General features: G+C 41.2%; 2 protein-coding genes across 9 annotated transcripts in view; one reads left to right on the forward strand and one right to left on the reverse strand.

The window, feature by feature from the left end:
- Positions 1-44,736: 44,736 nt before the first annotated feature.
- ADRA1A (adrenoceptor alpha 1A) lies at positions 44,737-157,892 on the forward strand. Of its 5 annotated transcripts, none has more exons than XM_073892573.1 (4): positions 44,737-45,302; positions 46,578-48,125; positions 151,363-151,769; positions 156,243-157,892. In XM_073892573.1, exons 2-4 carry the CDS (start codon positions 47,243-47,245, stop codon positions 156,249-156,251), a joined length of 1,299 nt encoding a protein of 432 aa, XP_073748674.1. In that variant the 5' UTR covers positions 44,737-45,302; positions 46,578-47,242; the 3' UTR covers positions 156,252-157,892. The 5 variants fall into 5 exon arrangements, with proteins under 5 accessions (XP_073748674.1, XP_073748675.1, XP_073748673.1 ...); XM_073892574.1 differs by having other exon boundaries at positions 151,363-151,745; XM_073892572.1 differs by having other exon boundaries at positions 151,363-157,892.
- A 116,856-nt stretch (positions 157,893-274,748) lies between these two features.
- Positions 274,749-280,541, reverse strand: part of DPYSL2 (dihydropyrimidinase like 2) — a 120,394-nt gene continuing 114,601 nt past the window's right edge. For all 4 annotated transcript variants that reach the window (XM_025873797.2, XM_025873798.2, XM_073892576.1 and 1 more), the window contains 4 exons: positions 280,310-280,480; positions 276,485-276,664; positions 275,433-275,598; positions 274,749-275,037 (listed from right to left, as the gene is read on the reverse strand). In XM_025873797.2, coding sequence (XP_025729582.1) covers positions 274,946-275,037; positions 275,433-275,598; positions 276,485-276,664; positions 280,310-280,480 — 609 coding nt within the window. In that variant the 3' untranslated portion in view covers positions 274,749-274,945. The remainder of the gene's footprint in view (positions 275,038-275,432; positions 275,599-276,484; positions 276,665-280,309; positions 280,481-280,541) is intronic.

Here is a 280,541-nt window from a genome sequence, read left to right on the forward strand (position 1 = left end):
GGGGGTGGGGGGGGGGGGGGGGTGGGGGGGATGGGCTAGCCTGGTGATGGGTATTAAAGAGGGCACGTACTGAATGGAGCTCTAGGTGTTATACGCAAACAATCATGGAACACTACATCAAAAACTAATGCTGTAATGTATGGTGATTAACATAATAAAATAAAATTTAAAAAAAAGCACAAAGGATTATTGCTCATCTGATAAAGTTACATACAGATCCTTACTGACCAATAGTGACCCAAGTTTTGATTTCACTGGCCAAGGAACTGATACAGTTGTAGTTTTTAAAGTTCTAAAACCTTAGGGGGTGCCTGGGTGGCTCAGATGGTTAAGCGTCTGCCTTCGGCTCAGGTCATGATCCCAGGGTCCTGGGATCGAGTCCCGCATCAGGCTCCCTGCTCCTTGGGAGCCTGCTTCTCCCTCTGCCTCTCTCTCTCTCTCTCTGTCTCTCATGAATAAATAAATAAAAAAAAAAAGTTTAAAGTTCTAAAACCTTAGAAGTTGAAAAAAAAAAAGAAGGGGCGATTCTAGTCAAACCTGGAGGAAACTAGAATTCAATGAAATACATTGAAAATGTTAAGAATTAGTAAAATATTTTTATACCTATGCATATGTGTTATTTAACTTGTGCTGTCTTGTTTGGATTACATTTTAAAATCAGTTTTACTAGCCCATTTTTCTGTTTCAAGGACTTTTACTCTACCTTTGGAAAACTATGTGAAAAGTTACCTAAGCATTTATAATGGGCCCTGTGCCCTTAACAGCCTTCTCCCCGCCCATGAGTGAAGCCATGAGCGGTATAGCACGATGGTTTGGCATATACATTCTGGAATTGGCAAGCTTGGGATTCAAATCCCAGATTCTTTTATTTATTATGTGACTTTGAGCAAATTTCTCAACTTTTTTGAGCTTTAGTTCTTGTATTAGAGTTCTACAGAAAAACAAAACCAAAATATATAAAATGAAAAATTAGCTCACACAATTGTGGAGGCTGAGAAGTCCCATGATCTGCTGTCTGCTGACTGAAGACCAAAGAAAGCCAGTGGTGTAATTCCAGTCTGAGTTTGAAGACCTGAGAACCAAGGGAGCTGATGGTGTAAATCCTAGTCCCAGGGCAAGCGAAGACCAGTGTCCCAGCTCAAGTAGGGGAGCAAGAAATGGACCAAACCTTCTTTCCTCTTTTTGCTCTATTTAGGCTCTCAGTGGATTGGCTGATGCACACCCACACTGGAGAGGGCAATCTGCTTTACTCAGTCCACTGATTCAAACACCAATCTTATCCAGAAATACCCTGACAGACACACCTAGAAATAATGTTTAACCTGAGCACACCATTCCAACTTCACCCAGTCAAGCTGACACATAATATTAACCATCACAGTTGCTTATCTCTATAAAGTCGATGAGGACTCTGTAAGAATAAATGAGTATTCATGCATGGTTCCTAGCACAACGTCTGCTATGGACTGAATGTTTGTGTCTCCCTAAATCCATACCTTAAAGCCTTAATCTCGTGTGATGGTATTTGGAGGTGAGGCCAATGGACTCATTGTTAGGGTTAGATGAGGTCATGAGGGTGGGGCTGTTATGATGGAATTAATGCTCTTATAAAAAGAGGAAGAGACACAAGACCTTTCTCTCCACCATGTGAGGACACAGCAAGAAGGCAGCCATCTGCGAACCAGGAAGAGGGCCTCACCAGACCCCAGATCTGCCAGTACTTCCATCTAGGACTTCCCAGCCTCCAGACCTGTGAGAAATAAATGCCCAGTGTGTGCTATTTGTTACAGCAAATAGCCTGAACTGGCTATAACACCTAGCACACAGTAAGTGTTAAATAAATGCTGGCAGCTCCTCTGGTGCAATTCCCTGCTCTATTTCCAGCACCTTTCCAGAGAATGTCTCTAGAAAGCACTGTTTCTCTCTTGTGCCTGCTTGGTTTGTCCCGCCATCTCCCTGGTAGCTCCACTGCCACAGGTCTAGACTGACCACTTCTCAATGTTTTTATGGAATGATGCTTGACGTGGCAACCCACGTAGTTCTCAATTCTTCTTGCTTCTGGCAGCAGCTTGCTTACTCCATTGCCAGATGCCGCGAGACTAGCGCTATCCTCTTCCCACTTTGATCCTCTGGCTCCCGAAACCTGAGCCTTAGTCAGATCCTGCCTCCCAGGAAGTCGTTCAGGCAAAAGATTTTGTACAAACTGTTATCACGTGCATCTAACAAGGAATGAGACATTCGAAAAATGTCAATGTCCAACACTTTGGGGAATGCATAAACAGATCATGGAGCATCAGTATGGTCAAATATTATGCAGCCTATGCAAATATGTTTAAAGAGTTTCAAACAAAATGAAAAAAAATGTTTTGCTACAGTCAGGGTATGTTAAGAGTAGATTTGGGGGCAGGGTGGTGGTTACAAAGACCTGTGTGTGATTCTGGCTCCACCCTTCATTCTCTGTGTGACATATCGCAGGCTGCCTAACGTCTTTGAGTCTCTATCCTCATCTGCTAAATGGGGATGGTGTCAGCTACGTCATAGGATCACTCTGATGATTAAATAAGCTAACATATGTCAAAGCTTTAGCAGTCAAGATGTTCTAGTAAGAAACAACCTCAAGTTCCCATTGGCTTAAAACAGCAAAGGCTTATTTCTTGCTCACATTCTGAGTCCAACAAAGGTTGCAAGGTCTCATCCCCGATCGGGCAGTCAGGCTGACGGAGTCTCTCCTGTCTGGATCATCCCCTGCCACATGGCAGAGGGTAAGAACTTAGCAAGTCATGAATCTGATTGTAAGTTTCTGTCTGAAAAGGCTCATGCCTAGGCCTACCTTCGAGGGACAGAGAATTGCAATTCTACCCCATGTGTGAAAGGAGGAAACCCAGAAATGTAGGTAAATGGTGCAAAGGTAGATAAACATCACAAGTACCTATTACAGAGCCAGCACCTAGAAGTTTTCAATAATAAATGTATATATATATATAATACTATACACTTTTGCATGTATATATTTGAAATGCATAAAACAAAATGTTACCATTTTAACAGCAACGACTTCAGATAATCAGATTATTGATGGTACTTTTCTGCCTCTGTATTTGTCCTGTAATAATTAATTTTTTTAGAAGATTTTATTTATTTATTTGACAGAGAGAGAGTGAGAGCAGGAACACAAGCAGGGGAAGTGTAGGAGGGAGAAGCAGGCTTCCCGCTGAGCAGGGAGCCTGATTCCGGACTCAATCCCAGGACCCTGGGATCATGACCTGAGCTGAAAGCAGACGCTTAACAACTGAGCCACCCAGGGATCCCCCTGTAATAATTAATTTTATATGATGTGTTTATATTACTTTTTTAATGAGGATAAATGAATGAGACTCTGTTTATTGCTGTTTACACTTAGCTGTTTCCATCAAGTTTTTTAAAAATATAATTGAATTTAAAAATCATTAATCACAACTCCGGGAGGTCAGCTGTTTGGAGGACAAAATAATAGCCAGGATACTACTAGTGAAAAAAAAAAGGATATACAAATTGTAGGCAGAAAGGCAGAAGAACGAAGAAGAACGTAAGCAGATTATATATAGTGAGCATTAAAGATTCAAATGTTCAATTGATAGCTAATGCCAAATATGGGACTTATAAACTGTTCTGCAAGTAAATACCACTAATGCAATTCTTGTATAATGAGCAACCTCGTTCCAAATTTTTTGATCAGAGTGTAAAGTGCCCCCGAAATCTCATCTTACCTGTGTTCAATAAAATTAAAAACATTATAGCTTTTGGTTAAAATATTCTTAAGAAACATATTAAAAATTATAGCTTCTATAATGGAAAAAGGTAGCTGAATGTTTTTAAGAATTACCCTCAGACTGAAGAAACTCTAAGCTTGAATCTAATAAAATAGAAACTCTCATATATATTGCAGATTTAATGTCCTCCATTAAATTTCTCCCCATTCAGCAAGGAAAACATTTTCTCTCTGTCTCCTTTTGCAGTTATCAGCCACTGACCTTTCACCCCAGTCTGACTCCCTGAAGAATTGTGACCCAGAGTCTGGGGACAGGAGCTGGTTGATTTGAGTCACAGCTGTCTGAGCCAAAGATGTCAGTTTTCTTCTGTTTTGTTTCTTACTGAGAGCAGGGTTACTGGAGAGAGGACTTTGAGTTAAATGGTGTTTATAAACCCAATTCAAGGCGGCATAACATTGCACCAGTACTAACAAAGAGGATGCAGGCTAATAGCTTATTTGCCAACAAAATTTTTATTTTCTTCGACAAGTTAATGTCATGAAAAGAGCTGGGGGAGATTGCTTTATATAAAAAAGAGAATTTTAAAGCATAACAACCTAATGAAAAGTGTGGGCCTTAATTGGTTCAGGTAAGCCAAACGAAGATAATATCTCGGGAACAATTGGGGCAATTTGACTGGAGACTGGGTAGTAGGCAATGTCAAAGAACTGTTATTAATTTTATTAGTTGTGACGATGGTATCATGGTTATATAGGCAAATGTCTCTATTATTTAGAGGTGAATACCAAAACATCCATAATTTTAAGAAATTAAGCACAAATAAATAAAACAAATGTAGCAAAATGTTAATAGTTAATGAATGTAGGTGAGGAGTATTTAGAGAATTATTATAACATTTTTTCTGCTTTTCACCGTACTTAAAATGTCTTTCATTATAAAAATTTAAGATTTCCCAGAGGAAGGAACAATATAAGGCATGAGAATACATCAGTAATATTAGGGAACTTTAGAGCTGGGAAAAAATATTAGAGAACATTTATTCTGACACCTTCAATTCAAAGATGTGGAAATTGGTGCCTTGAGTGATTGACAAGTTCCCCAAGGCTATATAATTGACGGGTGACAAAACCCAAAGAAGAAACCAGGTCTCTTCACTCCTAAGTGAAGTCCTTCACTCCATTCTGCCAATACATTCTGATTCCTGGAGTCTGTCCTGCCCACACATGACTCATAACTAAGACAACATGGCTGCCATTCCAGAGCCACTGACTCCATTTCTTTTAAGCCGTCTGCTATGGCCTCCGGCACAATTACTACAGTTGTCCCTGATGCAGCTATAGAGTTGTAGAAGCTTCAGTAATTAACACCATCCCTGTGCCCAACCCCACCTCAGATGTTGCCCCCACCAGCAATTCAGCAATGAGAGTCTCCTCTTTCTGACACTCAAGAGTTCTGCCACCACTGACTGCTTAAGTTCTACCAGAGTGAAGAGAAGTTTCATTGTCATTGTCAGAAAAGCAAGTTTTTTCCAAAAATTGCTTTACTCTCAGGAGATACATTAATTGAGTTATATTTGCATTTCTATAATATAATGATTCTTTTTTTTTTAGGATATTAATCTTTGAAATATGTTAGCAATGAATAGAAGTGACGTGAATTAAATGTGTTGTTTTCTTAGCAGGAAGGCCCTGCAAGCGTTTAGGCCAGTTATAAAATTACAAAATGCCTAAAATTATAACAAGAAAATTGATTACAAAGTTCATATCAATAACAAGAGTTTAAAATTGTAAATTTAATTCTAATTTCTCATTCTAGATTTACAATATTTTCTTCCTTCCTTTCTTAATGCATTTATTTTTATAGTGAGAGTTACATGAGGCAATATAGTTGAAAAATTATGCAAAATACCGCACTTAGAAAGAATAATACTAAAACATTACTTTTACTATGACTTTTATTTACCACAAAACTGTATCAGCTTATTGATATTGTTTGGCAAGGAATTTTAGCTTTCTTGGCTCAATTAGGGATTATTTTCAGCTTTGGGATGTTTTTCTACTTTCTAGTTACATTTAGTGCCTGTCCCCAGACCTATGACACCCAACAGAAAGCATATAATATAAAGAGTAAATCACCCTTGGGTTCAGAGTTCATCACTAATCCTCAGGAATTCTGCTCTGGAAGGCTTTCTGAGATGATGGATCTGAGCCCCATTTTCCTGCTTTTTCCTGATTTCGCCGGCCTCTTGCGACTTCCTTTCTCAGATGTCAGAACTTTCACCGGCTTCCGAACTCCCTTCCATCTTCTGAAATTTTTCTGAACCAAAACCCTCCTGAACAACTCTATTCCAAAGCTCTTTAGAGTCTAACACAGCAAAAACACTTCATGGTTGAAAACAGATTCCACAAAATTCTAGAACCGAGACATATAATCAAACTGAAGAATTTAATTAGTCTGAAATTTATACACTGTTGTACTATTATTTTAATGGTTATGTTAGAAATTCACTAATTTAAATAAATATATAATTCAGATTGCACACAACTGAAGAGGGAGAATTAGCAAATAGCATACAGGTCAGAACATTCTATCAAATGAAAGAGATAGAGTGACAAAAAGGTGAAATCAAAGAAGAGTGGATAAGACATGTGGGAAATTCAGTGACAAGGTCTAACATAGAGTTGATTGAAGTCCCAGAAGGAGAGAAAGAAAACAATATAGGCACAATTGAAAAAATAATGACTGAGAATTTTTCGAAACCAATGAAACAAATCGATCTGTGGACTTAAGAACCCCAGAAGCTCCGAGTGGGATAAACAAAAAAAGAAACCCAAATGGAGATGTGCTACAGCAAAATTGTAGAAAACTAAAGATAAGGAGAAAATCTTAAAAGCAGCCAGAGATAAAAGACAAACTATCTTCAAAGAAAAGATGGAGTATAGTCCACCTCTTGGTAGCAATGTCAGAAATCAGAACACATTCAAAATACTGAAGGAAAATAACTGCCAACCTAGAATTCTATGGTGACTGGAAATTTCTTCAAGGATAAAGTTGCACTACAGACATTTTCAGATACACAAAAAATGAGAGTATTTGCCCCCAGGAGATCACCCTAAAAGAAGTCCTAAAGGATATTCCTCGGGTAGAAAGAAAGCAATCTCAAACAGAAGGTTGGAGATGCAGAAAGAAAAAAAGAACAAAAACAAGAAGGGTAAGCTTAAATGAGGATTGATGGTACAAAACAATAATAAAGTCTTGTTTGGATATCATATCTATATGTATATTTGAAATAAATGGGAACAATAACATAAAACTCAAGAGAGGATTAAGAGAAAGCAAAGTGTTCTAATTTCTTTTTGTTGTTTCAGAGGTGGGTAAAATGATTAATATTAGACTTTGATAGGTCAAGTATACATGCTAAATTTTTAGGGTAACCACTAGATAATTCTAGGGTAACCAATAATAAAACAGGGCATAAATTCCAAATTAACAGAGGAAATAAAGGGAATAGTAAAATAAACCCAAAAGGGAAGAAAAAAAAGTCTGGAAACAGTTGGACAAACTAAAGCACACACTAAGATCTTTTGAAGGATTATCAACCCAAATGGCTCTTCTAAGCTCTGGAATTTCAGTGTTAGAAAACTTTTTGTGGCTGATTTTGGGTTGTCATTCTCTGAAATTACAGGGCCTTGTGGGAGGGAAAGAACCAAAACCACCCAGACTTCTCAAGATTTGAACTGAGGGAATCCTGTGTGTTAGACCAAGGTGGCCTCAGCCAGATCCCAGTGACAGGGAAGGACAGCAAAAAAATACAATGTGACTGAGAAAAGTGGGAGTCCAAGCTGAAGTGGAGAATTCAAGATAAAAACCTAAGTTTCCATATAAAAGGATTGATTTCTTCAGTGAGGCTGATGCGGGGAGCACCTCTAAACCAAACCCCTTGTTACAGTGCTTGGAACCTGGGAAAATAAACAAGCATTAGAATGTTAACTAGCCAGAGGCCCAACCAAGAACAACCTGGGCGGTGTCTGGCACTCACCTGCCCTCAGAAGACTTTGACAACCTATGTATCAGTTACCTAGTTCTCTTTTTTTAAAGATTTATTTATTTATTTAGGCAGAGTATGAGCAGGGGAAGGGGCAGAGGGAGAGAATCTCAAGCAGACTCCCCACGGAGCTCAGAGCCCAACGTGGAGCTCAATCCCACGATCCTGAGATCATGACCTGAACTGAAATCAAGAGTTGGACCCTCAACTGACATAGCCACCCAGGTGCCCCTAGTTACCTATTTCTGCTTAAAAAATTAACCCTAAAATTGATGACTGAAACACTTATCTCTTGGTATTTGTGGGTCAAGAATCTGGATGTAGCTCAGCTGGGTACCTCTGGCTCACAGTGTCTCATAAGGTTGCAGTCAAGATGTCATCTGGCCTGTGGTCTCATGTGAAAGCTCCACCAGCAGTTCGAGGGAACTGCTTCCAAGCTTATTCATATGGATCTTAGTAGCCCTCAGTTCCCTGTCGGCTGTTGACTAAAGACCTAGCTCGGTTCCTTGCTATATGGGCCTCTCCACAACGTGGCACCCCAAAATGAAAGCCAGGGTCATTTTGTAATTTAACTTTCTCAGAAGTGCCATGCCATCACTTATCATAGTCACTAGGTCCATCCCACACTCAAGGGTTGGGCATTACGTAAGGGGATGAATACCAGAAGGCAGAAGTCAGTGAGGGTCTTCCTAGAGGTTTCCCACCACAGCCCTGTGGTGTCAAGATGTCACTGCAGGGGGCACAGCAGCCTCTGACTGTTGAAAACAAAACTCTCAACAGTGATGCAATGTGACACTATGGCACTGTGTGGCAGGGAGAAACAAAGGAGATGGTAAGAAGAAGAACCACTATTTATTGAACATTTAGTCCATGCCCCAAACACTGATCTCATCAATTTACAACTTGCTATGGACTGAAAGTGTGCTCCCCAAAATTCATATGTTGAAGCCTTAACCTCCAATGAGATGGTATTAGGAAGTAGGGCTTTGGGGAGTAATTAGATTTAGATGAGACCAGGAAGGTGCAGTCCCCATATTGGGACTAGTATCCTTATAAAAAGAGAAAGAGTGACCAGCTATCTCTCTCTACCATGTGAAGACACAGCAAGTAAGAAGCTGTCTACAAGTCAAGAAGAGGGTGCTTACCAAACACTAGATCGTGCAGCACCTTGATCTTGGACTTACCAGCCTCTAGACCTGTGAGAAAGAAATGTCTGTTGTCTATGGTGTTTTGTTATAACAGCCTGGGAAGACTAATATACATATATTAATTCATTTAAGCCTCACAATGATCCAATGAATATGTGTTATTATTATCTATATTTCATCGAGGAAACTTGGCACAGGGAGGTTAAACACACTTGTCCAAGATCATATAGCTGGTAAATGGTGAAGTTGGCTCTAATCCAGGAAATCTGGTCATAGCCGCCACCCTTTCATCCACTCCACTCCACTGAGTAGACATCACCGTGAACACGCTGAATGGGGGCCAATTTCCTCCCTTGAGATTATGTAATGCCCTGTGGTTCTGGAAAATTTGGGGTGGGGAAAGAAGATAAACTTATCTGATTTTCTTCTAATATGGCAGGTGGGGGCTTAAGCAAGTGTTAACCTGAAAAATAGAGATATAACTGCATCTGTGCTGGTAAAGAGCTTTGAGGTTATTTGCTCATGTTCACAGGCTGACTTTGGGGATGTCTGTTCTTTGGACTGATTTTCAGATCCCTTTGCTATTGGGTAACTCTGGTAAGTCTCAGTGAGCAAAGTGGTTGAAAATCCCAGGAAAGCCATCTATGGTTCTGACAAAGACAAGCCTGAAGAAAGTCCTCAGAAGACAGACCACTTTCCTCAACGGCTTTGCTGGCCAGTTCCTCCCTTTCCCATACTCATCCTGAAAATATGGAATAGACAAGCCTTGCCTTACATTCACAACCTGCCAGAAAAATCAGCTGGAACGAATTGAGTTGAGTCAGATGTAATCTGAAAGCAAAGGAAATTTTTCACCCAGCACCACTGAATTTCTCCCTCTTCAAAGAACATTCTCTCCCAGATGCCCCACACCTGAAGTCATGGGCTGTCTGTCATCTCACTACAGTACAAGCCATTTTTGCAGCACAGCTTGCTGACAAACAGGGATTAGAACCTATTTGCTCTTCTTCCTACAAATATCAAAATTCCAAAATGTCTTAGATTAGTTCTGCTTTTGCCTTTGAAAGACAGCCCGCTTACTTATCCAACTTCCTTCGTTTGATGTCTCTTGCAGAGGAGGAGATTCTCAGTGCATGCTGCACCCAAGATATGCACTCAGTAAACACTTGTTGGGTGATACAGTGAAGGAAGAATTTTCCTCTGAATGCTTTGCATAAGCTTCAGTTTTCATTGGCCTAAAAGGAGAGTGACTTTTTCCATTTGGACTTGGCCTGGCATCAACACTTTTTGCTTCTCTGGTTTTGATACCACGGCTCCCTTCTGCCAGTTTCTCCCAATTCATCGGGAAGTCTGGGACAACTCAGAATGCCCTGATAGCCAAAGTAACTCCAGAATGTGAGACAGTGAGCACCAGTCACCAACATCCAGGGACTTGAGGCTAGTTCAGATGGAAGCAGATGCTCCCTTCGGAACCTCTGAGTATAGCGGGAAATAAATTGCAATGAGTAGATTTGTTTTTGGTGTCAATGACTATTTTACTCCAGTATAAAACAGAAGCAGTGACATCTGAAAGTGAGTAGACAAAACTGGTGAGTGAAAATGCAGAGCCAGTCTGTGATGGCAGCAGAAAAGTGTTACATTTGCATGTGATTTAAAACATTAAGGACAGAGCCACCCCAAGGAGCTGTCATGTAACAAATGCATCCGTGTGCCGGTGCCCCAGCCACTTCCCTCTGCCAAACACTCCCATTTCTCAAACTTGGCTTTGGTTACTACATGTGGATTATCACTGGGCTTCTTAGAATCTTCTCTGGCCGACTCAGCAAACAGATTTGATTGCGGCCAGTGCCTGAGCTGCCCTTAAGCAATGGTGGGATCCCTGGCTCAGCACTTAATTGGAGGCTTAAGTGGTTTTTGGTGTTGGTGCTACTTGCCATCTTATCTATAGAACTTTCTTAAGTGGGAGTGAAAAGTCTTGCCTGCTATATACCATGTTCCTAGTAAATATTGGTAGAATTTTCTGGACCTGCATTGACCAGCCATTGAGAAAGGGCTATCTCTAAAATTCATTTTAGCAGTAAAAGTCTATAGATGTTGTCAAGATCCAGGCATACTCTATGCCAAAAATGCATTTATATATTTCCATTAAATTTCTCTTTAATACCTATTGTAATGTGTTAATGCAATTATTTACATGACTACTTCCTTCACCAGTCCATGAATTCCGGAAGGCAAGCGCAGTGTGCTAGTGATCTCTGCATTCCTAGCTTTTGATACATTGTCTTTCACAAAATAAGTATTCAATAAAAGTATATGATGGAAAAGCCATCTTTAGCAACTATATCTTTCAATTATGAGTCCCATATAAATCTTTTAAATCATGGATAAGTAAATATTTTAAACAGAAGGAAACCTACTCAAGTCCTTGATCCCTTGTGCATTCCCTCACACAACTCTGAGAGAGAATACGAGAATGGGAAAGCCAGCCTGTTTTTGTACTCATTATTGAAAAATACTCCGTAGGCAACCACACTGATGTAGGTTCTAAGCCCGACATTCCAGAACATTACTGGGGAAGTCCGAAGTGTAGAATGATTCCAAAATTGCTCCCATACCTACAGTACCAAAGGCACAAAGCCAGCCTGCCCCGAGAGGCAGAAGCCTGGTGGATGCCAGGCTTGAATGAATTACCCTTTTCCACTGGAATTCAGTTCACTAGCTTCAGAAACCCTATGGGTCAGTTCCTAGAGACTTTCTGGGAGGTCTGGGCCAGAGGTACCTGAAAATTGCTAAGATGACCCTCCTGACAAACTTGTCAGCCTGTGGGAGCATTTTGCCAGCAAAGCAGGTGCCTCCGGGTGTGCCTAGTATCAGCCATGCCATAAAACAGAGATCAGCAAAATTTGTCTCTAAAAGACCAAATTATAACTATTTCAGGCTTTGCAGATCACATATCAGTTTTATATTCTTCATTGTGTATTTGATTGTTTATTGGTTTATTTTGGTAAATTTTAAGAACACAAGCAGCATTCTTAGGCAGAGGACATGGACAAAAAATTAGACCAGGATGACAGATCTGACCCATGGAGTATAGTTTACCAACCCCTGCAAAAGGTAAGACTGATGTAGAGACATGTGCACTATTCTTTCGCTTTGATGCTACCTCCAACCTAACAGTAAGTTCATCTTATTTTGGACCTTTCTTTATTGAAAAGAGTGAAGGATTTAGATTTAAAAACCTAGGTTCTTCCCTCTAAGTCACTGTGTGATCAGGTCAGCTGATTGGACTTCTCCAAGCTCCAGTTGCCTCATCTAAAAATATGGGTAAAAGGGCCGCCTGGGTGGCTCACTCGGTTAAAGCATCTGCTTTTGGCTCAGGTCATGATCCCAGGGTCCTAGAATTGAGTCCCGCATTGGGCTCCCTCCTCAGTGGGGAGCCTGCTTCTCCCTCTGCCTGCCACACCCGCTGCTAGTGCTCACTCTCTCTCTCTCTCTGACAAATAAATAAAATCTTTTAAAAAATAAATAAAAATGTGGATAATGAACGAGTACCTTATAGGGTTGTTCAAAGACTCCAGTGAGATAACACATGCGAAAGTTCTTTGTAAATTATAAACTCTAAGTGTTAGCTATTACTACTCTTAATGTTATTGAACTCGTAGGAAATAGAATTACTCTGATGGGACATTATGTTTTAGTTTGTATACATACAGTGGTAATAATAGAATGTGGGAAAATCCCAAAGAAATATTTGGCTTGAACCATAAATTATTAGAAAGCTTCGAACTTTTCTTAGAAGCTATTATTTTGCTTATGTAGGAAATTACTTGTTTGAAGAAAAAAAAAAACCTTGTGGTTTCTTAACCCTCCACATTTGAAGAAAACCACAAAAGAAAAAAAAATATTTCTTAAAAAATATTTGTAGAGATCCATTTTCAAATGCCAAAGTTTCTGTCCTCCTGAAATTAAAATGAGTGAAGGCTCCTTTTTCCTTAGAAAAAAGGGACATTGAGATTTTGCTGGAAGTTAATATAACGTACTTTAGTAAGGAGAAAAGGCACACTCAATTAAATGCTGTTGGTTGGTTGTGAGCACAATGCTACCACGTCTAATACATTTAGGAATTGAACAGCTGTTAAATGTCACCAAACTTTGGCAACAAACAAGACAAAAAGCGAATTCTTTCCATGAGACTTTTAAGGTATTTCTCCTTCCACAATTTATTTAAGGACATCAACAAATTGTGGTAAATGGTGGTTAGCAAGTAGTGTGTGCCTTTACAAAACGTGTGCAACAAATTATTTCTAATTTCTTAGTCTTTTTTCCTTTTTAATCTTTAGCATTAGGGGCGCCTGCGTGGCTCAGCATCTGCCTTGGGCTTAGGTCATGATCCCAGGGTGCTGGGGTCGAACCCCACCCGTGTCCGGCTTTCCTTTCAGAGGGTGAGCCTGCTTCTCCCTCTCCCTCCGCCTGCTCATTGTGCTCTCATCTCTCTATCTCCCTCCCTGTCAAATAAATAAAATCTTTAAAAAAAATAATAATCCTTAACATTAAACATCAGACCACACTTCTTTTTTCATAGCCTGACATTTTTGACATTTCGCCCTCCAGTTCTTTATTTTCTGGATCCTCTTTCTTAACCTGCCCTGAAAACATGAGCATTTCCAAACATTTTTTGATTGACTCCCAACTCTCCCCCCAGCTTCATCTTTCAGACAACAAAATCATACTTATAAGCAGTTGTCTTATGTAACTATCCCCATTACATTTTAAGCTCCATTAGAACAGGAGGTTTACTTTGTTCCCTGCTAAATCCCTATGTAAGAAATATGCAACCCGCCTTACAGTGTCCCAGTCATCCCAGTGCTGCTTTAATTCCCCTTCTCGTAACTCCCTGTGCATAAATCACTGCTGTATATCCAGCATTCTCTGTATAATTCCGCATTCCACCACCTCAAACTCAACATAGCCAAGCCACACTTCTCACTCTTATTAGCCACTCCACAGGTCCCCCTGCCCCACCCCACGCCGCCACTTCCATTAATTGTCACAAACTATTTTCTCAGTCATTTAGAAGTATCTCCTCTCATCAACCATCAGTTTAATTGCTGGGTCATTGTTATTATTATTTTTTTTTGAGCTTCAAATATGGGTAGGATGGCCAAATAACATCACATATAAACAAGGACAGTGTTGAGAGTAGAAGGAATGCTAACTAACCTGGTCCTCAGGACAGTAACATAAACCCGGGCTGCCTCAGATGGGCCAAGAACTATGCTAGAAATCATACATAGTGCAAAGGTATATGTAGTAGATAGTTCCTGTCTCACAGGGTTTAAGCCTTATTACAAAAGATAAAATAAACTCAAGTAACTATGAAATTAAGTAAAAAATAATATTACCAACAAATAATATAAACAAAATTTTGGAAATTTAAGAGAAAGATTCATTTTGGGTGAATGTATTTGGGAAAATATCCTGAAAGGTATAACATTTGAATGAGTTTTGAAAAATAGTTATGATTTGCACACGAAGACTTGGGAGCAAATCAGGCTGAATGAATAGTGAGAACAAAGCTTTGTGAATGACAAATAATTCAATAGAGCTGGCCAAAAAAGGAACAATAGTGAGAAACAGGTCTGGGAAAATATGTTGGGAATTTCTTGTCAGACTGGCACTGTATTTCAGCTTTTATCTTACTTTGCTCTTTCCCACTCTTATAAATTGCAACATATACAAAACATTCAATCATTTTAAAAGTCTAAAAATGTGAAGACATACTCTAGAATAAGATAAATATCTCTATGGATCTAAACAACAGATACAGTCAAAGCAGTGGGTAAGCTTGGAAAAGGTTTGTTGGACTTGGATTACAGTGATAGAAAAAGGCAAATCTTTTGCTACTCTGAAGAATGAGAAATAAAATTCACCAGAGCCAAGTTCACCACTTAAATTTTTTTTCAGAAATTAACAAGGGATTTATAAATTTATAAAATTTATATGTAGGGGTGAAGGAGCCAAATACGGCTAACAAAATATTGAAGAACAAGATTGTAGGAATTTCACTATCAGATATCAAAGTTATTGGAAAGATACAGGAATTAAACAGTTTGGTATTGGTGCAGTGACAGATAAGTAGATCAGTAGAACAGAATGAGGCCAGAAACCAAGCCCATATACTCAAATAATTTGTTTAAGACCAAAATGACACTGCGCAGTAGGGGGGGAAAGGATGATCTTTTAAATAAATGATTTTGGGTCTTTGAAAAATGAAAAATAATTTGGATCACATGAAAAATAATTCACCTTGATCCCTACATCACACTGCACACAAAACTTACTCGAAGTAGGATTGAAGAACAAATTTGAAAGGTAAAGCAATAGAGCTTCAAAAGATAACGTAGGGTATTATCTTCATGACCTTAGGGTATAAAACACATTAAACATAAAGGAAGAGATGGATACATCTGTTACATGAAAATAGAAATTTCTACTCATCAAAGAACACCGTTAAAAAAGTGAAAAGACAAGCCATGGCAATTAGGAGAAGAGAGCGGCAATACTTCTAATTGCCAAAGCACAGGTATTCAGAATCTATGAAGAACTCCTACAAACCAATTAGAAAAAGGACAATCTATTAGAAAAATGGATAAAAGACTTCAAAAAGTAGGATATTCCAAACAACTAGCAAACGTTTTAAAATATGTTCAACCTCATAATGCCCTGGTTAAATGCAAATTAAAATTGCTGTGAGAGACAATACACATCCACTAGAATATGAAATGAAAAAGATGTTTGAAAAGGTGGAGGAACCATAATTACAAATATATGGACATATGAGAATAAGTTGGTATAAGCTATTTTCGAAAACCATTTGGCATTTATCTGCTAAAGTTTAATGTACACGTATGCTAGGATTCAGCAATTCCATTCCTAGGTATACACTCAACAGCATGCGTACATATGTGTGCCAAGAGCCTTGCACATGGATGTTGATGGCAGCTTTATTTATTAAACGAACTCTTACATCCATAAACAGTAGAACTGGTAAATAGTTTGTGGCATATTCATAGATGGATTATTCTAGAGATGTGACGTTAAACATAGTAGACACTAACCACATGTGGCTATTTAAATTTAAATTATTTAAAGTTAAATAAAATAAAATTTTCTGTTAGTCACACTAAACACATTTCAAGTGCTCAGTAGCCATTGGACGGCGCAGAATATAAAAAATTTCCATCATTACAGAGGTTTATTGGAAAGTGCTACTCTAGAACCCTAAGAAGAAACAAACTAATGCTATATGCAATGATAGCATGAATCTCCCATATAAAGTGAGTGACTAGACACAAAAAAATATATTCTTAGAATTTCAATAATATAAATATATATTTTTAAAAAGCAGTTAACCTATGGTCTTAGAAGTCAGTATAGTCATTACTTTGGGGAAGGAAGAAGATATTAATAATTGGAAGTGGGCATGAATGGTCCTATAGGATTCTGGTAAGAGTGTATTTCTTAATAAGTGAGTTTACTTTGTGAAAATCTAATTAGCTGTACATGTACGATTCTACTGTTGGTGTTGGTGTTGTTTTACACAGGTTACCCCTTAATAAAAATTTTATTTAAAAATAAAACTAAATAAGAAAAAAAATAGATACCTCAATAGAAATTTCAGAAAGAAACCTGAATGAATACTTCACAAAAAAGAGGGTTAAATGACCAATAAACATATGAAAACTGGCTCAACTTCAATTACTAATCAGAAAATGCAAACTATAGCACAATAAGCTTTTTCTACACACACACCAAAATTGCTAAAATTAAGAAAACTGAGAACGGAGACTCTTGTACCTCTGATGGAGTGTAATTGGTATAGCGACTTTGGAAAAGTATGTGTCTTTGCTTTTGTTTCACTAGCTTTTGGAGCTCTATCTTGAAAGAAGTTGCTGTGGGCCATGTCAAAGAGATGACTGCCTATGTTCTCCTCTAGGATTTTGATGGATTCCTGTCTCACATTGAGGTCTTTCATCCATTTTGAGTTTATCTTTGTGTGTGGTGTTACAGAATGGTCGAGTTTCATTCTTCTGCATGTGGCTGTCCAGTTTTCCCAGCACCATTTATTGAAGAGACTGTCTTTTTTCCACTGCATATTTTTTCCTGCTTTGTCAAAGATTATTCGACCATAGAGTTGAGGGTCCATATCTGAGCTCTCTATTCTGTTCCATTGGTCTATATGTCTGTTTTTGTGCCAGTACCATGCTGTCTTGGTGATCACTGCTTTGTAATATAGCTTGAAATCGGGCAACGTGATGCCCCCAGCTTTGTTTTTCTTTTTCAAAATTTCCTTGGCGATTCGGGGTCTTTTCTGATTCCATACAAATTTTAGGATTGTTTGTTGCAGCACTTTGAAAAATGTCATTGGAATTTTGATCGGGATGGCATTGAAGGTATAGATTGCTCTGGGTAGCATAGACATTTTAACAATGTTTATTCTTCCGATCCATGAGCATGGAATGTTTTTCCATCTTTTTGTGTCTTCTGCAATTTCTTTCAAGAGTGTTCTGTAGTTCTTAGAGTATAGATCCTTTACCTCTTTGGTTAGGTTTATTCCGAGGTATCAGGGGTTTTGGTGCTATTGTAAATGGAATCGTTTCTCTAATTTCTTTTTCTACAGGTGCATTGTTAGTGTATAAGAAAGCAACTGATTTCTGTGCATTGATTTTGTATCCTCCACATTACTGAATTGCTATATGAGATATAGTAATTTGGGGGTGGAGTCTTTTGGGTTTTCCACATAAAGTATCATGTCATCTGCAAAAAGAGAGAGTTTGACATCTTAAAAACCTTCTGCACAGCAAAGGAAACAGTCAACAAAACAAGGAGGCAACCCACAGAATGGGAGAAGATATTTGCAAATGACACTACAGACAAAGGGCTGGTATCCAAGATCTATAAAGAACTTCTCAAACTCAACACCCAAAAAACAAATAATCAAGTCAAAGAATGGGCAGAAGACATGAACAGACACTTCTCTAAAGAAGATATACAAATGGCTAACAGACACATGAAAAAATGTTCATCATCATTAGCCATCAGGGAAATTCAAATTAAAACCACATTGAGATACCACTTTACGCCAGTTAGAATGGCAAAAATTGACAAGGCAAGAAACAACAAATGTTGGAGAGGTTGTGGAGAAAGGGGAACCTTCTTACATTGTTGGTGAGAATGCAAGTTGGTACAGCCACGTTGGAAAACAGGGTGGAGGTTCCTCAAAAAATTAAAAATAGAGCTACCCTATGACCCAGCAATTGCACTCCTGGGTATTTACCCCAAAGACACAGATGTAGTGAAAAGAAGGGCCATATGCACCCCAATGTTCATAGCAACAATGTCTGCAATAGCGAAACTATAGAAAGAGCCAAGATGTCCATCAACAGATGAATGGATAAAGAAGATGTGGTCCATATATACAATGGAATATTACTCAGCCATCAGAAAGGATGAATGCCCAGCTTTTACATCAACATGGATGGGACTGGAGGAGATTACGCTAAGTGAAATAAGTCAGTCAGAGAAAGTCAATTATCATACGGTTTCACTTATTTGTGGCACATAAGGAACAGCATGGAGGACATTAGGAGAAGGAAGGGAAAAATGAGGGGGTGGAAATCGGAGGGAGAGAAGAACCATGAGAGACAATGGACTCTGAGAAACAAACTGAGGGTTCTAGAGGGGAGGGGGGTGGGGGGATGGGTTAGCCCGGTGATGGGTATTCAGAAGTGTATGTACTGCATGGAGCACTGGGTGTTATACGAAAACAATGAATCATGGATCACCACATCAAAAACTAATGATGTATTGTATGGTGACTAACATAACATAATAAAATAAAATTAAAAAAATAGTATGTGTCAATATCTACTGAAGTAGAACATTTAGAATTTACAATTTGCCTTACGATCCAAGAATCTTATTTCTGGGAAATATACCCAATTGAAATTCTGCACATGTACACTAAGAGCCTTTTACAGAATGGATAGCAACATTATCTATAATAGCTAAACATTGGACAAAGAAAAGATAAATGAATATTGGCTTGTTCATACTCTGAAATAGTATAAAGCAATACCAATAAATGATCTACATAATTTGTATGGAACAGGATGATTGAATCTCACAAATATAATCTTGAACTCTAGAAGCCAGATGTGATGGAATATTTACCGTATGACTTATGTAAAGTTCAAAAATAGACATAAGTAAAAAATTAGACATCAATTAGATAATATCAAAACCTAGGCAGTTGTGATAATCCAACAAGCTGTACATTTACAACTGGTGCACTTTTCTGCATATGTGTTTTATTTTAATTTTAAGAGTTTAAACAAAGAATAATAGATGAGAATTGTTAGGAAATAAAAAATTACATGAATTTTCACTTTGAAAGGACATAATAATACCCAACAGAATATAAACAAATTCATATTTTATGAAACTGCATAACATAAAAGGTAAAAATAAAAGTGACTGAGGAGATAAAAGATTACTTAGAAATAAATGTCAATTAGATTGATAACAAAATTATCATCAACAAAAATAAATAATGACAGAAAAAGGATTAATCTAAATAGGAAAGAGAAAGTAAATGTTAACTTGATTTTTTTTAATAAAAACATTTTCATTATGAAGGAATATTCCCAATAGAACAAAGATTGTGTCAAGCTCCAACATGAAATATCTTCATTATCTGGGATAGGGACTCCTTTTATGACTCAAGAGTGGGAAAGCATAAAGGAAATAAATGGTAAACATTAACTTATAATTTTATCACCAACAGAACTACCTTTCAAGAGTAAATATGAAATAAAGATGTTTTCAGATATACACAGATTAAGAAATTTTTATATGACATACAAAATTTATGTAAAAGAACTATTAAAGATTATATCTTAGCAAGAATTTAAAAATTCATAAAAGAAGAGCTTTTTGTCCCTTTTGTTCATCAATATATTTCAACTGCCTAAAACAGTGTCTAGTACAAGAGGAAATTCTCAATAATTTACTGAATGAAGAAGGAAAGTGAAATCAGAGGGAAAGAATCGGTAGAAACAAGCTAAGTGAGGAAAAATTAGAAAATACTCTCGTAGGTTTAATTATAACTATTAATTGTAAGATTTTTGTTTTTAATCAATGGATAATTAGCACTAAGGAGAAAATTGGAAGTGTGGTTCAATGGGTAATTAGAGTCTATTAAAGTGATTAGTTTTAGGAGAAGAAAGAGAAACAAGGTAACTCTAGTTTTTGTTTGAAAATTATATATTTAAGTACAAATAACAAAAATTTTATAGTTACTGCTTACAGAATAGGAAATAATATATACCAATTTGCAAACAGAAATTAGATAAAGGGAAGAATACAAAATAATTTTATCAGTGCAATAGAAAGGAGGAAAGCAAGAAGACAAGCAGAGAAAAATAATGATTATCAGGAAGCAAAATATGATTAAAATAAATTCACTTTTGAAAACATATAAATAAATCCTAACAATCTATAATCATAATGCATGAGAACAGTTAAAACTTACCTATTAAAATACAGAACTGTCAGATTATACTTAGAAAAAAATGACAAAGCTTTAGAGTACCTATACAGAACAGTCCTATAACAAAAATGACCTTAAAAGTTGAAAATAAAGGTCTATAAAGTCACAAAACAAAAATGTGCTGCCTAAAACAAAGCTGGTGTTGCAATATTAATATCAGACTGAATACAATTTCAGGTAAAGATCCTTAATGGAAAAAATGAAAGGACATTACATTATGATGTGGCAAGGAATTTTTCTTGGTCTATCCCTCAACGCTAAATCTAATAAATTATCATACATTGGAATGAACCTGGCTAGAATACTACCAGATGTAATACAATAACTGTCAGAACTATAAGGAGAAAAAGTTATATCCATAATGGTAATACAAGACATTAAGTCAGATATTATGAACTAGTAGAGCAAACATCAGACCTAATATTAGTAAGGAGAGGTAAAATTTTCATAATAAATTTGTGTTTGATGTAATGAGTGTATAGGGATCCCTGTGTCCGTAAATAAAGAATATGCATGTTTTTCAAGCATATCTGAAACATTTCAAAATGACCACATACTAAATTATAAAGTCTGAAGAGTTCCAAAGAGTCAGTATTGTATAGATAATTTTCCTAGACTTCCATGTAATCAAATTCATATCAACAATAAAACAATAGCTTAAAATTTTGATTCTAAAAAAATCACACTCCTAATTAATTAATGGATAAGGAAGAGAAACATTGCAATGTGTGAAGTATTTGGAACTACATGACTATGAAAGCACTACGTAACAAATCAAAATTTCTGGGTGTGTTAACTGGAATTTAGAGGTGAATTATTACAGTACTTGCCTTTGTTTTGAAAATAAGTGAAATAGATGTTCAATGTATGTGTATCTAACATGCCAGAATAATAACATCAGAGTAAAACTGAATAAAAGAAAAAAGGAAAAGTAAAGAAAAGATCAGAAATTAATGGAAGAGAAAGCATAGGAACATGTGTCATGATCCAAAACAATTTAATTTGAAATCAACAATAAAAGCATGGGTTTCGAGTGACTCGATAGGGCGGAGCAAGATGGCGGAGGACTAGGAGGCCTGGATTTCCTCTGGTCTCAGGAATTCAGCTGAATAGGGATCAAACCATTCTGAACACCCATGAACTCAACAGGAGATGGAAGAAGAGAGCAGCAACAACTCTCTGAACAGAGAAGCGACCACTTACTGGAAGGTAGGACGTGCGGAGAAGTGAATCCGAGGCGATATTCGGGAGGATAGACGGCGGGGGAGGGGGCCTCCGTCGGCCGCTTCTGGCAAGTGATAGAGTCGCGGAGCACAAAATCGGAACTTTTAGAAGTCGGCTCTGCTGTGGGACGTCGCTCCAGTGGCTAAGCGGGGGGTGGAACCCTCCCGGGACAGTGTGGTCTCAGGACCCTCGGGGTCACAGAAAGACCGGAGGTGCCTGAGTGCAGCAGAGCTCCCAGGTATCGGAGCGGGGAAGCCGGCTGCAGAGACGGAGCCGAGGCGTGGGCTCTCAGCTCGGGGTTGCCATAAACCATGATCCGTGGCCCAGTCGGGCCACTTCTCCTCCAGCAGGGACCCAACAAGCGGCAGATCCGGGGAGACTCCCCTCCCTCCCCTGGGAGGAGCAGTGCGGGAGCGCACCGCAGGGATCTGCTGGGTTTGGAGACTCCACACGGGGTCGGGTGCCAGAGATAGAAATGCTTGGTCACAGACCGGTGAGCACAGAGTGCGGCCGGAGACCAAGGAGACAGGAGTGACTGCTTTTCCCTGGGGGCGCACTGAGGAGCGGGGCCCCGAGTTCTCAGCTCCTCGGAGTGGAGACTGGGAGGCCACCATTTTCACCCTGGTCCTCCAAAGCTGTACCTAGAGCTTGCAGGGAACAAAAGCTCCTGAGAGCAAACCCGAACAGATTGTTTAGCCCGGACGACAAGGGCGGGGCAATTCCGCCTCCGCAAAGACGTTTGGGAACCACGGCAACAGGCCCCTCCCCCAGAAGATCAGCAAGAACAGCCATCAAGCCAAGACCAGGTTTACCGATCAAGGAGAATGGGAGAACTCCAGCGCTAGGGGAATACTGCACATAGAATTCATGGCTTTTTTTTACCATGATTCATTAGTTTTTCAAAGTTAATTTTTTTAACTCTTTTTTAAAATTTTTCTTTTTCCCTTTTTCAACCAACATCTTATCAATCCCTTTTTTTAAAAAAAACATTTTTTATTTTTCATTTTTAGAGTCATATTTTATCCCTTCATAGTAGTTACCCTTATTTTTAGCATATATATAAGTTGTTCTCTCTTTAAAATTTTGAGATACAGTTTCTTCTAACAGATCAAAATATACCCTAAATCATTAGTGTATGGCTTTGTTCTAGTCTCCTGCCTGATCACATTCTCTCCCTTTTTTTTAAAAATCTTCTTCTTTCTTTTTTCAAACAACTTCTTATCGTATCAATTCCTTTTATAAAATCTTTTATAATTTTCATCTTTACAGTCATCTTCCATCCCTTCATTGAATCAACCCTTATTTTCTACATATATAACTCTTTCTTCCTTTAAATTTTAGGAGGCACTTTTTTCTAACAGACCAAAATACGCCCAAAATCTAGTGTGTGGCACTGATCAATGCACTAGCCTGATCATATTTGACCATATTCAGCATTTTTTTGTCTTGTTCTGTTTTTATTTTTATCTTTTTCTTTTTGTTTTATTCTCTTTCTTTTCTCTTTCTTTGTTCTTTCTTTCCCTTTCTCTTCCACTGGTTTCAGGTCTTTTCTGACTTGTATAGAGTATATTTGCTGGGGACGTTGTTAACCTGTTAGCATTTTGTTCTCTCATTCATGTATTCTCCTCTGGACAAAATGACAAGATGAAAAAAATCACCTCAGCAAAAAGAACAAGAGATACTACCGTCAGCCAGGGACCTATTCAAAATGGACATTAGTACGATGTTGGACCTAGAGTTCAGAATCATGACTTTAAAGATACTAGCGGAGCTTGAAAAAAGCGTGGAAGTTAGAGAAAGCCCTCCTGGAGAAATAAAAGAACTAAAATCTAACCAAGTCGAAATCAAAAAGGCTATTTTTTTTTTCAAAAAGGCTATTAATGAGGTGCAATCAAAAATGGGGGCACTAACTGCTAGGATAACTGAGGCAGAAGAGAGAATCAGCGATATAGAAGACCAATTGATGGAAAATAAAGAGGCTGAGAAAAAGAGGGAGAAACAACTACAGGATCACGAGGGCAGAATTTGAGAGATAAGCGATACGATAAGACGAAAAAACATTAGAATAATTTGGGATTCCAGAAGAAGAAGAAAGAGAGAGAGGAGCAGAAGGTATATTGGAGCAAATAATAGCAGAGAACTTCCCTAATGTGAGGAAGGAAACAGGCATCAGAATCCAGAAGGCACAGAGAACCCCTCTCAAAATCAATAAAAATAGGTCAACACCCCGACATCTAATACTAAAACTTACAAGTCTCAGAGACAAAGAGAAAATCCTGAAAGCAGCTCGGGAGAAGAGATATGTAACCTACAATGGTAGAAATATTAGATTGGCAACAGACTGATCCACAGAGACCTGGCAGGCCACAAAAGACTGGTATGATATTTTCAGAGCACTAAACGAGAAAAATATGCAGCCAAGAATACTATATCCACCTAGGTTCTCATTGAAAATTGAAGGAGAGATAAAAAGCTTCCAAGACAAACAAAAACTAAAGGAATTTGCAAACACGAAACCAGCCCTCCAAAAATATTGAAAAGGGTCCTCTAAGCAAAGAGAGAGCCTAAAAGCAGCACAGATCAGAAAGGAACAGAGACAATATACAGTAACAGTCACCTTACAGGTCATACAATGGCACTAAATTCATACCTTTCAATAGTTACCCTGAATGTAAATGGGCTCAATGCCCCAATCAAAAGACACAGGCTATCAGATTGGATTAAAAAACAAGACCCATCAATATGCTGTCTGCAAGAGACTCATTTTAGACCCAAAGACACCCCCAGATTGAAAGTGAGGGGGTGGAAAACCATTTACCATGCTAATGGACACCAAAAGAAAGCTGGGGTGGCAATCCTTATATCAGACAAACTAGATTTTAAAACAAAGACTGTAATAAGAGATGAGGAAGGACACTATATCCTACTTAAAGGGTCTATCCAACAAGAAGATCTAACAATTGTAAATATCTATGCCCCGAACATGGGAGCAGCCAATTATATAAGGCAATTAATAACAAAAGCAAAGAAACACATTGACAACAATACAATAATAGTGGGGGACTTTAACACCCCCCTGACTGAAATGGACAGATCATCTAAGCAAAAGATCAACAAGGAAATAAAGACTTTAAATGACACACTGGACCAAATGGACTTCACAGACATATTCAGAACATTCCATCCCAAAGCAACGGAATACATATTCTTCTCTAGTGCCCATGGAACATTCTCCAGAATAGATCAGATCCTAGGTCACAAATCAGGTCTCAACCGGTACCAAAAGATTGGGATTATTCCCTGCATATTTTCAGACCACAATGCTTTGAAACTAGAACTCATTCACAAGAGGAAAGTCGGAAAGAACTGCAATACATGGAGGCTAAAGAACGTCCTACTAAAGAATGAATGGGTCAACCAGGAAATTAAAGAATTTAAAAAATTCATGGAAACCAATGAAAATGAAAACACAACTGTTCAAAATCTTTGGGATACAGCAAAGGCAGTCCTGAGAGGAAAGTATATAGCAATACAAGCCTTTCTCAAAAAATAAGAAAGGTCTCAAATACACAACCTAACCCTACACCTAAAGGAGCTAGAGAAAGAACAGCAAATAAAGCCTAAACCCAGCAGGAGAAAAGAAATAATGAAGATCAGAGCAGAAACCAATGAAATAGAAACCAAAAGAACAGTAGAACAGATCAACGAAACTAGGAGCTGGTTCTTTGAAAGAATCAACAAGATTGATCAACCCCTGGCCAGACTTATCAAAAAGAAAAGAGAAATGACCCAAATCAACAAAATCATGAATGAAAGAGGAGAGATCACAACCAACACCAAAGAAATACAAACAATTATAAGAACATATTGTGAGCAACTCTATGCCAGCAAATTAGATAACCTGAAAGAAATGGGTGCATTCCTAGAGATGTATCAACTACCAAAATTGAACCAGGAAGAAATAGAAGACCTGAACAGACCTATAACCACTAAGGAAATTGAAGCAGTCATCAAAAATCTCCCAACAAACAAAAGCCCAGGGCCAGATGGCTTCCCAGGGGAATTCTATCCGACATTTCAAGAAGAATTAATACCTATTCTCCTGAAACTGTTCCAAAAAATAGAAATGGAAGGAAAACTTCCAAACTCATTTTATGCGGCCAGCATTACCTTGATCCCAAAACCAGACAAAACCCCATCAAAAAGGAGAATTACAGACCAATATCCTTGATGAATATGGATGCAAAAATTCTCACCAAAATACTAGCCAATAGGATCCAACAGTACATTAAAAGGATTATTCACCACGACCAAGTGGGATTTATCCTTGGGCTGCAAGGCTGGTTCAGCATCGGCAAATCAATCAACGTGATCCAATACATTAACAAAAGAAAGAACAAGAATCATATGATCCTCTCAATAGATGCAGAAAAAGCATTTGACAAAGTACAGCATCCTTTCTTGATCAAAACTCTTCAGAGTATAGGGATAGAGGGTACATACCTCAATATCATAAAAGACATCTATGAAAAACCTACAGCGATATCATTCTCAATGGGGAAAAGCTGCGAACTTCCCCCTAAGGTCAGGAACGCGGCAGGGATGTCCACTCTCACCACTTCTATTCAACATAGTATTAGAAGTCCTAGCCACAGCAATCAGACAACAAAAAGAAATCAAAGGCATCCAAATCGGCAAGGAGGAAGTCAAACTCTCACACAGAGAAAGCAGATGATATGATACTGTATGTAGAAAACCCAAAAGACTCCACCCCAAAACTGCTAGAACTCGTACAGGAATTCAGTAAAGTAGCTGGATATAAAATCAATCCCCAGAAATCAGTGGCATTCCTATACACCAACAACAAGACAGAAGAGAGACATCAAGGAGTCAATCCCATTTACAATTGCACCCAAAACCATAAGATACCTAGGAATTAATTTAACCAAAGAGGCAAAGGATCTGTACTCAGAAAACTATAAAATATTCATGAAAGAAATTGAAGAAGACACAAAGAAATGGAAAAACGTTCCATGCTCATGGATTGGGAGAACCAACATTGTGACGATGTCAATGCTACCTAGAGCAATCTACACATTCAATGCAATCCCCATCAAAATACCACCCACCTTTTTCAAAGAAATGGAACAAATAATCCTAAAATTTGTATGGAACCAGAAGAGATCCCGAATAGCCAGAGAAATCTTGAAAAAGAAAAGCAAAGCTGGCGGCATCACAATTCCAGACTTCCAGCTCTATTACAAAGCTGTCATCATCAAGACAGTATGGTACTGGCACAAAAACAGACACATAGATCAATGGAACAGAATCGAGAGCCCAGAAATGGACCCTCAACTCTATGGTCAACTTATCTTTGACAAAGCAGGAAAGAATGTCCAATGGCAAAAAGACAGTCTCTTCAACAAATGGTGTTGGGAAAATTGGACAGCTACATGCAGAAGAATGAAACTGGACCATTTCCTTACACCACACACAAAAATAGACTCCATATGGTTGAAAGACCTAAACGTGAGACAAGAGTCCATCAAAATCCTAAAGGAGAACACAGGCAGCAACCTCTTCGACCTCAGCCGCAGCAACTTCTCCCTAGAAACATCACCAAAGGCAAGGGAAGCCAGGGCAAAAATGAACTATTGGGATTTCATCAAGATCAAAAGCTTTTGCATAGCAAAAGAAACAGTCCACAAAACCAAAAGACAACCGACAGAATGGGAGAAAATATTTGCAAATGACATATCAGATAAAGGGCTAATATCCAAAATCTATAAAGAACTTATCAAACTCAACACCCAAAGAACAAATAATCCAATCAAGAAATGGGCAGACGACATGAACAGACATTTTTCCATAGAAAACATCCAAATGGCCAACAGACACATGAAAAAGTGCTCAGCATTGCTCGGCATCAGGGAAATCCAAATCCAAACCTCAATGAAATACCACCTCACACCATTCAGAATGGCTAAATTTAACAAGTCAGGAAACGACAGATGTTGTCGGGGATGTGGAGAAAGGGGAACCCTCCTACACTGTTGGTGGGAATGCAAGCTGGTGCAGCCCCTCTGGAAAACAGTATGGAGGTTCCTCAAACAGTTGAAAATAGAACTACCATACGATCCAGCAATTGCACTACTGGGTATTTACCACAAAGATACAAATATAGGGATCCGAAGGGGTACGTGCACCCCAATGTTTATAGCAGCAATGTCCACAATAGCCAAACCGTGGAAAGAGCCAAGATATCCATCGACAGATGAATGGATAAAGAAGAAGTGGTATATATACACAATGGAATATTATGCAGCCATCAAAAGGAATGAGATCTTGCCATTTGCAACGACGTGGATGGAACTGGAGGGTGTTATGCTGAGTGAAATAAGTCAATCAGAGAAAGACATGTATCATATGACCTCACTGATAGGAGGAATTCTTAATCTCAGGAAACAATCTGAGTGTTGCTGGAGTGGTGGGGGTGGGAGGGATGGCGTGGCTGGGTGATAGACATTGGGTAGGGTATGTTGTATGTTGAGCGCTGTGAATTGTGCAAGACTGTTGAATCACAGATCTGGACTTCTGAAACAAATAATGCAACATATGTTAAGAAAAAAGAAAAAGAAGAAGATAGCAGGAGGGGAAGAATGAAGGGGAGTAAGTCGGAGGGGGAGACGAACCATGAGAGACGAAGGACTCTGAAAAACAAACTGAGGGTTCTAGAGGGGAGAAAGGTGGGGGGATGGGTTAGCCTGGTGATGGGTATTAAAGAGGGCACATTCTGCGTAATGCACTGGGTGTTATGCACAAACAATGAATCATGGAACCCTACATCAAGAACTACTGATGTAATGTATGGTGATTAACATAATAATAAAAATGTTAAAAAAATTTAAAAAAAGAGCATGGGTTTCTTTAAAATGACAAAACCAATGCTAATGGAAACTAAGAAGCCCAATGTTGAAAAACTAATGAGTTAAAACTATAAAACTTAAGGGGAAAATCAGGAAAATATGTCCGGGGTAAGCAGAGTTCTTAGACTTGATGCCAAAAGCACAATCTATAATAGGAAAAATTGATAAATTGGATCTGATCAATGAGAATTTTCGCTCTTAGTAAAGGCACAAAAAGAAAAGCCAAAAACTGGGAGAAATTAGAAATGGATCAAAGACTTAAACTTAAGACCTGAAACCATAAATCTCCTAGAAGAAAACATAAGGAAGAAGATCCCTGACGTTGGTCTTAGCAATGAGTTTTGAGGTATGACACCAAAAGAAACAACCACAACCAAATCAACAAGGGGGATTACATCAAGCTGAAAAGCTTTTGTACAGCAAAAGGTACAATCAACAAAATGAAAAAGCAACCTATGGAATAGGAGGAAATATTTGCCAACCATGTATTGGATAAAAGCTTAAAACCAAAATTTGTAAAGAACTCATGCAACTCAATAACAAGGAAACCAAACAATCTGATTAAGTAATGGGCAGAGGAACTAAGTGAACATTTTTCCAAAGAATACAATCAAATAGCCAACAGGTACATTAGAAGGTGCTCACTAATTGTCAGGGAAATGCAAATTAAAACTACAGTGAGATATCACTTTACACCTATGAGAATGGCTAACATGAAGAAGATAAGAGATAACAAGTGTTGGTGAGGATAGGGAGCCAAGGGAACCCTTGTGCACTGCTAATGGGATTGTAAACTGGTTCTGCCATTATGAAGAACAGTGTGGAAGTTCCTCAAAAAATTTTTATGAACTACCAGACAATCTAGCAATCTCATTTCTGTGTATATATTCAATAGAAATAAAAACAGGTGATCAAAGAGATATTGGCACTCCCATGTTTATTGCAGCAGTATTCACAATAGCCAAGATATGGAAACAACCTAAGTGTCTGTCAATGGATGAGGGTATAAAGAAGATTTAGTATATATATGAAATACTATTCAGCCATGAGAAAGAAGGAAATCCTGCCATTTGTAACAGTAACCACATGGATGGACCTTGAGGACATTATGCTAAGTATAATAAGTCAGACAGAGAAAGACAAGTACTTTATGATATTGCTTATATGTGGAATCTAGGAAAAAAGAACTAGAAAATACAGAAAGTGGAATGGTTGGGGGGATGGGGAAACAGGAGAAATGTTGAAACTAGTAGAAATACTTGAAACTAGTAGATAAACAAGTCCTGGGGATCTAATACACAATACAGTGATTATAGACAACAAAAGTGTATTATAAACATTAAACTTGCTAAGAGACTAGATCCTAATTGTTCCCACAACTAGAAGAAATGATAATTATGTGATGAGACAGAGGCATTAGCTAATTCTACAAGGGCAACTATTTGCAATATGAATGTACCAAATTAAAAAAAAAACAACAGAAAAATCATTTGCAAACCACAAATCCAACAAAGAAATAGTATCTATATCTATCTATCTATCTATCTATCTATCTATCTATCTATCTATCTTCATATGTTAAAACTCAACAGTAAAAAAAAAAAACCACCCAAACAATCCAATTCAAATAGAAAATGGGTAAAGACATGAAGAGACATTCAGTAAATTCATTGGAGAAGATGTGCAGATGGCACACGACCACATAGAAAGATGTTTAACATCACTAACCATTAAGGAAATACAAAATGAAACCACAGTGAGATATCACTACATACCTACCAAGGTGTCTGAAATAAAAAAGGGAGTGACAATACCAAGTGCTGGTGGAATATAGAGAAACCAGACCACTCATGCATTAACTGATGGTAATGTAGAATGGTACTGCCACTCTGGAAAATAGTTAGACAGTAGACAGGTTTTTTTGTTTGTTTGTCTGTTTTTATAAAATTAAGTGTATACTAGAGGAGAACACTGGCAGCAACCTCTTTGACCTCGACCACAGCAACTTCTTGCTAGACACATCTCCAAAGGCAAGAGGAGAAAAAGGCAAAATGAACTATTGGGACTTCATCAAGATAAAAAGTTTTGCACAGCAGAGGAAACAGTCGACAAAACCAAAAGACAATTGACAGAAGGGGAGAAGATATTTGCAAATGTCTTACCAGATAAATGCTAGTATCCCGAATCTACAAAGAACTTATCAAACTCAACACCCAAAGAACAAATAACCCAATCAAGAAATGGGCAGAAGACACAGACTTTTCTCCAAAGAAGACATTCAAATAACCAACAGACACACCTAAAAATGCTCAACATCACTTGGCATCAGGGAAATACAAATCAAAACCACAAGGAGAACCACCTCACACGAGTCAGAATGGCTAAAATGAACAAGTCAGGAAATGACAGGTGTTGGCGGGGATGTGGAGAAAGGGGAACCCTCCTACACTGTTGGTGGGAATGCAAGCTGGTGCAACCACTCTGGAAAACAGTATGGAGGTTCCTCAAACAGTTGAAAATAGAGCTACCATATGACCCAGCAATTGCACTACTGGGTATTTACCCCAAAGATACAAATGTAGTGACCCAAAGGGGTACCTACACCCCAATGTTTATAGCAGAATGTCCACTATAGCCAAACTATAGAAAAAGCACAGACATCCATTGACAGATGAATGGATAAAGAAGATATAGTATGTATATACAATGGAATATTACACAGCCATCCAAAAATGAAATCTTGCCATTTGCAATGACATGGATGGAACTAGAGAGTATTATGCTAAGCGAAATAAGTCAGAGAAAGACAATTATATGATTTCACTCATGTGTGTAATTTAAGAACCAAACAGAGGAGCATAGGGGAAGGGAGGGAAAAATGAAACAAGACGAAACAAGAGAGGGAGACAAACCATAAGAGACTCTTAATCATAGGAAACAAACTGAGGGTTGCTGGAGGGGAAGAGGGTCGGGGGATGGAATAACTGGGTGATGGACATTAAGGAGGGCACGTGATGTCATGAGCACTAGGTGTTATATAGGACTGATGGATCACTGAACTCTACCTCTGCAACTAATAATAAACTATATGTTAATTAATTTAATTTAAATAAATTTAAAAAAACCCTAAATGTCTATTTACCATACAACCCAGCAATTGTACTCTTCAGCATTTATCTCAGAAATGGGAAAACTCACATTCACATCAAAACCTATATACAAATGGTTATAGCACTTTTATTTGTAATGGCCCCAAACTAAAAGCAACCCATATGTCCTTCAAAAGGTGAATGGTTAAGAATTCCTCGTATCAGTGAGGTCATATGATACATGTCTTTCTCTGATTGACTTATTGAATTCTTAATCTCAGGAAACAGAGGGTTGCTGGAGTGCTGGGGGGTGGGAGGGATGGGGTGGCTGGGTGACAGACATTGGGGAGGGTATGTGCTATGGTGAGCACTGTGAATTGTGTAAGGCTGATGAATCACAGATCTGTACCTCTGAAACAAAGAATATATTATATGTTAAGAAAAAGAGGAAGAAGAAGAAGATAGCAGGAAGGGAAAAGTGAAGGGCGGGAGGCGAGACGAACCATGACAGACTATGGACTCTGAGAAACAATCTGAGGGTTCTAGAGGGGAGGGGGATGGGGGGATGGGTTAGCCTGGTGATGGGTATTAAAGAGGGTGCATACTGAATGGAGCACTGGGTGTTATACACAAACAATGAATCATGGAACACTACATCAAAAACTAATGATGTAATGTATGGTGATTAACATAACAATAAAAAAAAGGTGAATGGTTAAACTAATTGTAGGACATCTATACCATGGAATACTGTTCAGCAATAAAGAGGAATGAATTCTTGTTACATGCAGCCACTTCAATAAATATCTAAGATATTATGTTGAGTCATAAAGTCAAACCTAGAAAGGTCACATACTACATAAATTCTTTTATAATATTTTGAAATAACAAATTTTTAGAAATGGAAAAGAGTAAGTTGTCAGGAGAATGGACCAGGTGGGCTGGGAAAGAGGATGTGAGTGGCTATAAAAGGGCAACATGAAGGATCCTTAGAGGCATGTAACTACTCTGTATCTTGATTCTGTCAATATCAACATCCTGGTTGTAATATTGTACCATGGTTTTGCAAGACATTATAAATGTGGAAAGTGGGTAAAGGGCACATGGGATCTCTCCATACTATTTCTTACAAGTGCATGTGATCTACAACTATTGAAACAAAAAAGAGTTAATTAGAAAAACTAATTAAGGAAAAATCCTCATGAAATTAAAGTGTATTTACAACTGAATAAAGAAGAACAGATATCAAACTTCTAGAAAATACCTAAAGTGACACTTGTAAATCCATTTTAAAATATAAAGATTGAAATTAGTTATTCAACACCAAAAAGCTAAAATATTAGGCAGGGTAAACCCAAAAGTGGTAGAAAGAAGAAAGGAAAGAGAAAGATCATGGCAGAAATTAATATAGTAGATACAAATAATCAAAAAAATAAAAACAAAAACAAAACCACAAAGAGGTAACCAACAAAATCACAACCAGTGTTTCGGGGAAAAAATCAAAACTAGCCCTCTTATAGGACTAAGTAAGAAACAGGAGAGAAAGGGCATTTAAACAATATTAGGAATAAAATAAGACATACAAAGAGAGTATGTATTTTAAAAGTTGTAAGACAATATCACGAAAATGTATATGCCAATAACTATCAAAAGTTATATTAAAATATAACAAAAAATTAAAACCAGAGTAAACTATAACTATTAAAGAAGTAGAACTGATAGACAAAACTTTCCCCTGTACGGATATTTTATACTTTTACAACTTTCAAGTAAGAGGTTTCTATTTATTTATTTATTTATTTATTTTTAAGTTCCAATTTATTTAAACTGTTCTAGAGAACGCAAAAACAAGGAGAACTAGATATTATTTTTTTTCATCTAGCACAATTATAATTTCAAATAAAACAAAAACTATATAAGGAATGGAAACCACAGTCCAATATTACTAGTAAATATCACTAGAAAAAATTCTAAGTAAATTACAAGAAAAATGAAACAAAAAATAAAAGAAAAAAGACCAAGTAGCATTTATATCAAGAGTAGAGAGAATATTTAATATAAGAAAATTGATCTGTGTAATTCACCATATTAATGAATTAATGGTAAAAATCATATAATTAAGCTCTCAAGAGCTACAGGAATAAAGACTTTTAGCAAAGTAGAAACAGATGGGAACCCATTTAAATAAGATTATTATTGAAAGATATACAAACATCATGCCAAATATTAGAAGTCTAGAAGAATTTCCAGGAAAGTAAGGATTAAGGCAAGAAAGCCTATAGTTATTTCTAAAATTCAACATTATACAGGGGCTAATAAAATACAAAAAGAGAACAAGAAATAAGAGGTGTAAGCATTTGAAAGAAAGACAAAAAATTGTTATTAAGTACAGATAATTGTCTTCATAGGAAATCCAAGATAATTCAAAAATTAAAATCAATATGAATTTTTAAAGAAAAAAATAGAAGTGACTCAGCAAATAAGATTAGTATACAAAATTAATACCATTCCTGTATGACAACAAAAGAAATTTTTAGAATTTAAGAGGGAAAAGACACCAATTATAATAGTAAAAAGAACTGTAAGTATCTAAAATAACCAAACTCGTGCAAGACACTTATGGAAAATTGTTTAAGTATTATTGAAGGATATATTATGAGTAAAAGGTGAAATATATCATTGTAGATGCTAGGACTATTATAAAGATGATTAATTCTCCACAAATTAATTCTTGTTCCAATTAAATGTTGCTTGGAAACCAACAAAATCATTAAAATTTGAATGACATTTCTAGCTTCTGGAAATGGTAGAGCATTTTTGTCATAATCTTTCTACACATAACAATTATAAATCCTAGATTACATATATGTGTAATATATGAATAGATTACATATATGTGTAATATATGTGTAATATATGAATAGATAACATATATGTGTAATATATGAATGTATGTATGTGTGATACAGACACCCACAGTTTATTCTCATTTGTGGCAGTTATATTCTATAAAGTCACTGCAAACACTGAATTACTGAGTACTGAACCATTATTCCTATTAAAATACAGGGTTAGGTTCTCTGGTCACAACATTTTCAGCAACTGATCAATATGTAACTTTGTTATATGTGTATTTCTGCTTAAAGACACCTTATTTCATATATGTGTATATACTTATATACATATATGCAGATATATGTATATGTATAATGCTTGAGGAAAGCTAATCTAATGCAGGCTTTTGTCCATAAGGCACATCACAACATTATCGCACTTAGGAACACTAGAGAGCATGTTGGCACTATGCTTGGGGGCCATTTTAAACAATGTAATCACCACCAAAAAGCACAAAAATATGGAAATGTGGCCCTAAGTAGACCACAAAAGGAGCACTTATTTATAGTTTGGAGCTGAAACAAGATGGTAGAACATCAGCTTGTTTGACCTCAACTGGGAACATACAGTGACTCAGATTTTTTGCTGTTCTGTACAGTCTGTGAATGACTGCAAAAACATAATGAATGTTCATTTAAGGGTCACTAATAAATTTTAGCAAGTAGTTGAATTTGCAAATGTGGAATTTGCAAATAATGAGGATTGACTATATGTCTACAAATTATATGAAGGTGCTATATATAAAGTGACCCCAAAAGGGCAGAAAATGGAGGAAAATCCATCTTTTAAAGAAATTGCACTAAGTGAGATTGTTTATCTTTGCTGTTTGCCTTAAGGCACTTCCCAGTCCTTGTTGAATAGGGTGACAGAAGTCTCCAGTTTTACTTGCTCTACATGTTAGAATACAGAATTCGAAGCTGGTGGAGCAGTTGAAAAATTAAGAGGGGAAATCCCCAAAAGGAGAATGGTACGAAGGACATGAGCCACAAAATCTACATAAAAAATCTGCTTAAATCCTTGGCTGAATGCTCATCTATTGCTGTACAGGGAAGACTCCATGGAACTCTGTGAAAACTAAGATAGAACTGAAAATAAATGAGAGGGAATTTTAGCTGCTGCCTACCACAAAAGAGACAGAATTTAGAGTTGGAGTCCTGGCAAATTAATTGCCTGCTGAAACAAAAATCAACACTCCCAGGAAGAACATAGCTACATCCAGTCCCTGAAAGGTATTTACACAATGTCCAGTATATAATAAAAATGTCTAGACATTTGAAGGAACATAAAAATGTGATATGTATTCAAGGGGGGAGGACAGGAAATAAAAACTAATTCCATAATGATTCAAATGTTGAAGTTAGCAGAAAAAGATTTATGAGAGCTACTGTAAATATATTAAAGTACTTAAAGGAAAATATAGTAACAGTGAATAAACACATGAGGATTTTTTTTTTTTAAGTGGTCATGGAGCCTTTTTTTTTAAAGTGGGCATGGAGCATAAACTAACAGAAAAAGATTTATGAGAGCTACTTTAAATATATTAAAGTATTTAAAGGAAAATATAGTTACAGTGAATGAACATGTGAGGAATCTCTCTTTTTTTTTTTTAAAGTGGGCATGGATCTCAGAGGCTTGAACTCACCACCCTGAGATCAAGACTTGAGCTGAAATCAAGAGTCAGTCACTTAATCGACTGAGCCACCCAGGTGCCCCAACACATGAGGAATCTTAAAGAAATTAAGACTATAAAAAATATACAAATGGGAATTCTAAAAGTAAAAAGTACACTAACAAATTTTAAAATTTTTAGATGGCCTAACAGCGTATGGAGATGGCAGAAAAGAAGAGTCAGTTAACTTGAATATAGATCAATAGAAAATTTGCAATCTGAAAAACAGAGAGAAAAACATTGAGGAAAATAAACATAGCCTTAGGGACTAGTGAGACAACACCAAGTGGTCTGAGATGCATGTGAGGGAAATCCCAGAAAAGAAGAGAGAAAATGGGGCAGAAAAATATCTTTGAAGAAATTTTCTGAAGGGTAGTGAAAAACCTAAATTTACAGATCCAAGAAACTCAGCAAGATAAATATAAATATAAATAAAGCCACACCTAGACAAGTTGCTGAAATCCAAAAAGAAAGAGAAAATCTTAAAATCAGCCAGAGAAAAATTATATATTAACTACACTGAAAGAATGATATAAATTTGTCTGACTTCTTAGAAAAAATGGAAATTAGAACACAATAGAACATACATACTCTGGAAAATAATCTCAGTCTGTTAGACATTTTATAATATTCGCTCCCAATTAAAGTTGTAATTTAACATTGCCCTTTTGTCATTTTTATCATACTGAACAGTATCGAGTGTTAATGTAGTTAAATTTATCAATTTTTCTCAAAAATTCTATTTTTTTGTCTTATTTAAAACACATTTTTCAGGGGTATCTGGGTGGCACAGTCTGTTAAGCCTCTTACTCTTGGTTTCAGCTCAGGTCATAATCTCGGAGTTATGAGATTGAGCCCTGTGTCAGGCTCAGCATGGAGTCTGCTTAAGATTCTCTCTCCCTAGGGGAGTAAGTCAGAGGGGGAGACGAGCCATGAGAGATGATGGACTCTGAAAAACAAACTGAGGTTTCTAGAGAGGAGGGGGTGGGGGGATGGGTTAGCCCGGTGATGGGTCTTAAAAGAGGGCACATTCTGCGTGGAGCACTGGGTGTTATGCACAAACAATGAATCATGGAACACTACATCAAAAACTAATGATGTAATGTATGGTGATTAACATAACAATAAAAAATTTTAAAAAAAGAAAGAAAACATAAAAAAAAAGATTCTCTCTCCCTTTCCCTCTGCCCCTCCCCACCTAAAATAAATAAATAAATCTTAAAAAAATAAAATAAATTAAAAAACATTTCCCAAATCTCATTGTGAAAATATATTCTCATATATTTATTTGTTTAAAATTTTATTTTTACATTTAGATCTTTAACCTAGTTTTATTTATTTTTGTGTATTTACTTTTTCCATATAAAGAACCAAATGTCCAAGCACCACCAAGTAATCTTTCTTTTGTTAAACCCTTTTCATTATGCAATATTTTTCTTGTTTAGATGCTGGCCAATATAGGAAGTAACAAATTGAGTATCTCACCAAGAAATTTAATCAAGATCAACAATCATTTTGGACATTTTAGTTTCCCCAGTGTTCCCATTATAATCATTGCTTTGATTATCCATTTTACTTTTTCTTTTTTTTAAGACTTATTTATTTATTTATTTGAGAGAGAGAGAGCAAGCATGTGAGCAGGGGGAGGGGCAGAGAGAGAGAATCTCAAGAAGACTCCCTGCTGAGCACAGAGCTTGCCTTGGGGCGCAATCTCACAACCCTAAGATCATGTATCACCTGAGCCAAAATCAAGTCAGACACTCAACCAACTGCATCATGCAGGCACCCCCATTTTACTTTTTCTGACATAGACTGTTGGTCATTACATGATTTCTATCTATGGGAACTGAGAAGTACAAATCTGGTTGGAGAAAAAGGCTAGGGGTTTTGCCTTGAAGTTGAGTTTATGTGGCAAGTGCATTTTTTAATTTAGATTTTGTGTTTTTTCGGGGAACCATGAAGAGAAGGCTAATGGAAACCAAACTCTCTATACTATTCTAAATTGACATTTAGTTTGCTTCATTAAAAATTTACTTTCTCATATTTGGAAAGTTACTTGTCACTGAAAACAACAAATAGATGCTCAGGATCCTCAACTTGACAGGTGTTCCCCCCGCCCTAAATTTTTCTCTGTTGATAACTCTTCTTTCCAAGAATTTCCCATTTACAATTGGTGTTTCTGATAAAATCAAATTGGCCTGACTCCTGATTTTTTTTTTCCTTAGGGCTTGTTTTAACTTTCTTAACTAGATTCATTTGATTACTATGAGGAAGTAAACAGAAATAATGGTGGTGGTTTCAGAAAGTGAAAAAAAGAACAGTTAAAGTTGTTTTGTTTTGCGTTTTCTGATGCTGAACAGAGGAACATGACCATGTTGTCAATTTGTGCGCCATGACTTATAGAAGGCAAAAAAACTTCATTAAAGCAGTTAAATTAATAAGACTAGATTAAAAAACAACAACAACAACAAAAACCCTGATTACTTATCCAGAACTTAAGCTTATCCTTTCATAAGAGAGAAGAGACACTCCTTTTCAGACCTGAGAATTAGCATGTATTTTCTGCTCAACTTCAGCCAGAGGAAATTAAGGGACCTCTTCTCTTCAATGCTTACCATACAAGATTTTCATTTTAGAATAATTTTAAAATTAGTGCAGACTCACATCTGCTTCATATGGGTTAAACTCAGTCTTGCCAGAAATCCTAAGTATGGAAGGAAAATTCCTTGAGTCGAGAGGAAGCTCCTTAAGGTTTTTTCATGAGGTCAACAACCACTCTGACCATGAAGAAAAATCATTGACCAGTAAACTCTTATAAAATATGTACAAAATATTGTGCGGATTACATTCATAGGTTTACAAGGTATAAATATGCCACTTTCTGTTGATTATGAGAGAAGTTACACGGATAGCCTCTCTCTTTATAGAAATTCTTAAAGTCTTTTACCTTAAATATATGTGACAGGAAGAAATGACAACAAATATCCCAAGGACTGAAATCCTTAATGTATAATTTAGGTCCTTCAAAAAACAGACACGAAGACATGATTATTTAGGTCCTTCAAAAAACAGGCAGGAAGACATGGTTAATCATACACAAGATTTATTGGAGGAAATTCCCATGAAGTGAAAAAAGGAGTTGAAGAAGGAAATCCTTCAGACTACAATCCGAGTCAGAATCCTATAAAGCAGAGGGAAGGAGAGGAGGATGAGGAAAGATAAGTGTCAGACAGTTGCACAGTTATAAGAAAGTTTTTGCTGACTGATGGAAAGTCCCTGAGACAGCCTCCCGTTCAACAAATCCCATGTCTAGTAGTAATAGACACAGTCTTTAGAGAAGTGTGGCATGAGCACAGGGATGGATCCAGAAGGACAAAATCTGACTGTCATTCCGTTATGCCCCATTAAGCAGCGGGAGATCTGAAGGGTACATTATTATGGCCGCCATGATATATACAGAGTTTTTACAAATGCAGAAGATAAAAGAGGAAAATACCAATACGAAAACGGGCAATGGACATTATACTAAATTGCCCACTCAGACCCATTTCCCCCCCTCCTATGCTCTTCTCTGCATTGCAGTGGCTGGAAGAATCTCCGTCAGCAGTTCTGGTTATAATCCACCTAGGAAAGGAATTCCTCTGAGGTTTTGAAAGTAAAAGGGAAGCCGAAGCCACTGTTCGCCCTGTGACAAGTGTTGTGCGGGAAGGAAGGCTTCAGCCAACTGCACGTGTGAGGTTTTGCCAGGAGCTTCTGGGCGTCCTGCACATTCTTGATGCTTCAGGCAGCGGAGCTCATCGTTGTGGTTTCCTGATACTCCTGTCCTTCCAGATTTCCTGAAAGCAAATAGCAGTTTTCCTTGGCCTGTTTCTTAATCTTTTCTAACTGTTTTATAAGCCTCTAATTCCGTGTGTGAAATCACTGCCTGCTTGAAGTATCCATATCACTTTCTGACTAAATCCTGACTGACAGAAATGTGGACAAGCAAATCACAAAATAAATGGAAATGTCAAATAAATGTATGAAAATATGTTTACAATTAAAGAATAAGAACTTTTAAATGAGATATTTCTTACTTGTCAAATTGGCTAAGGTTTATTTCACTCATATATTTATGTACTTGTCTATTTTATTATAAACACTCAAGATTGGCAAGAAGCAATAAAAGAAAAACAACAGAAAACAGTCTCTGTCATACACCACTGTTGTGAGTTTACATTTTGTATTTGCATTTATAAAACTTTTCTAGAAGGCAACATATTATAATATCTTAAATGCTCATAAATTTTTATCCTCTAATTTCACTTATAAGTTAATCTAAAGAAAAATTAGAGTAAAACATTATATATGAGTATTTACCACAGTACAAGTTATAAATCAGACATTTTTGGAAAACCTAAATATCCAAATAGTTAAATTTATCATGACATATATACTAATGGAATTGCTATGCAGCCACTATAAGTCATATTCTTGCAAAAATTTAATAATATGAATTTGTGTTCGTAAAATAACATTAAATGAAAAAACAGGATATATAATGGTAGATGCAATATGATCACAGTATTGTATATAATGCATATGGATACACATATATACACATCATAAATACATGTATATATTTCATATATGTACTATATTATTTACACACATGGGAAAAATGGGAAAATATCAACTATTGAACAGTGGTTATCTCTCCAACAGCAAAATTATAGATAAGTCTTATTTTTATGCATTTCCAACTTTTCAAAATGTGCTATTATCAGCATGTATGTTATAATGAAATACAAGTCAACAAGCATTTTAATGTGCCTATAGAAGTTCATCAGCAGGTGGAGAAATGAGATGAAGCATTTCTACATTTGGTACAAATATTGATTTTGGTGTTTCACCTCCCTTTTAGAGGATATTTGACAAATTTGATTGATAACTCACATTTGCTATGCAAGAGCAAAGATTTATTGTTTTAAAGAAATAATTTACCTGGACCAGCTATAGACTGACTTGACCCCATCTTCCCACCATAATCTACCACGTAGGGATGGGATCCACGACTCATACGAGACTTGGAACAAGTTGTTTTCCCAGAGACAACAATGAGCAGGACAAATGATGACAATGGCAGAATTATTATCCCACCCAAGGCTTCCCCCAGTAGTGTCTGTGCACCGTGCAGTTTTCTCAGTTCGATTAAGAATTAGAACACATTGCTTGTTTAGAGAATTGTGACTTGATACCACATCAATATCATTCTGAGCAATGTTTTTCATTTTCCTCCCACTTTAACTTTTTAAGCCTTAAGAGAATTAGTTGAAAAGCCGGGTCTTTTGGGTAGATACTAACATTAAGCCCTCTACTCTGTCACTTGGAATCATAAGCCTGGGAAAACAGCTCACAATTCCATGGTGTCTTGTCTTCTAAGATAATGATTGAGAGATTTTTTTTTTTCTCCTTAAAGCCTCCTATCCTTGTTGAGTTTCTCACCGGTCACTAACAGTTCTGCCAACCGGAGGTATGGGGTGTATATTGATTGCAAGCTCTTTTTCTCCAATTAGACCACAGTGTCTCTGAGCGCACACATACAAGCACGCACACATGCACATGTGCACCCACCTACAGACACACACACACATTCTGTTGTACAGCTGTTGTTGACTTGCCTTCCTCACTTCTGCCTACCAGTCTGACTCCTGCTCATCCTGTAAGCCCTACATCAAGACATATCCTCCCATGAGCCTTCCTGGAACCTCCCCTGCAGTGAATTTCTCAGCTTCCACCACACCCTAACGGTCTAGAGAGTAACACCGTTAGGTCCAGGCAAGAGGACCCCTAACTTGGGCTTGGGGCTTTAAAGATCCCAGAATCCATAAGACTACAGGACTGAGGTTAATATGTCTGACTGGACCCTACACCCTTCTTTCTAGATTATGCTCTGGGACCCAGAATCCTCTGCTCCAAATGGCTACACAACCACTTCTGGGGCCTTAGGCCTTTTTCCTGGACCCATCTTCTCAAGGGCAGACCACATGACAGACCACGGCCAAAGGCCAAAGGACAGCTGTAGTATTTACACATATTTTCATGGTCCTTCAAGATGCGGGACAAGGGGGAGTGGGAAGAAAGGGGGAGTAGTCTGTGACCAGGGCCAGTCCCCTGCTTTGCTTTGTTGGGTCACTGTGCTTATAGCAGTGGGCTTGGGTGTAATTCTCAGGTCATTGCACAGATTTCTCCAGCTGAATACATCGTGCTCATGTTAATGTGGGATTGGGACCACTCTGGATTAGAAATACGTTTCACTGTAAAGTAGCACACAAAATGAACAGAAAGGGAAAGCGTTAATAAGATTACTAGCAAGAGGGTGGATAAGCCCTATGAGATATAATTTCAGTCAGTCCTCATAACAACCCTGGGGGGTTTGATTGTGTCCCTTTAAGAATTAGGAAGTCTAGGCTTGGAAAAGTTGGGTTTGCCCCTGGTCTTATAGGAGGGCAGGGACAGCATCTTCATGACTCTACGGCCTACTCTGTCTTCATCCCACCTCTCCAGGGATCTAACTCAACACCTTCTGGGACATTGACCTCAACTAGTCTTTAAAGAGTAACCCACAGATGGATAGTTCCCTGTTTGTGGGTCTATGGCTACCCAAGAAAAATTGGTTCCAAGAGTTAGTGTCACAGATACTGATGTTCGCTACCTGGCAGTGTATAGGGACCAAGCTACAAAAAAAGCACAGTTCTTCTCAGCCTTGGCTCCAGCTAGTTAGCCAATGGGGGAAAAGAGGGGTTGCAAGCTTGTTTGTTGGAGGCTGGAGGACTGGGAGTTCCAAAGACCTTTGTTACATTCTAACCTTGCAGAGCTAAGCAATTTTGGGTTGCTTTTCTTGCTGATAACACTGTTTCCCTTACCTTCCTTAGAACAGATCTTAATAGAAAGCTCGCCTTCATGGTATAAGGTTAATGAATATGAAATCAAACAATAATAATATCTCTCTGGTGGATGGGATTTCTAAAGAACATATGTTATATACATATTTGAGGACAAGATGTAAGAGTTAACAGGGAATTAAAGTCCAGCTCTCCCTACCTGAGGGAACTGACTCCCAGAGACAGCAAGTGACTTAGTTACTTAATTAGAGTGAACCCAGATTTCCTGTATCTTTATCCACTATGCTTCCTCTACAACCTAAAATTCAGTTTATGGATGCACAAACCATTTTTGTATATTTTTAAAAATAATATTAAAGTCTAATCAAATGTGATAGGTGTAGGTACTACCCACAGAGATGTGGGAGGTGGGTGGCATTGTGTATAAGAGAAAAGGAAATCTAAATATTAGGTCTTTAATGAAGTAGTGCTCCCTGATCTTTCCATGGGCATGACTTCAAGACATTAGAAGTATATTGCTATAAAAGGGCCTCCCAAACATCTCCTTGGAAAAAAACAACATTAACAAACTTTTGTTCAGGGGAGAGAATTCCAATGCAAACCATTGGTCAAAGTTCTCTCTTTGTTACTAGTAAATACTTTAAGAACAGTATTTTGTCTAAATCAATAAAGATGAAAGAGGATGATGTAGGAGGTGGGAATCAGAGAAAATTCTAGTATTTTCTCAATATTCCAAAAACACGTATGGCTTTATTCAATTGCAAGGTAAACAGAATATGGAATTTACCAGAAAAAAAGTAAATAAAACTGGTGATGTCAGCTTTTCATATGCCAACTATTATGAATCAACGAGAATTAAAAGCAACAGAAGTAACATTTCCTTAAAAAATACATTTTCTTTTTTTTTTTCCAGAGTCCAAACTGAGGGTTCTAGAGGGGATGGGGGTGGGGGGATGGGTTAGCCTGGTGATGAGTATTAAAGAGGGCTCGTTCTGCGTGGAGCACTGGGTGTTATGCACAAACAATGAATCATGGAACACTACATCCAAAACTAATGATGTAATGTATGGTGATTAACATAACAATAAAAAATTTAAAGAAAAAAATACATTTTCTTATAAAAACTGGAAGAGAATTTGTGGCACTTTACCAACACTAAACTGTGTAAGAAACTACAGCGGGACTATAATGCTTTTTTAAATCCATTTGTCTAAAGAAATGAGAGATGGATCATATTTAATAAAGGTTAGATATGCTCACGTTATCTTCTTGGAATCATAATTTTATTACAATCAGATTTATTAAATGTTATCTGATTTTACTCTCATCTTAAAACATCTGCAAATGATATAATTTACCTGCGTATTTGGCATAACAACATGCTCTTCTTGATTTTTAACAGAACCTAGTTCAAGTGTTAATTGAATAAAGCCGTTCAAATGTAACTTTTAGGTCATGGCTTTGAGCACACTATACATGCAATAGTATCTGTCCAGCAAGTGTCAATTTTTCTTTATTTAAAAAAAAATCATATCATTTAAATAAGTTATTTACTATAAATAAAAGTTACACACAAACACATACCCATACATATATCTTTTTAAAGTAAAGCGAGATCTTAATCCACCCAAGACAAGCGGGAGCCGGAAAAAAAAAAAAAAATACGGCTGTGCGCATTCTGCCTGTTGCCGCAGAGTAATACGGTAAACAGCCGATTACCGTACTCGCTGGGGCAACTGCCTGTGTGACGTCAGCGAGAGCTAGCTGCAAAGTTCCTTGCCATTCTTTGCTGATGTCGGGGAGCTGAATATTTAAAGGATGAATGTGGAGTTATTGGTTGGCTATTGGATTTTTTTTTTCTTTTCCTATTTTCACTATTTTAAATTCTGCAGGTAAAGCGATAGTGAGCTGGGAGCTTAAAGACATCTGTGGTGGAGGGGTGAGTCAGCGGGTGCAGAAGAACTAAGAATTGGTTCCTCGGTGAGACGGTCGCCTCTTCCTCCAGAGAGGAGGCGGCAGGGCTGCTCGTGGGACCGAACTCCCGGTCCGCTCCCCGCTCCAGGTGAGTGCGCTTCGGCGCGGGACTCGGGGGTCCAGCAGGGCCGGGTGGGTGAAGGCACATCTCCCTTGCTTCCCCGTGAGCCGGATCCCGCACTTTCCCTAACGCCCCCCCCCCCCGCTTTTTTCACCCGCTGTGACAGCAGCATTCCCACCCCACCCTGTTTCCCTTATAGATTCTAGAAAGTTACCTCCTAGTTAACAAGTGTGTTTTTCAGCCCGTATTTATCGCCCCGTGGTAAAGAGGCTTTCTGCAGTTGCTTGCTTTTAGTACCACCTGTGAGCTCTTGCACTGGTGATTTTTCACAAGGGCCTTTGCCCCTAGGGTCCCGCCTCAGGGCCCCGCCCCCAGCCAGAGTCCTTAGAAGGCAAGATGGGTCCCCAGTCCTCGCATTCCTGCCTGAGTCCCTGTGGTCGCCTCGCGGGCCGTGGAAACCTAAGTTTCTCACACAGACCATGGCCCCCAGCCCAGAAAACCGAAGCGTCCCCCTTTCCGCTTGATTTTTAAGGCCACCAAAGCCGCAGTGACCGCCACTTGCAAAGCCCCTTCTGCAGAGTAGCGCTTGCCCTTCCCACCACGTCGCCTGCACCCGCGCAGCCCGTCCGGGTGTGGCTGGAGGCTCAAGTCCTCCGGCACCTCCGATCCTGCGGCTTGAAAAGGGCTCCTGGACCGACCTGGGTCGCGTTCAGCCCTCGGGCCCCGCCAGGCTTTGCTCGGGACCTGGCTCTCGAGCCGGCTTGGCTGGTCCACAGACCGGCGCGCACCGCACACCCGAGTGTGAATTCCTCCAGCGTGAACGTGCGCGTGGCACGGCCTCGTCTGCGGTCCCCGGGTCGCTGCGGTTCCCTCTCCCAGGCCGCCCCCTCCAGGTGGCTGCGATGCAACCTGTTCAAATGGCAACCGCCAGTTTTCACCGACTCGGCTCTGCGCGACACACACAAACGCACACACCAGCCGCAGTCCCGCCTAGCGAGCTTCGCGGGGTTTAATTTCGCTGCGCGGCCGCTCGTAATTGGCCGCCGCAGCTTGGGGTTTGTTTGCTTCGGATCTTGGAGCGGGCCAGAGGCCTCGGGCCGCGCGCCAGGGCAGGTTCCCAGCGGCACGGAGCCCGGCGCGCGGTCCGCTCGCGCGCCGCCTGTGCTGCGGCAGAGCACGCCGCTCCGGGACCGCAGAGTCGGCGGGGCCCCCAGCCGCCGCCCACGGTCCGTCGAGCCGGCTTTGGCCGCGCTCCCCGGGCCGTCTGCTATACACTCCGCCTTTCTCTTTGCGCTCTTTCAGGAGGACTCGGGCAAACAACGCCCCTCAGCCGCCTCGGTCCTGGCCAACATTTTATCCACTTCCCCCGGCCTGCGCGCAGAGAAGCTGGATCTAGCACGAATCCACCGCGGGCCACTCACCCTGTGGGTAACTGCGGGCCGGCAGAAGCGCCCAGATGCCAGCGGTCCCCGCCTTTGAGAGTCGACGGCAAACCGGTACTTGACTGTGGTTTGCGGGGAGACTGGCGCTGCACTGTTGAATTCCAAATTACGTGCAGAATGCTGAATCTTCTAAGCAGGACGGATCAGACAGTACGCAGAAGCGGGCCCCGGTAATTCTGCGACTGCGTTTTGCCAACGTGCCTCCTCCAGCTTCGCACCAAGCCTCGGGTAGGAAGGGAGTTGGGGCCGCAGGCCAGCGCAACCGGTGGATAGGGTCCGCGTGTAGCCCCGCGCGCCCCTGGCCATGTCGCCTTTAACGCCCTGCCCCTCTGCGTGGCTTTCTGAGGGTTTGCACGGCAGGCCGGGGCTGCTTCCCACCCGCGCGCTCTCTCTCACCCCCAGCTAACCCCAACGGGCAAGGCTCCCCCGAGCCGAGACCTTTTGATTCTGCTCCCTCGCTTCCGCCTCCGCCCTCGCCCGGGGGTGGCTCTCGAGAGCCGGACCTCGCCGGCCCCGGCTGGGACCATGGTGTTTCTCTCTGGAAATGCCTCCGACAGTTCCAACTGCACCCACCCGCCCGCACCGGTGAACATATCCAAGGCCATTCTGCTCGGGGTGATCTTGGGGGGCCTCATCATTTTCGGTGTGCTGGGCAACATCCTCGTGATCCTCTCCGTGGCCTGCCACCGGCATCTGCACTCGGTCACTCACTACTACATCGTCAACCTGGCGGTGGCCGACCTACTACTCACCTCCACCGTGCTGCCCTTCTCAGCTATCTTCGAGATCCTGGGCTACTGGGCCTTTGGAAGGGTCTTCTGCAACATCTGGGCGGCGGTGGACGTCCTGTGCTGCACCGCGTCCATCATGGGACTCTGCATCATCTCCATCGACCGCTATATAGGTGTGAGCTACCCGCTGCGCTACCCCACCATCGTCACCCAGAAGAGGGGTCTCATGGCTCTGCTCTGTGTCTGGGCCCTCTCCCTCGTCATCTCCATCGGGCCGCTCTTTGGCTGGAGGCAGCCGGCCCCGGAGGACGAGACCATCTGCCACATCACGGAGGAGCCCGGCTACGTGCTCTTCTCGGCGCTGGGCTCCTTCTACGTGCCACTGACCATCATCCTGGTCATGTACTGCCGGGTCTACGTGGTGGCCAAGAGGGAAAGCAGGGGCCTCAAGTCTGGCCTCAAGACCGACAAGTCGGACTCGGAGCAGGTGACGCTCCGCATCCATCGGAAAAATGTCCCCGTAGGAGGCACCGGGGTGGCCAGCGCCAAGAACAAGACGCACTTCTCCGTGAGGCTCCTCAAGTTTTCCCGGGAGAAGAAAGCGGCCAAAACACTGGGCATCGTGGTCGGCTGCTTCGTCCTCTGCTGGCTGCCTTTTTTCTTGGTGATGCCCATTGGTAAGTCTTTAAACACCTGACCTTGGTATTTAGGGATCTTCATCCTGTTCCCCTCTGCCACCCCAGACTCACAGTCGGGGTGGGGGGGGCGGGGGGGTGTGGGGAAGAAAAAGGATCTGCATTTCAAACAGCAAAGCGCGGGGGGCGGGGGGGGGGCAGTTAGGAAAATGCTCCTTTATAGAAGAGTGAATTTTAGTTCCCTTTCTTCTCCCAGTTTCATTTATATTATTATGTCCTAGGGCACTTTTTCAACTACTGTAAAGTAGCTTCCAACAGATTAATCGGTCTCCTTAATAAGAACGTCAACTTTTCTTAATGCCGTTAAGCTTGTGTTTAATTTAAATAGATCCCTCTTCTTTGGAGTCTCAGAGTCTCCAGCACACACTTGGGCAGGGGCTGTGGAATGCCACTTTTCGCCTCTGCTGCTATGGACTGCAAATTCTCTTGGCCTAAAAATAAGCACCATACTTATTCTGAACAAATGTGTAATTTTATTATTAGATTAGATTATTCCTAAGGGTTAGTCATAATGGTCTGCTTATGTTCTATATCTGTGTTAATTTTGTTTTCTGGTTTCAGTATGGAAGAAAGTGTGGCCAGCCACTGACAAGAAAAAAAAAAAAGATGATTTTATGTCCAAACGAATTTAAGCTTTAAAGAATTCAACATAATGTTTCCAATAAGTGATACTTTCCCCTTTATTTTAATAGTATTAAAACAAACGGTACTCTTATCCAAGATCATTCTGGAAGTTGCAGATGACACTGTTTGAAAATAATACAGTAATGTTACAAATCCAACTTTTGCAAATGCCATATTAGCTATTGTCAAAGCTAATTAGCTCATTGTAAGTATCAGCAAGCTGCTCCACTTGGAATAGTCATCTATCTCTGAAAGGCCTTCATGAGATCCCAAAATGGTTGCTTGCTATTTTTAGTTTGTGAGCTCAAATATAGACCCACACATTTGTCCACTAACTCTACCAAACAAAAAAATTGATGATAAAAATTAATAAAAGTTCGTTTCAGGCACTTCAGAGCCAAATTTAAGCAGCGTGCATTGAAAGTACTTTAATTTGCAACTCTGTGTCATAATAGCAGCTATTCGTTTTTGAGGGCGAACTCAAAACTTCATTTGTCCAGGCTCTTTCTCGCATTCATCCTCTCCACAACTCAGTGAGGAATGCATTATTATTCTGAAATCCCAAACTGGGGTGGGGGGAGATTCTGCAGGTTCTAGAGCTTCGCTAATACCATAGCCACCAGCCACATGTGGCTATTTAATGCAAATTAAAGTTCAAGATAATTAATATCCAGTCCCTCATTCCCACTAGCCAAAGTTCAAGTGCTCAATAGCCACACGTGGCCACTGGCTACTGCTGGGGACAGCAGAGATAGTGTGCATTTTCATCGTTGCAGAAATTTCTATCTAACGGGGCTGCTTGAGAGGCCCTCTGAGTCCACTAAGCTGGCTTTCGATTGTGCCTGCCCATCGTTATTGCTGACTCTGTCCCTGGAAGTACATCACAGCTTGGAATTTATTTAAATAACACTCTTGCCTGAAGCACGGCTTCCCTACCTTTCTGTGTCCCGTCTCTTACTTCCTCCTGAAGCTTATTCGTGCATCCATGCCCTCATCAAGTATGTATGGAGCACTTGTTCTACGCATATAGGCTGAACAAGGCAACAAACTCTATACCAGTAAAATGTTCGCATTCTTTTAGGGGAAATGGACAAACAAATATATCTCAAGAAGTCAAGGATTACTAAGTATTATTGAAAAAGTAAACCGGTTAAGAGGATAAAGATTTGCAGGGCAGTGGGCTGGGTGGTCAGAGGAGTTCTCTCTGAAGAGGTGATATTGGAGCAGACCTAACTGAAGTGAGGAGTAAACGTTGCCAAGTCCAGAAGGGCCTTTTGGGTAGAGGGACGGCAAGTCCAGAGATGGGAAATAGCCTGACCTGTTCAAGGCAGAGCAAAGAGGCCAGAGTGGCTGAACTACAGAGAATGCATGGGCAGACAGGTTCAAAAACGGGTTGTGGAGACAGACTAGGTCAGAGTGATGTGGGTCTTTTAGGCCCAAGTAGAATTTGCATATTATTCCAATTGCCATGGGAAGCCATCCAGACAGGTTTTAGGAGGGGAGTGGCTGGTTTTATATTTTTAAAGGATCACTCTGGTTGCTGGGTGGAGTGTGGGCTGTTTGGGGAGATGACTGTGGAAGCAGGGAAACCGGTTGGGAGGCTGTTAGAGCAGCCAAGGGTGGAAAGGTCGTGGTGCCTAGCGCTTGGGTGAAACACGTGGGGGTGGTGAGAAGTGATCACGCTCAGCACTTATTTCACAGGTGGAACTGACACGTTTGCACATAGGGTATGAGAAAAAAAGAGAGGAATTAAAGATAACTTCTGGGTCTGGGGCCTAAGCCCCTGGGCAAACAGTAGTGCATTTGGCTGAGACTGGGAAAACTAGAGAATGAAGGAGTCGTTAGGGGCTGGCAGGAGCAGAAGCACACGTATTTATTTTGTGTAGCCACGCTGAGTAGTGTCTGTTCAACATCTAAGTAGAGATGCCAAGTGGCAGTTAGATACATGCGTTCAGAGCTGCAAGGGGCTGCTGGGCTACCATGTAACCTGGGGACAGACACATCAACATATTCAAAGCCACAGAAGTGGACAGATCTACAAGGGAGGACATACGGAGAGAAAAGAGAGATAAGAACTGAACCTGGCGCATTCTGGCATTCGAGGGCCGGGGAGAGGAGGAGAACCAACTAGCAGAAGAAGTTGAGAAGGAGTGACCAGGGAGGAAGGAGGAAAACCAGGAGACTGCGTTGTTCCCAAAGCCAAATGGAAATGTTTCGAGAAGGCAAGAGTATTCAGCTGTGTCACAGGCTACTGCTTGGCCGAGTCAGAGGAGGGCTGGGAATCAACATTGGACTTGGCCATGTGGAGGATGTCCGTTGAGGATAATAGTCTCATGGAATGAGGGAGACAAAAGCCTGACTGTGTGCTTCCTAGAAAGAATAAAAGATGAGGAAGCGGGAACAGTGAAAAGAGACAACTCTTGGGAAAGGTTTTCCTAGACAGTGGAGCAGGGAAATAGAGGAGAGCCAGAAGGATCTAAAGAGAGAATTTCCCAAAGTGGGAGATAGGATACCACGTTTATATTCTGAGGGAACGATGGAATAGAGTTGCTGATGGTATAGGCCCGGGAGGAGGTGGGATTCAGTGCCCAAGTGGAGTGCTGGGAAGTGAGGGAGAAGCCAGGGACTATTAAAGGACAGAGGCAAGCAGATATGGAGAGGAGAGGCAATCAGCTCTTCAGAATATATTTATGCCTTTGACCTAATGAAAAGCAAGATCATCAGCTACAAGTGAGGAAGGAATAGGAAATGATGCTGGTTTGACGAGCAAAAGAAGATGCGAAATACTAATCGTTGAGGCGAGGAGTAAATAGATTATGGAAATTTAGTGGAGTCACCAGAAAGTCCTAAGGACATATTTGAGATTTATAGTCATAAGTTGAAAGACCAGTCAAGAAGTTGTGTGTTACTCTCTAATAGCTAAGAGGCTGAGGATTATGGGGAATGTTGCTGATGATTGACCATACCTTAGGCACCACAGTAAAGACATGTTTATGCAGGGACATAAACTGGAACAGATTAGGAGTCATACAGATTCAGATAGTAGACAAAAGGGAACTCTGGTCTAACCAGGGCCTACCTCCTGTATCTGCTCTCCTGGGGAATTATTAACATTGAGGTGAAAGGTTACAGTGGCAGGAAGTCGTGGTAAGACAGGAGCACCCAGAATCACTGGGCCTCCTTTAAATCCTAATAATGCAGTGCAGCAGGAGGGAAATTGAAAATGTACAGTTGGCAGTCTGACCAGGCTGCTCGGTCGGCAAAAGGTCCCTCAACATACCAGGATCTGTGGTCCACAGTGTCTTCATGCCACCACGTGAGCAAGAGCCTATTTCTTCCAGGATTTATTGACTGTATAGTAAGTACCAGGCACTGAGTTAGAACAAAAAGATGAATAAAGCACATTCCCTGCCCTCAAGGGCGTCACAGTCTAGTTAAGGAAACAAATTAGGAACAATTATCACAAGTCTATGAAGTGGTATTAGAAGTGCGAAGGAATATCACAGTTAACTGTGTCTGGGGGCACTGTGGAAACTTCTAGATGTACCACTGTTGACTGAGCAGGGACTTGAAGCCTGCACTGCTTCTGCTGGGCCATCAGTGAGATGTTATTTGTTTTTAGTAACTGTCTTAGGTACATTTTTCATGCAAAATGTGAACAGGAAGAATAAATGGGCCATTAGATTATCATATACAATGGACACAAGCTCTTATGTATGACAAGTACTTCTTGGGAAGAAGAGATTATCAGTCTGAGCTAGGCTGTCAGAGAACAGCAGGGTTAGAAACTAAGGAAGGGATGTGTGTGGTATACAAAGCTGAGAAGAAAGCGCCCACACGTGTAGGAACTGGCCCAGGATAGTGAGTGAGCACTCCTTCATGGCCGAGGGCCGCCCTTCTGCCCTGTGAGAGGGCTCCTCACTGCCTCCACACTTCCTTCCTCCCCAGCTCTTCCCATCAAGGCTAGGTTGGTTGCTAGACTCGACTGAATAGTGTGATTGCTGGTAGAAATCTGACTTGCCCACCCTCAAGTCTTGTTTTCTTTTTGCATCCTCATCGTTTGGCTGAAAGTCAGAACCCCTTGTAGGGAGGGGTGTCACCTCTGAGGCTGTTATCAGTCATTGATACCTTGGAGTGAATGTTTTGAAAAGCCAGGTTTTGATCATGGAGCTGAACAGGGAGAATAGAAAGGTGAAAAATGTGTCTCGGGGGGAGCTTCAGCACCTAAAGCATGTACGTCATCTTTGCTTACTTTATCCCTTGGTCTAGAGCCTGCCAGTTCCAGAGTCATCGGGCTGAGTGGGAAAAGTCGTGGCCTGAGATTGAAAGCTAGGCTTTCTTTTTCATAAAATAGGACGTGTTGTACAGATCGACCGCCTGGCACAGTGCCTAGCAGAGAGTAAATGGCCATAAATATGAATTTTATCAGTGCGCATGTGACTTGCAGACCGTTACTGACATAGGTAGTGTGTAGATGCCTTTGGAGGTCCAAGAAAGAGAGAATGTCAGAAAGAAAGGGATAAAGGGGGCAACATTTACTGAACACATCGGTGTATGTCTAAACTCTGGTTCTCTGATTTCAATACAAAATAGGCATTATTATTGGACCTAGTCATTGCTGTTACCTCTGAGTCAAAGGAGGCTGTGTTGGGCTGAGCTGTGGTTCCTGTGGACATAGAATATTTTATATTTATGTTAAAATTAAAAAGATAGCAGACCATGCTGTAGTGAGGAGAAAGAATGTGTTTTAAAATGGGGTGTTTGAGGGGCGCCTGGGTGGCTCAGTTGTTAAGCATCTGCCTTCGACTCAGGTCATGATCCCAGGGTCCTGGGATCAAGCCATGCGTCGGGCTCCCTGCTCAGCGGGAAGCCTGCTTCTCCCTCTCCCACTCCCCCTGCTTGTGGTCCCTCTCTCGCTGTGTCTCTCTCTGTCAAATAAATAAATAAAATCTTTAAAAAAATGGGGTGTTTGAGGGCAGGTAGATCTTGCAAGGGGCTTATCAGGTAGAAGCACTGAGATAAAGAATGATTCATTCATTCAACAAAATTTCATTGAGCATCTACTATGTGCCAGGCAGCTAGAATTGCTGGAGAAAAAAACAAGAAAAAAATCCCTGCCCTAATGGAGCTGAAAATCTGCACAATGAAATGCATAGCAAAGTTTCAGACGGTGATGTGTGAGACACGGCAAGAAAAAAGGGCAAGTGCAGGTAATGACATATAAAGGACATATAACAACTCTGACTCTTGTGGATGCCCAAAATAACCAGACATTGGGTTGCTTTGTTACAGGCCCCCGATTCTTAACCTGAGAAGATGGACCTCTTAGAGATAATGGTGTGAAGATAATCTGAGAGCCATTACGATTTTAAGATAGAGGCCTGTTTCTCGGTTACTCCGGCTGTACCACAAACCATCCCAAAACATAGTAGTCTAAAGCAACAACTGTTTTATAGCTCATGATTCTGTGGGGCAGGGATGAGTCAAGACCCAGTATATCTGACCTGGGCTGGCTTTCAGAACTGGTGGCCTTTCTTCCTCCAGTGGTGTAGACCAGCTTGCTCGTTTTCTCTTTCTTTCTTTCTTTCTTTCTTTCTTTCTTTCTTTCTTTCTTTCTTTCTTTCTTTCTTTCTTTCTTTCTTTCTTTCTTTCTTTCTTTTTCTTTCTTTCTTTCTTTCTTTCTTTCTTTCTTTCTTTCCTTTCTTTCTTCCTTCCTTCCTTCCTTCCTTGTTCCTTTCTTCCTTCCTTCCTTCCTTGCCTTCCTGCCTTCTTTCTTTCTTTTTCTTTCTTTTTTATTAATTTTAAGTATTTATGTTAGAAGGAGAGAGAGAGCGAGAGCATGAGCATGAGCAAGGGGAGGAATAGAGGGAGACAGAAAGGGAGAGACAATCTCCAGCATATTCCCTGCAGAGCGCAGAGCCCGACACGGTGCTTGATCCCACAACCCTGAGATCATGACCTGAGTTGAAACCAAGAGTCAGACACTTAAGTGACTGAGCCACCCAAGCGCCCCTAGACCAGCTTTTTTACAGGATGGCTGTTCTCTCTAAGAGAACCAGGGCAGACACTGCCAGGCCTTTGAAGAGTTAGGCCCAGGCCTGGCCCAGTGTCACTGCTGTCTCATTCTGCAGTGAAAGCAAGTCACAAGGCCCACATAGGTGGAAGGACGAAGGACATAGCTTGATGTCCTGATGGGTGAGTGGCAGATGCAGAGAAGGAGGGAGGATTATTCTGACCATCTTGTGGCCTATCTACCTCACAAGCATGTCAAATAACATTTCTCTTTCATCTGCTAGTTATTTATTGAGGACTTCCGGTATGCTGGGCTTTATGCCATGCACCAAATAAAAAGAGTCTGGGTCCTCGCCTTCCTGCAGGCTTCTAATCTCTTTGGATCAGATAAAATGTCTGATTAAAAAATCCAAACTGCACAGTGAAGAGGACATAGGTGGTGCCTTGAAAACATATACTGTGGCTAAGAACGACCGTGAGCAGGGAGGGCAGAAAAGTCTTGCTGTGAAGGAAGGCTTGACCTTTGAGCCGAGATGTGCAGGATGGGGAGATGTTCGGTGGCTGAGAGGGTGGCGGGGGAGGTGGGGAGCAGAATGGGCAAGGACTCTGACAGGGTTGACTAGATGTCCGTGAGGATTTTCCAGACGACTGGTGTGGCCAGAACTGAAGGTCTGTGAGATAGCTGGTAACAAATGAAGCTGGGGAGAAAGGAACCAGACCAAATACGCTTTTCGAGCCATTTTATGAGTTTTTGACCAGGAACGAGGGTGACATGACCAAGCCTATATTTCAGACTGTCAAAGGCTTCGTGGAAAGAGGACTGTGGACAGGCCAGTGGGAGACCTTTACACCAGACAGGTGAGAGATGTCCTGCCAGGTACCATCCTTAGCACCTGCGGTGGCAAATGGTTATTTCCATGAGCTGCTACATAGTTCTGGAATGCCTCTTTGTCATGGCCTCCAGAACAGATTTATGAGAAAACCTTTCTCTGATCACAAATAGTATAAGCAGACTTGGCTTTAAATTAATTCTGGCTCTTTCCATGAGATGAAACTGTCAATGAAGATTTACCGTCATATTCAAAAGAATGTGCTGCAGGCTCAGAAAACATCTAGAATTAGTTCCAACAATACTTTGAACAATAGTCGACTCTTTCAAATCAGGCTGCAGACAGGCAAGTCATTACTCTGAAGGAGAGAGCACTTAAGGACGAAGGCATTGCTGTGTCTTGTTGCCTCACGGTCTCAGGTTCAGATGGGAAGACCTACCTTCCTTGTCTAGCAGGTTCCCTGTATTTTAGCGCTCTTTGGTTTGCCAGCTGGACGCTTGCATTGTGGCTTCTCATTTTTAAATTGTATGTTTCTTTGCTATTTGAAAAATTTCCCCTTGTATTCTTATTAGTCATTTGTATTTCGACTTTTGTAATGTGAAATTGCTTGTCTGTGCATTTTGGCCGCTTTTTATAAACCATTTATTTTTATTTCTTTTCTATTTGTAAGCTCATTTTATACACTGAAGATATTAATCACTTATTTATAGTATATACTGGGTTGCCAGTTCTTTTCTCATGCTATAATCAGATATTGCTGAGAAAATGTAGCTTCTTTATTTTCGAAAAAGCGATGTGATCTTTTTCATGAACTTCATGGAAATACACACACACACACAGACACACACACACACACACACACACACACACTTTTAGTCAAATCCAATAAGCTTGGCCTGATCCCATCATTTAAGCGTCTTTATATACTTAGCCTCTTTGAAGTAACACAAGCTGTACAGATTTGCCTGCTAAGTTGTTGACCAGGTCCAGGGGCTCACATGATCTCATGGTATGTGGATAGGAAATTAGGACCCTTGACTGACCCTTAAGTGTGATTTTTAGTGTCCTGCATTGGGGAGGTTGGTGTAGTCGAGTGACTAAAAACTAGTTGTTCCCTAATGAGTCTGAGGCTGTTCATTGTGGCCCGTTGTCCCACTTGATGACCCAGCCCCACACAGTCCTCCCTGGGACTTCAGACCCTCAAAGTTTGCCTGTGACTCCATTCGTTCCTGGCTGGGGAGATAACTGCTCTGTTGCCATTGGCCAGGGAGTCACTTTGTCCCTGGAGCCCCCGTGATCACCTCTTGCTCCTGAGCTAAAATCCTCAACAATGTTTCACCCCTGTCTTAAGGCATGGAGAGCCCCATGGGTTCCTTCCACACCACACACACCACACCACATCACACCACACCACAGACACCACACCACACCACACCCCACACACCACACCACACCATACCACACCACACACACCACACCACACCTACCACACACCATACCACACCACACACACCACACCACACCACACCTACCACACACCATACCACACCACACACACCACACCACATACACCATACCACACCACACTACACACACACCACACCACACCACATACCATACCACACTATACACCACACCACACCACACACACCACACCATATCATAACCGCACCACATACAGCATACCACACCACACTACACACACACCACACCACACCACACACCATACCACACTACACACACCACACATGCTATACCACACCACACACACCACAACACACCATACCACACACCATACCACACCACACACCATACCATACCACACCACACCACACACACCACACCCTGCACACCATACCATACCACACACACCACACCACACCACAGATACCACGCATACCACACCATGCCCCACACACCACACACACCACACCACACCATACAGGTGTGTTGACCGGGTTTGCTCTCTGCCGAACCGTGCTGGCTGTAACTTTCATGGTGCGGTAGCTGTCATGTGGCATCTCCCAGACACCCAGAATGGAGGATGGGAAAAATCACCTTCAATCCCACCTTTATCTTAAATGCCTCGAAGTCCTTGTTGAGAGGGGAGCTCAGAACAAACACCCAGCTGCCTCTTTCCACTACCTCCTTCCCCATTTCCCCCCACAGTCCACCTATAGAAGTTAGACGGGGAAAACATTCCCTTCCTTTTTCTGGCTAAATGGGACGTTCCTCTGAATCAGGTCCTCCTTCTTCCCAGGGCGGCGTCCACCTTCTGTGGAAAGGCAAATGGATTGCAGACAGATGGAGAGGTTTGCTAAAAAGGGAATAAAGATGAGGAGTATTTAGTAATATAATTCTTGCACATATTTAGCAACTATGCTTCCCATTGGGTTTTTTTTGCATTTTATTGTTTTTGTGGTTTTCGCAAATATATGGGCATTTAACATTTTTATGTAGTCACATATTTTAATCTAATTATTTATATGAGTTGTGTCCCCCTGGGGATGCTTGGAGAGATGTTCCCCAATGCCAGTTACATAACCAGTATTTTCCCCGAGTTCTTTCAGGGCATCATTTGTAATCTATCTGGAATTTATTTTTGTATTTTGGTAGGTGATGTCTAACCATATAGATTTTGAAATGGTTAGCCGGATATTCTCTCTCTTTTTTTTTTTAGGCAGATATTCTTAAAAGATTTGGTGAATAATATATCCTTTCCTCTCTTATTTGGAAAACCACCTTTGTTGTATTAAAAAGAATCTTGGGACTCCCACATCCGTTCCGTAATTTGCATCTCTCTGCTGTGGCATTGGTGCCACACTATTCTTTTTCAATAAAAAATTTTTATTCTTTTTTTATTGTAGTGTGATTCACAAATAATGTAATATTATATGTATATTTATATGAAATATTAATATAATATTTATATTTATAACAAATATAATACTTATAGTATATTTATGTTTTTATGTATAATATAATAGTATATAACATGTAATATTATATATAATAATATATTAGAATATAATATAATAAATATTATACATATGTCAGATGTACATCACAGTAATTTGACAGTTCTATACGTTATTTTAATTATTGTGGTTTCATAATACATTTTAACATTTTCTGGTTTAAGGCCTCTGGATGAAATCTTGTCCATCCTTGCACATTCATTTTTCCAGAAAAACCCTGTCCCCCACAGGCCCCCACCACACACAAATCCTGTCACATGTTAATCATAAATTTTTAGGATGCATAGTTTAATTTGAAAAGTGACATTTTTATCATGCCGAGCCCTCCTGTTAAGACATATGACATGTCGCTCCATTCATTTCCCTAACCACTTTGGAACTATTTTTTACACTTTACTTTTCATCACACTTACTAACATGTCCTAGAAAACTATTACAGTAGTAAATTTGGGAAACGCTGCTTCGGTGGTTCAGCATTAGATATGGCACTCCTTGTTGGTTTTAGATCAACACATTTCATCATATCAAGGTGTGGTATCTTTCTATAGCTTATGGAAACATCTTATCAAAATCGAATTTTTAATTTTATCAAATGCTCCTTTTGTGCTACCCATCACTATCAACTTTTTTCATTGACACTGATATGATAAATTTTATTTCATAATATTAACCTATCCGTGTATTCTTGGATTAAATTCTCTCTTGATCAGTGGCATTGTTCTTTTTTATTCTACTGTGTGATACTAAATCTCTTATTTCTGGATTGCATCTGTATTTCTATGTGAATTGAATGTATTGTTTTATTTTATTATGCTTGTTTTGTCACATTTTGGTATCAAGTTTATGTTAACATCATAAAGCCAACTGTGACACTTTTCATTTTTTTCTACAATCTGTAGCAGTTTAAATAGCATAAGAATTATGTGTTCTTTGAAGGTTTGAAAGAACTTGCCCGTAAAACATTTGGGCACAGCTCCTTTTATGGATGCAATTCTTGGAGACTGGTTTCTATTTCTTCCATGGATAGTGGTCTATTCTGATTGTCAGATTTGATAATCTTTGTTTTCTTATTTTCCATTTTCCTTCTCATTGAGGCTTAACATTTTCGCATAGAACTCTACAGAAAATTCTTTAATTTTTCATTTCTGTTCTATCTTTCTCATTTCCCACATCATGTGCTTATGTTTTCTTCTTTCCGTCTTCGCTGAGATGTCCTGGAAAATAGTCTGTCTTACTAGTCTTTTCAAGGAACCCATGTCCTGGATGTAGCGATCCTTTTAATCTGTTTTTCAGTGCAACAACTTAATCTTTAGAAATTTCTTTCTTTTACTTTGTCTGGTTATATTTTGCTCTTTTTTTATTACCTTTCACAGAATGTCTGCTTCATGTATTTTAATTCTTCCTTGTCTACGATTCAAAACAGTCAAAGCTGTACGTTTTCCTTCAAGCAAACTTGAGCTCCTTGTCCTGTGTTTTGCTAAGCAGTGCTCTCATTTAGTTGCCCTGTCTTTCCCCTTTTAATGTTCCCTTTGTCCTGTGTAGACAGAAGAGGATTCCTTGCAGTGTTCTTGTTGTCTGTTATTTTGAAAATAATTGGCGTTTTAAATCCCCCACTTCTAAAGACCAATTTCAGATTTACTACAGTGTGGTCAGAAAATGTGAACTAAATCATGTCTAGCTTATGGAATTTGTTGAGGTTTTCTTTATGACTCAATATGATCAATAATTAGCATATTTAATAGATTTCATATTTAATAGGTACATGTTAACTCAGCTTTAATAGTGGCATTTTAAAGATCTTCCTAAATTGCTGTTCTTTATCTTTATCCATCATCTACTTTCTTCATCAAATATCAAGAGAGGTATGATTAGCGTCACACAGCTACTGGGAATAATTCTCCAATTTTTCTATTTTTAACAGGTTGGCTTTATATATGCTGATGCAGTTGCTTGATACTTAAAATACTGACTCAATAATATCTTCATTAAAGATAGACTTTTTGGGGGCGCCTGGGTGGCTCAGTCGTTAAGCGTCTGCCTTCGGCTCAGGTCCTGATCCCAGGGTCCTGGGATCGAGCCCCTCATCGGGCTCCCTGCTCGGCGGGAAGCCTGCTTCTCCCTCTCCCACTCCCCCTGCTTGTGTTCCTGCTTTCGCTGTCTCTCTCTCTCTGTCAAATAAACAAATAAAATCTTTAAAAAAAAAAAAGATAGACTTTTTGTCCTATTTATTTTTCCTTGATGTACGCTTAAAAAATTAATACTGTACTCTTTAATGTGTTTTTGTTTGCATTTGCCAACATACCCTTGCGTGTCTTCTTATATACCAGCTTGTGTGTCTTGCATCACATAGATTTTTTTATAGTGTATGCACCTGATCCGGATAGTTGTCTCTCAGTAAGGATTTAACTAATTTCCAGCGATTATAACAGATATATTTGGTTTGATGTTTGTCTTCTTGCTTTATGCTTTCTGGCTTTATGCTTGCTTCCTTTTCTTTGTTTTCTGTCTCTTGCAAATTGGACCATTTATTTTCTTTGCTTTTTAATTCTGCAGTGTTTTGGAAAGGTTGTCTCCTATTTTTATTTCTAGGAGAAGTTATCTTAGAGCTTTTCTTTTTCTTTTCTGTTTTTTTTTTTTAAGAGCTTTTCAAAAACATTTTTTTTTAACCTTCAGTTCTTTTTTGCCACAACTTTTGTCAGTCACCTTTGCCCATGTGAGGGAAGCAGTTTAGCATACTTGGACTTTCTTTTCTCCCTGAAACTCACATCTTTGGGTTAATAAAATTTCACATTTAAATTTAGATTATTGCTATTAAATGATTGCATTATTTATCCTGCTTTTGTGTCTTTCTATAATTTAGCTTAATAATACTAATTGCCCTTTCATTATATACTGTGATTTACTCACTCATGAGCTCAGGATATTGCTTTGTCTACCGTGCGGAACAAGGGCCAGCAAACTCTGGCCTGTTTTTGTAAATAAAGTTTTATTGGAATACATCCATGCCCATTGGCTTACAAATCGTCCATACCTGCTTCCATGCTATAGTGATGGCAGACTTGAGGAGTTGCTACAGAGCCTGCATGGTTCACAAGGTTTCAAATGTTTACTACTATAGTGAAACTGAGTATAACACCTAAAAATTTTTACCAACGAAGAAATAAGCAAAACACATTTTCTAAGCCTTTACATGCCTGAGCCTAAACACACGAACAGCAACTTCTCTGTATATAAAACTTAAATTATATGTATATATATTTTTTTATTTCAAGATACTGTCCTTACTCCTTCTTTTCTTGGTATTAAACACTTTATAAATGACTTGAGGTCAACTTGATTATTGTTTTTGTTTTTGACTTGTCAAATATTCTCTTTGCATAACTATATATTTTCTAGCCAAGATGCTGATAGAATTTTTTTCCCAGTCAAATTAAAAAAATGTCTCCTGGAAATTTCTGCTTTGGGGGCAATTTTCGTTGTGTTGCCTGGAACCTACTGCACATTTTTTTGGCCTGGATTTAAAGATAGCTTCTCCAGTGCTCACTTCCGCTGCTTCATTCTTTCCCTTCGAATTCAGTGTAGCTATGTTTTGGATCTCCTGTATCGCCCTCCTTTTCCTTTTGCTTTTTCCCCCTCAGATAAGTCATCTTTTCAACCGTCTTCCTCTGGCTTCATTCGAGTTTCTCACAGTTGTGTTCCATTTCACGTCTTAGTAATGCTCGGTCTCCTCCACCTTTTCTCTGCTCCACTCCATTTTATTGGCACATTGTTCCCTCATCATTCTTGCCTAGACTCACTTTATAAACCCAGCAGCTCCTTATGTTCCATTGCAATACAGCTTAGAGGTTTTCTTCCATAGGACTGTCTGAAAGGTGGACTTTTGCTCTGACTTCTTACATCCACTTTGTCTACTGAACAGCTGAATCTTTTCATGTGAACAGTAATCCTTCTCGTTTTGTTCATCCTCATTAGGGATGACCTGAAAATGAAATATGAAGTGGGCTCTGGTTGGAACTGGGTGGGTCCCTGTGCCCATCTTTCAGACCCAGATTAAGGGGTGAAGGAAAAGAATTGTCTTTGTTGTAGTTTAAGTTTGCCAGAGTACAGACCTGTCCATCCATAGGGAGCCAAGAAGGAGCTAGAAGGAAAAGGTTTCAGTCTCATGCAGCAGTTTGTTTGTCCTGTTTGCTTGGCACAGGGGGTGTGGTGGCATCTTTTCCTTGTGGCATGACAAGGAAGTCTGGGCTCTCTCTGGGATCCACTTCCCAGAGAGCCTCCTTTTACTTGTCTGCTGACCTTGCCTAGGAAAAGCGACGGGCTTCCCACCCTGTGGGAACCTCAACATCGTACTCTTCTCAGAAGCTTGAATACAGCTGAGATTTGTCCTTGAAAAGCTCTCCCTGAGTTTGCCTGTGTCTCCAGCATCATTATTCAAAGCCCCTGGGGGGCGTCACTGAGCAGCAACTGTGAGAAACCTTACCTTTACCCTCTTTTCCTGAGATAAACTGAAGATTTATCAGTCCTTCATTCAGGCTGTTTGTGGCCAATCTGTAGTTTCCAGAAATTTCTCAAGAGGTTCTGGCTCATGGATATTGCCTTTCCCTCATGTCTTTCAGCAGTGATGTAAAATGTCATCTATGCATATTCTTTTAGATTTACTAAGAACTTAGAAAGGGGATGAGGAAGTTCAGCTTGACCTTGACTGACGTCACCTCCTCGGCTCAGGTACCTCTCGCCATGATATCGGAATGTGAAGCAGAAATGAGAATAATCCGATGTGTGACCATTTCCTTCGGCACCACGGAAGCTTGTGGTTCCAGACAAGAACAGCTAGAGGAAGATACCTATGGGGTTAGACAATGGCAGAGCCCCTGGATAGTCCCGTAAGCTGAGCCTTCTCTTGTGGCCCTGACCATATGAGGTTTAGATGGAATCATGTGAAGAGTTAACAAGCCTCTTCCTAGAGAAAGAGATGAAGTAGTTTACACAGCTCATGTGATAGGTTGTTCTCTCAGTCACTTCAAGCTGCTGTAACAGGATACCACAGACTGGGTATCTTAAACAACAGTTATTTCTTACAGTTTTAGAAGCTGGGAAGTTCAAGATCAGGGTGTAACACGGTCAGGGGCTTGGCCTCCTCTTGCTTCACAGATGGCCAGTGTCTCGTGCTGTCCTTCCATGGCAGAATCAGACTAACCCACATCACCTCCCAAAGGTCCCTCCTCCAGAGACTTCCACACTGGGGTTAGGGCTTCAACAAATGAATTTGGAGGGGGACACAAACATTCAGTCCATAGCAGTGGTGCTTACGTGCTGCTTATTACATCAATTTAATTCCCTGAATGAGGCTGTACGGTAGAAGTTGTGTGCTCATGTAGGGAAGCAGAAACTGAGGCAGAGCAGACGTGGAGCGACCTCTTGCTGGAGCTGCTTGGCTGCCTTCCCTGGAAGAGGGGAAAGCAGTCTGGCCATGAGTTGAAAGTCTGGGTTTCGGTTCCTCATCGGCAGAAGAGGGGGCTCGTGTGGGGCCGGTGGCGTTCAAACTTCTCAGCTTCAGAACTCCTGGTTCACATGAAATCGAATGGAACTCCAGCTTCAGAGGAAGTAGTCAGAAGCCTATGATAGGAAACAGATAAAAGTGGCACGGGGGGGGGGTAGGGGTGAAGCAGCCAGGGGACCGGGGTCCTGGACGCCCAGCCTCGCTTCCCTGGCAGCGGCCGCTGAGGGGGAGGAGGGTCTAGAGCACAGGTTGCTCTCTGTGCTAACGGTGTCTGATTCCAGACTCAGTAGAGGGTATCGGAGGAGCTTCTGGAAGGAGTTAGGTCCGCATTTTCAAAGGAGAAGGAGGGAAAGTTGACAAAGGGCACATCAGCTGTCATTATTCTGGAATGCTGGCAGAGCCGTAGTCTTTGCCCAAAAAGGGTTGAAAAGGGAACGTTGCACACTAACTTTCTTTCTTTCTTTTTTTATGTGCTATCCACATTTAGCTTATTGCCAGGCCATGTGGTTGCCAGTGAGAAACTGCTGTTTACAAGTTGATCACGTAGTTGATCCCTTATAATGAGAGAGGTTTTTGGAAGCTTCCTTGCAATCAACAACCATGTTGTTTTTTTAAAAAATGATTTCAGTGTTGTCAGGAGATAACTAAAGGACGATCTTAGAAGTGGATTCTTTTAAAGGAGACTCTCCGGGAAAAGGTAAAATCCCAGAAAAACAAACCGTCCTGCAGAAGTCATAACGGTAGTTTTCAACCAGGGGTGACTTTGCTCCCCGGGGACATCTGGCACCGTGTGGAGGCATTTTTGGTTGTCACAGTGTCCCAGTCGGGCTGGGAGGCACTGTTGGCATCTAGTGGGTAGGGGCCAGGGACGCTGCTAAACCTGTCAAAGCGCCCAGGACAGCCCCACCACATGGCGGTATCCAGCCCAAAATGACAATAGTGACAAGGCTGGTGAACTCTGCTTTCTATTCCTGGAGTTCCTAAAATCTGTCCCCATCTTTAGAAAAGCACAACACCAATTTTAATTATCATTCAGATTCTTTATAGTGTGTTTCCAACATCCTGGCTGGTCATTCCAAAAAAAAACCCTAAGGTTTCCAGATGCCTTGGTCCTTCAGGAGCTAATAATTGTCTACTCACTATCTTTGAGGTAAAATTCACATAACATAAAATTCACCATTTTAATCATTTTACAGTGCATAATTCAGTAACATTTAGTACATTGATAATAATGTGCAACCGTCATCACTATCTGCTTCCAAAACATTTTCACCCCTAAAGGAAACCCTGTGCCTATTAGCAGTCACTCCTCATCTCCCGCATCCCAAGCCTCCGGCAACTGACAGTCTGCTTCCCTCTGTCTGGATTTGCCTAATCTCAATAGTGCAAATAAATGGAAGCATGTAATATATGGCCTTTTTGCCTGGCTTCTTTCACCTAGCATGTTTTCAAGCTTCATCCGTGTTGTGGCACGGACCAGTTCTTCACTCCTTTTCATGACTGAATAATATTTCATTACGTGGATGGCATATTCTATTTGTCCCTTCTTCAGTCAATGGACATTTGAGTCGTTTCTACCTTTTGGCTCTTGTGAATAGTGCTGCTATGAATATTCATGCAAAAGTTTTTGTTGTGTTTAACTTATTGAGGAACCAAAAACTGTTTTCCACAGCTCCTGCCCCATTTTACGTACCTCCCAACAACAGATGAAGGCTCCAGTTTCCTCACATGCTCACCAATACTTATTTTCCTTTTGTCCCTTTTAATTATAACCATCCAAGTGGATGTAAAGCCATATCGCCTTGTGGTTTTATTTTGCATTTCCTTCACAACTAATGATGTTAAACATCTTTTCATGTACCTGCCGGCCATGTGCATATATTCTTTAAAGCAATTTCTGTTCGAGTCCTTTGCCCGTTTCTAAATTGTCTTTTTGTTGTTGAGTTGTAGGAGTTCTTTATATATTCGAGATACTAGACCCTTATCAGATAATATCATTTGCAAATATTTTCTCACATTCTGTCTGTGGGTTGTCCTTTCATTTTCTTGAGAGTGTCCTTTGATGCACAGATGTCTTTCATTTTTATGGAGTCCAATCTGTCTACTTTTTCTTTTGTTCCTTATGTGTTTGGTGTCATAGCTAAGAAAACATTTCCTAACCCAAGGTTACAGAGACTTATCACTCTGCTTTCTTCTAAGAGCTTTATAGTTTTAGCTCTTACAGTTAGGCTTTGGGCCCATTTTGACTTAATTTTTATATTTGGTGTGAGGTAAAATTTCAGCATCATTCTCATGCATGTGGAAATCTAACTGCCCAAGAACGACTTGTTGAAGAGACTATTTTTTTCCCTCGCACCCTTGTTAAAATTCAATTAACAATTGATATTTGACTCCTTTCTGGACTCTTAATTCTCTTCCATACTCTCTACGTGTCTATTATTCTAATGCCAGTACCACACTGTTTTGATTACTGTCACTTTGTAGTAAGTTTTGAAATTGCTTCCCACTATTTTTCACATTTCCTAAAGCTTAATGGACTCTTTCAAAAAAACTACCTACCTCTTTTTTAAAGAACTACATAGAATAGAATAGGTACACCGTTCCTCTGGAATTCCTAAGTTCAACAACTCTGAAGGTGCAGAGTTCTACATTACTAATTTAGGGCCAAAAACCTAACCTGATCAGAACTCATTTGGCAGAGAACCTAGTCTGCACTCGTGTGAATGTATAGATTTTATGAGACCTATGAAAATCTAGATTTCAGAATGTAGAACATATTTTATAGATTTTTTTATAGATTTTATATTCACACATTAAATTGTAGAAAGATTCTGTGTTTGATTGTGCAGTTCTGCCCCATACCCTTCTGGTGGCGGTGTCTGGCGTACAATATATGGCCTGTGTGATCTTTATAAAATCTGAAAAATCCTGAAATCCAAAACTCGCCTACTCCAAAGGTTTTATGAAAAGGAATGGTAGACTTGTCTCCTATTAGGACAAGCCTGGTTATCTATCTCATTCTGCTCAGAACTCTGATGATACTCTGTCTTTGTTTAGAAAAACATGAGGAGAAACAAATAATCACGTGTTTTACGTCACTAACATTTATGGCACAACTGATCTGTGTTAGTCAATGTGTTAGGCATTTTATCTACTCTGTTGCATTTACAATTTTTCAAAGCATAGGTTCTGTGGGGAAAAATAACAAAGCGACCCTTGGCAGTGAAAAGTTGGGAGTGGTTTTTCTGAGCCTCTTTCTATTAGCAGGAGGAAGTGAAAAGAGAGGCTTTGTCCGGAATTCAAGGTCCTATTTAGCTCCTGTGGGTGGGAAACCAAAGAGTGGTTTCCTCCTGCTTTTGGGTAGCTGCTGTCTGCTCTGGCCTCTGGATGAGGACTGCTTTTTTCCCTTTTACAGTTCTGTTCTGCCTCATCATTCCTGAGAGGAAGGAGACCTGTCTTGATGCCCTCTCACCTCTACATGGCCCTGTGCAGCCCTCTTGGGCTGTTCGTGATTTCCAGATGATTATTTTCCTTCGGATTAGTTGACACAGCCTGGAATTTTGCACTTTCAGGAGTTCTTCTGGTTTAAATATTGCCCTTCTAGATCATTCTCTAAAATGAAAATGGCTAGGTCATCCATGATGTGCATGCGTTCTGTGTCTGGTACATCCAATCCTATATCCTTAGCCCATCGTTTGTTATTTTATTTAACTTTGTAGTTCCCTAGTAAAATCACAGTGAGATGTTTTTATCCTTATTTTACCTGCCCAAGAAATGAGGCTCATAAAGGTTAAATTGTCTATCCAGTGACACCAAACTAGTAAGTAACAGATGTCTGTCATGATTTTACCTCTGTATTCTATAGCATAACTTCCTCAATAGAAACACATTGATTGGGATGCCTGGGTGGCTCAGTCGGTTAAGTATCTGCCTTTGGTTCAGGTCATGATCTCAGGGTCCTGGGATGGAGCCCCAAGTTGGGCTCCCTGCTCAGTGGGGAGTCTGCTTCTCTCTTTTTCTCTGTGCACGCTCTCTCTCTCTCTATTGCTCTTTCTAAAGTAAATAAATAAAATCTCAAAAAAAAAACACGTTGATTATGTAGCATCAGAAGCATTAACCATGGACACCATCTCCAGGAGACAATAGAAAATCTTACACTCTGTACCCTGACCTGTCATGATTAGCTCATGTGATTTTCTGAAAGAAGGGAAGAAGCAGGCATATGAGAGAATTGAAGCTGGAAAAGGCGAGAACAAATGGAGGAGAAGAAAAGGAGGAAGGGAAGCAGGGAGTAAATAATTAACAATGTGGGTTTACTGTTCACTGAGTTCTCAGGTAGTGGCATGTCCAGTTCTTATCCTGAACCTGCTGATGAGTCCAGAAGTGTTTATGAAGCACTAAGCATCTACCACATGCTCGGTTCTGAGCTAAGTCTGATGGAGGTTACTGAAGAAGACGACTCACTGCCTTGTGGTCTAATTGGGGAGAAGAGGATAATACCCCCAAAACAATAGTTATCAGGACAAGATAACATTCTTATAAATGCCCTAGCAATTTAGGGGTGAGGTGTGTCTGGCAGGGCTTGGAAATCTCTGGATTTCCAGAGAAATGCAAAGTGGAGGGAGGGAGTATTCAGTTTTATCTTGAAAGGTAGAAATTGAAAAGCCAAGCTTCAAGGCAGGAGTGAGATGGTATGTTCATGTGCTAGGGAGTTGATCCTCCAGGAAGGGGTGGTTGAGTGTGCGTGTGTGTGTGTGTGTGTGTGTGTGCACGTGCACGTGCTTGCAGAGAGAACCATGGAAGACAGCAAGACCAGGCTGGATGTCACTACATTCTCCTGGGTGGTTTTCTTGAAAAGCAGAAAAGGATGTGGGCCTTGAAGCAAGAGAATGTGGGGAGGCCCTGTGGGTTTGGTAAGGCAGGGAAGCGACATGGTAGAGCAGCGTTGGAGTCAGATTAGATCAGCAGTGATGACAAGATGTGTTGAGGTGGGAGACCCAGCTGACTGTGTAGGTTTGAATGAGGACCTAAATGGGGCATGGCCATGAGACACAGGGGCGACCCAGGGGTGATGCAGAGAGTGGGGATACTTCCAGGTAGAGTCAGTGGGAACCAGAGGCTGCTTATGAGGAATTGGAGTGGGAACACCAAAGGTAGCATTTGAGGGTTTTTTTAAAGATTGATTTATTTATTTTAGAGAGAGCGTGTAACCCAGGTGGGAGGGGTGCAGAGGGAGAGAGAGAGAGAGAATCCCAAGAAGACTCCCTGCTCAGCACAGAGCCCAACACGGGGCTTGATCTCAGGACCCTGAGCCGAAACCAAGAGTCTGATGTTTAATGGACTGAGCCACCCAGGCGCCCGGGGAGCATTTGAGCTTTGAGTGCGGACAGAGATGCTAGGAGGAAGAGTACGTTCTGGAAGGCTTTTGGTTGTGACCATATTCCACCGGAAATCATGGTGCTTAAGTGAAAGCATCTAGAACTGTGCTGTTCAGTACAGTAGATGCAAGCCACATGTGGTGAATTAAATGTGAGTTAAATTCATGGAAATAAGACAGAATTATAAATTCGGTTTCTCATTCAGGCTAACCACATTTCAGGTGCTCATTAGCTACATATGATGAATGGCTACCCTCCTGGCCAGGGCAGGCATGGACCTGTTTCCGTCATTGAGAATGTCCAGTTGCACGGGACCCATGCAGGGGTCAGTGGTGAATATCCACGTTTGGGGGGGCAGTCAGCTCGGGAGACAGGAACAGGGAACCAGTGATGCCAAGTCAGGGGGCCGTCCAGCAAGAAGGAGGGCCTAGGGCTGGCTTTTAGGATATGTACGAAGTTGGGAGAAAGAGGCAGAGGGAGAACAAACAAACATTGCCTGGGGTTTCGGAAAAGTGGAAGACTCAGCATAGCATAAAATCCTGGCAACAGAAAGGGAGAAAATGTCAGTGAGGAGGGAGTGGTGCCAATGTCAGATGCTGCAGGAAAATCAAGGAGAAAGAGAACCAGGGGGGAAGAAATTGTCTTTAGTAACCTGAGGTCATCGGTGACCTATGAAACTTGAAGGAGGGTGGGGCACAGATGTCATCCAGTAAGAGTGCCACCGGCTTCGTCTGAGACTGCAGCAGTGGAAACGGTCACCGTCGCGGTCTCGGTGGAGCGGGGGGGGGGGGGGGGGGGGGGGTGGGGGGAGGAGCGTGGGGTGGGGAGCAGAAGGGAGAAGAGCATGGGGTGGGGAGCAGAAGGGAGAGGCGTGAAGGAGATTGAGCTGTCGCCACCACCAGGTGCTTCATGGTCAATCACGACTTTTTTCTCCAAAACAAGGACGACGGGGAGAAAAGAAGAGGGAGTCGTCCAGGGCTGGTTAAGGACAGGGTACCCCCGAGAACCAGACGTCCTTGGGATGGAATGAGAAAAGGGGGGCGAGGAGAGGGGCTCGAGTTTGGGGGGCTCGGGGATGGGCATCAGGGTTGCTGTGGGCAGGCTTGCGGCCACTTTGCCCTGAGATGGAACAGTTGCTTGAAGCCAGAGAATGCCATCAACTCGGTCTGCTTGCTTTTGCTCTCCCATCTTCCTCACCACCCTTCCACTGGACTCTTCCTCTGGATTGATTTGATTTTGATGTTTTTTTCCCTAATATGCATTAGACCTTCACATTTATATATAGTGTTACTACCCAGCTTTCGAGATTTCTCTAAGACTGTCGCAGCTATACACGACACGTATTATTTGCCCGTGTCTGTGTCATCTGTTTAGGATTGTACAAACAAGGACAGGCTCTGTTTTCCTTGTGCTGTACGGGGCTCACGATACTACTGTGAACGTATGGGCAATGAATTCAATGCTGCTTAATTATAAAGATCAGGAATTACACTTGTATTTGAAGAGCTGCTTTGAAACATAGATGTATACAGTTGAATATACAGTTTATGTGAGTGCCTGTATGCATTGGCAACGCCGCTGACCCAAGATAACCTGTCCTCCTTGCCATTAGGGTAAACAGTGGTTAGAGATGGATTTAATTTTGGATTTTAGTTTATAATGTGCTGATGTGAAATGCTTTGCGTGCATCATTTTATTTAATCCCCGCAAACTGGAGCGGTAGGTGTTCTGATTGTCATTTCCGAGACGAGGCAATTGTGGCAGAGGCTGGTTAAGTCCCTTGCGCAGAGTCACGCAGCAAGTATGAGGGACAGAGTAGGAATTGCAACCTGGCTCTCTCTGGCGCCCAGTCTCGTGTCCTTAATGTCCTCTGTGTCTTAGGCCAGTACTCTAAAGCGACCGGTCTGTTCCTGAAGCCATGACTGGCTTGGCCGCAACTCTGAGCATGCCCACATAAGGACGTGTTTGCTCCCTGTAGCCGTAATTCTCCTCTCATTCCTGAGAGGTGGAAAATGATCATGGGGAAGTAACAAATAACACCTCTTGGTGTCAGCCCAGCCTTCACGGGGGACAGAATGCTTAGCAACTCTTTCAAAGTATCCAAGACAAAACTTGACCTTTAAGCAGTTTCTCCATTTAGAGTTAAATTTGTCTTCAACAAATATGGTTTGAATAAATCAAGACCTCCTGTTTTAGCTATTTAACTGGGAAGGTAATATTTCCAATCTGATTTAAAATTTTTTCTTTTGCCAAATTCCACAGGGGGGAAAAAAAGGAATGCTAAAGTTCAGGATAAAAAGAAACTTCCCAGGAAGTGCATTGGTACAAACCATAGCTGTGGTCATCATAAATATCACTTTTACTTTCCAAACTAAAGTCTGGGGTTTCCATGGTAACTGTTTTTAACCCCAGCTGGTTTGCATCATGTTTTTTTGTTTGTTTGTTTGTTTTGCAGAGAAGCCAGTGGAGCAGACCTGGCTATGTTACAAAGTTCAGGTATCAACATCAGATGGGTCTCCTGGGACCACTTAGAAACCAGATAGAAAAATACTGCATGCAACACCTCTCCCACCCAACCGCTACCTTCCCAAACCCTTGCACTTTGCTACTGTCCTGATCAAGTGCCCAGAGCTTCCCAAAGTCTACTGTCCCCTCAAAGGCAAACCATAGGCGGCATCCAACTGTGACTTTGATGTCTAACTGTGTGTGTTGGACGAGAATTAGAACTGCAGGCTTTTGATTTACTAACGTTGCAACCATTAGCATGTTCTTGGGTAATAGTGTTTCATAAGCGTCAGAATGTAGATTTGACAGTCCGGGCCAAATGCAAACTGGAGAAATTGCATCTTGCCTTCCTGTGACTCACCCAGGCTTCCAGATGGAAGTGATTTCCCAAGGTCATGGCAAAGCTCAGTGCAACAGTGTCTCTCGTGTGGCGAACATATGGTGTGATGGTGCAGGTCAGGACTTCTTTTCCTGTTCTCACTCTTGATTTTGGCAGAGTGAGCCTGCCCTTGAGAACTTCTCTCCAATCATGGGAGAATCGCAGGAACAGCATGTGCCTCTCCTCTCCCCCATTCATTTCTCACTACACCCGCCCCAAGCCCTGCTCCTGTGTTCCAGGCGTAGTGAAGGGAACTAAGGAAGAAATGCGCCTCCTTCCACCAAATCATTTCCATTTCTTAAAATAAATCCCAGCTTTCCTCTTTTGGGAAGCCACCCCAGAGTGGACTGGGATCTCAAAATATCTTTTATTTACTTTATGCAAGAAACTTATTGAGAGCCTCCTGGGTGGCAGACACAAGTGGACCCTGACTTCGAGGTGGAGAGCAACAGATCACAGAACCCAATACAGGGTCATGACAAGTACACGGGCACAGTTGGAAGAGGCTGGTTTTCCAATCTGGGGGGTAGGATGTCAAAAAGGCTTCCTAAAAGGAGCAACTTGACTAGCATGAATCATAGGCTGCTAACATGATTAACATGTACATTCCATAATGCTAACATAGGCTTTATTGCACACATCTGCATGTAAATCTGTCTTGATATCTCTCTAGATTATCAAAATCTCAAGTGCAAACACCTGGTCTTTATTATACAAGGCTCAATGTCTGGCTTACCTAGAATAGAGCTGAGAACATCGCGAGGGGCATCGCAGCCTTGACTCTGCCTTCAGAAACAAATGACAGATTGGAGGCAGTTTATGTGAGTGGGTGGCCTTGTGCAAACAGCTGGGGTGCTGCATTCAGGTGAAGCAATGGATTGACAGTGACATCCAAAAGCTACACAATAGGGGACTGGCACCCAGGACTTGTATCTTCAGCCGTCTGTCTTATTTTCCACCATTTCTTTGATAGGAATGGCCCCTACGTCGTAGCTATGATTTTAGACTTTGGAGTTACCCTGGTTTAGAAGGATGACTTTTGAGGGTTCACACCCACTTACTGTGTGACTCTGGGAAGGTCTCTTCTTTCCAGGCCTCCAATCTTCATCAGCAGAATGGCAGGATTGGCTTAGATGATCGTCTCTAAGACTCTGAATTGTATTCTAGAGGCCTAACGTGAATCAGTCTTAATCAGCTTTGAATCCTCAGGGCCTCAGCACAGTAGCAAGTACTGAATAAATATCTGTTGAATTCAGTTAAAGAGATTCAAAATCCAGTTCTCCATGTGAAGTGATGAAACTGCTCTTGATGTAGGGTGCAGAGAACCTGATCAACTTTGTATGAATGGCAGAACCAAGGGTTGGGGTTTTCTTCCTGCCACAGACACTCGGAAGGAGGGTGGCATCAGTGACTCTGGTCTTTAAGCTAGTCCAACTTTGCTTCTTCAGATGTACATTCAGGCAAAGGCCTCATGTTGTTAAATATTTAAATAGAAAAGGAAAAAATTCAGTTATCCAAAGTACTAAAAAGTGGTCTTGTAAACTTAAGAAAGTCTCCAAGGGTCTTTTGGTGCCAGAGAAGAAAACATGGCATGAAACATCTGTATGATTGAACGCCTGTCCTGGTTTGTACTCGGTTGCTTGGCTTAACTTTACACAGTCCTGAGAAACAGGAGTCTTGTGATCGGTATAGACAGCCAACTGGGACAACTCAAGCCAAAAAAAGAAAAAACATTGAATTGTCCTAATTGTATGTTATAGTGCTTCCAGTGACTTAAAGATGATTTTTTTTAAAAGATTTTTTATTCATTTATTGGAGAAAGAGAGCACAAGTGGAGGGCGGGCAGAAGCAGAGGAAAAAGCAGACTCCCCACCAAGTGGGGAGCCCAACATAGGGCTCAATCCGTGGACCCTGGGGTCATGACCTGAGCGGAAGGCAGACACTCAACCAACTGAGCCACCCAGGCACCCCTCAAAGATGATTCTCCTTCCCTGTCCTCTGAGTTGCCTAAAGTATTGTGTTAGGAGAGGGATCAAAGCCAGCAAAGGTGGGAGCACACTGAGCCATAGATATATCTTCTCCGCACATGTGAGCTTCTTGAGGTGGGCGTCAACTGCCCTCGCAAAATTGTTTCATAAGGCAAAGTTTTTTTACACTGTCCTATCAAACATCCCCAGTGTGGACATTAGTCAGCCCTCAGGCTATCTAGTTGAGTACCAATGACTAGTGTAGACTTTAATGTGACTCTTACTCCTCTTTTTAACCATGGTTTTTCATGTAGATTCCGCACCCCACCTGAGGCTGTTTTAATACTATGGAGTCGGTGTGGAAGAAAAATAAATCAAAAAATCAAAAACCTTCCCAGAGTGGCTTTTGGAAAAGATGCAGGCAGATGCTGGGTAGAGGAAGGTGAACTTTGTATGCTTTAATCCTATTTACAAAGACAAGAATTTTCCAGCATGTATGTGCTAAGCCACTTTATATATACCTTTGTTCTATAGCCATAGTTCGGTTAGCATACCGAAGTCAAGGCCCATTACCCATTTAGGGAGTGGCAGGGCTGGGATGGGAGCCAGGACCCTCTGACTCTGGAACCCAGGCCTTTCCCCTGCACCACGCTGCCTTCCTGGGCTGGACCTTTGCATCCCCGAAGCTCTTTGGAACTGCCTTTAACTGCATGAAACCTGGGGATGCCCTGAACACGTAAGCTCTGCTCTCACCCACCTCAAACACACTGCTGGCCCATCCTGCAGAAGACAGAGAAAAACATCCCCTTCTGAGTAATAAGCAGAGATTTTGTTTGAAATTTCCCCGAATCTTCATACTTAATTTGCAAACTTGGCATCCGAGAGGCTACCTGTTTGCTCTTACTTGCAGGTTGGAAAAGCAGCTGGGAGGTGAGTCATGCCACCTTGGTTATGGTCCTATAACCTCAGTAATTTGCTACACTTCTTCAGGAGTTTACTGAGAGTTTTTAGTGACATAGCTGTAGTTTGAGATTTGCTTTTGTTTTTGAGAACTCTGGATCATTTGAAATTTTTCTCCTAACACAGTAACTCAGTATAGGAACAATACCATTAGGCCAAGAGCTCTGAACAATTTGGGGTCACTTTCTCTTCAAGGATATGGGGTAAAGAAAGGCAGAAAAGGACTTTTGCAGGATTAGCACTTCAAATGCTTGGGTTAACCAGGGCCCTGCGATGAGACTCATTGAGCCGATCAGTCTGCAGTTCATCACCTCGTACGTACACGGCTCCACCAAGGGGTGGAAAGAATCCAGGATCATGAATCAGAACACTTTAGGTGAGTTCCAGCCTTATCACTAAGCACCATGGGCACATCCATGAGTGTCTCTGTGAGGAACTGCATTACTTGTCTGACAAATGGGGTTTGTTTAAAAGGTGCCCCGATTACCTCAGAATAATATTGGAGAGTCATCTGAAGGAAAAGATTTGAGAGCTATAAAGAGCGAAGTATTGGAAGAAGGTAAGATTGTCTTGTTACACAGGCCATAGGGCATGAAGAATCCTTCACTGAAGTGGTAGCGGGTCCGTTGATGATGAGGTAAGAACAGCGTAGTCAGTGAGCAAGTGGCCTGGTGCCGAAGGTTCGTCATCAGTCTGTGAAAAGTGTTTAGAGACATTTGTAGCAATATGACAGTAATTTTAGGTCTGTTGAATATCATAATAAAAATCGGGGCTTGTGTTTGTTTGACTTTTTTTTTTCTTTTCTCTTTTTTGTAATTTCTTTTTCTTACTTTTAAAAAAGTACTGGTGCATGCTGGATTTGGAAAAAAGTAGCCCTTCTCACAGATGATTTGAGAAGCTCTGGTATGTGAGGCATCAAAAGTCCAGGAGACAAGTGAAGAATTAAAGTAAGAGTCTGCATGTTTTATTCACCCAGTGAAAGGCCAACAGGAAGCGGAAAACATAAGGGTTGGTTCCAAGGGGATGGGTCACTTCTCTCCCAGATGTTTAGTGTCCTGGAGGGACAACCAGAGGACGTGGCCTGACCTTGGAGACTGACTCAGCATCATCAAAAGGAACAAAGGTCCGTAGCGTCGGGCTACAAGTGCTTTTCCTAAGATGGTGCTGAGGACCAAGGGGGCTGATGGCTCCTTTCCTGGGCTGGTGGGGCCTGGGGGAGGATGGCCACGAAGCTAAATAACATTCGCAAGAGTCCATGGTCAACTAAGGAAAGAGAGAATGCTAATAGGGCAGCCCCCATTTCATGTTGGTTTTTCATTCATGTTTATTCCTCTAGAAGAAATTTAGAATTGTCTAGTTCTAAACAGTTAGTTGGAATTTGGTTAACTTACGTATTAAAATGAATAGAATTGATATCTTCGCAATATAAAAACTTCCCAGCCAGGAATGGATTGCTTTGTTGAAGGCAGTTAGTTTTTGTGGCTTTATCTTTGTTTATTCTATACATGCCCTGTTAAATGTATCCCTAGGTATTTTATATTTTTATTGTTACTGTGATGGAATTTTATCCCCATCACATTCCAACAATTCTAATTATTGCTAGTATATAAGAAGACTATAGATTTCTACTATGTTTAGTGTTTAATCAGCCACCTACCTGCTTTCTTATTATAGTACTAGTAAATCTTTTTCCAGCCAATTCTTTTGGGTTATCCAGATATACAAAAATCCAGATATACAAAAATACATTTACTAACTCTCGTCCTCCTTTCCAATATGTATAACCCACCTTTTTCTTGGCCGATTACCTTAGCTAGTCTTTCCAGAACAATGTTAATTACATGAGGATATCCTGTTGGAACTCCATAGGCTGCTGGCTCTTTCTTTCCATATCAATAGAAGCACGGAACTTAGAAGCTCTGTATTAGCCTCCCCTTCCTCACCATTGTTCCTCAAACACTTGCTGATAGACATGACATCTTTCAGATGACTGTGGAAGGTAATCTTGGGAGAAATATGCAAGGTGAATGCATTATGTCCACTTTGCCTTAGTAATATGGTGCAAGAAGAGAATATGGGATTGAGGGACTGATTATATGTCCAATTATGTGCTTCCTGAATTTTTCATAGCATCTTAATTGGTCTCAAGGGGTGCCTAACCGAGGCACCACTGGGCTTACTAGTTAGGGCGGGGTCAGACCAATTGCTTCAATTTCACAGCACCCTATGTAGCCCTGCCTTGCTGTCCTTCTGAGGTCTGTACTTTGTATTTTGTGCTTGATTTCAGTTCAGACCCATATTCAAGGTACCCAACCCTGACAAGCAGAAGGGAGACAAAATTTATCCCTTGGTTCTATTTCTAACCCATTCAAAAATAGAAGGCAGTCAGAGTTCTCAGGAGCAGACCTTAGTTCAGCTGGGAGCTTGATGCCTGGTTTCTATTGTGACGAGGTCAGGGGAAATCATCAGGCAGTATTACCACCAGAATTGCCCAGGCTGGGAGTCTCGTCTGCTTCCCCTTGGTATGGAGGCTGGCTAGGCTTCAGAATTGCCAGTGTTAGAAAGAAATTTAAAAATCCAAGAATCAAAGAGGCCACTCTTCGCTCGTTTTCTTTATACGTCAGCATGCACACTCTACCTATAATTTCACAAACACACAAATGTGATCATGCCTCCTACAGTGGATGCTGGGCCGTGCCGTTGGGCCCCTCCCCTCCAGACTGAAGCAGACATCCCTGGTGCCGGAGGGCTGACACCCCACAGCTCCCAGCTGCCTCCCCTCCTGGTGCTTACCCTCTTCTGATGGGAGCCACATCCTTCCTGGGAGCAGCCCAAGTCCAATAACTGGTCTTCATCCTACTTCAGGATAACTGTCCAGAGCACTACCCAGCTCCGTTGGGATTGGCTGAGGCCCGGCTTACTTCTGTCCCCAACAGATAAGATCCTGAGAGCACGTCCCGTAAACCTCAATCCACTTCTCTGACTACACCACCTGCTTGAATATTTTGTGTCATCCTTCTTCCCTTTTCTTTCTTCTTTTTTTTTTTTTTTTTTTTTTTAGTGGGAGGGACAATTCCTCCCCATCTCTTGTCCTGTACGCTAGCATCAGCCCCACCAAATTCTCCCAAGAAATCACATGCTCACCCGTGTTTTTGTACTTGCCCATGTTTTTCCTCTGTTTGTTTAGTTCTGTATGAAAGCCATCTGTGATCTATCACATTCATTCACTCCTCTGTCAATGGATGCTCACCCAGTTTCCAGACTTTTGCCTCCAAATAGTGCACATGGTTTATAGAAGTGCTTATGTACGTGGGTGCTTTTGCTTCCGTGAGATAGATTCCTGAGAGGAGGGTTGCTGATTTAAAGAGTATGCGTGCTTTCAATTTTAAAACATGTTGCGGATAACCTCTTAGACTCTGTTTACACCATTTCACCAGAAGTGTGGGAGAGTTACCCACTGCTTACGTTCCCACCTTGAGGCATCCCATCTAAAGATCATAGGGCTCATCTTTGATCAGGCCTTTGTTCAGGTCTGTAATTTCTCACTGCAGACTGAAACTGGCCCCCTTCCCTTTGTCTTTTTTTTTTTTTTTTGAGATTTATTTCTTTGAGAGAAAGAGTGGGGGTGGGCAGAGGGAGACAATCTCAAGCAGACTCCCCACTGAGTGCGGAGCCCAATTCGGAGCTCCATCCCATGACCATGAGATCACGACCTGAGCGGAAACCAAGAGTCGGGTGCCCAACCGAATGAGCCACCCAGGTGCCCCAACCACGTCCCTTTTGAATGGAAAGAGAGTTTGGTGAGGGAAAGACAAGGCCAATGGGCTTGAGAAAGTCCCTTGGCCTCAAGGTGGCTGCTTCCTCTAACTGGATGAGAAAGATGGAGTGAAGACCAACGGGCCTCCTCTCCTGCCCCAGCCTACAAGCCTGGAGCACCTTGCTGCACAGGGCAGGGGAGTCCTGGTACAGGGGGCCACTGCTGCCTGCCCGGGGATGGGAAGAGGAGCAGTGCAGGGCAAAGGAGAGGCAGGGAAGGGCATGGGAAGGAGCTGCATGCAGTGTGCTCCCTATCCTTCTGGGCCTGAAGGGGTCCTTAGCCAGTTCTCTTTGAGTGGAATTAGGTTCTTGTCCCTGAAAATGAATAGGAAGAGAACAGGCATGTCAGTGATGTGCCCCGGCTACAAAAGGGGAAGACTGCTGTGACTATTCTTGAATTGAGGAAAATCTATTTAGGATATTTGGGCACACAGATACACCTTCTCCGATATCCGAAACATTGGATGTGGAAGGGCATCTCTGTCCTCTGCACCTCTCCCAAACTGGCCATGATCAGTGGTGAGGGTGTTGTGGGGGATGCACATGGTCAGGTGGGGGTGTCTCTGCCTGCCAGCTTGGGCACTGGCCACAAAGCATTGCAGTTTCTGTCTCTTTCTGCCTTGGTATCGTCTGCATCTTCTCTCTTCTTCTTGGTGTGTGAAAACCCAATTTGCTGTTATTGTGACACAGAATCATTATCCCTTAATAAGCGTTTCATAACTCAATCTATTTTTGCCAATTGTTTTAAATCTCTCTTATTAGCTATGTTAGGCATGCTATTATCTTAATCTTCTTAACGTCCATGTGAGAGTTTGACAAGTCAGCAGGGGATCTTGCCTTAGCTGCCAAGGGTACATGATTAGGTACCCACGCTCCAGAGCCCCATGGACTCTTCTGAGCCTATTTCTTTTTATTTATTTTTTTAAAGATTTATTTATTTATTTATTTATTTATTTATTTATTTTAGAGGTGGGGAGGGGCAGAGGAAGAGAGAAAGAATCTCAAGCACACTCCCCGCAGAGCACAGAGCCCGACACCGGGCTCGATCCCATGACCCTGAGATCATGATCTGAGCTGAAACCAAGAGTTGGACTCTGAACTGACTGAGCCACCCAGGTGCCCCTGAGCCTATTTCTTTTGAAAAGACCTCAGTTTCCTGAAGTTTAGGAAGTTATATGCCTCAGTGAGACCAATATGAAGACCAATATTTTGGTCTTTCATCAAATTCCTTAACCTTGTGAAAATAAGTAAATAAAGAAGAGGAAAATATGTATGTGTTTGTGAGAGAGAAAGAGACAGAAAGAGAAAGACAGAGAGAAAGAGAGAGAGACCCGGCTGACCTCATCTGGGAGGCTACTGCAATAACCCAGGTCAGTTTGAGAGGCCGAAGAATCATATTTTAATATTCTGAAAGAGTTAACACAAAGTCGAGAAGGAATAGTTGACACTGTGGTAGAACTTGGACTGTTCTTTTCCTAGGATCATTTCAGGCTAAGAAATAATTGGGATTTTGGCAGCTGAGATGATTGTGGGCAGAACAGCTTATTTTTTAGTTAATTCCTTAAATAAACCATCATCTCTGTGAACTCTTGCCATAGCCACACAGATAAGAAGGTTTGACTGTGCTGTCCCCCCAGACAAACCATCTCTGGTTTTACCTTCTGTCAAGTCTTCCCCTTTTCGTGTTAAAAAAATATCATCTGGTTCTGCAGCCACCTCCTTTCATGGTCATTTCCCTATGGTTCCAGACATGTGTCATCCTCACACTCAAGAACAGGAAGTCCTGATGATTAAGTTTGGGTTCCGGGAGATAGCAGAAGAAAGTCAGGCTCAGAACCAGGTTGATAAGAATGAGATTACAGAGAGCATCATAATCTCACAGCCAAGTTTCTCCATGTCCTCCCCTCTCTTTGAAAGACAAGGATGCAATGGCTGCTGCCAAAGTCCAAGGGTAGGTACAGACAGTAAGTCATGAAACATCTTTTGGTAAGAGTGGTTCTTGGTTCTTAACCTAGCCTTCCATCTCCCCACAGGGGACCAACAGGCCTGGCCCAGGAGCAGCCTGGGGGGGTGGCAGGGACAGCTCTGGGGGGGAGGTGCTAAAGTGGTGGTTCTCAAACTTTGATGAGCCTAAGAATGATCTAGAATGCTTGTTCAGTTTATGGATTCCTAGGCCTTCCCCCCCAAAATTCTGCCTCATGTGGGCCACGGTGGGTCCTTCTGGTTCTGATACAGATTGTTGAATTGAGTCTAGCAGAGGCTCATTCGCACACATACCCGCTGTTCTCTTCAAGAGTTTGCAACACCCCAGTCCACCCTCCCTCCACAGCCTTGGCAGTTAGGGATGTGGAGGCACTGTTTCCCTCATGGATTTGCCTCCTCTCAGCTTGCCTGCTCCTTGCCTCAAGATTTTCACATCTGTAGAAGCTTACCAGGTGCACATGGAGTTGTCTCTAAGGGGGCTGGTGGGTTATGGGACTACTGATCTTTTTCTAAGTGTTCATTTTCTGTTGGGCTATTCTGAGTCCTGTGGCTGCCTCTTTGCCCATGTTCATAATAAGCTCCAGATGCAAGCTCCATGTGTTCAGAAGTGGAATCAAGGGTTATGTGACTTCTAGCTGCATTTCTTTGATATGTGATTAAGCATTTTATTGTTCGTTTCTTGTTATTTTCTTTCTCCATCTATTGAATCATCCATCTCTTCCTTGCCAGTTTTTCTTACCGGTCAAATTTAGAACACAATTTTAAGTGCCACGGAAAATTCCATTTGGATCATTTTAGATTTATTAAAAATATAGTTTGAATTGAAGTCTTTGCAGTAGTGTTCTTTTCTTTAAGGAGCCTGCATATATTTTCATTTTCACATTTTTTTTTAATGCTCTTTAGGACCCATCTTGTGTTCCCGTTGCCCCTTCCTCAGGCAGCTCTGTTTTATGGATACTACTGGTAGCCATTTGAATTTGCCTTGTTTTGTGGTCAGTTTTTGTCAGCCCTCAATTTCGCCCTCTCTTCATATGGTCTTGAATCCAGCGGGGTTTATCCAGATTCTGGCTTTGTCGGCAAGTAAGACAGACAGGCCACCAGTGGCTCCATGGGTCTGTATGAGTGATGTTTCCGTCCTCGGCTCATGTGACAGCTAGAAGGCTGTCACCCATATTCCTGGTGTGTGTCCCAGCTGCCTTCTGTAGCATCCCTCTGCTATACTGGGATGTGATGCTTTTGCAAAATTATTATGTGCCAGATAGAGTAAACTTGACATGCACCACCTCATGCATACAACCCTATAAGGTAGGTACTGTATTATTATTCAGATTATAAGGGAAGAAACCAAGGAATCCTCAGACAAAGTGATGCAGCTCATGGAGCTGGTATGTGGCAAAGGCAGTACTGGAATCAGGTCCTGGGTTCTCACCCAGGTCATCCTGCATATGGTCATGACATGTCCCAAGTGGATGGTCAGCTCACCAGGTAGTAGGCAGGATTGCTATTTTTAGGGTTTAGGCGGTAGACCACAAAGACTTGAAAGATTTGGAATTCACATCCTAAGACTTCATTTAATAGAGGAGAGCTGTACAGGGAGTGTAGTTACTCTAAAACCAAGAGGATTTCATCATATTGTGGCAATGCAGGAAAAAAAAAAACATATATATAGAGAGAGGAGTGTGGTGGGGAAGTCAGCTCTCAGCATCCCAGGCCTTTTGCCCGCCAGCCCTGGGTTCTTGAATCCTCCCTTCTTCCCTCAGCTGATGGAACTTGCTTTTTGGAGGCAAGAAGCACATGTAGGTAAAGTTGTTAATGACTGATGCAGGACTTCCATGCTTTGATTCTGACAGGGCTGGGGCCAGAGAAGAGAGCTAGCGTTCTTGAGCTTAGCACCACATTTCCTGGCCTCCTATGAAGACTTTGAGGCTTTCATAACCACAGACAAGTAGGAGGTATTTGTTTACACAGTAATCTTCCTCAACAAAAAAGGAAGGGGGCCTGGTGACAGGGAGATCCAGGATAATTTTTTAGTACTTATGAAGGAAGTACTACTGTCATTTGATTTTACAGATGAGAAAACAGAGTCTCAGAGAGACTAAGTACATGTGATATGTCGCCCAGCTGGTGAGTGGCAGAGTGGGATTGAAATCCACACCTGTCCTATTCCAGAACCTTTCTGCTAAACCTCACAGTTTCCCATAAACAAGTTTCGGCTGCGAGGAGACATAAAAACCACAGGCCTGTTGTCAGCCTGTGGCAGTTCTTTGAGAACCCAAGCATTCTATAAATATGCGCTACTGTCGTATTCAATCAGAATGATAAGAAAGTGACCATTTATCTAGTGCTTATCATGTACCAGATGCTATAAGCAGGGATCATCTCATTTTATCCACACGGCAGTACCAGGAGGGGGATCCAGAGCTTGCACTCCATTTTGCAGATGAGGAAACTGAGGTCTAGTGAGTTAAGGAAATTGCCCAGTGCAGGACAGCTATGTCATCCAGACAACGAGAGCGCTCGCTCTAGACAAAGCACTGTGCTGCGTGCAAGAGAGCTAGCACAAGACCCCAGATCCCGCTGTCCTGCTGTCTGTCTGGTGAGGCTGAGGGGTACCAATCAAGTGGGCCCAGCAAGGCAGTGTGAGCTGGGTGCCAAGGGCATGGGGCAGCCAGCGCTACAGAGGCTTAGACCAGGAGGATATAAGCACAGACTAGCTGAGCACAGTACTTAGGGACCCACAAGACTTTTCAGGGCTCATGGAAATGTATTAATTTTTTTTAAAATCAGAATTTAAAAAATCAACTTTTAGATCAAAGAAAATACATTAATGTATATTATATTTTCACCTTTATACTGAGTCATACAATACAGTGTGTAATATGATGTAAGAAAGAAGGAGCCCATGAAGGCCAAAGTCACTAGAGCCATGAAAGCCATAATGTGGCCCTGCCATTCCTCCTGGGTCCAGGTCACCCCGAGGTCTTGGGGCATTGCAGAGCCACATGCAGAAGGAGCCTGGGTCCCTGAATATGGCATGCAGAACTGCCTGCCAATCAGAAACATTCAGCAGCCAAATGGAAGTAGATTCAAAAGATCATCCCCTCAATTATTCTAGCATTCCTCATTTCGGTTTTTTTTTTTTTTTGGAATCATAGTCTTATGGTTACACAGTCTGAGGAAGGTCACAGAAGGAAATTGAACTTGAGATGAGCTTGACAGGCAGGAGGTACTAGCTCAGCGAGAATGGACCCTGTTTTTACTATCTCCAGGATAAGAATAAGACCAGCTTGTAGGTGGGTTGGTTATCTCTCTTTTTTTTTTTAAAGAATTTTTATTTATTTATTTGACAGAGAGAGATACGGCAAGAGAGGGAACACAAGCAAGGGGAGTGGGAGAGGGAGAAGCAGGCTTCCTGCAGAGCAGGGAGCCCAATGCAGGGCTCAATCCCAGGACCCTGGGATCACGATCTGAGCCGAAGGCAGACGCCTAACGACTGAGCCACCCAGGCGCCCCTGGTTATCTCTTATAAAGAAGAGGTTAAAGACTGCTCTGGACAGAACGTGTTTCTGATATGGCCAGCAACCAGGTCAGTACCTAGAAAATTGGAGGCATTCAAGAAATGTGTTCTGTGCTAACTTAAATGATTATACCATGGAAAGTTGTTTCTGTGGCTTACTAAGCTCATGCCCTCATGCAAACACCAGTGTGCCCAACTTGGAAGTAAGTTTTCTGTCTTAAGCAGGTATCAAATTGGCAACGAATTCTGTGCATTGCCTTGAACCAAGACACATATGGATGGTACAAGATTGATGAGAGATTTGGTCACTTCCCTCAAGGATCAGTAAATCAGAATGAGGAGTCTAAATTACATGCACAATATAATTTCCAAATAGTTAGTATACTATAATGAACTAAACTTTGTTGTTTTTTTTCTGAAGAAGTGATAGGAGTTGTGTAAAGGCTGAATTAGTTAAGGAAGACTTTTTGAGGAGGTGGCACTTGACTTGGGATTTAGGAAATAAGTAGAATTTAAGTAGGAGGGATTAGGACATTTTGACAGGAATGGCTAATGGCTTGCTGGTAGGGTAAACATGACCTTTGAAGACAGACCCTATGATAGTCACTGAAAAGTGCTCATGGTCACTTTGTAGGTAAGGAAGTAGGACCGAATTAGGAAATGAAGGACATCTGTCTTCCTCCCTACTTGCCGTCCACCTCTTGTGAAATAAGAAAACTGACTTTGGTGTCAGATGGAAGAATGGTTGAAAGCAGGAAGAAGAGAGAAGGAAGGAAAAGAAGCTACGGGTGGAAAGCAGAAAACAAGCTTGGGGGTGGGCAGTGATGTTTCACAGTAGCCCTCGGTGAAGAGATCCCATTGAACCCTCCTAAAGAAATCACTCTCTCCCCACTCTCTCCCAGCACAATATGGGGACTGAGGTCCTGGAAGGTCTAGAAGGTTCAAGGTGAGACACGTGGTTGTTGGCGGTTTCTCTGCAGCACACAGAGATCACTGTTTGATGCAGTGCTTGAATTTAGAAGAATCAAATGCTGACAGAACAGAGCTGGCATGTTGTTATGCTGGTAATTCAGTCCCAACCCGGCAAACCGGCCCACTCGCTTAAGAACTACGGATGCAATCAAAATCCAATGTCCAATATCCTCTCTTTCTGTGCAAGATTAAGAAGCAAGCACACTCACGGATCAGAGAGCCTTGCTGTCTTTTCCCCCAGATATAAAGATGGGCTCATTTAACATGATTTCTACCTGTTCTTCTGCAATTAGTGTTTAAGTGACTATCTCTGGGTATTAGTCACTCCGAGGAAATGAAATGATGCTATGGTAATTGGCCATGTGGGTTTCTTCCCTTCCCTGGGGATTTCACTTGCCTCAGAGAGCATTTTTTTACATAGGCCCTGTCTGCACTCTTTATTTAGCTAATTAGAGGGCTTAAGAGACTGAGCTGGACTTGGGTAGGAGGGAGGGAAGAGGAGGGGCAGCATGTTATAACGGGAAGATCACTTGATTGAAACAGAATATCTGGTTCTAGTACAAACTAATAAATTTTCTCTTCTATTGCATTCTTACCTTGGACAGCTGTGCTACATACATTTTCTCATTTAATCCTCACAATAACCCTGTGGTGTTGGTATCACAACCCCCTTTACAGGGATGAAAAAAATAAAGTTCCGAGAGGTTGCCCTGACCAACGTTCCCCAGATGGAAAGCAGCAGAACTGAGATTGGAACTCCAGTGGGCCTTAACTCAAACAGGCTCTGCTGTCCCTGCATCTGCTTACTAAATAGACCTCATTAAAGGGAACAAAGCAGCTTCACCTCTCTATCTTCACTTTCTTTAACTGTTCATGATTCTGTGAAGGTGCTAGCTCTTCTAGAAAGTCTAAGTGCCTTTCTTTCTGGACAGATGGAAACTATTAAGCATCTTCCTACATTTCTCTCTCTCTCTCTCTCTCTTTTTTTTTTTTGCTCCCTATCTCTCTTGTTCTGCTTTTCTTCTCTTTTCTATACATCCAAACCAGGGCTGGTGTTAATGGGTGTGAATGTTGAGCAAGGAGAGGAAGGGGAAGGAGAGAGAAGCAGTTCTATTGTTTGTTTTCCAGCCCTGAGCAATGCTTCCTTCTAAATGAGATCAGAGCAATATGGTATGGGGCAAGGACCCGAGGGCTTAGAGTTTGAGGATTTCATTTCCAGTTCTGCCACCATCTTATTGTGAGGCTTTGACCAAATCATGGCCTTATTGCACCTCTGGTTCCTCATATCTACAACTTTACTGTAATATACATGAGGGAGTGGTTGTTTCCTTGAAGTCACAGAAACGTACAACTGTCAGGTGTAAATAATGGAATTATGATCCTGGTGGAGGTCTTGGGCCATCAAGTTCTGAGCCTCCATTTCACATGGGACAAAATGAAGAGGAGTTTCCTGGTACTACATAGATCATTGGTGGCAAGCATAAGTAAAAATCTCCACGTAATACCCATCCTGGTGCTCTTGGAGCAAGTCCACTACTCCTTATTTGCAGAATAGAATCCACAGCTGCTGGGGGTGGAGGGGGGGCTGGGAATGGCAGGGGAAGGACAGTAAATAATCTCTCAAGAAACCTCATCTACTTACCTTAGATGACTTTTTATCAGAGGGGAATCTTTTTGAGATAGGGCTCACCGGGGACCAGTTTTTCATAACAGAGCCACTTTCTCATTGGTGACTGAGCTCCATGTGAGGCAATCTCCATGAGGAAGCAGATGGAAGTTGCTACCCATGCTTAGCTCCCAGCACATAGCCATCATGTAGGATGGGGCTCAGCAAGTGACAAAGTATGGAAGGCAGACGCTGTAGTGTATGGCTGAATGAGTATGTCACAGAGGAGCACACATTGGAGGAAGGCTAATCATATATTTTGCTTCCTATTGCTGTCCTTCTCCATTTCATTCATTTCTTGATGGTATTTATTCTTCTTTTTATGTCTGTAACAAAAATTGTCAGTTCTCATTTGGAAGGGGAAAAATAACTTTCTGGTCTCTACCCAAAACATACTTTAGTTATTATATTGACTAAAAAAATATCACTTTAGGTTGTATACTAGTGTCTTCAATGCAGTTTTCTGTATTTTTCTTTACTCTGCATTAATACTATGAGGCTTATTGTTATCCTCATTTATAACAGTGTAACTCTGCATTGTCAAATATAGTAGCCACTAGCCTCATGGGACTATTTAAATTTAAGTGACTTAGAATTGAGTAATTAAAAGCTTTACCTCTTCAGTCATACTAGCCATATTTCAAGATCTCAATAGCCATATGCTAAGCACTTGTACACATAATCTTTTTTAGCCCTCAAAGCAAGTTATGAGGTAAGTATGACTTTACAAGTGAAGAATGTAAGTCTTGGACAAATCTGTTCCCCTGCCAAGATCATGTATGGCAGAAGAGTGGTAGATATTGACTGGTCTAACTCTAAAACTTCCTCCATAAACCACCATAGTATACTGTACTCCTGATGGAGAAATAGCCACAACAACAACAAAAGATTTATAAAATGTGACTAGTGACTTATACTTCCAGGAAGTTGGAGTAGATATACCTTTACCTATTCCTCCCACTTAATTACAACTAGAAATCCCCAACATTATATATAACATTGTATATGAAATAAACATAAGAAGATTTTGAAAGATAGAGATAAGGCAGACCAGGTAGAGACCTTCAGACCCAAGGAACACCACAGGGATACATTTCCTGGGTTTTCTTTTTTGCCACATATATCACAGACTTAGCAGAGTGAATTGAATAAAAAACATGACTCACCTATATATGCCGTCTACAAGAAACTTACTTCAAATATAGTGATATATGAGAGTTGAAAGTAAAAAAAAAAAAAAAAGATCAGGTAAACTAATCAAAATTAAAAAAGCAAGAATGGCTATTATAACATCAGATAAAGTAGTCTTCAGAGCGTGCAAATCACTCTCACTGCAAGGTCAATCCAACAAGAAGACCTAGCAGTCCTAAATGTGTATGCACCAAACAACATAGCTGCAAAACATGTGAAGTAAAAACTGATCTGACTGAAATGAGAAATAGACAAATCCACAGCTATACTTGGAGATTTCCTTTTTGTTTTTTAAGATTTTTTTTTTATTTGAGAGAGAGAAAGCACAAGGAGGGGGAGTAGCAGAGGGAGAGGGAGATGCAGGCTCCCTGCTGAGCAGTGAGCCCAGTGTGGGGCTTGATCCCAGGACCCTGGGATCATGACCTGAGCCGAAAGCAGATGCTTAACTGACTGAGCCACCCAGGCACCCCAACTTGGAGATTGGAACACCCCTGTCTTGGCAGTTGACAGAACAACCAGACAGAAAATAAGCAAGCAGGTCTAGACCTCAACATACTATCAATCAAGAGGGTCAAGTTGACATTTATAGAATATGCCCACCCAACAACAGCAGAATTACACACTCTCTCCAATCACTTACAAAACACATATCATGATATACCATATTCTAGACCACAGGCACACTTTAACAAATGTAAAATTAAAATCATACTTGTTTGGAATCAAACAAGAAATCGATAATAGAAAGATAACAGGGAAAACTCCAGACACTTAGAAGCTAAACAACACATTTCTAAATAATCATGGGCCAAAGAGGAAATCTCAACAGAACTTTAAAAAATACATTGAACTGGATGAAAATGAAAATAAAACATCAAAATGTGTGGGACACAGCTAACGTAGTGCTAAGGTAGACATACTTACATTATAAAAACATTATTAAAAAGGAAAAGTCACAAATAAATAATCTAAATTCCTACTTTAAGAAACTAGCAAAAGGAAAAAATAATCCAAAGCAAGAAGAGAAGACCTAGCAGTCTTCTGCTAAAGAAATAAGAACCGCCATTCGTGAAACTGAAAACAGAAAACACCAAAGAAAATCAGTAACACAAAGACCTGGTTCTTTGCAAAGATCAATAAAATTAACAAACATCTAGCAAAACTGACCCAGATAAAAGTGAGAAGACAAAAGTTACCAATATCAGACATGAAGCAGGATATCACTATAGATCCTGCAGATGTCAACAGGAGAGAGGGGTTACTATGAACAACTCTATACACCAATTTGACAACTTAGATGAAACAGACTAATTTCATGAAAAGTACTAACTACTACAACTCACCCAATATAAAATAGATCATTTAAATAGCCCTATAACTATCAAGGGAATTGAATCCATAACTTTAAAACTGGCAGAAATCTCCAGACCTAAATGGTTCCAGGGAAGAATTCTATCAAAAGAAAAATTGACACCAATCCTACACAATCTTTTCTAGAAAATAGAAGAGGATGGAATACTTCCTAACTATTTTTGGAGCTAGAACCAAAACTAAAGACAGCAAATGAAAGAAAGGAAGACAGGTAGGAAGGAAGGGAGGAGAGAAAGAACTACATCTAGTATCCTTTACCCTTCCAAAATTTCTTAACAAAATAATAGCAAATAGAATTCAGCAATATAGAAAGAATTCTGTATCATTATTAAGTGGGATTTATTCCAAGGATGCAAGGTTAGTTTAGTATTTGAAAGTCAATCCATGTAATTCATCATACTAAAACACTACAGAAGAAAAATCACATGATTGTATCAATTGATCCAGAGAAACATTTGACAAAAGCCAACATAGAGTTATGATTTAAAAAAAAAAAACTCAAAAAATAAATTAAAATAAATAAATAAATAAATAAACTCTCAGAAAATTAGGAATAGTTGGGAAACTCCCTCAATTTGATACAGATTACCTACAATAGACATACAGGTAACATTAAACATGATGGTGAAAGAGTAGTTGTTTTCTCTCTACCATCAGGAACAAGACAAGTATTCCCACTCTCACTACTCTTATTCAACACATTGCTGGAAGTTCTAGACCATGCAATAAGGTAAGAAAAGATGTACAGATTAGATAGGAAGAAATAAAATTGTCATGAATTATAGATGATATGGTATCATTATTTGTAGATATGGTATCCCTGTTGAGAATCACAAGGAATCTTAAAAAAAAAAAAAGCAGTTGTTTATTTATATGTTAGTAATGAGCACATAGACACCAAAATTAAAAATAAACCACCTACAATTGCTCATAAAAATGAAATACTTGTATCTAAATCTAACAAAGTATGTACAGTATTCATGTGCTTTTCACAGCAAAATGCTGATGAAAGAAATCAAAGCAGATCTGAAAAAATGGAGAGAAATACTGTGTCCATGGACTCAATGTAGTAAAGTTACCAATTCTCCCCAGAGTCATATCCACTTATCATGCAATTGCTCCCAAAATCCTAGCAAGACCTTTTTGTAGTTACATACAACACAAGACTCTTCTAAAATGTATATGGAAAGTCAAAGAACTAGAATAGCCAAAAACACTTGGAAAGAAGTTTAAAGGAAGAAGAATCACTTTATTTGCTCTCAAAACTTATTATATAGCAATAATAATCAAGACTGTATAGATTGACAGAGGAACAGACACACAAAGTGTAGACTCCAAAAATAGACCCACACAAATATATCCAACTGATTTTTTTTTAAAGATTTTATTTATTTATTTGACAGAGAGAGAGACAGCAAGAGAGGGAACACAAGCAGGGGGAGTGGGAGAGGGAGAAGCAGGCTTCCCGCTGAGCAGGGAGCCCGATGCGGGGTTCCGTCCCAGGACCCTGAGATCATGACCTGAGCCGAAGACAGATGCTTAACAACTGAACCCAGGCGCCCCTATCCAACTGATTTTTGACAAAGATGCCAAAGCAATAGAGCAGAGGAAAGATAGCCTGTTCCACAAATGATGCAAGAGCAATTGGATATCCATGGGTAAAAATTAAATCTTGACCTAAACCTGACACTTATACAAAAATTAACTCAAAATAGATCATGAACTTAAATGTAAAACTTAAAACTATAAAACTTTTAGAAAAAAAAAACAAAAAATCTGGCATCTAGGTTTAGATAAGAAGTGACACCAAAAACACTATTCATCAATGGAAAAATTAATGCATTGGATTTTATAAAAATTAAAAAACTTTTACTCTGCAAAAGACCCTGATAAGAGAATGAAAAGATAGGTTACAGACTAGGAGAAATTATTTGCAAACCATATACCCAATGAAAGACTGAGGTCTAGAATATATAAGGAACTCATTTTTTAAAAGATTTTATTTATTTATTTGACAGAGAGACAGTGAGAGAGGGAACACAAACAGGAGGAGTGGGAGAGGGAGAAGCAGGCTTCCCGCTGAGCAGGGAGCCCGATGTGGAGCTTGATCCTAGGACCCTGGGATTATGACCTGAGCCGAAGGCAGATGCTTAACAACTGAGCCACCCAGGAGCCCCTGTAAGGAACTCATTAAAAAACACCCAGGCAATCCAAGTAGAACATGGGCAAAAGATATGAACAGACATTTCACTGAAGAGGGTATGCAGATGACAAATAAATACTTGAAAAGATGTTCAGCATCATTATCCATCAGGGAGATGCAAATTAAAACCACAATTAGGTATCATTACAAAACCGTCAGGATGACTAAAATAAAAAATAGTACAATATCAGATGCTGGCAATGATGCAGAGAAACCAGATCACTCAGAAATTTTTGGTGACAATTGTAGAATGATACACTTGGGAAAAGTTTGACAACTTCTTAAAAATCTAAACATGTAACTACCATACAACCCAGTAATTGCATTCCTGGGCATTTTTCCCAGAGGAGTGATATTTATGCTCACACAAAAAGCTGTACAGGAATATTTATAGCAGCTTTATTTGTAAGAGCCCCAAACCAGAAACAACCCAGATATTCTTCAGCAAGGGAATGGTTAAGCAAACTGTGGTAACACTCCTACTCAGCAATAAAAGGAACTATTGACACTTTACATTCTCTGAATAAATTTCCAGAGAGTTATGCTGAGTGAGAAAGAAAAAAAGCCAATCCCAAAATGATTACAAACCTTATCACTTCATTTATATAACATTTTTGAAATGACAAAATTGTACAAATGCAGAATGGATATGTGGTGGCCAGAGATTAAGGAGGAGGTGGAGTTGGGAGGGAAGTAGGGGTGCCATCTCTACAGTGATGGAAATGTTCTGTATCTTGACTGTATCAGTGTCAATATCCTGGGCATAATATTGTACTTTATTTGCAAGATGGTACCATTGGAGGAAACCAAGGAATAAGAGATTCCCCTCTGTTATTTCTTTTTTTTAAAAGATATTTTTTATTTATTTGTTTGACAGAGAGGCAGAGAGCACAGGTAGGCAGAGGGGCAGGCAGAGGGAAAGGGAGAAGCAGGCTCCCCGCTGAGCAGGGAGCCCGATGCGGGGCTCTATCCCAGGATCCTGGGATCATGACCTGACCCCGAAGGCAGTCGCTTAACCGACAGCCACCCAGGTGCCCCTCCCCTCTATTATTTCTTACAACTGTATGTGCATCTGCAATTATCTCAAAAAAAAACTTAAGTTTTAAAGAATGTGACCATTTTTATACACCCGATCTATATAGAAGCTGCATCTTTTCAGAATCTCAGTGTAATAAAGCCAATTATCTTTTGTAACAGTGTTCATGTACAGGGGTGTGCATATTCCCACAAAGGCATGGCTTGGTAGGGTGGTTGGTAGAGAAGCAGAGAGTGCTTGGTATATGCCTTAGGAAAGATAGTAAAAAGTCTAATAAAAAATTAATGTTTATCCTGTCCAACTGAGTGGAAATGGAGTTGTAGGTCGAAAGGATGTTTGATCAAGAAATTCCTCCTAGAGAGGAGATTTAAAGAATGTTTTTTTAAAGAATTTAAGCAACTTTACAGAATAAAAGAAACGGATGAATGATTCTGTCTCTTCAAATCTTTTTCATTTAAATAATTATAATATCTATTTCATAAGGTGACTGTGAAAAATTAAAGGGCAGGATGCATGTAGAAACACTAACCACGGTGCCTGGTACATAGTAAGAGATTCATAATGGATGGCTAATTGCTATGTTTTTAATAGAATGTTCCCTATGAGGTGTAATTTATATACAGCAGAATTCATTCTTTTTTGCTTCACAGTTATGTGAATTTAACACACACATGCAGTTGCATAACCACCAGCATGATCAAGGTATTGAAAAGTTCCATCATCCCAAAAACATTCTTCCTGCTCCTCTGTAGTCAGCCTCTCTCCCCACCCTCAGCCCCTGGCAACCACTGATCTACTTTCTGTCTCTATAAGTTCTGCCACTTCAAGAGTGTCATATAAATTGAATTATACAGTGTGTAGCCATTTGAATCTGGCATCTTTCACTTAGCATAATACATTTGAGATGCATTCATTTTATTGCATGAATTAGCAGTATATGATCCACCTGGAATTGATTTTTATGTATGATATGAGATTGGAATTCAGTTTAACTTTTGTTCCCTACTTGGTTAACCAGCTTTACCGTGGCCATTTATTGAACCATCTCTCTTTTCCTCACTAATCTACAATGGAATCTCTGTCATATATTAAGATTCCATATATATGGGACTGTCACTGGGCTCTCCATTCTTTTCTTTGGTCTGTTTAGACCTTAACAGACTTCTAAAGCAATACAGCTTATTTTATAAAAGCTTTGTGATATCTTGATATTTAGGAAATTGAGTTCCTCCACCTTCTGTTGATTTCCCTTACAGGTTAATTTGGAGAAAATTCGTATCTTTGCAATAACGAGTCTTTCCATGCAAAATCATGATATCTCTATGATGACTAATTTTATGCGATGCCCAGATAGCTGAGAAAACATTATTTCTGGCTGTGTCTTTGTGTCTCTGGAAGAAATTAGCATTTGAATCCCTAAACTGAGTGAAGATTAGTGACCTCACCAGTGCAGATGGGCATCATCCAATCCACTGATAGCCCAAATAGAACAAAATGGCAGAGGAAAGGTGCATTCACTCCTTCCTCATAAGCTGCTTTATATATCTTCTCCTGCTTTCGAATATCAGTGGCTCCTGGTTCTCAGGCTTTTGGGTTTGAACAGGAACAATACCACTTGCTTTCCTGGGCCTCCAGCTTACAGATGGCAGATCGTGGGACTTAGCTTCTTGGAGTTGTGTCAGCCGGTCCTTCATAATAAACCTCTTTCTCTCTATCTCTTTATGTATCCTATTGCTTCTGTTTCTCTGGAAAGCCCTGATTAATCCAGTACCTCTCAATTTATTTAGGTTTTTCAGTGTCTTTGAAAGTTCTGTAATTTTCTCCAGAAAGATTTACTCTTCTATTGGTTGTCTTAGATGCCTTATACTTCCAGTGCTATTGTGAAATGCATTTATTTAAATACATGCTTTAGCCCGGTGATGGGTATTAAGGAGAGCACGTATTGCAATGAGCACTTGGGTGTTACATGCAAACAATGAATCATGGAACACTGCATCAAAAACTAATGAAGTACTGTATGGTGACTAACATAACATAATAAAAATAAACAAATAAATGAGTAAATGAATAAATAAATAAATGCTTTAACAGTTTGTTGCTAAGTATAGGAATAAAATTTATTTTTTGTATATTAGCCTGATACCCAGAAGAACTGTTGAGTTTGTATTCATTCTAATGATTTGTCTGTGGATTCTCTTGGACTTTCTACATAGTATTTGTATCATCTGTGCATCTGGGTCATTTGTTTCTTCCTTCCCAATGTGTTGCTTTCTTGTCTACTGCACTGGCCAGGACCTCCAGTATAAGGTTGAAAACAAGTGTCCAGGAACCATCACTTTCTTACCTGTGACTTTAAAGAGGATGTTTCTGACATTTCACCATTGAGCCCAGTGTGGCCATAAGTTTTTGGTGGGTACCCTACCTAAAAAGTAAGAATGTATCTTTTTTCCTTGTTTGCTAAGAGGTTTTGTCATTTGTGGACATTGAATTTTATTAGTGCTTTTCCTGAATTTTTTTATATAGGCATATGTTGTTTTTCCCTTTAATCTGCTAATGTGGTGAGTCATATTAATAGATTGTTCCAATATTTTCTAATAGACAAAAACAGTTCTCTAATATTAAATCATTCCTGGTTTAATTAGGATGACCTATGTTAATAATATAATGATATGTATTTTTTAAATGCATATTCTATATTATTAGATGTGTAATTATAATACTGATGTATATTTTTAAAATATAGGTGTGGATTCAGTTTGTTGGTACTTTGATTAGGAATTTTCCCTCATCTTTGCAAGTACAGTTGGGCCATAATTTCCTTTTCTCATAATCTTCTTGCCTGGTCTTGTATCAAGGAAATGCTAGTCATACAAAATGAACTGGGGAAATTTTGCCCCCTTTTCTGTATGTTAAGGTATTTAAATTACCAATTCCTTGAATGTTTGGTAAAACTCAATCTGTAAATAATTTTCTGGGTCTGTTATTTGTGTGCAGAAGGTGGCAGGTGTAGTTGTTTGTTTTCTTTATGATTCCAGGAAATGTTCAAGACAAAAACATGGTAGTAATGTCTTTGGATAGTGAGATACAAGGGAATTTTCTTTACTTAGTATTTTTTCCTTCTTTTAAAAATAACACTTAATTTACATAGAATAAAAGTCACTCTTTTTTGTGTGTGCACAGTTATGCAAGTTATGACAAATGTCAAGTTGTTTTCGTTTGTTTGGTTTAAGCCAAGCCATTCTAATAGGTGTGTAGCGGTATCTCATTGTTTTAATTTGCATTTCCCTAAAGACAAATGATGTTGAGCATCTTTTCATTTACTTATTTGTCATTAGTATATCTTTTTTGGTGAAGTGTGTGTTCAAGTCTTCTGTTCGTATTTTTATTGAGTTTTGAAGCCTTTTAAATATTCTGGGTATACATCATTTATCAGATATGAGATTTACAAATATTTTCTCCCAGTGTGTGGCTTGCCTTTCACTCTGTTAGCAATGACTTTTCAAATAACATGCTCTTCATTTTGATGAAGACCAATTTTCATTTTTTTGGTTTTATGGATCATGCTTTTGGAGTCATATCTAAGAAATCTTTCACTAGCTCCATAATCTTTGACTGATTCCAAGTCACAAAGACTTTCTACTAAATGTTTTATAGATGTTTTATAGTTTCAGATTCTACATTTGAGTAATTTTTTATGAGGGGTAAGAGTCAGGGATTGAGGCTCATTTTGTTGCAAATAAATATTCCATTTTTTCAGTACCATTTGTTGAAATGGCTACACTTTCTTTTTTGAACTGCTTTTGAAACCTTTGTAAAAAATCTATTGGCTGGATATAAATGGGAGTATTTATATACCCTCTAATTTCTGGTACATTGATATACATCTTTTTTTGTTCAACATCACAGTGTCTTTTTTTTTTAATTTTATCTATTTATTTGACAGAGAGGTAGAGAGAGCCAGAGCGTAAGTGGGGGGAATGGCAGAGGGAAAGGGAGAAGCAGGCTCCCCGCTGAGCAGAGTACCTGATGAGGGGCTGGATTCCAGGACCCTGGGATCATGCAAAGTCAGACGCTTAACCAACTGAGCCACCCAGGCACCCCAATATTACACTGTCTTAATTACTGTAGCTTTATAGTAGATATGGAAATCAGAGAAGATAAGTTTTCTAACTTTGTTCTTTTTTTCTTTCCAAGTTATTTTGGCTATCCTAATTTTTTGCCTTCCCACATGAATTTTAAAATTAATGTCTAAAAAACATCTTTCTGGTATTTTCACTGAAATTGTGTAGAATTTATAGATCAGTTCAAGAAAAATTGCTATCTTAACAATATTGGGTCTTCTAATCCATGAACACGGTATATCTTTCCATTTATTTGTGTCATTTATCTTTATCTATTAAACTATTTTCCCTTTTTCTTTTCTCTCTTTTTTCAACTGAGATATAACTGACATTTAACATTATGTTAGTTTCAGGTCTACCACATAATAATTTGATATTTGCTATATTGTGAAATAATCACCACAATAAGTCTAGTTACCATCCATCAAAACAGAGTTATAATTTTTTTCTTTGAAATAAGAACTTTGAAGACCTACCCTCTTAGCAACTTTCAAATACGCAATACGGTAGTATTAACTGTAGGCACCATGCTGTACATTATATCCTTGGAAATTACTTATTTTATAAATGAAAGTTTAGGGTTTTTTGTTATGCTTTGACATTTTCAGATATATATATCTTACATGTTTTGTGAGATATTTACCTAAGCATTCTAATACATAGAAGCACAATTAATTTTTATATTTTGCCCTTCTATCCCATGGCTTTGTTAAATATTCCAGGAGTTTTTTGTAGATTGTTTGAAATTTTCTATGAATAGAGACAGTTTTAATTCTTTTATTTTTTTCTTATCTGTGTGACTTATATTTCTTTTTCTCTCTTCACTGACTGGGGCCTCTAGTATAATGATGAATGTGCAGAGTGAGAGAGGCATCCTTGCCCTGTTCCTGATACTAGAAAGAATTATTTAATCTTTCACCATTAATTACAATGTTGACTACAGATTTTCTTGCAACTAACCCTTTATCAAATTAAGGAAGTTCTCACCTGTTCCTAACATCTTGTGAGATTTTATTGTAAATAGATATAAAATATTTTCAAATGATTTCTTGCATTTATTAACATAATCATGTTTTTCTTCTTTAGTCTTTGCCATGGTAAATTACATGGACTTATTTTCAAATATTAAGGCAGTCTGGCTTTTGTAAGATAAACCCCACTTGGTCTTGCTATGTTTCTTTTTATATATTGCTGGGTTTAATTTTGTAATATTTTGTTGAGGATTTTCTTTCATCTTTGTTCATGAAGGATATTTGTCTGTAATTATCCTTTCCTATAATGTCTTATCTGGTGTCAGGGTAATGCTGACCCTCAAAAATGAGTTAAGTTTGTTTTGGAAGAGTTTGTGTATAAATAAAACTATTTATTACTTAAAAGTTTGGTAGGATATTCCAGCAAAGCCACTTGGGCGTGGATTTTTCTTTGTCGTAAGGTTTTCAACTGCAAATTGAATTTCTTTCTCAGATAGAAGACTAATTAGGCTATTTACTTCTTCTTAAATAAATTTAGCAGCTGTGTCTTTCAAGGAATTTGTCCATGTCATCTAACTTGTTGAATTTATAATCATAGAATTGTTTGTAGAATTTTTTCACTAATAATTTAATAATCTGTGTGGTCTGTAGTTTTCTAATACTGCTTTAACTTCAAACCACATTTTTCGATGTTATGTTTCCATTTTCATTCAAATAAGAACCTCTAGATTCTCTGCAATTTCCTCTTTGATTCATGAGTTTTTTAAAAGTGAGTTGTTTACTTTCTTAGTATTTGTAGATTTTTCAGTTATCTTTTCTGTAATTGATTTTTATATTTAATTCTGTTATGGTCTGAAAACATATATGGAATAATTTCAATTCTTCTAAAATTATTAAGATTTATTTAATGGCCAGAATACAGTCTATATTTGGGAATGTTTCATGTTTGATTCAAAGAATATGAATTTTTTCAAAAATGTACTTTGGTCCTATTGAGTGGAGAGTTCTGTAAATTAGGTCAAGTTGTTGGAAGTGTTTTCCAGGCCTTTTATATCCCTACTTTTTCTCTCTACTTAAAAGGAGTGTTGAAGTCTCCAACAATAATTAATGGATTTGTCTATTTCTTTCATTTCTTTGTCAGTTTTTTCTTATGTATTTTGAAGCTCTGTGATTAAGTACATACACCTTTAGGATTGCTATAGCTTCCTCAAAAAGTGACTGTGTAGTATCCCACTTTATCCCTGGTTGAAAGCTACTTTTTCTGACATCAGTATAACTCATCTAGCATTGTTTTGGTTGGTATTTTCCTAGTATATCTTTTTCCATCCTTTTACTTTTAACATATATATGTCTTTATATTTAAAATTGGTTTCTTATAAACATGGCATATATGTGCATATATACACATATAGTTAAGTCTTGCTTTACAACCAATTTGATAATTTGTCTGCTTAGTCTTTACATTTATGTAATTATTTCAATTAAAATTTACTACCTTGCTAGGAGTTTTCTACTTGTTCCGTCTTTGGGCTCTTTTCTTTCTATTTTTGTGCCTTCATTTGGATTCATTGAGTGTTATTTATTATTTCAATTTATCTCTACTGTTGACTTACTATTCTTTTAAAATTTTTAATGAGGGCACCTGGGTGGCTCAGTTGGTTGAGCGACTGCCTTCGGCTTGGGTCATGATCCCGGAGTCCCGGAATCGAGTCCCGCATCGGGCTCCCTGCTCAGCGAGGAGCCTGCTTCTCCCTCTGACCCTCCCCCCCCCATGTACTCTCTCTCTCTCATTCTCGCTCTCTCAAATAAATAAATAAATCTTAAAAAAAAATAAAATTTTTAATGAAGGGGCACCTGGGTGGCTCAGTTGTTAAGCGTCTGCCTTTGGCTCAGGTCATGATCTCAGGGTCCTGGCATTGAGTCCCGCATCAGACTCCCTGCTAAGCGGGGAGTCTGCTTCTCCCTCTCCCACTCCCCTTGCTTGTGTTCCCTCTCTCGCTGTGTCTCTCTCTGTCAAATAAATAAATAAAATCTTAAAAAAATAAGAAAATTTTTAATGAGTACTCTAGCACTTACAGTATACATCTTTAATTCTGCCCTCAAAAAATATCATACTGGTTACCTTTAATGTAAGGACCTTACAATAGTGTATTCCCAATTCCTTCCATTCCTTATGCTAATATTGTCATGTATTTTACTTTTGCAAACATTATAAACACATAATATATTACTACGATATTTGCTTTAGTCAGTTAGCTGTAGAACAATTAAAATAAGGAGAAATGATTTTATGTTTACTTTCAGTTATTCTGTTTGTAGTGTTCTTAATGTGTGTGTGTGTGTGTGTGTGTGTGTGTGTGTGTGTGTGTGTGTAGATTCAGATTTCTACCTGGATAATTTCCTTTCACATGTCTTACAGTACAGGACTGTTAGCAATAAAGTCTCTTAATTTTAATTTGTCTGAGAAAATCTTCATTTCTCCTCCATTTTTGAAAGATATTTTCTCTGGGTGTCAAATTCTGGAGGGACATTTTTCTTGTCAACACTTCAGAAATGTCACATCTTTGTTTTTTGGTTTGCATTGTTTCGCATAAGAACTCTGCCATTATTCTTATTTTTGTTCCTCTGCTGGTAATGTGTGTTTTTCCCTCTCTGGCTATATTCTAAATGTTCTCTTTGTCTTTGGTTATGAGCAGTTTTTGTTGTGTTTTATTGTGGTTATCCTGCTTGGTTTTCTCCAGTGCTTTAAAAGAGACAAAGTTTTTTTGCCTTTCCCATATCAGCTGAGGTTTTTGTTCCACTAGGGATATAGAGGTGAAGGATCCAGGCAGGATTTTATGCCTTTCTTATAAGGGCTGTTATTAGCCTCCCCTAGGCCTACACAAAAAGGGACACTTTCTCAAGATTTTATTTTCAGGCTCTGTTTCTCTGGGTAGCCTGTCTGGAGAGACAAAAACGTGGCCAAATTGGTACACCTGTCGAGCAATCAGTTGAGTCTTATCATGGCTTATAATAAATCAGTGACCAGTATTATAACACAACACATTTCATTGTGTTCCTACCTTTCCTTCCTCTCTTCCCTTTTTCTCATTCTTTCTGCCCTTGGAGTAGACCTTCCAAATAAAGCATCATTACTTAATCCTTACATCAGTCTCTATAGAGAACCGAGATAGATACCTTGCTTATTAATTTTTCAGATTTTTTCTTTTCTAATAGAAGTATTTGTAGTTGTAAATTTCCCTCTGAGTACTACTTTGGCTGCATCCTATAAGTTTAGATATTTTTTATTTTTATTATGTTTCAGTTCCCAGCAGAAACTTTTCTCTCCCACAACAGGATCCAGGCTGAGACTGATAAGGTTCTTACTCACTTCCTTTCTCCTGGAGGCCTAGCCCTCTGAAACCTGGGTTTCAGGTTTCCTGCAAGGATCTCAGTGTATGTTCCATTCAGTCTTATACAGGCTCATGGCCTCGTCTTCTGCCCTTGTGTGATTCATAAAAATCACATCTCTTGATAATCAAGAACAACAAATGCCCATAAGGCAGGTTTGGGTCAGTATTATGTCAGTACACTGTTTTCAACTACTTCTTGTTGCTGGGCTTTGGAGACTTTTTTGCCATCTTGCTGTTTAGCTATGTACTTAAAGGGGCACCTATTAAATATATCTTTTACATCTAGGTGTTCTGCTACAGGAGGTTTTTCAATATATTTTGCCTTTCCTATTTCCAGAAATGGAAGTATACATGTGATCTTTAAGTCTCTTTAAGAATATTATTTTACAGGACACGTGGGTGGCTCAGTCGGTTAAGCATCTGCCTTCGGCTGAGGTCATGATCTCAGGGTCCTGAGATCCAGTCCCACATCAGGCTCTCTGCTCAGCAGAGGGTCTGCTTCTTCTTCTCACTCTTCCTCTGTGCTCTCTCTCTCAAATAAATAAAAATAATTTAAAAAGAGTATTGTTTTACTATTTGGTACCCATAGAATTTAATCCAGTATGTCTTGATGAGAAGTTGGTAGTGAAAATTTTTGACATTTTGGCCCATATGTCTAGATGATATTAAACAACAAAAGGAATAAAACATATGTCTTTCTAACTTTTTAAAATAAGTTAAATACTTAAAGATTGATATTAAAGGAGAAAGCAACTTAATAGAGAAACTCTGTTTTTTTATTTTTTCCTATAATCTGAAAAATGACATTTTCATTACTAATTTAGATTTTCTGAACCACATTCATTAAAAGTTCAGTTCAAGAGATAAAAGAAAAAAGATATATTTGAATTTTAAGGGAGTTTTTTTAAGTGACAAGGACTATTGTTAGGTAAACCTGACGTGTTGAATATTAAAAATGACAGCAACTCAGAAAACACACATGCACACAAAAGAAAGAAACTTAAAATCCCAATATCCAGAAATAACCACAATTATCATTTGGACAGCACAGTCTAGATAGCACTCAGATAGAAAAATGGTTGGATTATTGGGTGGATGGATGGATGGATGGATGGATTGAAAGAAAACTATGAAATGGTGCCATATATGCTTATTATTTTAAAATATTAAATTTTATTTAGCAGAAATAAAAAAATATACTAAAGCTAAGTTGAAGGAACGATTTAATTCCAGAAAGTGTTTCTTCACCACATCAGATAGTAATCACTAAAGACATTCTTTTAATGTTAAGAAAAAAAGATCATGAAAATCACTAAGCACCATCTTTTTGTCATGATAAACCAGATCAAGGTTTATGTGAAATAGTCTAATATTAAAACTTAGCAGCTAATTCATTATTTTGGAAATATGGTGCTGACCAAACAACAAAATTTGACCAAATAAGAATCAGGACCTTGTCACTTGTAGAAAAATTATTCTGCTTCAAATCTTACAGAAAATTTTCAGGTCTCAGAATTGCCCTTAATTTTGTCTAAATTTTAGAGTCCAATCTTAAAAGACTTTTGTGTGTGAAATTTGTTTTTGTTTTTAATGCCCTATTGCCCAGTGGTTGAAACAACTGTTAATAGCAATGGAGAATAAAACAATGAGAAGAATAAAAGAATGCTAACTCATGAAAGCTGCTTAATGACCTTGTAACTTTATTGGAATGAAGTGGCTGCTTGGCTTGTGTGAATCTCATATCACTGGAAAGAATTAAACATAGACTGAATGTCCAGTGGGGAATACTGGTCTAGGATCCAAGCATTGGAAGGATGGATGAATTGATGGCTGGATGGATGACGGTGAGTGGATGGCTGGATTGGTGGATGGGCAGATGGATGGGTGGGGTGAGTGGGTGGATGGATGAGTGGATGGGTGGAAAGATGAATGAGTGGGTACATGGGTGAGTGGCTGGGTGAGTGGGTTGGTCGGTGCGGGTGAGTAAGATGGATGGATGGGTAGGTGAATGGATGGATGGATGGATAGATGCAAGGGTAGTTAAGTTCTCTTTCAGCCACAGTTCCCTTCTAGGAAGAGTCTTCATTAATTCACTTCTTGTAAGGAGTAGGATCAGTGGGGCAGAAAGTTTGGGAGGCATAGGGTTGGGAAAGGAAAGGCAATAGGGTGCCAGTTATTTGTTTTGCCTTCTTTCTGTTCTTTCCTTAAAAATCCTCATCCTAGTCTTGTCACTGAAAATCATTTTGCCTGCTCCTTTAGTGGTTTAGAATAGGTAGCCTACCCCAGATATAATGAGAAGAAGCAAATATTTACCAGTTTTTGTTTGTTCAGAGCAACTAGACAGCTTTCACTATTCTGAAACTCTAACTGAAAAATCTTCCTCTAGTATGTTTTACTATTTAAGAAGGATGATCTTTCATTACCTGTTTCTTGTCTGGCAATTTATAAGAAGAATATGGTTGTAATTAATCCTTAAAAATTTTAGACAATGTTTCCTTTGTTTCCTGTTAATAGGCATGCATCATCAGGAAAGTGGTGTCATTATTATTTAAACCTAAATATTAGTTCTTTGATTATAATTTTTTCTGAGTAGATATAAGTTGAAAAAATATGGAGAAAACCCCAGAACAAAAATGAATGAGTAGCAGTTGCCATTGCTAGGAGTGGAAGCAGAAAGGGGAGGAAGAGTCAGGAGCGGGAGTATCAAAGACAGAAAAGATACAATTTTGCAGAGGATTCACCTCTGGATTCATCTGGCCAGAGTCCAGTTTTCTCAGCTTCCCATTTCAATAGACCACATTCTCAGACATTCGCTGATGTCTGCCAAAATATATTTATAAGAGTGTTCATAGCTGTTTTATTTGTATAGCTGAACAAGAAACAAACAAAAGTCCATCGCTTGTTAAATAGGTGAATAAGTTGTGTTACATTCTTACAGTGGAATTCTGTATAGCAATAAAAAAAAAAACTACTGATACATATAACAATATGAAGGAATCACACAGACATGATGTTGAATGAATAAAGTCAGACACAAAAGAGTACATACTACAAGACTCCATTTATATGAAGTTCAAAAGCAGGTAAAACTAAGCTATAGTGTTAAAGGTTAAAATAGTCATTACCTGGTGAGGACCATTAACTGGAAGTGGGCATAAGGAAGCTTTATGAGGTGCTGGAAATGTTCTGGATTTGAATCTGGGAAACAATGTCCTGTGTGTGTACATATGTGTAAAACCATTGAGTTGGACACTAAAGATTTGGAAACTGTACAAATCTTAAGTTATACCTTATTTAAAAAAATGCAAGATATTTGAGAACTGATCCCCATCTACATGCTGCCATGGGTTGATGAAGTTTCGTGAGTGGACTCTGAGTGGACTGGAGTTTAGTGGCAATGAGTGGAGAGAGATTGGGGTTAAGAGTCAGTTAGTCTTCAGATAGCTAGATGGTGAGCCCCCTACAGGCAGGATCCAGCCTTCTACCTTTGTTTCTCCCTCAAGGGTCTTGCACAAAATGATGAACAAGTGAATGCAACCAGAGTGAGTCTATGCTTGTTAGTGAACTTAGTGTTTGACATAGAATGTCCCACATGGGTTCAAATCATTTCCTTTAAATCCATGATTTCATATTAGTTAACTCTAAAAAGTGGTGGAGCACAAAAGCACATTTAGAAGAAATGATGAAAGAATAAAATGCCATGCCAGGTGAATCTTGATTTTTTTTCAGATACTTTTCCAAGTAATTGACTAATCATATTTTAAATTAAAGCAACTTTTTTTTATTTTACTTTCACACTATCTGGTGGTTAGTCAAGTAGGAACTATACTAATTATATATATATAATACATATATATAATATATATAATATTTGTGTATATGTATACATATATACATATATATATATATATAAATGATTGCAGAACCTGCCATCCAAGGAAGAAAGATGTGTTGGACATACATGATTCTATAGGAGTGAGTATTTTGGTTTTGGAGAATGGACCTGAAATATGGGTTCTGGTCTCCACCAAACATTCTGTGCCAAATCTCTAATAAGCTAACTGATTTTCTGCAAGAAAGATCACTGGACATATTTTAGGCTGGAACATGCCAGGTCTACATTGGCAGTGTGACATTGGAGTGGGATGCTAATAAGGGCTTGACTTCTCATTTGAGATGTTTTATATCATTCCATACCATTAGGTACCATTAGTTACCTTTAACTGAGTTTCTTGAAAGATTGCCCACCATTTCCTTCCTTAGCACAGTGCTGGAAGATCTAACAGATGGTTTCATTTAGAGTACACATGTAGTGTGTCTCCCTAGTGAAACAGAGCGGCTGTTTTAAGCTTGTTGCCTGTCACCAACTCTTAGGATGGAGAGAGAAAAAAAAAATCCACAATCATGACTACATTCACTAGAAATTGCAGTGGGAATTCAGAAATGCATTGTGAAATTAACCCAAAGTGGAATTTGCCTGAATTACTAGAACTTGCAGGAATACTCTTTGTCAAAAATGGCTTTGGTACTTGACCACAAGTTGGTCAAGATCTTGGCTTTATTATTTTGACCTGAGTTTAAAGCATTAATAGTTAACACAAAAGATATGTGCAAGCCACTGGAGTTTAGTTAAGGGAAGGTTATCCAGTTTTCACAGTAAGATCTCTTAGAACCAGGATTCACCTGCTGTCATGAAAGTTGCAAGCAGAGACACAGAACAGAGTGTAACAATCTAAGAAAGAAGTTCCATTAACTGTTAGGAAATCTGAGGACCAAATCGCTTGAGAGACTTTGCCAAAATTATACAACAAGCCATTCACAGAGGTAAGCCATGTCCAGAATTATCACTCTTTTGTCTTTGTTTCAGTAGATGATATCATTTTGCATTTTATGAGGCTAACTCGGTGGCCATGACTGTGTCTCAGCCCATTGAGGGAAGAGGTCATCCCTGCACTCCATATATATATATATATATATATATATATATATATATATATAGCACAGTGCTCAGTATATAATGGAGGTACAAGCTTAACTCACGTTTACTTATTTGAGTTTAAGTGTATAATATATGTTAGTGAAGCAGAAAAGATTTTGTGTTTACAAATAGTGACTGTGTATTATTCCATGGGATCCTCCCTATTCTTTAATACAAGTTGCAAGGCAAGTATCAGTCTGGCTTTCTATGGCCGGATGACATGGTTTACTGGGAAATAGAAATGAGTAGTTCCTGATCTTAGAGTCTGTACTGTTTCTTGGCTCATGGAAGCTGAGACATCAGGATTCTGGCTCAATTTCCTCTACTGAATAAATTGATTCCTTTGGGGATTCCATATAACACTTCTCAGAGATGCTAGGTTTTGGAGACTAATGAGTTTTCAGAATGAGGCCAACGTGAAGAGAAAAGAACATTCCAGGTAGAGAGAATGGCATAATCCAAGTCATGAAAGCCAAAAAAATATATCTTAACAGTAGTTTAGGTGGTTTGGTAAAAAGTTCATTTGAGGAATTAGTGAGAGATAAGATTGGAACGCCCATTGGATTTACATTGCAGAAACAAAATCAACAGCTTACACACCGCATATGCCTGGCATGGGAGATGCCAGAGTTAAGATGGTAGGCAGGTCCCTACTCTTAGGGAGCTCACTGATACATAGACATCTAAATCTCTGATTACCAACAGTGATGTAAACTTTGTTCACTAGGGAGTGGAATAGCCTGATGGCAGGAAATAATCCCATCAAAATTGTGGGGATTTCCCTCCCAAAGCTTTCTAGATGGTTATAGTGGAAAAAATAATTCTATATTGTTTTTTAAAACATCCAGGTATGAGTTAACAAGGACCTGAACTAGATAGTAGCAATCAGAACAAAAAGAAAGGATGTATGCCCAAAATAACATACAAGGAAAAAAAAATTGAGTTTGTTGCCCCACTGGATGTTGAGGTCAAGTAAGGGAAGAAATCACAGGCAACAGAAGTTTCACAGAATCTTAGTGAGTAGGAGAGTGAGCATGACATCTTGGTATATACATTTTTTTAATATATCCACCATTAACTACTTTATTTTTTTAATACCCAGTGCCCTTTGCAATTTATTTATTTCTTTTTCTTTTTACCCAGTTAGCCACTGTATAATACATAATTAGTTTTTGATGCAGTGTTCAATGATTCATTAGTTAAGTAAAACACCCAGTGTTCATCACAGCATGTGCCCTCCTCAATATCCGTCACCCTGTTACCCTCTCCTCCCACCCGTGAAACAATCTGGGGGTTTCAGAGGGGTATATACATTTTTATTAGGAAAACCTATAAGCAGAGGTGGTTCAGAAGAAAAAATTGAGGTCTGTTTTAGAGTTGCAGTTGAGTTGTTTGTGAGATCACATCGGTACTACACAGGCAGGTGGATAGGGGAGAAGACACACACTGGCAAGAAGGCTTTGTTGTCAGCATGGAAATCATCTGTGGAGTCCTAAGAATGGCTGAGATCACCAAGGGACAAAAGGCAACAAGTAAAAAAAAAAAAAAAAAAAAAAAAAAACATTGAAAAAACTCTTCAAAACTACAAGGTTCTCCATTTCCACAATGTATATAGTAGGAAAAATAAGAACAAAGCCAAGTATTTGGCAATAGGGGACTGGTTGAATAAACTATGCTAAATACACACAATGGAATATAATCCAGCTATTAAAAAGGATGAAAATGTCTTTACACTTTGTTAGGGAGGTGAGTACCAAGATGTATTGAGTGAAAAAAGCCAAGTGTTGAATCACTAAATTCTACATCTGAAACTAATATTACACTGTATGTTAACTAGCTGGAATTTAAATAAAAACTTAAGAAATAAAGAAATCTATATTTTTTTAAAAAGCCAAGTGTAGAAGTATATAATAGTATGCTACCTTTTGTGTAGGAAACATAAGCAAATAGGACTGTATAGAAAAACTTCCTTATATTTGCATTAAATAAAACATTGGAAGAATAAAGATGAAGCTAATAAAAATGGTTACCTAATAGAAATAGTAAGAATTTAGTGGGGTAGGGCAGGCTAGAGTAGATGGAGTCTAAGGGTATGATATCTCAATGTGTACCTTGTTAGATTGTTCTAACTTTTGAACCAAGTAAATATACTAGTTATTCAAAGTATGAACTTTAAGAAGTATGGTAGTGTGGAGACCCTATGTCTAGCATAAAAAGCTCAGGAACTAGTTCTTCTTCCAGAAAGAAGCAGGAGGTGACAATGGAGACAATTAGCTACTTTCTGAGTCCTTGAAAAGGAAGGAGGGAACAGGATTTACAGGTGAGGAGCAAAAGCAGGTGGTCCTGGCCTCTCTGGTATTCTCAGTATTCCCCAATCCTTGTTCTGTAGCCAGGCCACCCTCCCCCATCTTTTCTTGAATATTCTAAGTATGTCCTCACTTTTGTTCATGCCACATTTCCACCAAAGGAAGTACTCTTCCCAGTGTTCCTCACCAACACAAATATTCATTCCTTTATTCAATAAATGTCCAAGCACCACCGTTCTCTTGACACAGTGGCAGACCCCAGACCCAAATGAAGCACAGTTTCTCTCTTGAAGGCATTCACTGTCAAGAGGGACAGACATTGAGATTAACAATGCAGCATGGCATTCTGGAACAGCTTCTCAGAGAGGTGACATTGACTCTAAATTGTAAAAACTGGTAAGAATTGGCCAGGGGAGAGATCCTCTGCAGTCAAATCAGACAGAATCAGAGTAACACAGCTCTTTCTGACTTAATTGTGCCAATCATTTGTATTACTTTCACTTCTTAAACTAATATTTTAGCCACCAATGTGCTTAGTCACCCTTCTTGATTCTTGCACATATACCTTGTTATTTAATTGCTAAAAGAAGCCATGAGAGAATAGCTGTGATCATCCTCATTATATTGAGAAAGAAAGGAGATGTGGAGAGGTAAGTGGCTCATCGTCCAAGGCCAAAAGCAAATTCTTCTTAGGAGGCAATGCTTAATAGGAAGGGGTTAAATAATTATTTTTGTGAAAACTATTGTAAGGCTCTCTTCTTATACTAATTCCACCTGGTTATAAGACCTTGATGAGCCAAGGGTGACTGGAATTTCTCACTCATTCATTGGATACATTAGTTTTTGTAGCATTTTCTCCCATGTTAGTTTTATACTATGAGCAAAGCCAAAGTCAAGCTCTGGAGGCCCTCAGAAAAAAAGCAGATAATCCAAAAGCGGGTAGTCAGACATGTGAGCCTGGCCCTACCCACTCCCATTCATCTCTTGGTGGCCACAGATGTCACCTTTTCTCTGGTGACTTGAGTTGGTGGGCTCTGCCCTATTTCTCCATTTACTTCTCTTAAGAGGAGTCTAGAATGTCACTTACCCTTTATGTGAATACATGATCAGTTCTTTTTCCTTTGGCAGAACTTCCCTTGGGCCATTTCTAACAAGGGCCAACTGCACTTGCTCTGTCTATTTCATCCTTCAAGGCATGTTTTATGTAATGACTGAACTCTCAATTAATCCAGAACAGAGAGACAGGGAGCAACCCAGATGCTCTGGCAACATCAGCATTTCCACTCTAAACTCTGAGCCATTTTCATTTACTGCCCCATGTGAGGCATGACATCTTCCCACTAATTAATAGAGACCTTTCTCAGTGATGAGTTACAATCTGGATTCCCATGCACCATCTGGAGAAGAGCCTGGACACCGGAGAGTTTCTATTTTTATCAGACTCTGGCATTGCGCTTGCATTCCGTTAAAACTGAGCCAGAAGTCAAAGAAAACTTGAATTGTGCTTTTTTTTTCCACCTAAGGCCAATATATTAACTTGATAAAGAGCTCTTTGCGCCCTCTTATCTATTGCATTACAAGGGGAGACAAAACAGTAGCCTGCTTTCAATTAAAAAGTAAACTCTTTATCACAAACATTCAGCCCCTGAGGCCAGTTTCACTGCATCCAGAGGAAGACTGTGGGGAAATTATTTTGATACAAACACAAGAGGCTGAATTGCAGCCCAGTTAAAAATAGAACAGTAATAATTCCCCACAGTGGGTCATGCTTGGGGTGGGAGAGAGAGCAGAGGTGGAGCAGAAGTGGGGGCATGATATACATTTTCTTTCTTCCTTCAGAGGAAGAAAACTGTTAGCTGGACATGCAGCTCAGCGTACAAAAAGGATGTGGCCACCTGTGGTAAGGCCGCGACTGTAGAGCTGGGTTGCAAAAGTTCAAACCCACTTCTTCCATTTCCTTCTTCCATGGTGTCAGGCAAATTATTCACCCTCTCATGCCTGATTCCTCATCTGTAAGAGTACTTTACCTTATAAGATTTCTGGAAAATTAAATGAGATAATACGCAGAAAGTACGGAGGACATACCAGCAGTAAGTATAGGGCTTGGTTAACCAGAGTGCCATCACCCTTCATTATAGCAAACACTTTGCCTCATTTTTAGAGTGGAAATTATGCCTACCTTGGAGGTCCTAACTAGTAAATATGAATTCAGTGGTAATTTGTTGTCCAGCCCCAACACTTTAGAGAACAAAAGAAAACACCACGAATAATCATACCAATAGACATGAACCTAGACTTCCCTGGGCAAACTAGGAAGGTGACATAAAGTAAGGAGATAGGTAGGCATACGAACCCCATGGATCAGTGCCATCCAACTGATCATGTAGGATTTGATTTTTGGCCAGTAATGAACATCTGTATCACCAGTGGCATAGAAAAGAATTTTAAGCTATGCCCCATATAGCTTATGTGGAACCCAGTGTGTGTGTGTGTGTGTGTGTGTGTGTGTGTGTGTGTAGAACTGATTCTAGTGCATACCATTGATGCTTACTGATGATAAGCTATGAAATCTCAATTTCATGCTTCTCCTTAACTGTTAACAACAAACAATAAGAATAAATTAAATTTATATCTGATTTTATAATTGCTCTTATTTTTTATGCATGTCATCTCATTTGATCTCTAATACAACCAACTTCCAAGGCATCAGATACTCTTCTGAAGGGACACACAGAGGTTACCTGACTTGTCAGTGGTCATTCTGGAATTCGACCCCAAACTTTTAGTTTAGAGATTTTCCAGTCTGTATAATCATTTATTTGTTCATTACACAAACAGTGATAAATTTTAGAGTAATTCAGCACAACTTTGGCCCTCACGAAGTCATGGACTTCTGCCCCCCGCAAACATTAGCCTGTTTTCTGTCAGTATATGTTAGCTTGGAACTTCTAGAAACTTGCATGAATGGAATCATACAGTATGTATATTTTTCTCTCTTTTTTTTCATTCACTATGATTTTGAGGTGTGTCTACATTGTGTGTATTAATAGTTTGTTCCTTTTTATTACTGAGTGATATGTATATTATAATTTGTTTATATTTTCACCTATTGATGAACATTTGGACTATTTCCAGTTTGGGACTATTATAAATAGGGCTGCTTTGAACATTTGTATATAAGCTTTTGTGTGGACATATGTTTTCATTTCACCCAGGAAATATTTAGGAGAGAAATGACTAAGACATAGAATAGATGTATGTTTTAGCTTTTTAACTCCCAAAATATTCTTTTGCAAAGTGATTGGACCATTTTCCACTCCCACCAATAGTGTATGAGATTTCCAGTTTTCTTCACCAAAAAGTGCTATTGTCAGGGTTTTTTTTTAAGGTTTATCCATTATAATCAGTATGCAGTGGTATCTCATAATGATTTACTCTGCATTTTCTTGATGACTAACAATGTGTATTATGTTTTCAGGTACTTGGCCATTTGCTCCTCTTTTGGTAAAGTGTATCTTCAAATCATGTACACATTTTTTTGTTGCGATATATATTGTCTAATTATTGAGTTGTAGGAGTTCTTGTATATTCTGGACACATATTTAAGATATGCTTGGACACATAGCCTTTGGGATATATGTTGCAAATATTTTCAGTCTGTGCTCTGTTTTTTATATTTCTAATAATATCTTTCAAAAACAAAAGTTTTTGATTTTGATAAAGTATCAATTTTTTTCATTGTATTTTATACTTTTGGTGTGCTATCTAAATAACCTTTGCCTACCCCAAGGTCACAAACATCTTCTCTTATGTTTTCCTCTAGAAATTTCATAGGCTTAGGCTTTACACTTAGGCCTATGATCCATTTTGAATTAATTTTTGTGTATGGTATGAGAAAGGGATAATGTTCATTTTTTCAATATGGATAATAAGATGATCCAGAAACATGGTTGAAAATAAATTTTCTTTTACCATCAGATATGTATTAATTTCCTATTGCTGCTGGAACAAATTACCACAGGCTTCATTGATTAAAACAATACAAATTGATGGTCTTAAAGTTCTATTGGTCAGGAGTTTGAAATGGGTCTCGCAGGGCTAAAATCGAGGTATCAGCAGAGCTGTGATCCTTATGAAGGCTCTAGGGGTGAAACAGTTCCTTGCCTTTTAGAGAGTTCTACAGACTGCTTGCAAGCCTTACCTCATGGCCCCCTTCTGTCTACAAAGTCAGCGCTCTCATCGCTCTGACCTCTCCTTCCATTGTCACATCTCTCTCTCTACCTCTGACCTACCTGCCTCTCCCTTCCACTTATGAAGACTGTAATTACACTGGGCCAACTTAGATAATCCAGTTTAATCTTCCCATCTCAATATCCTTGACTTAGTCACATCCGCAAAGTTTTTTTGCCATGTAAGGTAAAATATTCCACATGTTCCTGGGGTTAGGACATGGACATCATTCTGCCTACCACATATTGCCTTGGCATCCTTGTCCAAAATCAAATGATGGTATATATGTAGGAGCTTTCTGGAATATCTATTACACATCATTGATCTACGTATCTCATTTTTTGCCAATACCAAACTGTCTTAGTTTCTCTAGCTTTATACAGTCTAAAAATCAGGTAAGATGAGTCTTCAAACTAAGATATTTGCAAATGACCTATCCAAAAAAGGATTAGTATCCAAAATATATAAAGAATTTAAACAATTCAACGCCCAAAAAACAAATAATCCAATCAAAATGGCAGAAAACATGAACAGAACAGACATTTTTCCAAAGAAGACATACAGATGGCCAACAGATGCATGAAAAAATGCTCAATGTCACTCATCATCAGGGAAATGCAAATCAAAACCACAGGGAGCTATCACCTCACACCTGTCTGCATGGCTAAAATCAAAAATTCAAGAAACAACAAGTGTTGGTAAGGATGTGAAGAAAAAGGAACCCTCGTGCACTGTTGGTGGGAATGCAAATTGATGCAGCCACTGTGGAAGACAGTATGGAGGGTCCTCAAAAAATTGAAACTAGAAGTACCCTATGATGCAGTAACATGTTACTGGGTATTTACCCAAAGAATACAAGACCACTAATTCAAAAGGATATATGCACCTGTATGTTTATTCCAGCATGATTTACAATAGCCAAACTATTGAAGCAATCCAGGTGTCCATCAACAGAGAAATGGATAAAGAAAATGTGGTGTATATATACAATGGAATGTTATTCACCCATAAAAATAGTGAAATCTTGCCATTTCCAACAACATGGATGGATCTAGAGGGTACAATGCTAAGTGAAATAAGCCAGTAGAGAAAGACAAACACCATATGATTTCACTCATATGTGGAATTTAAGAAACAAAACTGAACAAAGGGGGGAAAAAAAGAGGGAGACAAACCAAAAACCAGACTCTCAAGTATAGAGAACAAACAGATGGCTACCAGAGGAAGGGGTGTGGGGGATGGGTGAAATAGATTACGGGACTTAAAAGTACACTTGTCTTGATGAGCACCGGATGATGTATGGAAGTGTTGAATCACTATATTGTACACCTCAAACTAATACAGCACTGTATGTTAACTGCACTGGAATTAAAATTTTAAAAATTCTCTCTTTATTCTAGATGCTTTGTATTTCCATGTAAATTTTAGAGTCAGCTTATTGATCTCAACAAAAACTTGTTGGAATGAGTTTGGAAGTGTTTTTTCCGAGTTTTTCAGAAGAATTCTAGAAAGTTTAATACTAATGCTCCTTTAAATGCTTGATAGAAAACACCAGTGAAGCCATCAGGTCAAGGATTTTTATTTGTTGGGGGATTTTTGATTATCATGAAATCTCCTTACTTATTTTTGGTCTGTTCAGATTCCCTGTTCCTTCATGATTCAGTCCTAGTAGATTGTGTAGTTCTAGGAACTTATCAGCTTCTTCTCAAGGCCAGCATTACCTTCATACCAAAGCCAGACAAAGGTAGTACAAGAAAAGAAAATTATACATCAAAATCCCTGGGGAACATAGATGCAAAAATCCTCAACAAAATACAAGAGAACTGAATTCAATAGCACATTAAAAGAATCATACACCATGATCAAGTGGGACTTATGCCTGGGATAGTAAGATGTTTCAACATAGGCAAATCAATAAATGTGATGCCCCACATTAACATAATGATGAATAAAAGCTGTATTATCATCTCAATAGATGCAGAAAAGCATCTGACAAGATTCGGCACCCATTAATAATAAAATCACTCAACAAATTAGTTATGGAAAAAATATACCTTAACGTGATAAGGTTATATATGAAAAGCCCAGAGCTAATATACTCAACAGTGAAAAACTGAAAGCTCTCCCTCTAACATCAGAAACAAGACAAGGATTCCCACTCTCATCACTTCTATTCATTATAGTATTGGAAGACCTAGCCAGAATAATTAGGCAAGAAAAAGAAATAAAGGGTATCTAAATCAGAAAGGAAGAAGTAAAATTCTCTGCTTGTAGATGACATGATATTATGTAGAGAAAGCCCTAAAGACTGCACCAGAGGCACCTGCGTGACTCAGTCAGTTAAACATCTGCCTTTGGCTCGGGTCATGATCCCAGGGTCCTGGGATCAAGCCCTGCATCAGGCTCCCTGCTCGGTGGGGAGCCTGCTTCTCCCTCTCCCTCTTCCTGCCACTCCCCCTGCTTGTGCGCTCGCTCTCTCTCTCCCTCTGTCAAATAAATAAAATCTTTAAAAGAAAAAAAAGAGTGCACCAAAAAACTGTTAGAATGAATAAGTGAATTCACTAGATTTGCAGGATACAAAATCAATATACAAAAATCAATTGCATTTCTATACACTAACTGAATTAGATAAAAAAGAAATTAAGAAAATAATCCCATTTACAATAATATCAGAGTCAATAAAATACTTAGGAATAAAATATAACCAAGAAGGTAAAAATCTGTACACTAAGAACCATAAAACATTTATAAAAAGAAATTGCAGTAGACCAAATTAATGGAAACATACCCGGTGTTCATGGATTGGAAGAATTAATTTTATTAAAATGGTCATACTATCCAAAATTATCTAAGATTCAATGCAACCGATTTCAAAATTGCAATGTCATTTTTTTACAGAAAGAGAAAAAAAAACCTAAAATTTGTATAGAACCACAAAAGACTGTAATAAGCCAAAGCAATCTTCAGCAAAAAGAACAAAGATGGAGGCATCACACAATCTGATTTCAAAATATACTACAAAACTATAGCAATCAAAACAGCTTGGTCTGTATGAAAACATACATATAGACCAGTAGAACAGAACAGAGCCCAGACTTAAATCTGTGTATTTCTGGTCAACTGATCTTTCACAAAAGTGTCAAGAACATGCAATGTGGAAAGGATAGTCTCTTCCATAAATGGTGTTAGGAAAACTGGCTCTCCAGCTGCAGAAGAATAAAATTGGGCCCTTATTTCATTCCATATACAAAAGTCATTTCAAAAAGGATTAAAGACTTAATGTAACAGCTGACACCATGAAACTGCTAGAAGAAAACATAGAGGAAAGCATCTTGACAATGGTTTGGGCAATAATTTTTTGGATATGACCCCAAAAGCACAGACAACAAAAGCAAAAATAGACAAATGGGATTGTATCAAACTAAAAACCTTCTGCATAGCAAAGGAAACAATCAACAGAGTGAAGAGACAACCTATGGAATGGAAGATAATATTTGCAAACCATCCAATGCTAAGCAGGGTTAATATCCAAAATATATCCGAAACTCAGCTCAATAGCAAGAAAATAAATAACCTGATTAACAAATGGACAAAGGATCTGAATAATCATTTCTCAAAGGAAGACATCCAAATGGTCAAAGATATATGAAAAGGTGCTCAACATCACTAATCATGGAGGGAATGCTAATTCAAACCACACTGAGATATCACCCCATACCTGTTGGAATGGCTGTTATCAAAAAGAAAAAAGGTAACACGTGTTGGCAAAGATGTGGAGAAAAGGGAATCTTTGTACAGTGTTGGTGGGAATGTGAACTCATACAACTATTATGGAAAACAGTATGGAAATTCCTCCAGATCAAACTACCATATGATCCAATAATCTCACTTCTGGGTATTTATGCAAAGGAATTGAAATCAAGATCACGAAGATAACGGCTCTCTGATGCTTGTAGCAGTGTTGTTTACAGTAGCCAAGATAAGGAAATAAGCCAAGTCCATCAACAGATGAATGGATAAAGAAGGTGTGCTATGTACACATATATAATATGTTATCTAATATATACAATGTGTATATGAAATATTATTTTTCCACGAGAAAGAAGAAAATACTGCCTTTTTTGACTACACGGATGATCCTACCTGGAGGACATCCTGCTCAGTGAAACAAGCCAGATAGGAAAAGACAAGTAACAGGATGACCTCACTTATATGTGTAATCTACAAAAAGTCCAACTCATAGAAGCAGAAGGTAAAATGGTGGTCCTCAGAGGCTGATGAGGGGGGGAATGGAGAGATGTTAGTCAGAGTACAAAGTTGCAATCACGTAGAATAAGTCTAGAGATCTAATGTATAAACATGATTATTACACTTAGTAATACCGTATTAAACACTGGAGACATGCCGAGAGTGACTTCAGGTACAGTGACTTCATGTGCAGTCATCACACACAAAAATGCATAAGTCCTTGACAATTTTTTAAATATATTCCTGGGTATTTTATGTTTTAAAGTACTACTATAAATGTGTTTTTTAATTTTAAATTTTACAAGTATTTCCTGCCAGAACATAAGAATACAATTGATTTTTATATATTAACCTTGTATCCTGTGACTTTGCTAAATGCATTTATTAGTTCTGGTAGTTGTTTTATAGAGTCCCTGGGATTTTCTATACATACAATCATATCATCTGCAAACAAGGATGGTTTTTCTTCGTCTTTTGCACTTTTATGCCTTTTATTTTCTGGTGTCCTGAGCAGATATCAGGGGGAAACAATTCAATATTTCACCATTAGCTATAGGTTTTTCATAGATGCCATTTCTCAATTTACCATTCCTAGTTTACTGAGTTTTTATCATGATTGAGTGTTTAGTTTTGTAAAATGATTTTTCTCTATCAGTTGAAATGATTATATGGTTTCCCTCCTTCATTCTGTTAATATGGTGAATTTTATCATTTGATTTTTGTAAAGTTGGAAACAATCTTGTATTACGGGGACAAACTCTAATTGGTCGTAATGTATTATCCTTTTCATATATTGTTGGTAATGTGTCCAAGTCATCTAAGTTGTCAGATTTGATGACATAGAGTTATTCATAATATTCTCCTATTATCCATTTAATGTCTATAGAATATTTGGTGGTAACACCATTCTCATTCATGATATTGGTGATTCCTTTTCTCTCTCTCTCCCTACTTTCCTCCCCCATCCCTCTCTCCCTCCTTCCCTACCTCCCTCCCCCTCTCTGATCAGTCTAGCTAGAGATTTGACAATTCTTTTGATCTTTTCAAAGAGCTAGCTTTTAACTCTGTTAATTTTCTCTATCTTATGTCAGTTTTCTAATCTAATTTTAGACCTTTCTTCTTTTCTTATGATATCATTTTTTTAAAGATTTTATTATGATATCATTTAAAGCTCTAAGTTTCCCTCTAAGCTTTATCTGCATTTTTGGTGCTTTAGCTGTATCCATTAATTTTGGTATGCTTTATTTTCATTATTCATTGGCTCAAAATATTTTCTAATACCTCTCCCAATTTCATCTTTAACCCATGAATTATTTAGAAATGTGTAATTGTAAGATAGTGTGGGTTATTTGCATTTCATATAGTTACTAATTTCTTATGTGATTGGATTTTGTATGACTTCAACCTTTTTAAGTGAATTGACTTGTTTCATGAAGCAGCTTATGGATTACATAAATGCGTTTACCATATGCACTGAAAAAGAATATGCACCCTCAGATATAATGTTCTATATAATTGATGATAGATCAAGGTGTTTGATAACATTCAGAGTGTATATGACTTGCTGAGTTTTGTCTACTCATTCTTTGCTGAGAGGGGACTATTAAAATCTGCTTTTGTTGTAGAATTGTATCTTTCTCCCTTTAAGTTTGTCAGTTTTTGGTTCGTGGATGTTGAAGGTCTGTTATTTGGCACAGATCTATAATTTGTATATCTTTCTGATGAATTTTTTCTTTTATTACTATAAAACGCCCTTCTTTCTCTCTTGTATTTGTCTTGAAATCTACTTGTTCTGTTATTAACGTTGCCATATTAGCCTTCTTATGCTTATGGATTGCATGGGACCTTTTTCCATCTATTTACTTTAAATTTTTCTGTGTGTATTTTTAAATTATGTCTGTGGGTATATTTAAAGGGTATCTCTGTGTGTATAAAATATCTGTGTGTTTGTCTTAAGTGTGACTCTTACAGGCAGCATATAGTAGTAGCACCTTGCTTTTTTATCTACTCTATCAACCTCTGCCTTTTCATTAGGTGATTTAGACTAGTTAAAATCTGAAGTGATTATTTATGTGGTTGGATTTCGGTCTTTTATTTTTACTTTTTATTTATTTATTTATTTTTTAACTGGGCTCCACACGCAACTTGGAGCCCAACATGGGGCCTGAACTCATAACCCTGAAGTCAAAACCTGAGCTGAGATCAAGAGTCGAATGCTTAGGGCGCCTGGGTGGCTCAGTTGGTTAGGGTCTGCCTTCAGCTCAGGTCATGATCCCGGAGTCCTGGGATTGAACCCTGCATCAGGGTCCTTGCTCAGCGGGAGTCTGCTTCTCCCTCTGCCCTCCCCCTCTGCTCTTTCTCTCTCTCTCTCACGCTCTCTTTCTCAAATAAGTAAATAAAATCTTTAAAAAAAAAAGAGAGACGCTTAACTGACTAAGTTACCCAGGCGCCCCTAGATCTACCATTTTATTATTTGCTTTTGTATGTCCCTTGTGTTTGTTTCACTCTCGTCCCTTTTCTGTTTTCTGTTGGATTATTAAAGTATTTATTGTATTCTTTTCAATGTACCTGTTGGATTTTTCTGTATATCCTTGCATTATTTTTCAAGTGGTTGTTCCAGAGATGACAATCCACATATCTATATACTTACACAATACATACATGCACTGTCTAGTTAGAGTTTATAGTATACATAAAATGTAGAAACCTTGCAACCAGATAGGAGTTTTTAAATCCCCGCCACTGACATTTGTGCTATAATTGTGAGATGTATTATATCTTCATAAAATTCCACGAGACATTATCATTTTTGTCTTCAACAGTAATAAATATTGACTTAACGAGAGTGAAAAAATAGTCATTTATATTTACCATTTCTGTTATTCCTTCTTTATTTCTGAAGGTTCACATTTCCCTCTGGTATTAATTTCCTTCATCCTAAGGAACTTCCTTTAACAATTCTTATAGGGTAGGTCCATGGTAACAAATTCTCTCACTTTTTCTTCATCTGGAAATGTCTTCATTTGCCTTTATTTTTGAAAGATACCTTTGCTGCCCATAAAATTCTGGGTTGCCTGTTCTTACCTTTAAGAATTTTAAAGATGTTATTTCACTGTCTTCTGATCCATGGTTTCTGATAAGAAATTTGCAAGAATTTGAATCATTGTTCCCCTGAGTGTGATTCTTTTTTCTTTAGCTTTTTCAAGATTTTTTTTGTCTTTACCTTTGATTTTCAGCAGTTTGATTATGAGATATTTGGTATGAGTTTCTTCAAGTTTATCATGGTTGCAGTCCACTAAGCTTCTTGGATTTGTAAATTTATGGCTTTTGCCAAATGTGGTGTGTTTTTTGGCCTTTTATTTCTTCAAACATTCTTTTCTCCCCCAATATCTTTCTCCTCACTATGGAATTCCAATGACATGTGTATTAGATTCTTTGATATTGGTCCACAGGCCCCTAGGTCTCCATTTATTTTTTTTCAATGTTTTTTCTTTTTGTTATTCAGATTGAATAATTCCTGTTGGTTTATCTTTAGGTTCTATTACCTCTGTTCTGCTACTGAGCTCATCCAGTGATTTTTAAATTTCAGATATTACCTTTTTCAATTCTAAATTGTCCATTTGGTTCTTCTTTTTGGTTTCTCTTTCTCCGCTGGGAACTCATATCTTTTTATTCATTTCAAATGGTTCCCTTTATCTTATAGAGACTAGTTTAAATAAAAGCTTTAAAGCTATTCTTATAATTCAAACATTTTGGTCATCTCAGGGCTGACATCTTTTGATTGACTTTTCCTTTGGCTATCTTGTTCTTTGCATTTTGGATAATTTTAGATTGTTTCCTGGACATTGTGAATGTTATATTGTGTAGATCCTGGGTCCTGTTTTAATCCTCTGGAAACTGTTGGGGTTTCTTTAAGAGAAGGGGGGTAGAGGGGGAGAGAGAGAGAGAGAGAGAGAGAGAGAGAGAGAGAGAGAATCTTAAGGAGGCTCCATACCCAATAAGAGCTCTACATGGGGCTTGATCTCACAACCCTGAGATCATTACCTGAGCTAAAATCAAGAGTTGGACACCTAACTGACTGAGCCACCCAGGTGCCCCAATATTTTTGAATATCAAGTCTCTTTGAGACTGCAAATTGTGTCTTGTTTTCTCTGGGAAGTGATTCAGTTCAGTTCTCCAAGACCTTGCTATATATTTGGGGTGGATTCCACACATGCCCAGTGCATCTCAGATAAGATCCTGAGCCTTCTCTAGGTTCTTGTACATAATTAGGGAATATACTTCTCCAGTCATCTCTTTTTGGGATTTCCTACATTCTGTGACCCACAAGGACTCCTTTTGATGGCCTTGGCCAGAAAGAGGAAGTTTTTTATGGGAAGTTTAACCACCCATGCAAGCGCCACCATTCAGCTCTATAGCTGGAGCCCACCCTCAAGGCAAAACAGTGAAGAAGAAGACAACAAAACAGATCAGAAACTTTCCCCACACCACCCTCCCCCCAAAAGTTGCTTCTCTAAATTTTGACACCCACCCACAATCTAGCATTTTTTATTTTTATGTTTTACTTACTTTTCTGAGTCTTCAGCTAAGTTTTTCCTTTTATTTTTTTTAAAGATTGTATTTATTTATTTGACAGAGAGAGACACAGCGAGAGAGGGAACACAAGCAGGGGGAGGGGGAGAGGGAGAAGCAGGCTTCCTGCTGAGCAGGGAGCCCGATGTGGGACTCTGTCCCAAGACCCTGGATCATGACCTGAGCCGAAGGCAGACACTTAACTGAGTCACCCAGGTGCCCCTAAGTTATTCCTTTTAATATTTATGCAGAAATTTTAGTTTTAATCAGCAAGAGGGATGGGGTATAAGGAGCTTATGCTGCCATGCCAGGACAGGAACTCTGTTTTTGCCCCAGCCTTGTATGGTGAAAACTTTTAAACATAGAGAAAAGTTGAAAGACCTACACAGTGATTGCCCATATGCCCACTCTTACCACATATCTATCCATGCCTCTATGTAGCTGTTAATCCACCTTATTTTCCAATGTGTTTTATTTTTGTATAGTTTCTCATGCCTTTTTTTTAATTGATTTTGATTCACATACTGTAAAATTCACGTGCCTGTTTAAATCTACAATTCAGTGGCACGAATTACATGTACAATATTGTATCACCATCACCACTATCGATTCCCAAAAGCTTTCATCTCTCCAAACAGAAACTCTGTAACCATTAAGCAATAGCTCCCTATTCCCTACTCCCCTAGCCCCTGGTAACCTCTAATCTACTTTCTGTCTCTATGAATTTACTTATTCTAGATATTTCATATAAATGGACTCATACAATAGATAACTTTCTGTGTCTGGCTTCTTTCAAAGTTTATCCATGGTATAACTTCTATCAGTACATTCATTCTATGGCCAGATAATATTCCATTGCATAGAATACCACATTTTCTTTATCCATTCATCAATTGTTTACACTTTTTGGCTATCATGAATAATGGTGCTCTTGTACATGTACATATACAACTTTTTGTGTGGCCATGTTTCTAATTATCTTATTAAATATATATATATATATATACACACACATACCTAGGAGTGAAATTGCAGAGTCATATGGTAACCTTGTCTAAATTTTGGGGACACTACCAAACTGTTTTCCAAAATGGCTGTACCATTTTACAATCCCATCAGCAATGTATGAGGGTTCCAGTTTCTCCACATCCTCACCGACACTTTCTATTTATTCATCTTTTCCATTAAAGCCCTCCTAGTGGGTGTGAAATAATATATCGTGGTTTCAGTTTGCATTCCCCTAATGATTAGTCAAGCTGAACATCTTTTTTTTCAATTAAAATATTTTATTTATTTGTGTGAGAGAGAGAGAGCACGAGCAGCAGGGAGGGGCAGAGAGAGAGGGAGAAGCAGAGTCCCCACTGAGCAACAAGCCCAAAGTGGGGCTCGAACCCAGACCCCAGGATCATGACCTGAGCTGAAGGCAGGCGCTTAACCGACTGAGCCACCCCAGGGCCCTGAACATCTTTTGATTTGCTTACTGGTCATTTGTTTCTTATTAGGAGAATGTCTGTTCAAATCCTTTGCCCATTTTTAAATTTGATTGTTTATTCTTTCATTGTTTAGTAACTGTGTTTTTGAAGTGTAATTTACATACAATAAAATACTCACATCGTAAGTCCACATTTTGATAAGTTTTGACATATGCATATACCCATGTAAACTACACCCTATTGAAATAAAAACTAGATCATCACTTCCCGCCCCTGCTTAATGAATCCATGCTCTTCTTAGTCAAACCACAGTAGTGATTTTCATCTGTATAGATTAGGTTTGCCTTTTCTCAAAATTCATATAAATACAACCATACATGTATTATTTTGTGCTTGGCTTTATCGCTCAGCATATTTTTTGAAATCTATCCTTTTGTTGCAAGTACCAATCATTGTTCCTTTTTACATCTGATTATTTTCCGTTGTATGAATATGTCATAATTTATTCATCCATTCTCCTGTGGGTGGACATTTGCGTTGTTTTCAGTTTGGGGTCTATTATGTACAAAACTGCATTGAACATTCATGTACTAACCTTTTTTATGTGTGTGGATATGTATTTTCATTTCTTTAAGGAAATACCCAGGAGTAGAATTGCTAAGTCATATGATAGATACAAATTTAACATCATAAGAAGCTGTCAAACAACTGTCCAGAGTGTTCTTACATTTTTGCCAGCAGTGTGTGAGAACTCTAGGGACTTCCCCCACAATGTGGTATTGTGTGTGAGTCTTCTTTATTGTAGTCCTTGTAGTGGGTTTGTAGTAGTATCTCACTGTGCTTTTAGACTGCATGGTCCTGGGGCGCCTGGGTGGCTCAGTCGATTAAGCATCTGCCTTTGGCTCCGGTCATGATCCCGGGGGCCTGGGATAGAGCCCCGCGTTGGGCTCTCTGCTCAGCAGAGAGTCTGCTTCTCCCTCTCCCTCTGCTGTTCCCCCTGCTCTGATGCTCTCTCTTTCTGTCAAATAAATAAAATCTTAAAAAAAATAAAATGAACTGCATGTTCCTGATGAATAATTATGCTGAGCATCTTTTCAGGTACTTCCTAGCCATTATATATCTTCCTATGTCTTCTCTATTCAAGTCTTTTGTCTATTTCTTATTACATTGTTTTTTATTATTGAGTTGTGGGATCTCTTCATATATTCTGGATGCAAGTGTTTTCTCAGATATTTCTGTTTCTTATATTGTTCCTAGGCTATATTTTTGTCTATTCATTTCTTAATGTTAGCTTTTGATGAGCAGGAGTGTTCATTTTGCTGAAGCTTATTTATCCACTTTTATGGTTATTGCTTTCTAAGCCTTGTCTGTGAATGTTTCCCTACTCTGAGATCACCAAGGTGTTCTGGTATGTTTTCCCCTCAAAACTTCATAGTTTTAGTTTTATGTTTAGGTTCATAACCCTTATCAAATTATTTTTTGTGGATAGTGTAAGATATAAGTCACGGTTCATCTTTTTTTTCGGTACAGATAGACAAGTAGTCCTGCACCATTTGTTGCAAAGACTTTTCCTGTCCCTCATTGAATTGCTTTTGTACCTTTGTTGAAAATCAGTTGGCTGTATGTGTGGGGTCCATTTCTGGAGTCTCTGTTCTCTTCCATTCATTTGTATTCTTACACTGATATGACTGTTTTCATTACTGTATTTTTGTCAAAAGTCACAAGGCTAAGTAACATAACTCCTCCAACTTTGTTCTTCTTTTCCAAATTTTATTAGAAATTTTAGATTATTAATGTTTCCATATAAATTGATGTATTGAGGTGTTCTATTTCTTTGTACATCAGGTTTTGAAAAATTGTATATCAAGTAATTTATCTGTTTCATCTAGGTTGTTGAATTCACTGGCATGAAGTGCAAAATATTTACTTACTATCCCTAGGGGCTGTAAGCTCAGCAGAAGTCCCAGAGGTTACACACATGTGGATACATTGAAGGTGAAACCAGCTACAATGGAGACCTTGTTCCTTATCTGGGCTTAGTTCGCTGAGACCCCAGAAAAGTATGCCTCAGGAGCAGGACTAGTCTAGCCCTAGAAATAATAAAACCTAAAAGCCAAGTCTCAAAAGAATCAAACTGATCTGCCAGACAGGTCTTCGAACAGACCCCTATCCTTTGCTTACACAGTGAAATATTTGGGGACCCGTTAAAGGGAACCCATCTGAGATTGTTGGGACTTGCTTACATGGCTTTCTCCTCGCCAGGACCCTGCCTTTCAGATTCCATCCATCTCCATATCCTTGAGCCACAACCTCTGTTTCCCTTAACCCAGAGAAATGCTCTCCATCTGAGCATCACTTCCCTGTACCTCAGTTTAGAAAATGCCCCTAGGGAACAACCAGGGTGGATGTGGAGCACATCTCGTGTGTTTCCTTCTCTCAAGGATCCAAACCTTAAATGCCTAAAAACAGGTGCTTCATATGTTGAGCTATTTTTTTTTTTTTTAATGGCAGGGGAGTATGTCAATAGCCATTACTGTGCTGTGGCTGGAACCCAGTGATAAACTTTTGGACAACTACATACAGTAAATAAATAAATGAGATATTGCTAACTCTCAGGATTTTTTAGCTAATTAAATGCAACATCCGTTACTGAAATTTGACACCATGTAAGGCATTACTGAGAATCAAATATTAGTAAAGTAAAATACTTGCTCTGAAGGATCTCCCTGGGCAGGGAGGCAAAGCAGAAAGAAACATATAACAAACTGTCATTTATAAGAAGTTAATAAGACATAAGATGAAAATCACAATGCTCAGGGGAGTGCAATGAGAATGCTTAATTTTGACACAGGGATGGTGGTAAGTGAGTGGTGTTTTGGATAAGTTTCTTAAAGAAGTAACCTTTCACTTGGCTTTTGAAGAATGGTAATCTACATAACCCCTCAAATATCCTCTTTTTGTAAACTTTAGAATATTTTATAAGCTTTGTGTCTTTTCTGCAGGCAGATACCATCCAAGCGCAGTTTTTCATTAGACTCCAGATAGTCAAATGAGTTGGCTTTCTCTACACACACATTAAATGACATGTCAAGACAACTGAATTATTACCTCTGTCTGGGGAAATAATTTGAGAATGAAAAATGTCCTTGGAACAAAAGTAAATGAGAATAAGCAGAAGGTACGTGAGAAGTGACAGTGTTTATGACCGTGTAAGTAGAGGGATAAGTATTTTAGGATCTGCTTAATATATCAGGACTCCTTTTTAGAACATGTTGCTTCTACGTGGGTTAATAAAGCTATGCTCTTCTGAGTGAGAGAGATTCAAAACTTCGCCCACTCAGCTAGAAGAGCAGATAATTTGGAGCATTACTAGAAGCTATCCAAACCTAACTTATTTGTCAATGCAGATAAACAGTTTGTGTCTGACTTTGAATCACACAACCAGCTTGACAGTCTGAAGACAACTTTTATCCCCCCAACCCCCTGCTTCATTTCAGCACTTTGGACGTGGTGAGTGCTTAATGATCATGTATTGAAGAAATCATCATGCCTTGACCACTTTTGCCTGAAATTCCCCTCAAATCTCATCTTTTCTCCATACCCTTAATAAGCACTTGAATATAGCAGTGCTCACACTTTTCCGTCTCAGGCCTCCTTTACATTCTAAAAAATTATTGAAACCCTCAAAGAGCTTTTTGTTTATATAGATTACATCTGTTGATGTTACTGTATTAGAAATTAAAACTGAGAAAATTTTTAAATATTCATTCTTTTAAAATAACAGTAAGAGGTGTGCCTGGGTGGCTCAGTCGTTAAGCGTCTGCCTGCAGCTCAGGATATGATCTCAGGGTCCTGGGATCGAGCCCCACCTCGGGCTCCCTGCTCAGCGGGAAGCCTGCTTCTCCCTCTCCCGCTCCCCCTGCTTGTGTTCCCTCTCTCGTTGTGTCTCTCTCTGTCAAATAAATAAATAAAATCTTTAAAAAAATAAAAATAAAATAAGAAACCCATGAATGTTAATATCAGTAACATTTTCGTGCAAAGGAACTATATTTTCCAAATTAAAAAAATAATGAAAAGGTAACTTTGTTTTGTACTTTTACAAATCTCTTTAATATCTGGCTACCAAAAACAGCTGGATCCTTGTCCCCACTTCTGCATTCAGTCTGTCACAATCACACACATCACGACCGCTCTGGAACGTTCCACTGTATTCTCATGGCAGGATGAACGCAAAAAAGCAAACAATGTCTTAGGGTTATTAAAAATCTATTTCCCACCTTGCAGCCTCTTTGGAAGAGAGCTTTGAAAACTGATCCATGAATATGACTCTCTTCATTTCATACTTGATTCAAATCCCATCTCTATAAATATTTGCTCAGTGAGTTGCATAAACCTCTCCAATAGATCCTGAACATGTCTCCCACAGAAGCAAGGCTGTATGTATGCCAGAGTTCTCTGTGATCACACACTTGCAGAGACTGCTGGGTTTTCACTGTATCAATCTCAATGCCTTTGCCTAATTTCCGAGGACTCCTTTCATCTTGGCCCACCCTCTTCAGTTTAATCATTCTTCCACTCAACCCAGATGCATTGTGACCCTCCTTCTGCACAGTTCCCTTCACTTGAAGCGCCCTCCCCTATTTTACCTCTTAGGTTCACCTGTTTGCTATCCATTCCTCAAGCCCAGCGTAGGGTCTGTTTGTCCTGCCATCTTTCTTCCATGAATGCTTCCTTGCCTCATTAACCATCTCTGACATTTTTTATGGCATTCTATGCTGTGAATTACTGGTGGATCCTCTATGAGTCTTGGTTCAAAATGGATCCAGGAGGTAAGGACTAAAATCTCAACTCTGTTTCTCACAGTCCCGAATATATTTGGTCTTTAAGCAAAATGAGCCAAAGAGCAAACTCACTTAAGAGAGTTTTAAGAAACTTAGAAATACAGATAAAAAGCACCCAAAAAATCAGATAATAAGTTAACTGTTTTTATACTTAAATGCTTTTATTCTTTTTTAATTTTTAAAAATTTCATTATGGATATTATCAAATATCCATTAAGTAGAGAGAAAGGTGCAATGAAGCTGATATACCTATCACTCAATTTTAACAACTTTTAAGATATGTACACAGTTTTGTTTTATTCGAATTCCCCACTCAATACAGATTCTTCTCTTTTTTTTTTTTAACAGATAATACTCTTTTATTGATAGGGTTCTATGAACAAAAATGTTTGGAACTCACATCTCTAGGCCATAGGTCGTCAGAAGGAAAAGAGAGAGGTGTGTACAGGAAGCATTTTGGATGTTGATTTAACTGGACATGGCAGATAAGTGGATGGTGGGACAAAATCAGGAAAGAATAAAAAGTAACTCAGGTTTTACACTAGGATGATGTTCAGGGGAGACATGGTGCAGAAATGGATGTCTAATGGAAGAGGTGGTTTTGGGTGATGAGAACGAGGTGGACTACGGATGGGCATCAGTGCATGGAGGTCTCTCAAGATGACCTATTGTGTTTTGGAATGGAAGATTCTCTGACTGCTTGATCCTCTGTCCTGGAATCAGCCACCCACAGCCCAGGCTGAATTTAGTCCTGAGGATCTAAATAGAAGTTAGCGGTATAATTTTTGCCCCTCTCCTTGGTGAGAATGACAGGCTGACTTGCCATTTTGGAATTGGCTATGAACCAGTCCAGGTAGGAGACAGACTCAAAGGTGGAGATGGAGCCCTCCCTACTATGGAAAAAGAGAAAGGCCTTCTGCGCTTTCCTCTCCTTGGACATATTCATGATCCTTTTCTCCTTAAGCTGCAGAGTAGGCTGGCCCTGGATTTCTGCACAGAAGAAACAAAGATGGTTGCCCTTGATTCCCAAGTAAACTGGATTGCCTTTTCCTGCATCATGAAATTCTTCGTCTGTACATGTTGTTAAATCAAGACTGACAGGTCTGACATTTCTGCTAAAAGGAGTTGCTGTTAATGAATTTTCTTTCAGGATCCACACCATTTGCTGAGAATCATAAACACCAAAGATTCTGGGACTATCTACCGATTGTGTGGTAGCCATGATGGCTTCAGAGCTTCCTGTGAAGAGGACAAGGTAGATCAGATGATGGAGAGGAGGTTGTCAGCAGCTGGTCTTGGTCCAAGAGATGCTCTTGTCCATGGATCCAGAGTTAAGGTTCTATCTGCATCCAAGGGCTCTGGAAAGTTGTCTAGGATGCCTAGTTCTTTTACTTCCAGTAAGTGGTCGCTTCGCTGTTCAGAGCGTTGTTGCTGCTCTCTTCTTCCGTCTCCTGTTGAGTTCGTAGGTGTTCAGAATGGTTGGATCCCTATCCAGCTGAATTCCTGAGACCAGACGAAACCCAGGTCTCCTACTCCTCCGCCATCTTGCTCCGCTATCAATACAGATTCTTCTGAAGCAAATTCTAGTAGACAGCATCTCACTTCATCCGTAAATATTTCACCCTCTACCCCTAAACATTACTCTTTTGAAAGGCATTCCTATAACATCATTATCATCTCTAAGACAAAAGCCAACAATAATTTCTTATTATTGATATATCCAATTAGTGTTTACATTTCTCTAATTTTCTTATAATACTTCTAGAATCTTGTTTGAATTGAGATCCACGTAAGGTTCATATATTGTGGTTGGTTTTATGTTTCTTAAGTCTTTTTTATTCTACAGGTTCTCCCTTGCCTCCCTTTTTTATTCCCCCTTTCCTTGAATTCTTATTTTTATTTTATTTGAACAAGTAGTTTTCCATAGTCTAGATTTTGCTCACTTCATCCCTGTGGCATCATTTAATGTGTTCCTTCTCTCCTTATGGTTCATGGAAATTGATCAGGCTTTAGATCCAGAAGCCTTTATCAGATGTTGGTTGGTTTGTTTGTTTGTTTGTTTTAAAATTAATTCTTAGGGAATGTATACTTCCATCAGGAGATACATAATGTTTTATCGACTCTCTTAAGATCTCAATAAGGAAGACCATAGCCTAGATCCATCAATTCATTTTATTTATTTAGGATTGCAAAATAGTGACATCCTAACTCTATCATTCTATCTTCATTTGTTATAGCTTGAAAACAGCTAGAAAGAGAATTTCCACTCATCAACTATCTAATTCACTGAGGTACAGATTTTACAAGAAAGGCAGGATAAGTGCTCAATTCTTTACTTGCTTACCAATTTTAAAAATAATAAAGTGGCTATTTAGCGTCCTTCAAAGGTAATCAGTGAGGATCCCCTCCACCCCCAGCATCATTAAAACTTCTGGGTTGAAACACATTATTAATCCTTATTGGGATGGTTAATGTTTTTTAAATTCTTACTGAGTCTCAAACTGTAACAACTTTGGCTAGTGGTAACTTCTTTAGGGTAGGGTCTGAGTACATTTGACATGAGCCTGTGGTCTCTCATGACTACTTTCTGTGTGTTTGTTTTTGTATTTCCTGCCCAGACCTGGAATCAGCCATTTCTCCAAGAGCCCTTCATTCTGTTTTTAGTGGAAAACAGTATTTAGATACAAACTAGTGGGGTGCTTATTAAAACTGCATTGATCATTTTTCCTAGGTCTTTTTAGTAGTCAAAACTAGGAAACATGATTTTTTTTTTTTTTAAGATAAAATACACCATCCGTTTTCCAGGTAACAAATCATTAGTTCACAGTATACAAATAATAACAAATGGTCTTTCCCATTATTTGTAGCTCCTGTATTTTTTCTTCTGGTCATGGCATTGATGTAGTCTTCTAGAGCATTGTTCATTAATTCTAATTTTAGACATTATGTCTTCTTCATAATAAACATTTTTAATAGTCAGAGGACAGAACAAATACTTCTGCTTTCAGAAAAATTCTTTTTGCTTTAGTTGTGAGCAAACTACTGTCCATGGGCTTAATCCAAACTGCCTATTTTTTTTTGTAGACCTGTGAATTAAGAATGATTTTTACATTTTTAAATGATTTTTAAAAAAATCAAAAGAAGAATGTATTTGGTGACACCTGAAAATTACATGAAATTCAAATTTCACTATTTCCTAAGTTGTCCTGTCATTGTAGTTTTGATTTCTACTGAGAAATTACCAATATTTTGCTGTGTCTGTATTTCAGTCATTCTACTCTTAGCATAGCTTTATCAGTTTTGTCTAAGAGCTTTTTTAGTATACATACATATACAAATATACACATGTGTATTCAGTATCATTTCATAGATAAAATTTAACAAATATAGCTGTATTGGGAAGTGTGCCTTTGATCAACATAAAATAAGCCTCTTTATACCATGAAATATCTTATGGCTGGAATTCTTTGTTTGGTATTAATATTGCTGTCCCAGGTTCTTTTTGCCTGCGCTTTGTATATAGTTCCAAACCATATTATTCTTTTAGTTGCGGGATGGTATTGTTCTTTATTTCATTAGTATTTTGGTTCCTTCATAAACCATACATACATATTTTTTTAACTCTGAGAGTCTGTCTTTTTTTAAATAAAAATTTTTATTTTTTAAAACAGTTTTTGGTTCGCAGCAAAATTGAGAAGAAAATGCAGAGATTTTCTGTGTACCCCCTGTCCTCACACTTGCACGGCCTCCCCATTAACAACCCCCATCAGTGGTACATTTCTTGTAATTGACGAACCTACACTGACACATCAAAATCACCCAAAGTCCATAGTCTACAGTAGGGTTCACTCTTGGTGTTGTACATCCTATAGCATTTGAACAAATTGTAATGACATGCATCCACCATTACAGTGTCGTACAGAATAGTGTCACTGCCGTAAAAACCTCTGTGTTCCACCTATTTATCCTTCCCATTGAATAATGTTCTGTGCTGGACGAACAGCTTATTTATTCATTCACCTACTGAAGGACATCTTGGTTGCAAATTTCTTCTCCCATTCCGTAGGTTGCCTTTTAGTTTTGTTGACTGTTTCCTTTGCTGTGCAGAAGCTTTTTATCTTGATGACGTCCCAATAGTTCATTTTTGCTTTTGTTTCCCTTGCCTCAGGAGACGGGTCTAGCAAGAAGTTGGCTGTGGCCGAGGTCAAAGAGGTTGCTGCCTATGTTCTCCTCTACAACTTTGATGGATTCCTGTTTCACATTTAGGTCTTTCATGCATTTTGAGTCTATTTTTGTATATGGTGTAAGAAAGTGGTCCATTTTAATTCTTCTGCATGTGGCTATCCAATTTTCCCAACACCATTTGTTGAAGAGACTGTCTTTTTTCCATTGGATATTCTTTCCTGCTCATTGAAGATTAGCTGACCACAGATTTGAGGGTCTATTTCTGGGCTCTCTCTTCTGTCCCATTGGTCTGTGTGTCTGTTTTTGCGACAGTACCCTACTGTCTTGATGATTACAGCTCTGTAATTCAGCTTGAAGTCTGGAATTATGATGGCTCTGGCTTTGGTTTTCTTTTTCAACATTCCTTTGGCTATTTGGGGTCTTTTCTGGTTCCATACAAATTTGAGGGTTGTTTGTTCCAGCTCTATGAAAAATGTTGATGGTATTTTGATAGGGATTGAACTAATTGTGTAGATTGCTTTGGGCAGCATAGACATTTTAATTCTTCCAATCCATGAGCATGGAATGTTTTTCCATTTCTTTGTATCTTTCTCAAGTTCTTTCGTAAGTGTTCCGTAGTTTTCAGAGTACATATCCTTTGCTTCTTTGGTTAGGTTTATTCCTAGGTATCTTATGGTTTTTGGTGCAATTGTAAATGGGATCGATTCCTTGGTTCCTCTTTCTTCTGCCTCATTGTTAGTGTATATAAATGTGACTGACTTTTGTGCATTGATTTTATATCCTGCGACTTTGCTGAATTCCTGTATCAGTTCTAGTAATCTTTTGGTGGAGTCTTTTGGGTCTTCTGCATGGAGAATCACTTCATCTGTGAAGAGTGAGAGTTTGAATTCTTCTTTGCCGATTTGGATGCCTTTTACTTCTTTGTGTTGTCTGATTGCTGAGGCTAGGACTTCTAGTACTATGTTGAACAACAGTGGTGAGAGTAGACATCCCTGTCATGTTCCTAACCTCAGGGAAAAGCTCTCAGTTTTTCCCCATTAAGGATGATATTCACTGTGGGTTTTTCATATATGGCTTTTATGATATTGAAGTATGTTCCTCCTATCCTTACACTGCAGAGAGTTTTAATCAAGAAAGGATGCTGTATTTTGTCAGATGCTTTTTCTACATCTATTGAGAGGATCATACGGTTCTTTTCCTTCCTTTTATTAATGTAGTGTATCACATTGATTGATTTGCAGATGTTGAACCACATTGATTGATTTGCAGATGTTGAACCACCAGCCCAGGAATAAATTCCACACTTGATCCTGGTGAATAATCCTTTTAATATCCTGTTGGATCCTATTTTTTTAATTTTATTTTGTTATGTTAATCACCATACATTACATCATTAGTTTTTGATGTAGTGTTCCATGATTCGTTGTTTGCATATAATACCCAGTGCTCCATTCAGTACGTGCCCTCTTTAATACCCATCACCAGGCTAACCCATCCTCCCACCCCCCTCCCCTCTAGAACCCTCCGTTTGTTTCTCAGAGTCCATAGTCTCTCAGAGTCCATAGTCTCATAGTCCTGTTGGATCTATTACCTAGTATTTTGGTGAGAACTTTTGCATCCATGTTCATCAGGGATATTGGTCTGTAATTCTCCTTTTTGGTGGGGTCTTTGGTTTTGGGATCAAGGTAATGCTGGCCTCATAGAATGAGTTTGGAAGTTTTCCTTCCATTTATATTTTTTGAAACAGCTTCAGAAGAATGGGTATTAATTCTTTGAATGTTTGGTAGAATTCCACTGGGAGGCCACCAAGCCTTTTTGTAGTGCACCTTGCATTTAGGGTGATTACATTTCATTGGTGGAAGACAATTTTAAAATGTCTCAGAAAATGACAGGAGTTCATAGGGATAAAAAGGGATAAAATGAGGTAATGTGACAGGGATGCTGATGAGGGACGTCGGGGGGGTGGGGTGAAAGGAGTATTCTTTAAATGAAGATGCGGGCGTCTCAGAGGAGGTAGGCTTTGAACTGAGAAAGAGAAAGATCTAGACATGCCATTTCAAAGGAAGAGCATCCCAAGAAGAGAAACCCAAGCATCAAGACTTTGAGTTTGGGAAATCTTGGCAGTTTGAGAAATAAAAAGAGGTTCAGCATAGCTATGAAATGCTTTCTTACCAAATGTCAGATGCCAGGTCTGGCAGCCCCTTGTAGTTTTTGGTGGGGATGTATTTCTTGACTCCTATGAGGAAAAGTCATGTTTTGTGTGAGATGGGCTTCCTGGCACCCGCCCACATTGAGCACCTGCATGCGAAGAGCTAGCACGATGTTTAGCACATAGCAGGCACTCATCATAATTCATGGTCATCGTCAGCACCATATTGTCATTATGTTCCCATTAGTGGTACAAGAGCAAATAGACGTATCTTCTCCAGAGAGAACTATATGGATATGTATCAAAAAAACTTACAGAAATTTCTATCATATGACCCAGATTTCTTTTTCTAGAAATTTATCTGGAGAAAACCCTCCATGATGTGCCTCCAAATCTATCCACACAAAAATTTCTTTCATAGTTATCTATAATAGAGAAAATGTTGGAAGACCCAAATTTCAAATTAGCAAGAGTAGATAAATGAATTGTATTATATTGACATGATGAAATACTTTAAGATGCCATGAAAAATAGTGTTCTGGAGTAAAAATAAAGTAGAGGAATGTTCATGATATATTGAGTGAAGAAAGCATGGTCACAAAAGCTTGTGCTATAAATACAATCCCAATTATTTAAAATGTGTTCTTATTTGTAGACTGTAGCATCACAGTGATTTTTATTTCATGTGTGTGTGTGCACATGTATGTATATGGCACCAGATCATGGATGGTACAGAGCCTCCACATTTAGCAGGTATTAGTTTTATAGTTTAGAAAACCATAATCTTTTCTTAACTTACTTGCTATGATCTTTTGCAAATTGTTTTGGTGACTAAACACAGATAAACTCATTCCAAAAAGAAAGTGACTATAAATGTTTATGTGAAGAAGTTTCTAGAAATTTCTTAATCCTTTCAGTACTGCTTCCTATTTGTTGTCTAAATCAGGATCTCACTTTGCTTGTGGAAATTTAGTGGTAAGCACCCAGTACTGCAGCAGAGAAGCCAGACAGGGAGCAAAGACGATTTTCAGCAAGTTCAGTATGAGGGGGAGCCAGGCAGCAGTGGGTTGGAACCCGGTTTCACTCTCACTGGCTGATTGTTCTTTGACAAGTTATTAAAATCCCTAAGTCCTGTTTTCCCCCTCTGTAAAATGGGGAGAAACAGTATATACCTTACAGGGTGTGATAAAGCAATAAGGTAACGTACTAAATACAAAGCCAGAAACTTGAAAATGCTCGATAATTTACACCTGTTATCATAGTCATTACCCCTCGAACCACCACCATCACCCTAATGGAGTTCTGAAGAACTCTTGTAGGTATTATGAGCTCACAACACTTAAAAAGCTTTAAAACTTGCAAAACAAAACAAAACCATGTCTACCTCCTAGGAGCCTCTTCATCTAAAACAGACAAAGCCAAAAAAACAAAGTGCCCTGTGTGGTAGAAGACCAGATGTCCCTTCAAGAGGAAAGAGTTCTGGAGAGAAATGCAGTGTAACAAATATGCAGCCCTAGCTCCAGTCTGGACATAGCACAACGTGGACAAGCACCTGTCATTTGCCTAATTGGACTCAACCGAGTCCAAGAAAATCTTCACATGGACAAAATTACACCTTTCCTTTTTGTAGCCAAAATTGAGTATTATTGGGCAACAGGGCTATCCAAGAAAGGTGAACATATGTTAGCTGTGGACATACCTTTTCCCCAGTACACTGAAGAAAAAAACAGTCAAAGTTCTGTCGAGGTACTTGGAGATTCTCAGAGCAGCTGCTCTGACCAAATGACTGGTGGCCATTGTTTAAGGAGATCATCGAGTGCACAGGTTATCAGGGAGGACTCACAGGGGACGAGAGCCTTAGAGCCAGAACAAGAACTCCAGACGCATCTCGATACAAAGACAAACTCAGATAGTCAGAACGTCTGGTTTCTGGCCTTGGAAAGTATCCCTGAAGGTTGAAAAGAGACAAGATGAACACTAAGCAGGAGACCCTGAAGGATGCGGAACGAAATAGGGAAGAAGGCATAGCTCAAATGGAATGAATGCTTACAACCAGCCACTGTGCCCACAAAGGTGTGGGATCTGAGGCCCAGACAAGGGATGAAACTTGCTCTCATCAGCAGACTAGTAAGTGAGCTGTCAGGATTTCCTTCCCAGGGAACACAGAGCAGCTAAAAGCCTGTGGCAGGAATCGTTGTTTTTACACAGCACGATAGATAGTAACGATTTCCATTTGCTCTCCTTCACGTCTCCCTTACTGTCCATGTTCAGGAGCTATGGATCTCAGTTCTCCTTTTAGGTCCGGACTTTGTCTAGTGTTTATAAGCGATCAGTCATACCTTCTGACCTAGTCCTACCTGATTGTTTTCTAGGCATATTTTATTAATGGGAGTTTTGTCAAAAGATTCTCTGACAGCATATAGTGTTCGTGGTTTTTCACCTGGCCAACCATGTCTATCCTGATCAAACAAAATTATGAACACTCAAGAATTTGCTTCTGTTTTAATGATTTGAGCTATACATTTCTCTGCTTTCTGAAAAATAGGACATGAAATCTGTGATTCAGTTTCTTAGCCCCTCAGGTGATTGGTTTTGTACTGAACTTTGAGTACTCTAACACTGTGCACTATTTTCACTTTAAAGCCAATAAAGCACAGACTGACTCTTTCTTAGATAGCATAATCTGAAGGTTAAAAGCATGAGTCTGAGCTCAGACATTTCCCTTAATTGTGAATTAAACTCCTTAAGCCTCATTTTCTTCATCTGTAAAATGAGGTTGATAATATATTCACATAGGGCTGTACAGGGGAATTGAGTTGGATAATGTTTGTGAAATAACTTTTATGATGTCTGGCATGTAATAAGTGCTTGATGAATGTCTATTTTACTCATGAACAGATAGATTTACTAAACACCTACAATGCATCGGGTACAATTCCTATCTTGATGAAATTTGTATGTATTGGGAGAGTCATTAAGCAAATTATCACACATGTAATCTTACAAAAACAACCATGACAGGTATAGTGAATGAAAAGCATGGAATGCTTTGGTAGCATTTAACAAGAGAACCTGTCCTAGCCTGTCATCTGGAGGGTGTGGATGGGTAGAAGGGGATCACAAATAGTTTTCCTGAAGAAGTGGAACTTAGGCAAAAACCTATAAAGGATGAAGAGGAAATAGCACCATGAAGGGAATGGAAATGGAGACAACATTCCATGCAAAGGGAATAGCAGGTACAACGGGCCTAAGGCACAGAAGCATTGCATGAATCGAGATCAGAGTGATCAGAGGAGGAGTCAAGGAAGGTATGCAAGGCAGGACAGAAGAGGGAGGGAAGACCAAATCATTTGGCTTGATGAGCCATGTCAGTGATTGTGGATTTCATCTAAGAGCACCAGGAAGCATTTGAGACCTATAAACAGAGATGTCACTGAACTGGAGTTGCATTTCATAAAGATCATCCTGGAGAAAAGGGAGGATTATGCATGCATGCAGGAGACCAATGAGAAGGACCTTACAAGCGACAGACGGTAGCAGCTTGGATTAGGCCATGACAGTGGATCTAGAGAGATATGGAAAGGCTTGGGTGATATTAGGTAATATCATCTACTGGAGATATCAAGAAGGTGGTATCGGGATTGACTGCCAGGGTTTTGTCACAGACAAGTGAATGAATGTTAATAATCATTTATAGAGACAGAGAACACTAGAAGACAAGCAGATTAGGGTGTGTCATTTCACACACATTAATATCAAAGTTCCTGTAGATAATCTAAGTAGAAATGCATATATGGATCATGAGCTCAAAAACTAAGCAAGGACTCAAACTATACACCTGATGTCTAAATGCTAGCTGCAGAAATTAATCTTGAAAGTATCCATATTTTTTAGAGTTGGTTCTCTGAAAGCTCCCAAATAACTGGATATACATCTCCTCTTGCAATTGAAAATTTTGATGTATTACTAATAGATTTTTGAAGTGACGACCAGAGTTATTAATCTATTCCTCCTGCTCACCAGCTCTGTAACCCTGAGCAAGTGTCTTACCCTTTCTGCATGTTTACATCCTTATCCATTTGTAGCCTGGATGTCAGCTTGGCTTTTGGTGCCTCAAGGGTTTATAGGAGGTGGTTGTAAATGATTCAACAATTTAGATCAAAATGTGTCTATTGGATCCCACGTTGTTAATGAACAAAATTTAGGAACTATTCAACCATATGTAGACTAGTCCCACTCACAGAAAAGGTAAATCATGCTAAGCAAATCATTTGTCAAATCCGATAACATGTCCACATCCTTATATGTGTGTACCTCTTAAAATGCTTCCAGTCAACAATTTCTTTATTGCCATATTGAAAAGGAAGCAAGGCATTCAGAACAACCAACTTTTCTTTCCCAGGAGTGTTTGCTTGCTTAGGAAGTTCCAAAACTTCAGGGTTTGAATGTACCTTCAAGAATATCTTAATAGGTTGCTTGATGATGCTTGAATCCCCAGTATGATACATCAAGGATTGGTTATCCATCCTATCTTAGGACACTTTCACTGATAGGACCAACTTCCGGGGCAGCCCAAATCTGTCCTCCCATAGCTTCTAGCCATTGTCAGAATTCTGAGGCAGACCCGTGTTCTAGTCTCCTAGTTGGTCTCCTTGCCCCTAGCAGCCTCCCTCTAGTTATTCCTAGATACATGGAAGCTTTGTGTGTTGGGGGGGGCGGGAAACCTTCGGAAAATGGAAACCTGCCAGAGCCCCCAGATTCTAATATGTTTCTGTGTCATCCACTTGGTAACATTGACACCTACTTGGGACATGAAGTAGAGCTAACTTCTAACTCACCAGAATCAAATTGGAATAAACAAACACAAGGGGCGTCATTATTTTCGTTTTGACAAACTATGGTAGTGTTCTTCTCTTCCCGTGAAAATGTGTCTGTGAATGAAAGACGAGTTGACAACTACAGCCCAGGGAGAAAAGCTGCAGCTTGACCACCTGTGTGGGGAACGAAGCCAGCTTTGCTGCAGGTGCTCAGGAAGGCCACTGTTCCAAGCAGTACATCCAGAAATGACTGTTTACAGTTAGCAGATGTGTTCTGAATTAATCACCAGATCTGAGCAAATATTGGGTGGGCCACTTCAGAGGGGAATCATGACAGTGGGGACAACCTTTCCTTAAAAATGTGACTGTTTGGGGTAATAGAACATCACACCACACCATGAGGATTCATTCTTTTCAGGCAGCCTCAAATGTACTTGTCCCTGTCTTTGGCTTTTCTTTCCCACTGTCTGTGTTTATCTTTCAGGCATCTTTATTCCTGACTCAGGAAGTTTTTTTTTTTTTAATTCAATTTCATTAACACATAGTGTGTTATTAGTTTCAGAAGTAGAATTTAGAGATTCATCAGTTGCATGTAACACCCAGTGCTCCTTCCATCAAGTGCCCTCCTTAATGCCCAACACCCAGTTACCCCATTCTCCCCACCTACCTCCTCTCCAGCAACCCTCCGTTTGTTTCCTATAGAACAATTATAGGGTCCCTTATGGTTTGTCTCCCTCTCTGTTTCCCAGACTCAGGAATTTTGCAAAACCATTATCTTGACTATCCCTGAACAGTTGAAAATTCATGAGTGGTTTCTATGCTCTGGCCTTGGGAAGACTTTTTAGTGGACAAGCTGCCTTCTGGATGCCATATATTTATTCCTTAGGATTAAATTATGATACATCAACCACTATGACCCCCAACCACATCCCAGTGAACTAAAGATACTGTATCACTTAGTTGCGTTAACAATTATGCAAATATTCTACTCCTATTGGTTAATAATTTTCTACTTTTCTGTAATACTAACTGGAGTCTTTGGGCATTTGGATCACCATTTCTACTAACTACTTATCTAGCAAAGTGGATTTTCAGTCTCCCAGACCTGTGGACTTAATAAGTCATAGTACAGAATTTGTACTTGATCTTGCATTCAGTGAAGAGTCATTGAAACGATTTGATCAAGGAAGATATAATCAAGTTTGTTTCTCTGGCTACAATGGGGGCAGTAGACTGGAAGGAAGTAAGGCTAGAAGCAGGAAGCTCAGTTAGTGAGCTGATAAGCTGGAGATGCTGGAGGCCTGAACTAAGATGGATGGTGACAAGGAGAAAGAAGGTTCAGCAGTCTGGACTGGGAGATTGGATGTCGCCAAGGAGGTGGGAGACTGGAGGGTTGAGGGTGATGGTGGTTTCCAGCTGGTACAATTTAGGGGAAAGGGTGCCATCTACTGAGGATGGAGCAGAGAAGAAAGAGTAGGTTTTGTGAGAGACGAGTTCACTTTGGTGATGTTAAGGATGAGATGGTTTGGAAACATCAGGAAAGATGTCTGGTAATAGTTGAATGTGCAGAACCAGAGCTCAGGAGCCAGAGATGGACCAGGATGGAGATTTGACAGTCATCAAGGCAAAGAAAGAAACTGAAGCCGTAGAAATGGGTAAGCTTCCCCGATGTCTTTCTTCCCTGTTTGACTATCAGACAGTTCTCGGTTGAGACTGCAGAAGGCTTGGCTAGGTTTGGAAAGAGTGAAGTTGTCCCCTGTTAGCAAAACTGAGATTTCTCAGTATCGCATTTATACTGAAAGACGGAAGCATGGTCAATTCTGCTTTTCAAAGATGTCTGTAATCAAAACAGTGCCATACTCTACTGCCTTTTAAAACTAAAGAGAAAATTTTTCCAGTCCCTTTTGCATTTTAAAATTGGTTTGCCCAGCTATATTTAGAAGCCATGTTATGGCTTCCAAAAAGATACTTTTTATTTTGAAAACAAGCTATTAAGATGCCTACGCATATACATTATGTCAGTTTGAACACCACCTGTTTTTGATGGAGGTGAGTGAAGCACTCAGCTGGTCTAGTCCCCCTTGAGCCTAGGACTGCGGAGAGGTAAGCAGGGTCCACAGACAACCTCTGTCCCTGGCTTAACCTGGGCAAGGGAGGGGCTGTGCCAGTGCCGGGAGTGGAGACCAAAGTATCATTCCTATTCTGCCATAAACAGAGCTAGAGGATATTCCTGGAGGATGACCATAGCATCAGGGGACATGCCTCTGGGTGACCTGGTGAGAGGACCAGGGATGTCATTTCCAAGTAGAGAATTATCCAGAGAACTCAGATTTGGCATCTTTACAGGCAGTCCAGAACCAAAAGTCCATCTGCCTCCCCGCCTGTTTACCTCTTACCATATAAGCGCCGGCCGACTCACCCATGTCCCTTGCTGGCAAGACCCTGGAATGAAACCTGCCTTAGCCTTTAAGCGGACCGTGCAGGGACATCCTTCTGAGAATCTCCCGCGCTGCCCCCCTGGCTGGCCGGTTTTGATTGTTTGTGTCACTGCTTCGGATTTGTGGGGTTTGGCCTTGGATTCCCATCCCACAAAGAGGAGAGGCTGCTGATGACGATCTCATCTTAATTACAGGCTTCGGCCTTTCCTACAAGACCCTATAAAATGTCTTTATAAGCACTGGAAGTCATAATTTCAGGTAGTACCTGTGACTTAGCTGTATAAAATTATTTGTAGAATGGTTTTGTTTTTATGTAAATATGAGCATCTCGAAGGTCGGCAAGATAAGGTGTTGGAATGTGAGGTAAGACAGCCCCTCTTGTTCCATGTTTCCAGCTCTAAGTCCTTGAAGCAGGAATTTTATTCAAAATGCCATTTTCCGCCATCAACAAATGTCATCTGCTGAGGCAGTACTGAGAATCATGTTCATCCCTGAGGGAGACGTAAGTGAGGGCTAAGAAGTGCTGTGTGTCTTTGGAGAGACTAGAACCGTAGGATGGACTGAGTCATCCATTCAGCAGTGTTTATTGTGGCTCACCATAGGCTGTAAACTACCATAGGTGTGAGGATACAGCAGTGACATGGAAAGACAGAAACTTCTTCCCCTCAGGGAGTTTATATTCAAGAAAAAGGGAGGGTACGAAATAAGTATAGAAGGCGGTGATGAGTACTACAGAGAAAAGAGCTAAGGTCCAATGCTTAGGGGGAATGGGGAGAAAACGAGATAGACCGCCAGGCAGGAAGGGTTCATGGGTGAGCTGGACTTTGAACACAGCTTTGAAGATCGACAATCGGAATGGATTCCAGTTGGAAAGGATGGGGGGGAGAGGCTCAGTCACTGAGAGAGAAGCAGGAGAACGAACGGGAGAACCATGTGAGCTGAGGCCATAGTCACTTTGGTGGATTGACAGAGTTATGGTGAACAGTCTACCATGGCAAGAAGAAAGCCTTGGTGTTGGAAATCCACAGTTCAATTTCACGGGTACTTATTGGAAATCCTCACAGAATGTAAACTCCAAGAACAGGAACCGTACTCATTTTCCTGACCATTCTATGTCCAGTATCTACAATAGCACCTACCTCACTGAGGGTACTAAGCGAGTCATTTTGTTGAATGAATGAGTAATGGGAGAAGAGGTTGTGTAAGGCTGGGGGCACCAAATGATGAAGGGCCTGGAATGACAGGTGATAAGTTTGAATTTGATCTTATCAGCAGCACAAAGATAATTCACAGCGCACATCCTGACAGATCTCACCAGTATGAGGTTCCCTTAACTGTATTACTGAGCCCCTTGAAAAGCCTCCCTCCCTTCTAGTTATTTCTAAAATTTTTGCCTCATGGCTTCCAGCACTTTCTTCTCTGTCATCCCCTTGGAGGTGACCAGATGAACGGTGTCAGAGCCTCTCAGGCCCTAGATGTGCATGTGTGCAGCCCCCATATGACCAAGGGGCACGGAAGCCTGGAGCCACCAGCAGCCTGAGCGTGCTGTGCCCCGTGCAGAAGAGCAAACGGCCCTCCCCACTCAGTGTAACTCATGTCAGTGGGCCTGGGGGTTGCATGCGCTCCTTCGCAGGTGTGGCTCATGACCACAGCCCTTGGATGTCTCCTCTCTGCCCTTCTTCCCCTCCAGCTTAGACACAAATCACCAGGAAGGACATTAGGATGTCCTCCTCAAAACCTAACCCCAAACCTTGGGTGCCTTCCCTTCCAGTCTGCCCCTTTCCCTTCTGGCCATCCCCCACAAGGCTCCTTAACCATCCTGCCTGACATGGACCGGATGCTCATTTGTGACTGTTACAGTTTTCCTAGAGGTGAATGTTTTTATCGGGGGCAAGGGGTGGCAACCATGACCTGGTGCAAAACTTTCATCTCACAGAAGTGGAAACTGAGGCTCAGGAGGGGCAAGTGACTCAGCCAGCTTTAAACGACAATCCATGCCTTTTTGGTCCCCGGTCCTGAACTCTCTAGGTTTCTGAGTGGGAAAGTGGCGCCATCCTCAAGGCTGCAGGGTGATGAGTCGGGCACTCTTGGCTCGGCACTGAGCGAGGCTGGAAGCGAAGAGATCCTCCCTGCTCCGCTGCCACAATGCAGGGGAGCGGGGATGCCTGTGGAGGGGAAAGGCAAGGCTTGAAAAGGAGTTTGGAAGAAAAACATCAGGAAGCTTGGTGACTGGCTGGAATAGAAGAGACAAAGAGGAGGAGTCAAGTACGCATGCTCCTTTCCAGGACTGAGCCAGCCCCTGGGCTTGCCCTGCAGCGAGAACAGCAGCTGCCCTCCCCACCCCCGAGCTTATTGCACACTCTGGAGCACAGTCAATCAAAGAAAACATGGTAAACAAGAAAACTTGCAGGGGGGCAGCGGGTGGGTGAAATGGGCGAAGGCATCAAAAGGTACACACTTGCAGTTATTTTTTTTTTTTACACACTTGCAGTTATAAAACAAGTAAGTCACAGGGTATAATGCACGTCTTGGCGATCACGGGGACTACAGTTAGTAACACTGCATTGCATACGTGAAAGGCGCTAAGAGAGTAAGTCTGAAAAGTCCTCATCCCATGAAAAACATTTTCAAAAGCTTGCAAACCAGGATATGTGCCACAAAAGACAGAAACCCTCCGCTAGCTTGAGGACTACTCTTCAGACCAGGTGGCTGGAGAAAGTTCTTGGGTGGAGATGATTAAGATGTTTCAAATTGGAGACTCATGAAACAGTGATGACCTTGATGAAAATGGCAACATTTGGAAAACGGGCTGATTTATGAAAGGAGAGCGCTTTTAAGGAAACAACCTATAAAAGAACATGAGCGCTTAATTGCTAGCGTTTTCCCCAGTCAAGTTATCGTTTGTTGAGTAAAGGGAGGGGGAATCTTGCTGTCTTTTGAAAGTGTTTGAATTACTGATTATTGCAAAAGGAAACACACCACACGGGATGCTCTTGAGGGAACTGTGCAGCGGGTCTAGCCCAGCTGGGTACGAGTTCTTCCCCAGGTTATCACGAGCAATGGGGCTGAACGTGTGTGTTCTGGGAAACCCTCTGAAAGGAGGAATACTGGTTGGGGCTTTGATAGCTGGTGAGAGAAACCCTTCGTAGAGCTTTGCTTTTAGCAGCCTGGACTCTTCCAGAGTAAAATCCCTAATTCTGCAGAGCCACACTCAGCCAGCCAGAAGGGTCCCATTAAAGAGTGTCTCCCACTTGCAGAACTGTGCGGTATGAAAGAATGTTCCCCCTAGGTGACCTCTTTCCTTGCCTGGGTTGGAAGAAGCAGTGGTTCTTGACACTAGAAAGCGTAGACCAGTACCCCAGTCTCTGGAAAAAAGGAAAAGGGGCAGCACTCCCATCCGCACAGGGCAGTCCCCAGAGCGCCCAAGGTTTGTTCTGTTCAGTGCTGTGTACCCAGCATATAGTGTGCATCTTTACCCCTACTGCACCCTCGCACATCTCCAGCCTTCCTCCCCTTGACCGCTAGCCCAGCTTCCTGCCCGAAAGTTCCGAAAAGACTCAACATATTAACTCTCTGAAAGGAGCAACTACATTACTTCCTTAACAGGCACAAGACCAGAATTACACTCTTTCAAGCCTCAGTTAAATAGAAGAAATGAAGAGCAGGTCCTTCTAAAGACACGTGGACCCTAATATCCCCTTGCCCCGTTTGTAAGCTTGATGCGGTCGTCAGGATCAATGGGTTCAGTGAGGTGTGCCGGCCAGAGGTATGGCTTGTTCTCAGGAGCTGGGAGCCAAGCTTAGCCAACTTCTGTGCCTCCAAGACCACGGTGGGAAGCCGATGGAAGCTGGAGTCCTCTCCTCAGGAAAATGAATCTCTGTGCATACATGGACTTGTATTTCATTTCATGGGAAGTCTATCTGTGAATGTTTAGTTGAGAGCCTAGGGTTCTAGCTTATGGTCAATCTGGCCAGCATTCTTCGATATTCCTGACCGTGATTCTAGGTGGAGAGCGTAAAGTCTCCTGTCTGGCTGAGAACCGCCCAAGGGTGGTTGGGATGAGCCTCCGGAGGGCTCAGGGATGTTACTCAGACATGGCCAAATTGGCAGCCCAACACAGAGGCCTCTGGTAGACTCTGAGATGACAAGAAACTTGGTCCTGCACTTATCCCTCGATTCTGACAGCTCTTCTCTGGGGTTTTGTTCAGTGGGGCAGAGTTTTCTTCTTGGCAAGAAGATGCCAACTGATCTGGCCTGAATGTTGCTTGTCACTGGAACTCCTTGGCCTGGGGCCCTGGCCGCCTCTTTGTGCAACAGCTTGCGTCTCTCCTCTGTTCACCGGATGCGTACTAGTCACAGACTGGTACCACATGCACAGAGAGACCACGGGTTGGATGGGGAGAAACAATTAAGGGTCATTTGCTCCCAGTGTCACATAACATTAGCTTCTCCTTTGGAGTCCACATTCTTTTAATTGGAGTCATTTAAACTCCAATTTTCAGAATGTGATACCCTGCAGATGGGTCGTTCCAAGATCATCACCCACTGTGCTTTTTTCCAGGGTCTGAACACTACATTATGACTTTTTAAATGCTGTTGTTATTGATGGTGCCGCTCTCCTCCCCTTTGTTTCTCATGATCCCTGAAAAACATGTCATCGTCCTATGACAACAGCTGCACAGAACTGCCATGAACACTTCCTGGGCCACAGCAGTGTTGCTAAATGGCACCTGAGATCAGGAGTGGAAATGGGTGAAGCCACGCGGAGCCTGGGTCTAGGCCTGGCTGGACTACCAATGAGCCAGGTGATTTTGTGGAAACCATTCCCCTCCTGGGCCTCACTGTCTTCGTCCATAAGGAAAGAAGATGTCGGTGCTGGCTAGGTGCTAAGTTTCTGCCACTCTCCACATTCTGGCATTCTGTGACTCCAGCTAATTCGAGCTTATCATAACCTGGTGTCTCTCAAAGTTGTCATTAAGATGAGAAGTTTGCAGGTGGGTGAAATGAAGCATAGAAGCTGGAAGGCTAGAACCAAGAACACTGACTCCTAGCCTTCTGCTTCCATTCCAAGTCACCCTGATTCTGAGAGAGCTGAACTCAAGAAGAACCTTCTCATGACTAGTGCTGGGTTGGAATTTGAGAACTCCATTTAGATCCTCACTGGTTTTTAGAGTGAACTGAAGCACTGGCAGAGAAAACTCACTTAGGAGACCAACAGTGGCAGAAAAACTGGTTTTCTCTTGTGTTGGGGGCATTGAGAGAAAACATTGCTGTCATTTGGTAGCTAAAATGTGACTCTAGGTGGCCAAGCCTTCACTTGAGTGGCTCCCAGTGGCCCCCATCATAAGCCTACAGATGAGCTCTGGGTCAGAAATGAAAGGTCACGTGTTCCCAATGCAGAGGACATCGAGTGACGAGACATAAGTAGCATCGTTTGAAGCCATCAGTTTGAATTTCCCCTTAAAATGTAGAGGCCTCAACAGTGGAGGTGAGGGTTCTGAATCTCCAAGGGTGAAGGCGTGGATGGTGTTAAGGATAAACTCGTGCTGTACCCACCTCGTCTGGCTAAGTTTTAGTTCACCAAGATATTTGGAGGGTTCCAAAAAGAAAAGAGCCAGAAATCCTGCAGCAGACCAAGTGGTGGAAGGAAACTCGGTGAAGAGATGAGTCCCTAGGGGCTTGGGATTTTCCAAAGCTCAAGAATTTAACCAGGCAGATTCATAGGCAAGCGATGACATGACCTGCAGGCTGAGGGGTTCAGAGAATTAAGCTGGGAGCAGTTTGCTCCTTTTGAAGCGGAGTCTGGGCAGGGGGCAGGAGGTGTGGAACAGCACAGCCAGCCTACAGTGACAAGAGAAATAGGAGCCCGTGTGCTCCTGAGGGTCATTCAAAAGTCTGGCTCTTCCTATGAAACATGATGAGAACAATGATAGCGTTTGATACCAGGTAAGGCAGCAAGGACGAAAAGGTAGTGAAACACCATCACAGAGAAACCCCTCTGGTTTTGAACAGAAACTGGGCAGAAAAAGGGAAAGAAGGAAAAAAAAAAAAAAAAAAAAAAAAGAAGGAAGGCACCAGCAGGAAGAGAAATCAGGGCTACAGCTGTCAGGCAGAGAAGAAAGCCAGGCCATGTCTTCGGGAAGCAGAGTCATGGAGAGGTCAGGGGTTGGTTGCTCACTCAACAGTAACTGGAGGGAGCCTCTGAGATGCCAGCATCGTGCTGGGTTCTAGAACCCCGCCAGTGAGCAACACTGATGCAGTGCAGGCTCAGAGGGGGTTTACGGCCTAGTGACTGGGTCAGAGGCGCCGTCCCAGAACTGGCAGGTTCCATGCTGGGGCTCCATGCCATGGTGGGTGGAAAGCAGGGAGAAGCATGACTCAGTAGCCTTCCCATCCTAAAAGGCATCATCATCATCAAGAAGAAAGGGATCTGAGAAGAAATTGAGGCTGGGGATAGAAATAGTGGGGATCACCAAGAAGACGGTGCCAGAGTGGGAAGGTTTGGACAGAGAAGGAGATGGAGGGATGACGGAACCCTGCTGGGGACCAGACAGCAGCAACTCTTCCAGCTCAATCTCCCTTTCCTAGGGGAGGAAAAATGAAAGGCAGAAAGAGATCGAAGGATGTGAATAAGGAGGGAAACAGCCCATGCTGGCTTTTCTCACCTGAAGGACAGACGGACAGTTATGAGTGCCTCTCCTCAGACCTACCAGCAGCTGCTGAAGGAGAACTCCCCCCGCCCAGCCAAGGGAGAAGGAACACCCCAGTAGGAGAAATGAATCCCACGACCTGCCCCTATGGGATTGTCAGATTGGGAATGGGCAGATCGTCCTAGGTTTCGACACATCTAGGTGCTGTCACACACTTAATGGGATAAATTAAAAGGGGGTCATTTATGGGAAGGCCTGTGGTCCAGAAGAATCTCTCAATTAGTCTGAAAAGCCAACATCTAGAGATTTGCTTAGATTACCCAAGACAATATCCCTGGAACATTAAAGCTGGAGACCATCTGACATTCCAATCTTGGTGTGAATTCATTTTAACCATTTCCCTGTCTCACCCAATACCCTAGCTGCAGGGAGGAGATGGTGTTTTGAGCACATAGACTGGGAAACCTGTATTTACCTCTTAAACTATGGACACAGCAGGAAGGCCAGTGTATAGAAAACCCTAGAGCCTGGCTCTGGGTCAGCCAGACCTGGAATTCGAGGGGGCTCAAGGGATGGAAGAGAATTCTTGAGATTCATGAATGCAAAACTGGGCTCTGTGAGGACAGTGTCCTTGAAGAGATTGTGGGAAATTCCAGGTTTCCCAAATCACTTTATTAGCACTCGCATTCATAATTCATACTTCATATTTTTTTATTGCAATCCCCTGCCTACCTGATTTACAGAATGGTGAGATCCCCAGACAAGGTGTGCCAGATTCATATTCTCATTAAGCCCAGGCCAAGGCATGCCTTTGTGAAGCAGGTTCCCTTAATCGTGTCACTATCACTATTAGAAAGAAATAGTGGACAATATATAGGTGTCATAATTAAGATGATTTTTTTTCTAGAACTGACCATATTCACACTAAACCACCAGTCATGTTGGCGTTGGCCACTTTCTCCACCTCTCAAATGAAGTTTGAAAAAGCATCTTTCCAATTTTGCTTCCCCCAACTGTGCACTTCATCACTCGTCAAACACCATCTTCCTCCTCAAGAGATGTGTTATTCCAATATATTTTGATATTCCATGAGGAAACATAGATCCTAAAGTCCAACTGGCCAATTTCACATCCAAGCTCTACCAGTAATTAGTTATCTGCCTGAGTGACCTGAACTGGGTTATTCAACCCCATTAAACCACAGTTTCTTCCTTGTCTAAAGTAGGGATATTGATGAGTCCCATAATTCTTAATATTACTAATGGTGATTAAATTGTATTTAAAGCATTTTACTGCAAACCAGGCATTCAATATGAGTAAGTTCGATTAAAATTACAGGAAAACATTAAGTGGTTTGGAGTTAAAGAATAATACTTTCTCACATAACAACAATCATCTGTATGTGTGTGCATGTTTCAGAGGCAATAAATATTCCCATCCACCACCGTACCATTTTGTCTTCTTTGGTTCTATAATGTTTAAGTTCACTTTCACTTGTATTTGTGAAATCCCCTGCTGAGTTTCAGGGCAGTGTTCACCAGAGTGGATCTTAAGCACACCCAACAGTTTGTCATGACTCTGATGGGTCTGTCGAGCAGAGAAAAAAAGAAAGATGTGAAATCAAGACCTTAGGTTGATGCAAAAGAAAAAAGTGGTGCAGAGAATAAAGAACGTTGTGAGTTCTGCATGCCTTTACCCATCCCCATGGCAGGGGGATTATCCCTCACTGTAGCGATCAAGTTTGTGACAACTTTTTAATCGTTTTTGTTTTTAATTTGAAAACTCAGTAATTAAATAAGATAATACCTAAGATTGTTCATGCTTTAGGGTTCCATTGTTTTGTCATTCTGCTACCAAGACCTAGGTGACAGCTACTGTATAAGATGTAAAGAGGTCTGAAACTTGACTCCCCCGCATAAATTAATGGATAAGACTTGAGCAGGTAAAGAGGATGGGAAAGGACATTTTAGACATCAAGACCCAACTTGAGAGGACCAAAAAATGAGCCATGATGGGTCAATTTGGTAGTGAGTCTGGTTAGAGTAGAAGTATTAATGCTAGAAAGCTAGCTTACATTGGGTACTGTGAAGGATCCTCAATGTCAAGTGCCTGACAAGCATCTGGCAGCCCTTGGCGCATGTTGAGCAGGGGAGTATACTAGAACATCAAAAGGCATCATCAACAATAATCGTCATCATTTCGGCGTAATAGAAAATCGCTGGCTGAAAGTTGGCAAGGCCAATACTTTGTGAATTTTGGATTCTCATTGAAAAATACAATTCCCATGTTCGGGAGAGAAGGGATTCATAATAACTTAGGCTGTGTCTATGTAACCCCACATCAAAGCACAACGGGAATATTTAGGTAACCCCATTTTAATATGGCTTATTTTAATGGATTCCAACTTGTTTCTATTTTTTTATTTTTTAAAAGATTTTATTTTTATTTTTTTATTTGAGAGAGAGACAAAGATAGTGACAGAGAGCACGAGTGAGACGAGTGAGCACGAGCGGGGAGGAGAGGGAGAAGCCGGCTCCCCACCGAGCCGGGAGCCCGATGAGGGACTCAATTCCAGGACCGCCGGATCATGACCTGAGCCGAAGGCAGACGCTTAACCAACTGAGCCACCCAGGCGCCCCCAGCTTGTTTTTAAATGCAGTCAAAACAACTCGCATATGTGGACTCAGCCTAAATTTCATTTTTTTGTTATTTAAAGCTTCATCGCAGCCATCAAGCGATGTTGATGAGAACTGGTACAAACCCACCCAGTGGGTCTGGCTCCCATAATAGATATTGCACGTATGAACCAGGTGAGAACAGCCTCAGAGGATATTACACATAGGGGCTAGCCAGTCAGATGTGAGAAACGCAGACGCATTCGGAATCACATGAAACATTTGAGAGACGTACAAATAAGTGTGTTGGTTTGTTTGCTTGTTTTCCTAGCCAGTTGGTCTGTTGGCTTGCAAATAATATGTACAAATCTGTGTTTTCTTCCAGGGTCTTTCTTCCCTGATTTCAAGCCCTCAGAAACAGTTTTTAAAATAGCATTTTGGCTCGGATACCTAAACAGCTGCATCAACCCCATTATATACCCGTGCTCCAGTCAAGAGTTTAAAAAGGCCTTCCAGAATGTCTTGAGGATCCAGTGTCTCCGCAGAAAGCAGTCTAAACATACCCTGGGCTATACCCTGCACCCTCCCAGCCACGCCGTGGAGGGGCAGCACAAGGACCTGGTGCGCATCCCAGTGGGATCAGGAGAGACCTTCTATAAGATCTCCAAGACGGATGGGGTCTGTGAATGGAAATTTTTCTCTTCAGTGCCCCGTGAATCTGCCAGGAGTACAGTGTCCAGAGACCAGTCAGCCTGCACCACAGCCCGGGTGAGAAGTAAAAGCTTTTTGCAGGTGTGCTGCTGTGTGGGGCCCTCGACCCCCAGCCATGGAGAGACCCACCAAGTTCCAACCATTAAGATCCACACCATCTCCCTCAGTGAAAATGGGGAGGAAGTCTAAAGGACAGGAAAGATCAGAAGGAAGGGGGTGGGGGGGGAATGATCTTAGGCACCCACCCCACTTCCTACTTGGAAGGCCAGTTCACTCTTCCTGGATGACAAGACAGGACCAGGGACCAGGGACCATCTGGGAATGGGGTGGGGGAAGAGACCCGACTCTGGGCCAGTGGGTAGGGCTCAGGGAAGAAGGAGGATATCACACAACCATCTGGCTGCAAATGATGTTAAACAGCATTTCCTTGAGGCTAATGCTCTCGCGGTCATCCTCTGAGGCCGCTTTCCACGTCTGGCCCTTGCAACGAAAAACACCATGGGAAACAGAATGTCATACACAATCCAAAAGACTATAAATATAAGGTTATGATTTCATCATGAATATTTTGAGCACACTAAGTTTGGAGCTATTTCTTGATGGAGTGAGGGGATTTTATTTTCAGGCTAAACTTACTGACAGCCACGTTGGATATTTACGAGGAGAGGGCCTGGAGAGGAAGAGCCTTAAGATGGTGGCCAATATCCAGGCACATTATTTTTAGAGCACGTTTTAAACTCCACCATTTCTGACCATATCCAGTTTCTTAACTTGGGTGCAACTTGACAGTGAGATCTACCTTTTGCTGCCATTTCACCAGCTCCTGCTCCCGATTCCCTAAAGATGAGGGTGAGGGGCCCTCATGATGCATCGGAACTAGCGGAGGCACCTCTATGCTTGGGTCTAGACAGTCGGGGAAAAGGTGGCTTTTCCTGATGGGAGACAGGAGGGGTGAGGGTCGTTCTTGTTTTTCAACTTTCCTGCTACAGAAAAAATTCCAGTAAGCGGTTCCAAGATCAAATGGAGGAAGGCTTCTTGTGAAACATATTTAAATATCAAGGGTTTGGGGTGGGGTGGGGCGGGTGCTAATTTCATGCTAAGAGGCTGCAAACTTCCTGCACAGCTGTTTCGATGTGGCCGAGAAAGGCTTTTCTTGGCACATCGCTTACCTTTTCCAGAGTACCAGTTTGAAAATCCAGAGCTTATAGTATTTTGGAAGGCGCCTCCAGACTTCCATTTTTCCTCCGCGGCTTCGCTACTGCCTAAGGAAGGAGGTTCAAGGTCCTGAATGCACAGGTAGCATGGTGGAATGAGAGCCTTAGGATCCAGGTATATCCTTCCTGAACTTTGAGAGATACACATGCTTAGCTTGGGAGGATACCGACTGGTCACCAGAAAATCGTCTAAAGCCGGAATTTGCAAATAGTTTTCGACAGAAGCCCATTTATTCTGGTGAAAGATCCAGGAGCCCGTTCACTTCATCTATTCCCACTTTCTATGGGAACTTGGGGAACGTGCTACTTTTGCTTTCTGTATACCAAATTCTGGTTAACCTTAATAACTCGATATATGACTAAAGAGGAAGAGGATTATCGTATGTAAAAAATTAAAATATTTTTCACATCCCACAGTAAGAATTTAAAATAAGATTTATGGTTTGGGCATAATTCCTGGCCAGAATCACTGATCGAAAACTGCTGACCGACCATCTCTGTAGCCTCTTCCCCCCATTTGAGTAATTTCCTCTTAAGAATTTCAAAGTTGACTACGGCCCCTGTTTAGCCTTCACAGCCAAGGTAGGGGCCCATTATCTTTTCTTCTTCCCATGCAGCAAAATGAAAATTTCTTCAAGGCTAATATCTTTGCACACTGTCATGGGGGCGGGGAGGGGGTACGTTTGCATGTGGATTTGAGGCTGTTGTCAGTCGTGCTTGGCCATTGAATATTTTGCTTTTTCAGCTTTTTCCGGAGAATGTCTTCTTGCTGACCAGACAGGCGCTATGCCTTGAGCTTATGATTCTGGCTTTAGATATTGGCCGGATTTTTGGATTCTTCTGGTCTGTCTGCATGTCCGATAACAGCTCTACCAGATGTGGGTGTCCTATTATGGACATAAGCATCAGGGAAGGACTCGAGTATGCGAACTGCGCTTGTCTTCTGCCTTGATGGGAAAGATAAGTTTCATTGTCGAGAAGAGCTTCTTTCGGGATCTGAATTTTAAAAACCCCATTTGTCAGGCTTCCCTTCACAGGAAGGGCATCCCCACGAAAAGAATGGTAATAGTTTTGCTTCCCTAAAATATGGCTCCCTTTAAACTCATTCCCGGACAAATTTAAGTTTTAGATTTTAGAAAGCTAAGGATTACCAGAAAGCTAGCACGATGCCACTTCTAATCAAAATAAACAACTAGGAAATCGTTTGGTCATCAGATAAAACCATGACAATTGTATTCATGTGAAACGGTCCATAAAGAATGATCTGCTACACTCTTCACCAACCCCAGTCCCTCCAGGGAGGCAAACTTTAGCATTTATTTCCTTTCCCATAACGTGATATTAGGTATAAATATGCCAATTTTACAAGAAATTGATAATGTCACCCAAGACTTAGTCAAAGTGGGATAAACAATACTCGAGTTATTTTTTACTCATCCACAAAAATCTCTGTACCTTTGAGCATGCCAAAAACTCTCTAAAATTGTCACAGTTAAACAAATGATTGTCATATTTATACTCACATGTTTACTGCTTCTATTTGGAGTTTGAAGAATTTACCCAGAGCAACAGTGGTCACAGTGTTTTCTCTAATGTGTTATAAAAAGCAGTTGCTTTGAGACTGCCGAAACATGGCAAAAAAATCAACTTGACATTATGGGATAGACCAAACTTGAGTTTCTTCTGCAGTTCGAATTGCATGCATTCAGGGAGACCCTGAAGCTCTCTACTTAAACATTTCCCCAGGCTATTGCCAGGATTTCAGGAAAGCATTTTGCTTGTCACTTTTCTTCCACTTGCCTTTACTCCTGTCTTGTCTAAGACCGTTCTGCTTGTCATCACTTTGTGTGTGCCAACACTCTCCAAAACATGAAGGCTTCAGACTCTGACTACTGCCTGGATTTGTCCAGCCATGGTGGACAAGTGATATTTGGTTAAATAAATATATTCGTAAGGTTTTTTTTTGTTAGGTTCTTCTGTGCGCCAGGCATCGGCAGGACATTTTATACCCCATTGGCTCTAAACCTCATAGCAATGTCACCTTTCTATCTCAAAGGTAAAAATCTGTTTGTTGGGAATAATGAAGGACTTGCCTTAGGCCAGTGAGGAACCATGATTCAGTCCTGGATCTGCCTAACACTAGGTCTACACATTTTTACCATGCCTCTGCCTCCTAAATAGTTGGGGGGGAGGGATGTTCCCCAGTTTGGATTAGGGATGCTGAGGATAGGAAGCCATGCAGCATTTTAACATTTTGCTTCTTGGAGATCTGCCTTCCAATCAACCTCCATACATATGCTGCCAAACGCCAGCCCAGCCAAATCCCCAAAACAGATCAGAATCAGAAGGGTTTGGTGCCTCCAAGTCTACCTTTCAGGCCGCACCATTTTTTAGAGGATAATTACATGGAAAGTTATTCAGGCCTTGCAAGAAAGACAAATTCTATCAAACTGGGAGCAGATGGGCATATAAGAGAATGCAGAAGAGGCTGCATTGGCCTAAAATGTTAAAACCCAGTTGTGGCTATGAAACACGTTGCATAGGACGTTGGAGTTACTGACTACCAACCAGAGTTAATTGGCACTTTCAGGAAGTATATCCCTTTTTAAAATAAATAAGAACAAATACGACATCACTCTCCCCTGTACTCCAACATTATTTTTTTATTTGAGCTGGAGAAAGAAAGAGAGAAGGAATTATAGATATTTCCCCAGGAACTACACCAAGCCCAGATAGTGTGTCAAACATGTGAATGTCATGCGTGTCCCTGTAGGGGAATGGCTCACAATGCTGATCCCCAGGTAGCCAGAGACGTAGGCAATCTTGGGAAAGGAAGAACCAGTTGTCAGCCGTGGCTGTGGATTAGCCGGTGTCCACTTGTTCTTGGATTCCTTTTTGCAAATGAGAGCTTTATGCTCTAAGTATCTCGGATTGCCTCAGCCCCTCAAACTGAACCCATCATGCAGACCTTCTGTCCCCATAGGTCACATGGTCACCGCCTGGGAGCGAGAAGGTTTTAGGAACTTTTTGCTTGGGCAGGTAATGATTCACTCTTGAATCACAGCTACTTCATCTGAGCTTGACAAACATTCTCATTTGCTTCTGGGGTTGGTTCTGCACAGGTCCTCTTGCCAAAAGAGATGCTGCCTCTGCATATGAGTACTTGTTGACTTAATTAAGGAAAGAGCTCTGCTCGTCAGCAAAGGGAGAAGGGAGCCCAAGCCCGTGGAAGGTAAACTCTGCAAGCAAAATAGGGTGACCGAAAAGAAGGCAATGGTGGCTAGTAGGAAGGCATCAGAAGGGTGCTCACTGTTGCTCTGATTTCTTTTTATGCTACTAGGACTTTTAACCCTGAAACCACCTGCACACAGCTCCGGTCCAGCCTGGTTGGAACACTATTGGCACCTGCTCCTTGTCTACCCACTGTGCCGGGGAGCAAGGCTGAGCCCAGGCTGCTGCGGGGTCCACCGTCTTCAAAAAGCAATGACAACAGTGGCCTCCTGGCCCTCCAAAGTCCCCGCAAGATGAGTGAGTGGAGATGACTTTGGGGGCCGGGACTGGCAAAAGCAAATTAGGATTTCGGCAGAGGACACCGGGCCCCTTGCCCCTGTTCCCATCAGCATGGCCTCACTCGTGCCCCCCCCCCCCCAGATCCAGATGTCGTGGGGGCTGAGGATGGAGCTCATCTGCTGTGTGCAGGAAAATATTATTTCTTCTCTGCTACCACCACACGGATTCCTGAGTCTCCCGGCTAGAAGGAAGGGTATGGCGGTGGGCAGGGGGCGGTGTTGAGGAGGAAGGAGAAGACCTATCCTGGACATCGCTCAAAGCAGGATGCGTGGTTTCCTAACACTTTGCTGCAACTGATAAGCAAGGAACTGCCCTGAAGCTGCTTGCTGCATCATTTCCAAACACAAAATGATTGTTTTTCCCTGTGGCTCGGGAGTCATTACAGCACTTTCCCCCTATATTCCAGTCAACAGAGCCACATTATAAGCTGGAAATGATTAGTGCTAAGCTATGAGAAATACAGACTTAATTAGGTGAGAAAAAAATCTAAGAGCAAGTTCATACTGTATTTGTAGGAAAAAAAAATAATGAAGGCGCCAACCTATTAAGAAGCCCGAGTACGGGAGGTGCCTTCAGATGCAATAGAAAAGAAGCTAAGACAGGATGTTCCGACATGAGCTTAGAATGTCCTCTCATCTGTGTAACACTTTGCACTTGCCCAAGTAATTTCGCCTATCTCAAGTCTTTCCTGTGAAGGACAAAGCTAAGGAAGGGTGTATTATCTGTTCTTAACATCTGAAGAAACAGAGAGACTTGAGGAGGATGCTTCAGAGAGCCCCAAATCCAGCCTCTGACTCCATTTTCCATGACGCCCTCAATATCCCCAGGGCCCTCTGTGTTTCTCGAGACCGTGAATTTCGTATGTCACTCATTCATCTCTGATCCATATTTTCGGCTCCATTGGCACCTTCTCTGCTATTACATCCCTGCCGGAGGCTGGGCAATGCAAGATTGTTCAGGGTGTATATTTGTCTATGCTTTTCTCATTGGCTAAAGGATAGCAGATGTGATTCTGTTCTTTCTCCGTAGTTAGGCAGCACCAGAGCTGAGGAAGTAAGCGGGGCAGGGCGCTCTTGGCTTGCTCAGCAGGGTGACAGGTAAGGCAAAGCCAGCAGGGATTAACACCTTAAGGACCTCAGGAATGCAAAGGTTGCAAAGGAAGTTTCAGTGAGCCTGAGGGTTGTTGATACACCCCTTCGTCATAGTGAGCAAGCTGCTCGCTTCCTCTCCTGCACCAGGCACTGCACTGGGCACGAAAAATACTAAGAGGCACAGGCAGTCCCCAGCTCATGAGCTGGGTGGGTTCCAGGTTCATCTGTTGCAAGTCGAGAATGCATTTTTCCAAGAAGCATTGTTACTGATGGGGGAGGGGAAGGGTGTTCCCAGACCAACGAAGAAAAATAAAAGTCTATTTAATGTACACCTGGGGTTAGCAAACTTTTTCTGTAAATGGCTAGATAGTAAATATTTGAGGCATTGCGGGCCATACGCTCTCTGTCACACATTCTTTTTTGGTTTTTGCTTTTTTTTTTTGGACAGCCCTCTAAAAATGTAGAATCCATTCTTAGTTCACAGGCCATAGCAAAAAAAAAACAAAAAACAAAAACAAAACAAAACAACCCATGGGCCCTAATTTGCCATCCTTGATCTATGCCGTCTCTAGCTTATGGAACAGGAATAATAACAATGCTAAACAGTGGATTTGGGTGTTCAACTTAAAAGCATCTTTTTTTTTAAGTATGCCATTGACACATCTCCACTTGACCAAATTAATATTTCCAACCTACATGATTTGTTAGATGAAGGGACAAGTTCATACGGGGGGGGGGGGGGAGGGGGGGCGGCTCTATATAACCCGCTCACCCGAAAGACGTACTCTAGTACAACATTGTGACTTTCTGCCCAGGCCATCGGGACAGGAGGGAGGCACCCACCACCCCTTCCCACTGCTGGGTTCTGTAAAACAGGCAGGCTGCAGAAGTCCAGGGAGTCCATGGTGTAGGGGTGGGGTCTTTGAGCTTTTCATCCCACTGAAATTCTCCTAGCACAATTCAGCTGATTCCATGAGTAGCAACAACCAGGGGGTGCCACTGGACCACAGCCGATGTGAAATCCCTCCCAGAACACTGGAGCCTGTTGAAATGGGGGTCCCCAGAGGCTTTGGGGGTCATACTTGGCTCCTTGGGAAGGCCTTCTGACCACAGCACCTCGCACCAGGACATCCGAGGGTCCACCCTGGGGATCACCAAGAAGCGGGGTACAGAAAGGGGTGCTGGAGGAGAGAGACATCTTCCAAACACAAATACTAGCTTCTAGCAGGACTTCTCTTGCCTCTCTTCCTCACCCTTTTCCTCCTTCTTTCCCTGGTTTTCATTTTTAAGTCTGAAATCACCTAACTAGACTCAAAATGGTGCTGCCATGGGGAAACATTCAGTCCTTCCCTGTGATGATGAAGCCATGTTTCTCGAGGCTGCCACATTATTGGAGGGACTTCCTGCCCTGACCCCATCCCCTCTCCAGCCCTGATGGGGCAGTGACGGGGAGGCACACGCTGTCCGTTGGAAACAAGGGGTACAGTTCCGGTGGCCTACGCCAAGGTCCACAGTGTCGAGAGATGAGACTCTGCAGCAGGGCAGGGGGTAGGGAATGGGAATGGGGGCAGAACTGATGAAGAAGAACCTAGCGATATCAATAATAATATCAGGAATATATCTAATAACGGAATAATATCAAAAATATCGGTACTAACAGCAGCGCCTATGTTGGGCACAGAAAGGAAGGCCTCTGGGCTGACACTATGTGGCAGCCTCCCTTCCCTTCCCTTCCCTGTCCCCTTCCATGTCGACCCTGACCCTCTCTCCTTTCCAGTCTCCTTTCCTTATCCCTGCCTCTCTCTCCATGATTCCACCCTCTACTTTTTTTCAAACTGACAAGCAATGAACAATGGGGAAGGAACCCTTGCCCCACGGGGTGCCTGTTCCCATGGGATACAGTGCTCCATGCATTGCCCTGGGTGACAAGGGGGCCTTCCCTCAGCTTCTCTGTCCCCTCTCCGCGTCAGGCCTGACACTGCAAGCTGGTGCCCCTGAGGCCTTGGGGAGTCCCCGGGCCGGAGTTGGGCGCCCCAGGGGAAGCCCATTCAAGGCCCCTCCACAAAGACTTGTACCTGGGCCGCCATTGCTGTCTTTCTGGGCTTATACTATCAGTTCCATGCGAAAGGTACAAACACAACGTGCTGGTGGTCAAGCGTGGTTCCCTGTTATTTCTATCTCCACCCACAGGTGAGCACCTCTTTTACCAGCTGCCCCCTCCCACTTTAACATTTCTGAACTCTTTACCGAGCCCTACAATGTCACCTCTTTCTCTCCTGCGTCATTGGTCTCTTGCCTCTGTGCGCTTTCACCTTTCACTCTCCCTCTTCACCCTTAGGGCCTTCAAGACCGTGATGAATCCCAAAGCAAACTTGGTTTCATGTTAGCATTAAGCAAGTTAAGCAATTAAGCAATGACTGCTCCCTCGGAAGGCACACTCTGCACAAAACTCAGCAGAACTCAACTGGGTGAAAGGTGCTCCTCATCTAGCGCTCCCACTGCCTGTCCCCATCCCCACCAGCTCCTCTGCCCTGGGAACTTGTTCACGGACTCTATCTATTCTCTCTTCATAACTTTGTGCCAGGAATCTTTCTCCCCTACGCAGAGGGTCCTCTCCTACCCAATGTGCTCCTGCTTTCGCTGGCACAGTTCCCCCTGGGGGTAGGCTGCCGGGGCCATCATAGCAGAATACCCCAGACTGGGGGCTTCAACACAGACATTTATTCTTTCACAGTTCTGGAAGCTGGATGTCTGAAATCAAGGTTCTGCAGGGTTGTCTCTTCCAAGGCCTCTCTCCTTGGCCTGCGGCGGGCTGCCTTCTCCGAGTGTCTGCCCATCACCTTCGCTCCGTGTGTGTCTGCATCCTAATCTCCTCGTTCTCTAAGGACACAGCCAGGGTGGATCAGGGCCCACCCCAATGACCTCATTTAACCTTAATGGCCTCTTTAAAGAACCTTTCTCCAAACAACAGTCTCGTTCTGAAAGCCTGGGGATTAGGACCTCAACATATGAAATTGGGGTTGGGGGGGGTACAGTTTAACCCATAAAACTTTCTCCCTACTCTCTCCTTTCTGCCTGCAAAATCTTACCCACAATTCTTTCCCCAACTCAAATGTGCAAATTCAGCCATTCCTGCCCATTCTCTCCGAGTCCCTATAACAAATGTCTTTAAATTGCATTTGACAATTAATGGTGCACCTTATTTTTTAATCCGTCTGTTGCTTTTTTAAAATCTATAGTTTTCTCACCTTAAAATGTACTTTACACTGCGCCTATATAGGTTCTGTCTTTCAACCAGATTAAAACTCCTGGAGAGTGGGACCTGTCATGTCACTCTGTATGCCCAGAGCAGTACTCAGCCCCTGAGGTATCCTATCTAAGGACCAGGGCCCTTCCTGAGCAAGCAAGCAGGGAGGAGACAAAGAGGGACAAGGGACCAGAGCCAAGTGCTAGTTCCAGGCAGGGGCTGGGAGACCAGGTCCACAGGGCCTTGGAAATACCAGCTGACCCACCAGGAAGGCTCAGGTGATAGGGCTTCTGAAGAGTTAGTGAGATTCTAATCAGGGGTGGAGAGCACAGCAGTGAGGAATCCCACGTTGGCTGCCATCTTGAGTCAGGGCAGGCACAGAATCCCCCAGGAGACCTCTGCACCTAGAAAAGCAGACCCCCATCAGTGAATGGTCCAGACCCTAGACCCTGAGAGCAAGGTGAGATGCAATAAGATGGGGTGAAGAACCAACAACAGAACCCAGTCCCAGGAAATGGGTCACTGAGGAGCGCGCCATAGGCTGTGATCCCCACTGGGCCCCAATCCTGGCAATGGGGGAGTTAATGCTGTTTCAGGGACGTCCTCCCCACATCAGGAGCAGCGTGGAAAATGGGTGCCCATGAGCCTTCAGGTAGTTTTTCTTCCACTCTGTCTCACAGCTTAGAAAGAGTAGAGGAAAGGAAGTGACACTGACTTGATTGGATATAAGGATGTAGACAGCCATTCCCTGCTAAAATGCTTTCTAAGTCTTACCTTCTGCAGACCGCCTCCCACTATTCCTGCCCCAGCCCTCAGTGACTCTACCGTAGGGTCTTAGCCCCTGCTGCTCCTACCTCTTGGGTGCTGCTGCCCGTTCCGTGTGGTTTTAGAGGGTCTTGGCCTGGTGACCTTGCTTCTCTTGAGAAATTCAGTTCCATTTCTGTTTCCTCAACCCCACCTAAACCTTTTATTGTAGACAAATTGATCTCTGGCAGGGCGCTGCCCTGACAGTCATGGAGTGATGCCTTCTGCCTGGTTCCTGCTGAGACGCAAAGAGCATTTATCCTCATTTGGAGGGATCGGGACTGCTCTAAGTGCATAGCATCGACTGTCGCGCTTTCTGGGCAAGGCATGGTGCCACTTTGGTTTCCCGTGCCCCTGCCCCCTCCCTGGGGCACTGCTCAAATTGGAAGTGTCTCTGGCCCCACAATATCCATCACAAGGGAACAGCCTTGTTGGCTAAGAGTTTGTGCTTCACCAGCTTCCATCCCATCTAGAAATTACAGGAGGAAAAATCAAATGGAAAGCCAGCGCCTACCAAAGTAGTGAGTGTATTTCAGCCAAAACCATCCAAAAACAGGTTTGATTGAGTACAGCAATGGCTTATTGATTTATCCATCAAAAAAAAAAGAAAAAAAACTTGTCTTTCTTCCCCAGTCTGGTCCCCATTCCTTTTGCTAAACCCAGCCTTATCTTCATAATGAAAAGGTTTCAGCTCTGCAGCTTGGCTAATTGAAGTCTCAAGGGTTGGAAAGCCTTTGGCTCATTAATCAAAAGCTAAGGGAGCGTCAGGATGAATGCTTTGCCATCCACAGCACCTCCCCCACCCAGCCTCTGCGTCCTGGCAGCGGTGACAGTCCTTGTATAAGGGCAGGGGAAGAGGGAGCATTGATGAATAGGTAGGTGGATGAGCAGCTTTAATCAAAAATAAGGATGCCCAAATGCCATCTGACAAGAAGGCTATTAAAAAAACTAAGGTGATGAAATCTTTTTAAGAGCAAAACAAGCAAGTATTACAAAAATTTAAATAACAATGGTTCGTTTTCTACATACTTTCTTAAGGGAGTTAAACATTGACTAGGGACTAATTGGATTAAAAAGTGGGGTCCCCTGCGTGCTTATGTCCCCATCTCCAGCAGCTCACCTCACCCTCTGCCTTCCTACTCCGAACATCACTCATGACCCTTATACCTAAACTTCAGCACACGGTCACTGACATTCTGCAACAGAAATTTTACTTCAGCTTTTAAAGCCTGAATCAAAACACATGCTTTCTTCATCAGTTGTGGAGGGAAAAAAATAGCTCCCTTTGTCTCTGGGGTATAACAAGTCACAGGCAGCCCACTTTCCAATGATACCACACCTACTTAACCCAATATTGCAGACAATGAAATGAGTGTGCTCCGTATGAGGCACTGTGATGAGGTATACAGAGATAAAGTTTAAGTAGGAGAAATTACATTTAGAGCACCTACTGTGTGCCAAGTCCTTTGCACCTTTGGATATGGTAAAATGTAAGATTATTTTTGAATTTATTTATTTAGAGAGAGAGAGCATGTGATCGGGGGGGAGGGGCAGAAGAAGAGGGAGGGAGAGAATCTCTGGCCAACTCCACGCTGAATGCGAAGCCTGACGTGTGGCTCAATCTCACAACCCTGAGGTTGTGACCTGAGCCGAAACCAAGAGTCGGACGCTTAACTGGCTGAGCCACCCAGGCGCCCTAACATGTAAGACTTTATGGTCACATTACAAAAGAAACGTTTTCACAGAGAACCAATAGGATGATACGGGTGTGAGAAGAATAGAATCAAGTCTGATAGCGAGTGAGGAAAAAGACAAAGCCTGGAAAGAGTTGAGCCTTCCGGTACCTCTTCCTGCAGTTAGTTCACCCGTGCTGGCCACCCACCTGGCCTGACTTAACCACCTTCACCCAGAACCGGCCATCGGAGGAGAACTAGTGGGATCTCGTCACTAGGCTTGGGAAAAGAGCCATGGCCTGGGAGGCATAAGGCCTGGGCTTAATTTCAGGCCCCTTCTCATTACCTAACTAAGTGATCTTGGACAAGTCATTTGACCTCTCTTGACTGCATTTTCCTCACCTGTGAAATGGGGTAAGCAAATGCAATGCTGCACATAAAAATGCCTCATGAGGGCTGATACAATGTGTGGAATCATAGAAGGCCCCCAGGAAATGCTAGCACACTTTGCCTGTCTTCGTTTCCCCTCCCAAATGCTATATTAATTCAACTTTATTATAAATTACATCACCTGTAAAGTGTCTTAAAGCACCGAAAACTCTACATGCAGGAAAAGATGGACTAAGTCTTTTACTTTCTTTTACTTTTCAACCCAGTTGATCTGTTTCCAGAAATGGGTCGTCACCAGTTCAAGAAACTAATTACTCTTTCATGAGAGAGTCACAAGAGCTGTGGTGCCATTGCTTGGATTGCAATCTTTCTCGAATTAACTACTTACTTGGCAATAGGAAGTATTTTTTTTACGACAGTTGTTTTATGAAAGACACTCTATAGCATGCAGTTATTATATAAAAGCTGTGTGTGTGTGTGTTTATGTAAATGATGCTATGAGAAAGAGGAGTAATTTTGGCCACTGGAAGACAGTAGAATATTTGAAGCAAAGTTAGGGTTTAAAATCGTCTAAAGAAATAGGGAAGCACTTGGCCGGGTGACTATCAGAAGTGTTTACAAGACAAAACAGCAAATTCCCAGTCATGACCCACAGGCAGTTTTGATTTCAGCCACAACCGAAATCCATATCATGGAAAGGCCAACTCAGTCTCTGCTCTAATTTCAAGTTGCCAGTGAGCGCCGTGGCATTTCTGTGGCCCCCCTTGTACGATCTCTGGAACCCTTCCAGGCGGGTGGCTTCACAGGAAAATCCATACTGCAAACTCCACTCACCACGACTCAGTAGGGCAGGCAGCCATACTCAAAGGCCGTGTTTGACAGGGACCTGCCACCTCTCCCTGCCAAATGGCCTCTTGTGATTCGAAATCTCAGACTTGTTTTAAGCGGAGGGGGAAAGTCACTTTCAGGGATGAAGTTCTTGGCCCAGCTCTGCTTTGTGTAAACACCGTCTGTGGCTATTTGGGTCTTCTGGGTTTTTGAGAAGCTGAGTCGTGGCAAGGCTGAATGGGTTGGTGTTGGCCCAAAGTAAAAAGAGTTTTTTCATTCTTTCAGTGCTAGGGGAAGGAACACTGAGAACATCACCTCATAGGGAGCAGAATGGGACTGGCTTGGCCAACACGGAAATAAATATGGGCCTCGGTTTACAAAGAACCAGCTCGACCAAAGTATGAACTCGTGAAAATGCATACATTGGGTTTGTAGTAAGAATTCTTACTCTACAGAAGGGTACAATTTTAGTCATGTTGACACATGATGCTTAGTATATTAAAAGTATTAATGTAATCCATTAAAGGTCCATGTGTCTTTTTTTTTTTTTTTTGAGGGGACATACACTCATTACATGAAGCCAGCTTCATGGCCACGAGTGCTGTCCTCATGGCCCAGTGAAGGGGGTGTCCAGCCCAGCCCCCTTTCCTGCTACCACTGTCTTTCGAATCCACCTCAGAAACCTGTAAGTCTTACCTGCCACATGGATTTACTTCTTTGTCACGCATTATTCTAAGAGACAAGTCTAACATATTACTCTTGTCAAGACTGGGACAATAGTGATTTAAGGAGTGGCTGTGGATGGAAACACAAGACAGAAAAACAGGTTTGGGGGACAAAGAGGGCAATCTTTTGAGAGCTAGGTACAGCTTCCCTGTTGCATTCTTAAATATTAAACACTAAAGTTCCCTTCGTGTCCCTCAAGTTCCAGCACCTCCATAAGAGTAGAAGAAGCCATGCTGCAAAGCCAAATCACCTTTTTCCAAGGGAAGTTGTCATTGCACACAGCGGTTCTTTTCCTCATCCATCCTGTAATATTCAGTGAGGTCTCCAGGCTCAGCTCCAGACAGTGGAGGAAACAAGGGTGGACACATGGTCCTCACCCTCAAGGGCCTGTGGTCCATGGAGAGGACAGGAAAGTCAACGATTATAATAGAACACAGTAAAGCTCTGTGGCACAAGAATTCATGCAGCACCAAAGGAGTTTAGCACAAGGCACCCAAGCCACCCTTGGAGTTGGGCTTTTCAAAAAGGGTGACCTCTAATTTGGATCCTGGAGGATAAAATGGAGTGGGAAAAAAGGGAGTTTTTCCAAGCAAGTAAGGGATGAACCAGTGCAAACAAAGGCCCAGGGCCTGGTGAACCTCAGGCATGTCTGAGAGGGCACATGGAAAGCAGCTTCCCATTTCATGGCAGCCAGTTGGCTCTGCAAACCCCATCCCTCAAGTCCCATGCAGGAAAACCATGCCTGATTTTCTTCCTACTCTGTTTAAGCCAAGGATGAACCAAGGAAGAGCCAGGAAATAATGAGCCAGGGGCTTTCCTGCTAGAGCTCCCATGTTTGGCTTGGCTGAATATTGAAAGGCCTTGGTTTCTCAGTTGTCTGATTCTCTTTGTTTTCAAGGCTTAGCACACAGCATTACAGTGGGATGGCTAAACAGAAAAAAAAAAAGTCTGTTTCTGATTGGGCAAATAAACATCCGTTGAACACAAAGTGGCTAATCCATACGAATAACCCAATGCTTTGGAAGTCTTTGCAAGCAAATCTTACACAAGGCAATTCAGTGTTTTTAGAAAATTGAGGAATTGCTTTTAGCATGAAAATGTCATACAATATTAAAAGAAAGAGTTTTCCCTACCCCCCAAAAATGTAGAAAATAAATGGATCGCTACAGCTCCCCAAGGCTGTCTTTCACATCATCCATCATTGGAGGGTCGGTATCAGGACGTCGCATAGTACAAAGGGTACCTGGTAGATTTTGCAAATCCAAGGCAGTGGAGGTGTGGGAGCAACTGAAACAAAATGACGACCTTGGAGCTGCACTTCTCCAATCAACTAGCAATTGGAAGGACTTGACTTGCTGGGGCTAAGGAAAATAACTCTGGAAGCTCATTTTCCTGTGAAATTAAAACTGTATTTTAGTAAATAAAGCAGATGCCATTTAAACATGAACCCTGTGACATTTCCTGGCTTACTGCAGCTTTTCTGCTTGTCTACTCATTAGATCTGTTCAAAATACAAACATGGCATTTCTACTTTGCCAGAGAAGCAAATGCGGGCTGACAGGCTGATTTTAGCGGCTATGATTTCCCCGTAACCCTTACAATTGTCGCAGTGAATAAGGTCCCCACTGGGACATTTTCTAACTCTGCTATGTTTGCGGACCATGCCACTTTCTCCAGGTTTTAGTATTTGGTTGATTGAGTTTATATCATGACCCTGCCCTCCGTGTAACAAACAAAATTCATCTGAACCTTGCTGGGATTTTGGTATGTGTTCTACGCTGTAAAAGGGAGACTTCTCTCCTAAGTCAGATAAAACTTCGTGTGAGTCGTTATACTGGAACTTGCTGCAGTATTTTGTATTGATGCATATGTATGACACCCAGGCTGACTGCAATGGCTTCTGAAGCATCTAATTCCTTTTAAATGGATTTGGTATCTTTGGAATGTGCTATTTAAGTGTTTCTGAATTTTCTACATGTCATTTTTACAGGTTCATTTGTTTTATGATGTGATGTGGTGACCAATCACATTGTTGTTGTTTCTCTGAAGAAAACAAATGTACATTTTCCTAAGCAGATGAGTAAATTATTGAAAAAATACACTTTATGGATCATACAGCCCACTGTCTAAAAGGAATTTATTTTATTTGTTTCACGAAGTAACTGTTCAGGTTATAAACATTTATACTGTCCTTCTAAATATGGATGCCATAATATTTAAGTGTCATTGAATATTGATGTATGTTCCCTAATAAAATATTTTAAACTTCTTTCTTTAGACACACAGTGCCCTGGTTCTTCAGTCGTAATGTATCATTACCAGGTCAGTTGAGAAGTGGAGTGGGTAGCTCAGAGAAGGAGAGCTGGTTTTTGACCAGCTGAAGAGCAGAGATGTAAAATATGCCGGTTGGCAGCATTCAAGGCACAGGTAAGGGCCAAAAGACAACCACATCATCCGGTTTAGAGGGAGGGGAAGGTGGTAGTGGCAGTTAGACCTGGGAGGATACTAAATGTCTTTAAGGCTGAGGCCAAGGCAATAGGTTAGGGGAGGCTAGTGGTCAGAGAAGGTCACAGGCAACATGATTCAAGGGAAATTCTTCAGTGGAAATTCTTGTTTAACCAGGCTCTCAGAACCTGTGAGCCCCAGGACTACCCTTTTAGCCCCATTTCCTCAAGGTAGCATGATGGCATCTCTGGGAGCAAGAACTCTGGGGTCTGATTGTCACGGGCTTCAAATTCCTTCAGTCACTTGACACCTACATGATCTCAAGCCAATGAGTCAACCTCTCTGTATCTTAGTTTTCTCTTCTCAGAGACAGGGGACGATTACTATACATCACTCAGATAATAAAATAAAACACTGTCTGTAAAACGTTTCGGAAAATGCCTGACATCTAGTTGGCACCCAGCAATTGTTGTTGAGGCTGCCCACAAGGATGACCATTGCCTTCCTCATGATGAGGGGAAGCCCTTAGCATCTAAGTCAAATGATAGTACCACATCTCCTATGCTGATTTGGGTTTTGCCAAATGGCGTCATGTCCTGCAGATGCTCTGCTGGTCACATTCCAGGCTCAATTGTCATGACGGTGGCCCTACTCCCTGGACCCCCACAAAGGGTGGGCGGTGGAGGGGCAGATGCAGGATGGGAGAGCATCCTAAGGTACATGAAAGCTTGCAGTTGCTCAGGCTTTATTTTCACAGAGCTTGAAAGTGGCATAACTACTTTGTAGCCTAGCGTCACTGGGTTATCCTGGTGACTTCTCTTTTTAACTAATTTAGTTTTTGCCCCCTGATCTAGACTATGAAAGAGAGAAAAAAAAAGAGACATGGTCAGTTCTGCCACTGATTACAATTTATAGTACCATTATCAATAATTTGGCATGAAAACATTCATCCTTGCCAAAATGCCCTGGCATCAAACTGCCTGGGTTTGACTCCTATCCAGTGATGTGTCAGTAAATGTTTAGCAACCACATCTCAGAGGAAAATACATTTTTAAAAACACACACCATGTGCAGTATTTGCCAATTTCTGTGGTGTAAATTCTCCCACATTGACAGCTATCACGTGACCAACATGAAGTCACAGAACATAATTTGGGGGATAGATTGGACACAGTTGCCTCTTTGGAGCCTGTACAAGTCACCCTCGGCCCACCACGGATTCCCCCTCCGCCCCTTAGTATCGTGTGGCCTAAGCCTATCTGTGTATATAATGTTAATACTTTCCTCATTGCACTACACATGTAAAGAATGTCTGCGCTAAGCGCATAGTACTGCTTCATCCAGGCACAAAGCAGAGATCATCTGCAAAGAGCAAAAGTGTTCATCCTTAATGCCTAGTGCAGCAAGTCCTCTGGAATCTGTGGGGCAGCACTATGATCCTTTTTGGGATCTGACTCCCTACCCCCACCCCCAGCCCACTGAACTTGTTAGTCTCTGTTCCAGAATGCAAAGTTTCTCATGGAAATTCTGCTCTTTTGTATTTTTATTTTAACCATTTAATGATCCTGTGAACCAGTTTTCTCAAAGAGCCTCTTAATGCCAAATCATTCTGCCAACCAATTATTATTATCTCTCCTGTTTATAAATGCAAATTGCCTCCAACAGAGTTTGTGAAAAATAATTATTCTGTTGTAGGTGGACAGAAAAACCACTCTCTCTGTGCCCACTCTTCACTCTGTTATTATGTAATGATCCATACCTTCTTTTCAAAAATAATATATGCACATGACAAACTAAATAATTAAATCACTGTAGCATCAAGGGATTGGGATGAGTTTGGGGCTTCCGAATGCTACCACAAGGCACTCTGCAGTTATTGTCTGCAGGAACTATGCATAGAAAGACAAGAACGAAAGTAGAACTTATTAATCGCCTAGAGCTCTGTTCCCACCTAAGGTTTCTTATACCAGCTCGCTTGAATCTAAAATGTCCAGGGCACCTGCGTTACTCAGTCAGTGAAGCTTCTGATTCTGATCTCTGCTCAGGTCTTGATCTCAGGATCGTGAGTTCAAGACCCACACGGGGCTCCACATTTAGCATGGAGCCTACTTTTTTAAAGATTTTATTTATTTTTACTTCAGAGAGAGGGAGTGAGAGAGAGAGAGCATGAGAGGGGGTAGGGTCAGAGGGAGAAGACTCCCCGCTGAGCGGGGACCCTGATGTGGGACTTGACCTGGGATCATGACCCAGATTTGAAGAACAAACTCCAATGTCCACTTCCATTCAGCCCCATGAGCAAGGCACTGGTAGGAAAGCTGAAATTGAAAGTATAATTACGGCCACACTTACTCCTCCAAGTGAAGCCCAGATCGCAATGCAATAGGGATGGGAACTGGTGGAAGAAGGGTGAAATCCTGCCCACCAAGAATGTAAGGTCCAAGAACAATCAGCCAGAGTGTACCTTTCTCCTCAGTTTGGCAAAGGTGGGGGCCATAAGGCCAGAGGACAACAGTGAAAACAAATCCAAAGTTTCTTCCTTTCTACGAACAAAAGTCAAAGTACAAGGAGCCAAGCAGACATTCTTCCCACACTCCCCATAGATGTACCACACGTGGGTACAAGCTGAAAAGTAATACTTTCGCCTCCAGTCCGACTCCCCCAAGCTAGCCACCATTACCATCTTCTTGTGAATTCGTTCATTCAACATGTATCTATTGAACATGGGTTATTATATGCCAGGCACCACCTCAGGATACATTAATAAACAAAGCCGGGGGAAAAAAGCCTTGCCTCATGAAACTCCCATTCTAGAGCATCTCCCAGAAATGTTCTATGTACAGGCAAACATATGGATCTTTTAAATAGCTTTATAAAATCAGAATAAGCCAGGTATTCTGACCAGTTACTATAGATGCATTTTTATAGTTCGTTGATGAAGCAATTGGTTGATCCCTGATTATCTTAGATCTCTGAGGTTTTGCCTTAACAAACACTCCACAAAGTTAATTAAGCAAAATCCTATCTCTTGCCCTTTGGAAAGTTATAGTTTGATATCATGTGTCCTACAAAAAAGATTTTGAGAGCTTATTTTAGAGCTTCTAGCATATTTAGGGGCCCATAAACTTATTTCAACAGTGTTGTCACTGCTTAAAATATTTTTGGAACTCTTCAGAGATTGCCTTTGGGGGGTCAATTTATGTATGGTACCTCCCCTAAAAACTCCTGTGTATTACCACAAATAGTACTAGACCGGACCACGAAAGGTCTTGTTCCAACACAGAAGGTGAGACTTTTAGCTGAGGGGACAACTTCAGAGGTCAGCGCTGTTTGACTCTCTGGGTGACCAGTGCCAATGCCCTGGCCAGACTCCTCTGTCATCGTGTTGGCCAAACATAAGCTGGGAGAGTCAAACCACTATAAAAAGCCATTCTGCATAAATTCAGTGGAAAAAAATAGGTCAATGGTTTTCAAACTATTAAAAAAACAAAAAACCCCAGTGCAGTCCTTTCTTTAGATGGAATCTTACACAGAAGCCCAATATGCAGAACAAAGAAGAGCAGAATAGTTCTGGAATGATGTGGAGAGTAGGGTAAAACCCCCCCCACACACCCTCTCCCTGGTGACCCCTGTGCGACCTTCAGGGCCCCCTGGAGCAGGACTTAAGTACCATTGAACTGCACATTCTTCTGGAGCAATGGGTATCTTACCTTCCCATAGCCCTGGCACATGGCACTCAGCCGATAAAGGTTTCCCAAGAGCGAGAGGGACCGGGTGGCAAAAGGCCATGGGGTAGGGGTGCGACTCGACATGTCTCATTCAAGAGCTCAGTTTCTAAAGAAGCCTGCTAAAGATCAATAAAGGGCCAATAACCAAAGACAATTACCACCCACAGGTTCGTATCTGCCTGACTGACTTCCTGAAGGTGGACATCCAGAGCAGGCAGAATGCGATGAAGTCTGCCAAAAGAAATAGAGGTGTCCTAACTCTCTTTGAATTAATAATGGGATGAGTAAGGGACAGGCCCACACAGGCGGGGTGAACGGTGTGATGACAATGACAGAGGACAAGACAAATACTCGATTTCCGTTTTGTTCCCTTCTTCCTCAGCAGAGAGAATAGTCTGTGTAAACACGAGAAAAGAAAAAATAAAAAGATAAAAACGAGACAAGTAATGTATATGCATTTGAGCAGACATTTGTGGGAATCACAGCCAAGGTGGGGTGCTCAGGAGAGGCCTTGGCTCAGGAGCAGGGGGAGCAGCAAGGGGACCCATGGAGGAGGAGGAACTGGGTCTCTGAGGGACCCAGCATCCACTAGCCACCTTCCCTCGGCAAGTTCCGAATAAATTGAGAAAAGAAAAAATTGACCAGGGAGTGGCCATTAGTTAACATTCGTTTACTACTTACCAAAGGCAGGTATTATTCTAAATGCGTTCTATATACTAACTCCTCAAATGCTCCCAACAAACCTAGGAAGCGGGTTCCATTATTTTCCCCCTTTCATAGAAGAGAAACCAAGACCCAGCAAAGTTTAGGAGTCTGTGAAATGTACACACCAGTTAGTGGCAAAGTTAGAATTTGAGCCCAGTTTCTCTGACTCCAGAGACCAGTCTCTTAACCAATATGCCATGACAGCTTTGGAAATCGGACTGTCGGGGGCGGATTTTGCTAGTAAAACTCCAAGTTGGAGGATAAAGCTTATCTCAATAATGGGCAAATAAGCTTTGTGTGGGGCTGCCCTGCAGGCAGGGCAGGCCCAGGGCGCATGGGGTGGGGGTGCCCCCGAGGAATGGCACAGCCTCTAGGGGCAGAAGGACCCTGCTGTTCCCAGAGGCCAGCTCACCAGATAAAAGGAGACAAAGAGTCTGAGCTGAGCCTGCCCTGTTTGTTTCTTCCAACATCTTCAATCAGATTAAGCTCCTCGGTGGGATGGATGGAAATGAAGTTGTGGAGTAGGGAAAAACGCCCTCCCTCTAACCCCAAGCACACAGGATGCTCCACAAGGTCAGGGAAGCAGTGGGCCCCACGTCCAGTAAGAAACAAAATTCTGGACGGTTCAAAAACCCAGTGATAAAGCAAAGTGGATAAGCTGACTACCTGCAAATGGTCTAAAACCAGGAGATATCCGGGGATGAAGGAAGCTGCCAAAAATGAAACTGGGGGCTGGGCAAAGAGTCAGCACCGATGCCATTCATGGCTTCCAACATCTTCACGTGAGAGGCATTCTACCCACACTGCCCAGCCTGTTCTGTACAGCCAGTCTTTAAAGCACATAGTATGCTCCTTTGACAGGTGAGCAAACTGAGGCATGGAGGCATTTAGGCACCTGCCCAGTTTCCCAGCTGTGGAATGCGAGAGCCCTGTTTCCTCTCTGCCTCTAATAAACCTCACTTTCTGGCAAAGACGAAGAGAAACTTGTAGCAAGGCACGCATATTCAAAAGCTACCCCAAATTACAGCATTGCTTCTAAAACTCTCCATTTCATATAGCAAGGGTTTTAATGAAATGTTTAATGTGGCTTCTCTGCCAAAGTAGATTCGATACCTACAGCTGACGATATTCTGTCTTCCCAAAAACAGGATGTGCGGTTTTTGAAACAAAGCAGGATCTTTAGGTGTGGGGCTTCCCTGGACACACAGTTGCTTGAGGACACTAGTCCCCAGTTCACAGAGCAAGCACTGTCAGTTTAACACCGTCCTGTGCTCAGCTGCAGTAAGGAGCCCCCAAACTAATTTCATGATCCCATGAGTGAGCTGGGACAACTGATTTCCTGACTTTCTAGAAGGAAACCAATGAGATACCTAGCACCAATGAAATGTGAACACCAACATCAAGGCCCTGAAAATTATGCCCCTCGCAGCGACTTCCAGCCTTGCAGCTAGAAGCCTCCTTTACAACTCAGATCTTGAAATTCTCCAGATATTGCTTCCAGAAAAATTCCTCCTAGAATTCATCTCAGGAACACTCTTTCTTGTTACTTGCAAAAATGGCACCCGAGTTAATACCCTTGGCCCCAGTTATCTGGTAACTGGGGAGTTGATGACTTGATCACGGCTTGCTGCCCCCATTAAGGACAGGACAGGTCCTGTCACATTATGATCAATATTTAGTAAGGGAAAAAAGAGACCCTCCTTTCCAGGTCTAGTACCCTACAGGCCCCGAGGAATATTGAGATGTGAGAAGAATTCACAGCCACGTTTGGAAGAGACATCTTCAAGTTGTGACCTAAAGGAGAAAATGCTGGAACAAAGCAGGACAGACAAGATTCTTATGCCTCAGGCACAAGGTCCCTGTGCACTGTTTGGACTACAGCCACCTGAGAAACAGTCAAGAGAAATGAAAGTCACACTGACTGGCAAGCAACGCTCTCCCATGGGCTTGGGGTTAACAGCCGTCCAGGCAGACAACAGAGACATCAGCTTTGAACTTCAGAGGCCTAAATTGGCATATGGCAAGAAATCCATGATCCCTTCAATCTTCTAGACAACAGTCCAGTTCCTAGGCCCAGAAGGCTCTACCCAGGTGGCCCAGAGATTGCTTCCTAAACCCGCCCTGGCCTCTCCCCACGTCTGCCCACTCCAGCCCAGGGAGAGGCCAAGGGAGTGGTTTCCAGGGCCATGGGCAGAGCCTGGACCTGCGGCCCCCAGAGTCAACCTGGGGGGTGGACAGGAGAAGGGAGCCAAAGGCCAGGGGCCAGTTCTCCAGCACTGGTTCCTCCATTTGAAATTGTCTTCCAGATATTTCTGAATGTATATTTGCCCTAGTGGGAGGAAGAACATCGAGTCAGATTTCCTAATTCACAGTGGTTATGTTCTATAAGGTCACCACAAACACTGATTTAGAGAATACTGAACATTGCTCTTAGGGAAGATACAGGGTTACAGTCCTGTGAGCCTCTAAACACAACTTTTTGTCAACTCATCAATATATAAACTTGTTAATGTGTGTTTCTGTTTGAAGACACTTTATGTAATAAGTATTGTTGACTCATCAACAACTGAACCCATGGCCAACAGCATTAAAATGCATGCCTGAAGAAAGCTTCTCTAACACAGATGTTTTCTCTGTGAGCCACATCACAGCCTTCTCATACTTAGGAACACCAGACAGCACTTTAGCACTACTTTTGGAGGTGCAAAATCCCCAAAAAAAGCACAAAAATGCAAAAAAAACATGACACTAACTAAGCGCAAAGCCCATGTGGTTAGTCCTAGAGCTAAAACAGGAAGGCAGTGCTGCTTTTCTTTGACCTCAGCGGGGAACGTACCGATGATCACAAAAATGCCACAAGTATTGATCTGGGAGTTATAAATAAGTTTTAGCAAGTAGACAAATTTGCAAATACAGAATCTGGAAAGAGTGAGGAGGACTATATTTGATTTTAGATGGGGGCATATGGGCCTCCACTGACACTCTTGCCTTGGTCAGAAATGTCAAGAGCGGGCCTGTCAACAAGAAATAGATTATTCCATCAATCCAGTTATGCAACTTGAAAATGGTGTGTCTGCAAAGAAAAGCGACATGATAGATGGTGTGAGTTTCAGACTTTCATCAATGAGAGGACAGAGAGGACTCCTGGGGCCAGGCAGAGCTGTTGGCCAGTGAATGGCAGCCAATACGTGGACAAGCCTGATCTTGACTTAGGTGAATTGAAGGCCACATGGATGACTACTGGTGTGCTTGGACATATCAAGAGAATCATCCTTATCTTTCTTGATAGCTCCATGTTCTCAGTCTCCTGCTTCATTCCTTGCCAGGGTTGGAGCCTGGGACTTTGGGAGCCCTCAGTGGCCTGGCTCAGTCATCCTGGCCTTGCAGAGTCCCAAAACCAACCGTGTGCTTCAGAAACAATCATTGCCACCCTTATGATATGCTCCCCATGCATCAGGCGATACACGAACTGCTTTGCATATACTACCATTTATTGCTCATAGCAATATTACAGATGATAATTACTCATGCACATTTTACACATTAGAGAACAGAAGTCGAGAGAAGTGAAATAACCCGCCCAGGGTCAAACAGCTAGAGAATCAGCACTGTAGAGCAATGCCGATTGATCCATGAGTTCCAATTTTATTCAGGCTCTCAACACACTTGTCCCTGATCAGCATCACTCACTTCTGCTTTTGTTCCAAACCTGGGGCGTTCTTTGGGTCCCAAACCAACCCCTTCCCCGCTTCCCACACAGAAGTCCTCACTGCCTATTTCAACAGCACAGATGAGAAGGCAGGCACCAATTTTATTGTACCTCCAGTCCCGCAAATGTATCTAAGCTACACCAGGAATAAAATAGCATCAACTGCCACGTAACCGTTCCCAGGAACTTTGCAAATTATGCTTTATTATCTTTACAAAAAATCCTGCCGGGGAATTCATAGTATGTTTTATGACTTGCTAGGATGAGTTCCCCGTGTCATTTTTTCCTTTTTCAAAAGCTTTTGATTAGACTTAACCATTTAATCTACTGGAAAATGTCAGGACCATTAGTTTGCCATGTTTCAAGAAAAAAAAAAATCACTGGGATTTTTATTAAAATGGCATTAAATTCATAAATTAATTGAGGGGAATTCTTATCTTTGTTATGGGCCTTTGCTCCTGAGCAGGGACATCCCTAAGCCCACCTCGGGCCAGGGGTGGAAAGCAGGATTGGGCAAGCGTGCATACATCTCCTTCAGTGGGAACATGGGAACACGTGGGGTGGGGGGTGGGAGGGAGAGACATCCTCCCAAGAGCTCAACCACACCAGACCCACAGAGGGAGAGAGGAGCAGCACAGAGCCACTGAGATTGGGCCTGGGGCAGGGGAGCCCTTGATCCTGCTGGGCTCTATTTAGTTCTTTCATAGCTAGAGTTTTCTGTTATACATTTGGAGCATGAGTTCCTTAACCAATGTCCATTGTCAGACACTGAGGCTATTTCTGATTTTTGCCTATTCTAAAACACTTCTATAAACATCCTCATGGTGAAATGTTTGCACATACCCACTATTAGTTCCTGAATACAATAAATAGAAGTAAAACTTCTGGTTGAAAGCACATGCCTATTTTTAAGTCTCTGATACAGATGGCCACATTCCCATCTGAAAAGTGTCACTTTACCTTTCTGTCAGCAGCGTTCCCAAGCACAGATGTCCCCATGTTCTCACACCACTCATTTCACTGTTGTCATCCCATTTTCTTCTTTTTCAATGTGATAGACCAAAATGGCCGCTTGCTATGTAGGTGTGGTTTGATTCCTGGGAAGGTGAAACATTGCTTCATCAACTCATTGACAATTTGTGTATCTTCATTTCTTCATACATACTGTGTCTCCTTTTCCACTGTAATGTTTGCGTTTTCTTATTAAGCTGTAAGGACTCTACATACCAAGAAATTCAACTTGTATTATGTATGCTGCAAATGTTTTCTGAGTGTTTTTGCTTGTCTTAAATTTTGTTCATGTTGTGTTTTTATGTAACAGGCTTTATTTTGCTTCACTTTCTGAAAAATTTTAGCCTGTCAAATCTGTTCCCATTTTTCTGATTTCTGATTTTGGTTAAATTGAGAGACACTTTTGCCACAACATGATTTTCAACTACATTTTCTTCTCCATTCTTTTAAGTACTTATAAGTATTTAACTCTTTCTTCAATTTGGAATTTATTTTGGTTCGTGATATAAGGTTAGGCTCTAAATTTATTTTTTTGTAAATAGTTGTCTAATTATTCCAACAAATTCCAACGGCTGACCTTCAGTTCTCGTCACTGCTTCTATAAACCAACATGGAATAAAGGAGGTTGGCATTCAGTCCCTCAGAACTTTGGTAGATGTATCTTTTTCTCTTATGCCCAGAAATCTTTGAATTTGATTCATTCTGGTGTCACAGTAAACACTAAATCAAGAAGCCACTTCACTGGTGTGCCTGGCTGGCTCAGTCCGTAGGGCATGCAACACTTGATCTCGGAGTTGTGAGTTTGAGTCCCACATTGGGTGTAGAGATTACTTAAAAATAAAATCTTGAAGAAAAAAAAAAAGCCACTTCATTTATTTTCCACTTCCAAGTATACTCAGTTGTCTCATCCACCCAAACTCAACAGATAAGCCAATTCAACGTGTTCAAGATATTCAAAATATGTCATCAGTTTCATCACCATATTAAAATTTTACATTTTAAACTTACTTTTCTATCAACTCAATGCCCTATACCCACAGAGAAATCCCATGGCTCTACAAAATGAATCTTCCTATATGCCTCCATTATAAGTTATAAAATGGGACTCAAAGCAACCCCCAATTCCATCTTCTGGCGTGGCTCCAACAGAGGGTGTCATTAGGGGCCTGGGTGTTGAGTCTGCTCCTCAGCAGGCAGAGCCAGGTGATCATGCCCATCAACACCTCCAAAACTGGAGTAGACAATCCTAGATGCCCATCAGTCACACCTTTCAAAAGCTCTGTATTTCCTTCCAGTCTCAGAATTTGGAAAACAGAAGCAATTTCAGAACCAGATATGACTCCTTGCAGCAGCTTCCAAAACAAGCACCCATCCTTTTATTTGGTTGGACATCCCACATGTAGGTGGGGTTCAAGACTACACACTTCTAGCACTGGCCATGGAACAGGGCTGGCACTTCACGTTTCTCAAAGGAGTCAGTAGACAGAAGTGGAGAGAAGGAAGAGGAAAACAATTCATGGCTTCTCTTTTCCCAGGCCAGTGGCAAGTCTAAAAGAGTATTTCTCTGAACTAAAAGTCATTTGGGAGATTTTGCCCAATAGAGGGTTAATTTGTACAGTTTTCTTTGGAGGGGGAGGGGCATCCATCAACTAGAGAAACTAACTTCTCTCTCGTAAAGTAGTATTTGAAATAGCTGTGAATACTTGAAATTTTTAGTACTGTGGATTGTGGCCCTTCTGGTTCCCAAGCTATTTCTGAGGACCCCGTATTCCTTTCAGTGTCTCTTCCAATTAAATTCCATTTTCAAAATTTCAAAGGTTCTCTTTATCTTCTTCTCGATCCTTGAGTCCCTGGTACCTCAAAGCCAAATTCAATGCTTGCTCTGTCCAATGACACAGACTCCGCTCTGACTTATAAACAAGGTGCTATGATCTGAATGTTTGAGTTCCCCCAAAATTCATATGTTGAAAATCTAGTGCCCAAGGTGATGGTATTAGGAAGTGGGGCCTTGGGAGACCTTAGATCCTGAAGGTAGAACCCTCATAAAAGAGATCAGTGCCCTTATAAAAGAGACCCCAGAGGGATCCCTCTTCCCCTCCCACCATGTGAAGCCACAGGGGGAAGTCAGCATCATCTAGAAGGTGGCCCTCTCCAGAACCCAACTATGCTGACACCCTGAACTTGGACTTCCAGCCTCCACAACTGTGAGAAATAAATTTCTCCTGTTTATAAGCTACCCAGTCTGTAGTATTTTGTTATAGCAGTCTGGACAGACTATGACATAAGGCATCTGCCATTTATAAGAAACACTCTGCAAATGGATGGGCACAAGCCTAATCAGGCCCGTGTTCTTCATTCTAGAGAGGCATCTAGTAGAGTGCTTGACCTCATGGCTTTTGGTACCAGACTGCCTAGATTCTAATCCTAGCTCTGCCTCTTACTAGCAGTGAAAAATCCATCCTGTGCCTTAATTTCCTCATTTGTAAAATGAAGGTGGTAATAAGCATCTACTTAGCAGGGTAGGATTTACATGAGCTCATACACATTTACAGCTTAAACACATAGCTGGCCTGACACATAAGAGGCACTACCTGGGTGTTAACTGTCTTTCCAGTTATGTCTCTAAGTAGATAAAAAATGCTCAGGTTGTCTAAGCTACATGCTGCTTCTGAACCAAGTGCCACCAAGCCTGTGCCTGAGGATCTATCATCGATACCATGCCTCTCTAGGAATCATGCCACTCTCTGAGTTTGAGCCCTAGAATAGACATCACTAGCACATGGGAAATATAAGCATTTCTTTTTCAGCATTTCTGGACTACAGCAGTACCCACCTAAATCCTTCCTCTGGAGTGCCAGGTTAAGGAACTGTCAGCCAGGTTAAGGGGAAGGATAAAGAGGAATAAAGAGACTAGAGTGACAGAGGCCAAGCTATCTCCAACCTTAAAAGCCTACACCCTGGAGGTCTATTCGAGCTGAGTCCACTGTGGCCTTTGAACTGAATCCCTGTTTTCTGCAGGGCCAGAGCTCACCTGCTGCAGTGTGGAAATGGTCTGCAGGAGGTGACTGGCCAGGCTGACTCTGCACTGGCCCTAGAATTGATGGCTCATCGCCAACAACACAACTTCATCCTTGGGGAACTTCTCCCACCGCAAGTGCCTGTTCTCCTCCAATGGGAATTCAACACAGACAACATCATCTGGTCCCACACTGGCTGGATCTGGAGGAACAAGGCAAGGCCCTAGGCAGATGCCCCAGCCATCCAGCAGTATAACGTTAGGAATCTGAGGAGGGGAGTCAGGATCTAGAAACCTGGCATCCTATTTTCACCCCTAGCTATTCCTGCTGGGTTTCCAAGCCATTTAGGCAAGAAGAGGAAGGCCAGGCAAGTGACAACTAACCATTGCTAATGAGGATTTGGCCCAAATCCTTCTCTGGTCTCCTGCCAAATCAATCATGTCACTCCCTGCTTGAAACCTTCCAATGACTTCTCATGGCTCTCAGGAAAAAATCCAGAATCCTTAACAAGTCCCTGGCTGAACAGGCCTTTCACTTCCTCTCTGCTCTCCATTCACTCTGCCTTACAGCTCCTTGACTTACCTGCTCCCTGCGCCTGGGTCTGGAAAGTTCCTCCCTCTCCACTCAGTCTCTTTCTACTCATCCTTTGGATCTCAGCTTCAGCACCACTAGACCTAAGACTAAGTCAGATCCTCTTTGTAGAGTCTTATAGCATCCCATACTTCTTGGTAGCACTTATTAAATTATAATTACAGAACTAATATGTAATTATTTGGCCCATATCTGTCTCTTTGACTAGACTGTGAGGTCCATGTGAGTGGGGACCATGTTTGCCAGAATTCCTGTGGCATCCGTGTGTCCAGTGCAGTGCCTGGCACATAGGAATAACTCAAAAATATCTGTTGACCAGGTGAATAAATTAAGTGGGGTTGCAGTTTTAATGCCAACCAAAGAATTCTAATTTCTTTTTCATTCTGGCTTTAAAATTTTCTAGCCTTCTTGCAAATGATATTCTCAGTTCCTTTAAATGTCATTCTCTTGAGCCCTCCCTAACCAAGATCACATAAACAAGCATTGGAATACCTTCCTAGCCAAGCCACATTATTTTATTTCTCTTTGTCATTCTAAGCCACATTTTCTGTTGCAATCCCTATAAATCGATCTGTCCTGCTCTTCTTCCCACAAGGCATTAGCCTTGACCTTTACATTACTGCTATTTTTTCCTAGAAAGCTCTTTGCTCCTAAAAGAAAACTGAATGCCTTCAAATCCTCTCCATGCCATACCATCTTTGCCTTTGCACAAATAAAGTACTGCAGAAAATGTCTTTGTTGGTAAGCCCTGGATCCTGGTCACAGATCAGATAAAACCACACTCTAAGGCCTTGGTATGTAAGCAAACCTCACCCTTAATTAGATGATCTCTAACAGCACTTCCAGCATTAATGCTCTACAATTCCATGATTATATGATTACTCACAGGGGAGATTGGTTAAGAGTTAAATAAGCCTTTGAAGTTGAACAAACTTAGATTCTAGCTCTAGCGTCACTTACCAGTTCTGTGACCTTGACCAGTTCCTTAATCTCTCAAAGCCTGGGTGACTTCTTATGTGATAGGAGGAAAGTCACTGGGGGGGAATGAAATAAACTTATGCCTATGAACGTTTAGAACATTTCCTAGTCCTCAAAACCATAGTTGTTCTGGATGTCACCAGGATCATCATTTTCCTAAGCCATCTTCATTTATAGAATTGAATCCCCTCATTCTAGCCCACAGAGGCTCTAGCCTAATTCATCCTAATTCAGCAAACGTCTCCAGAATGACCATGGGGAAGGCCTTCACTAAAAATGAGGGGTGGGGAATAAGCCAGTTTGTAGGAGTGTGTCCTTAAGGATTCATCCATTTCTAGAAATTGTCTCACTAAATTTATTTAAACACAACCATATTAGTCATTGTTCTCCGGAGAGAACCAAGGCCAATAGGACCTACATATATAAAGATTTATTATGCTTATTATAAAGAGATTTATTATAAGGTATTGACTCACACAGTTATGGAGTCTGAGAAGTCCCACAGTCTGCCACCCACAAGCCTGAGACCAGAAAGATTGGTGGTATCGTTCAAAGGCCTAAGAACTAGAGAACGCAAGGTGGAGACTGTATATCCAGCCTGGATCTGAAGGCCTGAGAACCAGGGGAGCAGAGACAGAAGATCAATGTCCCAGCTCAAGCAATTGGGCAGAGAGAGTGAATTCAAACTTCCTCCGCCTTTATGTTCTATTCAGGCCCTCCAGATCAGATAATGCCCACCTGCATTGGTAAGGACCATCTGCTTTACTTGTTCATCAAATGCTAATCTCAAAAAACCCCCCCAGACACTCCCTGACACAATGTTTAGCCAGATATCTGGGCATCCCATGACCCACTCAAGTGGACGCATAAAATTAACCATCACAACAACAGTTACAAACATTGGGCTATTTTTTTTTAAATTTTTTTATTATTTATTATGTTCAATTAGCCAACATATAGTAGTACATCATTAGTTTTTGATGTAGTGTTCAATAATTCATTAGTTGCGTATAATATCCAGGGCTCATGTTTTTTAAATTTCCTGATAGGATTTGTATCTTATGATACCTAAAATTTGGACTAATTTTTTTCCAGCCACTTAGCATTCATTTCAAGTAGACAGAGTTTATGAGAAATGTTGATAAAGTAGAGCTCATAGAAATAACTTGGGTTGTCGAAATACACTACTACTAGCTAGCTGCTCCATCTCTAGGCTCATTGCCCTTTATAATCTACCTACATATCTTCATTGCATTAGTTTGCTAGGGCTGCTGTAACAAATCACCACAAACTTGGAGACTTATTCTGTCGGGAACTTTTTCTGTCACTGTTCTGGAGGTCGGGAGTCCAAAATTAAGGTGTGGGCAAGGCCAATTCCTTCTGGAGGCTCTGGGGGAGTATCTATTTCATGCCTCCTTGCTAGATTCTGGTAATTGTTAGAAACTCTTGGTATTCCTTGGCTTATAGCTGAATCACTCCAATCTCTGCCTCCATCTTCACATGGCCTTCTCCTCTGTATCTCTCAGTGTCTCTTTCTCTCCTCTTTCTTATTATAAGGGCTCTTGTGATTGGATTGAGGTTCCAAACTAATCCAGGATGATCTCACCTCAAGATCCTTAACTTAGTAACATCTGCAAAGATCTTTTTTCCAAATAAGATGGTCATACTCTGAAGTTCTGGGTGGACATATCCTTCGGGGGGATACCAGTCAACCTACTACACCCACCAAACTAATTTTTCTCAAGTATCATTTGGCAAATCTTCATTAGCAATGTATAGCCTATAAAATTAATCGTAGACTCTTTAGCCTGGTTTTCAGTGCCCTCCACAATCTTTCCCCAGCCTGCATTTCAGTCTTATCTCTCCCTTTTCCCTACATCAAATCGACATTTCTATCAAAATGTTCTACTCAGTACCAAGCTACAATTTTCTCTTCCACATCCACACTTAGAAAGTCTTGTGTTGTTTTTTCTCAACCTTTGTGATGCATCTTCAACCCCAACTCTCCAAAAAGGCTTCTCTGATGATATCTGCATGAAGAATAAGCATTTATTGTTTCTACATTCCTTCCATTTGAGGGACACTTACACTGCATTTTGACAACTTTTATGTTAATATTTGATTAATTACTTGAATTACATTATTATTTAACTTTCTGTATGTTTCTTCTTTGTCTCCCATAGTTTAAGTTCTTTGAGGTAGAACAACTTTTTCTCAAATTCCTGGCATCCCTCCCCCCAAGAATCTTTGTTACTTTAACTTAGAGAATATGTTAGTCAGCATGCCCCAAAGACACAGAGCCAATAGGGTGTGTGTGTGTGTGTGTGTGTGTGTGTGTGTGTGTGTGTGTACAGAGAGAGAATTTATTGAGGCTGAGAAGTCACAAGATCTGCAGCAGGCAAGCTGGAGACACAGGAATGCTGATGTTTCATTTTGAGTCTAAAACTGGAAAAGGCCAAAATCCCAGCTCAAGCACTCAGGCAGAAGGAGATCTCTCCTACTCAGCCCTTTTATTCTATTCAGGTCTTCAACTAATTGGATGTGGCCCACCCACATTGGGGAGGGCAATCTGCTTTACTCAGTATACCAATTCAAATGTTAATCTCATCCAGAAATACCCTCACAGACACACCCAGAATCATGTTTGACCAAATATCTGTGCACCCCATGGCCCAGTCAAACTGACACATAAAATTAATCATCATGGAGAGATACACAGGAGTAGTGATTAGCTCCAACTCTGCTAATGAGCAATGCACTAGTGATCCCTAAAATCAGAGACTCAGCAACTTGGAACCGCTAAATCTTCCTGCAGGTTTTCTCCAAGCTATGGTTTGAGATTTTTCCAGAATCTTCTTTTTGTAATGGGAGGCAGTGTTCTTCCTCTCATGGCTCCTGACACAGGAGCAATGAAATAAAGCAATATTTATTAACAAACCAAATAACAATATAAATACCAGCTGGCCTCTTATCTTCTCAACCCATATCCCATATACAATCAGTTCTGACAAATTATGCTTGACAGAAACTGAGAAATCAAGCTCATAGCTTCCAAGAGGAACGTTTTAAGATTCCCTTGAGAATCACTACATTTACACTGATATACTATATCTGAAAGGTCACTTAACTCAAGTAATACATACCTAAAACCCTGTACTTTGCACACAATACATAATAAATATTGTTGAATCAATGAATGCAGAATATCCAGTTTTACTTTTACTCTCACACTGCTAAACACTTTTCTCCTATGAATGTGATATTGTACTTCACTTCATCATTTGGGGAGATTTATAAAAGAGAATAATACTTTGATGCTGTGATTAGTACTATGAATGAAAGTGTACTAAAAATAAAATAAACTCTTTCAGTCCAATAATCTATCTTCCACTGCCTACACTTCTAAGCTATACATAATGTCTTCTGAAATGCCACCATTGTTTATACCTGGCTTGAAAAGATTTTCCTGTGACATTCCCAAGTGCTTTTGATTCCCATTTATTTTAGGATAATGTTATCCTGTATCTGTACCTATGAATCTCCAGCAGTAATTTAATTCATTTTAAGTGTAGGCATTTCTTATTCATCCATGACATGCTGAGCACTGGGCTACACTCACAAGCTTATTAAGTAAGAATATGCCAGCCTAACTGTATCTGTCAATGTCCAGCCAGGAAAATAGGCATCACTCTAAATAATCCAAAGAGAAATATAATGCAGGGAATTAGTTTTGAATGTGCTGTAGTGGCTGAAAGGGCAAAAGAAAGAAGGATGTGGGGAAAGGCTAGGAGACCAAAAGAAAAAAGAGAATTATTACCCAAATATCAGAGAGCTGGCCTGGAAACCTCAGGCCCACATTTGGTGCTCAGCTCCTTGAGCCATGTCCACCTGCCGCTGGAGGAAACACGCTGCTGGCTCAGGTCACCAGCAGCCCAGACACCCATCAATATGACAGAAAAGCACTTCTGCTGCTGAGCCCACGGGTGCCGCCATGCCTCAGCCACCTGCCAATGCAGCTGCCACTGTCCCCGCAGTTCTCTCGTGGTCCTGCGTGCCCTGCTGGGTGTGCCAAAGATGCACAGCCTTGACCACCAACTAACACAAATATGCTGATGTTCATGCAGTGTGCTGTGCTTGGACTTGCCAGATTTAGCAAATAACACTACAGGATGCCCAGTTAAATTTGAATTTCAGATGAAGGACAAAAAAATTTCTTTTGGTATCAGTATGTGTCAGGAGTAACAAAGTCCTTCATCACTGACTCAGGAGACTTGATTCTTCTGCCAGATTCCATGAAACAGTAACAAGCTAACTTCTCAGCTTGGAAGGAGGGTAGAAATCAAATCCCAGACCTGACCTTGAGGAGCCCTTGGCACTAGGACCCACCAGATGTCCAAATCTGATCTCCATATTCAAACATACGATATAAATTTCTGAAGCTAAATAATCAGCATCCTCCCACCTCCAGTTACCCAATTCTCTTGCAGGGAGGAATCTGGTACAAAGGCTCATACATATAGCCTGTGTCAACATATGTCCAGACATGCCGTCAACTCTAGAAAAAATCCACTTCAAATAAATTGAAGGGGCACCTGGGTGGCTCAGTTTGATAAGCGTCTGCCTTCAGCTCTGGTCATGATCCCGGGGTCCTGGGCTCGAGCCCCGCATCGGGCTCCCTGCTCAACGGGAAGCCTGCTTCTCCCTCTCCCTCTGCCATTCCTTCCACTTGTGCTCTCTGGCTCTATCTCTCTGTCAAATAAATAAATAAAATCTTTAAAAAAAATAAAAATAGGAAAATAAATTGAAAACTTGAGTGAATTAATTGCTTGAGTCTTTCACTTTTCAAATGATTACTACTCCATGGTACAAGCAATCTTAGTTTGCAAGCTCTTTAGCCTGGTTTTCAGTGACCTCCACCGTTTGACTTCAAGCTCCCAATAGAGGGTTATATCATTTGACTCAGGTCCAGGTATAGTCAGTGCATCTTAACTGAGCTCAACATGCACTAGAAAACATTAAGTACCAGACAGAATTCTTGACTCCAAGTAATAGAAATCAACCCTCCCAAACTTGAGATTTATGGAAAGACTAACAACAAACTCAGAGGATTGGCCTTCAAGATGACCTTTTGGGGGTTCAGTAGATATCACCTGCATTTATGACGTGGATTTTGAGATTGGGACTCAAAAGTCAGGAATCCAGTCATAGTTCAACTATATATAGCCGTGCCGTCATTTAGCTTCTCTGAAACTGAAGTTCTTCATCTGCGAAATGTGACTAACTCCTGGTCTCTTCATCTCTCAGGATTGTTAGGAAGGTCTCAGGCAGCAGAATATAGTTTATGTCACTCAGTGCCTGAGTCTCCCTCTTCCAAGGGGCCCAGGGTCCCTAAAATGGTAACTCTGGTAACTCTGAGTTATCGAAGCCCCAAAGCTGTGGTGAAGAACAAAATTGTCTTCAAGATAGAGCTTCATTTTGTTCTGGAAGAGACCACTTTGTGAGACCTGTTAAGTTATGGAGATGTTTCTGTAGATGCAAGAAATAATTCACATGGATGTGATCCAGGCTCAGAGGGTTAAGTGTTCTATTCAGGAAGTTCACTTGGGTTCTTTTGGAGCATAATCATGCTCGCATCTGTGAGATCTTAAAAGGTTTTCCTTAAATTTTTATTTTGACTTTCCAATGCTTAAAAAAAAAATGCTCTTGAGGGATGTGTATGTCATCTTTTTCCAGGTATTGGCTTACCAGCAATGAGGTCCTGAGTGTGGAATGGAAAATGTAAACTTGGTCTCCTTAGGAGGAAAGATTATAGAAGGCTTGCATGGCAACTGATGCAAAGCACACTGAACTGCACTGTTGGTTTTACACACAAGTAATTATTTAGTAGGAAGTAAGCCACACTTCAAGAAATCTTTCTTGTGGTTGCCTTCTCTGGGCCGTGAGGGTGGATGAGGTTCAAGGTGTCCCCCTGAGGGACTGCATCTCCACTACTCGGTGGACTTGCAGAACAGCTCTGTGTCAGTTAAGGGGGCTCTGGGCCTGGACTCTGAGCCATGGAGATGCTGCAGATGTGGGCCCACCAGAGCCAGGCCTGCCAGGATCAGGTTCCTGTCAGCACTTCCAGTAGCCCTGAACCCTCAGTCAAGTGGCGCATGAAGGTTTGGCGACAGTTGTGCTGGGGGGAAACAGAGAGGGCATTCCTCCTTGCATAGGCCAGAGTGTGGAGTGTCCTTGGTGGTCACAAACAGAGACAGAATTTCCCAGCCAGAGAAGTGAGGCAGCAGTGGGGAGGCCACATAAGGAGCCAGGGCAGTGAAACACGGATTCTAGACACTTCCAGTCAGTGCCCTGGGAAACCCTCAGAAATAGTCACTGGGTGTTTTAAGCAAACAATAAATCATCGAACACTATATCAAAAACTAATGATGTACTGTATGATGACTAACATAACATAATAAAAAAAAAAGGAAAAGAAAGAAATAGTCGGGGAGGAGGAAATTGACATTTTCAGAGGAACAATGTTTCCAGAAAGTACGTCAGTGTATGCAAAGTTTATATAATCCCATTTTATAGACTCAGAATAACGAGACTGGAAAAGTATAAGTGCAAGACATTGTACTAAGCATTTAATACGTTTTCTCACATTTGAACCTTACACAATACTATGACATAGTATTGCTGTTCTCATCTTACCACTGAAGAAACTGAAGCTTAGGAACTACATTACTGGGGCACCTGGGTGGCTCAGTTGGTTGTGTCTGACTCTTGGTTTCGGCTCAGGTCGTGGTCTCGGGGTTGTGAGATCAAGCATTGGGCTCTGTGCTCAGGGCAGAGTCCGCTTGGGAGTCTTTCTCTTCCTCTTCCTCCGCCTCTCCCCGCTTCTGGAATAAATAAATAAATCTTTAAAAAAAAAAAAAGACGTTAAATTACTTGCACACAGTCACATGCCTGCTAAAGAGAACAGTTGGGACTTGAGCTCAGACATGCCTAACACCACAGTCTGTGGTCCTAAGCACTGTGCTTAGCTGCATCTGGACTGAGTTACTCCTGCAAGGCTCCGGGGATCCCCAAGTCAGATGGATGCTCGGAACTTGGCCAAAGACTGGTCAAGTAAATCAAAGAAGAAGTTGGGACAGGTCTTCACAAATGAAGGGAAAAACCTCAGGCACTGAGATCCCACAGAGTCAGGGCTCAGAGAAAGTGTTGAACACACAGCAGGAGACAACAGGTAGCATGCGGTTGTTCCGGAAAATGACATACACCAGCCATTGTCCTGAGCCATTCTATGTGCTGCCCTCTCTCTGTTGGGACAGATTGAGACTTTGCTGGCTTGTCAAGCACAGTCCTTGTGATGATTAAGTTTATGCGTCAATTTGACTGAATCAGGGGGTGCTTAGATATGTGGCTAAACATTTTTCTGGGTTACGCCTATGAGGGTGTTTCCAGAAAAGATTAACATTTGAATTGGTAAACTGATTAAAGAAGATCACCGTCTCCAGTGCGGGCAGGCCTCATCCAATCCATGGAGGGCCCAAAGAGAACAAAAAGGCACAGGAAGGGAGAATTCACTCCCTCTGCCTGACGGCTCCAGCTGGACATCCATCTCCTCTTGTGCTCTCACTGGGACTTATACCAACAGCTCCCCTGGTTCTCAGGCCTTCAGAATCAGACTCAAATACACCACTAGCTCTCCTGGGTCTCCAGCTTGCAGACAGCACATTATGGAACTTCTCATTCTCCATAGAGACATGAGCCTATTCTTCAAAATAAATAAATCTCTGTGTGTGTGTATCTCCATCCTACTGGTTATATTTTTCTGTAGAACCCTCATACAGGTTGACAAATAATTTGGACCATCCTTGAAGCTGGAGGTAGTCTTCCATGGGCCTTGATCTTGAAGCTGAGCAGAGATCCTATTGACTGAATGGGCCTGGATGTAACAGAACATGACCCTGTTAATGCTTCTATTTCTAAACGGATTTTGCTACTTCTGTAGACAAACAAGCCCTTATCCTTTTAAAATTCCTATGTAAGTATGGAGAAATAGACATGGGAGTATAAATTAGCATACTTTAAAGAATGATTTGGCAAATCTATATCAAAATTTAAAACGTGCTTCAGACCAAACAATTCCACTTCTATGCATTTATTCTACAAAGTCATACTAGTGCATGAAGCTATATTTACAGAGATGCTTATTGCAGCACATTTTTACTTAACTGTTTACTGTAAAAATGTGCATTACTATTTGCAATAGAGAGCAACCTTCTAATCCATTGATAGGAGACTAGTTAAAAATTATGATACATCTATCCTATAACTGATATGTAACTATTTTTAAAAATGAGCTAGCCCTTTGTCATGAAAGGGTAAGTAATGCATATTAAGTGGAAAAACCTTGATTTCAAGAGAGTATATATAAAATGATCCTATTTATGTAAAAAAGGATATATTATGATGTTTTGTTTTAGTTTTTTAATTTATTTTTTGAAAAAGTGAGAGTATGAACCCACCAGGGTGCCCCTGATATTTTATTTTAAAAATATTTAAAAACTTGGGGCACCTGGGTGGCTCAGTTGGTTAAGTATCTGCCTTCAGCTCAGGTCATGATCTCAGGGTCCTGAGATCGAGTCCCCTTTGGGCTCCCTGCTCAGCAGGGAGTCTGCTTCTCCCTCTCCCTCTGTGCATGCTCCCTCTCTCTCAAATAAATAAATAAAATCTTAAAAAAAATAATAATTAAAAAAAACAAATAAAAATACTTAAAAACATTTCCGCTACCACCAAGATCCTTCATTTTGTCCTTTTGTAACACATCCATATGTCTCCATGGTTACCCACCCCATCCCTAACCCCTGATAACCAGTAATCTGTTCTCTGTCTCAAAAATTTTGTCATTTCAAGAATGTTATAGAGATGGGACCATACAGTATGTAACATTTGGGGGTTAGTTTTTATTCACTCAGCATAATTCCCTTGAAGTTCTTCCAAGTTGTTCTGTGTATCAAGAGTTTATTCCTGGGGCGCCTGGGTGGCTCAGTCGTTAAGTGTCTGCCTTTGGCTCGGGTCATGATCCCGGGGACCTGGGATCGAGCCCCACATCAAGCTTCTTGCTCCGCGGGAGGCCTGCTTCTCCCTCTCCCGCTCCCTCTGCTGTGTTCCCTCTCTCGCTGTTTCTCTCTCTGTCGGGTGAATAAATAGAGTCTTTAAAAAAAAAAAAGAGTTTTTTCCTTTTTATTGCCGAATAATGGATGGATGCCGAATATGAATGGATGTACCACAGTTTGTTTAACCACCTGGAAGAACATCTGGGTTCTTTCCAGTTTGGCACTATTATGAATACAATTGCTATGAACATTCATGTGGTTATAAAGGGCAGCAAAGAGATCTTCACGGTGATGAATTCTTCAGTGTCTTGACCGGCAGTCATGGATACAGAACCTCCACATGTGATGCAAATGCACAGTATGAAATATATACACACATGAGTGAGTACAAGTCAAACTGGGAGAACTTCAATAAGATTCGTGTATTTTATCAGCATCAATATTCTGGTCATGATATTGTACCATAAGTTCTGCCTAATGTTACCACCAGGGGAAACTGGGTAAAAGGATACATAGGATGCTTTCTACATGTGAACCTGCAATTATCTCAAATTAGAAACTTAATTTCTTTTTTACTCTTTTAAGAACTCCACATGAAATGCACAGTTTGATTTCTCTTGTTTCAAATTTACTTCACTAAATGTCATTGATTGTCTACTATGTGTGGGCCCCTGGGTGGCTCGGTTGGTTGAGCAGCTGCCTTCAGCTCAGGTCATGATCCTGGAGTCCCGGGATCGAGTCCCGCATCGGGCTTCCTGCTCAGCGGGGGGTCTGCTTCTCCCTCTGACCCTCTTCCCTCTCGTGCTCTCTGTCTCTCATTCTTTCTCTCTCAAATAAATAAATAAAATCTTTAAAAATATATATATTCAATTTTGCTTTATAACAGCTTGATCTTCCTATGCTATTACATAATTTTAAAGGACCAAATTAATTTGACAAAAAAATTAGTGTCACTAAAACATTTTTTTTAAGTCACAAAAATTTGAAAGTCAGCAATACAATTTTTAAAATTATGTCCAGGCAGAAAGTCATCTTTACCCCGCAGGATCCCTCCTCCCATCAAATCCCATCCCCAAAGAATTTCCATTCACTACATCTCTTTCCTGGCTCCAAAGCATAAACACACACACACACACACACACACACACACACACACACACACACACACACAGACATCCACACAGATGTTTTTAATGAAAGAGGAATCCTGCTATTCAAAAGGATCTACATCCTGCTTTCTCATTTAATAATATATTTAGAATGAATAATGTATCTGTGATGAATAATGACAGCTAGATCTACTTTGGCCACTTTTAATCGTGTATTCCATAACTTACTCAACAACTCCCCTATAAATGAATATGTAGGCTGTTTCCATTATTGTGCAATTATAGGTAAATCTGCCACAATCATTCTTACACATATGTCTTTACATAATAGTGATATCATTTCTAAAGAATAGATCCCTTGAAATGATATTGCTGTGTCCAAATATAGATATGTCTTTAACTGTTTACTATTAAAAATATAATATCAGGGGGCACTTGGGTGGCTCAGTAGGTTGAGCATCTGACTCTTGGTTTCAGTTCAGGTCATGATCCGAGGGTCGTGAGATCGAGTCCTGCCCTGGGCTCCATGCTCAGCAGAGAGTCTGTTTGAAATTCTCTCTCTCCCTCTCCCTCTGCCCCCACCCACCCCCGCAGCTCACATGTGCTCACACGCTCTCTCTCTCTCTCAAAATAAATAAATAAATCTTTTAAAAATGTTTTATCAGGGGTATTACAGATATTTTCTTTTTACTTTATGCAACTGCATTGCTTAAATATTTGAAATGAGCATATAACTTTTAAAATAAATTAAAACATTTAACTGTTTTAAAAGAAAACAAAAACAAAGACTTTCATCACTTTGGGTCATTCCCTATAGTCTTCTTTCCCTGAAATTCTCTCTACTATTCAGTACTTCCCACTTGAGGCATTTTGGAAGTGTATGGGAGCAGGATTTGCCTAGCTGATTGGTTGGTTGGTTGGCTGGCTAACGGTTTGATTTGTTAGGTGTGAGCTCTCAAGATGACTGGGAGTGGCATTTAGTGGGTGGGAACCAAGTATGCCAATATCTTGCAATCTATGAGACATTTCTGCGCAAAATGCCACAAGTTTCCCTGTGCTTGGAAACTCCAAATTTTGTTTGAGAGTATCAGATCCACTTCTTCCCACTCTGGCTTTTGGTCTGAGGTCCTTACCATTATCATCCACGGACATATAGGGCTGCAATATCATTGGCTTCTTGATACACAAAGAGTACAGATCTCAGAGAGGAGGAAAATCACTGAAGACCCAGGCTGCTGAACTGAACCTGTATCTGCCCAGACCTACCATTGGCAGTGGGGTGGTGGCTAAGCCACCAAGCAGATCCCTGGCATCCCTACACATGTGATTGGCTCTTGTTAAAACAATCCAGATGATGGCAACCATTTCAATTATTTATTCATCGCCTAGCACTTGCCCGTTATGATGACTGAGAAGAAAATGAATTAAAAATCATCCAGCCTGAACTTCAGCCCAGTGGGAGACCCACGCACAGAAAAGAAAAAAAAAATGTATTTTCTAATGGACCAGCAATAATACAGTAAGAGTCCTTTGACTTCAAATGCAGAGTCTCAGGACAGGAAGTCGGGACGTTTATGGAGCAAATAAGCTCCTAACCCTTGTGACCTCTTGGGGAAAACCACAATTCAATAAAACAGTGTCTACAACTTATTCTATTATCAAGAGACTAGTATCCCTGTTGCCAGAAGGATACCTTCTGCGGTCTCAAGTCTGCAGTCTGGCTATGTGTAAGTGAACCCCAAACTATCGTATCACTGACTCCCTTGATGCATTTCACAAAACCAAAAAAGGCAGTTACATTAAATTATGAAGCTTAATTTTCTTATTCCTGGCCTCCCAGCATTACACAGAGAAGCTTCTACCTCCATTAGGAAATACTCAACTATAAATTCGCCCCCAAATGCATTTGCATATGGCGTGGTGGATGCTGATGGGCTCCAGGGGCTTCCTCAAAATTACCCTCCACTCGGGTCTGAATTTCAATGCTCTTCCTGGTGCCGCCTGAGGTGCTGTTTGATAGCAAGAGGGGAATGTGCACTGAAGAGAGAGAGCGGGGAGTCATAGTCCAAGGGAGGCGGGCAATCCTGCCTTCTCGACTAGCTCATAAAGGAGGGAAGTGGAGGCTCCCTCATTCGTCTAGGGGAACTCTTTCTTGAACCCCTCACACAGTAGAACGCAGTAAAAACCCCTAAGTTTTATCCTCAAAGCTATCTTAGATCCCGCCCCCCCCCCCGCGGTGAATTGGCTCAGGGTACACAGTGCCTTATTTAGAACCTTGCTGTTGTAATAGTCGTAATTCAGTGACAATCTCACAAAGAAGTGCCACAAAAAAAACGACACAGGTTTTATTGTTTATTTGAAATTCCGTCTTTGCCTAGGGAAATCTGGCAGCAATCATAATTTACTCATTTGGACTGAATGAATGGTGTCTTATTTCCTCCCCTCTGTGCAAACCCTCAAGTATGGCCATTAGAGGAGGCAAAGCTCTTGTATGTCGTCTGATGCTGCTCTTTGCCAAGAAAGTCTTGTTCCCTATTTTTAAGCTCCTAGAACAATCCCATTTTAGGATATTTTTTATCTGGACTAGAATTTCAATAATTTGCATCACCTGTTTCCCTTTAAAAATGATTTATATCGTTTTTCCACATTGGGAGGCCTTTCTGGATTTCATGTTGGAATATTCTTAGAGTCTCTATCCGATGTCCCTGCTCATTCAGTTAAGAAGGAAGCAGCCTTCACTCTTATTGAAGGAACAAGCTATAAAGACTATGTCAGTGGTTCTCAACCTTGGCAGCACATTAGAATCACATGGAAAGCTTTTTAAAATCCCAATGCTCCAAAAATGACATACATATAATTCCATTTACATGAGGTTCTTAAAGGGAAATAGGAGGGGCTATAGGGACAAAGAACAGATCCATGGTAGCCAGAGTCTGAGCCCGGGGAGTGGGGGTGGGGGGGCGGAGTCTGACCTAAAAGAATGAACCAGGACAATTTGGGAGGCATTAGAATTGTTCTGTACCCTGATTGTGATGGGTGTTACCAGAGTCTACTATACATATGTTAAACTCATAGGAACACACACCCCAAAAAAAGTGAATACTACTATATATATGTTATTTTAAATCCCAATGTCCAGGCCATATCCTGACTAATTAATTCTGAATTTCTGGGTTGGAAATATGGAATGCCTGGGATCCAGGGATCCATATTTTTTAAAGCTCCCAGGGGTTTTCAGTGTGCAGTCAAGGTTAAGAATCACTGGTCTATGTGAGTAATGTTCCTCTGACCTGGAAAAGCTGCTGCTTTGTTAGCAGCTAATTCCCCACATCCCAAAAGAACTCTGCCAGTCAGGACCCACCTGCTACAGTTCAGGGTATAAGGTAGGTTTTTGTGCTTCAATTCTCACAGAGACACTTTTCCTTATGATTAGTATGTATTTCTGTCTCTGAGGCCCAGTGCCCAAAAGTAGTCCTATTAGACATAAAAGAGACTGGGATGCTGTGTTTCTGGACTATTCCAAGTTCACCCTGGTATCCTCCCCTCCCCCAGCCACAGAAGGTAAAAGATGTAAAAATTGGCATACATGATCAGAGACAGGCAAGAGTTTTATGATGGTTAATTTTATACATCAACTTGACTGGGCCATGGAGTGCCCAAACATCATTCCAGGTGTTTCTGTGAAGGGGTTTTTGGATGAGATTAACATTTAAATCAGTAGACTGAGTAAAGCAGATTGCCTCTATAATGTGGGTGGGCCTTGTCCAATCACTTGAAGGTCTGAACAGAACACGACGACCAACTCTTATGAGTAAGAAAGAAATCTTCCTGCCTACTTGTCTTCAAACTGGGACAATGGCTTTTTCCTGCCTTCAGGCTGGAACTCAAATTTCAACTTCTCCAGATCTTGAGCGCGTCAGTCTGTTGACCTGTTGGACTAGAACTATACCATCAGCTCTCTTGGTTCTCAGGTCTTCAGACTTAGACTAGAATTACTCATCGGCTCTCCCGACCTCCATCCTGATGACTCACTCTGCAGATCTTAGGATGTACATGTATATGTATAACTATAGGTATATGTATATGTATATGCATATGTATATGTGTAAGTATATGTACTGTTCCAGAAACTCTATAGAAGACTTACATGCCCTGTCCACCATGCACTTCTGTTCCAAGACACCACCTCAGGTCCTGGGGACAGGGACCTCACTTCCTGCTACTGCCTCCCTGATCACTACTCCAAAATTAAGAGCAGCAAGGAGCGGAAGAGAGATCTTTCATTACCTTTTCCTAAAGTATGGTGAAAATGTCCTCCTTGAAACAAACTCAGGTCGGTTCAAGCAGATCTTTGATTATTGCTTCCACTTCTGTTGTTTTGTTTCCTCCTTGGGAATCTCTGAAATTCTGAGATTGGATTTCTTTGTTATCTTCAGTAGTTATTATCCAGCCCACATCATCTTGGTTAAAAGTCCTTGTACTTTTCTTCTGCATTCTAGAAGAGATCATAACATTCATGCTCTACCTCAGTGGGCCCATTGCTTTCTGCCCACCCTGCAGTTTACTGCCTTCCAAGTGGATAGTGATGCGGTTGTTGCATTTTTAAGTACTTTGCAAAGGTTTCTTAATTTACCCAACTCCTTTCTTGTCTCATCCTCTTATATTTTCATGGAGGCAGGTTCTCCTGCTATAAATGTCTATCCCTTCATCATTTACTCCAGGTCTTCCTGCATCCTGTTATGCAAATGCTCCCTGGAATGTTCTTGTACTTCTGCAATAAGTTGTTCCAGACTTTACTCTCCATCTGAATATTCAGGAAGATGTTTCCTCCCCTTTCTTTGGCAGGAGGATTTCATAAGCCCCGTGATGAAATGTTTTCTGTTGACTTATTCAATAAAGAGAAGATACCCATCTGGACTCAATGTTTACTAAAATTCAAGGTGTGTGGACTGTCCTTGGCCCTAAACCCTCTCCACTAGGGTGCTGACTGAATTTTATTCTCAAATAGGCAGCTGGAGAGGAGTTGATATTTCAGCTTCTGGATCAATTTTCATGCTTTGGAAGCTTTTATCTGATGTGAGTCTGTTAAGCTAAAATGTAATCAAATTTTATTTCCGGGACCTGACTCTGATGCTCTGAAAGGATGAAGCACATAAAAACCATAATTCCCGAAATGTACCACTGTTGAGTTCTTTTAGTCTCTGATTCCCACATAGACTCAAGGAGGCAGGTGTTAAACTTCTTATGAGATAATGCACCCTGGCCATCTCCTTCTCTCTTCTTTATGCAATCTGTGAGGGAAGGTAGAACAACAGGCAAAGATGGGATGATAGTGCCTCTAAGAGCAGTAACCACTCAGTGTAACATTTTTCATTCTTTTGTTTATTGACGGGCTATTGAACATCCACTCTGTGTTTTTCACTCTCCTATGCTGAGAGCACATAGGAAAACAAAGTCCCCCCTCATGGAGGTTACATTCTGGTGGGTACAGAGGCAATGACTGGCCAAAGAGTTGATCAGGTGGATAAGTGCCATGAAGAACGCTAACAGGTAAAGGGATGGGAAGTAATGGAGGGGCTTAAGGATTTGGGAAAGGCATCTCATAAATTGATTTTTACCAGCTTCTTTTCCTCCAAATAAATATTATATAGAATCCTAATACATAAAACACAAAATTCTCAGTTAAAATGGGCACTCAGCTTCCTTTTGTTCCCTTCAGAGATCCTTGGGTATGTCCACAGGGCTTCAAGAGACACAGTCGGAAAGGCACGGAAATGAGTCCATCAGACACATTTTCAAAAATTTTAATGGTATTTTGGTTTTTGAAACAACTGACAGTCATGCAGAATGGACCTAGTTCCTAAAGTGAATGAAAAACCTGGAGAATATAATTCAGATTCCAAGTAGACTAAGAAAATTTAATAAGACTATTTTTCTTACAAAGGCTTATAAACTGACAGTTTCAAATGGTGGCAATTGTGAAAAGAAATCTACAAACTGTTCAAACAATGACCTCATTGTTGGAATAAAAGGACAGACTTCTAAAATGAGTCCTTTGAAAGAAAGCACCTAGTTGAGTGAATGACTTCTGATATATTTATGAAAAACCAGTCCCACTGCTTAAGGAAACTGTGTCAGGTGGTGGAGAAAACAAATGTTCTGTGTTCAGACGGACCTGACTCTGAAGCCCAGATCTGCCCCCATGACACTTACATAAGTAGGGGGGATACTTAACTTCTTTGAGTCTTCATTTTCTCATCTGTAAAATGAGAGTAAGTCGACATTCCACTATAGGAAATACACATGGCCAAGAAGCATGTGGAGATGTTCAACATCATCTTCTTCAGAGAATGTAATTCAAGGTCGCAATGAGATGCCAATTTACACACATGTGGTGAGAAAAAAATGTAAAATGTGGCAATACCAAGTGTTGGAGAGTATGTGGAACTGCTGAATTTCTTACAGATTACTCATAGATATAAAAAGTGGTGCAACCACGTTGAAAAACAATTGGGCATGATCTTCTGAAGTTGAATATTTATAGACTCTGCCTCAGCAATTCCACTCCAAGAAATACACACGAGACAGATAGACCACATACAGCAAAATCACACAAGATTGTTCTCTATATTTATGAATCTGGTTTCTTGTCTCTTTTTTTCTTTGTTTGTTTTGTTTCTTAAATTTCACATACGAGTGAAATCATATGGTATTTGTTTTTCTCCGACTGATTTATTTCACTTAGCATTATACCCTCTAGATCCATTCATATCATTGCAAATGGCAAAATTTCATCCTTTTAATGGCTGAGTAATATTTCATTGTATATATATACCACATCTTCTTCATCCATTCCTCTATTGATAGACACTTGGGTTGACTCTTAAATTCAGAGAACAAACTGGTTATCAGAGGGGAGGTGGGTAGGGAGATGCGTGAAACAGGTGAAGGGGATTAAGAGCGCACTTACCATGATGAACACTGAGTAATCAATTTTCATGATGAATCACTATATTGTACACCTGAAACTAATATAACACTGTACGTTAATTATACCAGAACTAAATAATAATTAATTAATAGTAAATAAATAAAAACACACACAAGAATGTTCATAGCAATATCATTCACAAAAGAAAAATCCTGGAGACAACCCTGGTGCCTATCAACTGGAGAGGGGACAAACTGTGATGTATTCACACAGTGGAATAGAATACATCAGGTAAAGTGAATGAAATATAACCATCCACACAACGTGGATAAATCTTAGCAAAATAATACTGGATATAAAAGGTAGGTTTTGAAAAATATGAGCTACTTGATATGCTTTTTATAAAGTTAAAATGAACATAAGAATACTTATAGATGTAATAAAATGATGTAAAAAGGAAGACAAGGTAACAACACACACAGGATCCAGGATGATGGTTACCTTGATTGGGAGGAATCAGCGAGATGGAAGCAGATGTAGTTATTGTCACGATCCTAGCTTTTGTTTCGGGTAGTGAATTTGGGGTGTTTTATCACATTAATAGAAAATATCCAACTATAGAAATAAAAGTGGGCAATGCATGATACAATAACAAGAATGTCTCATTAACCTAGGATTATGATTGACCCAATTCTGTCCACCTGGGATCCAATGAAAAATAATAAAATAAAATAGCATGGGGCTGAATAAGACTTATTGATCTATACATGTCTTGCTAGAAATTTCCTTAAAATGCATTGTACTGGTATTTATCATTACATTTGCTTATGAGGCCAAGAAGAAGAAGAAAATAGAATGAGACCAATAACACTTACTTCCCACGGTTATTGTGAAAATTTGCATGACAATGAAAAAATATATGTAAAACACCTGACACTTAGAAATAGATCTTAAATATTAACTCCCTTAATACATATTCTTTACTTAACAGTAACAAAAATGTAGTGCTATTCCTTCACATTTTCTTGCTAAAATATGGAATAGCAAAAAGAGGGGAGAGGGCACTTAGAATTAGAAGACCTAGTTCTCCCAGCTGCTAGCTGGTGACTTTGGACAAGTCATTTGAACTCAATGAACATAGTTTACTCACTTGAAAAAAAAAAAAAAAAACGGTAAATTAAAATGCTTGAGGGGAGCCTGGATGGCACAATTAGATCAAGCCCTGTGTTGGACTGTGTGCATGGAGCCTGCTTCAAATTCTCTCTCTCCTCTCCCTCCACCCCTCCCCTGCTCATGCCCACTGACTCTCTAAATAAATAAACAAACAATACCCAGGTGCCCCAACTTTTTTTTTTCACTTAACAGTTGATCGTCAGTTTTCCCCTCATTGTCTGCTTAATTGCTTTTAATGGTTGTGTTCTATTCCTTTGTATTGTAATATACTTTTCCAACCTATTCTAATATTGAGAGGTTTTTTGCAAAAATTATTTTTAAAAATATTCTGAAATTGAATATATAATTATTTCATTATATATCCCAAGTCTTTTTTGCTAAGAAAAAATTAAAATTGGGGCTCCTGGGTGGCTCAGTCGTTAAGTGTCTGCCTTCAGCTCAGGTCATGGTCCCAGGGTCCTGGGATTGAGCCCCATATCGGGCTCCCTGCTCGGCAGGAAGCCTGCTTCTCCCTTCCCCGCTCCCCCTGCTTGTGTTCCCTCCCTTGCTGTGTCTCTCTCTGTCAAATAAATAAATAAAATCTTAAAAAAAAGAAATATTAAAATTAAGAGGAAATAATGAAGGAGAAATATTCTCTTAAATGAAAGTAGGCAAACATCTGGAAAGTTTAGGTCACACTTAAGTTTCCTGACATGAGAAACGGGTCGAGTCAGAGGGCGATGCAAGATGGCGGAAGAGTAGGAGACCTGGATTTCGTCTGGTCTCAGGAATTCAGCTGAATAGGGATCAAACCATTCTGAACACCTACGAACTCAACAGGAGATCGAACAGGAGAGTAGCAACAACTCTCTGAACAGAGAAGCGACCACTTACTGGAAGGTAGGACGTGTGGAGAAGTGAATCCGAGGCGATATTCGGGAGGATAGACGGCGGGGGAGGGGGCCTCCGTCAGCCGCTTCTGGCAAGTGATAGAGCCGCGGAGCACAAAATCGGACCTTTTAGAAGTCGGCTCTGCTAAGGGACATCGCTCCAATGGCTAAGCGGGGGGTGGAACACTCGCGGGACAGTGTGGTCTCAGGACCCTCGGGGTCACAGAAAGACCGGGGGTGCCTGAGTGCGGCAGAGCTCCCAGGTATTGGAGCGGGGAAGCCGGCTGCAGAGACGGAGCCGAGGCACGGGCTCTCAGCTCAGGGTTGCCATAAACTGTGATCCGCGGCCCAGTCGGGCCACTTCTCCTCCATCAGGGACCCAACAAGCAGCAGAGCCAGGGAGACTCCCCTCCCTCCCCCGGGAGGAGCGACGCGGGAGCGCACCGCAGGGATCTGCTGGGTTTGGAGACTCCACACGGGGTCGGGTGCCAGAGAGAGAAATGCTGGGTCACAGGCCGGGTGAGCACGGAGTGCAGCTGGAGACCTGGGTGACGGGAGTGACTGCTTTTCTCTGGGAGCGCACTGAGGAGCGGGGCCCCAAGTTCTCAGCTCTTCCGAGTGGAGATTGGGAGGCCACCATTTTCACCTTGGTCCTCCAAAGCTGTACCGAGAGCTTGTAGGGAACAAAAGCTCCCGAGAGCAAACCCAGGCAGCTTGCTTAGCCCGGACCGACAAGGGCGGGGCAATTCCGCCTCCAGCAAAGACATTTGGGAACCACGGCAATGGGCCCCTCCCCCAGAAGATCAGCACGAACAGCCAGCAAGCCAAGACCAAGTTTACCAATCAAGGAGAACAGCAGAACTCCAGCGCTAGGGGAATACTGCACATAGAATTCATGGCTTTTTTTTACCATGATCCATTAGTTTTTCAAAGTTAATTTTTTAACTGTTATTTTTAATTTTTCTTTTTCCCTTTTTCAACCAAAATCTTATCAATCCCTTTTTTTAAAAAAAAACATTTTTTTATTTTTCATTTTTAGAGTCATATTTTATCCCTTCATAGTAGTTACCCTTATTTTGGGGATATATATATATATAAGTTGTTCTCTCTTTAAATTTTGAGATACAGTTTATTCTAACAGATCAAAATATACCCTAAATCACTAGTATATGGCTTTGTTCTACTCTCCTGCCTAATCACATTCTCTCCCTTTTTTTTTAAATCTTCCTCTTTCTTTTTTCAAATAACTTCTTATTGTATCAATTTCTTTTATAAAATCTTTTGTAATTTTCATCTTTACAGTCATCTTCCATCCCTTCATTGTATCAACCCTTATTTTGTACATATATAAGTCTTTCTTCCTTTAAAATTTTAGGAGGCACTTTTTTCTAACAGACCAAAATACGCCCAAAATCTAGTGTGTGGCACTGATCTATGCACTAGTCTGATCATATTTGATCATATTTGGGGTTTTTTTTTGCATTGTTCTTATCTTTTTCTTTTTGTTTTTTTTTTTTCTTTCTTTCTTTTCTCTTTCTTTTTTCTTTCTTTCCCTTTCTTTTCCCCTGGTTTCAGGTCTTTTCTGATTTGTATACAGTATATTTGCTGGGGACGTTGTTAACCTGTTAGCATTTTGTTCTCTCATTCATCTATTCTTCTCTGGACAAAATGACAAGACGAAAAAAATCACCTCAGCAAAAAAAACAAGAGATACTACCGTCAGCCAGGGACCTACTCAATACGGACATTAGTACGATGTTGGACCTAGAGTTCAGAATCATGACTTTAAAGATACTAGCTGGGCTTGAAAAAAGCGTGGAAGTTATTAGAGAAACCTTTCTGGAGAAATAAAAGAACTAAAATCTAACCAAGCCGAAATCAAAAAGGCTAATGATGAGGTGCAATCAAAAATGGGGGCCCTAACTGCTAGGATAAATGAGGCAGAAGAGAGAATCAGCGCTATAGAAGACCAAATGATGGAAAATAAAGAGGCTGAGAAAAAGAGAGAGAAACGACTACAGGATAACGAGGGCAGAATTCGAGAGATAAGCGATACGATAAGACGAAACAACATTAGATTAATTGGGATCCCAGAAGAAGAAGAAAGAGAGAGAGGGGCAGAAGGTATATTGGAGCAAATAATAGCAGAGAACTTCCCTAATGTGAGGAAGGAAACAGGCATCAAAATCCAGGAGGCACAGAGAACCCCTCTCAAAATCAATAAAAATAGGTCAACACCCCAACATCTATTAGTAAAACTTACGAGTCTTAGAGACAAAGAGAAAATCCTGAAAGCAGCTCGGGAGTAGAGATATATAACCTAAAATGCTAGAAACATTAGATTGGCAACAGACCTATCCACAGAGACCTGGCAGGCCAGAAAGGACTGGCATGATATGTTCAGAGCACTAAACGAGAAAAATATGCAGCCAAGAATACTATATCCAGCTAGGCTCTCACTGAAAATTGAAGGAGAGATCAAAAGCTTCCAGGATAAACAAAAACTAAAGGAATTTGCAAACACGAAACCAGTCCTCCAAGAAATATTGAAAGGGGTCCTCTAAGCAAAGAGAGGGCCTAAAAGCAGCATAGATCAGAAAGGAAAAGAGACAATATACAGTAACAGTCACCTTACAGGCAATACAATGGCGCTACATTCATACCTTTCAATAGTTACCCTGAATGTAAATGGGCTAAATGCCCCAATGAAAAGACACAGGCTATCAGATTGGATTCAAAAACAAGACCCATCAATATGCTGTCTACAAGAGACTCATTTTGGACCCAAAGAGACCCCCAGATTGAAAGTGAGGGGGTGGAAAACCATTTACCATGCTAATGGACACCAAAAGAAAGCTGGGGTGGCAATCCTTATATCAGACAAATTAGATTATAAAACAAAGACTGTAATAAGAGATGAGGAAGGACACTATGTCCTACTTAAAGGGTCTACCCAACAAGAAGATCTAACAATTGTAAATATCTATGCCCCTAACATGGGAGCAGCCAATTATATAAGGCAATTAATAACAAAGGCAAAGAAACACACTGAAAACAATACAATAATAGTGGGGGACTTTAACACCCCCCTGACTGAAATGGACAGATCATCTAAGCAAAAAATCAACAAGGAAATAAAGACTTTAAATGACACACTGGACCAAATGGACTTCATAGACATATTCAGAACATTCCATCCCAAAGCAATGGAATACACATTCTTCTCTAGTGCCCATGGAACATTCTCCAGAATTGATCACATCCTAGGTCACAAATCAGGTCTCAACCGGTACCTAAAGCCTGGGATTATTACCTGCATATTTTCAGACCACAATGCTTTGAAACTACAACTCAGTCACAAGAGGGAAGTTGGAAAGAACTCCAATACATGGAGGCTAAAGAGGATCCTACTAAAGAATGAATGGGTCAACCAGGAAATTAAAGAAGAATTAAAAAAATTCATGGAAACCAATGAAAATGAAAACACAACTGTTCAAAATCTTTGGGATACAGCAAAGGCAGTCCTGAGAGGAAAGTATATAGCAATTCAAGCCTTTCTCAAAAAATAAGAAAGGTCTCAAATACACAACCTAACCCTACACCTAAAGGAGCTAGAGAAAGAACAGCAAATAAAGCCTAAACCCAGCAGGAGAAGAGAAATAATGAAGATCAGAGCAGAAATCAATGAAATAGAAACCAAAAGAACAGTAGAACAGATCAACGAAACTAGGAGCTGGTTCTTTGAAAGAATTAACAAGATTGATAAACCCCTGGCCAGACTTATCAAAAAGAAAAGAGAAATGACCCAAATCAACAAAATCATGAATGAAAGAGGAGAGATCACAACCAACACCAAAGAAATACAAACAATTATAAGAATATATTATGAGCAACTCTATGCCAGCAAATTAGATAACCTGGAAGAAATGGGTGCATTCCTAAAGATGTATCAACTACCAAAATTGAACCAGAAAGAAGTAGAAAACCTGAACAGACCTATAACGACTAAAGAAATTGAAGCAGTCATCAAAAATCTCCCAGCAAACAAAAGCCCAGGGCCAGATGGCTTCCCAGGGGAATTCTATCAGACATTTCAAGAAGAATTAATACCTATTCTCCTGAAACTGTTCCAAAAAATAGAAATGGAAGGAAAACGTCCAAACTCATTTTATGAGGCCACCATTACCTTGATCCCAAAACCAGACAAAAACCCCATCAAAAAGGAGAGTTACAGACCAATATCCTTGATGAACATGGATGCAAAAATTCTCACCAAAAATACTAGCCAATAGGATCCAACAGTCCATTAAAAGGATTATTCACCATGACCAAGTGGGATTTATCCCTGGGCTGCAAGGCTGGTTCAACATCCACAAATCAATCAACGTGATACAATACATTAACAAAAGAAAGAACAAGAATCATATGATCCTCTCAATAGATGCAGAAAAAGCATTTGACAAAGTACAGCATCCTTTCTTGATCAAAACTCTTCAGAGTACAGGGATAGAGGGTACATACCTCAATATCATAAAAGCGATCTATGAAAAACCTACAGTGAATATCGTTCTCAATGGGGAAAAGCTGAGAGCTTTTCCCCTAAGGTCAGGAACGCAGCAGGGATGTCCACTCTCACCACTTCTATTCAACATAGTATTAGAAGTCCTAGCCACAGCAATCAGACAACAAAAAGAAATCAAAGGCATCCAAATCGGCAAAGAGGAAGTCAAACTCTCACTCTTTGCAGATGATATGATACTGTATGTAGAAAACCAAAAGACTCCACCCCAAAACTGCTAGAACTCGTACAGGAATTCAGTAAAGTAGCAAGATATAAAATCAATGCACAGAAATCAGTGGCATTCCTATACACCAACAACAAGACAGAAGAGAGACAAATCAAGGAGTCGATCCCATTTACAGTTGCACCCAAAACCATAAGATACCTAGGAATAAATTTATCCAAAGAGGCAAAGGATCTGTACTCAGAAAACTATAAAATACTCATGAAAGAAATTAAAGAAGACACAAAGAAATGGAAAAACTTTCCATGTTAATGGACTGGAAGAACAAACATTGTGAAGATGTCAATGCTACCTAGAACAATCTACACATTCAATGCAATCCCCATCAAAATACCATCCACTTTTTTCAAAGAAATGGAACAAATAATCCTAAAATTTGTATGGAACCAGAAGAGACCCCGAATAGCCAGAGGAATGTTGAAAAAGAAAAGCAAAGCTGGCGGCATCACAATTCCAGACTTCCAGCTCTATTACAAAGCTGTCATCATCAAGACAGTATGGTACTGGCACAAAAACAGACACACAGATCAATGGAACAGAATCGAGAGCTTAGAAATAGACCCTCAGTTCTATGGTCAACTCATCTTTGACTAAGCAGGAAAGAATGTTCAATGGCAAAAAGACAGTCTCTTCAAAAAATGGTGTTGGGAAAATTGGACAGCCACATGCAGAAGAATGAAACTGGAACATTTCCTTACACCACACACAAAAATAGACTCCAAATGGTTGAAAGACCTAAATGTGAGACAGGAGTCCATCAAAATCCTAAAGGAGAACACAGGCAGCAACCTCTTCGACCTCAGCCACAGCAACTTCTTCCTAGAAACATCGCCAAAGGCAAGGGAATCCAGGGCAAAAATGAACTATTGGGATTTCAACAAGATCAAAAGCTTTTGCACAGCAAAAGAAACAGTCCACAAAACCAAAAGACAACCGACAGAATGGGAGAAAATATTTGCAAATGACATATGAGATAAAGGGCTAGTATCCAAAATCTATAAAGAACTTATCAAACTCAACACCCAAAGAACAAATAATCCAATCAAGAAATGGGCAGATGACATGAAGAGACATTTTTCCAAAGAAGACATCCAAAAGGCCAACAGACACATGAAAAAGTGCTCAACATCGCTCGGCATCAGGGAAATCCAAATCCAAACCTCAATGAGATACCCCCTCACACCAGTCAAAATGGCTAAATTTAACAAGTCAGGAAACAACAGATGTTGGTGGGGATGTGGAGAAAGGGGAACCCTCCTACACTGTTGGTGGGAATGCAAGCTGTTGCGGCCACTCTGGAAAACAGTATGGAGGTTCCTCAAACAGTTGAAAATAGAGCTACCATACGATCCAGCAATTGCACTACTGGGTATTTACCACAAAGATACAAATGTAGGGATCCAAAGGGGTACGTGCACCCCAATGTTTATAGCAGCAATGTCCACAATAGCCAAACTGTGGAAAGAGCCAAGATGTCCATTGACAGATGAATGGATAAAGAAGATGTGGCATATATACACAATGGAATATTATGCAGCCATCAAAAGGAATGAGATCTTCCCATTTGCAATGACGTGGATGGAACTGGAGGGTTTTATGCTGAGTGAAATAAGTCAATCAGAGAAAGATATATATCATATGACCTCACTTATATGAGGAATTCTTAATCTCAGGAAACAAACTGAGTGTTCCTGGAGTGGTGCGGTGTGGGAGGGACGGGGTGGCTGGGTGAGAGACATTGGGTAGGGCATGTGCTATGGTGAGCGCTGTGAATTGTGCAAGACTGTTGAATCACGGATCTGTACTTCTGAAACAAATAATGCAACATATGTTAAGAAAAAAGAAAAAGAAGAAGATAGCAGGAGGGGAAGAATGAAAGGGAGTAAGTCGGAGGGGGAGACAAACCATGAGACGCGATGGACTCTGAAAAACAAACTGAGGGTTCTAGAGGGGAGGATGGTGGGGGTTGGGTTAGCCTGGTAATGGGTATTAAAGAGGGCACATTCTTCGTAGAGCACTGGGTGTTATGCACAAACAATGAATCATGGAACTCTACATCAAGAACTAATGATGTAATGTATGGTGATTAAGATAACAATAAAAAATTTAAAAAAAAAAGAAATGGGTCGTGTCAGAAAACAGTAGAACACATTAGACCAAAGACATTGAAAGTTGAGGTAGAAAAATGTTCTGTATTATTTTTATAGTTCATGGGTCCATCATCAAAATAATTCTCAGAAACAGTCAATCAGAATGACAAGATTGGGGAGTGTCTGTTTTCCAGAAGAACGTAAATGATAATTTTTATCTTCACGGCTTGTACTAAGAGTCAGCATCAGATGGCTGTGCCTGGCCCTAGGCCCATACGGCTCAGCAGTACACCCCTTTTGCCCTTTTGTTTTTTTTAATTTTATTATGTTATGTTAGTCACCATACAATACATCATTAGTTTGGGATGTGGTGATCCACGATCCATTGTTTTGGTATAACACCCAGTGCTCCATGCAGTACGTGCCCTCCTTAATACCCATCACCGGGCTAACCCATCCCCCCACCCCCCTCCCCTCTAAAACACTGTTTGTTTCTCAGAGTCCATAGTCTCTCATGGTTCGTCTCTCCTTCTGATTCCCCCCCTTCATTTTTCCCTTCCTTCTCCTAATGTCCTCCATGCTGTTCCTTATGTTCCACAAATAAGTGAAACCATATGATAATTGACTTTCTCTGCTTGACTTATTTCACTTAGCATCATCTCCTCCAGTCCCAGCCATGTGGATGTAAAAGCTGGGCATTCATCCTTTCTGAGGGCTGAGTCATATTCCATTGTATATATGGACCACATCTTCTTTATCCATTCATCTGTCGAAGGGCTTCTCGGCTCTTTCCACAGTTTGGCTATTGCGGACATTGCTGCTATGAACATTGGGGTGCATTGGCCCTTCTTTTCACTACATCTGTGTCTTTGGGGTAAATACCCAGGAGTGCAATTGCTGGGTGATAGGGTAGCTCTAGTTTTAAATTTTTGAGGAACCTCCACCCTGTTTTCCAAAGTGGCTGTACCAACTTGCATTCCCACCAACAGTGTAAGAGGGCTCCCCTCTCTCCACAACCTCTCCAACATTTGTTGTTTCTCCCTGTCCATTTTTGCCATTCTAACTGGTGTAAGGTGGTATCTCAATGTGGTTTTGATTTGAATTTCCCTGATGGCTAATGATGATGAACATTTCTTCATGTGTCTGTTAGCCATTTGTATGTCTTCTTCAGAGAAGTGTCTTTTCAGATCTTCTGCACACTTTTTGACTTGATTATTTGTTTTTTGGGTGCTGAATTTGAGAAGTTCTTTATAGATCTTGGATACCAGCCCTTTATCTGTAGTGTCAGTTGCAAATATCTCCTCCCATTCTGTGGGTTGCCTCTTTGTTTTGTTGACTGTTTCCTTTGCTGTGCAGGAGCTTTTTATCCTGATGAAGTCCCAAAAGTTCATTTTTGCTTTTGTTTCACTAGCTTTTGGAGCTGTATCCTGAAAGAAGTTGCTGTGGGCGATGTCAAAGAGGTTACTGCCTATGTTCTCCTCTAGGATTTTGATGGATTCCTGTCTCACATTGAGGTCTTTCATCCACTTTGAGTTTATCTTTGTGAATGGTGTTAGAGAATGGTCGAGTTTCGTTCTTCTGCATGTGGCTGTCCAATTTTCCCAGCACCATTTATTGAAGAGACTGTCTTTCTTCCACTGCATGTTTTTTCCTGTTTTGCCAAAGATTATTTGACCATAGAGTTGAGGGTCCATATCTGGGTTCTCTATTCTGTTCCATTGGTCTTTATGTCTGTTTTTGTGCCAGTACCATGCTGTGGTGATCACAGCTTTGTAATATAGCTTGAAATCGGGCAACGTGATGCCCCCCGCTTTGTTTTTCTTTTTCAACATTTCCTTGGCGATTCGGGGTCTTTTCTGATTCCATGCAAATTTTAGGATTGTTTGTTCCAGCACTTAGAAAAATGTCATTGGAATTCTGATCGGGATGGCATTGAAGGTATAGATTGCTCTGGGTAGCATAGACATTTTAACAATGTTTATCCTTCCGATCCATGAGCATGGAATATTTTTCTATCTTTTGGTGTCTTCTTCAATTTCTTTCATGACTGTTCTGTAGTTCCTAGAGTATAGATCCTTTACCTCTTTGGTTAGGTTTATTCCAAGGTATCTTATGGTTTTTGGTGCTATTGTAAATGGAATCGTTTCTCTAATTTCTCTTTCTACAGTTGTGTTGTTAGTGTATAAGAAAGCAACTGATTTCTGTGCATTCATTTTGTATCCTGCCACATTACTGAATTGCTGTATGAGTTCTAGTAATTTGGGGGTGGAGTCTTTTGGGTTTTCCACGTAAAGTATCATGTCGTCTGTGAAAAGAGACAGTTTGACTTCTTCTTTGCCAATTTGAATACCTTTTATTTCTTTTTGTTGTCTGATTGCTGTTGCAGGACTTCTAGTCCTATGTTGAACAATAGTGGCGAGAGTGGGCATCCTTGACGTGTTCCTGATCTTAAGGGAAAGGCTCTCAGCTTTCCCCATTGAGGATGATATTCGCTGTGGGTTTTTCACAGATGGATTTTGTGAACTTGAGGAATGTTCCCTCTATCCCTATACTCTGAAGAGTTTTAATCAGGAAAGGCTGTTGTATTTTGTCAAATGCTTTTTCTGACTCAAATGAGAGGACCGTATGGTTCTTCTCCCTCCTCTTATTAATGTGTTCTATCACATTGATTGATTTGTGAATGTTGAACCACCCTTGCATCCGGGGATATATCCCACTTGGTCGTGGTGGATGATCCTTTTAATGTATTGTTGGATCCTATTAGCTAGGATTTTGTTGAGGATTTTGGAATCCATATTCATCAGGGATACTGGTCTGAAATTCTCCTTTTTGATGGGGTCTTTGCCTGGTTTGGGGATTAAGGTAATTGCTGGCCTCATAGAATGAGTTTGGAAGTTTTCCTTCTGTTTCTATTTTTTGAAACAGCTTCAGTAGAATAGGTATTATTTCTTCTTTGAATGTTTGGTAGAATTCCCCAGGGAATCCATCAGGCCCTGGGCTCTTGTTTTTTGGGAGGTTTTTGATCACTGCTTCAATCTCGTTACTGGTTATTGGCCTATTCAGGTTGTCCATTTCTTCCTGTTTCCGTCTTGGCAGCTTATAGGTTTCCAGGAAGGCCTCCATTTCATCCAGATTGCTCAGCTTATTGGCATATAGTTGTCGATAATAATCTCTAATAATTGTTTCTATTTCCTTGGAGTTAGTCGTGATCTCTCCCCTTTCATTCATAATTTTATTAATTTGGGTCCTTTCGCTATTCTTTTGGATAAGTCTGGCCAGTGGTTTATCGATCTTATTAATTCCTTCAAAGAACCAACTTCTAGTTCCGTTGAGCTGATCTACTGTGTTTCTGGTCTCCAATTCATTGATCTCTGCTTTAATTTTAATTATTTCTCTTCTAATGCATGGCTTAGGCATCGTTTGTTGCTTTTTCTCTAGTTCTTTAAGGTGTAGAGTTAGTTGGTGAATTCGGGACTTTTCTATTTTTTTTTTTTTTTTTTTGAGTGAGGCTTGGATGGCTATGTATTTCCCCCTTAGGACCGCCTTTGCAGTATCCCATAGGTTTTGGACTGATGTGTGTTCATTCTCATTGATTTCCATGAATTGTTTAAGTTCTTCTTTGAAGAAGTTGACCCAAACATTCTTGAGCAGAGTGGTCTTTAGCTTCCAGTGTTTGAATTTCTGCCAAATTTTTTCTTGTGATTGAGTTCCAGTTTTAAAGCATTGTGGTCTGAGAATATGCAGGGAATAATCTCAATCTTTTGGTATCGGTTGAGACCTGATTTGTGACCCAGTATGTGGTCTATTCTGGAGAAAGTTCCATGTGCGCTCGAGAAGAATGAGTATTCTGTTGTTTTAGGGTGGAATGTTCTGTAAATATCTGTGAGGTCCATCTGGTCCAGTGTAGCATTCAAAGCTCTTGTTTCCTTGTTGATTTTCTGCGTAGATGATCTGTCCATTGCTGAGAGCGGAGTATTGAGGTCTCCTACAATTAACGTATTGTTATCAAGATGACTCTTTATTTTGGTTAACAGTTGGCTTATGTAGATGGCTGCTCCCATGTTGGGGGCATAGATATTTACAGTTGTTAGATCTTCTTGTGGATAGACCCTTTAAGAATGATACAGTGTCCTTCTGCATCTCTAATTACACACTTCAGTTTAAAATCTAATTTATCTGATATAAGAATTGCTACCCCAGCTTTCTTTTGAGGTCCACTGGCATGGAAGATGGATCTCCATCCCTTCACTTTCAGTCTGGGTGTATCTCTAGGTTCCAAATGAGTCTCTTGTAGGCAGCATATGGATGGGTCCTGTCTTTTTATCCAATCTGCAACCCTGTGCCCTTTTATGGGAGCCTTTAGGCCATTCACGTTGAGAGTGATTATTGAAAGGTATGAATTAATTGTCATCATGTTGCCTGTGAAGACGTCGTTTTTATAGATTGTCCCTGTAAATTTCTGTTGTATATCACTCTTGGGGTCTTTCTCCTTTTATAGAACCCCCCTTAATATTTCTTGCAGAGCCGGCTTAGTGGTCACATATTCTTTCAGTTTCTGCCAGTCGTGGAAGCTCTGCATCTCTCCATCCATTCTAAATGACAGCCTTGCCGGATAAAGTATTCTTGGCTGCATGTTCTTCTCGTTTAGTACCCTGAATATGTCTTGCCAGGCCTTTCTGGCTTGCCAGGTCTCTGTGGGTAGGTCTGACGTTATTCTGATGTTCCTCCCTCTGTACGTAAGGAATCTCTTCCCCCTAACTGCCCTTAAGATGGTTTCCTTGGTTCTAAGATTTGCAAGTTTTGCCTTTCTTAATGGCTAGGCCCTCCTAGGGGAAGTCACTAATGTTCTCCAACTTGGTTTAGAACTTCCTGCTTTGGAGTCAGAGCAGGAAGGCTCTCAGAAATGAAAGCTTTGGTGCTCACTGACCTTGTGTGATTCACATGACTCCTGGACATCTATATTACATTTGAGTCACACCATTTCCTATTTCTCCAATGATTTATTACTGGAATTCTGTCTCTATTTCCCTTCTGAAACTGGAGCTTTGCTTCAAATTCCGTATAGTTTCGGTCTTGACTCCCTGCTGATGCCTAGGGTCTCCTTTCTCCCGGTCCTTGGTCCAGCTCCTTGGGGACTCTCAATTGCTGACTGGGGCTCTATTGTTCATGGAATCTCTGTGTTATAGCTGACTGTAATCACGACTCTGAGTCTTCAAATTGGATTATCTATTGTTGGTGCTTGCACAACCATGCCTGATTTCCCTTTGCTTTGGATTATTTGGTTGCCTTTATCAGTGTAATTAGACAGTTTCACTCACCATAATTCCTGTTTGTAAGAGTACTTAATTTGTTTAGGAAAATAAACTACCAGGGGTGAGGATTTTAAATGGGATCCCCTAGAGTATGTAACAAGAAAAAGATGGTGTCTAGCTACCTTTGTAGGAGGGTGGATCCAATAAATTGGCAGACCCCAGTGATGGTTTTGGGAATGAATATTGGGTGCAGGAGCTGGGGCACCAAGAATCTTTTAATGAAGATTTTAAAGAGTGGGTTATGGGCTGTGTAACATAACACAGGTCTCTCCAGTGTCTCCTTTGTGAGATCTTCAGTGAAGTTCATGTTAGCTCCTAATGCTTTGTGTGAGTGGATTCGTTGGAAGGCCAGAGGCAGATCTAGCATATAGCCAAATCCTAGGCATTCAGAACATGTGGAAGCTTCTATCTGAACCACATGGGGCCAGGATCAAGGCTATTAAGCCTATTTCTGTATACAAGCCTATAATCCTCTACAGTCTATTACAGCCTCTTTTTCACTGTCTACAAAACTTGTTCTTGGGAAAGAATCCAGGAAGCAGAACACCTCGACTTGAATCCTTGAAATTGCAAGAAGGGCACTAGTTACCTAAGCTCTAGCCCTTGAGTCTAATCCTAGGCAATGACAGAGGTTCAGAAGATCTACCAACATCCCTTCTTGTCAAGGCAGAAGTGCTGCTCAATATCCCAATGGAGAATACCTTCACTTTTGCCATTAGGAAACCCTGCTTGCCTGCCCTCGTTTGTTCCCTGGAAGGAGTAGTTGATGCCTTTGTAGTTGAGAGAAAGTCATATTGTGCATTTCCAGTTTTTGCATTGTCTTTTCCTGACCCCTCCCTGTTCCCCATAATGTTTCTCTCTCACATCATCCTGTTTATGGAACATATCCCAATTTACAAAAATACGTTTGTTCTGAATACCAGTAATTCTGTTTATCCACAGTGGGAGCTAGTAGGGACTCATGGAAGTTTTGAGGCCACTGGGTGAGAGAAATAACTGAGCTTAAATCTATTCCTTGGCTGAGGTAACAATCTAGAGTGTTTTGGTTGATGTTCATTAGGCTGACGACTAAACAGGTAGCATGCTAATACTTTCATTTTACTGCCCCGAACATGTTTGCCTTACTAATTCAATTTCCAGAAGTAGCTTTCCAGGAAACAATTAGGGTTAATGCCTTGGTGATTTCCTGAGAACTGAGTGAGCAACCTGTTGCGCCTGTGTGCCCTACCTGGAAAGTGACAGCAAGGTCTGGAGGCTTCTTTGAAGGGTCACCATAGTTAAGACTGTTACACAAAGAAAATATACCAGTGTTCATTTGGGAAGCTATAAAAACTTAAAAAAAATTTTTTTGAAGGAGACACGAATGAAACAGCTGGTGTGACTTTTCAAAGCTTGGAAGAAACTCCAGAGCTATGAAGCTGGCTCCAAACAGTGCAGGCCTAAATGTGGAAGCTGTTTAAATGCTGGCCATCCAGGTCTGTTAATGTCTTCTTTGAACCTACTATGAGACTAAAAATAAAAACAAAAAATACCCTTTTGCTCATGGGAAGCAAAAATGACAGGGATCACCTGAAGTAGATCCCTTGAAATTTAAGGGGAAATAGAAGGCCACACGTGCCAATGCTTTGACTTTATTTCTTAGACAATGACAGTAATATCTACATATTTCTGTCTATACTTGTTAATGCTCTAATGAAGTTCATTTTTCTATCCAAAAGCTCACAGCACATGGCAGGGCTGCCAGTTTGCTACTAGCAATGGATTCTCTGTCGGTAAATGCAAGAATTCTTGGCAATGTCAAAGAGAACTAAGGCACTGTGCTCTTACATTAATGTTCGTATTTTAGAAAACTTGGAGCTCCTCTTGCAAATCCCACTTTGTTTATAATAATCAGGACTTGGTGAGAATCTGATCTCCATTTCTTGGAGATTCAGGGAGAACCAAATCATACATGCTCGAGTGCTTAATTTATATCCTGGACAATGAAAGTGAAGTTTTTAAGCATCTGCTGGAAAGTGATACAGTTAGGAAAATTTAGTTGTATAATAAGCTAACTCCATGCCAGCCAATAAGTCGTATAATTAGTACAGGTGCATCTACAGGAAACATAGACTGTATTAGTCTGGATTTAAAGCAGTTTCAAGAAGATGTTTTTTAATACCAGAGTAAGCTTATTTTTAATTTTTCTGCTAGAAAATTCTTAGTCTTGTGACTTATTTTTGGCAAAATATAAAAATGCAAAAATGTTGATGTGGATTTCTTGATGTTTCAGGGAGGATTAAGGTTCAGAACCTTGATTCTAGTCCTCAACAACATGAATTATTGTTTAGAAGCTTCTTTGAATGCCCACTTTTAAGTGTGATGAATTAGTTGGATAACTACTATTTTTTTGGTATTAAAAAGGTCCAGGCACCTGGGTGGCTCAGTTGGTTAAGCGACTGCCTTCGGCTCAGGTCATGATCTTGGAGTCCCGGGATCGAGTCCCACATCGGGCTCCGTGCTCAGCGGGGAGTCTGCTTCTCCCTCTGACCCTCTTCCCTCTCATGCTCTCTATCTCTCATTCTCTCTCTCTCAAATAAATAAATAAAATCTTAAAAAAAAAAGGTCTTCCAACAGTTAACACTGGACTGTTCGCTCCTGTAGATCCTTAGAACTTACAAGTAGAATTTAAATTTCAGTTCTTGAAATCCAGACCAATGTTTGGGAACTTGTGTGGATACTTATATGTCAGGAGTGAGTTCAAGGTAGAGTGTGTGAATGAACTCTTCCCTTTCACCAGCCACAAGATTTTGCCTTGCTTTATAGCAAGTATATTCACATGGGATACCTGGAACGATTCCTTGCAACTTTGGGAAGATCTGAGAAATTAATGTTTGGAAGTTTCTTTATGGCTAATTTGCAGTGAAATATTAGACTTCTAATATTTCACACACTTAGACTTCTAATATTTCACACACTGATGGCTCTGATAGCACTTATTTTGTAAGAAGTGGACCTGGGAGGATCATCTATACATGTTAACCATTGGGGAAGGGTTTGTCTCTGTGTCCTCTCCAATGTGATAAGGGTTGATCAGAGTCAAGAATACAGACTGGGCTACATATGCTCCTTGAGAAATTCCTGTGTATTGAAGGAGTGTCTGGTATGAATCCCATGACCTTTCCATGAGAACAAGTTCAAGCACAAGAGATTCTGGATCTGGACATTGATAGCAATGTCAGCAATGTCCTCTGTCTATGCTACATGGCCAGGGTTGAAATACAGCCAAGTTTTAGTCTCACTCATTCATGTCCCTCACTATATACTACTGTCTTCTTCCTAGCAGTTGCAAAGAAGGAGCTACTCAAGAACTGTGTTTGTTCTGGCCTTACGTAGCATGCATAAAGCATCCAAATGTTGATTTTCCCTTTCTAGGATCAGAATTGAGAACCAGAGAGTGTCTTTCAGGTCTTTCTGAGAACTCATTCTAATTGCTATAAGTCCATTTTCTGTAAACAAATTAGTATCCTGACTGTGAGGTTGGCACCAACTTTAATGAAGTACTCATCATTTCATTGAAAACAATTTAACAACAGCTTATACTGAGCACTGACAGGATGTCCAGTACTCAACTACAAATACAAGAGTTTGTTTGCAACAGTTCTCTGAAAAGGTCAAGGATGCCACCAGCTACTTACTTCAAGTTCTATTTTTGAAGGCAAAATAGAACAGTACCATAAAAACCTGAACTAAAGAAGGAAAAAGGAATTGAAAGAGTCAATAGAATGACATTCTTGGGTTTTCTCAAAAATAATGGACTTTGATCGAAATGTCCGACCATCATTTTCAATGCCTAGGACATACATTTCATCACAAGAATGTGGTGGCTTAGTCCTCCTGGGAACTTAAGAGTATCCTTGCCAGTTCTCACTCCACGTCTCCTTCCCATAATTGAAATGGTGGCAGCACGTGAGCCTCCAGGCAAGGGAAGTGAAGGTTGGTCACACACTAGCCCCTCTCCCAGTGAGAGCAAGTATCAATATAAGCACAGCCAAACCACTCTTGTTTACAATTGACTTCTGAATTTAGCTTTCTCCCAAACTTCAAAGCATGAACAGCAGCTACTCAGTGTGAGTCCAGTTCTTGCAAACATTCTGTGGGTGCCACCCTGACTCTCTTGTGCATGAAGTGAACCACTGAGGTGTGCAGCAAACTAAACTGCCCTCCAGTAGCTGTCACAATGACTAGAACGCTCTAATTGGCTGACTCTGTTTATGACCAGGCCTCGCCACACGGTGAAACTGGCATCTTGGATCTTGGCGTATTCTTGGGGAAGCAACACCAGCTGTCCACTGGGAAATTGCAAACAAATTTGCAATTGCGCTCAGAGTTCCTATCAGGTGAAGTAGAAGAGAAACTCAGTTGCATGAAATTTGACTAGTACATTTATCTTGGTCTGTCTGTCTTTTTCATGTTGTGAGTTTTCCTTATTTGAGGAAGGTCTGGCAAACTTTGATTGCTTGTTTGTATCTAAGCATGAGGCAATAAAAAGGCTGATTTGGAGGTGACCTACTAACTGGGTGAGTCATTACATAAGTACCTTTCAAATTGTGTCTTTGTTCTTACTTGGCTGATAGCAAGACAGCTCATTCAGTTTTGTTTTGTTTTGGTTTTTTTTATGGTTTCATTCATATGTGGAACATAAGCAATAGCACAGAGGACCATAGGGGAAGGGAGGGAAATCTGAAGGGGGAGAAATCAGAGAGGGAGATGAACCATGAGAGACTATGGACCCCGGGAAACAGAGTTTCAGAGGAGACAGAGGTAGGGGTAGGGAGTAACAGGGTGATGGATATTAAGGAGGGCATGTGCTGTGATGAGAACTGGGTGTTATATGTAACAAATAAATCATTGAACACTACATCAAAAACTGTTGATGACACAGTAGCTAACTGAACATAATAAAAAAAATAAATTGTAAAATAATGCCAAAAACAAAAACAAAAACAAAAACCAGCACCTCCCTAGCTTATATTGTGTTTTTCTTTGGTCTTTGCTGGTACTGTGTTGGGGAGGAGACTGTAGGTATCTACATTTTCTGCTTGCTTGGTGGTGGTGGTAGGGGTGGATGGGTGGTGAGCTTTGACACACACAGACCACCCATTAAGGCCCAGTTTCAAGCCCCATCCTCCCTGTCTGCAAGGCAGGCCTGAAGCTTCCATAACTGAGTTTAAAGCCATACATGCTCAGCTCTGCTTCACTGGCTACCCAATTCCATTTACTTCTATCTTTCAGAGATGTATTGAGATTGCCTATCTTTGGTTGAACTTCCTGGAATTCTCTTCATAAAACTTTAAGGATTTGGCTATAAGCCAATCAGTAGCAGGATGGTGAGTTTCAAAAGTAAGTGAAATGGAAATTTATCCTTCTACTGAATCTGGATGATGGTTCTAAGACTTCAAGGAATCCAGGCCAGTTCTTCACAGCAAACCTAGTTCTTTCAAATCAGTCAGCACCACTTCAGCACCATAGTGGTGAATGAAAATGTTGGTGTGTAGAAGTCACCTTCTTGCTTTGGGGCATTTACTTGGTTTCTATTGTCTGCCTGTAGATTGACGCTTTCCTATGAGATGTGCTGTATCATCTTTTTTTAAAGATTTTATTTATTTGAGAGGGAGAGAGAGCACAAACAAGGGGGAGGGGCAGAGGGAGAGGGAGAAGCAGACTCCCTGCTGAGCAGGGAGGCCTCATGTGGGGCTGGATCTCAGGACCCCAAGATCATGACCTTAGCCAAAGGCAAATGCTTAACCGACTGAACCACCAAGGCACTCCAGCATAGAGAGTCCTTATATGCCCATTCACCCCCACTCCCCACTTTCCTCTATTATTAACATTTTGCTTTAGTGTGGTACATATGATACCATTAATGAGCCCATTTTACTACATTATTATTAACTAAAGTCCTTAAGTGATATCAGGGTTCACTCTTTGCATTTACATTCTATGAGTCTTGATAAATGTGTAGTGACATGTATCCTATTACAGTATCATACAGAATAGTTTTACTGCTCCCTAAATCCTTTGTGCTCCACCTATCCATCCCTCCCTCCCTCTCTCTCTCAGCTGGCAACCACTGATCTTTTTACTATTTCCATAGTTTTGCCTTTTCTAGAATATCATATAGGTGGAATCATACAGTGGGTAGCCTTTTTAAATTAGCTTCTTTCACTTAGTAATATGAATTTAACATATTTTAACATGTTTGTTCATGGCTTGATGATTATTTCTCTTTAGTATTGAATAATGTTCCATTGTCTGGATGTATCACAGTGTATTTATCCATTCACCTACTGAAGGACATCTTGGTTGATTCCAAGTTTTGGCAATGTGAATAAAGCTGCAATAAACATCCATGTGCAGATTGTTCTGTGGGCATGTTTTCAGCTCCTATGGATAAATACTAAGGAGTATGATTACTGAGTTGTATGGTAGGAGTTTAGTTTTATAAGAAATTGTCAAACTGTATTCCAAAGTGGCTGTACTATTTTGATTTCCACTAGCAATGAGTAAAAGTTCTTGTTGCTTTACATTTTTGCCACCACTCGATGTTTTAGTGTTTTGGATTTTGGCCATTCTAATACTGCTGGTGGTATTTCATGGTTTTAATTTGCAATTCCCTAATGACATATGATGTGGAGCACCTCTTCAGATGTTGATTTGTCATCTGTATATTTTCTTTGGTGAGATTTCTGTTCAGATCTGTTGCCCATTTCTTAATTGGGCACTTGTTTTCTTATCATAGAGATTTAAGATTTCTTTGTATATTTTGGATACAAGACCTTTATCAGTTATGTATTTTAAAAAATGTTTTCTTCCAGTTGGTGGCTTGTCATCTCGTCCTCTGAACAATGTCTTTTGCAGAGCAAAAGTTTTTAATTTTAATGAAGTAAAGTTTATTCTTTTCTTCATGAATTGTGCCTTTGATATGGTACTTAAAAAAATCATCACCACTATATATGATGGCATAGTTATAAAAAAGAATGAAATCTTGCCATTTGCCACAACATGGATGGAGCTGGAGGGTATAATGCTAAGTGAAATAAGTTGGTCAGAGAAAGACAAATACCATATGATTTCACTTATATGTGGAATTTAAAACAAAACAAACAAAGAAAAAAAGAGACAAACCAAAAACCAGACTCTTAAATATAGAGAACAAACAAATGGTTACCAGAGGGGAGATGGTTGGGGGGGTGGGTGAAATAGGTGAAGGGGATTCAGAGTACACTTACCTAGATGAGCACTGGGTGATGTATATGTATTGTTGAATCACTATATTGTACACCTGAAACTAACCTAACACTGCATGTTAATTATACTTGAATTAAAAAACAAATTTAAAAAATGAATAAAATAAATATAAAGTCATCGCCAAACCCAAGGTCACCTAGGATTTCTCCTGTGTTATCTTCTAGGAGTTTGATAGTTTTCAATTTTACATTTACTTCTGTAATTCATTTTGAATTAATTTTTATGAAAAGTTTAAGGACTGTGTCTAGATTTTTTTTGAATGTGGATGTACAGTTGTTTCAGCATAATTTGTGAAAAGGCTATTATTTTTCATCGAATTACTTTTGCCCTTTTGTTTAAGATCAGTTGACTATAATTTGTGTGGATCTGTTTCTGGGCTCTCTATTCTGTTCCACTGATCTATTTGTCTATTCCTTCACCAATACTACACAGTCTCGGTTACTGTAACTTTTCAGTAAATCTTGAAATTGGGTAGTATTAGTCCTCTGACTTTGTTCTTCAATATTGTGCTTGCTATTCGGGGTCTTTTGTCTTTTCTTATAAACTTGAGAATTAGCTCGTCGATATCTACAAAATAACTTGCTGGGATTTTGATTGAGACTGAATTGAATATATAGATCAAGCTGGGAAGAACTGACCTCTTGACAATATTGAGTTTTCCTATCCATGAACATATTATATCTCTTCATTTATTGAGTTCCTCTTTTATTTCTTTCATCAGAGTTTTGTAGTTTCTTCATATAGATCTTGTACTTTTAAAAAAATTATCTCTTAATATTTCACTTTTTTAGTGCTAGTGAAAATGCTATTGTGTTTTTTAATTTTAAATGCCAATTATTCATTGCTGGTAGCAAATTATTTCTAACAGATCACAACCATATAAGAGGATGGGACCAGGCACCTTGTCTTTTACCTACTGAGTTGTTGTCAAGTAAAAATATTTCTTAACAGTTTAGTTAAGAACATGTACGAAAGTTTTATTTTAATCTTATCGCATAGGAAAAGGCTTTCGTTATATTCACTTTTGGAAGACACATTTAAAGGAAAATAGAATGGTTAGCTAATAATTGTTAATCTACATTTAAAAAAATATACTATATTAAAAAGAAAGGAATACTTGATCAAAGAATTAATTGTCCCAACTGGCACACATTTGAGAGAACAAGGACACACTATTAATGATTACACTGAGATGAACCTAGGACTTTACCCTGCACCCAAGGATGCATGACCATTAGACTCTTGACTGACAGCACAGAGCACAGTTTCCAAGAACAAGTCTTAATTCCATTAAAGTTTATCGGAAAATTGCTCAAGCATATGATCAGAAATACTAATTTCTTTTCAGAATGAGTTTTGAATTACATCATATGAAAAGGTTAGGTCCCAGGCTGGGCTTAGGACAATTTTTTTACATTGCTTTTTGGTCCTTATGGAGTTGGGTGGCTGTCTTGGAATACTTTCCTCTCTCCGGCTTCTCTTCCTCTTCTCCCTTCTGCCTCACATTGCCTCTGCCTCGCTGACCTCTTCTTCAAGTTCTAGGTCCTTGCTTGTGGTGCTCCACCCGAGAAGTCTACAAGAGTAAGAGGCACAGTAGTAGTGAATTCTTGTGGAGTGATTACCATATAACAGATGCTGTTCTAAGTACTATAAATATATTTACTAATTTAATGCCTCCAAGAGCCCTTTGTAGGAGGTACTGTACACATCCTGTGCAAATTAAGAAAACTGAGGCACAGAGTGATTAAAGAGCGTGCCCAATGTCACACAGCTAATAAGTGGTAGATTTGAACACAAACAGACTGGAGCCCCTGCTTTTAGTCAATCTGTTACAAGGAGGAGCATCTACCAGACAAACCTTCCTCTCTTTGTAGAGCACTTCTCACATGGGCTAAATAAAAAAGAAACCTGTGAGTGAGAGGGATGGAAAACCATTTGTCCCTGTTAAAAAAACAAAAACAAAAACAAAAAACAAACTTGTATTAGTTAGTTCTGGCTACTATGAGAAAATGCCATAGACTGGGTGGCTTAACTAACATAAATTTATTTCTCACAGTTCTGGAGGCCGGAAGTCCAAGATCAAGGTGCCAGCTGATTTGGTTCCTGGTGAGAACTGCTTCCTGGCTTGTGGACAGCTGCCTTTTTGCTGTGTCTACTCATGGCCTCTCCCTTGTGCACAAAGAGAGACAAAAAGAGAGGTCTAGTTTCTTCCTCTTCTCATAAGGACACTAATCCCATTATGAGGGTTCCATCCTCATGACCTCATCTAAACTTAATTACCTTCCAAAGACCCCACCTCCCAGTACTATCACATTGGAAATTAGGGTTTCAATGTACAAATTTTAGGGGAACACATTCAGTCCTTAACAACACTGTCACCTATATGTGTTGTAATAACACACACGAACAAATTAATAGTGGTTATCTCTGAGTAGCAGTAACACAAGAGGTGATGTATTTTTGCATATTTTTCATTGTTTTCAGAAGAAAATTTACTTCTATGTAAGGGATCACATGCTAATACAACATCTTACAGTTGAATAATGACCTCCAAATGTGTTTCTCCCTCCATTTTGCATTGAGGTATAACACATTCTGTATCAATTGCAAAGCAAAGAATCTACAACAAACACCATTCTTTAAAATAGGTGCCATGACACTGTGGCATTCCAGTGCACACTGTGTGGGCTCTGGCCTTTATGGGAATTATAAACCAATGAGCTAAGCTTTCGGCCCAGGCAGGGAAAGTTTTCTACATACGAGAAGAGCATAATTGTTGAATGCACACACCATCCACCATTTCAGGTTCACTCTGGGTCGAAGCATAGATCATCCCCTCTCCTATTAAAGAACAGGCAGAAGAGGCTCCTGGGACTTAGCAATTAAAAGCAGCATAAATCAAGCTGGAAAGTTGCCCATGATTTTAACCATTTTCTCAGACACTTTTCCCATTTCTCATTTTCTCTGCTTTTTCTAATTTCATTTTTTTGGTTCACATAGGATTCAATTATGGAGGGTTGCTTTATATTTTATGAATGTAATACACTAAAAGGAAAAAAAGCTGTAGAGCTAGGAGTCCATCTATAGCTATAGAAAAAGAACAGCAGTGAAGAAGTTTTCAGAGAGAACAATGGTACAGAGATGACTGAAACTATGGGCCAAAACATTCCCCAAATATTGGCAATCTCTCTATGGTGCTATTGGCATTATCATAAAGGTTATTAGTTTTTTTAGACATAAAATGCATGAACTCAAGAGAACAAAAAGTGGAAGTCTAATCTGCTGGTGGTTAAGTCTACTTGATGTCAAAATAACCATCTAAATAATTGAAAAATATTACTCAGCTCTGTGGACAAAGCCCAGTCTAAACAATTATGAGGTCTTAGCCTTTTGTATCTTGTGTCCAATAATTCAGTGTAAGAACTTGGGTCTTCCCAAGTGTGCTTCCATGACGGAAACCAAGGGCCATTATCCTAAGATGATCATTTCTCTGTTTTAAAGTACTCTGTTCATGCCTTAGTAACAACTGTATTTCTCCCTCTCTGCAGGCCAAAGAAAAGAGGAAATCTAAGTGTTTCAGCAACACTGGAACTACAATAACATGGAATTTAGATCTTTTAGTAATGAAAAGTCCTGCCACATGGAGAATGAGCTTGTAGGTTCTTCTTCCTGAAAGTGGGATTTTCATGTAAAGTAAAAAGGATAAGAAAATAATAACTGGCTCCCGTTTTAGAGAATAAGGCCCAGTCTCCCCGCCTGGCTTTATTTATTCAACCAGCTTTGTTCCACTTCTCAGTTTATGTGTTCTGCCCCATCTCTGCAGATATCCCCATTGTTCTGCAGGAATGCTGTGCTCAAAAGTGGATGCAAAAATGAAAGAGACAGAAGTCTTTCCCTTACGGAACGTTCAGTTTAATCAAGGAGATGAGGGAAGATAGAAAGAGGTATAGATGAAGTATTGTGGGGATTTGTAAGAAAGAGACTTAAGTTTTTAGAGAATGGGGGGAGGCAAAGAGCAGGTGCTGGAAGAAAATGTGGTATAATGACATTTGGATGTTTTATCATGACTCCCCAGTTGTCCAGCTATGAAGCATGTCATTTGATGTTACATACAATATCTGGTGATTATTTGTGAACTTCTCAATGCTAGCTAGAAAGTAACACTTTTAGGAATCCTTTTTCATTGTAAAGTATAAAAATATATACAGGAGTACATTAAACATAAATGTACGGTTCAATGAATTATTGAGGAGTGAACACCTAAGTAACTACCATCCAGGACGAGGAATAGAATATTCCTAGCAATCCAAAGGCCCATTCTAGATGATCATATTAGTTAGAGATCTCTAGGAAAGGGGCGCCTGGGTGGCTCGGTCGTTAAGTGTCTGCCTTCAGCTCAGGTCATGATCCCAGGTTCCTGGGATCGAGTCCCGCATCGGGCTCCCTGCTCAGTGGGGAGCCTGCTTCTCCCTCTGCCTCTCTCTCTCTCTGTCTCTCATGAATAAATAAATACAATCTTTTAAAAAAAAAGAGTTCTCTAGGAAAACAGAATCAAAAGGACACATGTACATACCTATATGGAAAGCGAGAGAGTGAGAGAAAAGGGAGAGAAAGAGAGATATTGGAGGAGTTTGCTCATGTAATTGTGGGGACTGGCAAGTCTGAAACTTGCAGGGCAGGCCAGTGGGCTGGACACCTGGGGAAGAGCTGATGTTGCAGCTCAGGTCTGAAGGCAATCAGGAGCAGAATCCCTTCTTCTGGGGACCTCATTCTTTTTTCCTTAAGGTCTTCAACTGACTGGGTGAGGCTCAACCAAGTTATGAAGGGTGATCTGCTGTACTAAATGCTAATCTTATCTAAGACATGCTTTCACAGCAACATCTAGACTAGTGTCTAAGTATCTGAGTCCCCTGGCCTAATCAGGTTAACACATAAGATTAACCATCATGTGGATCACAACCTCCCTTCTTTGTTTGACTTTATGATTTACTACCTATGTGCACATCCCTAAAATTAATTTGGTTTTTTCACATTTTGAACTTTATAAATGGGATTGTGCAGAATGAATATTGTATCTGGCTTGTTTTGTTCAACATTACATTTTTAAGATTTTTTAAAAATTTAATTTAATTTTATTATGTTATGTTAGTCACCATACAGTACATTATTAGTTTTTGATGTAGTGTTCCATGATTCTTTGTTTTCATATAACACCCAGTGCTCCACGCAGTACGTGCCCTCCTTAATACCCATCACCAGGCTAACGCATCCCTGCATCCCCCTTTCCTCTAAAACCCTCAGTTTGTTTCTCAGAGTCCATAGTCTCTCATGGTTCACCTCCCCCTCCACAATAGCCAAACTGTGGAAGGAGCCGAGATGCCCTTCAACAGATGAATGGGTAAAGAAGCTGTGGTCCATATATACAGTGGAATATTACTCAGCCATCAGAAAAGATGAATACCCAACTTTTATATCAACATTTTTAAGATTCTTCTGTGTCATCATTGCTGTGTGTAGCTGTGGTTTTAAAATTTTCATTGCTGTATAGTATTTCATTGGATGAACAGACCACAACTTAACTATGTTTCTTCTGTAGTAATTTTGTTTCCAGGGTTGGGCGATTACTAACTACAATGCTGCTATGACCATTTTTGGGGAGTATATAAGCATGGATTTTTGTACAGTAATTCCTTAGGAGTGGGATTTTGGTGTTGGAAGGTGCATACATCTTAAATGTTATCAGATAATGACAAACTATTTCCTTTTTTTTAAAGATTTTATTTATTTATTTGATGGGGAGAGAGAGAATGTGTGTGCGTAAGCAGGGGGAGCAGCAGAGGTAGAGGGAGAAGCAGGCTCCCTGCTGAGCAGAGAGCCTGATGTGGGCATGATCCTAGGACCCTGGGATCACGACCTGAGCTGAAGACAGACACTTTACCGACTGAGCCACCCAGGTGCCCCGACAAATTATTTTCTGAAAGGAGTAAATTAATTTCCTGCTCCATTAGCAGTATGTGAGAACCCTTTCCTCTCCCTCTTCTGCCTCCCTTCCTTTTCCTCCTCTCCTCCTTCTGTTTGCTGTCATATCTACCTTGAGTCAGACACTGAATTTCCTTCCTTATATGCCTTACTTTATCCAGTTGACTAGCAATATTTTCATAGTCAATACTTGGTATATATTTCACAAAACTGATCAAGAGACTGAATTAATGACTGAAATATTTCTCATATTCATTAGGGTACTATCTTGAAGAAATAAAATATCATGCACTTATCCATTTTTGGGGGGAACAGGAACTTCTTCAGATTTTATTCTGCTTGAGGTTTGTCTAATAGAATTATAGATGTGTGAGAGCCCATGTATGTGGTGTTTGTGAAAGAAAGAGAGTGGCAGAGATTTACACACTGCACCTGGGCTAGCCCCATCCCCAGCTGATGGAATGATAACTGAGCATCTTTGGTCTACAGTGCCCTTTTATAAAAAAGTTTATTTATTTAAGTAATTTCTTTTTTTTTAAATTCTATTTAATTTTATTATGTTATGTTAGTCACCATACAATACAGCATTAGTTTTTGATGTAGTGTTCCATGATTCACTGTTTTCATATACCGCCCAGTGCTCATGCAGTACATGCCCTTCTTAATACCCATCACTGGGCTAACCCATCCTCCCACCCCCCTCCACTCTAAAACCCTCAGTTTGGGGCGCACAACCCAGGACGCTGCAGTTTATAGCAGCACGGACAGAAACGGAGATAGTGTGGCCTGGAGAGCTCACTCAAGAACAAACTGCGATCTCTCTGCTCAGAGGCAGAGGGTTGGAAACGGTCTCTTCTGCTCTGACTCACGGAAGAGACATGGAAGGCCGCTAGGGAAAGCCGCCAGAGAACAAAAGCCCCCCAAACTCATTCCCACTGAGCTCTTCCCCCACCACAGGGGGGCAGGGCAACTCCGCCCAAACAGGGTCGCCTGAGTAACAGCGTGCAGGCCCCTCCCGTAGAAGACAGGCTGGGGAAACAAGAGGCCAGCAACCCCAAGGTCCCAAGAAAACAGCTGCATCTTGCTTGGGTTCTGGTCAATAATTTGGACTCTATACATTCCCTCAAACACCCATCAACAGAATGACTAGGAGGAGGAGCTCCCAAAATAGAAAAGACTCAGAGATTATGACTTACGCTGCAGATTTACAAATGGATGCAGATATAACCAAGATGTCAGAGATGGAATTCAGGCTAGCAATTGTGAAGACAATGGCTAGAATGGAGAAATCAATTAATGGCAACATAGAGTCTCTAAGGACAGAAATTAAAGCTGAATTGGCAGAACTTAAAAATGCTATCAATAAGATCCAATCCAATCTAGATAATCTAACAGCTAGGGTAAATGAGGCAGAAGAACGAATAAGCAACCAGGAAGACAATCTAATAGATAAAAAGGGAAAAGAGGAGGCCAGGGAAAAACAACTCGGAATCCATGAAAATAGAATCAGAGAAATAGGTGACACCATGAAGCGTTCCAATGTCAGGTTAATTGGAATACTGGAGGGAGTGGAGAGAGAGAGAGGACTAGAATATGCAAATCGTAGCTGAGAACTTCCCTAATTTGGGGAATGAAACAAACATTCACGTCCTAGAGGCAGAGAGGACCCCTCCCAAGATCAAGGAAAACAGGCCAATGCCCCAGCATGTAATAGTAAAACTTGCAAATCTTAGAACCAAGGAAACCATCTTAAGGGCAGTTAGGGGGAAGAGATTCCTTACGTACAGAGGGAGGAACATCAGAATAACGTCAGACCTACCCACAGAGACCTGGCAAGCCAGAAAGGCCTGGCAAGACATATTCAGGGTACTAAACGAGAAGAACATGCAGCCAAGAATACTTTATCCGGCAAGGCTGTCATTTAGAATGGATGGAGAGATGCAGAGCTTCCACGACTGGCAGAAACTGAAAGAATATGTGACCACTAAGCCGGCTCTGCAAGAAATATTAAGGGGGGTTCTATAAAAGGAGAAAGACCCCAAGAGTGATATACAACAGAAATTTACAGGGACAATCTATAAAAACGACGTCTTCACAGGCAACATGATGACAATTAATTCATACCTTTCAATAATCACTCTCAACGTGAATGGCCTAAAGGCTCCCATAAAAGGGCACAGGGTTGCAGATTGGATAAAAAGACAGGACCCATCCATATGCTGCCTACAAGAGACTCATTTGGAACCTAGAGATACACCCAGACTGAAAGTGAAGGGATGGAGATCCATCTTCCATGCCAGTGGACCTCAAAAGAAAGCTGGGGTAGCAATTCTTATATCAGATAAATTAGATTTTAAACTGAAGTCTGTAATTAGAGATGCAGAAGGACACTATATCATTCTTAAAGGGTCTATCCACAAGAAGATCTAACAATTGTAAATATCTATGCCCCCAACATGGGAGCAGCCATCTACATAAGCCAACTGTTAACCAAAATAAAGAGTCATCTTGATAACAATACGTTAATTGTAGGAGACCTCAATACTCCGCTCTCAGCAATGGACAGATCATCTACGCAGAAAATCAACAAGGAAACAAGAGCTTTGAATGCTACACTGGACCAGATGGACCTCACAGATATTTACAGAACATTCCACCCTAAAACAACAGAATACTCATTCTTCTCGAGCGCACATGGAACTTTCTCCAGAATAGACCACATACTGGGTCACAAATCAGGTCTCAACCGATACCAAAAGATTGAGATTATTCCCTGCATATTCTCAGACCACAATGCTTTAAAACTGGAACTCAATCACAAGAAAAAATTTGGCAGAAATTCAAACACTGGAAGCTAAAGACCACTCTGCTCAAGAATGTTTGGGTCAACTTCTTCAAAGAAGAACTTAAACAATTCATGGAAATCAATGAGAATGAACACACATCAGTCCAAAACCTATGGGATACTGCAAAGGCGGTCCTAAGGGGGAAATACATAGCCATCCAAGCCTCACTCAAAAAAAAAAAAAAAAAAAAAATAGAAAAGTCCCGAATTCACCAACTAACTCTACCCCTTAAAGAACTAGAGAAAAAGCAACAAACGATGCCTAAGCCACGCATTAGAAGAGAAATAATTAAAATTAAAGCAGAGATCAATGAATTGGAGACCAGAAACACAGTAGATCAGCTCAACGGAACTAGAAGTTGGTTCTTTGAAGGAATTAATAAGATCGATAAACCACTGGCCAGACTTATCCAAAAGAATAGCGAAAGGACCCAAATTAATAAAATTATGAATGAAAGGGGAGAGATCACGACTAACTCCAAGGAAATAGAAACAATTATTAGAGATTATTATCGACAACTATATGCCAATAAGCTGAGCAATCTGGATGAAATGGAGGCCTTCCTGGAAACCTATAAGCTGCCAAGACGGAAACAGGAAGAAATGGACAACCTGAATAGGCCAATAACCAGTAACGAGATTGAAGCAGTGATCAAAAACCTCCCAAAAAACAAGAGCCCAGGGCCTGATGGATTCCCTGGGGAATTCTACCAAACATTCAAAGAAGAAATAATACCTATTCTACTGAAGCTGTTTCAAAAAATAGAAACAGAAGGAAAACTTCCAAACTCATTCTATGAGGCCAGCAATTACCTTAATCCCCAAACCAGGCAAAGACCCCATCAAAAAGGAGAATTTCAGACCAATATCCCTGATGAATATGGATTCCAAAATCCTCAACAAAATCCTAGCTAATAGGATCCAACAATACATTAAAAGGATCATCCACCACGACCAAGTGGGATATATCCCCGGATGCAAGGGTGGTTCAACATTCACAAATCAATCAATGTGATAGAACACATTAATAAGAGGAGGGAGAAGAACCATACGGTCCTCTCATTTGAGTCAGAAAAAGCATTTGACAAAATACAACAGCCTTTCCTGATTAAAACTCTTCAGAGTATAGGGATAGAGGGAACATTCCTCAAGTTCATAAAATCCATCTGTGAAAAACCCACAGCGAATATCATCCTCAATGGGGAAAGCTGAGAGCCTTTCCCTTAAGATCAGGAACACGTCAAGGATGCCCACTCTCGCCACTATTGTTCAACATAGGACTAGAAGTCCTAGCAACAGCAATCAGACAACAAAAAGAAATAAAAGGTATTCAAATTGGCAAAGAAGAAGTCAAACTGTCTCTTTTCACAGACGACATGATACTTTACGTGGAAAACCCAAAAGACTCCACCCCCAAATTACTAGAACTCATACAGCAATTCAGTAATGTGGCAGGATACAAAATGAATGCACAGAAATCAGTTGCTTTCTTATACACTAACAACACAACTGTAGAAAGAGAAATTAGAGAAACGATTCCATTTACAATAGCACCAAAAACCATAAGATACCTTGGAATAAACCTAACCAAAGAGGTAAAGGATCTATACTCTAGGAACTACAGAACAGTCATGAAAGAAATTGAAGAAGACACCAAAAGATAGAAAAATATTCCATGCTCATGGATCGGAAGGATAAACATTGTTAAAATGTCTATGCTACCCAGAGCAATCTATACCTTCAATGCCATCCCGATCAGAATTCCAATGACATTTTTCAAAGTGCTGGAACAAACAATCCTAAAATTTGCATGGAATCAGAAAAGACCCCGAATCGCCAAGGAAATGTTGAAAAAGAAAAACAAAGCGGGGGGCATCACGTTGCCCGATTTCAAGCTATATTACAAAGCTGTGATCACCACAGCATGGTACTGGCACAAAAACAGACATAAAGACCAATGGAACAGAATAGAGAACCCAGATATGGACCCTCAACTCTATGGTCAAATAATCTTTGGCAAAACAGGAAAAAACATGCAGTGGAAGAAAGACAGTCTCTTCAATAAATGGTGCTGGGAAAATTGGACAGCCACATGCAGAAGAATGAAACTCGACCATTCTCTAACACCATTCACAAAGATAAACTCAAAGTGGATGAAAGACCTCAATGTGAGACAGGAATCCATCAAAATCCTAGAGGAGAACATAGGCAGTAACCTCTTTGACATCGCCCACAGCAACTTCTTTCAGGATACAGCTCCAAAAGCTAGTGAAACAAAAGCAAAAATGAACTTTTGGGACTTCATCAGGATAAAAAGCTCCTGCACAGCAAAGGAAACAGTCAACAAAACAAAGAGGCAACCCACAGAATGGGAGGAGATATTTGCAACTGACACTACAGATAAAGGGCTGGTATCCAAGATCTATAAAGAACTTCTCAAATTCAGCACCCAAAAAACAAATAATCAAGTCAAAAAGTGTGCAGAAGATCTGAAAAGACACTTCTCTGAAGAAGACATACAAATGGCTAACAGACACATGAAGAAATGTTCATCATCATTAGCCATCAGGGAAATTCAAATCAAAACCACATTGAGATACCACCTTACACCAGTTAGAATGGCAAAAATGGACAGGGAGAAACAACAAATGTTGGAGAGGTTGTGGAGAGAGGGGAGCCCTCTTACACTGTTGGTGGGAATGCAAGTTGGTACAGCCACTTTGGAAAACAGGGTGGAGGTTCCTCAAAAATTTAAAACTAGAGCTACCCTATCACCCAGCAATTGCACTCCTGGGTATTTACCCCAAAGACACAGATGTAGTGAAAAGAAGGGCCAATGCACCCCAATGTTCATAGCAGCAATGTCCGCAATAGCCAAACTGTGGAAAGAGCCGAGAAGCCCTTCGACAGATGAATGGATAAAGAAGATGTGGTCCATATATACAATGGAATATGACTCAGCCCTCAGAAAGGATGAATGCCCAGCTTTTACATCCACATGGCTGGGACTGGAGGAGATGATGCTAAGTGAAATAAGTCAAGCAGAGAAAGTCAATTATCATATGGTTTCACTTATTTGTGGAACATAAGGAACAGCATGGAGGACATTAGGAGAAGGAAGGGAAAAATGAAGGGGGGGAATCAGAAGGAGAGACGAACCATGAGAGACTATGGACTCTGAGAAACAAACAGGGTTTTAGAGGGGAGGGGGGTGGGGGGATGGGTTAGCCCGGTGATGGGTATTAAGGAGGGCACGTACTGCATGGAGCACTGGGTGTTATACCAAAACAATGGATCGTGGATCACCACATCCCAAACTAATGATGTATTGTATGGTGACTAACATAACATAATAAAATTAAAAAAAACAAAAGGGCAAAAGGGGTGTACTGCTGAGCCGTATGGGCCTAGGGCCAGGCACAGCCATCTGATGCTGACTCTTAGTATAAGCCGTGAAGATAAAAATTATCATTTACGTTCTTCTGGAAAACAGACACTCCCCAATCTTGTCATTCTGATTGACTGTTTCTGAGAATTATTTTGATGATGGACCCATGAACTATAAAAATAATACAGAACAGTAGAACAATATCTTGGATTTTTTTCTACCTCAACTTTCAATGTCTTTGGTCTAATGTGTTCTACTGTTTTCTGACTCGACCCATTTCTCATGTCAGGAAACTTAAGTGTGACCTAAACTCTCCAGATGTTTGCCTACTTTCATTTAATAGAATATTTCTCCTTCATTATTTCCTCTTAATTTTAGTTTTTCTTTTTTTTAAGATTTTATTTATTTATTTGACAGAGAGAGACACAACGAGAGAGGGAACACAAGCAGGGGGAGCGGAGAAGGGAGAAACAGGCTTCCTGCCGAGCAGGGAACCCGATATGGGGCTCGATCCCAGGACCCTGGGACCATGACCTGAGCTGAAGGCAGACACTTAACGTCTGAGCCACCCAGGCGCCCCAATTTTAATTTTTCCTTAGCAAAACAAGACTTGGGATATATAATGAAATAATTATATATTCAATTTCAGAATATTTTTAAAAATATTTTTTGCAGAAAACCTCTCAATATTAGAATAGGTTGGAAAAGTATATTACAATACAAAGGAATAGAACACAACCATTACAAGCAATTAAGCAGACAATGAGGGGAAAGCTGATGATCAACTGTTAAGTGAAAAAAAAAAGTTAGGGCACCTGGGAGGCTCCGTCGTTAAGCGTCTGCCTGCTGCTCAGGTCATGATCCCAGAGTCCTGGGATCGAGCCCCGCATCAGGCTCCCTGCTCAGCAGGGAGTCTTCTCCCTCTCCCACTCCCTCTGCTTGTGTTCCCTCTCTCGCTGTGTCTCTCTGTCAAATAAATAAATAAAATCTTTAAAAAAAATAAAAAGTTAAACTCTCCTCAGGACACTCCAGATGATCAAATACAAAAGCTGACCTTGGAAGAAATAGTTATGCCCTAAATGAAGTGCTCATCAAGACCAGCAGGAAACTTGTAACACATGTAGAAGCAGGTTGTAAGGAGGCTACACCAAGGGGATAGAGCATAGCATAGGACTGGGCCAACAGTATTGATCTGGGTGAAATACCTGAGATGCAGGGTTTATGTGTCAACTGGAAATGGTTCTTACAGTCTGCTTGGCTGGGCAACTGAACCGTGGACTCAGCAGTAGCCTACCTGTACTGTGTTTGGGATTCTAGAACTTTTCTGGCATAATGTAAAGGAAGGAATCCAAAGGGTTATAGAGATAGGAACATTAGAGTAGATTTGTCATACACATCCTGCACACCTATTCACACCCCTTCAGTGTTCCCCAAGAGGATTCAACGAACACCTCCCCTCTAAGGCATCAAGAACTGCAGTGGTGGCCAAAGCACCTGTACCCTCACAAACCTCACTGGCGGCTCTCTCCTGGATGCCAGAGTGACATCTCCAGGGGAATGATGGGATCTCAAAGCAGCAGAGGCCAATAGCAGCACCTAAATGTCAGAGACAAGGTGGCACAATTAATGAGGGCAGCAGGGGTGATGTGGTAGATCAGAACCTTTTAATCTGTTTGGTCTTTGATCTAATGTGGCTCATTGATCACAATGTTTCTAGGAGAGAATAGATGGAGAGAGTAATAGTCTACTAACATGTGTCTTGGTCTATATAAAAAGAAAACTCCAGATCTGGTGGTCAGACACATGACTGGAATCACAACAATGGAAAAACTTTACTCCACTTCCTACATTCAGTCTATTTCACAAATCCTTGATTGAAGGAGGGACTGGGTCACCTTAAGAAAAGACCCTCCAACATGATCACAAGTCTATACTCCTCCAAGCTCTCTCCCAAAGGACATGTGAGCCTGATAAATGATGACTGCAAGCAGGGGAAGGAGAATATCCAGACCTTGTGGGGAGTATAAGACCCTAGCTCAGAATGGATGCTTATTCCTAAGAACATAAAACATCTCTATGATCCACAAATCAAAGTGAAGTGTTGAAATCATGAGCGGAAAAGTGAAGTTTTAGCTCAAGTCTAGATCACAGTGGGTCCAGGAGATCTGACAACCATCCTTATTATTATTTCTCCATTTCCTAAACATATAATTAGAATAGGCACACTCGGGGCGCCTGGGTGGCTCAGTCGTTAAGCCTCTGCCTTCAGCTCAGGTCATGATCTCAGGATCCTGGGATCGAGTCCCGCATCGGGCTCCCTGCTCCGCGGGAAGGCTGCTTCTCCCTCTCCCACTCCCCCTGCTTGTGTTCCCTCTCTCCCAGTCTCTCTCTGTCAAATAAATAAATAAAATCTTTAAAAAAAAAAAAAAAGAATAGGCACATTCAACAACTCAAAGAATCCCCACATTGGCTCTCAGACCCACAGGGTAAGAGCTACTGTGTTAGGAAGGGCTACACGGAGTCCTCAAAACATCCCCTCTCTGCTAGGATAGTAAACCCAAAGCTATACTACATCCTGAAAGGAGTTTGCAGAGGTCAGTGCACTACACTTGAAGGAAAAAGGAGGGGTGAAACGTACCACTTTTCTCATTCTATAGGTCTATTTGGCCCATCAGGAGGTAGAGAGATCTCAGAGAGTGTCAATTATTGTAAATGTAAACAGGTGCTGACTTCTATTGCAGCTGCTGCTCCACATGTGAAATCTTTCCTAGAACAAACTGGAACAACTCATTGCATCTTGTATGCAGTGCTTGATGTGGCAGATTCTTGGTTTCTCCACTCCAGTTTCCAAGGACCACTAGAATCAATCTGCTTTCATTGGCAGAGCCAACAGTACACTTTCAAATTTTGCCGGAGGGTAGAAATATTAATGGTCTTGACATCCCACAAAAATCATACCAGTCTGCTATATCAACAACATTATGCCTATTAGATGCAATGCACATGAAGTAGCAGGTACCTTAGATGCTTGAGTAAGAAAATGCATACCAGTCACGGGTGGAGGGAGAGATGAGCCCTGAGGTCTAAGCAGAGCATGTTGGGATATCATCCCCAAAGTGGAAATAAGTTGCACCTTCCCCCTCTTACCACTGAAAAAGAAATGATAATGCTTGGAAGATCCTTTTTTATTTTAAAGGGAACATGTCACATTAAATGTGCTATTCTGACCCATCACAGTTCTGGTTTTCAATGGGGACCAGAGGCCAAGAGGGAGTCTGCAGCAGGCCCAGACTCCAGGACAAGTTGTTCTGTCATTTGGGCCTTGTGGCACAGAAGATCCATGAGGCATGATGCATGTTAGTTTCTATGGAAACTAACAATGTGGTATGAAGACTCTGACAAGCTTCAATAAGGGTGTCTTAGTGCAGAACCTTAAGGTTTGGGAGCAAAGCCTTGGCCTTTTCCATGGATAATTATTCTCCTCTTGAGAAATGGATCCTGCCTTTCTACCAGACTTCATAGGGATTGAATATGTAGCTGTGGGATATCATATGATTATGGGATTTGAGTATCCCATCATTTACCAGTGTTATCTGATTTATATTTAGTCATAACATGGGGGATGCCCAAGATCAGAGATGCAGATTTCTGAGTAGAAATGGTACAAGGAATCAGGTTCAAGCAGGTTGAGAAGGCACAGGTACCCTGCATTGAGTCTGTCTCAGACTTCCCTGACATCTGCTCATGTTCAGTCCCCTTACACAAGCTCAGAGGGAGCGGCTTAGGACTCACTGATGGAGGTGGAGAAAGGCTCTTCCCTTGTTTCAGATGGTTTTGCACAATACATGAAGCAAACATGGATTGCTGCTGGCTACAACACAATCAAGAGTGTTCCTGGAAGATGGTGGGAAGAATTCCAATCAGAACATTTGTTGTTCTCTTTGGAGCGGTAGCCAGAGGCACAGTCTCTGCTGATTCATGGAGAGCAGCTAATGGTTTGGCAGGTGTCAAGGACTTAGAACAGGATTGCAAGAGACTAGGATCCCAGCAGGAGACTAGGTTGTCTGTTGACAAAGAGGTATGTGGGTGGATCTCTGAGAATAAGCATGGGGTGTGGTGATATATGTGTCCCATATGAATGTTAACTATAGGGCATCATGACAGTGGAGGCTCTTACTAATTAGGTGAGAGTGAGTCAGCCTGTTTCCCATACACCCACTTCTTTATCTGTGCATGTGCAAGAGCCTCTGGTGTTGGGGAGGGGGCTGTCTTAATCAGCCCAGGCTGCTATAGCAGAATACCATTGATTGAGTGGCTTAAACAACAGACAGTTAGTTCTTCCTCATGGTTCTGGAGGCTGGAAGTCCAAGATCAAAGTGCTGGCTCATTTGATGCCTGCTGAGGGCCCTTGTCCAAGTTGTAGATGGTGACCGTCTTGCTGATACAGGTGACACTCACAAGGTGCAGAGAGAGAAAGCTCTCTGGTCTCTTTTTATAAGAGGACTTATTCCATTGATGAGGGATCCACCCTCGTGACCTAATCATCTCCCTCCAAGGGCTCAACCTCCAAATGTCATCACACTGGGGATTCAATTTCAGCAAAGGAATTTGTGGGGAGACACAAATATTCAACCCATCACAGGGGCTGTGCATAAACCCACTAACTTGAGCCTCTCTCCACCAAAGTTAACCTAGCCACTGCCACTGCCTAGCCTGTCAGGCATTCATTCTCCTGTGAGGAATGCATCCACCAGGCACAGACATGCTGATTCCATGATGACCGCCGCCCCACCATGTTGGAGTCTTCATGCCTCCGAACCAATGGCAAAAAAGGAAACTCCTGAATTAGCTAGAGTGATTGGTGCTGAGTCCAGTAACTGGGTTACTTCTATACAATAGAAGGAAGGGGATCTTTCTGGAACCCTGTGGTTCCAGTGGGTTCTCCAAAATTTTCTTAGTACTACTCTGCTCGGCAATGATAGTTAATGAAAAACTACAGTAACTAAAAAAAGACAAGATCATGGAGGATTCAGACCCTTTAGGAATAAAGATTTGGGTCACTCTAACACCCAAGCAGTTGAGGAAAAGGGGAACAATGAAAGCTTTTAATACATTTTTGTATTAGAATACAAAAAAGTGCAGAGAGGGCCTGAATATCTATGCCTGTCACCCAGTTTCTGCTAATGCCATCATCTTCCATTACTGTGGTACATTTGCAAAACTAAGAAACCAACATTGGTATATTACTAGTAACCAAACCCCAGACTCAGTTTGGTTTTTAACAGTTTTTCCATCGGTGTTCTTTTTTCTATTCTACTCAATCCATAATATGATTCTAGATTCAGTTGTCATGTCTCCTTAGTGTCCTCTGGCCTATGACAGTTTCTCAGCCCTTCCTTGTTTTTCACAGCCTTGGCAATTTTGAAGAGTACTGCTCAGGCATTTTGAAGGATGTCCTTCAATTTAAGTCGGTCGAACATTTCTCTCATGATTAGATGGGGGTCACAGATTTTGGGAAATACCTCTGAGATGAAGCACCCTTCTTGTCACACCATATCAGGGGGTGCATGACATTCGCATGGCATCAAGGGGGATGTTAGCCTTCATCTCTTTGTCAAGGCTGTGTTTGCCAGGTTTCACACAGTCGAGCTGTTATTTATCCCTTTCCATACTGTATTCACTAACAGTGAGTCACCATGTCCAGCCCAACCTCAAGGAGCAGGGTGGGGCAGAACTAATCTTCCCCTCTTGGAAGGAGGACAGCATCTGCATCTCTTCTCTCCATTTATTTATTCAGTCATTTATTTTTTTAAGATTTTATGTATTTATTTGACAGAGAGAGACACAGAGAGAGAGGGAACACAAACAGGGGAAGTGGGAGAGGGAGAAGCAGACTCCCCGCCGAGCAGAGAGCCCGATGCGGGGCCTGATCCCAGGACCCTAGGATCATGACCTGAGCTGAAGGCAGATGCCCAACGACTGAACCACCCAGGCGCCCTCAGTCATTTATTTATATCAGTATGGGCTCATTTACACTTTGGGTTATAATCCAATGCTACTTTATGTTCTATAGCTCAAATTGGTCCACTTTGGCCATAGGAAGCCCTCTCAAGTTGGTTCCTATGTCCTTTTGACATACCCTCATCTTTTGGGTTTTTTTTTAGCATTTCCTTACTTTCTGGCCTACAAGATGCTCCAGGCTCATCCCGTGTTTTCCCTGCCCCAGATCTAAAATCAATCATTTCTCCAAAGAACTGTGATTCCTTTTATTAGAGAATAGAATTTATAAATCAAAATCTGGGCACTGGGTGTCCTCACTGCTATTCTATAGCTCAAATTGGTCCATTTTGGCCATAGGAAGCCCTCTCAAATTGGTTCCTATGTCCCTTGACATACCCCCATCTTTTGGGGTTTTTTTTTTTTTAATATTTCCTTACTTTCTGGTACTACAAGATGCTCCAGGCTCATCCCGTGTTTTCCCTACCCCAGATCTAAAATCGGTCATTTCTCCAAAGAACTGTGATTGTTTTGTTAGAGAATAGAATTTAGAAATCAAGATCTGGGCACTGGGTGTCCTCATTGCTACTGGAGTGTCATTGCTCCTAGACCTTCTCAGTGGACATAGCTAGGTGATATGTGTATACATACTACCCCATGTGTATACACACATCTATAATTTTTTCTGGATCTGTCCATCTGTATACAGACATTAAATGAACCTGAGTTCCTATTGATGTCTCCAACTTAAGCCCAGTGCTCCAGAGTTCATTTTAGCCTTTCCCCTTTGCTTATCTATAACTTTGGGGAAAAGGAAGTTTTAAATATTAACTATAGCCCTATAAACAAATAAAAGAAAACAAGCACTCTAGTAGCTTCTGCATATTTTCCCTTTCTTGTGCTATGTGTATAGTATACATCAACTAATTTTTTCCTCTCTCTTACTTTCCTCTTTTTATTTCATGTAAAAATTGTTGGTAGTGGTTAACTGTCAATTTATTATTTAGGTTACAGAATATTCCAGAGGGAATCTAACTGAATTTGAGAAGTAATAAATATCACCCAGAGGTGGATGCTATGACTGACTCCTCTTGACCTTCCTGTCTCCAGTTGGAGTGGTTGTAGTCCTGCCTGAAAGGTGGCCCCAGCCCCACAGAGACCCCCTCCAAGTTTCTGTTTTCCAATCATCTCACCCCTTTCCCTCCCTTGCCCCAGTCCCAAGTGTGGGAGTTGCTCCCTGCAACTCTTGTTTATGTGTTACCTCAGTTTCTCCTGGGTGCTTATTCAGTTCTCCAACTCCTGCTTAGCCAATTCTCTGTATTAAATTTTCTCTGTTAAAACAACTAGTTTAGCTTCTATGTGCCCACCTGGATCCTTACAGATATTGATCACAATATGTAAGCGTGCAACTAAGAAACCACAAGCAATATGCAAGGTGAAGATGGTTGTTTCCATGTGGTGCTTCTGTATATTCCTCCAAACATTTCTAAAGTCCTGGTATAATTTGGTTTCATAACTCCATGCCCTTTACAAAGGACAGCGTGTACCCTGTGTACCAGGGCAAGCTCCTCCTATGAGTAACGATAGGTAAGGAGACCAATTTATGTAACGAATTGGTAATTTCCAGATGGGAGGGGATAGAAAGCAAGTGCTAGGAGAAAAAGCAAACAGAATACTCACAGAGATGCTATCTCATGGAGAAAAAAATGTTTTCTGGTAACAGAAAACAATCCCAGAGTTGAAAAAGAGCATAGTACTTTATCACATTAAAAGTTCTGCTCTCTTTTACTTCCCCTGACATTTGGAAATGGGTGAGGTACACAGTAAACTGGGGTACACCCAGAAGAAACAAGCTGTGTTTCAGAAAGCATTCTGAAAGGCAGAGAGATGATCTGGTGGGAAGCTTCCTGGGAACGGCACTGCAAGAGTTAACGCCCTCTGTTGGTCAGGATTCTGAGGGTGAATGGACAGCACCCTGAGTGTCATTAGCTGAATTGTGTCCCTTCCAAAATTCATCTGTTGAAGTCCTAACCCCCAGGATCTCAGAAGGTGATTTATTTTTAGTTCTGCCCTTTAAAGAGGTAATTAAGTTTAAAAGGAAGACCGTTAGGGTGGGCCCTCATGCAATGTGACTGGTGTCCATATAAGAAGAGTCCACAAAGAAGGAAGGCCATGTAGGGAGAACACAGCCATCCATAAGCCAAGGAGAGAGACCTCAGAAGAAACCTTGACACTTTGATATCTCTTCTCAGGTTATCTCTTCTCCAGAACTGTGAGAAAATAAATCTGTTGTTTAAGCCACCCAGGCTGTGGTGTTTGTTATAGTGGCCCTGGCAAACTAATACAGTGAGTCTTTGATTGTCATGACCACAGCCCCTCTTCCTTTGACCCCACTCCAGAAAAATGCATATTTTGCTCCTAGATAGAGATGTGGTCCCAAATCCCTATCAAGTTTCCTACTCTGGAAAATTGGGCTGGACAAAGTAAGAACTGCAAGGAATTGGCATCAAGTTGTCTCAAGTCCAAGGTGGAATAGCTTTCTATTTCAAGAATAAGGAACATGAGGGACGCCTGGGTGGCTCAGTTGGTTGAGCGACCGACGCTTGATTTTGGCTCAGGTCATGATCTCAGGGTTGTGGGATCGAGCCCTGTGTTGGGCTCCGCACTCTGCGGGGAGTCTGCTTAGGATTCTCTCTCCCTCTGCCCCTACCCTCTCTAAAATAAATAAATAAATCTTAAAAAAAAAAAAAAAAAGAATGAGAAAAAGGGACGTGAGGCCATGTGGCACAAGTGGAAAGAGCACCAGCTTTGTAGTCAGGCAGATCTGGTTTCAATCCCAGTCACAACACTCACTGCATGAGAAAGCAAATCAGTTCCTTAGAGATTCCATCTCTGTAAAATGAGGATACCAATGTTTGCCCCATTGTTACAGACTCCATTATTATGGAATGTTTGTGTCCACCACCCAAAGTTGTATGTTGAAGCCATTACCTCCAATACTGCTGTTTTTAGAAATGGGTCCACTAAAAAAGTAATTAAGGTTAAATGAGGTCATAAAGGTGGGACCCTGATCCCACAGGATCAGTGTCCTTACAGAGAGTGCTCTCCCCCCGCCCCACCAGCACACACACTGAGGAAAGGCCATGTGAGGACAAGACAAGAAAAAGCTTTCCATCTAAAAGCTTGGAAGGGAACTCTCACCAGAAGCTAAAACTGAAACAGCCAGGTCTTAATCTTGGACTTCCAGCCTCCAGAATTGTGAGAAAATGAATTCCTGTTTTTAAGCCTCCCAGTCTGTGGAATGGGTGAGGTACACAGTAAACTGGGGTACACCCAGAAGGAGCTGTGTTTCAGGAATCATCCTGAAAGGCAGAGTGATGATCTGGTGGGAAGCTTCCTGGGAACCCGACTGCCATATTACTTATGGAAGTCCTAGTAAACTAATACACCCATAGAGATACCTTATGGGGTTAAGGTATCCGTAGTGGCTAGGAGTGTGATTTGAAGACAGATACCTTTGAAGAAAATAAGAGAATAACCAGCTCCCAATATTCACTAAATACTAGCAGCAATTTTTAAAAATTGGAGGGTAGGGGATAGAAAGGAAAGGTGACTTCATTTTCTAAAGGCCAGAGTTACCCAAACTGGAAGGGAATACCTTTGCAGGTATGTCTGTCACCACGTAATTCAAGAATAGGCCAGAAAACCCTTGGAAGGCGTTGCCACAGAGATGACTCAAGCATCAAAAAGTGGTGGGAGAATATGTCTTTTCAGCTTCCTTTGAACCCCAAGAGTTTTTGAAAGTATGCACTAGGATTTTAAAGTTTTTCTAGGATGACTTAATATCCATTTTCTCTGGATAAGATATACTCCATCTTATAAAATGATGGTCAATGCCATAAAAAATTATCAGAAAAGGTGTCCTTGTTGAGCTATCCTCATGTGTGTGTGTGTGTGTGTGTGTGTGTGTGTGTGTTTGTGTTATGCTTAGAATATTGAAAATTCCCACTTCCATGTTTCCCTAATATCAGTGTAATGTATTTTTCACAGACCACTTGTCCAGTGACAATGAAGTCACATACATGTACCTACACAAAGAAAAAGCCAACAAAACAGTTAATCTGTGTCTTCCTCAACTTTCTCCAGCATAACAGGGCAGGCCTAACAAATCTCTCTCTTTTTGATTTATCACAGGAAACTTCTTCCTTACCTGAGGCCCTGCACGGGGTTTTAAGGGTTGATTTTATTAACTAGCAACTGAGAGGTCTTAGTCAATGTGCTGACTTTTAGCCCCTAAGATGTCCTGACATTTTCCTCCTGCAGGGTCACCCCTTCCTAGCCTTCCCCACATGCCCCACCATCCTGGCCTGGTGTGTGCCTGCAGGACAGCTGACTTAGGCTATCACTCTGGTATGCCTCTCACAGGACACAGAATCATCACCATGAGTCAGATTTACATGTCCTTCTCTGCCCAGTTTCCCCTGCTTGAGGAAAGCCACAAACAGAACAACACCACCGGGAACAGAATTCCTTTGGTTTTAGTGCCCCTTGCTTTGAACACTCTTGAATTTTGTCAGAGATGGACAACTGTGTGAGGTCTGCCACTGTCATCAGTAGATAGTTGCAGGGACCCAATCTGTTAGAACCATGAGAGAGGTTGAGAGCCATGAATTTGGGAATTGTGCTGGAAGCACCCTCTGGTGGACAAAAACAATGCTGCCTTGGTCCCTGGAAAACTGAAAAATTGTATAAAACTGTATTAAATCTGTTTGATAACTTTAATGAAGTTAAACACATTGTCTTAATCTTTCAAAATTGGTTGGTAAGTTTATTTAATTTTACTGAAGTGGCATGGTGGCTAGGAGTGTGATTTGAAGACAGACAGCCTGGCTTTGACTCCCAGCAAAGCCACTTTGCAGCTGTATAAACTTAGGTAAATTATTTTAACTCTTTATGCTTCAGTTTCCTACTCTACGAAATAGTTCACACCATATTGTGATAACTGAATGGGTAAATACATGCAAAGTGCTTAGAACAGTGCCTAGCACTAAATAAATACCAATTCTTAAACTTAAAAGATGCTGAGAAGACAGGTGTCTGATTCAAAGTTATCTTCTCCAGAAATCCTTTTTTATTAGCCTTGATTTTATCAGTCCTATAATGATCAAGATTCCTAACTCTGAAACTGACACAATCTGTTTGTTAACACTTCCAGTGGGTCTCTCCTGCCCCCCACTGCAAGTTCAGCTTGCCCCCGTACAGGACTAGTCTAACCAGGCCAGGCTACTGTCCCATGATGGTGATGTGTGACTCCCTTGCTTCTGTAAACCTTACCTTGTTCCTTTCACTCTGGTACCAGTCAGTTGGTCCATGCTGTGCCCCCCCAAGCCTGCGTAACCTAGCTTTTGCTTTCTGCACAGCTCTTTACCTCCTTTGATACAGGGCCCTCTTTGCTGACCCCATTCTTCACTCGTGCATGGATCTTCCCTCCGGACCACTGTACCCAATACCCATTCCCTGATCTCAGGTCACAGGTGAATGTCACAAAATGCTGGGGGAAGAAACAGATTCATTGGACATGGCGGTGACAAGCATCTCCACGAAGTGCTCAGAGTTTATTTTTATTTCATAACTGGATGAGAAAAATGTGATTTGTCTCCATTGTCACAGAATAAATAGAAAATGTTTTTAAAGGAAAATAAAATGTTTAAATCCCCTCAAACCCAACTCCATCATTAGAATAGATGAAGAAAGTGAGATACAGATAAATGATGTCAATTAACCAAAGACAGACAGCTAGTATTGAGAAAACTAGAATGAAAACCCAGAACCTCTGAGCCCTAACCAGCCTAGAACCACAAGGGCTTTTTTCTAATGCCCCACACAACTTCCTACTCCTGATAATAACTGCATGATCACATTTTCAGTCCAAAATGTCCAAATACTTAAGTATTTCATAAATAAAAATATTCTTATTAAATAAGTGATTCAGATTTGAATTATGATGGAAAATGGGCTCATCAACCCCTTCCAGACCTAAATGGAGATTTACAGCACTTAACAAGAATAAATTTGAGGTGAAGGCACATTGGTAACCTACTTTAATCAAGGGACATGGAATGTGAAGGAAGAATTACCCCACAGCTCATTGATGCTCTGTTTATTTTTTTAATATTTGAATATTATACTTATATTTCATCTGTTTCTGATATGCAGCAACAGATGAGATATTTTCCCAAATAGCTGACAACCGAAAAAAATCTTTGGAATCAGGAAAGCAAATGGTCTGTCAAAATGGCTTCATGGCATAAAGACATAAATGACTTAGCAAACTCACAAAGATTGAATCATCAAGAAGGTTATTTAACATTAACATAAATCTTTTTAACATTACAGAGTGCCCCCCAAAACTCAGAAATTGGCAGCACCCAGATACCTTTATATTTATCCACATGGTTACCATTTCTTTTGTTTTTCATTCAGTTTGTGTAATCTAGATTTCCATCTGGCATCATTTTCTTTCTGCCTGAAAGATTTTCCTTAACATTTCTTGCAGCGTGAGCCTTCTGGTGATAAATTCTTACCACCTTTTTTATTTCTTTTTTTTTAAGATTTTATTTATTTATTTGACTGAGAGAGACACAGCGAGACAGGGAACACAAGCAGGGGGAGTGGGAGAGGGAGAAGCAGGCTTCCTGCGGAGCAGGGAGCCAGATGCGGAGCTCGATCCCAGGGCCCTGGGATCATGACCTGAGCCGAAGGCAGACACTTAACAACTGAGCCACCCAGGCGCCCCCAGCCTTTTTTATTTCTAAATAAGTTCTTATTTCATCTTCATTTTTTAACAATATTGAGCTTGGTAAAGAATTCTAGGTTGATAGTTTTTTCTGGTAGTACCTTCCTCCACTATCCTCTGGGTTGCATTGTTTCTTAGAAGAAGTCTGCTGTCATTTTAAATTGTTTCTTCATATACGTTTCTTTCTCTGACTGCTCTTTTTTATTTTTTATTGTTATTAGTAGACTTTACTTTTTTAAAAGATTATTTATTAAAGAGAGAGAGAGTGTGTGAGCAGAGGGAGGGGCAGAGGGAAAGAAAATCCTCAAGCAGGCTCCCTGCTGAGTACTGAGCCCAACACAGGACTTGATCCCAGGACCCTGAGATCATGACCTGAGCCAAAATCAAGAGGCTGCCATTTAACTGACTGAGCCACGCAGGCACCCTAATAGATTTTACTTTTTAAAGCAGTGTAGGTTTATATAAAAATTGAGAGGAAAATATAGAGAGTTCCCATATACCTTCTCTCCTCTCCCCATACAGTTTCCTCTATTATTAACACCTTGCATTAGCATGGCACATTTGTTGCAATTAATGAACCAATATTGATACATTATTATTAACTAAAGTCCTTAGTTTACATTAGGGTTCACTTTTTGCATCGTACAGTTCTATCAGTTTTCATAAATGCATAACATCATGTATCCACCATTACAGTACCACAAAGAATGGTTTTACCACCCTAAAAATTTCCTATATTCTATCTATTCATCTCTCCCTCCCTCCCTGCCTCTGAACCTCTGGCAATGACCAAACTTTTTCCCTGTTTCTATAGTTTCACCCTCTCTAAGTGCTCTGTCTTTACTGTGATAAAATTTATATAACATAAAATTTATCATTTTAACCATTTTTAAATATACAATTCAGTGGTATTAAGTATATATTCACAGAGTTGTGCAATCATCTCCACTATCCACTTCCAGAAATTTTTCATCATTTCAAACAGAAACTCTGTGCCCATTAAACAATAACTCTCCATTCCCCCCCTTCCCACATCCCCAGTAACCTTTATTATGCTTTCTGCATCTATGAATTTGCCTATTCTTGATACCACATATAAGTGGAATCATATAATATCTGTGTTTTTGTGTCTGGTTGATTTCAGTCATTGTTATTCACTAATGTCCTGAAAATTCACCCATTCTGTAGCATGTACCAGAATTTCATTTCTTTTTATGGTTGAATAGTATTCCATTATATGTATATATCATATTTTCTATCCATTCATTTATTGAACAACTTAGGTTGTTTTCATCTTTTAGTTTTTGTGAATAATGCTGCTATAAACAAAGGTGTGTGAGTATCTGAGTTTCTGCTTTCAATGCTTTGGGGCATATAAATACAAGTGAAATTTCCCTGGTGCTATTAAGATTTTTGCTTTATCCTTGGTTTTAAGCAATTTAATTATGATGTGCCTTGATATAGTTTTTGTTGTTGTTGTGCTTGGAATTTGCTGAGCTTCTCCAATCTGTGCAGTTATCCTTTTCATCAAACTTGAAAATGTTTCAGCCATTATTTCTTTTCACGCTTTTTTCTGCCTTTTCCTGTCTTCTTCTTTGAGAACTCCAATTACTTATATATTGGGCTGTTTGAAATTGCCTCGTGGCTCTTTGATGCTGTTTATTTTTATCTTTTGCTCTGAGTTTCATTCTGGATAGTTTCTAATGTTATGTCTTCAAATTTACTAATGTTTTCTTCTGAAATGTCCCATCTTCTGTTAATCCCATCCAGTGTATTTTTCATCTCAAACATTGTAACTTTCATCTCAAGATCTTTGATTTGAGTCCCTTTTTAAAGAAACCTTCCATATGTCTAGTTAACACAGCCCATCTTTCCTCTACCTCCTTGAACACATGGAGATTGGCTGTAATACTGGTTTTAATGTCTTTGTCTACTAATTCTATCATCTGTTTCATTTCTGTGTCTGTTTCTATTGACTGATTTTTCTCCTCATAATTGGTCATATTTTCCCACTTCTTTGCATGCCTGATAATTTTTTATTGGATGCCAGACATTGTATTACCTTGTTTGGTACTAGATATCTTGTAATGCCTGCAAGTGTTCTTGAGCTTTGTTCTGGAATGCAGTTAAATTACTTGGAAATGGTTTGAACCTTTCATGTCTTAGATTTATGTTTTGTTAGGTAAGACCAGACAGTGTTAGTGTAGGGCTGATTCTGCCCCAAGACTGAGGCAAACCTAACCTTTCTGGGTATTCTGTTCATTTCCCTGTGATTTTTGAGGGTTTTTTACTCTGCTTTGTGGGACTAGGATCTATTCCTGATCTTATGTGAGCTGAGTTATTGCTCCTTCTAATGCTTCTAGGTGGTTTTTGTAGGCTTGGGGAATGTCCTCATGTGCATGTACTGCTCAGTACTCACCTGACAACTCCAGGCAAACCCTCTGCAGATCATCAGAGCTCTTTCTGTGAAGTTCTCTTCTGACTCTCTGACCTGTGAGCTTTTTTTTTTTTAAGATTTTATTTATTTATTTGACAGAGAGAGACACAGCAAGAGAGGGAACACAAGCAGGGAGAGTGGGAGAGGGAGAAGCAGGCTTCCTGCCAAGCAGGGAGCCCAATGCGGGGCTCAGTCCCAGGACCCTGGGATCATGACCTGAGCCGAAGGCAGACACCCAACGACTGAGCTGCCCAGGCGCCCCTAACCTGTGAGCTTTAAGTGTGATTGCCACATTGTATTCCGAGTTCCATCCCCTCAACTCAACTTCTGCAGACATACCACAAGGTCAGAGGCAATAGGAATTGACATGGTTTCAGACCATCCTCTGGGGTTCCAGTCCATGCTCTGGCTTCTAGCCTGCCCTTGACAACCATCTTCCCTTCCTGAATCCCTGTCCTGTGAACTTGAAATTCCAGCATCAGACATGGAGAAAACAGACTTACATAGACTGCTTAGCCAGCTCCCCCAATTGTGTGGGGCCACATTCCTGTAACAATCCCTTGATCCCCTATCCCTTTGCATATTTTGGTCCTTTTTCCTATGGGTACTACTTCTCTGGTTAAACACACTAACACACCTGGAATTTTAAAATGAACTTTGCCTGCTTCCAGGGAGGGGAATGGGGCAGACTGTGCATGGAGCCTGGCTTGGAGAAATCAGAGCAGGAACATCATATGCTGCATGTCTGGAGCACAAGAAGCCTGAAACAAGAGGTAACAAAGAGTTAGCACCAAAGAGGTAGCAGCCAAGCTTTCAATGAGCAAAGCATGGGGCTGAGGGGTGGAGCCAGGATCAATTACTAGGGGTCAAACTCAAAACACAAAGAACCAAGTTGAGTGGTTGGTGGTGACAAGAGTCACACCTGTGCCATAAAAAGCCACAGTGGCTAAAATGGTCAGAGTGAGTAGAACAGAAATTGGCTTGGGAAGCCAGAGACCCCTCCCCTCTACACCCTCACCCCATGCACCCTCATCAGAATCTATTTACATCAGATAATTTGCATATTGTCTCAGTCAATATCAAGACAGGAAAACAGAAACCACTCTGGATAGAGAAAATGGGATGCAATGCTGCGATTCGGTCACAAATGTGTTGGCAGAACTGGGGAAGTAAAATAGGATGAGGCTGGGGATTATCCAGAGATCAGGAATCTGCTACCTAAGCTGGAGCCACACTTGCTGCCACTGTGGTTTCTGGAACTCTGTCACTGCTGTGGCTGCAGCAATGCTGTTGGACCCCTCCATCACCTGCTACTGCTGCTGCTTCCGGTGCCGGACACGGGGAGAGCCTTCTATCTCGTGCCTCCTGCTGACGGGCCTTACCTGCTAAACAGCCAGGAAAGGGGCCTGAAAAAGGCAGTTTTTAGACTTCTGGCCCCCTGCAAAATAGAGGAGAACACAGAAAGCAGCAATGGAGCTGAGCGCCAACAGGCAGCATCTGACTCGCATGCTGTGCTCTTATTTTTTCCCAGCTGGCTAGAAGAATAGGGATGGTTTTGTGAATGGGCATCTTGGGGAGAGGTGGGGACGAGAGAGGAGATGGCATTAAATCTCTTCCCTCCTAGACTCACGGGCTGATTCTGATCCATCCTGGAGCAAAGTCAGAAAAGTCAGTCGCTGTTTTCTTGCAAGTCCTTGCGAACAGAAAGCAGTCAGGCCCAGGTGACAGACTGTAACAAATCTGTAGGGATCAAATTTGTTGGATTGCATGCAAGTGCTTAAATCCATAGGAGCATGAAGAGAGTACACAACCCGCTCGCGCTAGTTGTAAGGGTGTAAGTTAGGGAGATGAAAAGACAGCTCTGCAACCAGAGGGAGTTTGTCAGTCTCTGAAGAGCCCTGTTTTATGTTGCTCGGGCCACCATCACAAAGTACTGCAGACTGTGCGGATTAAACAACAGACATTTCTTTTCTCACAGCTCTGGAGGCTCCAAGTCTAAGATCAAGGTGTCAGTAGGGCTGGTTCCTGCCCAGGCCTCCCTCCTTGGCTTGTGGGTGGCCACCTTCTCACCATGTCCTCACACGGTCTTTCTTTATACTTTCTCATACTTTAAGTAGCAGGCAATAGTTCTCAACCTTCACCATGTTAGAATCTGGGTAGCTTTTAAGATCCCCAAGGGCTGGACTTTACCTCACACTTAATGAGATCTGAATGCTGATCCTGGGACCCAGGCATCAGTATTTATAAAGCTCCCCAGGCAATTCCAATAAGCAGTGGAGATGGAGAATCATCTCTGTTGATGAACAGCCACTACCCAAAGTGTGATGAAATTGGGAAAAAGATCATTCCTCCAGCTGTAGCTTCACCATGCTCCCCTCCACCAGGCAGCTTTGATACCAGGCAGCATGCAGACGGCAGCTGGTGACATTACCAGAAACAGGCTGGTTTCAAGTGTGTCACTGCATCTCCACCAGAGACAGAGGCAGATTAATTCCTAAGCATGTGGGGGAAACACTGAGGAGTCCCCGAAATAACTAGAGGAGAATCTGAGGAAGCTAAAGTTTCACATCAGCAGGTGGGAGATAGGAAGTTAGCAAAATCTGGGTGGCAGTTTTAAAGGGACCTCTTTCACCTCCGCAGTCTGGTAAGATGTGGGACATTCAGGTTAACAGGTTCAAAGGCCGGGGCGATAGACAAGGCAAAGGGAGATAAGGTTGTGGGCAGAAATCACTAGGCTGTCTGAGAAACTGTCTGGCACTTGGGAGGTAGGGAAGTGGTCACCAGTCACACGCCTGAGTGCTATTGCATTAAGTGCTCTTTCAAGTGAAAGGTACAAGGCAAGGAGTGCTGGTCTGGACTCATGGAAACATTGGCCTGATGGCTGTGTGTCTGATAAATCCTACTTCCATTAGCAGTTTTCTTTCTTAGTACATTTGGGCAAAGGTACTGGACATCCTAAGATGCCCCCTGTGCATATAACCTTCAGAATAAAGAAAGAGACTTAACTCATGACAAATATAAGATCAAATACTAAGTGTACAGGCTTTAACTGGAAGCTGAGTTTCCTCCCTATCTCAATCCCATGCCCCAGCTCACAGTCTCTGAAGAAGCCACACCTGAGCCCCACCAAAGAGCCAGAATTTAAATGCCTGGCACTGACAAATCGTGTCACTATTGCAAGCCAGGATTAGCCAAGAGCAAGCTATAGCAATTAAATTTAAAAATACTTTCTAAAATTCCTTTCCTCAAACCTTCCTTCCCCACCCTCATCCCCACCCCCTTTGACCCTGAAAACAACAGAGACCTAAGGAAATAGGGAAAGGAGAAAAATGTGATTATGCTCCTTCCCCACCGTGGGTCCGGTTTGGGGCTTGTCCTGTTATGAATTATGTCCCCCCAGAATTCATATGTTGAAGTTCCAACCCCCAGCACCTCACAACACGACTGTATTTGGAGACAGGGCCTTTAAAGAAGTCATTAAGTTAAAAAATAAAATGATTAGTGGGCCCTAACCCAATATGACTGGGGTCCTTCTAAGAGGAGATTAGGACAGACATGTAGAGACAGAAGACCATGTGAGGACCCAGGGAAAGGACCGCCATCTGCAAGCCAAAGAGAGAGGCCCAAGAGGAAACTTGACACCTTGATCTCAAGCTCCATAGCCTCCAGAATTTTGAGAAAACAAATTTCTGTTGTTTAAGGCACCCAATGTGTGGGACTTTGCTATGGAAGCCCGAGCAAACTACCCTAGTCCCCAACCACAGATCAGCCTGGAATTGGGATGAAGGGTAAAAAAGCAGGATGTGGTATTTTGGGCTGGTCCTTTTCATTGTGAAACTAGGTTACAACTGTCAGATGGGACTTGTTTTTATTACTGAAAGCATTTTAAATGCCGCAGTTTCTGCAGGAGACACTGTCAAAGAGCAGGAAGCACATCCCAGAGCTGGTCTGAAGGCAGTGCTGGAGGAGATACAAGTCATGTCCTGTTTGGGTGCCATGGAGTTCAGCCTGTTCAATAAACCCATCACATCCAGCATGGTTTAGTGTTGTCCATTGGCCTCTTTTCTCCTCTGAGCCTTTCTTCTCTAATTACATCTTTTTGAAATCCTTTTGCTCCATTTTTCTGATTCCTGGAATTCTTTAAAAGAGGAAGAACTCTTTAAAAAGTACTTAAATGTTAAGATCTGAGTGTTTTCATGTCATTTCTGAATTTTTAGTGTTCACCCATCATAGGGTAAATAAGACTTCACATCTCAAGAGATTTTTCATGAGTAATTTCTTATTGCCGCATACTCTCTTGTGCTTATTTAAAGCCCTTGTTTATTGAGCCATGAATTCAATTTACAGAGCCACTGCAGGTGTGAATCATCTATATGAATCCAGATAGCAGTATACTCTCAGCCATGAAGAAACAACAGTTTCCATGATGATCAGTCACAGTATTTCCTGGATGAAAAGGATCCCGGGCCATAGTAGTCAAGGCTCTTCCGTTATGAACAACAGATTCTGGTTAGCTCTTTAAAGGGGGCGGGGAAGAATTGTACTGGGAAACACTGAATTAATAAGAATTAAGAAGCCAAACCTTAAGAAAGACCAACTCCGGGAGCGCACGGAGCAGGAATGCACTGAACCTTTCCTTGTGTCCTGAATTATTGTGGCTCAGCTCTACTGACTGTCAGACTCTGTTTCTCTGTTCAAATACACACAACGGACAAATACTGAACCTTAAAAAGAAAAGAAACTCTGACACGGGCGCCTGGGTGGCTCAGTTGGTTAAGCGACTGCCTTCGACTCAGGTCATGATCCTAGAGTCCTGGGATCGAGTCCCGCATCGGGGTCCCTGCTCAGTGGGGAGTCTGCTTCTCCCTCTGACCCTCTTTCCTCTCATGCTCTCTGTCTCTCATTCTCTCACTCTCAAATAAAAAAAAAAAATCTTAAAAAAAAATTAAAAAATAAAAAAAAAGAAACTCTGACACATGCTACAATGAACCTTAAAGACATTATGCAGTCACAATAGGACAAATACTATAGGATTTTACTTACATGAGGTACCCACAGTAGTGGGATTAGTAGAGACATAAAATAGAAGAGTTGGGGGGAGGGGAGAGTGGGAGCTGTTGCTTCATGGGTACAGAATTTCAGATTGGGAAGATAGGAAAAGTTTTGGAGGTGGATGGGGGTGATGGTTGTGCAACTGTGTGAATGTACTTAATGCCACTGAAGTGTATATTTAAATATGGCAAAGATATTCAAAAGCAAAAAGAAAAAAAAGAAAAAAAGGAAAAAGAGAAAAGAAATAGAAATGGCGATTAAGAGGTTAAGTCGCAACCCTGATTCTGATGCCAGGAGCTAATCCTACTCCAAAGACTACAGGCTTGTGTTTCAGTTATCAAATAGACAGAGCAGACCCTGCGAAACAGGCAACAGGAAGTGATTTGCCCACGAAGAAGAGAATTGATGTTGGATGACGACCAGTTGCCTACCCTGACATCGAGAACTGGGTGCTTACTGTCAGGATTGTAGGCACCATGGTCTGGGCTGTGCTTGCTATCTCCAGGGCAGTGAGACTTTGCTCAGGTGGGACGCTCTGTTCCCAGCCACCTCTCTCAGTTTAGCTCACTTTGTAGCAGTAGCAGGTTATCCAGTGCTAAGAGGGGTCTAACCACCATAGTTTCTTCTGCCATTGGTCAAGATAAAGCCAGAGGCCTCTGTCCTAGTCAAAGTACAGGTTATATCTGTTACATAAAGCCATGGCTGATCAGTCCCGTGTGTATCAACCTGGTAAAGGGAAACTCTTAAGTCAGTGAACATAGAGAGAGCCAATGTTTTACTTATATTTAGTGTCAAGAGGCTCTATTACTCTAAGCAGACCGCTTCAATATGTCAAGCAAGTAACTCTACTCCAGCCTTTACATACAAAACAAAACACATTTCCTTAATTGTTTGCATTTATAATCTAGTTATGGCTCCAGGCTCAGACAGTTTTGGGGGCAAGTCTTTCCAAACTTTCAAACAATAGACAATTCTTGCACTATGCAAACTATTTTGCAGCACAGAAACAAATGGAAACAATCCAAATTAATTTAAGAAGATACCATAGCCCTAAAACCAAAATCTGATAAAACTGACATATGCATAAAAACTAGATCATTCTTAGTAATAAATATTGATCCAAATAAAGTTCTAACAAGTTGATATCATCTTTATGTTAAAAATGATATGCATAAATTAATTTGATTTATCACTTCAGTAGATTTTTTAAGTATAATTATCCCAATAGGATATGATAAAATTCGGTATCTGTTTTTCTAAAAAAAAAAAAAAAATGCCAAAATAGGATTTTAAAAATATTTTCCTAACATGAAAAAGAATATCTATATTAACACAACAGCCAAAGCCATATTTACTTGGTATATCTTAAAGTATGCCCCAATTAATTTTAGTTTTGATGGATTTTATTTGTAAGTATTAAATTGTGCTTTGAACAAATAAATTTGAGAAATGATTAATTAACCAAATTAAACAGGCTTTTATGTGTTTATATGTATTTTCATATCCATTTGATCCTATGGCATATTATTTCCACCAAGTTTGTCACCAGACTAGTATTTTACAGAAATTCACTTTGGAAAATGTTATAGTGATGGTCTCCCTAGTTATGCGGACGACAAAATGGAAGGCTGCTGACTCCACTTTAACATTGTTCTAAAACTTCAGATTAAATTATTCTCAGGTAGGGGCACCTAGGTTGCTCAGTCATTAAGCGTCTGCCTTCAGCTCAGGTCATGATCCCAGGGTCCTAGGATCAAGCCCCGCATCCAGCTCCCTGATTGGCGAAAGCCTACTTCTCCCCCTCCCACTGCCCTTGCTTGTGTTCCCCCTCTCGCTGTGTCTCTCTCTGTCAAATAAACACATAAAATCTTTTTAAAAAATTATTTTCAGGTATACCATATTGGTATGAACTAATATAAGAAGCAGACAGATAATCAATGTGAACATTAGAAGATTTGAATGACTCTATCATCCAATTTGACCTACTGGCATTTGTAGAATATTCCATCTACCAACAGCAGAAAGTTCATTCTTCTCAAGTGCACTTGGCACATTTTTCAAGATGGACCACATTTAGGTCCATAAAACAATTCTCAATAAATGTAAAGTTATTTATGTCATAGAAAATGTGATCTTTAGTTATAATAAAATTAAAATAGAAATCAATAACAGGAAGATCTCTGCACAAGCTCTAAATATTTAGAAACTAAATACCACATTTCTCAATAACTGATATATAAAAGAAAGTAAAACACTAACCAAGATAAAATTTATAGCATTAAATGCCTATATTAGAAAAGAAGAAATATTTCAGATACACTTTAGGAAACTAGAAAAAGAAGACCAAATTAAACTTGAAGTAAATAGAACAAAGGCAATTATAAAGATCAGAGTACATTATTAATTAAATAGAAAATAGTAACACAATAGAGAAAATCAATGAAACCAAAAGCTGGTTCTTTGAGAAGATCAATAAAATTGATAACCTCTAGCCATTGTGATCAGGCAAAAAAGAGAGAAGACACAAATTACTAATATCAGGAATGAGATGGTGACACTGTACAAGTTCTACAGATATCAAAAACATAAGGAAATAGTATTAACATAATATTTATTAGCATAAATTCAACAACTCAGATGAAATAGATCAATTCCTTAAAAGACACAAATTTCCAAAGCATATGCAAAAAGAAATAGATAACCTAAATAGCCCTCTACCTTTTGAAGAAATTGAATTTGTAATCTAAAAATCTTACCACAAAGATAATTCCAAGACTAGATGGCTTTGATAGTAAATTCTACCAAACAGTTTAGAAAGAAATAATTTCAATTCTACACAAGGTCTTTTAGAGATTGAGGAGAAAATACTTCAAAATTTATTATATAAAACCAACATTACATGGATATTAACCAAAGACATTACAAGTAAAGAAAACTCAGATCACTATTTCTCATGAACAAGATATAAACATTCTAAATAAAAGTTTCGCAAATTGAATCAAACAATGTAACAGAAGGATAATACATTAGGGCAGTTTTTCCCAGGAATGCAAGTTTTGAAAATCAATCTAGTTAATCCATCATACTAAAAATTTTAAAATAAAAAGCATAAGGTCATCTCAATAAATAAAGAAAAAGTACTTGGAAAAAATCCAACATCTATTCTTATTTTTAAAAAATTCTCAAGGGGTGCCTGGATGGCTCAGTCAGTTAAGTGTCCAACCCTTGATTTTGACTCAGGTCATGATCTCAGGGTTGTGAGATCAAGTCCCATACTGGGCGTGGAGCCTGCTTAAGATTCTCTCTCTCTCTCCCTCTCCCTTTGCTCCTCCTCACTTCTCTCTCCCTCTCTTAAAATAAATAAATAAATAAATACAATTTAAAAATAAAGTATTTTGTTGGTAGTGACTTAAAAAAATAATTCTCAGGAAACAAGGAATAGAAAGGAATTTCCTCAAACTTATAAAGAATATCTACAGATATCTACAGATATTCTTACAGATGACATCATACTTTAAAAGACTAAATGTCTTCCCCATAAGATGAGGAACATGATAAAGACTTCTCTCTGTTTCTATTTAACATTAAACTAGAGGTTCTAGCCAATGTAATAAGGTATAAAAAAGAAATAAAGGGACCAAGATTAAAAAGAAAGAAGTAAAATTGTTTTTATTTGCAGACAACCTAATTGTCTCAACAGAAAATGCAATGGGATCTACAAAAGGCTACTGAAACAAATAAGCAAGATTAGCAAGATTGCAAGATCCATATACAAAGATCAACTGTATATCTAAACACTAACAACAAATTAAAATTTATAAAACAATCCCACTTCGAATAGCATCAAAAATACAAAATGGGAAAAATCTGACAAAAATGAAAGATCGGGGGTGGGGGGGCTGGGTGGCTCAGTCCATTAGGCATCTGCCTTCAGCTCAGGTCATGATCCCAGGGTCCTGGGATTGAGCCCTGCATCAGGCTCCCTGCTCAGCCAGGAGCCTGCTTCTCTCTCTCCTGCTCCCCCTCTGTGTTCTCTCTCTCTCTCTCTCTCTCTGTCAAATAAATAAATAAAATCTTTTAAATTTTTTTTAAAAATTAAAGATCTGTACATTAAAAAATCTATATACTCTACCCCCAAAGAAGTGGCCCATAACTCCTCACTCCTTAAGTGCAAGATGTGCATGGTGACTTCTTTCCAAAGAGAATAGTATGTAAGGAAGAAAAAAAATAGTAACTTCACAGAAGAAAAACCTGAAAAACTCTTCCTCAGCCGAGTGATCAAGATTCACATCAACAGTGATAAATCATGTTGATAATGTACACCTTTGATATGATGTGATGAGATATATGTAATGATAATGACACTTTACCTCTGTGGTCATCCTCCCAAAACCAATAACCCCAGGCTAATTGTGATAAAAACATCAGACAAATCCCTACTGAGGGACATTCTTCAAAGTACCTCACATATACTCTTCAAAACTATCAAAATCATCAAAAACAAGGAAAGTCTGAGAAACTATCGCAGCCAAGAGGAGCCTAAGGAGACAAGACAACTTGTTTCACTGGAGGGGATCCCATATCATAGAAGGCACATTAGGTGAAAACTAAGGAAATATGAGTAAAATATAGATTTTAGTTATTAATAATATATCAATATTGGTTCATTAAATGTGACAAATGTACCATACTTACATAAGATGTTAATGATAGGAGAAACTGGGTGTGGGGGGCATGGGAAATCTCTGTACTATCTTCACAACTTTTCTGTAACTCTAAAACTTTTAAAAGTAAAAATAGATTTAAAATAAAAGCCTACAGGCTGAAAGTAATTTTATAAAAGCCTTAAAAAATGGAGAGATATATTATATTTACGGGTTAGAAAACTCAATGTTGTAAAAATTTCCATTTTCTCCTAAATAGATCTATCACACAATCCCAATCAGGCTTTTTCTGTAAAAAATGACAAACTCATTCTAAAATTCATATGGAAACTTAGGGGACCTAGAAAAGCCAAAAAAAATTTTGAGGACTAACACTGATTCTAAGACTTATTATCAAGACAGTGAAATACTGGTGTCAAGATACACAAATAGGTCAATGCCACAGAATAAGAAGTCCAGAAATAGGCCCACACATATATGAGCATCTGCTTTTTAATAGAAGTCTGGAGGCGTTTCAGTGGAGAATGAAAAGACAATCCCACAGATTGGAGAAAATATTTGCAAGGTATATATCTGATAAAAACGTGAATCGAGAATATCTTAAACCCTCAAAAATTGATAATATTCAGTGCCAAAGAAGATATACAGATGGCAAATAAGTATATGAAAAGATGTTTGACATTATGCACCATTGGGGAAATATAATTTAAATATTAAAAAGATTGATCATACCACATGTTGGTTAGGGGAAGAAGAAACTAGAACTCTCATACCTGCTGGTGGAAATGTAAAGTGGTACAAGGTCTTTGAAAAATAGTTTGGCTGTTTGTTTGTTTTTTTAAAGTGAAACATGCCAAATGATCTAGCCATTCCATTCTTAGGTATTTACATACAAAAGCAAATGTCCATACAAAGACTGTACCTGAAAGTTCATGGCCGTTTTTATTGTAGTAGCAAAAAAGTAGAAACAATCCAAATGACTCTCTACAGGTAAATGGATAAACAACTTATCTATGCAAGGTGACACTGTCCAGCCATGAAAAGGAATGGACTACTGATATATGCAACAACATGGATTAATATAAAAATAATTATACTAAGAGAAAGAAGCCAGGTAAAATGAATCACACATACTCTAGGATTCCATTTAAATGAAATTCTAGAAAATGCAAATTAGCTGCTAGTGACAGAAAGCAGATCAACGGTTGCCTGGGGTTAGGGATGGAAGGCAGGGTGGATTTACACGGGCACAATGAAACACAGAGGCATATGCTCATTATCTTTATTCTGGTGATGGTGTCATACAAGTATACAGGTGTCCAAACATCAAATTGGTCACTTCAGATATGTATAGTTTAGTATATTTCAATTATATCTCAATGAAGCTGTTAAAGAACTAACAGACTTTTTAAATATTTTTAAAAAGCAAATGATGAATGGGGCACATAGGTGTCTCAGTTGGTTAAGCAGCCGACTTTTGGTTTTGGCTCAGGTCATGATCTCAGGGTCCTGGGATTGAGCCCCACATCAGGCTCCATGCTCAGCAGGGGTCTGCCAGAGGTTGTCTCTCTCCCTCTGCCGCCCCCTGCCCCCCCCCGCTCACATACACACACACACACTCTTTCTCTCTCTCAAATAAATAAATATATGTCTTTTTTTTTTAAAGCAAATGATGAATTAAGGAAATATTTGCAAATACATTACAGAGAAAGGGTAAATATCTGTATACAAAGATTTCATACAAATCAATGGAAATAATAAACACTATAAATTTTAAATGGACAAATGACATGAATATGCAATTTACAAAGAATAAGCACAAATATAAATAATAAATATAAATATAAGAAAAAGTAATCAAAGAGCTATAAATAGCACAAAAATAGAATTCTCTTGCCTATCCAATTGGCAAATACTATTTTTATTAAACTCAGTATATTCGGTGTTAGTGAGGATGTGAGGGCACTCAGGTAAACACTTTCTGAAGGTCATTTTCACAATGCATATCACAGTCTTAAAATGGGCATACCCTTTGACTAAAGAATTTGGTTCCTAGCAATTTGTACTAAGGCTAAAATCATGAATGAATGCAAAGATCTAACTGCAAGTGTGTTCATTAAAGCATGAGTTATAACAGAAAAAAATGAAAACCAACAACAAAAACAGGGGATTGGTCAAATACATTATACTTTTTTAGAACGGAGTACTAGCTAGCCATCAAAAATGACATGCCTAGGGACGCCTGGGTGGCTCAGTTGGTCAAGCGTTTGCCTTCGGTTCAGGTCACGATCCCAGGGTCCTGGGATAGAGAGTCTCACATCGGCTCCTTGTTCAGCGGGGAGCCTATTTCTCCCTCTCTCTCTGCCCCTCCCCCTGCTTGTGCGCGCTCTCTCTCTCCCTGACAAATAAATAAATAAAATCTTTAAAAAATGACATTGCTAAAAAATATTTCTGTGCATATATACAGACTGATATCAGGGGTTTTCTTCGGTGTGGGGCGGATACATGAATGTACATACCAAAATGTATTGCCTTCTTTGCGCTTTATGGTTTTTAGATACTTTTTTTTACACTTAGCATGCCTTACTTTTGCTTTTAAGTAGTTATTTTAAAATGCTTACTTGTTCTATGTTCCATTCATTTAGAGTGTTAAGCCTTAATTAGCATAGATAGATGAATTTGCATCAATGGTATGTAAGCAGCTAATGTATTACCTATCCCAGTTATAATGCCTTGACTCACTTAAAATACAATGTAAAGAGGACATCTCTCCAACACATGACTTTAGAGTGGAAAGACCGTGCTTTTTAGGGTATCCTAAATGACAATGCATAGATCCATATTCCTGTACATCAGGCATAATAAGGAAGCCAAATCTGGGCATGGGAACAGAAACTGGGAACGGGAAGGAATGAGATGAAGTATGGTAACCAATCTGACCAGTCACTGGAAACTTCATCTGTACTGACAAAGACAGAGAGGAGAGAGAGACTGACTACAGGACAGCAACGTGAAACACCAAATGTTTGCATTTGGCTACAAGAGGAAATGAAGAGCCCAACTCCTATAGTGTCTGGCTGGCTAGCTGACAACACTGCTGAAAACAAGTCACCGCCAACAGAAAGATCACCTTACTTAATGGAGGGACTTGAGACTTTGGCCCCTAGTGATTACCTTTTTTAGCGACTCCTGTTAATTCTCCACACTACTTTGTATTAACACATAACTCTCCAAACTTAGAGTCATCCACTGGTCTCCTCACAGACAGAACACAGCCCGTCTCCATATATAGTGGGCTGGGTGCTTCTCTAGGAATGGGCTGTGCCCTGACTTAGGCGTTGCATTGGGTTCTCTGTTCCTAGTGTTCAGAGGCTTGCTCTTGCGGAGCTGGTACACTGCTGCCATCTAATGGGGAGATTGTGCAACTTGCCAGAGTGGAGTTGATACCGCTTCATAACAAACTCCTTCCCAAATACTTTGTCAACTGAGACTGTCATGTCTTCAGCCGGGCATCCAGGAAGAGAAGGGCACGGTGAGGGCAGACAGGACTCCATATGAAAGTGGAATTGAGCATTTAAAGGCGATCAGGGGGAGGACTGTTCTTCTAAGTAAGGACCAGAAGGACAGGTTGGCATTCTGGAATGAGTGGAGGCTGAGCGGCAGGGCGGGGTGTGGAGAAGATGAAGAAGTGGGAAGGAGAAACAGAAAAGGCATTAATAATTCCAATGGAGTAATCCTTTGTGAAAATTATAGTGTTTCAATAAGTGTCAGGTTCGCAAATGGATTACTAGGAACTGACAAATATTTCTTGGGGAATACAGAAGGACCAGAGGAACGGGACATCTGGTCACCTCGGTCCTAACACAGTTACGTAAAAAGCTCAAGTTCGTGCTCGCTTCAGCAGCACAGATAATAAAAAGCTCAAGTTCAAGCATCAGATTAGTATCCTTGGAGATGAACGGGGCCTGAGGTATAAATACAATGGGCCTGGGGGTCTCTGCTCTGCAGGAGCAGACTTCCCCATTTGTTCCATTTTCGTTGTTTAAGACTCATTAATTCCTTGTGAAATCTTTCCCTTTCCCTCAATTAGTACATTCTCCTGTTTGTGTATCTTGTGGCTTATAGTTCTGTTGCAACGCTAATCTGAATTGTTTGTTTACAAGTCTGCCTTCTTCTCTAGAATGAAACCTCATGGGATCCATTTGCTGTTGTACTGGGCATGCCCCCAGGCCCCTGGGTCTGGTAGAGGTCTACCTCTCCACAAACTGTGCACTGGAGGTGAGTATAATACACACTACACTGCCCTCTTCTCTCTGCCGAGTGAGCCCCCACCGAGGGGAATGTATGGATGCAGCACTGAGGACAATTGTTTCAAGAGCTGAGGCCCTAACCTAGAGAGCTCTGAGATGCAGCTGGGATCCATGCAGTCTGGCACAAAGAACTGCAATGCTTTGGAATCACTTTCCCATTTTTCTTTAAATGAAAGCGGTAAGAGTATCCCATGGTGGAGAGGCACTTGGACCTTGTGAATAATCTGAGGGTAGTAACATCAACAGCACTCCTCTTCTGCTCCTATCACCCTGCTTTTCCTTTGAAGAACCCTCTCGTCCCTGGTGTGGCAGAGATCATACTCTGTGTAAAGCAAACTATGGCACTGTCTGCCTGGACACACAGGAAGCCTATATTTCCCAAGCTCCTTGCACGGAGGTGGGTCACAAGATGAGTTCTGGCCAATGGAATGCAAGCAAAATGCCGCGCATGTGTCCAGGCCTGACCTAAAAATCTTCTCTCTCTCTTCTGGCAGGTCATGTGCTAAGGATGGTGATTTCAGAAAACTAAAGGAGACAGGGTCCCCATGAAATCAGGAACCAGGGTCCCTTAGAAGAAAGACACACAGGAAAGCCAATGTTTCTGGCGTGGAACAGCCATGTTGGAATTTGCATGAATTGGGATGACAATGAACAGTGGCTGCGTTAGCCACTGAGATTTGAAGGTTGTTTGTTCTAAAAAGCCTACAGTCCACTTGAGAGATAATACAGGCACCTTAAAAAGAAAATGACAGTAATAGCAAGCACTTTACATAGTGCTTATGATGAATCTGTCATTGTCCTAAGCCCTTCACATATACTAACTTCTTCAGTCCTCACTGTGAACTTCCAAGGTGGGAAATACTGATTATCCTTAATTTTCAGATGAGGAAGCTGGGGCACAGAGTGCTTAAGTCACTTGTTCAAGAGCACACAGCTAGTAAGCGGCAGGTCTGGGATCTGAACCCAGATTAGTCAGGCTCCAGAGTCTATGTTCCTGAATAGTACGCTGGCTGCTTTACAGGACAGCTCAAGGAACCTTTATTCGGCATCTGCCTGTTCAAGAAACCGTGCTAAATGCTATGGGGGGGGCGGGATGCATAAAGCATGTCTCTATCGTTAAAGAGCTGCTAACTATAAGATAAAAATGAGAAGGATCTACTGAGGAGTACTGAGTATCGAGCACTGAGTACACAGGATCGAGCACTGAGTACTGAGGATCAATAGCGTAAGAGACCAAAGAAGGGAGCACTGACAGTGCAGTGAGTGTAGCAAGTACCTATTGAGCTCGTGGTGGGCACAAGTGAGCTCTCACTCGCCAGCACATTCAAGCCTCACAACAGCCGTATGAAGTATGTACTGTTTTTGTCCCCATCCTACAAAGGAGGAAACTGGCACAGACTTTCAATGCCTCGCCCACGCACTCAGCGGGGAGATGGCTAAGCTGGGATTCGCACCCACACAGCCTGGCTGCAGAGCCCCCGTGCCTACCCACTAGTCTGTCGCCTCTCGTGACTCAGCAAAAAAGTGCCCAGGATGAGACTCACAGATTTCAAATTTTGCCATTTCCAGGAATTAGGGGGCTGGGCTCATTATTGAGCTTCCTTGGCCTCAGTTTCATCATCCATGAAACCCAGCTAATGATGTCTCCTCCACTCGCTAAACTGTATTGAGGGCTAGGATCATCGATATTATTATTATCACTGGTATTGTCATTAGATACGGAGGCAAACAAAAGAATAGAGAAGGATGGTGTTTGGGGCAAGCACGCTGAGGTAGAACTCACAAGTGTGCATAAACCTGCCACAAAATGTCTTGGGAGGTCTGTTAGTTATAAAAAAGAACTCAGTCTCACTGAGTCAGCTTATTGTAAATACACCTGGTGGGAACGTTTCTTTATTGTTTTATCAGAAACCTTCCCATCAATGCCAGTTTTCCTGGCTTGCTCCCAGGAATCTCTCCCCCACAGTCCCTCTGCAACCTTCCTTCCCTACCTTCTAACTTTGGGTCATTAGCTTCATCCTGTTCTCCCTGTGTGTGAGCCAGCAAGTCCCACTGAGCAACATCTTTTACATCATTGGCTGTGGATTTTTACATTCTTCAGAGAGGAGCACCTGTATAACGGCAGGGGGGAAAGCTCAGCCTTTCCTGCTGAAATGGATCACCTCTCATTAGCGTAACTCCAAAGCATTACTTGCCAACAGGTCCCCTTCACATGAGGCATGAAGATGGGATGGGACAAAGGAAGTAAAAGGGACAGGCATGTTTCGAAAATAATAATGAGAGTAGTCTGGCCGAAGCAGAGATTTCATTTGGGTAATGTGAAGAATTCAGTGAAAGAAAATCTTAGAAATACCAAGTTCAGATTAGCGAATGAGACCTGGGGAGGAGAAACTTTTTTTTTTCCTTCAACCAAAGTAGCTCCTGTTAAGTCGACTCATGTACCAGCCAACCTCAGTACTGAGTCTGTACCTGGTGGGATTTATTGTGCAATTAATTGTATGGTTTCATCCAAATATTTTCCCAGACATTCTGCTTTCTAAAGTAAGCAGCTGCTCCTGGCTGGGGAAAACCAGTCAAAAATGTAAATCAGGTCAGGAAAAGGTCTATGAGAAAAGACACAAAGGACAGTGGATTGACTCACCTTGGCTTTCTTTCTCCTTTTCTCTTCTGCAGCATCTAAGCTTGGGTCTTGCCAACTTCTTTAAAATGTAGCCAAGGGAACATGTCTATCTGGCCCTTGAATGAGACAGCGTTTAACTCAATTAAGTCCAGAAAAATTTTGAGTAATTTTTATGAGCCGGATGTGATAAAATAAAGAATATAAATAGAAATAAGGAGTTTAATAAAAAATAGAAATAAGGAGCTTAATAATAGGAGTTTAATAAAAAATGGGCAAATGATTTACACAACCATTTTACAATATCTCTAGATGGTAAAAATGTAAAAGTCTGATCATTTCAAGTGTTTTTGAGTATGTAGAGCCACTGGAGTTCTCATATATAACCAGCCCGTGTGATGATGGTACAACCACTTTGGAAAATAGTTCAGCAATTTCTTAGAAAATTAAACATGCGCCTATATTATGAACCAAAACTCCACTCCTAAGTATCTCTACTAAAACATATGAAAACATATGTCCACAAAAGTCAGTATAAAATGCACAGCAGCTTTATTCACAATAGCCAGAAACTAGAAACAACCCAAACATCCATCCCCTGGTTAATGGACAAATTGTGGTATTTTCATACAGTGGAATGCTTCTTACCAATACGAAAGAAAGGGTTATTGAATCTCATGAACATCATACTGAGAAAAAAAGCTGGACACAAAAGGAGTACATACTTTATGATTTGATGTATATGAAATTCTAGAACAGGCAAAACTAAACTATGATGTTAGAAAGCAGAAGACTGGTTGCCCCTGGTTGGGGCCAGGGTTGTTGTGGCAAAGACTGACTAGAAAAACATACAAGGAAACTTTCTGGGTGATGGAAATATACTTCACTGGGGCATTGGTTCCATGAGGGTATACATCTAGAAAAATCAAGAACTGTACACCTAAAACCTGCACCATCTTTTATCTCTATACGTCAGTCAAGAAAAGTTAAACAAAACAAAATAAATACAAATGGATGCAATAAAACCACTTAAGAGATTCTTTAGTTATCTAGGAAAATAAGAATGGTGGTTGAGACTAAGGCAAAGAGCAGAGGGAAGATAATAGGAATAGATATGAGACTGTGCATTTGAGAGATACGGAAGAGGTAGAATCAGCAGACCTTGGACACGGTTATGTAGGATGGGAGAAGGATGACTAGGAATTGAAGGTTTAGATTCTTGGTTTAAAACTTGTGTTTTAATTCTGTGAAACACGGAAGTTGAAACAGATTTGTAAAGGAAAGAAGACAGAGAACTCTATATTTTTCACACATGCTTGAGATGACCATAAACATACAAGCAAGGTTTAAGTAAGAGTTGGATATATGAGTTTGACTGGGAAGAGAAGTCATCATCACACGACCTCTTGGAAATCATTATCATATAGATAGAAAGGGAATTGTGGAAGAATAGATTGCCTAGGGAGAGAATGTAGGGTGAAGTGAAATAAAAGAGCCATTGTGACAGAGCCTTGAAAGATTCTAAATACCAGGTCAAGTAGTAAAGAAATGGCTGGCAAAGAATGCTGAATAATGGCCGGAGAGATAGAAAGAAAATAAAGCAAATGAAATGAGAGTTAAAGAAAGAAAGGAGAAGTCAATTGCACCAAGTGCTTCCAAGAGATCAGATAGGATAAAGATGGAAAATCTCCCTTGGATTTAGTAACAGGGAGGTCATTTTGCGGTCCAGGCAGGATTTGAATAGGTTAAGGAGTAAATGGGGTGTGGAAAAATGGATCCAGTGAACCCAGACACCTCATCCGAGAAAGTTGGCTCTGAAGAGGCGAGGAAGAAGAGAGTGGTATCAGAATGGAAATGTAGAGTTAGGGGAGGGATTTACTAAAGATATTTGAGCATGCTTTGATGTTGATAAAATTAGCCAGGAGAGAGAGAGATTGGAAATATAGATAAAATTTTCTGAGAAGGTAGGCACAGCTGGCACAGGTAGAGGGCCGGACTTAGATAAAATGTGGGATTGGAGAGAAAGACAGGGTGAGTGGGGATAGCAACAACAGTTTTATTCATCTAGGAAAGAGCGGTCAAAGAAGTTTCTGCTTGATGGTTTATAGCTTCCTTGTGAAATGGGAGGAAAGAACGTCTCCTGCGGGGTACACGGGATAAAGGGGGACAGAGACTCGAGATATGGAAAGTAGGACCCCAGCCTATAAATTAAAAAAAAAAAAAAAAAGATTCCTGGGAAGTGCTCACAGGTCAGTGTTCAGTTGGAGTCAGTGACCAGGATTTTCTCATGATAGCAACCTGCCTTGTATAATTTTCTCTAGCAGAATTCTGTGGTTCATGCCCAAGTTATAGAGCAGGATGGTTGGGTTCATCTAGGGTTGTGGTTTGACAAAGAGGATACCATGAGAAAGGACAAAGCGTCAAGGAATTAGAATGTTGGCAAGAGAAGAATGAAATGATGTACCATGGAATCTAGGTAGGATACAGAAGGAAGACAGGAGGAAGCTGGTGGATAGAGAAGACAGATGGAATGAGGGACAGGGAGACTTGGTGCTGCCAAAGTGCAGGAGCGTTGGAAGTATTTGAACAGCAAACCAAAAGGATCCGAGGACTGGCTAGAGAGGAAATGTCTACAGTAGCAATTTCAGCAGAGTATTTGGGGAAATTAATGGCCCAGGGAGTAGGTAGCTAAGGTAGAGTGGAGAATGGATCATAAAATCGAAGATCTAGCATACTAGATGGGCCATCTCCATGGATGTTGAAGCACCTCCTCCTGATGACAGGAGTTGTAGTAGAGGGCAAAGCTACACCGTGCTTTGGTGCCAAAGTCTTTCATAAATGAGAAGTGTCTCTGAATCAGTAGATTACAGCAGTGAGCGGGGTGTGAGAGCAGTAGAGCCAAATGGCGGAGGATGGAGGAAATACAGAGGCTTGAGCAGCACGTCCACCCCCTACCATCCTGGAGAATGCAGGGAGTGAGGTACAGAGGAACTTCCGCTTGAGAAGACTAAGGATGAAATTTTGTCCAGGAACCAGGATTTCTTTTTAAAATCAAAGCTGTAGAAGAGAATTTTCAGGGAGGATGGGAGTTTATTGAATTACATGAGTGAGTTTGTTGGTCATGAAGCACGTAAGTAGAGTTTGAGAGTGGGAGGTTTGGTCCAGGGGAGGAAGCACAAAAGAGGACAGATGCCCAGGACAACACGTGGGTGACAAGTGAGAAAAGAATGGAAGCTAGATGTCCCCTGAGAATCTAGCCGTGGCCTAGAGGGAGGCCATGTAGCTTGGGGGTGGGTCATGAATTCTCATTCCTCACGATCTGGCACATGGCGTGGATGCCGGGGAGCAACGAAGCAATTGTCAGGAGGCCCTTCACCCCGAAGCGGCTGTCCTTGTCTGGGGTTGATGCTCTGGATCAAGACAGAGCGGTGCAGGGGCTGCTGTGGTCAGGAATCCAGAATTGGGTTTGTTCAACAGGTACCATTCGAGGACATGGGAACTAATAAGAGAGTTCAAGTTCCTGCCATGGGGTCCTGGTGAGTTGCTAGGGGGAGACTAACAGCCAGAGGACAACCAAGTCACAAGACTGAAGGTGTATGACGTCAAAACATGGGTGTAGTGGGAATGAATGAGTGGGAATGCTGGTCAGAGCGGAAGATAAAGCTGGCGGCCCATCTCCCTACATCTAGGCAGGACACCCACAGTCCATCCCAGCAGACAGTTAACCCTCCTCTTTGTTCTCTTGAGAAACAAGGCAGTCCTTGATTCCATTCTGTGCTTTCTCACGTAACACTTAAATAAGTAAGAAAAGATAAAAGACGACTGTCTCCAGCAGAGGGAGCGCAACACCATGGATAAGTACACTTGTAATGGGCTTCCTGCGTACTCAGAGGACTTTGGAAAGACTGAGGGATAAAAATGGCGACTGTTTGGAGTGATAGGAAAAATCTCGGGGAATAACCACCAGAAATGGAAAGCCTCAGTGTAAAGTCCACCGTTCATCTAGTCTTCGCTGAAGAGGGATCCACCCTTAAGAACTGTGAACAGCAACCAGTAAGTTCTCCCCTTCTGCCCCCTTCTTCCCTGAGGCGCCTACACTTGAGTCCCATCAAGGGCCCCTGGTGTCCCCACAGTTGTAAGATAAAGCTGGAAATAGTTGGTCCCCAGCGAGGTCATTGCTCGAAGAGTATGGGCCACGTCTCTCTGACCTCCACCCCGGGTCCAACTCATGTAGCGTGTTTCCAGATAGTTCTATGTTATAGGATGAAGTTTATTAGGATGAGGACTGTTTGCATAACTACAGCACAGACAAAGCTTAGCTGCCAAAACTAATCACATAAAAATCTTAATGCAATACATTATTTGAACGATAAGACTTTATGTGCTATCGTGTTTGGTCTTCAATCCTCCCAGAGTTCCTTCCGTGAGTCTCTCCTGCTATGTCCATCCTTCGAGGCCCCAAGCCCTGAGTGGAGGCCACATTCCTCATTGCTAAGGGTGGCATCTGCTGCCCTCGTCCTGACTGCACCAGCCCTATCTAGACTCCAGCCTTCAAAAACAACAATGCATTTATGTGTCTAGGTCCCTTTGCTCCTTTTCAAAGTTGTTTTTTTTTTTTTTTCCGAACTCAAGACCCTGAGATCAAGACCTCTGAGTTGCGACCAAGAGTCAGATGCTCAACCGACTAAGCCACGCGGGTGCCCTTCAAAGTATTTTCAATAGACATTACTTTTGAGGCGCCTGGGTGGCTCGGTCAGTTGAGTGTCTGCCTTCGGCTCAGGTCATGATCCCAGGGTCCTGGGATCGAGCCCCGCATCGGGCTCCCTGCTCAGTGGGGAGCCTGCTTCTCCCTCTCCCACTCCCCCTGCTTGTGTTCCCTCTCTCTCAAATAATTAAATAAGATCTTTCAAATAAAAATAGACATGACTTTTTTCTTTCCACAGCGTTATAAAAATTAATTATATATGTACATGTGTGTGTATACATGATTTGTAATTTTTCACCAAATCAATACAATTTCCCCAAATCTGCTGTATAAAACTCAGCCATACTCAAATTACTATTGTTCTCCTTCACACTTGGTGCCCTCCTCCAAACCATTTTTCTCCTAGCTCCTAGTGTATTTTTTGTAGGCCTCTCCTTCCTCTTACCGAGAGCCCACGTGTCTCCAAATCTGTGTCAGCTGCATGAGATCGTCAGGCTCTTTTTGGCCAAACTCTTGCCTGTCCACGATTTCCCTCCACGAGTCTGCCTAACTGCCTGCCCGGGCTTATTCTCTGCTGCTTTCCGCCTTCTCTCTTCCCTCACATGCTTCTAAGCAGGAACTTTCTCATAAGAAATAGTAAAACAATAGTGATGAAGAACACGGGCACTGGCCCCAGACCGGAGGGGTTCAAAGCCCAGCTCTGAGCAAGTTGTCTAACTCTCTGTGCTTCTGTCTCATCCCCTGTCCCCAGGTGCCCTCTCCTGGGCTGCTGCAAAGCCTAACTCCGCTAACATGCCTTTAGAATAGAGCCTGGCATGTAATAATAAGCGCTAGCTGCGGTCAGGGGGCATTAGCCAACAGATTGTTTTGTCTGACAATCGACACCATCTCTGGTGTGGCATGGTTCTAGTCTCTGCCCTCAACCAAAGACCTCTGCCGTCACCAGTCATCTGCTAATCTAGTTCTATTTTAGGACAGACACTGAAGACACTGTTTCCAGCAGGTTCCTATTGCTCTTTTGCAATCCTCTGCTCTGCACCACATCTGACTTATGGCTTGTCCTTTCCGATTTGGTCCTAAAACTGAGAGGTAGGTTGAGTAGATAACATCACCTCTATCTCGCAGGAAGGGCAAATGAGGCCAATAGAAGCTTTCCGAAAGATGCGGACCTCATCAGTGGCACCATCCAAACTTATCCCCACCTCAATCAATGAGAAAAGAACAAATCTGCCTTTTCTTACAGAATATGTGTGCTATAGAAACTTGCCAGACAATATTACTTTCAATTCACAGCTACACAAGACAGAAACCCTTCCCGAAGGGGCTGCATTCCGCTTGCCTTCCCTAGATGCTTTAAAATCTGTCTTTGGAGGGGCGCCTGGGTGGCTCAGTCGGTTAAGCCTCCGACTCTTGATTTCGGCTCAGGTCAGGATCTCAGGGTGGGAAGATTGGGCCCTGCGTCAGGCTCCCCGCTCAGTGCGGAGTGTGCTTCTCTCTCTCTCTCCCTCTTTCTCTCGGCCCCTCCCCCCCTTGTGCTCTCTCTCCAAAATAAATAAATAAATCTTTAAAACAATAATAAAATAAAATCTTTGTATTAAATCACACCGCCGAAGAGTTCTCTACCTGGCTCCATCATCTAGCCAGGTGGCGCCCATAGGACCTTCTCTTTAGGGCACCTGCTCTCTGGCTTCCCTGCAATTCCCCGCTCAGATGGACCCACGCCTTCTCCCAGCACCTACTTGGGCCTCTCCCAGAGGGCAGACCTCACAGCCGGGGAAGACAGCCTTGGGGCGGCTGTTTGCTAGGGGTTGGGAAGAACTCCTGGGACACGGGGCTGAGCTGTCCACAGGCATGAGCAGGAGGGCTTTCGTGATGTAGGATGAAGCCAGGTGGGAGAGGAGCATGGGCTGTGGGCCTGGGGTTTCCCTTCTTGTCACAGGTCCTCTATAAAGCTTAGGGTGAGCCTTTTTGCCTCGTCTCCGGGACAGATTTGATTTTCCTAGCTCACAGTGATCTGTCATCTCATACAGTGAGGGCAGTAGCCAACCCTAGACACACAACACTGGTTACAGGGGTCGCCAGGACTTGCCAGTAGAGCTGAGGGCAGGAAACCTGTTTTTCTTCTGAAGGACTAACATATCTTCTGGTCACTAGAAATGTTTTGTGGTCTTCCGGCCACATCTCCCTTTTTTGTATTTGCTGTTAGAACACTCAGAGCTCCCTCCCAAGTGTACAATCCCATGGCAGGTGAGTGGTACGAACCCCACTCAGGCCTTATTTTCCCTTCAAACACTCTAGTTTATAAAGCTTGGTATGGTGTATATATTTTTGTAAACCAAACCATATCCTGTTTGGGCAGGGCTGGATAGAAAACAAAGAGAAAGGAAGAAAGGAAGGAAGAAAGACTTCATCAATTGTAGGTTGGACCTGGGGAGCCCCAAGCACACATTTTCTTCATTCAGTGTCTTCAGACCCAATATACCAGTGTCAGTTAACAAGGTAACCGTGGGAACCTAGCAGCCAGCCTGCCGGGGTTGGTGTGGCTCACCCCACCCCCCCAACGTGCATTCCTGGCACTTGCTCTGGGGGTGGAGGAACATGTACTCTATGTCCTGCTTTCCTGCAAGCTTATTTGACTGGGCCTTGGATGCAAATCAACCCCAGTCTCTTATCTTGTATGCCCCCTTGTGGCTTGAAGATTTTTCCAGGGTGAATCAGCTATATGGACGCAGAGAGCACAGAGGTCACCACACCAACCTGTATGGTACCCCCACTCCACCCCCAGATTCCCACTTCCAAACTTGTGCTTGCAGCTTGATTCTAGAAGGAAGATCTCACACTCTCTCTAGGGTAGAGTCTATGAATGTCTCACGCTCAGCTCTACCATACAGAGTTCTGTTCGGCATTAGACCTCAGTGGCCTGGACATAAGCTCAGAGCTGCCTACAAGTTTACAACATGCAGTGAAAACTCTTGAATGGGTGCCGTCACCAAACCCAGGCCAAAGACACCCGCGAATGCTTCAGGAAGGAAGGTTGCAGGCGGGCCGGGCCAAGCAACTGCCTCCTTGAACATCTCAACACAGACACACCCCTGAAACAACCACATTTTGCTTTATTAGGCGTTCCATGGTAATATAACACAGAGTTCTTAAGGAATAATAAACACGAGACTTTTTTTTTTACCATAATTATTTTGCCATTAGGACAGTGGTTACAAAAAAAAAAAAAAAAAAAAAAAAAGGTACTCTCCTGGCTACACACATTATCAGCTTTAGCACTGAAAGTTCCTCCACTCATGAGTCACAATCACAATTCCAAGGATTAGAAACCATCTATTATTAAGTCCTACACTGTTTTAGAGCATCAAGTCACTGTAGTTACTCAGTTCGGAGACACTGTCCATTTATTTTAGCATTTACATATGACATTCATTTAACAGACACACAAAGCAAGCCAACAGGTAAACATGCTTACACAGCCTGCAGAAATCTTCAGGTTTTAAATCGTTTTAAGAAAACAATCAAAATAACCAAAATCACCATGACCTGGTACAGGAAAAACAGGAAGACTCAGTGAATACTAAAAGAGCTGCAAGTGTTTCTTAGAATTGAAACAAAAAAAAAATTTTTTTTCCAACTTGTTCAAATTTCCTCTAAGTGCAGGTGAGAAAAAAAAAAAAGCAAATATATTAAGTTAACCAATTATTCTTTAAAAGTGCAATTTACTTTTAAAATAACAAATAAACAACAACAACAAAAAATAAACCCCAACCATAACCCCAAAGGCAAAATGTGTGGAGAGATGAGTGTAATGATGTGACCTACTTTTCCATGTTATGCTTTACAAAAGCAGATTTGGTTCGATAAAAGCCTGCAAACGTTAACATTGCTTAAGAGAACCTGTAAACGCGTTTGGAAGGAAATGCAACACGAATCAGCCAAGACAGGGCCCGGCAGGAAGGCAGCTAGCGGGAAGGGACGAGGGCGGGGGCATGGACATAAGGTCACCTGCGGTCTCTACGGGGGCCACATGCTGGATTTGTAAGATCTTCTCCCCACAACAGCTCTTGACGGGACGTATCGCTCCTTCAACAGATTTTTTCCCCTTACAAAGTAAAACAGACTCTAAATCGAATTTCCCAAAGATTTTCTGGGTTTAGAAGGTCTCCCTATATGGTAGTCCCCCCTCATCTGTGGTCTTGCTTTTCGAGGTTTCAGTTCTTTGCGGTCAACCGAAGTCCAGAAGCTGGTGCTCCTCCCTCTGACGTACTGTCAGAAGGTCAGCAGGAGCCCGCCGCTACGTCACAGTGCCTGTCATTCACGTCACTCCATCCCATCACATAGCCATCTTATCAGCTGACGTCATCACGAGAAGGGTGAACACGGTAGAAGAAGGTATTTTGAGAGAGACCACATTCACATAACTTTTATTATAGTATACTGTTATAATTACTCTATTTTATTATTGTTGTTGTTAACCTCCTACTGTGCCTAATTTATAAATTAAAGTGTATCACAAGTATGTATGGGAAGAAAACAATATATATCAAGTTTAGTACTATCCGCGATTTCAGGTATCCAGTGGGGGTCTTAGAATGTATCCCCCGTGTCAAGGTATGGCATGGTATCTTCCAAGTCAAGGTATGGCATGGTATCTTCCAAAATAAGTGAACAAGAAAAAATATTTTTTGCCCCGAAGCGAGAAGCCCCAGCATGCTCTGGAACCCCAAAAGATACTTAGCTGGGAAACAGCAGGCCCCAGGGTCAGACTCCTCCCAGCTCAACACTGAGCTGGTGACTGGCTTGAGGCTGACTGGTTCACTTGGGTCATGGGGCTCAATTTACAGATTTGATCGCGTCTTTCTTTAGCTAGTTAGCACTGCATGGAGGAAAAAACTTAGGTCCTATAGCCTCAGGTTTCTGCAACATCTCAGTACTGTTTGAGGTTCTACTCTGAGCCCACAGGTGACAGTGTGGGTGGCTCAGCCCTTCGCTGCCCCTGGAAGCATCCCGAACTCAAACACCTATCCTGGTGGTGGCGGGTGGGTAGCACCAGTCGTATATAGACTAGGACAGCACAGTACTGTGTTTGCAATGACAAAGCTCACAGCCTTCCAGGCAGGTTCTTAAGACCACACTAGGACAGGAGACCTGGTCATCTGAGAAGACACGGGGGGACAGAGAGAAAAACAGGGGTCTCAGAGACAAGGGCTGAAGGAAACACGAAGAAAGGGACAGACATGAAAATAGTCATGAATGAGAAAGCTAGAGAGAGAGAGAGAGAGAGAGAGAGAGCGCAGAAAGGATGTTAAGAAAGGAGAAGAGAATCCTCGAAAAATGTAATCTGCAGCAAAATCTAGGCCAAAAAGAAAACCTGCCCTTTATCAACAGTTGACCCAGAAGACGAAGGAACGCAATGTGGACATTTTGGAGCCTCTCAGGGGGGACATGAGTTTGCCAACCACCCTGAAGCAGCTTGATGGTTACATAATTGCATCATTAGGATGTCCAGTTCAAACCCCTTGTATTAATGTTGAATTAGGCTTCCCAATTTAGTATGTTAAAACAGAACAAAACAAAACAAAACACTACTCTCCCCCCTCCCCTGCCCACCCTCTCCCCAGACCCACGAAGAAAACTTTTAAAAATTTAAAAAGAAAAAGGCAGCTCTGGGCAATTCACTTTATCTTCCCCCCACCCGCCCCCCCTCCCCCCATGAAAAGGAAGATGGTAACAAGTACAACAGAAGTTAGAGATGAAAAATGCCCTCGTTGTGATTTGCTTTGTTTCGCATGTCTGAGTGTTGGATGCAGTTCCGTGTATGGGGTTGGTGGAGAGACTTGGGTGTGATGTTCCTTAGATGTATAGGGAAGTGGGTGAGCAAAATCAGTGACTCCGGGTGAGGGACGGAGTGCAGGGCCCAAGAGGGAGCCCCATGAACTGGCTGCCCCACAGTAACTATCACAGGCTCTTAAAAAAAAAAAAAAGTTAGGAAGGAAGTCTCAGAATGTCCTCAGGTGTCCCATTCCCCCGTCCCCAAGCAGGCTGCGACCCGGGCCTCTAGCCCAGGCTGGTGATGTTGGCACGGCCACCAGGGGGAGCCACGATGCGCTGGGTGGTGCGGCGGGGAATGTTGTCGTCAATCTGGGCACCTGGAGAGGAGACAGGGGTGGGGGTCAAACACAGTCCGGCGAGTTCCCACGAGGTGTTGCGAGGTCCCGCTCTCAACCAAAACAGCACAGCCCAGGAGAAAAAGGGCCAGGCCCATCCTCCGTCCCTGTCTCAAAACCTCACTGCAAGTTTAAAGTACAAAAAAGGGGGCCGACCTAAAATGGCCAAAGCAATCAGCGACCCTGGAAAGCACTCCTTGCAAAAGCTGGTGGAGTCCCTTTCCTGGAAGAGTAGAACTGTATATAAAGTAACACTGTTTCAGCTTGTGACTGACTGAGACTACATCCCGCCCGTACCCTCATCAGTCAGACTGAACGGGGCCTGCGCTGTGAGCACGGCCCTGCAGGACCGGGCCCTAAGCAAACCACAACCGTACCGGACAAGCTGAATCCAGACTGGTGCAGGTTCCGGACAGGTGGGGCCTGCTGCTTGGCAGGAGACGTCTTAGCCGAGGAGGCCGGAGTGACTGTCTTGGGTGTCACAGACACCTCGCACACAGGTCCGTCGTAAAGGCCACGAGGAACCCCTCTCAGTTCTGCCAGCTACAAAACACAAGAGCCCCCTGACTCAGGCCATCTTCAGAGGGCGAGTCTCCCCGGCGACTCTCCAAAGGGGTGGGAACGGCGGTCAGGAAGGGTGTATGAGAGGTAGGGATAGAGGGCTTCCCTTATGGACACATAGGGCAGGGACAGATGTCAGTGAGGAGCCAGCCCCCACTGTTCCAGGCCACAGTTCCCACAAGGGAGACCAAGGGTAGCTGGTTATGCTACAAAAACTAACATCTCTTACCACTGTCCCTCCCCCCCCCCCCCCCCCCCCCCCCCCCCCCCCCCCCCCCCCCCCCCGCCAAGGCACTTTAACTTACACCCAAGGCCAAAACTCCACAAACACATCATGATGAGATTTGGTCTCACATTCAAGATCTGGCCGCCAACTTTCCTTTCAATCTCACTCTGTAATTCCCTCACAGCTCCATCCATTCCCTGCCTCATAGTCCCCAAGCACCAGTGCCTTATCATGCCCTGAATACACTCTACATCTTCCATGCTCATTCTAATTCCCTTGGCTCCCTTCTCTGACTTCTCAAACTCCTACCTAACCCTCAAAACCCAACTCAAAATGCCCTCTCCCCATGACACTTTCCCCTAAGACTCCACAGCTGTGGCTGCCTCCTCTGAACCTCACTGCACACTTCTCATCCCAGCACATACCACAGTCTTACTTCATTCTGGCTGGCTACGGACATACACCTGACTCATCCACTGGTATTCTGAACTCCAGAAATAAAAAAGATCATGTGTCCCTTATTCCTGAGCCACCCCCTCCTCCACACCCATCTCAACATTCTAACTCAAAGTGCTCAGTCAGCATGTATGGAATTGAACTTAGCCCGTAATAAAAACAGTTTGCAAGATCAAAGCTACTCACTCTGCTCCTCGCCTTGATACGCTTGTAAACAAAATCAGGGAAGGGCTTCCGGGGGATGTAGCGCCCAGAGCCTTCAGTGACATGAAGGGTGCCATCCTCCAGGACGATCTTCCCCTGGCTGATGACCACCAGTGGAGAGCCACGGCACTCCATGCCCTCGAAGATGTTGTACTCGAGAGACTAGTAAGAGAGAGCGCATTAACTTTAGCATACACCCTGCCCAAGATCTCGCAGACAAAAGAAAGGCCCAGAGATGAAGTCCCTGTCCTGACTGGCCACCCCAGCAGGCACTTAATCTCTCTGTCTCGATTTCCCTATCTGGAATACGGAATCATCTTTTCCTGCCTCTCAAAAACCTGGGGGAAAAATACTTGAGCAGAAAAACTGTGTGGAAAAAAAGCATGAGGGTTTGTAAATGCTACACAAACATAAAGGAAGTGATTCCCTGTATTAGCAGGGACTTCGTCCTCATTGACTTAAGCACCCATCGGGCTAAAATCCTAAGATCTTCTCTGACCAAGTTCTAAATTTCGAAATGGGCCATCCACGAGCAGGTTTTCCCACTGGCGGTCCTAATTTTCCAGTCTGTTAGCGACGTGGTTCAACGGCAGTCCCTGAATGGAAAGCCTGTGGGAACTCGAGCCAATGCTTTCGATAAAATGTTGGTGTCTCGTTAACTTCCAGAACCACACGGCTATCCTTTTAGCGTCAAGCTTTGCGGAGTGACCTATCCGTGCATCTTCTCGGAAAACAGGCGGGATCTTCACGTGCATGTGAGTCTGCTGTTGCAGAAGAAGGCAACAGAAAAGAGGAGGCACTAGCCCACGTGCCATAGGCCCAAGCCCCAGCTTCGGCTCACCCCGTGCTCCTTCCCCGGGTTCCACAATGCCCCGCGCTTCTTCCTGCCTGCCCTGTTCACGGGCATGAACAGCTGTGGCTGGAGAGTTCACAACAGGAAGCTCTCACCAGAGAGAAACAAAGAAAGCGTGGCCTTCTGGGGAAAGTGAGACAGCTTATCAGCATTAAGGAACCAGTCTGCAGAGAGAGCTATAACCGGACAGTGCGGTTTAGGAGAACACGTCTGCCTGGCGCAGTGGCTCGGAAGGATGGGGAAGGCCCGGGCTGGCCTCACAGCTCGCGTTCAGTGTCAGGATGCCGTGGTGTTAATTGAAAACAGCAAGGAAAGGCTGTTGGCACTGTTCTGAGACCCCCAAAGAATCCTGTGCAGGCTACCCAAGGAATGAGGCAGAGCGGAACTGGGGGGGGGGGGCGGGAAGGGCTCCACATACGCACTCCGGGACCAGAGTGTGTGTCCCCAAGTCTGGGACTGTCTTTCGCCCATTTGAAGACACTCATCCCTGGAATCAGTATGTTTCTCACAGCAACGGAGCTATGCAACCCTTTGACAGTCTCCCCAGAACTGAGCTCTGCCAGTGGGATCTGGCTTTGCTTTTCCCACTGGCCCAGGGGATGACACACTGAGGCCATTTTACATTAAATGTTCGGCGTGGCATTTTTCTACACCACTGTGGCAGAAGGAATTCAATGTGCGGGAGGACCGGCTTGCAGCTCCTCTCCTCAGGAGCCATTTTTGCCTGCTCGGCACCCAGTGCCAGTGTTGAGACTCACAAGAGTCTCTGTCCCCCCTTTCTCCAGGGCAGATTCACCTCTTAGTTATCCTGTGTGAAGCACAGGTGAGCCCTAGGTATCACAGTCTATCTGTAAAGAAGTCTTGTAGCAGACTCAAAGCAGTGTCTCTTCTTTCACGGTGGTATACAAACTCAGGGAACAGCTTCAAATCGAAGGCATCTCAGATCTAGTGAAATCCAGGAGTTGTGTGGGGAACTCTGAGCAGATCACTTGAATCCCGTCTCACAACTACAGGTTCTCCATCTGCCTGTCCCCTGCGGCTTACATGGATATGACGACACAAAAGTAACATATGTGTATAGCTCACGCTGTCAGAATCCTGTCATCTCTGAAGTGACCTTTGGACAGGCTGTGCGTCATCCTGAGGGCATCGAGCCCCATCTTTTACTCCACAGCTGTGTCTACACTCTAACAAGCTCCTACTGGAGGACTGGCGACAACCCTGGGTTCATATATCCCAGGTCTGCCACACCCCAACTGTGTGACTTTGGACAAGTCCCTTACACTCCTGAGACTCAGCTCCAGGGATAAAGCCCGCCCTGCAGGACTGATGCCAAGATTGAAGGAAATAAAATGAACAAAAGCATCCAGCACAGTACTTGGCACAGACTAGGCATTTAGGAAATGTTCACTCATCCACTGTCTGGTTTTTTTTTTTTATTGTCCTCTCACAGTAAGACTGCAAGTTCTTTAATGACAAAGCCATCATAAGACGCCTATGTTGAGTATAATTGCACGTAGATGACACATCACAAATGCCTAAAAGGGCTTTGAGCCATTCCCCCATTTTTAAAAGATGGGAAGAACCAGCCCCATGACGTAGCCCCACGCTACGTCACTTAAAATTAACAAGCCCAATGGTCGGATCCCAGCTCAGGTACACAGAGGTACACCTTCTGTCAATCCGCGAGGCAGTGAGGCTTCGCTGCTCACCAGGTATACACATTTTAACCTATATCCAACCCTGGCTCCCTAAAATGACTCATCTGGCTGGATGCCTGAAAAGCCCAAGCAGAAGCTTTAGCAATGGGGCTCAGTTAATAGTTAGCTAAATGCTCCAAATTAAAGCTAATTAGCCCAGTGGCATGAAACACTGTATTACGCAGGGAAAGCCTCTCATTTGTATTCTCCCGGATGATTAATGCTGCACAAATGTGTTTAGTGTGGACTCCCCGAATCAGGTGAGGACAGAACAGAGGCACTTTCCTTCCACGGGGTTGCCTGGAGGTAAAAAGTAGGGTAGTGCTATTGCTCCGGAAAGGTTTGGCAGTGATGCATCTTCTCGAATCATCTCTCCGTCACATCCTCTCTTCTGCCACGGTCAGGGCTCCACATGCAAAATCCTTAGGTAGGTCATCCACAGCTTAAATAACGAGCCCAGTTCGCCCACCCCCCTCTGCAGAAAGGACTGTCAGGTCGGGGAAGCATTCCCTCATCCAAGCCTGGCCAAGAGGCTGCATATGCAGTCTGGTAGGGAAGAACCCTGGACAATCTGGGGCTCTAATTCACAAAATAGCTATGTAGCTTCAGACCGGTCACTTAAGTTCTCGAAGCTGCCGTGTACTATCTTCCCACCACGTAACTGGGATCATGGTGCCATGTCTTTACTGAGAAGGCCCCATGAAGAGTAAATGGGACTGTGTTGTTAATGCAGATGAACAGGTAAGGTTCACTGGGCAGGACCCTAGGAGCTCTGCCCGCAGAGGCCATTCTGGACCCCCAGGAGGTTGTGATCTAAGTTACAAGTAGGTGTGGCTGTAACGCTAAGCAGTGGCTTAAAAGAATAAAAGTGCCCAGTGGGCATCTGAATGTTTGCTGCGGGTCCCTTGTGGCAGGCACTGCCATGAAAGGTACTGCCCCCAACCGTTAAAATGGGACGGTGCCTGACTTCTAGAAGCTTCTGATGTCCTGGCATGACTTTGGAGGCTCTGAAGGTCTACAGAGAACTCTACCTGTAAAGAACTCTAAAATGCTGAGAAGAGTGACAGTCTTACTGTCCTGACCAAAGATAAGACGATAACTTTTTTTTTTCTTAACAAATTACAAGTTACAATATATCCTGGGAAAAAGTTCATTTCTATCACAGCGAGCTCTTTCTGGGACTGTCCCTGCCTCAGTCCCTTTCTAGGACTCTAATTCATTCAGGATTGGGTCCATGCAGTTAACAGGACTTACACTGTTGTGCGTCTTGGCAGAGATGGTTTTAACGCTGTCGGGGTCCCAGATGACCAGGTCAGCATCGGATCCCACAGCAATGCGGCCTTTCCGAGGGTAAAGGTTGAAGACTTTGGCTGCATTGGTGCTGGTGACAGCCACAAACTGGTTCTCGTCCATCTTCCCAGTGACCTGAGGAGTAGGAGACACACACACACACACACACACACACACACACACACACACACACACA

Source organism: Callorhinus ursinus, unplaced genomic scaffold, assembly GCF_003265705.2.
Source record: "Callorhinus ursinus isolate GAN/ISIS: 27379988/994484 unplaced genomic scaffold, GSC_fseal_2.0 scaffold4, whole genome shotgun sequence".
Taxonomy (NCBI): Eukaryota; Metazoa; Chordata; class Mammalia; order Carnivora; family Otariidae; genus Callorhinus; species Callorhinus ursinus.

Bases quoted from the DNA above. Each gene is read 5' to 3' on its own strand.
- ADRA1A (XM_073892572.1), top strand. From the start codon at position 47,243: ATGGTGTTTCTCTCTGGAAATGCCTCCGACAGTTCCAACTGCACCCAC. The intron at 48,126-151,362 runs GTAAGTCTTTAA...GTTTTCTTCCAG, and splicing joins TTTCTTGGTGATGCCCATTG to GGTCTTTCTTCCCTGATTTC.